This window comes from Bos mutus, chromosome 16 (genome assembly GCF_027580195.1).
Source record: "Bos mutus isolate GX-2022 chromosome 16, NWIPB_WYAK_1.1, whole genome shotgun sequence".
NCBI lineage: Eukaryota > Metazoa > Chordata > Mammalia > Artiodactyla > Bovidae > Bos > Bos mutus.
Window position 1 is genome coordinate 48356172 of NC_091632.1, and position 288358 is coordinate 48644529.

The window sequence follows — 288358 nt, forward strand, 5'->3', positions numbered from 1 at the left end:
ATTTTTAAATAAAATGAAATTTTTATTGGAAATGTATCTTTTACTAAAATATATTAGATCTCATATTTTCACATACTTAATGTATCTGTAAATAAACAATTGACTAGTACAATGAGACAGAAAAGTAAAAGTGAAAGTCACTCAGTCGTGTCCGACCCTTTGTGACCCCATGGACTGAAGTCCATGGAATTCTCCAGGCCAGAAAATGGGAGTGGTTGCCATGCCCTCCTCCAGGGGATCTTCCCAATCCAGGGATCAAACCCAGGTCTCCCACATTGCAGACAGACTCTTTACCAGCTGAGCCACAAGGGAAGAACAAGAATACTGGATAGTGGGTAGCCTACCCCTTCTCCAGGGGATCTTACCAACCCAGGGATCAAACCAGGGTCCCCTGCATTGCAGGCAGATTTTTTTGATAGCTCAATCGGTAAAGAATCTGCCTGTAATGTGGGAGACCTGGGTTCGATCCCTGAGTTGGGAAAATTCCTCAGGAGAAGAGAAAGGCTACCCACTCCAGTATTCTGGCCTGGAGAATTCCATGGACTCACAAAGAGTCGGACATGACTGAGCTATTTTCACAATGAGACAGGGCTGATCAAAATTGTATTTGTTTTAATAGGTACAGACACTGAGAAACAGTCTTCTTAGTATGGGAATGAAAGTATTATTGCATTATATCTAAAATTTTATTTACATTTATGATTTTTATATCAAAAATCCTGTATGACCTATTGTCTTTTAATTAGACATCAGCTAATAGTTAAATTATATCTTCTTTCTGCTTTATTGAAAGCAAAGAAGTGGAAATTTTATTTGCAAATGAAACTGTAGCCCACAACAACCATTTATCAATACCACATTAATATTTCAAATTGTCCTACTGTTTGGAGCCACAGAGGTTTTCTTACACCTCAGAAAAATGTATCATAGTAATATCCTAAATGGGATATCCTGAAGGTAAAGTGGAGAACAAACAACTGAGAAAAAGAAGGTGAGAAAGTAATACTTGCTCCTTCAAAACAGATACTTTGTCTAGGCAGATCAATTTTGGGGACGGGTATATATCAAAGTCAAATGTCTGGGTATTTATTCCTTTAACCTATTTCAGGCATTTTATTTCTGAGAACGTCTTCACATACCACCCAAGATTTGTGTACCTTAGTTTGAAGAGTAGGATAAAAGATGAAAGTCAGAATCAAGATCAAGTTTGAAATAGCAATAATAAAATCTTGTATTTGCATAGGAAGTTTTAGTTTACAAATGTGTTTATTGCCATTATTTCTATTTACTCCTTCAACAGTCATGTGAGATAAGAAAGAGGCACAGAACAACAACAAAAAACACATTACCGTGTGGAAATAGATTGTCTTTAAAAATGTGTACTCCTTGGAAGGAAAGTTATGACCAAGCTAGATAGCATATTCAAAAGCAGAGACATTACTTTGCCAACAAAGGTCCGTCTAGTCAAGGCTATGGTTTTTCCTGTGGTCATGTATGGATGTGAGAGTTGGACTGTGAAGAAAGCTGAGCACCAAAGAATTGATGCTTTTGAACTGTGGTGTTGGAGAAGACTCTTGAGAGTCCCTTGGACTGCAAGGAGATCCAACCAATCCATGCTAAAGGAGATCAGTCCTGGGTGTTCTTTGGAAGGAATGATGCTAAAGCTGAAACTCCAGTACTTTGGCCACCTCATGGGAAGAGTTGACTCATCGGAAAAGACTCTGATGCTGGAAGGGATTGGGGGCAGGAGGTGAAGGGGACGACAGAGGATGAGATGCCTGGATGGCATCAGCGACTCGATGGACGTGAGTTTGAATGAACTCCGGGAGTTGGTGATGGACAGGGAGGCCTGGCGTGCTGCGATTCATGGGGTCACAAAGAGTCGGACGTGACTGAGCGACTGAACTGAACTGAAAAATGTGTTAGCAACAGTATTTGAAAGATTTGTTATTTTATTTCTTCTCCTTTATATTCAGATAATATTTTCCAGTGACTTTCACCTAAACAAGCTTTGAAAGGAATATACGTAGTAACACTTCAGTGCTTCCATATTTAGTTTTCATTAAGGCCTACACTACACACACATAAAAATATTAATCCACAGGTAAAGTTTAAATAGAAGGAAAACAATATTGTACACCCAATTTTTCTCAGGATTTAAGTCATCAAACCTGCTAAATTTTAAACCTCCCTATTCTAAGAATTTTTTTTCCTCATTTCTTACCATGTATTAAGACAATGTCTGGAAACAAAAATTTGTCCAATAGACTGGCACTGATTTGATTTTTACGATGTTGTGTAAAACCCTTATGGCTAAGAGATAATCATATGTAATTTAAATCTTCAGCACCATGGCCAGCATCTATTTAGTCTAAAAACTTCTGCTTGGGCTAGTGATGAAAATCACAGGTATCATTTAATTTCAGAGATTAAGGAATCCTTAGGCGAAACAATCAACCATCCATTTAATCCCTGCACCTCCTCTACTGCCATCCAGACTCTCACTTGAATGCATCACCCTATGGTTATAGTAATATATACAGTTTACTTTGCTAATGCCATTAACACAAATGAAAAAACCAAGGCTAAAATAGTCCTATAGGTCTGAAAAAAAAAGTTTATTCTAAATATATATAACTTTATTTTAGTGTCCAGTATATGCTAGTTCAATTGAGTTACTGACTTTACTTATTACTACATCCTTCCATCGAGTATAAGGCAAATTGTTTTAAGTTTCTAGGAACTGAAATGGGTTGAGAGGGAGAAAAAAAAATTTGAGGAAGACACAAACCTTTATCTCAAAGAATTCATATTTCAGTGGGTAATAGTCATGAGGATACAGTAAACTACAACACTGTAATACAGTCTATAATCTAGACAAAATTATTAGAGGAGATAGAAGAAGGAGCAATTCATTCTATTTTAAAATCAATCACTACTTCTTAGGAGAGTTGGCAATGAAAGATGAGTCAAAATGTTAAAGGGAGATAAGTAAGAGAAGAGGAATTCAGAGAAAACAAACTACATGAGCTAAGCTATAAAGTAGTGAAAAAACATAGTGGTTTGTGTTTTAGAAACAGTCTTGTGTAACTGGAGAAGAGAATATGTGGTGGGTGGACTGAGAACATAATGAGAAGCCAGAATGAAAAATTCTTCAGATGGAATACTAATGTACTGGGGTTCAGTTCTGGTAGTTTTGTTTGCAGAGCCAGGGAAGAAATCTGTATGATAATCAACCAATATCCTAAATAGTAAACATTGAATAAATTGAGAAATTACCATATCAAATTCGTGTTGGACACATTGTTTTGGAGGTATTTGAGTTCAATATCTCTCAATTAAAAGGAACTTTTTATTATGTTTAGCCAACATTTCTCCAAATTGAATTTAGTCATAATGAGATGTTTGATCATATGGGAAGAACTCACACTGAAGAGGTCTGTGGAATTCCAAGATTATTTAATTATAGTGGTAAAGAGCTATATGAGGTAGGGGCATACTTACTATAATTTAACCAGAACTGGAAAGTCTCATGCCCACCAAAATAAATACCCTCTAAACAGATGTCTTGGTGCCAAAAATTACACAATTAATTCCTTTGGTATATCCCTCAGTAACATTTTAGTGTTATAAAACTATAAAAGACATATTCTTAATCATGAGATAAGTGCTGGAAAAGCATGAAGACAATCCAGTATGCATTAAAAGTTAGGAAGAAAAGAGATTATAGCAGAAGAATACTAGAGACAAACTTTATATTATCTGTGTAGTGCCAGCCCTGAAGATACATTTGTTGTAAAAAAATAAATACGTTAAGAATCAAAATCCAATAATTCCAAGAAACATTTACTAAGAAGCTATTGTGTTTCAGGAACTGAAATAAAATACTTTAATAAGGACTTCCCTGATGGTCCAGTGGTTAAGAATCCGCCTGCCAATGCAGGAGACACAGGTTCGATCACGGGCCCAGGAAGATCCCATATGCCAGGGAGCAACTAAGCTTGCATGCTGCAACTAAGCCCCAGCACCACAACTACTGACCCTACACTCTGGTGCTCGAAAACTGCAACTTCTGAAGCCTGCGTATTCTAAAGCCTGTGCTCTACAACTAGAGAAAGCACATGTGCAGCAATGAAGACTCAGCACAGTCAGAAACACATATTTATAATAAATAAACATTTATAATAAATTTATGCATTTATTATAAATAAATAAGCAGAACTCTTCCTGGGCCAGCTGGCTCAGATGGTAAAGAATCTGCTTACAATACAGGATACCTGGGTTGGATCCCTGGGTCAGGAAGTTCCCCTAGACGACGGCTTGGCAACCCACTCCGGTATTCTTGCCTGGAGAATCCCATGGATAGAGGAGCCTCACAGGCTACAGTCCATGGGGTTGCAAAGAGTCAGAGATGACTGAGTGACTAAAACTTTCATGATCATAAATAAAAAAATAAATAATATTTTTAAAATACATTAATAAAACATGGATACTTTCTTGAAGAATTTACTCTCACTTGGGAAAGACAGCAGGTGAAAAGATAATTTTGATAAGATTTGGAATGTGCTCTTTTTAAGATAAAAACAGGATTCTGTGGATACTTATTCTAACAGGAGACTTAGCAAGTGGTTTATGGAGGAGGCAATAATAAAGCTGGTTCTTAAAGAGTGATTTTTTAAAAATTTTTATTGGAGTATAGTTGATTTACAATGTTGTGTTAGTTTCAAAGGTACAGCAAAGTGATTCAGTTATATATATATATGCTGCTAAGTCGCTTCAGTCGTGTCCGACTCTGTGCAACCCCGTAGACGGCAGCCCACCAGGCTCCCCCGCCCCTGGGATTCTCCAGGCAAGAACACTGGAGTGGGTTGCCATTTCCTTCTCCAATGCATGAAAGTGAAAAGTCAAAGTGAAGTCGCTCAGTCCTGTCCGACTCTTAGCGACCCCATGGACTGCAGCCTACCGGGCTGCTCCGTCTATGGGATTTTTCCAGGCAAGAGTACTGGAGTGGGGTGCCATCGCCTTCTCCTATATATACATATATACACACACATATATTCATTTTTATGTTTTAGGTTATCACAGATTATTGAGTAGAGTTCCCTGTGATATACAATAGGTCCTTGTTGGTTATCTAATATATAGTAGTATGTGTGTGTTGGTACCAAGCCCTGATTTATCCCTTTCCACCACCTTTCCCCTTTGGTAACCATAAGTTTGTTTTCAGTATCTGTAAGTTTGTTTTATGTTTTGCGAGTATTCATTTGTATCATTTTTAAAAAAACAGATACCACATATGAATGATATCATATGATATTTGTCTTTGATTTACTTAGTATGATAATCTCTAAGTCCATCCATGTTGCAGCAAGTGGCATTATTTCATTCCCTTTTTTATCTGAGTAATATTCCATTGAAAATATGCACCACATCTTTATCCATTCCTCTGTCAACGGTCATTGAAGTTGCTTCCACTTCTTGGCGACTATAAATAGTGTTGCAGTGACCACTGGGGTGCACGTGTCCTTTTGGATTATGGTTTTCTCCAGGTATAACTCGTTGCAGTTTTGATTTGCATTTCTCTAATGATTAGTGATGTTGAGCATCTTCTCGTTTGTTTTTTTGGCCATCTGTATGCCTTCTTTGCAGAGAAGGCAATGGCACCCTACTCCAGTACTCTTGCCTGGAAAATCCCATGGATGGAGGGGCCTGGTAGGCTGCTGTCCATGGGGTCGCTAAGAGTCGGACACAACTGAGCGACTTCACTTTCACTTTTCACTTTCATGCATTGGAGAAGGAAAATGGCAACCCACTCCAGTGTTCTTGCCTGGAGAATCCAATGGACGGGGGAGCCTGGTGGCTGCCGTCTATGGGGTCGCAGAGTCGGACACGACTGAAGTGATTTAGCATAGCATGCCTTCTTTGGAGAAATGTCTATTTAGATTTTCTGCCCATTTTTTGATTGTGTTGTTTTCTTGATATCAAGCTGCATGAGCTGTTTGTATATTTTGGAGATTGATTCCTTGTTGGTCACTTCATTTGCAAATATTTTCTTCCATTCTGTTGGCTGTCTTTTCATTTTATTTATGATTTCCTTTGCTGTGCAGAAGCTTTTAAGTAAGTCCCATTTGCTTAGCTTTGTTCTTCTTTAAATTACTCTAGAAGGTAGATCAATAAATACATTTTGGAATTTATGTCAAAGAATATTTTGACTATGCTTTCCTCTAAGAGTTTTATAGTGTCTGGCTTGCATTTAGGTCTTTGATCCATTTTTAGCTTATATTTGTGCACAGTATGAAAGAATGTTCTCCTTTAATTGTTTTACATGTAGCTGCCCAGTCTTCCTAGTACCACTTATTGAAGAGACTTATTCTCCATTATACATTCTTGCCTTCTCTGTCATAGATTAATTGGCCATAGGTGCATGGGGTTATTTCTGGGCTTTCGATCCTCTTCCATTGGTTGTACTTCTGTTTTTGTGCCAGCAGCATGCTGTTTTTATTGCTATAGCTTGGTAGCATAGTATGAAGTCAGGGGGTCTGATTCTTCCAGCTCCGTTTTTCTTTCTCAGGATTGCTTTGGTTTGGGGGAACTTTTGTGTTTCCACATAAATTTTAAAATTTGGAATGATTAAGATTAAGTGAGAACATAAGTTGGGGGTCCTGATCTGATGAGATTGGTGTTCTTATAAGAAAAGACACCAGAAAGCTCTGTTTTATCTCTTCTCAGATGCATGTATCTTGAAAAGGCCATATGGGGATAGAGTGAGAATGCAATTGTTTACAAGACAGGAAGAGATTCCTTACCAGGAACCAACCTTGAATTACCTTGATCTTGAATTTTTAGCCTCCAAAACTGTGAGAAAATAAATTTCTGTTGTCCAAATCACCCAGCCTGTGGTATTGTAGTATGGAAGTCCAAGCAGACTAATGCAGCTTGTAAGTAAAAAATTAGCACACGCGCTCAAGTCTTCTGACTCCAAATTCCAAGATTTTTAACAGTGTCAAGTATTTTAAAATCTAAGAATCCAGCTACACAAGAAAAACGCACATGAAAAGGAAAAGACAACAAATGGCAAAATGTTTAATGAAATATAATCAGATGTAAGGAAAGTGGTATTATTAGAGATCTAATAGAGGATTTAAGGATCAACACAATTTTGGCTAGATAGTAAGATTATTAGGTGAAAATGGTGGAGAAAACAGATAAGAAGGAACAGAAATGAGCCTGGAATATTAAGGCAGAGGGTTCTTACACTCCATGGGAGAACTGGGATCTGAAACATGATTAGTGAGGTAAGACTAGCTGTGGGCTTGAGGTAATAGCAGAGCCTTGGGCAGACCCAGCAGAAGTTCATTGCCACTGAAACCATCTCCACTTCTGAAGCAGCTTTGAAGACTGGGTTATGCCTGGCAGGATAGAGCACCTTTACCTCCAAGCCAGGGGCCTGGCTAATGTTTAATCACCCTTAATTCAAGATATTCCTCTGTGACAGGAGTTTTATGAGAGGATACCTCATCAAAAAGGAGTGTCTAATAATGTTAGACATGGTCCAGAATTAGAAAGCTTTTTAGTAGTAGGAAGCAAAAAGAGCTTGGGGGGTGGGGGGGTGGGAAGCCAGGAATCTATGATAGGGATGAATGCTAAAATGTATTACAATGCACTCAGGATTGATTTTAATCAAGTATGGTGAGGCCAACACACTAGGAACGACTGCTACTGGAAAAAAAAAAAAAGGCTTATTGCTATAGTTCCCAAGAGGCAGGGGCATTCCATGGCCTGCAGGACCATACAAAGAAGCACTTGGGTCAGTCAGGAGCAGAGAGGAGAAGAAGAAATTATGAGGCAGAGTAATTTTGAGGTAGGTGTTTTGAGAGGAGGAATGGGCAGTACACAATGGATAGTTTAAGATCACATAGTTTGAATAATTTCAATAGGTTCTAGGCTATAGAGGTGATCCCTGATTGCGTGCTAAGACACTTCAGTCGTGTCTGATTCTTTGTGCCCCTAAGGACTGTAGTCTGCCAGGCTTCTCTGTCCATGGGATTCTCCAGGCAAGAATACTGGTTGCCATTTCCTACTCCAGGGAATCTTCCCCACCCAGGCATTGAACTCGTGTCTCCTGCATTGGCAGGTAGGCTCTTTACCACTAGTGCCACCTGGGAAGCCAAATCCCCAGTTATCTGGTACCTAGTCACAGGGAGACTACTTGCTTAGTGTGTAAGAATTTGCAATGGAGGTGGATGGAGGTTACGAGCTCTGATTGGTTGGTTTGCATGTCAAAGGTGTGCTCACAGGCAAGTTGTTTGCTATCTCTAGGAACTAGAGAACTGCTGGGAAGGGCAACACTTCCCATGTTCCCCAAGGCACCCAAGATATCAAATATAGGAAATTAAAAACATGACTAATATTCAAAACACTGTCCAAAATGTGTAGAATGAAAAAGTGAACTGAAAGAATAGGTAAGGAGTCAGGAGGTGATGTAAATCTGATATCTGGATCTTGTAATATTTGATTTAGCCACTTGGATTCAGAAATGTAGACAGATGCTGCTGCTGCTGCTAAGTCGCTTCAGTCGTGTCTGACTCTGTGCGACCCCATAGACAGCAGCCCACTAGGCTCCTCTGTCCCTGGGATTCTCCAGGCAAGAATACTGGAGTGGGTTGCCATTTCCTTCTCCAATGCATGAAAATGAAAAGTGAAAGTGAAGTTGCTCAGTCATGCCCAACTCTTAGCGACCCATGAACTGGAGCCTACCAGGCTCCTCCGTCCATGGGATTTGCCAGGCAAGAGTACTGGAGTGGGGTGCCATTAGGTAGAAAGATAGATGGGCTTCCTCAGTGGTTCAGTGATAAAGAATCCACCTGCATACCTGTGGCGGATTCATTTTGATATTTGGCAAAACTAATACAATTATGTAAAGTTTAAAAATAAAATAAAATTAGAAAAAAAAAAAAAGAATCCACCTGCAGTGCAGGAGACCCAGGAGACATGGGTTCAGTCCCTGGGTTGGGAAATTCCCCTGGAGGAGGGCATGGCAACCCACTCCACAGTTCTTGCCTGGAGAATCCCATGGACAGAGGAGCCTGGCAGGCTATAGTCCAAGGGGTCACAAAGAGTTGGACATGACCAAAACAACTGAGCATGCATGCAGGTAGATAAATATTGTTAGGCCACTGAAGATGGTTGCTCTCTTGCTCTCTGATATCCCTGCCTGACTAGTGCCTGCTTCACATACACCTATTCATATGTCTGACCATCCTGCATACTTGCCCCAAGCTCCAGATAGTGATTACTCTTATCAAACGGGCAGTGAGAGGCATGCCTCTCTACAGATTTCCCTGGTCACAAATAAATCCATCCGATATCAATTCCCCTATAACTGGTAATCCTCCCTTCCCTCTACCCTTCCCTTGGGAGCAAAGACTGCCACTATATCCTGCCCACCATCTGTGGCACAAGGTGGGGTGTTGCTCCAGAACCTTGCTCCAGACATGTAAGCTCCCCCATCCATTAAACCACTGATGTCTCTATTGCTGATTATGGGTTCTTTCTTCCATCTTGAAGCTGGGCAAGTGCAGGCTTTGCAGGCCTATGGGGTGCAGCCCAACAGAGAGAGAGTTTTTTCCCCCTTTTGTTTTAAAGGGGCTACAACATAACCAGGCTACATTTGGCAACAGCCTGTAGGTTTGTTAGGTAAACCAGAAATAGATTCAAATAACTGCATTTTTGGAAATTTATGAAGGCATTAAGGCCTAAGAATATTGTGCTGGATATGACCTTACCAAATCATGCCCTTGTGGGTTGAAACAATGAATGTACCTCCAAATTTATAGTTATGATATTCAGATATCAGCTTACTTAACTTTAAGTCTCTGGCCCAGTAACTTCTAATGTTCTGAACTTTTAATTCTGAACATTAAATATTTAAAACAGACATGATTCTAAACCACATTTCATTAACAGGCTCTGTTTTAAATGAGTTTCTTTGTTTAAGTAATGCCAATTTGTGCTCGATTTGTTCAAAAGCTATTTAAAATCCCTCGAACCTCAAATGTATTATTATGTCATAATGCCAACCTCATTTATGGAAATACATGTAAGAGAACAGAAATATTTCATGTCATTCTTTCTTTGCTTCCCCAGAGGGAGCTGAATGTGCTTCTTTAAAGCAAAGTGACAATTTCTGATACAGGTTTATTTAATCTTTAAAAAAATTGCATAGAGCAATCAAACATGAGCGTTAATGAGAAACATATGTGAGGTTCCGAATATTCTGTAAATGAACGCAAAGTAACGTTCCAGTCAACAAGGGGTCAGGTTTCCTTGCCTGTTTCCATACATATGAAATCAGAGAGCCCAAGAGGGTGAGCGTAGGTGTATGACCATTCATGATTCCATGTGTATGTCTGTGTGTGTTGTGAAAGGCCTGCCTTTGCTGCAGCTCCCAGCAGCCTAAAGAAGCAATCTTTTACATGAAGCAAGACACAGTCCAGGATATTAACACTCTACCATTTCCAAGAGCCTCTGTTCACACCAGCTCCAGAGTAAACACCATGAAAGAAGGAGCCTCAAGCTGCTAAAAAGCACACAAAGCAACAAGGAGAAACAGTTCCAAATCCCATAAAAATGGAAAATGTTTCAAGAACAACTGCTCGTTTGTTCAAAGAGTGCCCACAGAGCAGGAGGGTAAATAAAACTCAGTACCTGTTAGATTTATAGGCAAATAACCATTATCTACTATGTGTAGATGAGTGAAGGATAATTTTATGCAAACCACAATAAGTAAATTCAAACAGTAAGAAACAAGCCTGCATAGTAAGAGCAGGAAGTTCAAAAAATAAGGAAATGGTATTTTCTGTTGCTGGATCACCAACCTGGGAAATCCATTATAGAGCCAAAGACTGGAATAGGATTTTATAAAGGCATTAGCTTGAAATAGAGCTTTGAATCCCTTAGGATTTGTGTGGTGACTTCATATAGGCAAGATTTTGCTCCCCAAGATCTAATTACTGATTGGCCTTACATAGCAGATTATGGAGAATTAGTATATCGGGAGTTTTTACATAACAGAGTGCACTGTATAAATTCCCTGGGAGCCTTCATGGTGTATCCAAGTTTTGAATGAATCAGTTTCAATCAAGTATCATCAGGAGCCAAATACCCTAAGCAAAGGAGCTTGGGATTTTATGGACGTGGGTTCCAGGGCAGTATAGTTTTCAAATCAAAGTAGTGCTTTTATAAAATTTTTCAAGAGCAGGACATTTGACTTTGTCAAGTTTAAAATCTCCTTAAATTTTGTAGATTTTAAGTTTGAAAGTGAAATCAAGGTGTTTTAGGTTCAGGTTTCAACTGTGTGTGTGTGTGTGTGCTCAGTCATGTCCAACTCTTTGCAACACCATGGACTGTAGCCTGCGAGTCTCCTCTGTCCCCGGAATTTTCCTGGCAAGAATCCTGGAGTGGATTGCCATGTCCTTTTCCAGGGATCTTCTCAATTTACTTCTTATCAAATGGTGGTTTCCTGGGTGGAGGTGAAAGATGAAAAAGGAAGTTTTTAAAGAATTACATAAAATGCCTGTAAATATATTCATTAAAATAAGAGCATCAATTTACTTCTAACAAACCATGTTTTAATGAGGCATGTGTCAAAGAATGTGACATTTATATATCTCAATTGAAAAGTATGTGAGCATAAAACCAAGAGGAAAATGTTCTTACAACAAGACGAGTGTAGGTTTTAGTGAAACTAATTTTGTTTAAATGGTTTTGCTGAATTAAAAGCTCCAGTGACTTCACATTATGGGTTAGATGCATAGTATATCAAATAAACTTGCAGAGGCTTTGAAGTCAGATATAACTGGATTTAAATCTATACTCTGGAGGGAATGAGGAAGAAGTGGAGGCAATGAAGGAAAAAAGAGGGGAAGGGAGAGAAGGAAGTAGGACAGAAAGAGCATGCAGTGAGCAGTTTCTCTGTACTACGTGCTAATCAAGATGCTTTAAAATACATTTGCCTTCTGCTGCTAGCTGTGCGATCTTAGGCAAATGTATCTTCTTGAGCCTCAGAAAGAACGATTGTTGTGAGATTCTAGGAAGACAGTAGTGGCAGCATAGATTTTTAGGTCCTCCTGGATTACCACATTAAAAAGACAGCATCTAGATAGCGAAAAATGGGCTTCCCTTTTAGCTTTTACTCTTTTAGTAAAAGAGTCTGCCTGCAATGCAGGAGACCTGGGTTAGATTCCTGGGTCGGGAAGATCCCCTGGAGAAGGAAATGGCAACCCACTCCAGTATTCTTGCCTGGAGAATCCTATGGGCAGAGAAGCCTGGAAGGTTATAGTCTATGGGGTTGCAAGAGTTGAACACAAGTGAATGACTAAGCACACAGATCGCAAAAGCAAAAATTCAGCAAACTGGGTAACAAGGCACAACACAACCTCAAAATAAAAGCAGGTAGAGACAAAGTCGGAGAAGGCAATGGCACCCCACTCCAGGACTCTTGCCTGGAAAATCCCATGGATGGAGGAGCCTAGTGGGCTGCAGTCCATGGGGTCGCTAAGAGTCAGACACGACTGAGCGACTTCACTTTCACTTTTCATTTTCATGCTTTGGAGAAGGAAACGGCAACCCACTCCAGTGTTCTTGCCTGGAGAATCCCAGGGACGGGGCAGCCTGGTGGGCTGCCGTCTATGGGGTTGCACAGAGTCGGACACGACTGAAGTGACTTAGCTTAGCAGAGACAAACTATCAGTAGCCACAAGACCTGTGTGCCGTTGGCATCTGTGTGGGAAAAAAAAAAAAAAAAAAACAGTGGAAAATAACAAGGCATTTGATGATCTGAAGAATAAGAGAACAAAGAAACTTCCAGTAGATAGTACCTGAAAAGTACAATGTGCCAGTTTGAGAAAAATGGCTGAAACTGAGAAAGGTGTTGTTCCCTCCAGCATCATATGAATGTAAAGGACCTATTGTCAGTTCTTTAAAGGTGAAGCAGTCTACTGTCCAGGAATGCTCACACTTGACGCATCATGGGACAGCTCTCTATATTGAGGAGACACTTGGAATGCAGGCATGATTTAGAAAGAAAGAGACAAGAAAGGGAGAAGAGATAGACAAAAGTGGGGAAGCAGAATAGAGTCTGAAAATCTCAGAAAGCAAGATGCTATTTTATTTAAATCATTGTATGCAAATAGCAGAAGGGGGAGGACTACGAAGTTAGAAAATTTACTACTACTTTCTAAACATTCAGGTAAAATAATTTTATAAAACATGAACAACTAAAAATGTATCTAGTTCAAATCCCATATAATCACAATGAAATCACACCAGAAAGACATGAAAGAGAAAAAAAAAGATCAAAACTGTAAATTATTATTTCAGAAGAACCCAATCTATGTTAATGATATAAAACATGAAATAGTAACATAACACAAAAGTAAGGTAATACAATTCAAAACATAATTAAAAATTTTAAATATTTAAGAAATGGAAGTTCTACTAGAATGCATGAGTAAATTAATGCAACAAATAATTAAAATTTGGAAATCAAGAGGAAAAATTAAATTATAATGAAAAGAAGAGGGACAAAATGAATTTAAGAGAAAATGACAAATATTTAAGATAGGTAAAGAGTTGCAATATATGAATATTAGGAATCTATGAAAATGAAAACCCAAGGAAGAGAACAAAACAAATTTTTTAATTATAATTCAAGAAAATATTCCTGATATTTTTAAAAAGGATATGAAACTACAAACTGAAGAAGTGAAGTGAAAGTTGCTCAGTCGTGTACAACTGTTTGCAACCCAGAATTCTGAATAGCCAGAATTAGCCTTTCCCTTCTCCAATGACTCTTCCCAACCCAGGGATCAAACCCAGGTCTCCTGCATTGCAGGTAAGGAAAGCCCAAGAATACTGGAGTGGGTAGCCTATCCCTTCTCCAGGAGATCTTCCTGAGCCAGGAATCGAACTGGGATCTCCTGCATTGTAGGCAGATTCTTTCCTAACAGATCTATCAGTGAAGCCCTACATATTGAAAGAGTACACCATATAACTGACTCTATCCTTGCAAAATAGCCAACATCAAAACATGGTCTAACAAAATTACTAGACCTTGTGAGAAAAAAATATTTGAATTTTTAGGCAAAAAACACGTGTGACTTATAAAGGACAGAAAATTACATTAACAAACTTTTAATGAGCAATACTTTATGCCAGAAGAAAATAAAGTAACAAATTTAAGACATTTAAGGAAATAAAATGTGAGCCAAGGATTTTATATTTAGTAATACTGAATTTCAAGTATAAAAAGCACAGACAACTCTTAGCAATAAGCAAGACCTCAAGGAATATTGTTTCCATGAGCTCTTCCTAAAAAATGTAGTAAAGAATATGCTTCAGACAACCAAAATGACTACAAGACATTGAATAAATACTGGAGGACAACTTAAAAGAAAAGGACAAATTCCTAGAAATCTATAATTTCTGAAGGTAGGCTACAGTCCATGGGGTCGCAAGAGTCGGACACGACTTAGTGCACTGTCTCACCCCAGAGATCCTGCCACATATACCACAAAACCCAAACATCCCCCAATGACCTTGGCCCCACTGTTCCAATCACTCCCAGGTGGGAATTCAGGCACATGTCCACAGAGGTCACAGACAACATACATACGGTTCTGTTATGTCCCATATATTACCCTTTCATGTCCCAAGGAAGATATTTTCTCTTAGAGATTTTCATTTAGTGTATCTTTAAAAAATCTTGTGTTAAACTTGCCTCCATCTTTTTCTTGGGTAAGGACAACCCAGAAATGGCCTTTTTGTGTCTGTGATGTTGCCATTCACAGCTTTCTTGATAGGCCTAGTACAGTTTTGAGAACAGGGTTGCTGTATGCTGAATGTCAGACGGCAGCTCTTAGCTTTGCCTATCTTAGGTAGTCATGCTGTGCATTTTTTATTGGTGTACCATATTTGATTTGTCCCTAATACCTTTGAAGTTTTTCTGAGAAATGAATAATGCAACATGAACTTATTAAAATACATTTTAAGCTTTTAAAAAAATAAAAAAAAGAAATAGAGAATATGAACAGACCAATTATCAGTAATGAAATTGAATTAAAAACTTTTTAAAACTCCCAACAAACAAAAGTATAAGATCAGATGTCTTCACAGGTGAAATTTACTGAACATTTTGAAGAGGAGTTAACACCCATCCTTCTCAAACTATTCCAAAAAATGTCAGAGGAAGGAATGCTTCTGATCTCATTCTACAAAGTGAGTATCACCCTGATACCAAAATCAGCAAAGACACCACAAAAAGAAAATTATAGGCCAAAATCCCTGTTCAATATAGATCCAAAAATTCTTAACAAAATACTAGCAAACCAAGTTCAATGATACATTAAAAGGATCATACGTTATGATAAAATGCGATTTATCCCAGGGAACCAAGAATGGTTTAATATCAACAAATCAATCAATGTGATACACCTCATTAATAAAGTGAAGAAGAAAAATCAGACAATCTTTTCCATAAATGCAGAGAAAGTTGTGACAAATTCAACATTCATTTATGATAAAACTCTCAACAAACTGGATGTAGAGGGAACATACCTCAACATAATAAAGGCCACATATGACAAGCTTACAGTTAATATTATACTCAACAATGAAAAGCTAAAAATATTTGCTCTAAGGTTTGAAACAAGACAAGGATGCCCACTCTCACCATTTTTATTCTATTTAGTACTGGAAGTCCTAGCCACAGCAGTTATACACAAAAATAAATACACTAATAAAAGAAATTCAAATTGAAAAGGAAGAAGTTAAACCATAATTGTCTGCAGATGACACAATACTATATATAGAAAATCATAAAGACACCACCAAAAAACTAATAAATGAATTCATTAAAGTTGCAGGAAACAAAATCACCATGCAGAAATGTGTTGCATTTCTATACACTAATAACAAACTACCAGAGAAAAACAATCCCATTTACAATTGCATAAAAAAAGAATAAAATACCTAGAAACAAATCTAACCAGGGAAGCAAAAGACCTGTACACAGGAAACTATTTGACACTGATGAAAGAACTTGAACACTACACAAATGCAAAAATAAACTGTGCTCATGGATTAGAAGAATTAATATTGTTGAAATGACTCTATTTCCCAAAACAATTTACAAATGCAATTCAATGCCTATGAAAATACCAATGACATTTTTCATAGAACTAGAGCAGATAATTCTAAAATTTGTACGGAAACACAAAAGATACCAGATAGCTGAAACAATCTTGAGAAAGAAGAACAAAGCTGGAGATCTCACGCTCCATAATTTCAAACTATACTTCAAAGCTACAGTAATCAAAAAAAGTATAGTATTGGCACAAAAACAGACCCATAGGTCAATAGAACACAATAGAGAGCCCAGAAATAAACCTAAACTTTTGTGGTCAATTAATCTACAACTAAGAAAATACAACAGAGAAAAGGCAGTCTTTTCAACAAATGTTGTTAGGAGAGCTGGACAGCCACATGCAAGGGAATCAAACTGAATTACTTTCTCATACCACATACACAAATAAATTTAAGATAAATTAAATATGTAAATGTAAGGCCTGAAACCATAAAACTTCTAGGAGAAAATACAGGCAATATGCTCTTTGATAACAGCCTTAACTATGTATGTTTAACTAGGTCTCCTTAAGTAAGCGAAACAAAAGCACTAATTAAAAATAGGACTATATCAAACTAAAAAACCTTTGTACAGCAAAGAAACTATCAACAAAATGAAAATGTCACCTACTGAATAGAAGATATTTGTAAATGATGCGTCCGATAAGTGATTAATATCCAAAATACAAAGAACTCACACAAATTAACATAAAAAACAAATAACCTTATTAAAAACGGGTCCTCCATATGACTATATAGTATTTTAGTATAATAAAATAGATTTATTCTCAGGCCAGCAGCAACCAATAAGATAGAGACAAAATAAATGCATGCTGCTGCTGCTGCTAAGTCACTTCAGTCGTGTCCGACTCTGCACGACCCCATAGACAGCAGCCCACCAGGCTCCCCTGTCCCTGGGATTCTCCAGGCAAGAACATTGGAGTGGGTTGCCATTTCCTTCTCCAATGCATGCAAGTGAAAAGTCAAAGTGAAGTCGCTCAGTCGTGTCTGACTCTTAGCGACCCCATGGACTGCAGCCCACCAGGCTCCTCCATCCATGGGATTTTCCAGGCAGGAGGACTGGAGTGGGGTGCCATTGCCTTCTCCAAACACTATCACCAAGCCTCCCTCTTGTCCACTACTCTCTCCATGAAGAGTACTATTATTTAAGAGGAAAATATGCAAAAGCCCCAAATCCTCTTTGCTCTAGTGGCCTACATGCAGTTAAATGTAGAACCTACGTTGTTGTTGTTTAGTCGCTGTCATTTCTGACTCTTGCAACTCCATGGACTGTAGCTCTCCTGGCTTCTCTGTCCATGGGACTTCCCAGGCAAGAATACTTGAGCGGGTTACCATTTCCTTCTCCAGAGAATCTTCTTGACCCAAGGATTGAACCCATGTCTCCTGCCTTGGCAAATGGATTCTTTACCATTGAGCCACTTGGGAAGCCCACAAAACCTACTACTTTATGAAAAGCACCAGTAATTTTCATTTTATCTGGTGATTTCCCTCCTTGTCTATAGATATTCATTCAAAACTTATTTACTAAACACTTCCTATTGCCTGTTTTACTTTTCCTTTGCTTTGAGTAAACTGACCAGCAAAATGAAAGAGTAGAGTATATGTTCCTTTTAGTTTATATTTGACTTTCCATTTCAGGCTTTTCATATTTGTTCAATTTTAATGATATTATAAACTCAAATGTACTGGCAACAGAATAACCTTGGAATCAATCCTAGCCCAACATCTCAAGGGTTTAAAAAAGAAAGGTATTCTGGGAGCCATGAAAATATTTTTATAAGGTAAAATAAAACCAATCTTGTTAAAAAAAAAAGTGTTTAGGTTGTTAATGTTTCCTTAGTTCAGATGGAGAAATTTTCACCAGCATGTCCACTTGGTTATGGGGGAGATTATTTGATAGAATTCAGTCAAGATACCATTTAAAGTAAAGTACACATTACCACATCCTGAGGAAAGAAAATTCTGGTAAGTGGACAAGCAGCATTTTGTTTACTTAGTTTTTACTTCATTTTGCTTTTGTGATGGAATACCAGCATCTTCTACTTAGAGTAATGCTGACGTCCTCTCAACGGACTCATCTGGAAAGAAAAAGAAGTTCATATGCCAATGAATGGGAAAGGCAGGGAGCGGATTGATTTGAGAGAAATATTTTACAATTTGTCAAACTTGGAATAGCAACATCTTATTTTTTACCTCTCTCACTTATAAAAAAAAGTAATGTGACAAAGTATTGAAGTATGAACTGAAGCAAAATGAATTTCAAGTACTTTTTGTTACTAACACACACTGGAAAGACTCTGACCTTATTTCAACCATTTCCCATGGTCTTTGATATGTATCTACTGCCTTCTCTGGAGAAGGCAATGGCAGCCCACTCCAGTACTCTTGCCTGGAAAATCCCATGGTGGGCTGCAGTCCATGGGGTCGTGAAGAGTCGGACACGACTGAGCGACTTCACTTTCACTGGAGGCAACCCACTCCAGTATTCTTGCCTGGAGAATCCCAGGGACAGGGGAGCCTGGTGGGCTGCCATCTATGGGGTCGCACAGTTGGATACGACTGAAGCAACTTGGCAGCAGCAGCAGCAGCAGCCTTCCCTGGTATGGTAATAGTTCCTTAAAGGGACATCAATTTGGCAGGAATTTTTCCAAATCAGAAAAAATTCTTTTTTCCATTGTGCTATTATTTTTATGGCATGTGCTATCTACACATAAAAAGAAAGAAAAACAAAAGAAAGAGAATAAGGGATAAAGAAGGAAGAAAGAGAAAGGGAAAAAAAGGAGGAAGAAAGAAAAGTTAAATGTTTTATAGTCAAATACATATTATTTAATTTCAGCCCTATACTTAAAAGGATGGAGTTATGTCACTCATTGGAACATCATATGTTTCAACCCAGGAAGCACAAATTAATTTCTTATCCAACTTTAAAATTGTTGCTAACTGGCTGTTGCTAGGAACTGATCTAGAATGAATCGGCAGTTCTGGTTCTGTTCTTAGTAACCCAGAGGGTATGTCATAAACACTTTGCTCTAAGTGCTCTAAACATTTTCTAATTCTGCTACTAAGGTTTCATGGGAGAGGTCTGATCACTAATCTACCCTTTGCCTGAATTTATCCAGACTAGTAGTTCAGCTCTATAGTGTTTCTGGAACACATAATATGCACTAAACAAATGTGTATTGAATGAGACAGAGATAAAATTCAATTAATATATCTAACTCAAGTGAAACTTCTATCACAGTGAAAGATCATGGAATTGAAGCAATAAATTGAAAAGAGATGGTGTGGCATATTCTTTATAGAAAAAAAACCTAATAGGTAAAAGCAGTTTAAAATAATCTAGGACAAATACAAAACAAAATTTGATGTGGAATGTAGATGTGTGGCAAATAAGGCTGAGACACCAATTGTTCCCTGATTTCCTATTCATATACTCAAACTCCTTCAAGGTAAGGTCTGTATTTTATTCTTCTTATAGCCTCAATTCTTGGATGAATGCATTGTGCAGAATAGAATTAAGTGTGTGAATCCACAGTCATCTCCTCAGTTTCTACAGAGATAATTTATAGCTGTATCATAGAATGTATTTCTTTGAAATGTATTCATTTTGTGTGTATCTCTACTGGATGTAGATACAATTCTTCAAGTCAGGAACTATGTCTATTCATTTTAGCATACTCAAGTTTAAAGTAATGCCTGCTTATAACTTTTGGTTAAGTTGACAAAGCCAGCTGATCTGGCTGGATACACTCAGATCCTCTTCTTCCCTCAACGTGTCGTGCACACATCTCCAAAAGTACACACACAAAAGCTGGGAACTTCCAATTGAATATGTACACATATGACTACACATACAAATTACCAAACACAGTTGTTTGTGTGTGTGTGTGAATGTGTGTGTATAAGTGTGACAAAATACATCTTCTGTTTATACTGGAAAATATTCATTTTATTGCATGTCTTTAAGAATCATCAGGCTGACATGTATTTAAATAGTTGATACAACTATTTCCTAAAAGTATGGTTCAGGCTATAAGAGAACATGGGGGAGAAAAAGCACAGAGATTTATTATTTTCCATGTGGGCCACTTTCCTCCCTGTTCTGACCCTTGGAGAAACCTAATGATGTCATAGATGTTGTCTTACATCACATTAGTGGAAAACAGAGGTTACCACCATCAAAAAGAGGATGTATTTTAAACGGTCCTTGTAACAAATCTCTTTTGCGTTAAGATGTGCAACGTGAGCTCAAATTAATTTGAGAAGATGACTGCATTAATAGCCAGTGGATGTGGATTCTTTGGGCCACAGTGGCCATTTGATGATATCCCAAAGGCAGTCACGAGGTAAGAAGTGATTTTCTCTGAGCTTTTGAAGTCTATCAGCATTGAAATTTAAAAGCAACTTATATGGGGAATAAAAACTGTACTTCTTACATCACTGTTCTATGTTGCTGTGTGGATAAAAATAGAACAATCAATTGCTAAAATAATAAATTTCAACATATAATTTTTCTATATCAAAATGCTTTCATGATTCCTGATGTGTGCAGAGAATATCCATATGCCATATTCTCTTATACCAGGCTTTCCACAATTTTGCCCCCCCTGAATTTTCCAAATTTACTTTTTACTGCTCTCCCATTTGAACCTAATTCTCTAACCATCTCAACTACTTGCATTTACCTAAATATACAATGATATTTCATACATTTGTATATACACTGTGTATTATTATATGCATGCATGCCTGCTAAGTCGTTTCAGTCATGTCTGAGTCTTTGCGACCCTATGGACTATAGCCCGTGAGGCTGCTCTATCCATGGGATTCTTCAGGCAAAAATACTGGAGAGGATTTCCATGCCCTCCTCCAGGGGATCTTCCCAACCAAGGAACTGAACCAGCTTCTCTTACATCTCCTGCATTGGCAGGCAGGTTCTTTACCACTAGTGCCACCTGGCAAGCCCTTTGAAAAATGGGGATTCTCCAAGCAAGAACACTGGAGTGCACTGCTATACCCCTCCAGGAGATCTTCCCAACCCAGGGATCGACCTCAGGTCTCTCACATTGCAGGTAGATTCTTTACCACCTGAGCCACCAGGGAAGCCCAAGAATACTGGAGTGGGTAGCCTATTTCTCCTCCAGGGGATCTGCCCAACTCAGGAATCGAACCAGGGTCTCCTGCATTGCAGGCGGATTCTTTACAAGCTGAGCTACCAGGGAAGTCCCCACGTATTGCATAGACACTGTGTATAAAGTATTGCTTTTTCCTAGGACATCTCTATTATGCTTTTCTGGTAAGCAATTTTTTATTCATCCTTTGTGAGCTCTACCCTTAGCTTCTCTCCACCATTAGTGGATTATACTCTTCTTGTGTCAACATTTTACTTGTTTCATGCTGCCATTATGACATGTCTCACCATGGTAAAGTTATTTGTTTACATACATAGTGAATATTTAATGTGCTTCTTGAAAGCTATAATTATATTTAATAAAGCAGGATTTACCATTTATTAGTTATCATTATGTGTTAAGAACTGTGATTGGAAATGTAATTGGAAATTCATGATTTTATACCTTTTGAATCACTCATAAACAAATCATATCCATCAGTTCAGTTCAGTTGCTCAGTCGTGTCCAACACTTTGTGACCCCATGAATCGCAGCACGCCAGGCCTCCCTGTCCATCACCAACTCCTGGAGTTCACTCAGACTCACATCCATTGAGTCAGTGATGCCATCCAGCCATCTCATCCTCTGTCATCCCCTTTTCCTCCTGCCCCCAATCCCTCCCAGCATCAGAGTCTTTTCCAATGAGTCAACTCTTCCCATGAGGTGGCCAAAGTACTGGAGTTTCAGCTTTAGCGTCATTCCTTCCAAAGAAATCCCAGGGCTGATCTCCTTCAGAATGGACTGGTTGGATCTCCTTGCAGTCCAAGGGACTCTCAAGAGTCTTCTCCAACACCACAGTTCAAAAGCATCAATTCTTTGGTGCTCAGCTTTCTTCACAGTCCAACTCTCGCATCCATACATGACCACTGGAAAAACCATAGCCTTGACTAGATGGATCTTTGTTGGCAAAGTAACGTCTCTGCTTTTCAATATGCTATCTAGCTTGGTCATAACTTTTCTTCCAAGGAGTAAGCGTCTTAATTTCATTGTTTCAGTCACCATCTGCTGTGATTTTGGAACCCCAAAAAATAAAGTCTGACACTGTTTCCACTCTTTCCCCATCTATTTCCCATGAAGTGATGGGACCAGATGCCATGATCTTCATTGTCTGAATGTTGAGCTTTAAGCCAACTTTTTCACTCTCCTCTTTCACTTTCATCAAGAGGCTTTTGAGTTCCTCTTCACTTTCTGCCATAAGGGTGGTGTCATCTGCATATCTGAGGTTACTGATATTTCTCCCCGGCAATCTTGATTCCAGCTTGTGTTTCTTCCAGCCTAGCGTTTCTCATGATGTACTCTGCATAGAAGTTAAATAAGCAGGGTGACAATATACAGCCTTGACGTACTCCTTTTCCTATTTGGAACCAGTCTTTTGTTCCATGTCCTGTTGTAACTGTTGCTTCCTGACCTGCATATAGGTTTCTCAAGAGGCAGGTCAGGTGGTCTGGTATTCCCATCTCTTTCAGAATTTTCCACGGTTTATTGTGATCCACACAGTCAAAGGCTTTGGCATAGTCAATAAAGCAGAAATAGATGTTTTTCTGGAACTCTCTTGCTTTCTCAATGATCCAGCAGATGTTGGCAATTTGATCTCTTGTTCCTCTGCCTTTTCTAAAACCAGCTTGAACATCTGGAAGTTCACGGTTCACATATTGCTGAAGTCTGGCTTGGAGAATTTTGAGCATTACTTTACTAGCATGTGAGATGAGTGCAATTGTGCGGTAGTTTGAGCATTCTTTGGCATTGCCTTTCTTTGGGATTGGGTGTCCATAAAGTCCAGTAAATGCAATAGGAGAACAGAGAAACACCTAAGTCTGGAACTTAAGAAAAACTTCTAGAAGGTATAGTTTTGCAGAAGAAGAAAACTGTGGTATTACAAAGAAGTCATCCCAAAGCAATGCAGCCCAACTCTTGATGAATGTAGGCACAAAAATTCTCAACAAAATACTAGCAAACTAAATCCAAAAGTACACTAAAAGGACCAAATAACCATATTCAAGTGAGATTTATTTGTAAGCTGCATGGATGGTTCAATATACACAAATCAATAAGTTTACATCATATTGATAGAAAGATGACAATCATAGGATCATCTAAATAGATGCAGAAAAAGCATTTGACAAAATTCAATCCTTTCTAGACACAAACACTCAACAAACTAAGAATAGAAGGAAATTATCATATTTAAGGCCATCTATGAAAAGCCCACTGCTAACATTATACTCAACAGTGAAAAATGGAAGGCTTTATTCTAAAATCAGGAACAAGGCAAGGATGTTCATTTTTGCCCCTTCTATTTAACACAGAACTGGAAGTACTAATAAGATCATTTAGGAATGAAAAATAAATGAAGGTCATCTAAATAGGAAATGAAGAAGTAAAATTATTTCCATTTGCAGATGACATGTTTTTATATTAAAGCCCTTAAGATTCCACAACAATCTATTAGAATAAATGATTCAATAGAATTTCAAGATCCAAAACTGATGTACAAAAATCAGTTGTATTTCTATATCCTAACAATTAATTATCAAAAGAAGATAGCAATCCCAATAATAATATTATTTAAAAATTTAGAAAGAAACTTCATGGAGGTAAAAATCACATACAATGAAAACTACAAAACACTAATAAATGAGAAGAAAGAAGTTAAAAAACAATGGAAAGACAACCCGTGTTAATGGATTAGAAGATTTAATATTGTCAAATTTTCTATACCATTCAAAGTTACTTAAAGATTCAATCAAATCTGTCAATGCGAATGAGATTCCAATAGCATTTTATTTTACAAAGTAGGAAGACAATCCTATATTTTATATGGGACCAAATGGGCCTCAAATAGCCAAAACAATCTTGAGAAAACACAGTATACCTAGCGGCATCTTACATTCTGATACATAAACCAATGGGACAGAAGAGACAGCCCAGAAGTAAACCCACACAGACATTCTTTATTAGAGTGAGGATGTCATCTCCTATTCTTAGTTTTCTGATAGCTTTTTAAATCATGAATTCTGTCAAATTAATTTTCTGCCTCTACTGATGTGATCATATGGTTATTTACCTTTATATTTTTAGTATGGTAAATTATTGGATTTTCATATGTTAAATAACCTTGAATTTCTAAGTTAAACCCCATATGGTCACAGTGTAGTGTATTTTTTTATGTATTGCTGATTTAATTTACTAGTATTTTGTTAAAGATTATTACATGCATGGTCACTAAAGATATTTGTCTGACTATGATACCATAATAATGCCGACCCTTTTAAATGAGTCGGTAAGTATTCCTCCATTCTCTAATTTCTGCTTGAGTATGTAAGTTGACCTTATTTCTTAGGTAGAATTTATCAGTAAAGCTGTGCCTGGAGTGTTCTTTGTGTGAAACATTGTTATTAGATTTTTTATTTCTTTAAAAAAAATAGAGCTTTAACAATTTCTATTTCTTCTTTCAGTTTTAGTGCTGTGTATCTTTCAAATCTAATGTCTGTTTCTATCTTTCTGATCAGTTTGGTCAAGCTAGTGAAAACACAAATAAAAAAATGAAAAAAAATATTTGAACAAAGACTTCACCCAAAATACAAATGGTAAATAAGCACATGAAAATATGCTTATACAATTAATTATCACAGAAATACAACTCTAGTCAAATGAGATATTCTGACACATCTGTTACAATGACTTGATTAAACAAATTAAAAACTTGATAATACCAAGTGCTGGTGAGGATGTGGATGAAAATAGCACAACCACTTTGGAAAACAGCTTTGCAGTTTCGTAGAGTTATTCATATATTTGCCATATAGCTGAACAATTTTACTCTTGAGTGCTTTCAGGAGAAAAGAAAACTTTAGTTGATACAAAAACCTGTGTGTAAATATTTATAATGGCTTCATTCACTGATCTCAAATACTAGAAACAACCCAAATATGGTGAATGAATGAACTGTGATACATTCATTCAGTGGAATATTACCTAACAGTAAAATAGAATAAATTAATGAAACACCATATGAATGGCCCCCAAATGCTAAGAGAAAGAAACCAGACTTGAAAGGCTATATCAACACACTTACATTTAGGTGAAAGCCTGGAAAAAGGGAAATTATAGGAACAAAAAGCAGATGAGTATTTAACAGAGCTTGGTGTTGGGGGGAATAGGATGACTCTAAAGGAACACAAAGGAATTGAAGGGATGATGGAATTGCTCTATATTTTGAGTATGAGTCATGTGCTTGTCAAAACTCATAGAACTGCACACCAAGAATGTATCTTATTGTATGCAAATTATACCACAGTTTAAAAAACACTGTACATAATCTGCAATTTACTCTTTCATTCAATATAATGTTTCTAAATACTCATTCATGTTGTCTGTATAGTTCTAGTTCATTCTCTGGTTCAGAGAAATCTGCTGCATAATATTGCATTGTGTGAATATTTCAAACATATTTACCCATTCTGCAAAACTATTTTGGAGTTCTTTTTCAGTTTTTATTTTTCTATTATGCACAACACTGCTCTGATAGTTCTGGAACAAATCTCATTGTGCACATATGCTAGAATTTTCTGAGTTATATAACTATGGGTAGAAATGCACAAATTTAGAGAATATCTTTATTCAACTTTACAAAATAACAAAGACATTTTATTCTTAAGTGGTAGTCACAATGAACACTTATACCTGAAATGGTTACTACATCATTTCCAGGATTTCACATTTTTACAAGCATTTGATATTGTCAGACTTCTTAAATTTTGCACCCTCGTCAGTGTAACATTGTATCTTTTTATGGTCTAAATTGGCATCTTCCTGGTTATTATTGAGATAAAGCATCTTTTCATGTTTTGTTTTACTTCCTATTCCTAATTCTTTTTCTCGTCTGTCCATTTTCCCATTGAGTTGTTTGTGTTTTCCTTTTTGATTTATAGCAGATTTTGAAATAGTCAGTTTAAACCTTTGTTAATTTTTATGTGAGGCAAATAGATCACATTATTTTTTAACTTATCTTTTTCACTTTCCTTACACTGGTGGTGTTGATAATCAGAAGTTATCGATTTTAAAGGAGTGAATTCATCAATATCTTATTTTTAGTGCTTTCTGTATCTTGTTTTAAAATGTATCCTTAACTGAATGTCATAAAGATAATTTATATTTTCTTCTGAATGCTTTTAAAATGTTCTCTTCTACACTTAAGAGTTTATTCAATGTGGAATTAGCTTTTGAATATGGCATGAGGTAGGGATCCAGTTTGGGCTTCCCTGGTGGCTCAATGGCAAAGAATCGACCTGCAAAGCAGGAGATTCAGGAGTGTGGGTTTGATCCCTGGGTCAGGAAGATCCCCTGGAAAAGGTCATGGCGACCCATTCCAGTATTCTTGCCTGGAAAATCCCATGGACTAAGGAGCCTGGTGGGCTACAGTCCATGGGGTTGCAAAGAGTTGGACACAACTGAAGTAACTGGGCATGCAAGCATGCAGAGATCCAAATTAATTTGTTATATATGCATAAATAATTGTTTCAAAACATTTTTTGAAAATGCATGTTTCCAAAAATACATTTTTCCCATACTGATCTGAAAATTCACTTCCATCATATTTCAAGTTTACTTATGTGCATGGGTCTTGTTTTCTTTTTCACTCAGGTTGTCTCCCTATGTCAATTTTATACCTTGTAATTATTATTCTGATATATCTTGATATCCAGTTGGGTACGTTCCCCACTCTTTGGGATCATCTTCTTTATTTTGTTATGCATGTGATATCTGTTTACCTGAAACTAATAGACTGCCACATATTTCTTCAGCAAAGATGTATTTATTTGGGCTCAGCAGAACATTGTAATTTGGGGTCTGAAATTGAGGTGAACCACTTGCAAGTGCCCATTAGGCAATGCTTTTATAGAGAGAAAAATTATGTTGGGAGGGCTATAGTAAACAAAGAGTCCATGACTTTTCATTGACTGTGACCTTGCCAGGAAAGAGGAAGACTCCTCCTTCTGTCAGGCTCTGCTATCAACAGGGGCCATAAGAGCTCCTCATTCTGCTTCCCAACTCTATTTAATTGAGATTTTCATTTATTAGTCTTTTATGTAAGTGAAAGTGAAAGTCACTCCATTGCGACCCCATGGACTTTACAGTTCATGGAATTCTCCAGGTCAGAATACTGGAGTAGGTAGTCTTTTCCTTCTCCAGGGGATCTTCCCAACCCAGGGATTGAACTCAGGTCTCCCACATTGCAGGCTGAGCCACAAGGCAAGCCCTTTTATAGATATAGATTAGTCTTTTTAGATAGAACAATTTAGTTAAATTCAGGTTAATTTTCATCAAGAATACTTAATAGGTGCTCACTTTGGCAGCACATATACTAAAAATTGGAACAATACAGAGAAGATTAGCATGGCTCCTGCACAAGGATAAAACGCAAATTTGTGAAGCGTTCCATATTTTTAACCACTACAATATTGTAAAGTAATTAGCCTCCAATTAAAATAAATTTTAAAAAACTGTGAAGTTGCATAAGAAAAAAAAAGAATACTTAATAGGTGATCTTGTGTGCTTCCTATTGCATATACTATCAGGGACTATGACTACTAATGATACCTCATTTACTTGTTTGTTTAAAATGCTGATCTCCCCATTGTAAAGTAACATATTTTTTTCCATTTAGAATTATCAGGTAATCTGTGAGGTGAAATTTTGCCACATTTTAAATTATTTTATAATAAATCAATGAGGTGTATTATTTCTCGGTGTTCACAGAATAGTAACTATCATGATATTGCTCTAGTACTAGCAGACATTTTCTGTTTAAAAATAAAAAAAGCTTTCCCTCATTAAAAGGAGGTAAATTATGGTTTATTTCCAAAAGACTTGGATTAAATGCTTTATTATTTCCTTTAATTACCAATTTTCAGAGTTAAGGATTTGATGTAGTCATTACCTTCAATGAAAGTGAGGTTTTGTTTTTCTGTGTTTCTATGGGTCATTGAGTATCATTATGGACTCCTGGATTTTTATTATGTGTTAAATCAACCATGTAATTATTCCTTTTGAGGAAAATTGCCTAAAAATTGACTAGTGTCTTTTGAACACAATCCCATTAATATTTCTTACTTTCAAGAATAAGATGCCTAGGCTCAAGAATAAGATGCCTACTGTTCCCACTATAGACTGAAAGTTTCTCTAGTTCAGCCCCAATTTCAGTTTATCTTCTTATTGATCTAGTTTTCAGTTCTTCCTGCCTGGCCTCAGGGCATTTCTTTCAGTTTTTTTTTTTTTTGATTGGATGATAATTGCTTTACAATGTCATATTGGTTTCTGCCATACAACAATGTGAATCAGTCATAAGTATACATATGTCCCTTCCCCTTAAGCCTCCCTCTTTCCTCTAGATTTTTGTTGTGATTATTGTTTCAAGATCAGATATGCATTTTTTTCAACTCCAGATATTTATTTGATGTCAACTATGAGCCAGGTGCTATCCTAAGGATTCAGAAGTAAGCAAAGCAAAATCTCTGATCTCAAGACGCTTACATTTCAAGTATGTGCAGGAGATGCAGGTCTGATCCCTGGGTTGGGAAGATCCCCTGGAGAAGGAAATGGCAACCAACACTTGTATTGTTGCCTGGGAAATCCCATGGACAGAGGAGCTTGGCAGGCTATAGTCCATGGGGTCACAAAAGAGTCACACAGGACTTAGTGACTAAACAACAACATACATTTTAATAGATACTGTGATCTGGCAATATTAGATACTGTGGAGGTTTTAAGGTAATCTACCTATAAGTGATGATTTGTAAAATTTGTATCAGTTATGAGAATGAATATTAAAAAAACCAGAAAACAGGAAAGAACTGCAGTATTCCAAGTATGAAATGATTAGGCTAGTAGGTAGAAGTGAGAATTTAAAAGCTGGATTGCAGAAATATCTTGAAGGAAGAAATGATAAGATTTTTAAATAGCTTAATAAGAGGTCATGATACAAAGAAAGCTGTCAAAGTTAGCTTTATAACCATCCCTGGAAGACTGGAGGAATGACTAAAACATTGATAGAAATAGTGTAGCCTGTGTGAATGGGTAGGCAATACCATCTCTTATTGGTATGGACTGTGTCCATACTTATATATTCCGTGTATTGCATTGCATTAACTTAGTGCGTATGAAAAAGACAGGAGAAGAGTGGTGTTGACATAGCCCAAGGTGTCAAAATGGAGAACCTAGAGTAAGTGACAGGATTGCAGGTGGGGAGTAGAAATGCCTTCTTCGTATCCCTCCTTTGATTCCACATATAAGTGATATCATATGGTATTTGTCTTTCTGACTTCATTTAGAATGATGAGATTGGCACATTATATCAACTCTATTTCAATTAAAAAAAGATAAAACCAAAACAAACAACAACAAAAAAAAACAGCCCCCTGCCCTATGGCCAGAATTGCTAAGAGCTGCCTGTCTCAGGGAAAATGAATCCAAAAGTATCTAAAGTTCAGAATAGTTAGTTGAAGTTGTAATTTCAGGAGCTGTTTTCGTTGGGGGGAGGGGGAGAGGGGAGGGGGGAAGTGCATTGTAGATTTAGGATATCAAAGTAGAAGAGACAGATTTGCCCTTTGATCAAAGTTGATATTAATTGTATTCATTTTGTACAAGGGCTACATTGTCGGCACAAATTCCAACTTCTCCAGCGCAATCAGTGCTCTTCCTTTTCCACCTTCCTTTTCCACAATGCCCCACGTACATGCCTTTCTTTACAGGTTCTCAGCCAAGGGCTGGACTGTTCAAGAGCATTCTCTAATTAAATGGTTAATGGATTTCTTCTCCCTGTCTTGAAGCAAAAGACCAGAAATTCCAATTCGACTGGGGGGATGACTCTTTCAATTCCCATCCTCAAGGGGGCGGTGAGCACGGAGACACCCTTTAACTAAGCACGCTGAAATCTGCCGCAAATACTTTCATGTTCGGCTGCAGGGTGCGTCAGATTAGTCCCAAGGGCCAGCCCCGCATACTGAGCCTGCGCACACTGGCGCCGCTGGAGCAGGCGCATGCGCCTTGGGGCGGAGCTCACCCGGGCAGCTGTGGGCGGGTCTGAGCAGCTCCAGTGTTTTGGGGCTCAGTAGTGGTGGGAGGAGCCGGTGGCCTCACCGAGGTAACCACAGCGCCGTAGCTGCCCCGCCTTGCAGGCCTCAGGACTGTCATCGCCTTTGGGTGTGGGGTACATTGGCCAGCGTCCCCGGACATAGCCCGGCCGGCCTCTCTCAGACACTCCCATCCTCCCCACGCCGCCGTCGCCGCCGCCATGCAGGGGGAGGACGCCAGATACCTCAAAAGGTGACGACTCCCCAAGGGTCGGTCCTCCCCTCCTTGCTCGGACCGTGAGGATATTCTTAAGAGGTTCTTGGGTTGGCCATGAAGTGTCACTGGGCAAAGCCAGAGGCTTAGAATAGGGATGGGAGACGGGAAAAATCATGGAAAGGGAGGGATAAAGGTGAATTGAAAAGAGGAAGGGGTCCTTGTGGGGTGCGGTTTTCTCCAGCCTTCTTCCCTGACTCAGCGGGGCCCTGACAGCATTGAAGATGGTTTCCTCGATACCTCACATTGTGGGAGAGGGGAGAAGGGCGGAGTACACTGTGTCTCCTCTCTCCCCGCATCCCATCCTCCGACTCTCTGTTTCCCCTACTAGATAAATCTTATGGGTGCTTGGAAATGTATTCTGGCGCCTCTGTTCTGTGTTCTCCAATATGGGGTTCGCTGCCATGGGGTTTTGAAATAATGAAGGGGAAAGAAGTGGTGGCTTTTAATTCATGGAAGGCTGGATTGAGATGCTGATGTCCAGTCTGTTTCTGCTTTCCTCATCCATTTCGTTCATTTCACTGCCATGTATACTGTAATTTTTGTTAATTATCAAGAGATTTGTTCGGAGCATGACATGAAATTGGCATTTCTTTAGTTTAAAAATGTTTGTAGTATCAATTACTCCTTAAAGAAAAATGTAATCTCCGACTATTTGACTCAGGTCGAAGATAAGATCATCCCTCAAAGAAAAAAAAAGATAGCTTTCATTGGACCAAGAGTTAGTAGTGATGCAAGAGAAAAAAAATACTTTAATAAGAACTCTTCATTTTTAGCTAAGGCTTTATCACTGATTGTGTAAATACCCTTAGTCAGTCACATGTATTTTTTTGGACTCAGTTTCCTTATGTAACAGTGGGGCAAATATTACTTAATGAGAGATATGAGAACCACATATAAAAATATTTTTAAAAGATAAAACATACATGTAAGATAGTGACATCATTTCAATTCATAATATACTTTTACTAAATATATTTATCCTGGCTTGGAGGGCCCTAATCATAGAAAGATCTAACCTTTAACAGACTCTTAAAAGTGATTGAAACTATTATAAAATCAACCAACCAACCAACCAATTGCATTCACCTTCTTTGCAGGCCTAAGGTGTATATTGCCTGTCTATCATATTGTATGGAAATATATCTGAAATTGTTACATAACCAGGGCTTACCAGTAAGCATTTTTTAAAAAATGTAGTCATAGCAGGTATACAGTCAGCATTTATTTCCTCACTGAATTTTGCTTACATCATTCATTTAAAATATCTTGATTGAAAATTTTGTGAAAGAAGAAAACAAGAAATTCTCCTTCACCTTTTAAATTCCAGGTTCTTCCAGAGCAGAGTCACTATTACATCATTAGCTTATTTTCACGCAATTGTAGTTGTGCCAGAAGATAGTTTTCTTAGAATTCTTGTACCCTGTGGTCCCTTAGGCATCCTATGACTTGTAATTGTCAACCCATTGCTTACTTTTATATGATGGGGAGTCCAACAAATAAAATCAAATTAGCCACTCTGATGTAATGTTTGCAGTAAAATAAGGTCAGAATCTGGAAAGACTGAAATATACACTTCTCCATTTTGTCTAATTTGGACAACATAAATAAAGAGTTTGCATTGCCTGCTTTCAGTTTAGAAATGTGCATCCAACAAATAATCATATAGACTGGATGGCTTATAATATTTTACAGAACATTCCATTTTAATGATTGATTCTTTGATAGTAATTACCTGTATTCCTTTTGTAATAATTTTACTTTTATTTTGTTTTTAACAAGAGGGCAGTATGTTTTCAATCTAATTGATTCACTCTAGTTTTAATTAGAGTGATTATTATAATTTCAGTGGTTACAATAGCTATTTCAGATAGCTACAATAGTAGCTATCACTGAGAAATCTCTAGTCTCTTTATATTTACATTTATGTAATACATTGCTAAGTCACGTCAGTTGTGTCCGACTCTGTGTGACCCCATAGACGGCAGCCCACCAGGCTCTGCCATCCCTGGGATTCTCCAGGCAAGAACATTGGAGTGGGTTGCCGTTTCCTTCTCCAATGCATGAAAGTGAAAAGTGAAAGTGAAGTCGCTCAGTCGTGTCTGACTCTTTGCGACCCCATGGACTGTAGCCTACCAGGCTCCTCCATCCATGGGATTTTCCAGGCAAGAGTACTGGAGTGGGGTGCCATTGCCTTCTCCGATGTGATACATTAGAGAATCAAAAATTGGGCTTCATTTTTCTACTGCCAGTTAGTATTTTTATTTAATAATGCTTAATACATACTTACTAAATACTTACTGCATGCCTAGCATTGTTCTGGTCACTGAGGAAATGATGAAATAGACACAGTTCATATCCTCAGTCAGATATACACACAAATAGTATAAATAGTTAAAATCTAGTGGGGATTAAACAATGTTTTTTGACTCTTAAAACTCTCTAATGGCTTTCCATTGCTCTTATAGCACCTGCCTTTTCAGTTTCATCTCTCTCTGTTCCCCTCTTGCCCCCAACATTTTCAGAAATTACTTCTTTTAGATCCCTGTATGTTTCGGTGTTAGATTCCAAGGGCCCTTGCCTGATTCATTACCCAGCTAACTCTTCATGTTTCCTGTTGCAGCTTAAGTGTCACTTCCGTGACACTGTCCTTTCCCACCTCACAGTCTACCTGAGCTGCCCTTCCCCACCACACAATCCACCATGCAGGTCATATACACCTGCTAGCTTTCCATAATACCCAATAAATTGTCCTTTGTTCGGAGAAGGCAACGGCAACCCACTCCAGTACTCTTGCCTGGAGAATCCCAGGGACGGGGGAGCCTGGTGGGCTGCTGTCTGTGGGGTCACACAGAGTCGGACACGACTGAAGCGACTTAGCAGCAGCAGTAACTACTTTGTTGTTATTGTTTGTCTTTCTCATTGGTCTATAAGCTGCAAAAGGGTAAGAATTTCTGCATACATATTCATAAAGGATATTCATAAATTATATTGAAAATATGTTGTGTTTTGATGGCGTCTTTGTCTTTTTCTGGTATCAAGATAGACTGGCCTCAGGATAAATTGGGAAGTGTTCCCTTTGTTTTCCGTAATTTTAGAGGAGTTTGAGAAGGATTGGTGTTAATTTGGTAGAATTCACTGTTGAAATTATCTGGTCCTAGACTTCTCTTCGGAGAAGGCAATGGCACCCCACTCCAGTACTCTTGCCTGGAAAATCCCATGGGCGGAGGAGCCTGGTAGGCTGCAGTCCATGGGGTCGCTAAGAGTCGGACACGACTGGGCGACTTCACTTTCACTTTTCACTTGCACACATTGGAGAAGGAAATGGCAACCCACTCCAATGTTCTTGCCTGGAGAATCCCAGGGACGGGGGAGCCTGGTGGGCTGCTGTGTATGGAGTCGCAGAGTCGGACACGACTGAAGCGACTTAGCAGCAGCAACAGCAGGCTTCTCTTCATTGGCAAATTTTTCATCACTGATTCAATCTCTTTACTTATTAGGGGGGAATTCAGAATTACTATTTCTTTTGAATCAATTTTGGTAGTTTGTAAGTTTCTAGTAGTTTCACCATTTCATCTAGGTTATCGTCTTTGTTGGCTTACAGTTCTTAATCTCTGTGAGGTCAGAGATAATAGTAGTAATGCCCACTTTAATTTCCAGTTCTAGTAATTTGAGTCTTAGTTAAACTAAAGGTTTGTCAATTTTTTTGATCTTTTCCAAGAACCAACTTTTGATTTTTTAAATTTCCTCTGTTGTTTTTCTATTCTCTATTTTATCTCTGTCTTTATTATTTTCTTCCTTCTAATAGCTTGGTGTTTCATTTGCTCTTTTTCTAGTTCCTCAAAATATAAAATTAGGTCATTACATTGAAGTCTTTTTTAAAAATTGATATATAATTGACATATACCATTATATTAGTTTCATTATGTACAACATAATGATCTGATATTTATATATATTGTCAAATGATTACCACACTAAGTCTAGTTAACATCCATCACTACACAATAACAATTTTTTTTCTTGTGATAAGAACTTTTAAGATTTATTCTCTTAGCAGTTTTCATGTTACAGTATAGTATTATTAACCATAGAAACCATGCTATACATTGCAACCCCAGGTCTTATCTCTTTTATAACTGTAAGTTCATACCTTTCAACCACCTTCACCCACTCCCCACCCCGACCTTTGGCAACCACCAACTTATCTGTATTTATGAGGTCACTAACAAGTTTTGTTTTACTTTTATATTTCACATATTAGTTTGAAAATATGGTATTTGTCTATCTCTGAATTATTTCTCATAGTATATTGCTCTCAAGATCTGTTCATATTGTCGCAAATGATAAAATTTCCTTTTTATTGCTGAGTGTGTATATGTGTGGGAGTGTACAGAGATGTGTATTGTGTGTGTGCATGCGTGTGCATGCTTGCACGCTCAGGACTGTCTAACTCTTTGTGACCCCGTGAATTGTAGACCGCCAGGCTCCAACCAGTCCATCCCAAAGGAGATCAGTCCTGGGTGTCCATTGGAAGGACTGATGCTGAAGCTGAAACTCCAATACTTTGGCCACTTGATGCGAAGAGTTGGCTCATTGGAAAAGACTCTGATGCTGGGAGGGATTGGGGGCAGGAGGAGAAGGGGACAACAGAGGATGAGATGGCTGGATGGCATCACCGACTCGATGGACGTGAGTTTGAGTGAACTCCAGGAGTTGGTGATGGACAAGGAGGTCTGGCGTGCTGCAGTTCATGGGGTCGCAAAGAGTCGGACATGACTGAGCGACTGAACTGAACTGAACTGAATATGGTTTTCTCAACAGTATTTATTGAAGAGACAGTCTTTTCCCAGGTGTATATGGTTGGCTCCTATGTTGTAAATTGATTGGCCATATGTGTGCGGGTTTCTTTATGGGCTCTCTATTCTGTTCCATTGATCTGTGAGTCTGTTTTTATGCCAGTACCATATGCTTTGATTACTGTAGCTTTGTAATATAGATTAAATTTAGGACACATGATGCTGCTAACTTTGTTCTTCCTCACATTGCTTTGGCTATTCAGGATCTTCTGTGGTTCTATACACATTTAGGATTTTTTGTTCTATTTCTGTGAAAATTGCTATTGAGTTTTTTTGATTTTTTAATTTATTTTCAGTTGGAGGGTAGTTGGTTTACAGTATTGTGTTGGCTTCTGCTATACAACAACATGAATCAGCCACAAGTACACATGTGCCCCCTCCCTCCTGAACTCTCCCCCCATCCTCCCTTCACCCCATTCCACTCCTCTCAGTTGTCGTAGAGCACTGGATTGAGCTCCCTGTGCCCATACAGCAGCTGCCCACTGGCTCTGTTTTACACATGGTAGTGTATATATGTCAGTGCTACTCTCTCAATTCATCCCACTCTCTCCTTCCCTCACTGTGTCCAAAGTCTGTTCTCTATGTCTGAGTCTCTATTTCTGCCCTGTTGATTGGTTCATCGGTAGCATTTTTCTAGATTCCGTATATAGGCATTAATATATGAAATTTGTTTTTCTCTTTCAGACTTACTTCACCTGTGTAACAGGCTCTAGGTTCATCTACCTCACTAGAACTGACTCAGATGTGTTCCTTTTTATGGCTGAGTAATATTTCTTTGTACACACGTACCACAACTTCCTTATCCATTCATTTGTCTGCCAATGGACATCTAGGTTGCTTCCATATCCTAGCTATTGTAAATAGTGCTGCTATGAATACTGGGGTACATGTGACTTTTTAGTTACAGGTTTATATGCCCAGTAGTGGGATTGCTGGGTCATACAGTAGTTTTATTCCTAGGTTTCTAAGGAATCTCCATACCGTTCTCCATAGTGACTGAATCATTCCCACCAGCAGTGCAAAAGGGTTCCCTTTTCTCTGCATACTGTCCCAACATTTATTGTTGGTAGATTTTTTGATGATGGCCATTCTGACAGGTTTGAGGTAATACCTCATTGTAGTTTTGATTTGCATTTTTCTAATAATGTGGTGTTGGAGAAGACTCTTGAGAGTCCCTTGGACTGCAAGGAGATCAGCCCTGGGATTTCTTTGAAAGGAATGATGCTAAAGCTGAAACTCCAGTACTTTGGCCACCTCATGCGAAGAGTTGACTCACTGGAAAAGACTCTGATGCTGGGAGGGATTGGGGGCAGGAGGAGAAGGGGACGACAGAGGATGAGATGGCTGGATGGCATCACTGACTCGATGAACGTGAGTGTGAGTGCACTCCGGGAGTTGGTGATGGACAGGGAGGCCTGGCATGCTGCGATTCATGGGGTCGCACAGAGTTGGACACGACTGAGCGACTGAACTGAACTGAACTGAATAATGAGCCATGTTGAGCTTCTTTGCATGTGTTTGTTGGCCATCTGTATGTCATCTTTGGAGAAATGTCTGTTTAGGTCTTCCTCCAACTTTTTGATTGGGTGGGTTGTTTTTCTGATATTGAGCTGCATAAACTGCTTGTATATTTTGGAGATTAATCCTTTGTCAGTTTCATTTGCAGTTGTTTTCTCTCTTTCTGAGGCTTGTCTTTTCATTTTTTTTATATTTTCCTTTGCTGTGCAAAAGCTTTTAATTTTAATTAAGTCCCACTTGTTTCTTTTTGTTTTAATTTCCATTACTTTAGGAGGTGGGTCAAAGAGGATAATGCTGTGACTTATGTCAAAGAGTGTTTTGCCTATGTTTTCCTCTGAGAGTTTTATAGTTTCTGCATTGAGATTTTGATAAGGATTGCATTTTAATTTTTAGATTGTTTTGGGTAATATGGACATTTTAACAATTTTAATTCTAATTCATAAGCACGGAATATATTTCCCTTTATTTGTGTCTTTTTCAATTTTTTTCATTATTGTCTTATAGTTTTCAATATACAGGTCTTTAATCTCCTTGGTTAAATTTATTTCTTAGGTATTTTATTCTTTTTGATGCATTTGTAAATGAGAGTGTTTTCTTCATTTCCCTTTCTGGTAGTTCATATTAGTGTAAAGAAAGGGAACTAATTTATATATGTTGATTTTATATCTTGCAACTTTACTTAATTTTACTAGTTCTTAACAGTTTTTTTTTTTTGTGGAGTCTAGGGTTTTCTATGTAGTATCATGTCATGTGCATATAGTGATGGCATTACTTTTTCCTTTCTGATTTGGATACTTTTCACTTCTTCTTCTTGTTCAATCATTTTGGCTAGCACTTCCAATACTATTTGAATAGAAGTAGCAAGAATTGGCATCCTTGACTTGTTCTTGATCTTTCAGGAAAAGCTTTCAATTTTTCACTCAATATAATGTTAGCCATGGGCTTGTCATATACGGCCTATATTGTGTTGAGATTTGTCCCTGTATAACCACTTTATTGACAGTTTTTATCATAAATGTATATTGAATTTTTTCAAATGCTTTTTCCATATTTATTGAGATGTTTATGACTTTTATTCTTAATTTTGTTTGGGTGTATTACATTGATTGATTTGTGTTTTGTTGAGCCATCCTTACATCCCTGGAATAAATTCCATTTGATAATTGTTTTAATGTATTGTTGAATTTGGTTTCCTGGTATTTTCTTGAGGGTTTTTGCATCTGTGTTCATCAGGTTATTTTTCTGCTTTGTAGTGTCTTTGTCTGGTTTTGGTATCATGGTAATACTGGCCTCATGAAATGAGTTTGGGAATGTTCTTTCCTCTTTAGTTTTTGAGAAGATTTTGAAAAAGATTGGTGTTGATACTTTAAACATGGGTAAAATTCACCCATGAAGCCATCTGATCCTGGTCTTTTGTTTGTTGGGAGGTTTTTTGCAACTGATTTAATCTTATTAGTAATCAGTCTATTCTGACTTTCTATTTCTTCATGATTCAGTCTTGAGGGGAGTAGTGTATGTTTCTAGGAATTTATCTATTTCTTCTATGTTGTCTAATATGTTGGAATATAATTGTTAATAGTAGTTATTGAGATCTTTTATATTTCTATGGTATTAATTATAACCTTTTTATTTCTGGTTTTATTTATGGACCCACCTCATTTGATTGCACTTTGCTCTATTACACTTTGCAGATATTGCATTTTTATAAATTAATGTTGTGGCAACCCTGAGCCAACCAAGTCTGTCAGTACCATTGTTCCAATATCATTTGTTCCCTTCATGTCTCTATGCCCCATTTGGTACTTCTCCCAGTATTTCAAATTTTTCCATCCTTATTATATATGTTACGGTGATCTGTGATCGGTTATCATTGATATTACTATTGCAAAAGATTATATCATGCTGAAGATATGGATGGTTAGCATTTTTTAGAAATAAATATTTTAAAATTAAGATGAGTACATTGATTTTTAAGCAAAGTGTTATTGCACACTTATATCACAGCATAGTGTAAACATCGCATTTATGTACACTGGGAAGCAAATGTACATGACTTGTTTTTAATGATACTTAATGCTTTATAATGATACTTCCTTTATTGCAGTGCTCTGACAATGAACCCTTAAGATCTCCAAAATATTTGTACACCTCTGTCTTTTTCCTGGTTAGCCTAGCTAAAGGTTTGTCAATTGTGTTTACCTTTCCAAAGAACCAGCTCTGAGTTTCATTGATCTTTTCTATTGTCCTTATAGTGTCTATTTCATTTATTTCCCTTTCGATCTTTATTATTTCCTTTCTTTTACTAACTCTGGGTTTTGTTTGTTATTTTTTTTTCCAGTAACTTAAGGTGTAAAGTTAGATTATTTGAGACTTTTTTTTTTTAAGATTTATTTATTTTTGGATGTGCTGGGTCTTCATTGCTATGTGCAGGTCTTCTCTAGCTGTGGTGAGTGGGACTGCTGTACTCTCCATTGCGGTGTAAGCTTCTGATTGCCGTGGCCTCTCTGGTTGCAGTGCCAGGGCTCTAGGTGCACAGGCTTCAGTAGTTGCATCACGTGGGCTCAGTAGTTGTGAATCACAGGCTGTAGAGTGTTGGCTTAGCAGTTGTGACGCACAGGCTTAGTCGCTCTATAGCATGTGGGATCTTCCCAGATCAGGGATGGAACCCATGTCCTCTGCATTGGCAAGTGCATTCTTAACCGCTAGACCACCAGAAAAGCTGTTTTGTTTTGTTTTGTTTTGTTTTTATATAGGCATTTATCTCTATGAACTGCTAGAACTGCTTTTGCAGCATCAAGTTTTGTTTTATGTTTTATTTCCACTTTTATTTGTCTAAAGGTATTGATTTCTTTGACACATTGGTTGTTCAGTATTATGTTGCTGAAGTTTTATGTTCAGTATTATGTTTCTAGGTGTGTGTGTGTGTGTGAGTGAGTGAAAGATAAACTGGCTTTTTTATAGAGTAAAAACTGGCTGGCAGTTTTTTCCTTTCACCATTTTGATTATATTCTGCTACTTCTGACCTACAGAATTTCTGTTGAATATCTGCTGATAATCTTATGGGGATTCCCTTGTATGCCACAAGTTGTTTTATTGAATTTAAGATTCTCTCCTTGTCTTTAACTTTTGACATTTTTTAATATACCTTGTTATGGCTTCCTTTGGATTCATCTTATTTGAAACTCTCAACAGTATGAAAAGACAAAATGATAGGATACTGAAAGAGAAACTCCCCAGGTCAGTAGGTGCCCAATATGCTACTGGAGATCAGTGGAGAAATAACTCCAGAAAGAATGAAGGGATGGAGCCAAAGCAAAAACAATACCCAGCTGTGGATGTGACTGGTGTTAGAAGCAAGGTCCGATGCCGTAAAGAGCAGTATTGCATAGGAACCTGGAATGTCAGGTCCATGAATCAAGGCAAATTGGAAGTGGTCAAACAAGAGGTGGCAAGAGTGAATGTCGACATTCTAGGAATCAGCGAACTGAAATGGACTGGAATGGGTGAATTTAACTCGGATGACCATTATATCTACTACTGCGGGCAGGAATCCCTCAGAAGAAATGGAGTGGCCATCATGGTCAACAAAAGAGTCCGAAATGCAGTACTTGGATGCAATCTCAAAAACGACAGAATGATCTCTGTTCGTTTCCAAGGCAAACCATTCAATATCACAGTAATCCAAGTCTATGCCCCAACCAGTAATGCTGAAGAAGCTGAAGTTGAATGGTTCTATGAAGACCTACAAGACCTTTCAGAACTAACACCCAAAAAAGATGTCCTTTTCATTATAGGGGACTGGAATGCAAAAGTAGGAAGTCAAGAAACACCTGGAGTAACAGGCAAATTTGGCCTTGGAATACGGAATGAAGCAGGGCAAAGACTAATAAGAGTTTTGCCAAGAAAATGCACTGGTCATAACAAACACCCTCTTCCAACAACACAAGAGAGACTCTACACATGGACATCACCAGATGGTCAACACCGAAATGGATTGATTATATTCTTTGCAGCCAAAGATGGAGAAGCTCTACACAGTCAGCAAAAACAAGACCAGGAGCTGACTGTGGCCCAGACCATGAACTCCTTATTGCCAAATTCAGACTTAAATTGAAAAAAGTAGGGAAAACCACTAGACCATTCAGGTACGACCTAAATCAAATCCCTTATGAATATACAGTGGAAGTGAGAAATAGATTTAAGGGCCTAGATCTGATAGATAGAGTGCCTGATGAACTATGGAATGAGGTTCGTGACATTATACAGGAGACAGGGATCAAGACATTCCCATAGAAAAGAAATGCAAAAAAGTAAAATGGCTGTCTGGGGAGGCCTTACAAATAACTGAAAAGAAGAGAAGCGAAAAGCAAAGGAGAAAAGGAAAGATAAAAGCATCTGAATGCAGAGTTCCAAAGAATAGCAAGAAGAGATAAGAAAGCCTTCCTCAGCGATCAATGCAAAGAAATAGAGGAAAACAACAGAATGGGAAAGACTAGGGATCTCTTCAAGAAAATCAAAGATACCAAAGGAACATTTCATGCAAAGATGGGTTCGATAAAGGACAGAAATGGTATGGACCTAACAGAAGCAGAAGATACTAAGAAGAGATGGCAAGAATACACAGAAGAACTGTACAAAAAAGATCTTCACCACCCATATAATCACGATGGTGTGATCACTGACCTAGAGCCAGACATACTGGAATGTGAAGTCAGGTGGGCCTTAGAAAGCATCACTACGAACAAAGCTAGTGGAGGTGATGGAATTCCAGTTGAGCTGTTCCAAATCCTGAAAGATGATGCTGTGAAAGTGCTGCACTCAATATGCCAGCAAATTTGGAAAACTCAGCAGTAGCCACAGGACTGGAAAAGGTCAGTTTTCATTCCAATCCCAAAGAAAGGCAATGCCAAAGAATGCTCAAACTACCGCACAATTGCACTCATCTCACACGCTAGTAAAGTAATGCTCAAAATTCTCCAAGCCAGGCTTCAGCAATATGTGAACCGTGAACTTCCTGATGTTCAAGCTGGTTTTAGAAAAGGCGGAGGAACCAGAAATCAAATTGCCAACATCCGCTGGATCATGGAAAAAGCAAGAGAGTTCCAGAAAAACATCTATTTCTGCTTTATTGACTATGCCAAAGCCTTTGACTGTGTGGATCACAATCAACTGGAAAATTCTGAAAGAGATGGGAATACCAGACCACCTGACCTGCCTCTTGAGAAACCTGTATGCAGGTCAGGAAGCAACAGTTAGAACTGGACATGGAACAACAGACTGGTTCCAAATAGGAAAAGGATTTCGTCAAGGCTTTATATTGTCAGCCTGTTTATTTAACTTATATGCAGAGTACATCATGAGAAACGCTGGACTGGAAGAAACACAAGCTGGAATCAAGATTGCCAGGAGAAATATCAATAACCTCAGATATGCAGATGACACCACCCTTATGGCAGAAAGTGAAGAGGAACTCAAAAGCCTCTTGATGAAAATGAAAGAGGAGAGTGAAAAAGTTGGCTTAAAGCTCAACATTCAGAAAACGAAGATCATGGCATCCGTTCCCTTCACTTCATGGGAAATAAATGGGGAAACAGTGGAAACAGTGTCAGACTTTATTTTTCTGGGCTCCAGAATCACTGCAGATGGTGACTGCAGCCATGAAATTAAAAGACGCTTACTCCTTGGAAGGAAAGTTATGACCAACCTAGATAGCATATTCAAAAGCAGAGACATTACTTGGCCAACAAAAGTCCGTCTAGTCAAGGCTATGGTTTTTCCTGTGGTCATGTATGGATGTGAGAGTTGGACTGTGAAGAAGGCTGAGCGCTGAAGAATTGATGCTTTTGAACTGTGGTGTTGGAGAAGACTCTTGAGAGTCCCTTGGACTGCAAGGAGATCCAACCAGTCCATTCTGAAGGAGATCAGCCCTGGGATTTATTTGGAAGGAATGATGCTAAAGCTGAAACTGCAGTACTTTGGCCACCTCATGCGAAGAGTTGACTCATTGGAAAAGACTCTGATGCTGGGAGGGATTGGGGTTAGGAGGAGAAGCGGACGACAGAGGATGAGATGGCTGGATGGCATCACTGACTCGATGGATGTGAGTCTGAGTGCACTCCGGGAGATGGTGATGGACAGGGAGGCCTGGCGTGCTGCGATTCATGGGGTTGCAAAGAGTCGGACACGACTGAGCGACTGATCTGATCTGATCTGATCACTCTTATGTCAGTTGCTATTAAAATACAGTTTCAGCCCTACCAAATTGCTACCTTAAGCCTTTTCTTTAAGGAAATTCTAGAGCTAACATTCTCTGGTTATATATTATTTATGTATAAATAGGAAAATGTCTGGATGTATATGTGCTAAAATTGTAACAATTGGTTTCTCCTGGGTTTTTTGGTTTATTTTTTCTTTTTGCTAATTTCTGTGTTCTGTTTTTCTCTACAGTAAACAAATTGTACTAGTGGTAAGTAAATAAATAAAATTAGTTTCTTTAAAATACATGTACAAAAGAAAGCCCCCAAACTGAAAAGGAATAGTGAAGTTCTTTGAACTATTTAAATTTCCTTGGGAAAGGCAAAATATCAAACCAAAGGATAACCATTATGCTTTTCTATAAGTTGTTAATATGTAGAAGACCCACTTTGAAAGTATAGTATGAGGTTGCTCTTAGGATCTGCAATTATGTTTTATCCTTATGATTCTCTTCAATTGAATACAGTTACCCCCTCCCGTTTAAGTTCGGTACTGGGGTTGCTCTCCATCTCATCAGGAAGGGAATAACTGTTTCTCTTTATAGTGAAGATAGTTTCTTTAGTGCTATATTAATGTTTGTTTTTTAGCTGTACTTGCTTACTGTCTTGAATTCCTGTGGTTCCTCTAGCTTTTGACTGCTAGCTTGAATTTACATGCATTTATCTTACCTTTTAGAAGCGGTACCATTCTCTTTAACATGTATGTATATATCTGTGTGTGTATTATATATATATAATACACACACATCCATATTTTTCTAATTCTCTGTTTTTTACTGGCATCCCTAGTTTCTGCTTTTATTTTTTATATCTGGATATCTTTCTGTCAGTTAGTTTAGTTGCTGACACACCTAGACTTTAGCTTCTGTATATTTGATTTCCGTCTCTACACTTGACTGTTAATTGTTGTTCTAATATAGATTACAGCACCAAAGTGATGTCTCTGCTTTTTAATACGCTGTCTAGGTTTGTCATAGCTTTTCTTCCAAGGAGCAGGTGTCTTTTAATTTCATGGCTGCAGTCACCATCTGCATTGATTTTGGAGCCCAAGAAAATAAAATCTGTCACTGTGTCCATTGTTTCCACGTCTATTTGCCATGAAGTGATGGGACTGAATGCCATGATCTTAGTTTTTTGAAAGTTGAGTTTTAAGCCAGCTTTTTAACTCTCTTCTTTCACCTTCATCAAGAGGCTTTTAAGTTCCTCTTAAGAGGGTAAGGCTCTGTAGCCTTACCTTGTAAGGCTTACATCTGTAGCCTTGTTGTAATAAAGAATTCTGAAGTTCTGTCAGTTGTTAATATGTGGAAGACCCACTTTGAAAGTGTTAGTATGAGGTTGCTCCTAGGATCTGCAGTTATATTTTATCCTTATGATTCTCTTCAATTGGATTCAGTTACCCCCTCCTATGTAAATTCAGTACTGGGGTTGCTGAACTGAAGTGAAAAATTATTTTAAAATTACATTTAAATAAGCCAGTTATTCCTACTGAAGAAAAGCTTTGAGTTTCTGATTTTTGGAATTTAAGATGTTGTCATATTTCTCTTCCTTCCCATTAGGTTAAAAGATCCCATTATGCAGATAACCAGCTCTGGTGAAAAATTTTACTTGCTTCCATTGCAGTCTCTTCAATCTCTTTTAATAAAACTTGTTTTATCTGCTGTTAAAGTGACCAATAGCAAGTAGTGATTAATTCATCATTGTGACAACACAGATGGACCTGGAAGATATTATGATTACTGAAATATGATTAGTGAAATAAGTCAGGCAGAGAAAGACCAAATACTCTATGTTTTCACTTATATGTAGAATATAAAATAAAACAAATGAACAAGTATAACAGCATAAAAACAGACACTGAGATACAGATAAACTAGTGGTCACCAGAGGGGAGAAGTGTAAGAGGAGAGCCAAAATAGGTGAAGGGAATTAGTAGATACGAACAACTTACAATAAGTGACAAGTATGTAATGTACAGCACAGAGATTATAGCTTGCTAATGTCTCTATAATTTTGGACACATGACTATAGAATATAACTTGTAAATTCTCTTTTGTTACACAATTTGTGTGTGATTTAGGTACTAATTCAATTTATATAATTATGTTAATTGATAACTATTATTTTGTAATTGTTAAACAGTTAATGGGTTAATTATTGAGCAGGTTGATTTTTTTTTTTAAATATAAATTTTGGGGCAGCTGCCTTTGGTTTTAAATTTCTGACTTTCAATTGATGTTATTCTCTCCACAACCATTTTAATTTTTTTTTTATTCACTGGCTATTATGCATGATTCTTTGGATAAATGTATTTTTTCAGAGCTCTTCATAAAGGTACTTTCTGCAAGACCAAGAATTATATGTGTAACATAAGAGTTTATAAAATTGGAGAAAAAGAGTTATTTCTTGGCCCAATTCAAGAGTAAATCTGATTTAAATGCATGTGTTAATCTAACACACATGCTTTTGGAACAAGGAACTAGATAAACACCTTGGATGTTTTGTGAGCTTTTAATGTAGCTATCCTGTTTTTCTTTTATAGGAAAGTTAAAGGAGGAAATATTGATGTACATCCATCAGAAAAAGCACTTATTGTTCAGTATGAAGTGGAAGCTACCATTCTTGGAGAAACAGGGGATCCCATGTTAGGAGAACGAAAGGAATGCCAAAAAATGTAAGTTTTCTTCATTTGTGCATATTTGAAAGTAGTAAACCTTATACAAAGTTTGTAGAAATCTGATGTTATTTAAATTTGTGTAGATAATGAATGACTATGGCATTCCTCTCGACTCTTAGTGAAGCAGATACTATATTAAGCTATAAATACAGAGTATATTCCAGAGAAAATCATGTTTATGAACTTAATTGGAACCTAATGAAAAATGCCTGTTCTTATTAATCCCATTTTGTAAATGCATATAGTAGAATATGACTTGTGAAATCAATTATGAGATATGTTTATGTTAGACATTTTAGCCTAATTTAGCAAGTTTGTATTTTAGCTGATACCATGTTGTTCTTTCTTCCCTGAAATTACAGAAAGGTATACGACTTCTAGAATTCACAAATGGGACATGTACCTTGAATTCATCCCTTAAAAATCCAGCCCTCTGAAAGATGTTAATAGTAGGACAAGCATTTTCTGACTCAGTGAATTGACCTTAGATCTTCTAGTATTCTACACACTTTCTGCTTTTGTAGTACTTTCAGGAATCCCTTGGGAACTGGCCTTTTTCATTTGTCTTCAGTTGTGCTGGCAATGATCTTGCACTCTTGCCATACTTTTGTGGAAGAAGAAAGGGTCTGAGATCACCTAATATTGTTTCCCAACTTTCTTCTCTACAGAAAAATATTTGACTTGAAAATTAATTAAAAAGTTAGTATGTTTTGGTATATTCAGTGATTAAGTACATAGTGTACAATATAATGTAGTTAAGTATAGTCAGGATACTAGGAGTGCATGTGATGTTATTTAGCTCACTGAGAAGCACCGCAGCTTAAATGCATAGCAGTGGTTCTCAACTGGTTAGAATTTTTTTTCCTCAGGGAACATTTTGGTTGTCATACTGGAAGGTGCTATTGTTACCTAGTGGATAGAGGCTGAGGTGCTGCTAAGCATCCTACTATGCACAAAATAGCCACCTACTAAGAAAAAATTGTTTGGCCCCAAACTTTAATTGTGCTTCAATTAAGAAACTTTATTACACAGCAACCTGAAAAGAGAAGCTACCTACTGTCTTAAGATCTCTAGTCTGTCTTCTTATTTGGGTTAGAAGGACACTAAATTTCATAGATAGTTCTTTAAAAATATACGAGTCCTGAGATAATCTACTAGATTGAAGAGATACACACATGTATACACACAAACTTAATGCTGTAGATTTTAACTCACATGCTCAGTTTTTTGTGTTCTCTCATACTGTCTTCCATTTGTGTGTTTGTGATTGATGCCTATATTTTATGCATATTGAAAAAATATGAAATCTCTTGATATTTTTATTCATTTGATTTCCAAAGAAAAGCTAGCAGATTAGGGGTCTTTGCCTTTAGAACCTCATGCATCCACATTTCATAAGTGAAATTTAGATTTTAGTTTCTTAGTAGTGTAGTAGTAGGAGAAGGCAATGGCACCCCACTCCAGTACTCTTGCCTGGAAAATCCCATGGACAGAGGAGCCTGGTAGGCTGCAGTCCATGGGGTCGCTAAGAGTTGGACACAACTGAGTGACTTCACTTTCACTTTTCCATTTCATACATTGGAGAAGGAAATGGCAACCCACCCCAGTGTTCTTGCCTAGAGAATCCCAGAGACGGGGGAGCCTGGTGGGCTGCCATCTATGGGGTCGCACAGAGCCAGACACGACTGAAGCGACTTAGCAGCAGCAGCAGCAGCAGCCTTATTCAACCAGTGAGAATTGGTTGTTGTTACTTGAAATGAGAATAAGTGAGAATTGTAGTTATTGTTTGAAAATCTCTAGGTGCTCAAGACAAGGGATATATTCACTAGAGAGTTAGCCAGCTGGAAAGAGTTACTATAGACTGACTAAAATAAGTGGATTTAAACACCCTCTTCCAATAACACAAGAGAAGACTCTACACGTGGACATCACCAGATGGTCAACACCGAAATCAGATTGATTATACTCTTTGCAGCCAAAGATGGAGAAGCTCTATACAGTTAGCAAAAACAAGACCAGGAGCTGACTGTGGCTCAGATCATGAATTCCTTATTGCCAAATTCAGACTTAAATTGAAGAAAGTAGGGAAAACCACTAGACCATTCAGGTATAACCTAAATCAAATCCCTATGATTATACAGTGGAAGTGAGAAATAGATTTAAGGGCCTAGATCTGATAGATAGAGTGCCTGATGAACTATGGAATGAGGTTCGTGACATTGTACAGGAGACAGGGTTCAAGACCATCCCCATGGAAAAGAAATGCAAAAAAGCAAAATGGCTGTCTGGGGAGGCCTTACAAATAGCTGTGAAACGAAGAGAAGCGAAAAGCAAAGGAGAAAAGGAAAGATATAAGCATCTGAATGCAGAGTTCCAAACAATAGCAAGAAGAGATAAGAAAGCCTTCTTCAGTGATCAATGCAAAGAAATAGAGGAAAACAACAGAATGGGAAAGATTAGAGATCTCGTCAAGAAAATTAGAGATACCAAGGGAACATTTCATGCAAAGATGGGCTCGATAAAGAACAGAAATGGTATGGACCTAACAGAAGCAGAAGATACTAAGAAGAGATGGCAAGAATACACAGAAGAACTGTACAAAAAACATCTTCACGACCCAGATAATCACGATGGTGTGATCACTGACCGAGAGCCAGACATCCTGGAATGTGAAGTCAAGTGGGCCTTAGAAAGCATCACTACGAACAAAGCTAGTGGAGGTGATGAAATTCCAGTTGAGCTATTTCAAATCCTGAAAGATGATGCTGTGAAAGTGCTGCACTCAATATGCCAGCAAATTTGGAAAACTCAGCAGTGGCCACAGGACTGGAAAAGGTCAGTTTTCATTCCAATCCCAAAGAAAGGCAATGCCAAAGAATGCTCAAACTACCGCACACTTGCACTCATCTCACACGCTAGTAAAGTAATGCTCAAAATTCTCCAAGCCAGGCTTCAGCAATATGTGAACCGTGAACTTCCTGATGTTCAAGCTGGTTTTAGAAAAGTCAGAGGAACCAGAAATCAAATTGCCAACATCTGCTGGATTATGGAAAAAGCAAGAGAGTTCCAGAAAAACATCTATTTCTGCTTTATTGACTATGCCAAAGCCTTTGACTGTGTGGATCACAATCAACTGTGGAAAATTCTGAAAGAGATGGGAATACCAGACCACCTGACCTGCCTCTTGAGAAACCTGTATGCAGGTCAGGAAGCAACAGTTAGAACTGGACATGGAACAACAGACTGGTTCCAAATAGGAAAAGGATTTCGTCAAGGCTGTATATTGTCAGCCTGTTTATTTAACTTATATGCAGAGTACATCATGAGAAACGCTGGACTGGAAGAAACACAAGCTGGAATCAAGATTGCTGGGAGAAATATCAATAACCTCAGATATGCAGATGACACCACCCTTATGGCAGAAAGTGAAGAGGAACTCAAAAGCCTCTTGATGAAAATGAAAGAGGAGAGTGAAAAAGTTGGCTTAAAGTTCAACATTCAGAAAACGAAGATCATGGCGTCTGGTCCCATCACTTCATGGGAAATAGATGGGGAAACAGTGGAAACAGTGTCAGATTTTATTTTTTTGGGCTCCAGAATCACTGCAGATGGTGACTGCAGCCATGAAATTAAAAGACGCTTACTCCTTGGAAGGAAAGTTATGACCAACCTAGATAACATATTCAAAAGCAGAGACATTACTTTGCCAACAAAGGTTCGTCTAGTCAAGGCTATGGTTTTTCCTGTGGTCATGTATGGATGTGAGAGTTGGACTGTGAAGAAGGCTGAGTGCCAAAGAATTGATGCTTTTGAACTGTGGTGTTGGAGAAGACTCTTGAGAGTCCCTTGGACTGCAAGGAGATCCAACCAGTCCATTCTGAAGGAGATCAGCCCTGGGATTTCTTTGGAAGGAATGATGCTAAAGCTGAAACTCCAGTACTTTGGCAACCTCATGTGAAGAGTTGACTCATTGGAAAAGACTCTGATGCTGGGAGGGATTGGGGGCAAGGAGGAGAAGGGGACAACAGAGGATGAGATGGCTGGATGGCATCACTGACTTGATGGACGTGAGTATGGGTTAACTCCAGGAGTTGGTGATGGACAGGGAGGCTTGGCGTGCTGCAATTCATGGGGTCGCAAAGAGTCGGACACGACTGAGTGAACTGAACTGAAGGGAAAAAAACCTCTGTAACCCACCTTTATGATAGTCATCCTTGGTCACTCAAGATTTGGAGAGGACTATTATTGTGAGACCAAATGGAGAATATGGTTTGTTAATAGTTCAAGAGGATTTATCAATGACAGTGGCTAGGGTGATGGTTTTGAGGGAGAAACTCATATAGATTGAGATAGATGTGAAATTAAATCATTAAATTTCATTTAATGCAGTGGCAGTCAGTGCTATGACTCAGCTCCAAAAGATGTATTTCATTCTCCCTTGTTGGATAAAGGAATATATAAGCCTACCTTGAACAGAATCCCAGTTTTCTGAATATTTCTGAGAAACCTATGGTTATGATCTGAAAATAACATGCACGGTTTTGGTAAGTTTTTTGTCTTCTTCTTAGGCATGGGATGCCTATGAAGATTTTTTTTTGATTAAAGAAATAATCAGTAAACACACAGCTAGTCATATATATTTGACATTAAATCCTAGTCTCTTTTAGTAAGGGAAGGATTTAGGACAAAAATGTACACACTAAAAGAATAGAGTCTTTCTATTACTTGGAAAGATGATGATGGATTAGATTGTTTATATGTATATACATATATAGTAGAAAATAAATCTAAAAATGATTTTAAAAGGTCTGCTTTATTAAATCAAAATACTACTTACAGACCTATTAAATGTTCGAAGTCTAAAACACTGGCAGCACTAGATGCTGGTGAGGATGTAGAACAACAGAAACTCACTCATTGCTAATGAAAATATAAAATGTAACAGCTACTTTGGAAGGCATTTTGGCAGTTTCTTTCAAAGCTAAACATACACTTGCCATATGATCCAACAGTTTTGCTCTTAGATATTAACCCAAAATGAGTTGAAAATTTATGTCCACACTGAAACCTGCACATGAATCTTAATAGCAGCTTTATAACTATCAACAATTGGAAGCAACCAAAACATCCTTCAGTAGGCAAAAGAGTAAGCAAACTGTTTTGCATCCATATAGTCAAGTATTATTCAGCACTAAAATAAATCAACCATCAAGCTATGAAAAGACATAGAGGAACCTAAACGCATATTACTAAATGAAAGAGGCCAGACTGGAAAGGTTATATACTGTATGATTCCAACTCTATGACCATCTAGAAAAGGCAAAACTGAAGTAAAAGTAGATTAGAGGTTGTTAGGGGTTATGGCGTGGGAAGGGGAGAATATGTGGAGCACAGAGCATTTTTTAGGGTAGTTGAAAATATTTTGTGTGATACTTTAATGATGGATACATGAAATTAGGCATTTGTTCAAGCCCACAGAACTATACACTACACACCGAACCCTAATGTAACTGTATACTTTAGTTAATAGTATATCAAAATGATTCATCAGTTATGACAAAGTTATCACAAGATGGTGATAATAGAAGAAACTGTATTGAGGGAGGGTGGTGGGGACATATATGGTAACTCTACTTTCTGCACTATTTTTCTGTAAATCTAAAACTCTTCTAAAAAAGACTAGCAAGAAAATTTCCAAAATTACATTTATAGAATTTCTATTGTGCCTGTTCTCAATCAGATTTATGGAAACTCAAGATTTCCCAGTTCCTTGTTAAAATTAAACATGGAGAGGTCCTTTGAGAGTTTTTCTCAGGATGAATTCTCCTTTATATTTCTACTTTCTGATGTGCAGCTAAAATTATACAAAAGAATTCTGCAGTTTAAAAGACTTAAAAGGTAGGAAGTTAAAAAACCAAATAAATTAGAGAAAAAACTAAAATAAACAGAGTACTGCTAGGATTCTTGTTGCAGACAATAGAAACCTCTCCAGCAAAGTCAAGCGTAAAAGGAATGTATTAAAAGCTGTACAGTAGCTTATAGAATCCCAAAAGGACCAGATTTGGGGATGACTGTATAACTGGGAATAATATACAAATCACTTTACTAGACTTGTTTCAGGAGAGAGCATCTGTATCTGAATAATGACTTCAAAGATGCTGAGTGCAGGACATTTTTCTAAGGTCTCTGTCCCTGTCGCCTCTTTTTCTAAGGTCTCCGTCCCTGTTGCCTCTAATACCTTCAGTTTCTCCCAGACTTAGCCGTCTTCAGTTCATTCGCTCAGTCATGTCTGCCTCTATGTGACCCTGTGGACTGCAGCACACTAGGCTTCCCTGTCCATCACCAACTCCTGGAGTTTACTCAAACTCATGTCCATTGTGTCAAGGATGTCATCCAACCATCTCATCCTCTGTCATCCCCTTCTCCTCCTGCCTTCAATCTCTCCCAGCATCAGGGTCTTTCCAATGAGTCAGTTCTTCACATCAGGTGGCCAAAGTATTGGAGTTTCAGCTTTAGCATCAGTCTTTCCAATGAATATTCAGGACTGATTTCCTTTAGGATGGACTGGTTTGATCTCCTTTCTGTCCAAGGGACTCTGAAGAGTCTTCTCCAACACCACGGTTAAAAAGCATCAATTCTTCAGTGCTCAGCTTTCTTTATAGTCCAATTGTCACATATATACGTGACTACTAGGAAAACCATAGCTTTGACTAGATGGACCTTTGTTGGCAAAGTAATGTCTCTGCTTTTTAATATGCTGTCTAGTTTGGGAATAACCTGTCTTCCAAGGACCAAGCATTTTTTAATTTCATGGCTGCAGTCACCATCTGCAGTGATTTTGGAGCCCCCCAAAATAAAGTCTCTCACTGTTTCCATTGTTTCCCCGTCTATTTGCCATGAAGTGATGGGACCAGATGCCATGATCTTAGTTTTCTGAATGTTGAGTTGTAAACCAACTTTTTCACTCTCCTCTTTCACTTTCATCAAAAGGCTCTTTAGTTCTTCTCTTTGTGCCGTAAGTGTGGTATCAGTCCTGAATATTCATTGGAAGGACTGTTGCTGAAGCTGAAACTCCAATACTTTGGCTACCTGATGCAAAGAACTGACTCATTTGAAAAGACCCTGAAGCTGGGAAAGATTGAAGGAGGGAAGAGAAGGGGATAACAGAGGATGAGATGGTTGGATGGCATCACTGACTCAATGGACATGAGTTTGAGTAAACTTTGGGAGTTGGTAATAGACAGGGAAGCCTGGCATGCTGCAGTCCATGAGATCGCAAAGAGTCGGACACAACTGAGCGACTGAACTGAATGGAACTGTGGTGTCATCTGCATATCTGAAGTTATTGGTATTTCTCCTGGCAATATTGATTCCAGCTTGTGCTTCATCCAGGCTAGCATTTCTCATGATGTACTCTGCATATAAGTTAAATAAACAGGGTGACAATATACAGCTTTGACATACTCCTTTCCCAATTTGGAACCAGTCTGTTGTTCCATGTCCAGTTCTAACATGCTTCTTGACCTGCTTACAGATTTCTCAGGAGGCAGGTCAGGTGGTCTGGTATTCCCATCTCTTGAAGAATTTTTCACATTTTATTGTGATCCACACAGTCAAAGGCTTTAGCATAGTCAGTAAAGCAGAAGTAGATGTTTCTCTGGAACTCTCGCTTTTTCAATGATCCAGCCGATGTTGGCAATTTGATCTCTGGTTCCTCTGCCTTTTCACTAAGCCATCTTCACTAGCGATCTTCATTAAGAAGTATTTCAGCATTGTGGCTACTTTCTTACGTTTTTCTTTTTGAATCTAAGCCTTGCATGAGTGCATATGCTTGCGAGAGTCTCTTGCCACCAGTTTGAGTCTTCACCCTGAACCTCATTTTTTGTCCTTGTAGCTTTCTTTGTTGTCATGAATCCATGTAAATTGGCAATTGTTTCCAGATTTTGAACAACCTTTTCTTGTTCATCTTGCAGTGAATCTCCTGGACTAAATTAAAAAGGAGGAAGAACCTGTTTTTTTTTTAATGTACTAACAAATATAACTATATTCATTTGTTCCTCAGCATTCCTCATATAAGTCTTAAAATGCATCCTACTTTTTTTTTCCTTCTGCATAATTTCCATCAGAATAATCAAATTGTGTTCTGTCCTTAACTGAAAACTATGACTGTGAATATGGTCAAGAAAATGATTTATTTTTGTCACTATGGATTTTCATATCTAATAATAACTAAAAACTTTATATGATATAAATATATATATATGACATCAGAAAGACTATTTTATAACTGGTCTCTGGATATGCTATCCTCCCTAGATGAGTCAGATGTAGACTTTACCATTCCTTTTGTTATCTCATTTGTCCAATTTGAGGAAAATCGTTGTTTTTGCGTTTTTTTCTAAGTCTAGCTATATCTTATACTTTATTATATGTTACTAAAAGAGACTATGTCAGATACATTTAAATATTTTATAAATTATTTATTTAAAAGAAATATTGTTTAAATTGTTACTTACTTTAATAATAACTGAGTTGGAAAATTCTGATTTGCCTGCAGCATCCGTCTTAAGAGTCTCAATGCCAACACAGATATAACTTCCCTGGCACGGAAGGTGGTTGAGGAATGTAAACTCATTCATCCCTCAAAGCTAAATGAAGTAGAACAGCTGTTGTACTATCTCCAGAACCGCCGTGATTCAATGTCAGGAAAAGGTAAGTAGAAGAACAGCTAACTTTTTAACGCAAAACCGTAGCAAAAACCTTGGTGGCTCAGACGGTAAAGCGTCTGTCTACAATGCGGGAGACCCGGGTTCTATTCCTGGGTTGGGAAGATCCCCTGGAGAAGGAAATGGCAATCCACTCCAGTACTATTGCCTGGAAAATCTCACGGACAGGGGAGCCTGGTAGGCTACAGTCCACGGGGTCGCAAAGAGTCAGACATGACTGAGCGACTTCACTTCACTTCACTGGCAACAAAAGGGCCATGTCCTAACCCCTGAGCTACCAGGAAATTCCCTCCAAACAAAAAAATAGCAAAAACCACCACAATGTTGTAAGTAATGAGCTTCCAATTAAAATAAATTAATTAATTAAACAATGAAAAAAACAAAAGAAAACCAGAGTTGTTTGACTATAGTTTGTACTTTTGATATTTAAATGGTGATGGTTTTTGTTGTTGTTGTTGTTAGTGCTATGACTAAGGGAATGAAAGAATAAACAAACATACTAGTATTCCAGGCTTACAAAATGATCTATTTTATACTGAGTGTGTGTGTGTGTGTGTGCGCGTGTGCACATATGATAAAATAAAGAATAAAAAAGCAAATACCTTTCATATTCTGGAATACTAAAAGAGGAGAATTGAGGCCTGGAAACCTGTTTTCTCCACCTGAGCAACTTATTTATACTTTCTATATTTCTTATTGACGACTAATTGATAATTTGGATTACTAAAGTATTTAAGTGTTAAAATATTTGTGATATGCATATGTTTGGTGAATCTTTCTTAGGAAAACTTACCTTTTCATTCCTAAACATCTCTATTGTTACTATTCTTCTATCTTTAATTGCCTCATAAAAGAATAAATTCATTAAAATTAGAGCTAAGTAATTGATTATTTATAGAAGACATTTTCCAATGTCCAAGCTCAAAAGAAAAGTACAGGTATTTAAATGGAAAGTTATCTCAGATTAATCAGTGGTTACTTATTCTATTTCATAGTATTTATTAATGGACAGTCCATGGGGTCGTGAAGAGTCGGACATGACTGAGCGACTTTCGCTTCAATTCACTTATTAAGTTTACGTATATCTTTCTTTTATCATTCCTGAGTTCTAGATATGGCACCCTTGACATAGCTTATACTTCAGTTTTGATTGTATTAAGTAGAAAAAATGAAAGAGAAAATTTATTTGCACTTTAAAAAAATTAAGCAGTAATTTCTCTCCATCCATAGCAAATAAAATACCTTGTGCCTAATACGTACTTTTATTAGTTAGCCTTGTATACAATATATAGCACACATTATATGATCAATATATATTTGTTGAATGAATTGAATAGCTGTGAATTTATTTAAAAGCAACAATAAACATTTCGAACTTGATTGTTTCCAACTGCTTAGCTGGCACTCCAACTACTTAGCTGTATACCTATTAATTATTAATAATAAGTGCTATGAGGAAAATATTATTTAAACATTTTAACTACTTTATGATGGACTATTTCTGTAACAGTGTTACTGGATGATAAGAGATAATATCTTCAATAAGTTAAGTTCAAAATGAGAAAAGTAAATACTGTGCTTTTAAGATGTGTGTGTTCTTACTGTAGGTTGTACAATATAGTTAAAATTAATCTTCCCTAATGCTAAATTAATACAATTTTGAGGACATTTGTAATAAAATAACAAAATATCTTTAATGAGAACCCTTTCACTGAGTTTTCAGGGTAAATCAGTCTTCTTACCTCCTTCCCCAGAAATTAGAGTAATATGAGGAAATTTTCATATTATCATAAATTCAAATCATTGTTTCTCTATATAGATACTAATGTTTGGAGACATATATGAAATGCTATGCTATTGCATATATCATTTATTTTTAGAAATGATTCTATGTTCTTTCTTTTTACTTGATATTCACTATTTCAAAGCCAGAAACCTAGCCCTAAATGTGGTTAAAATAAAATGGTAGTAGTTTTTGATTATATGATTCTTTACCATAAGTCTTTTTTTTCTTTATTTATTAAAACTACTATCATAATAAATTATCTGTTTGAGGAAAAATCTAGCTGTTGAGAAAACATAACTTTGTTTAGACTGGCTACCTTCCTCCAAAAACAATCAGGAGTAATTCCTGTTATATGTAAAGCATTTGCTAATTTTAGAATCAAAAATTTGATATCACTTGAACTTATTTTAATGTACAGTCATTGCTTAGGTTTTTGATCCAGATCAGATCAGTGAAGCATTTTTTTATTTTCTTTTTAGAATACGAAGTTCTGCTATTAGTCAAATAATTCAACATAACAAATGACTCAAAGTTATGTTCAGCACTATTAATGCCTCTTTAATCCATTTGGGAGCAAGTGAGGATTAAATTAGCACAAATATTAAACATTTGCCTTTTAATTTATGGACTTAATTTTGTTTAAAATTCAGCAACTGTATTTTAGCTTCTTAACTTTATCCAGGTTATTTCTTTTCCAATTTCTTTGTTAATTTTAATTTTAGTCTTTTTATTACCTAATTCATTAGTTTTTGATTTTCCTGTTCTCACCTTAAATGTGAATTAGGGGAAAAAAAAGAAAACAAAATAGACTTTTTGCTTCTTGTTGACAAATCTGGCTATTTACATACCTAAACTGTTAAACAATGAGGAAGCTAAATTGCCACCTAACATAACTTGGAGATTATGTATAGATTTTATTAAACTCTCCTGGATATCCTTATTAGAACAAATGTATTATAGATGAGCATTTTTTATACATTGGAAAAAGATTACCTCATAAATTATTCATTTTAAGATCCCCAGCTTAGCTAGAATTAAACTCAGCTGCTGAAAATAAAAATTAGCCAGAAATCCAAAATCCTGGTTCTTCTCATTAAAACAAAATCTTTTTACAGAAAAAAAAGAGAAGTCAAGCAAGCCTAAAGATCCACCTCCTTTTGAAGGAATGGAGGTAAGACTGTATTTTTATATGATAGAGAACTGATTGTAAGGTAATGCTTTTACCATCAGTAGTTCATACAGTTACATTAGACAAGGGTGGAATTTTTAGAAGTGGTTGAACTTAAAGTTCCCAAAAAAGATAGAAAATAAATATTTAATAAAGGAAAAATTATTGGGTATGTTTTTTAGACAATTTATTTTGATAAGTTGTGAAAAGTATTAGCTATTCTTATTGCAGTGTGTTTTAAAATAGTGTTTAATATATTATGGTAGAAACTATTTTACATTACATTTAAGATACTTTGTTAATATAAATAGGCCAATTTTAGAGTTTGTTTACATCCCGTTTTTATCATATGGTTTATGACTATTTTCATATTGAAGTTCCATCACCCAAAGATCTAATCTCTCCCTGTATAAAAAGATTGCTACTATGTACAAAAAGATTGCTACTCTGAGTCCTTGGAAAACTTGTCTCATTGTCAAGGGCAATATATTGATCACAAACTATCATTCCTTTGACAACTCTGTTAAGTGCTGCTGTTCTTTTAGAGTACTTCCTTCCTCTTCCTTTGTTTCAGATTGATGAAGTTGCTAACATTAATGACATGGATGAGTACATCGAGTTATTATATGAAGATATTCCTGACAAGGTTCGGGGTTCTGCTTTGATCCTACAGCTTGCTCGAAATCCTGATAACTTGGAAGAACTACTACTGAATGGTAGAATTTATAGACTTATATCTATAAATATTTAAAGTTAAAAATTATTGTGAATATGATTTTTAAATTATTATAATAGAGAGGTAAGCTAAAATTATTTATATCAAACTTAGGAATGCAATTATTTTCCAGCTCTTTATTACTTCCCTTCTTACTCAAATTTCTTAACATGTGGGCATAATGTTTAAATATTCTCTGGAGAATGGACAAATAATTTAAACAAGAAAAATAAAGTCTTAATGGTACTGTTTATTTTCTTGTATTCTGGAAGACTTTTTATTCTTTCAATTAGGATATAAAATCAGACTTTTGACAATTGCACATGTATGCTTTCATTCAATTACAGTTCCAATATTTTTTTAAACAGCACAGCCAAAAATAGTACTCTTTTAAATTTCATTTAGCTTGACTTTGATGCCATGTATTTGCTTTCTTTTCACTAGAAGTGCTAGGTAATAAAGAAAAAGGAGATACAATACTCTTAAAACCTTCTTTCTCATTTATACTACTATAGAATTCTTATAATTTTCTGATTATACTTTTGCCAAAATTAAAATATAGAAGATATCATTATGATCTGATTTCTATCACATGATAATACCTTTTTATCTATTGCCAAACTCCTTTTATGGAGGTGGTTCAGTGCACGTCAGTACTTTCTAGCTTGGATAAAATATCCTGGGATCTGTCCAGAGAGTCATAGGATATTACCAATATTCCAGTTAGGAAATTTGTACATTTTAAATATTTTCTAAATTGTGTAACTCATATATTCATATATTCTTTTTAAGGAATTAGAGTATTACAGTTAAAAACCCTTTGACCATTACTCTATAATCTGTTAGGAATTTGGAGTTCATTCTTCCAGATCTTTTCCATACTTTTACACATATATATGTAGAGGATTTTTTCCTGTGTTAAAATATAGAGTGAATTTTTATGTTAATTATATCATACTTCTTACTTGGTAATTTTTTCTCCATGCAGTAATGTTTTGAGATTACATGCATATAGCCACTGGAGAAGACGATAGCACCCCACTCCATTACTCTTGCCTGGAAAATCCCATGGACGGAGGGGCCTGGTGGGCTGCAGGGTCGCTAGGAGTTGGACACGACTGAGCGACCTCACTTTATTTTTTCACTTTCATGCATTGGAGAAGGAAATGGCAACCCACTCCAGTGTCCTTGCCTGGAGAATCCCAGGGACAGGGGAGCCTGGTGGGCTGCCATCTATGGGGTCACACAGAGTTGGTCACGACTGAAGCGACTTAGCAGCAGCAGCAGCAGCATATAGCTACATACAATGTTAATTAGTTTTGAACTACTTTTGATTATTGTATTTTATGAAGTTATATACATATTCTTTAGCCATTCCCCTATTGATGGTTATTAGATTTTTAAATTAGGTCTTAAAATTTCCAAATTTTCCAATAGGAAACTTCAGTGAACATCTTTGTTCTTATTTATATACACAAACCAGGGGGTTTTTTAGTGTGTAAACAGAAACAAAGGTTATACAGAAATACAGGTCGTAATGTCTTAGGGATATTGTTGAATTGTCCTCCAAAGTGTTTATGCCACTGTATTTCCAGACCCATGGAATATGAAGGCTGTAAAACTTAAACATTTTTGCCATTGTGTTGTTGCTAACAAACAGTATCTCTTGGGTTTAAGTTGCATTTACCTGATTTCTAATGAGTTCAATGTTTTTCTCATGTCACTAGACTTTTGGAATTCCTACCCTGTGGAGTTTGTATTTATACATACATGTGAATATATGTATATTTACATATAAATATACATCCATTTTTTATATATGTATATATACAGTCATCCCTCAGTATCCATGGGGGATTGATTCCAGGGCCTGCCAAAGATATCAAAATCTGCAGATATTCAAGTCCCATAGTTGGTCCTCCATATCCATTTCTTCTACATCTGTGGATGCAACCAACCATGGGTCATGTACAGGTTACCGTTGAACAACATGAGTTTGAACTGCCCAGGTGGACACATGCATACATAAATTTAAATCCATGTTCAAGTATAAATGGACCTGTGTGCAGTTCAAACCCATGTTGTTAAAGTGTCATCTATTGATATATATCCTTTTTCTTTTATGTGCTTAGAAATAGTTACTTTCAGTCTATTGTCTTTTTTCCCCCTTGACTTATCTTTTTCCATTCTTTAACTGTCACCCTATTTGTGTATTTGAATTTGAAGTGTTTCTGTTGTAAATTGGATATAGAGTTGGGTCATATTGTTTAATACATTTGAATAATCTTCCTTTTGATTGGCATGTTTATTCTATTTACCATTAAAATAATTACTCATAAAGTAGGATTGTCATCTAACATTCTGTTTGTTTTCTGTTTATCTTGTTTTGATCTTCTGTCTCTCCATGACTGCCTTCTTTTATGTGAAATATTTTCTTGTATTCCATTTTAATTCTTTTGTTATTAGTTTACTATTATATGTTTTCCTGAATTAACTTTCTTAGTAATTACCCTGGGATTACAGATACCAACTTAAGTTTTAAAAATCTAATTTAACTTAATGCCAATATAATTTTAATAGTCCATAAAAACTTTTCTTCAGTATACTTCTATTCCCACCCCACATCTTTATACTATTAATTCATACATATTACATCTGTATATATTATCAGCCTGTCATCAAGAAATATAATTATTGATGTATGCATTTTAAAATCAGAAGAAAATGATACAGTTAAAAATATGTTTATAATGTCTTTTAGATAGAGAGAGTTACCTTTACTGGTGCTCTTTATTTCTCTGTGTGGATTTAAGTTATACTCTAATGTCCTTGTACTTCAGCCTGATGGAATCTCTTTTGTATTTCTCATAATGCTAACAACAAATTCTCAAAGGTTTTTTGTTTTGTTTTGTTTTAGTAATTTGACTATGTCATCCCTCTGGCTTTATGTCTCTGTAGTTTCTGATGTGAAACCAGCTGTTAATCTTATTGGGGACCCTTTGAACGTGTTGAATTGATTTTCTCTTGCTACTTTCAATGTTTCCTTTGCCTTTTGCTTTTGCCAGTTTGACTATGGACTCTTTGTGATCCAACGGACTGTAGCCCACCAGGCTCCTCTGTCCATGGAATTCTCCAGGCAAGAATACTGGAGTGGGTAGCCATTCCCTTCTCCAAGGGATCTTTCTGACCTCGAGATCAAACTCAAGTCTTCTACATTGCAGGCATATTCTTTACCATCTGAGCCACCAAGGAAGCCCTACGATGTGTTTAAGTGGTGATATCTTTTAGCTGATCTTGCTTGGAGTTTGTGGAGCTTCTTGGATATGCAAATTGTTTTTCATCAAATTTAGAAAGTTTGGGCCATTATTTTCATAAGTATTTATTCAGCTCTTTCCTCTGTATATACTTTTCTCTTGGGACTCCCATGTTAGTAAGCTTGTTGATGTCATATAGGACTTCAAAGCATATAGAGCTTTGAAGCTCTCTTAATATTTTTCATTTTTTTTTCCTTTCTGTTCAAGACTGGATAATCTTAATCAACTTGCCTTTGTACTTGTTGATTTTTTTTTCCTAATTCTCATCTGTAGTTAAGACCTTGTAATGACTTCTTCATTTCAGAGGTTGAACTTTGCAACTTCAGAATTTCTGTTTGGTTCATCTTGTATTATTTGTATCTCCTTATTGATATTCTCTGGTGAGACAACATTCTTATACCTTCTTGTTATTTCCTTTAATTCTTCAGACATGATTTCCTTTAGTTCTTTAAATATATTTATAGTGACTTAAAATCTTTGACTCATACATTCAGAATGTGAGCTTCCTCCTGGATTGTTTGTATTCAATGCTGTATTCCTTGAGTTTGGGATATACTGTCCTTTTTTCTTTGTCTTGTATTTTTGTTATTGTTATTGAAATAATATTGTAGCAACTCTGGAAATCAGAATTCCACTTCCTTCTGGGCTTGTTATTTTTGCTGTTTGTTTTTTTTAATGATTTTCCTGGATTGATTCTATAAAGTCTGTATTATTTGTCCATGCAGTCACTGAAGCCTCTGCTCAGTTAGTTTCAGTTCAGTTCAGTAGCTCAGTCGTGTCCGACTCTTCACAACCCCATGAATCCCAGCACGCCAGGCCTCCCTGTCCATCACCAACACCCGAAGTTCACTCAGACTCACATCCATCGAGTCAGTGATGCCATCCAGCCATCTCATCCTCTGTCATCCCCTTCTCCTCCTGCCCCCAATCCCTCCCAGCATCAGAGTCTTTTCCAATGAGTCAACTCTTCGCATGAGGTGGCCAAAGTACTGGAGTTTCAGCTTTAGCATCATTCCCTCCAAAGAAATCCCAGGGCTGATCTCCTTCAGAATGGACTGGTTGGATCTCCTTGCAGTCCAAGGGACTCTCAAGAGTCTTCTCCAACACCACAGTTCAAAAGCATCAATTCTTCAGCGCTCAGCCTTCTTCACAGTCCAACTCTCACATCCATACATGACCACAGGAAAAACCATAGCCTTGACTAGACGAACCTTTGTTGGCCAAGTAATGTCTCTGCTTTTGAATATGCTATCTAGGTTGGTCATAACTTTGCTTCCAAGGAGTAAGCATCTTTTAATTTCATGGCTGCAGTCACCATCTGCAGTGATTTTGGAGCCCCCCAAAATAAAGTCTGACACTGTTTCCACTGTTTCCCCATCTATTTCCCATGAAGTGATGGGACCAGATGCCATGATCTTCATTTTCTGAATGTTGAGCTTTAAGCCAACTTTTTCTCTCTCCACTTTCATCAAGAGGCTTTTTAGTTCCTCTTCACTTTCTGCCATAAGGGTGGTGTCATCTGCATATCTGAAGTTATTGATATTTCTCCCGGCAATCTTGATTCCAGCTTGCGCTTCTTCCAGACCAGCGTTTCTCATGAGGTGCTCTGCATAGAAGTTAAATAAGCAGGGTAATAATATACAGCCTTGACGTACTCTTTTTCCTATTTGGAACCAGTCTGTGTTCCATGTCCAATTCTAACTGTTGCTTCCTGACCTGCATACAAATTTCTTAAGAGGCAGGTCAGGTGGTCTGGTATTCCCATCTCTTTCAGAATAATGATTTGATAAAGATTTATTTAAATGCCTGGAACCTAGTGTCCTAACCTTTGGTGAAGGGCTCTGGGTATGAACGTATGGGCAGGAGGATGTCTTCAGCGCTCAAGCAAGTAGTTTACAAACCTTAGCCTTTAATTGCTGCTTGAATATTGTGTCAAGGTTGGGTAGAGATGAGAGATTAGGCTTTTTTAGGGCTTTCCCTGACATGAGGCCATTCCTGCACATATGCCTGACCTTCTAGAGTGCCAGGAGTATGTTGGAGGCTTTCAAAGACCTGTGAGTATCTTATTTCCCAGTTTTTCTTTTCTAAGTGTTTTGGTCAGCCTCTTGTTAATTCCAATTGGCTAGGCTGCTGCACGTAGCTGTAATGTTGCTACTAGTAGTTTTCAGCAAATGCCCTGGTACTAAGGTTGTTTGTAAGAGCAATCTCTGAGTCAGGTTAAATAAAGCCAACCCATAGAAATGGAGCTTTTCAGCAAGCGTCCTGATGTATCAGGTATTGATAATTCACCGGAGTGTGACTTGGGGGAGGACCACACTGTTCTCTCTCCTCCAGTTGCTACTGGCCTACTGTTTTTCACAAATACGATGCTCTTGGTTTTCAAAGTTTCCACAAAGTTGCATGGAGGGGATGGAATTAGGGCAAGTTGAAATGCCACAGAGTTCACTGTTTTTACCAAGTCAGCCTATTTCTCAGATAAATTCTTCTCGAATTGTCACAAAACTACTTGATTTCCAGATCTAAAAAAAGTTGATTTTGAAAAGTTTTACCAGTATTATATTTGCTTAAAGTGGATTTTTGGAGGTCCTTAGTCTACTGTTCCAGAAGTGCTTGGCCCTGGAATTCATTTTTGTTGAAAGTGAGCGGTAGAGGTGTAATTTTATTTTTTTTCCATGTTTTATAGCCAGTTATTCCAATGTACTTATTGAATACTCCTTCTTTTCCCAAAGATTTGGAATGCCTTTTCTATTATTAATATAGGCTGGCCATTCTTTTATTCAGTAGATACTTCTTGAAAGCTTATTCTGTGCCAGGTACTGCTCTGATATATTCATAGGTGTGTTTTGATGCTCTATTTTCTTTTCTATTATCTATTTGATCATTTCCATTCCAATATCATTCTATTTTTGGTATGTTTTATTTTGTACTTTGACTAGAGTTTTAGAATAAGTAGGAGACATGTTTCAGTGTGTTAATTTTTTTTTGAAAGTGTTGCTGCTGGTCTTATACATTTTATTATATATTATTTAGTGATCACTTTATTGTATTCTCTAAGAAAATCATAATGAAATTTTAATTATGATTACATTCAACTTATAAATTAATTTGGGGTTAATTTTGATATTTTGTAAGCTTTCTATTTTCTTCTGGTTTATTTCTTCATTACCTGTAAATAATTCCCATAGCTGTAGGTTTTTTTAGACATTTTTCTATTCCTCAGTAAATAAAAATGTTAAATTCATGACATTATAGCACATCATTTTCCAAAGTATATTCTAAGAAGTACTGAATCCTCTGGATTAATAATGATGAAATGCCTTTGGTAATACATGATTAAACAAAGCTAAACCAGATCTTTATTAAGACTTTTTAAAGCTTTTACATATTATCTATTTATTTGACTTCAGAATAATTTTGTTCAAGGCCTGTATTATACCAGTGCTCTGGTATATGAATATAAATATGAGTATGAATATGAATAATACCATGAAATGTTATTATAGGATATTTTTCAATTTGCAGAAAAAATCCTCACTAAATGGATTACAATATATAGTGAATTCTTGTTGTTCCATAATGTGAATGGCCAGAAAGCTCAAATAAACTACTTTTATCAGCATAATAAATACTGATAATACAGTTCACAATATATCCTGCATGCCTGTTATAGAAAGTTGAATTATGATCTCTATATAAGACACAGATGTTTCAATTTTTAATGATTTTAAGTCAGTCATGAACAATACTAATTTGAAAGTAGTCGCATTACTGTATGTTTACTTAATGTATAGTAATTCTCATTAATCAATTCATTAATTTACCATTTTAAAGCGAAAGGCCTAACAGGGATGTTTATCAGTCTAGCCTGAAGTTTTGGGGAAGATTTTTTTGCTCTATTTATGCCTGTTAGCATTAGCTTAACATGACATTAAAATATTAGACTTATTTTTCAGTTTATAAGTTTTGTTTGATTATTAATTTGCTTCAGTGAAGCTAGTGCTATCTTGCTATAAACTGCTCATTTTTTTTTTAGACTTAAGCTAGTTTTTTTTTTTCTTACAAACACATTAAATCAGATTTTAAAAACTGCAGTTGCAAATAGAAATGAAAATTAAGAAATAAATAGTTCTCTTCATTATTTCTTGTCATTCATAGTACTCTTATTTTGTTACTTTGTTTAAATTATATTTTATTTTTCTGTTTATGATAATAGACTTAAAGTTGCATGTTGTGAGTTTTAGTATTTAAATTTTTAAAATAGCTTTCTGTGTTGGAAAGAAGCATCCTACTTTTTGTCCCAGTTCTATCTTAGCTTTGTAATTTATTGATAAGTAGACATTTAAAACCAATTACCCTTTCTATCAGAGTTGATTCTGAGTGATCATTTTTGTACGTCCCCTTTTTCTTTAGATACTGCCCTTGGTGCATTAGCAAGAGTCCTGAGGGAAGACTGGAAACAAAGTGTTGAGTTAGCTACAAACATAATATACATCTTCTTTTGCTTTTCCAGGTAAGTGTAAAAATTAGGAAATAAAAGTTCTGATATATCTTTCTCTCTCTGTCTGTGTCATTGCTTTAAATAGTAGATCACTAGTTTTCTTGGTCTCTGTATGTGTCTAACAGTGCTCTGCCTCTCAACTATTTTCCATTCTCTGTCCCCTTTGTTGTTCTGTCTTTCTTTCGGTCTGCATTCACCAAGCATGTGCATGTGCAGTAGGATAATACAATGGTATAAAGTTTAAGAGTTATGGGCTTTGGAAATAGACTCTCTGAATTTGAATCCAAATCCTGCTGTTTTTAGCTGTGTGGTCTTGGTTAGATTACTTAACCTTTCTATGCTCAGTTTCCACATCTAATTTTGGAAAGTAATAGTAGCAGCCTTTTCAGATAGATATTAGAAAAAAGCTTGACCTAGAGTAAGTGCAAGTAAGTGTTATTGTTTTATATACAGTTGACCCTTGAACAACATGGGGTTGAACTGCACAGGTCCACTTGTATGTAGTTTTTTTCACTAAATACGTACCACCATACTATATGAAGGTACTAGTTGAATTTGTGCAGAACCACCAATATGGAGAACCCACTATAAGTTATATGTACATTTTTGATAACGCAGAGAGTTGACCACCCCAGTCACTGCATGATTCAAGGGTCAGCTGTGCTTGTGTATATCCACTGTATATGTTTGCAGATGCGTTCCTGTTATGTATTCATGTATATCATTTATAGACATTTATTCTTTAGAAGGATGCTTATTGAGGCAATGTGAAAAGTTTCTGACTTTTCAGAAATTCTAGGGAATTTTTTGCCTCTGTTCTAAAAATGTGCCAGCATTAGCAAATAAGTATTTACTGAATAAGTACTTGGATGAGTAAAGTGCCTAGGAAACATATAAAACCTGATTGTTAATACTTAACTAGTTTATTTCCTGGCATCAATAATAGTACTGTTATATTATTAGTTTTGTTCAGTGGTAGTCTGAAATTTTATTTTGAGGATATCTAAATATTTAAAATGGTGGTTAGTTGCAAAAACGCATTTTGTTCAATTTTTAACTTAAAAATAATTTCATTTCAAGTAAAGATTGTATTTTAAAATACATTTAAAGTAATCTCACAATTTTGAGTCTTCCTAGTATACTCTGAGTATGTTCATTTATTAAAATATGTATGTAAAGTCTATTTTACATTGTTTGTACCAGTGTTCATCCAAAACAGATTTCCTGAAGCCTCAAAATGTATTCCTTTAAATACATACTAAAAACTCTTCTTTAAAGCTTTTCTCAGTTTCATGGACTTATCACTCACTATAAAATTGGAGCTCTGTGTATGAATATCATTGATCATGAATTAAAAAGACATGAGCTTTGGCAAGAAGAACTTTCTAAGAAGAAGAAAGCTGATATCCTTTGAAGCAACATTTCACCCCACTGCTGTTGCTTGTGAGCTTTGAATAGAGGGGATTTTGTTTTGTCACTCACATTACTTGGAAAAATGCAATAGTGTATTGAAGGTTAAGATGAAGATTAAAATTAACAGAATGAATATATTTTCACATATAGTTTTGATCTTTTTTACAACTTTGATTAGGTGATAAGCTAGAGGAATAAATAATAGTTGTCCTGGATAACTGAATTTGTGAGTTTCTAAGTGGCTGTGCTATTATGTCCCCTAAGACCATTTAGTAAGCTGAAGTCTGGCTCACCACTGTTGGCCTATATAGTTCTCTCTGTGAAATAAGGTGACTTTGATTGGAATGAGTGTGACTTTGGTGAAGAACATAGTTTTAAATTCTATATTTTCTAATTAAGTGCAAAAACTATTTTTAAAAATACATACAGATTTGAGATGCCTGTAGAATCATAGAACCCATGAAAGGAACCTTGAAAAATTATCAGTTTTAACCTATAATTCAGTCCAAGAATCTTTTCTGCAACTTCCTTACCAGTGGATTGTTAGTCTCTTCTTTAACATGTCACTGCTTATTCTTTAACTCATTCTGTGTTTTGGCATTCTACTCATTATAATGCTCTTTTGCCTAGTGTACCAAAGTCTACTTCCCAATAGCTTCTATTCTTTGATTCTAGTCTTGCATACTGAAGCAATATAGAATAAGGATATTCTCTTCAATATCCCATTCCTTATATTTAAAGATACTGATCATATTTCCCCTACAACTGTAATTCTTTTTTTTTTTTTACAACTGTAATTTTTAATTGAAGGCCCGGACTTACTCATATCTGTCTTCATATGATATGTTTTGCAGATGAACAAGCTGTATTAGTCAGTTTCTTTTGAACCCCAAATTTATTGATCTCTTTTAAAAAATAAAAATATTGTTGTGCCCAATATCTCATGTTTTTACCTCCCCTTGGTGGGATCCCCAAGTCACTATAAAAATACACCCTCACACACACACACACACACAGAGATTTGACTTTTCTTAATTAGGATCTGCACAGGTTTAGAAATTTTCTGTGTGTGCTCTAAGTTTCTGACATCTAGATTGGTATTGACTTAACCCATGTGGATAATTTAATAATCCTAGAGGCCATAGGTAATTTCTTGAGTCCCAAGTTTACTGAATGTACCTAAAATTTCCAAAAATTGAGGGGGAAACTGTGTTGTCATGCAAGTAGCATTCAACAAAGGGGATGTTTTTGAATGCTTGGGGATCCTGAAGTCATACTGCAGTAATTGGTTATCTCTGCAGATGTGCAGGGGACTGTTTGGGGTTATAAGATATAATTTTAAAATGTTTTTCTCTCGCTTTGGGATATTTTATTTTTGTATGTAGTCTGAAGAGGGTGCTAACAAGCTTTAGATCTAATCAATATCCTTTGAGTATACTAGACATCTGTCTGAAGTAGAATTCACTATCCTTATCAAATAAACCATTCTTTAAGGCTGTAACGTTTTTGGTTCATGGACCCAGTTTTTAATCTGGTGAAAGTTGGAGACTTGTGCATATTTGTAAAATGCATACAGTTTTTGAGGATTTATGTATTTGGCAAAGCCTAAACATGTGTTTACCCAAGGTCTGCAAGCACATCCTTGAACCCTAGGTTAAGAAGTTCTATTCTAACACAATTATTGTGCAGAGAAGAATATTTTAATTAAACTCTTGGTTGCAGAAAATAACTGGATAAAATTGCACATAAAATTTAATAGTTTTTCATAGTGTTTTTCAGTAGGTTTACTTTGCTTCATTGAATATGGATGATCCTTAACTTGTTTACTTGATGAAGACCCTGAAAACCAAACCTTGAGAAAAGATTATGAAAAAACATTTAAAAAATACCAGGGGCTTGTGGTAAAACAGGAACAGCTGTTACGAGGTATGAATACCTAAGCAATGAGAATGCAACAGAGTGCTTACTGTACATTTAGTTTATGTTTGTCAGATGAATAAAGCTAATGTCAGAATAATTGAAAATTCAGTGAATCCTAATGTGCTACAAAATCTTGTCTTTAGCATTGATATTAATGTTTTAAATTTCACTCTGCTATCTTTCCACCGAAAGGCCCCATTCAGTTCTTAAATCTATAAATTACATTCTTGAAATTGTTTTAATCATAAAGGGTTTTTAATCCAATGTGTGGCCTTTTCAGTAATAAGAATCTTGTTTCTCAAACCCTACCATATGTTTCTTATATGGTGACAATTTTGTTGCTTTCTTAGGAAACTGGTGTAAAACTTTTCAAGATATATCTCTTTAATAAAAAATAGTCTCATCTTTCTAGGGTTTGTTGAGAGGTTTAACAGTTTAATAATATGATTTCTCAGCCATTGATAAGATGCAAAATCTTATATCATTTATAAGAAATTACTGCTTTGTAGCTGACTATTGATTTTTCACTCAGTTTTTATTGAGATATACTTGACATATAACAAACATTGTATAAGTTTAAGATATACAATGTAATGGTTTGATACAAGTATATATACCAAAATGTTCACCACATAAGATTGCTTAACAAATCCTTCATCTCACATAATTACCATTCTGTTGTTGTTCTGGTGAGAACAGTTAACATCTACTGTCATAGCACCATTCAAGTATACAATACAGTATCTTCACCTGTCACCATGCTGTATATTAGATCCCAGAACTTATTCATCTTATAATTGAAAGTTTGTATTCTTTGAATACCGTCTCCCCATTTCTCCCACAATACAGCTTCTGGTAACCATCAGTTTACTTGTTTTTGTGAAGTCAAAGTTTTTACATTCCATGTAAAAGCATATAAGTGAGAACCTACAGTGTTTGTCTTCCTCTGTCTGACTTATTTTCCTTAGCAAGATGCCCTCAAGATCCATCTTTGTTGACTCAAATAATCAGAATATCATCCCTTTTTATTAACAAATAATATCCTATTCTGTATATATATGTTACGTATAACATATGTAAGTAAATAATAGTATATATTTCATATATATTATCAGTTCAGTTCAGTCACTCAGTCGTGTCTGACTCTCTGCGACCCCATGGACTGCGGCACGCCAGGCTTCCCTGTCCATCACCAACTCGCTGAGTTTGCTCAGACTCAGTGTTCAACAAGTTGATGATGCCATACAGCCGTCCCATCCTCTGTCGTCCCCTTCTCCTCCTGCCTTCAGTCTTTCCCAGCATCAGCATCTTTTCCAAGGAGTCAGCTCTTTGCATCAGGTGGCCAAAGTGTTGGAGTTTCAGCTTCAGCATCAGTCCTTCCAATGAATATTCAGGCTGATTTCCTTTAGGATTGACTGGTTTGAACTCCTTGCAGTCCAGAGAACTCTCAAAAGTCTTCTCCAACAGCACAGTTCAAAAGCATATATTATATTTTATATAAATGTGTATTTCTCATCTTCTCTATCCATTCATCTATCTATAGACACTAGGGTCGCTTCCATACTTCAACTGTTAGGAATAATGCTGAAGTACACATGAAGTGCAAATCTGTCTTTGAGATTATGGTTTTATTTCCTTTGGATGTATACCCAGAAGTAGGATTGCTGGATCATATTGTAGGTCTATTTTTAACTTTTTGATGAACACCATATTGTTTTCCAGAGTGACTGAACCCAATTTATATTCCTTTCAGCAGTACACCAAGGGTTCACTTTTGTCCACATCTTGCCAGCATTTATCTGTTGTCTTTTTGATAATAGCCATTCTGACAGGTGTGAGGTGTTATCTCAGTGTAGTATTGATTTAATTTGCTTGATGATTAGTGATGTTGAGCATTTTTCATGTGTCTGTTGGCCATCTGTATATGTTTTTTGGAAAATTTTCTATTCAGATCCTCTGCCCATTTTTTAATTGAGCTTGATTTTTTTATATTTAGCTGTGTGAGTTCTTTATATGTTTTGGATATTAACCTCTTACCAGATATGTCATTTGCAAATATTTTCTCTCATTCAGTAGTCAGCCTTTTCATTTTGTTAATAGTATCCAATGGTGTGTAAAAGCTTTTTAATTTGATGTATTCAAATTTGTTTGTTTTTACTTTTGTTTCCCTTGCCTGAAGAGACATATTCAAAAAATTATTGTTAAGGTTGATGTTATAGAGCATCTTGCCTTTGTTTTCTTCTAGGAGTTTTATGGTTTCATGTCTTATATTTAAGCCTTTAAGCTATTTTGAGTTTATGTATATGGTGTGAAAAAGTAGTCCAGTTTGATTCTTTTACATGTAGCTGTCTAGTTTTCCTAATACTATTTATTGAAAAAGCCATCTTTAGCACTTGTATATTCTTGCCTTCATTGTCATAGATGGACAATTATTCTTGCACTCTGTGTTCTGTTCCATTGATCTGTGTGTCCATTTTTTGTACTATACCATACTGTTCTGATTACTGTAACTTTGTAGTATAGTTTGGAATCAGAGAGTGGAATGTCTCCAACTTTGTGCTTTGTCAAGATTGTTTTGACTGTTTGTGGTCTTTGTGTTTCCATATGCATATGTGTTTAAAATTGTATTTTATTGTTGGAGTGATCCGTGTATCATTATGTCATGTCCTCCTTTGTTTCTAGTTATAGTCTTTGGCTTAAAGTACATTTATCTGATATAAGTGTTGCTCCTCCATTTTTCTTTTTGTTAGCATTTTCATGGAATAGCTTTTTCCATCCTCTCACTTTCAGTCAGTCTGTGGCTTTAGATCTGAACTGATTCTCTTGTAGGCAGCATATGTATAGGTCTTGTTTTTGTATCCAGTCAGCCACTGCATGTCTTGATTGGAGCTTTTCGTCCATTTGCACTTAAAGTAATTATTGATAGGTATGTAAGTGGCTCAGTGGTAAAGAATCCACCTGCCAATGCAAGAGATGCAAGAGAAGTAGGTTCAGTTCCTGGGTCTGAAAGATCCCCTGGAGAAGGAAATGGCAACCCACTCCAGGATTCTTGCCTGGGGAATGCCAAAGAGTCAGACACAACTCAGCAACTGAGCATTCACATACATACTTTTTGCCATTTTTTTGTTTTGACTAGTTTAATTATATTGACTAGTTTAATTATATTGTAGCTGGGCTTCCCTCATAGCTCAGTTGGTAAAGAATCCACATGCAATGTGGGAGACCTGGGTTCAATCCCTGGGTTGGGAAGATCCCCTGGAGAAGAGAAAGGCTACCCACTTGCAGTATTCTGGCCTGGAGAATTCCATGGACTGCATAGTCCATGGGGCCGCAAAGACACACTCAGACATGACTGAGTTTCACTTTGATGTAGCTTTCTTCATGTTTCTTATTCTTAGATTTCACTGACCTTATTGGGAATGTGGATTTATATTTTTTATCAAATTTGAAAAATTACCAATTATTATTTAATCAGGGACTCCAATTACAGTTATATTAGGTCACTTGAAGTTGGTTCCATAGTTCACTGATACCTTTACATTTTTGCTGTTGTTTTTCTTTGTGTGTTTAATTTTGAATAGTTTTTAGTTTTGTCTTTAATTTCAGTAATCTTTTCTTCTCCAGTCTCTAAACTACCATTAATTCAATTTAGTATACAAATCTCAGGTATTGCAGTTTTCATTGCTAGACATTTGATTTAACTTTATGTATATCTTCCATGTCTCTACTTAACTTTTAGAACATTTGAAATACAGTTATATAACTTTTAATATTCCTGTTCCATCATTCTAACTGTGGTGTCAGTTCTGGGATACTTTCAACTGGATGATTTTTCTTCCCCTTATATATTGTGTTTTCTTGCTTTTTAAAAAGTAATTAGGTAATTAATTAATTTGACTGTGCTGGGTCTTAGCTGTGATTCACATGATAGTTGGGGCATTCAGGATCTATGTCCCTGACGAGGGATTGAACCGGAGCTCCAAATCTTAGCCATTGGACCACCAGGGAAGTCCCTCCTGCTTTTTTTGAATGGTTAATAATCTTTGATTGGAGGCCGGACTATGTGAAATTTTCATTGTTAGGTGATGAATATTATTTTATTCCTATAAATATTTGTGAGCTTTATTTTGAGGCATAATTAGATTACTTGGAAACAGTTTAATCCTTTTTGATCTTGCTCTTAAGATTTGTTAGTTTGGACATGAGCAGCATTTAGTCTAAAACTAATTATTCCATACTACTGGGGCAAGACCCATAGGAATATGAAAAATAGGTGTAAGATCCTTAAATTCAGGCTCTCCAGGTGGCACTAGTGATAAGGAACCCACCTGCCAATGCAGGACATGTAAGAGAGGCTAGTTCAGTCCTTGGGTTGGGAAGATTCCCTGGAGGAGGGCATGACAACCCACTCCAGTATTCTTGCCTAAAGAATCCCATGGACAGAGGAACCTGGCAGACTACAGTCCATAGGGTCACAGAGTTGGACATGACTGAAGCGACTTAGCATTTACATCCTTAAATTCAGCTCTGGCTATACTGTACATTTTTTTAACACAGCAGCCCTTGTGTGTTGAAATTTTACCTTTGTTTTCCACATGTATAAAATTATTTTTCTCTATTTTCCTGTTTTATTATTTTCTATTATGTACCGTTAATTGACATTTGATTACCATGAAACGTTTATCTTGAAAAAGGTAGAAATCATAGTCTTATTTTGGTTATTGTGTCTTTCTCAACATCATAAAATATTATTATATATATGCTTTATTTATTATAGCATATATATCAATGTTAATAATTTTCTAATGAATAGCTAGTTAAAATTTTAAAGATAACATTATCTTCTTAGAACTACATCTGTCACTTTAGTGAGTAGAAATGATTTATTAAATTGTTGATTCGACGTGCCAGTTATTTAACTCTCATTTATTTTATTTTTCCAGTTGCCCTTTATTTGCTTCTGAATCTTGCTGAGGATACACGTACAGAGCTGAAGATGAGGAACAAGAACATAGTTCACATGCTGGTGAAGGCTCTTGACCGGGACAATTTTGAGCTGCTTATTCTAGTTGTGTCATTTTTGAAGAAACTCAGCATTTTTATGGAGAATAAAAATGACATGGTAACTTATGTTGAAACAGTCCATGTTCACCATTTTCAAGTTAGAATATTTTGATAAAAAGTATACCTATTATCCCCCGATTAAGATAATTCTGAATAAAAAAGTTATAATAGCAGTAATTCACTTAAGTAGCTTCATTAGGAAATATATTTCATATTAGTTAATAATCCAGATAATTGAAATTTTCTGAATAAAATATTTTCCTAATATACAGAATGAATCTTTCCATATTAAACATTATATATAGAAAGTAATTTTAACTTTAGATTGTGATTCAGAGTCATCTGGCCCTAGTATTTTCCCCTAAGCTCTTTTTTCTCCTGCATTTCTGGTATTAGTGTGTGGCAGTATAGTTTAGCCCAGCCTCCTCCTCCTATATTGTTCCAGTTGGTAGCTGCAGCCTGTTGATTCTGCTTGATAGATCCCTTGAGGCTATCCTTTCATTCTGTTCCCAGACCCATTGTTTTAGTTAATGCCCTCTTTATTTGTACCATCTTCATTTCTTTTTGTATCACTACAGTAGGTTCCCATTTGCCATCTTGTATTGATGGAGTTATTTTTGATAAATGGTACAAAGTGATCATATATTATTTCTCCAGCTTAAAAGTATATGTAATACAGAAATATGTAAAGATGGAGTAGGGAATTCTCTGGTGGTCCAGTGGCTGGGACTCTGCACTTCCACTGCAGGGGTGCAGTTCTGTCCCTTGTTGGGAAACCTAAGATCCCACATGCCACAAAGCACAACAAAAAAGTAAATAAATAAAGACAGAATAAAAATTATCTGCTTTTTTCCATGTCATTAAAGAGTCTTTGTAAGAACGATGTTATGTTAAAGAGGTCATACAATAACCATACCTTGCCTTCAGATGCTGAAGTTGCTATACTTTTAGCTATTATAAATAAGACTTCAGTGGACACAGTTATACATGCATTTTTGTCTATATTCTGTTTGTTTTCTTAGGATAGATTTCTAGGAGTGAAACTCTTGGGTCATTGGCTTTAACTTGATTGGAAATTTTATAACTATATGCTATTACAAGTCATTAGGTGACTGTGTATTATCAATATAAATGGATTCTCCTTCAGATAGTCTAAATATATAGTATTTTTACCTGTATTTTTCCCTTCTTTTAAAATCTAATGAGCTAGGAAATAACTTATGCTTATTGAATGACATGGTGTGCTCTTTGAACACCTGAGACTGATTAATTAGGTTTATTAAATGCCTTGAATTCTGATACTTGAAATACATGAAATTTTATTTTACCCCAAAATATTTAGTATGCATCATTTTCATCATTAGTTTTGATGATTGTTGAAGATCACTGTGTCTGATACTGTTTTAGGATTGAATTTACTTAAATTAATCTAAAACATGTTTTTGTTTTCATTGATCTTATATTCTAGAAGAATATGACATGGTGATATATATTCCTGAGTATAGTTAGAGTGTGGCTAAGCATTTGTTTCCCCTTGCTGTAAGTTGAAATATATTCTTCCATTTATGTATTTGAAATAAGTTCACCTTTAACAAGTGTGCACAATTCAAATTGATTTGCCATAAGTATGTATCTACTATGCATTGCTTATATTTGTATTTAGATAATACTCTTCTTCTTATGTATTTATTCTGTCAAAAGATGATCTCTGAAACATAAGGAAAAATTATTTTCTGGTAAAATAATAGATTCAGAAGCTACAATATAAATTATCTTATCAAATGTCACAAATTATTGGGGAGGCAAAACTGAGGATCAGAAAAGGTAATTCATCCAAAGTCATAAGAATAGTTTGATTGGCAGGAATTGTAGTGTACATGATGTGCATTTCATCTTTCATTGTGGAAAAGAATTCATTTTTCCTAAGGGTATTATATAGAATCAGGATTCTTAGAGCTCAACGAGACCTAATATCTATGTCTACATTTGTAGATTAACTCTTAATTATACAGATGAAGTAGCAGAGAGTTAGAGAGGTTAAATAATAGGCTCAAGGAAACATCTCCAGGATTTGGCTTCCTACTCTTCCTCTCTGCCTCCAAGACAAAATTCATTTTATGTTGCTTTTTAAAATAACATTTTTAGCAAGATATGAAGTATAAGCAATTTTTAAATGTTGGCTTTCAGAACTGAAAAATAATTACTTAAATGCTGAAATAAATTTGCTCATAAGTGTTTGATAAGCTGTCACTTTGCATAGAACTTTTAATAAAAGTACTAATTAACTAAATTTCATTTTAGAAGCATCAAATTGAGAGGGCATTATTGAGGTAAAATTACTAATTTAGCTTTGGGGATTGGGCTTTATCAATCAAAAACATGATTAGAAGACTGTGTTTAGTTTGCATAAAAAACCTTTCAATTAATGATTTAAATTGAGTTTTCATTTTTTTTTAAATTTTATTTTATTTTTAAACTTTACAATATTGTATTAGTTTTGCCCAACATCGAAATGTATCTGCCACAGGTATACATGAGTTTTCATTTTTAATATAAATACAATATGCTTTAAAGGGACTAAGTCATTCTAGAATTTGAATTTAAGAACAACATAGTGTCTAGTGTTTAACTACATGATTGTCCTACCTGGCACATTTTACATTTCATTCTGTGCAATGGAAATACTAATTAATTTAAAAAAAAAAAGCTCTCCAAGTTACTTTATTAAGTTTGCTATAACAACCAGTGTGTGTGGCTTTTTTGAAAGAAAAATATTATTTAGTGTATTAATAACAGATGAAGCCTTGTGGCAATTTTATTTAAAAAGAATGGAAGGGAGGGATAACTGATTTGTTTGTGATATTTTATTATTTATCTAAATAAAGTGTTCATTTTACTGTTGAAATGAACTAATATTGACCTTGCTTTTTGGGGTTATGTATTTTAAAGGAAATTTAGTTTGCATAAAAAGTCTTTCAATTAATGATTTAAATTGAGTTTTTTTAGTATAAATACAATATGCTTAAAAGGGACTAAGTCATTCTAGAATATGAATTTAAGAAGAGAGAGGATATATATTCCTTGGGTTGCTTATCTTCTTATTAATTTTTGAGCCTTGTTTTTGTATTTTGAATATAAGTCTTTTATCAATTATGTTTTACAAGTATTTACTCCCTTTTATGGTTCATGTTTTTATTTTCCTGTGAGGAGCAAAGGTTTTAATTGTTACGAAATCCAGTATATAAAAAAACTTCAATGGATTATATTTTGGATTTGTATCTAAGAAATTTTTGCTTAACTTAAGGTCATGGACTTTCTTCAAAAAGCTTTGTAGAGTTTGTGGTGTTGGTGGTGTTGCTTTTGTTTTAGTCTATGATCCATGGATTTTTAGTTAATTTTACATATGGTGCTTACATATGATTAATTAATTTTGTATATTAATTTTACATATGATATAATTTTACACATGTATCAACATCCGTGTTTTGAATATGGATTTCTAATTGCTCTTGCACCATTTGTTGAAGAGACTGGCCTTTCTCCACTAAATTGCCTTTGTACCTTATTGAAATGCCTTTGTACTGTTGTTGAAAATCAACTGCCCCATGTAAGTGTGATTTTATTTTTAGACTGTTTTCTGTTCCATTAATCTGTTTCTATGCTTTTGCTGATGCATGTTTGTCTTGATTACTGTAGCTTTTGTAATAAGTCTTGAAATCAGGTAGAGTGAGGCCTCAAAAGTTGTTGCTGTTTTTCAGAATCGTTCTGGCTACTTCAAATTCTTTATCTTTCTATATATATTTAGAATCAAGTAGTCTGTTTTGTTAAAGAAAACAAAATATCTTGGAATCTTGATTGAGACTGAATTGAGTCTATTGGCAGGATACAGTGTGTTAACCGTATTGAAGTCCCCAATCCATGAACATATTATAACTCTCCATTTTTAAGGTCTTTCTTGATTTCTTTCATGATTTTGTAGTTTTACGCACACATATTTTGCACATATTTTGTTAGATCTCTACCTGTGTTTTACCATTGTGATGACAGTTGTTAAAAAAGAAAGTATCAGTTTTCTGCTGTTGAATGGTAGAATATAGATATATAATTTGTAGATTGACCTTCTTATGTCTTGAAACATTGCTAAATTTATTTTTTACTTGTGGCTTTTTGACCTGCCCACCTCTAGGTTTACTTATTCTGGCATTAGCTATGACAAGTCTACTAATGAGCCCTTTGAAGATTTCCTTCATATGTGTTTTAAAATTTAATTCTTTTGGTGTCATTTTTTCTGTGAGATACTCTGTCCATTCACTTGTGGTTTTCATCTTTTCCAGTAGGGTCTTTAACATATTAATCATAGTTATTTTAAATTCTCTGTCTAGTAATTAGACAAGTCATATCTGAATCTGGTTTTGTTGATGGCCTTATCTTATCAGTGGGTTATTTTCTTGCTCTTTTGTGTATCATAATTTTTTGTTGTTGTTGAAAGCTGGATACTATGTGTAGATTAGTAGAGAGTGAGATAAATGATATTTATGTATGGAAATGGTCAGACCTTTTTAGGTTTTTAATGTTGGGACTTAAGTCATTTTTGTCAGGAGTTTAACTGTTTGGTTGCCCTCCAGGCACCATCAGCTTCAAATTTATCTAGCACTATTTTGTCTTTGGTGGAATATTGATTGCCAGAGGATTTTTCTCAGGTGTTCATGTTCCACCCTCTACTTCAGACTTTTGCAGTATGCCTGTACCTCAAAGAGAATCTTTCTCTTCATTTTAACTCCGGTCATATACTGCTGTTGTTTGTTACTTGGCTTTGTTAATTTGTGCCAGGGGTGGGGAGAGGGAGAGAAGAAACTTTTTCCATTGTTCTAATTTAGTTTCAGGCTAGTTTTAGGCTTGCCCTGTGTCCATGATTTTCAGCAGTAGGGCTTCCTAAGTCATACTGTCAACTTCTTTCCTTAGGATTTTTTTTTCTGTTTGCTTCCCCTTGCTGCAGTGGGTCTTCACCAATGCTTCAGATGTGACAGGATTTGCCATACTTCCCTGAAGCTTAAGTCTTTTGTTTTTGGGGGGAAATAGGAAAAAAAAGATCTGAACAAGATTTTGTGCCTTTTCCCCCTTAACAGTAATGTCTCTTTCTTAGGCCCATGCCTCTGTGTGGAAGTTTTCTACCATCTTCTATCCTATCCCTAGTATTTCTTGTGACCCTCTGATAAGGTCCTTGGAAAAGAGTTTGCAAGTGGTTGCAAACTCCTGAGCATCTATAGCTTCAGAGTTCTGTAGTCTCAGGCTGCTTCACATTTGGCATTTAACTAAGCTATTTGTTTAACTTTTTGTTCAGTGTTCCTACTGAATTCTGTGGTAGCCTTCTTTTTCTTCAGTGCTCTGCTCCATATAAACCAGTGCTCATTAGCCTTATCTCCTTGGGTATGGCTGTTTTCCTTATATTTCAGACCAATTGATTTCCCTGCAACCTCAGCTCCAATGCTGTTTTGCTTTTTAAGTTGTGATTTTGTATTTGGGTTTTTCTTACAGTTAGAGTAAAAACCACATGCCTTCTCAGTTAAGAAACGTTTGTTGAATGAATAAATAAACCGAAAAAGAAGTTATTCACTGTAACCATAGAAGCTAGTAATAGAATTACAGTCCTGTATAACATGACAAATACTTGTCACTGGCCTAAGTGGGAATTATTGTGTGACATTAACAACTGAATCCCACAGTCTGCTTGGAAGATTAAGCTGGGAGAAAGGGAGAATCAAAGTTAGAGAGTCTTTGGAGATGAACTTGTACTTCTTTATGCAGAGCTCTAGGATATGATTGCAGTGTGTCCATGGAATATAGATACACATCTGAAGGAAAAATTGTTGTTGGATTGTCAATTCCCATTAAAAATAATTGTTTACTCCTTGGCATAGAATGAAAGGAAAAAATTATATTGAGGCCTCAGTTATTAATGTGATTTTTATGAGGTCATTGAAAATTTGCACTAGAGATATCAGAAGGATGGTATAAATAGATGCTTTCAGTTCAGTTCAGTCGCTCAGTCATGTCCAACTCTTTGCGACCCCATGGACTGCAGCACGCCAGGCCTCCCTGTCCATCACCAACTCCTGGAGTTTACTCAAACTCATGTCTATTGAGTCAGTGATGCCATCCAACCATCTCATCATCTGTCATCCCCTTCTCCTCTCGCCTTCAATATTTCCCAGCATCAGAGTCTCAAATGAGTCAGCTCTTCGCATCAGGTGGCCAAATTATTGGAGCCTCCATGGGTCATATAGAGTAGGAGACAACTCAGCACACAGATACACAGATTATCATTGTCTTTGTTACTGCTGTTTAGCCGCTAAGTCCTGTGCAACTCTTTTGTGACTGCAGGGACTGTAACCCCACTAGGCTTCTCTGTCTATCAGATTTACCAGGCAAGAATACGGAGCGGGTTGCTGTTTCCTTCTCTGGGGGATCTACCCGACCCAGGGATCGAACTTGCATCTCCTGCTTGGCAGTCAAGTTCTTTACGACAGAGCTACCAGGGAAACCCTATCAATATATTTACCAGACAGCAAATTATTACGCATTGTTTAAACCTTTGTTTCAAATTTAGTGTTTTCTAGGTAGCTTGTAGTTCTTTCCACATTGTTTCTAGAGTACTTTGTACATTCCACATTTATCACATTGCATTTTAATTATTTGTTTCATTTCTCTGCTCTGTTTTTAGACTGGAATCCTTAAAAGCTAAGACAGAATCTTGTTTAATCTAGGACAGGTTCTGGCACTTAGGAGGTGGAGTTTATAATGTGCTTTCAAGAACACAAAGTAATTTGTCGTCCAGTTGATGCTATGAAATAAGAGAAGGAAGGGATGAACTGGAAATATGTATTTTCTCCTCAAAAGTTTGGTTTCAGAGAAGTTTACAGATTAAAATGAGAGTAATAAACACATAGTACTTACACATATTCATGAGGGTGAAAACAATGAAAAGATAATTCTTTGTAATCTTTTTTGTCTTATTGGATAATAGAGACTGACTGCATTTGTATTATTATTTTCTATAGGTGGAAATGGATATTGTTGAAAAACTGGTAAAAATGATACCTTGTGAGCATGAAGATCTGCTAAATATCACCCTCCGACTTCTACTAAACCTGTCCTTTGACACAGGACTGAGGAATAAGATGGTACAAGTTGGACTGCTTCCCAAACTCACTGCACTCTTAGGTATGCTTTTTAAAACTTGATAGTGTTGCTTGGAATTTCCAACACCACTGGAAAATCTAAGTCTGTCTTTAAAAGTCTGCTGAAAAGATTGTTATGTATATGTTCTTTGATTAGGTACTTTATTATTAAGAAGAATGAATGAAAAAAGACCTGTGCTAGGATTTCCATGGTGGTATAGAATGAAATGAAATAGAAACTTTTAGCTGTTTGACTCTATTTACCCCTGTGAAAGTGAAGCCAAAGTGAAAATATACTACCATGGGAGCAAGAAGGAAAAATTACCCTCTCTTAAGCATTTTTTTAAAGTAGATAGATACTCTGAGTTCTTATATTTTGCCATACCTTTAAAATACTCATTACCAATACACAAGCCTTTATGGAGCCTTTTTGTCATTAAGTACAAAAGGTCATTTTTATATAGTGTTAGTTAGAAAATATATTAGAGGATTCCATTTATACATCATTTTCTTTTAGCTTTTAGCAAGATACCTATATAGCAAAGGTGGATTCAAGAGTTAATGCTTTTGTGCTCAGACATAATGCTTCTCATACATAATGCTTCTTAGTATATAATGCTTCTTAGGAGAGTATTTAAAAAACCCTTTTTGGTCTATTAAGCGTCTGTCTTTATAGGCACCTGCTCCTCCCCAGCATATGCTTTATACCTTGTCCGTACTGATCTCCTTACCATCCTCTCAAAAGTTCTTTTATGTCTAAGTGCCTGTCCACCTGCCTTTTTCCTCCACCTGGAATGCCACTGCCTTTCTTAACTAGAAAGCAAATCTTTACTCAGCTTTTATAACTGTTTCTTTGTTTAGCACTGCAGTTTCATTTGTTTTTAGCTTTCTCCATATATTCAAATATTTTATGTAGTGAAATAGTTGGAATGATTTAAAGTTAAGTTTATTCTTAGTTGTCTAAAATTTGTGAATCTACTTTCTCATTGAATTCATCATTACTGTTTTATAACACTGGAAGTAAAATTTATTGAATGTTTACTTTGCCAGCTATTTTGCTTTGTACTTTATACATTATCTTGTGGAATCCTCATCTGAGATCTTTACCCATGATTACAGTGGATAAAAGACAAAGCCCAAATTCAAATTCAGGTATATCTGCTGCCAAAGTTGGATTTATTAACTACTATAATAAGCTACTGTGTATAATTATATTAAGTCAACTATGATTAAGTAGGTAGGGAACACTATAATTTAAAATTTCAGTTCTCCAAGTCCCTTTGAAAAAAAAGTTTTAAGGAAATTTATTTCTTACTTTCTTTTTCTCAGAAAAGGAAAACTTTTAGACTATTAGTCAAAAAACATTTGATCCATTGGCCATTCCACAAATATTGCACAGAGCTTTGATTATGCATTTTAGAAGAAACTCTATTGAGGAGCACTTTCAAAAACTGCTTTTGGGGAACCAAAGCAATACAACCATTTAGTGAGGAAACAGGAAAACTTTAAAAGTATAATGGGTGGGACTCGAATTTAATTTATATGATCATTTTTTATCATAAATTCAGCAGAATTATGTTTCAAATATCAGGTTAGATTCTTAATGTATGAAGATGAATAAAAGTCCTTGTCCTGAGATAATTCATAGTCTCTTTGGCTTGTTCAGTATCCAATCCACTTACTTCTAGGAAACAAATGATTTAAATGAGATTTTTGGGAAATTACTCATAGGATTCTCATTTCATATTTTATTAACAAGTAGTAAATTTTGGCATATATAAGATATTCAATACAAAAAATATTTCTTTAATCTCTCCTGGAGCTCATTTCTGGAGTCAGACTGTCTTATTAGAATTGTTACTCTTTATACTTTTTTTTTTTTAATATAAATTTATTTTTTTAATTTAATTTTATTTTTAAACTTTACAATATTGTATTAGTTTTGCCAAATATCGAAATGAATCCGCCACAGGTATACCTGGGTTCCCCATCCTGAACCCTCCTCCCTCCTCCCTCCCCATACCCTCCCTCTGGGTCGTCCCAGTGCACCAGCCCCAAGCATCCAGTATCATGCATCAAACCTGCTGGCGACTCGTTTCATACATGATATTATACATGTTTCACTGCTCTTCTCCCAAATCTTCCCACCCTCTCCCTCTCCCACAGAGTCCATAAGACTGATCTATACATCAGTGTCTCTTTTGCTGTCTCGTACACAGGGTTATTGTTACCATCTTTCTAAATTCCATATATATGTGTTAGTATACTATATTGGTGTTTTTCTTTCTGGCCTACTTCACTCTGTATAATAGGTTCCAGTTTCATCATCTCATTAGAACTGATTCAAATGTATTCTTTTTAATGGCTGAGTAATACTCCATTGTGTATATGTACCACAGCTTTCTTATCCATTCATCTGCTGATGGGCATCTAGGTTGCTTCCATGTCCTGGCTATTATAAACAGTGCTGTGATGAACATTAGGGTACACGTGTCTCTTTCCCTTCTGGTTTCCTCAGTGTGTATGCCCAGCAGTGGGATTGCTGGATCATAAGGCAGTTCTATTTCCAGTTTTTTAAGGAATCTCCACACTGTTCTCCATAGTGGCTGTACTAGTTTGCATTCCCACCAACAGTGTAAGAGAGTTCCCTTTTCTCCACACCCTCTCCAGCATTTATTGCTTGTAGACTTATAGATCGCAGCCATTCTGACTGGCGTGAAATGGTACCTCATAGTGGTTTTGATTTGCATTTCTCTGATAATGAGTGATGTTGAGCATCTTTTCATGTGTTTGTTAGCCATCTGTATGTCTTCTTTGGAGAAATGTCTATTTAGTTCTTTGGCCCAATTTTTGATTGGGTCATTTATTTTTCTGGAGTTGAGCTATAGGAGTTGCTTGTATATTTTTGAGATTAATTGTTTGTCCATTGCTTCATTTGCTGTTATTTTCTCCCATTCTGAAGGCTGCCTTTTCACCTTGCTAATAGTTTCCTTTGTTGTGCAGAAGCTTTTAAGTTTAATTAGGTCCCATTTGTTTATTTTTGCTTTTATTTCCAATATTCTGGGAGGTGGGTCATAGAGGATCCTGCTGTGATGTATGTCAGAGAGTGTTTTGCGTATGTTCTTCTCTAGGAGTTTTATAGTTTCTGGTCTTACGTTGAGATCTTTAATCCATTTTGAGTTTATTTTTGTGTATGGTGTTAGAAAGTGTTCTAGTTTCATTCTTTTACAAGTGGTTGACAAGTTTTCTCAGCACCACTTGTTAAAGAGATTGAGAATTGTTACTCTCTATACTTTTTAAGAATGTTACATTGGGCAAATTACCCAAACTCTGATTTGGTTTCCTCATCTCTAAAATGAGGATAATAATTAGAACCAATTTAAACTTATTTTGAAGCTTAAATGAGCTATTGCATGCAAGGTGCTTAGAATGGTATCTGACACATAGTATTTTCTTAATAAATATTAGCTATAATCATTTTATTACCAATATCATCATTGTTATCATTTAATATAAAGTGGACATTCTATGAGTGTTGCTGACTTACCTTTCTATAAGCACAAATTTCCTTCTTACAGATATTAAATCACTGTTAACAAACAGGGTAGATTATTTATTTTTACTTCCCTGTGATATTTATGTTTATTCAGTTTAAGTCATTAAAATGTTCCTAATCTACTAGGGCAGAGCATAATGCTAAACATTGTAGAAAATATTTTTCAATCTATAGACATTTTGAAATTTAAAAGAAAGAATGTGTCCATATTGTTACTTCATTACAAAGTGCCATTTGAGACAGATATTGATAGACTTATCACTTTAACAAGATGATATTTACAAAGGAAGGAAGAATAGAGGCTGTAGAAAGAATTTCAGATAAAATGGTCAATATTACCTAAAGGCATAGATGGTGCCAGGTAAATATGAGGAACAGTAACTCAAAATATAGTGGGAGATAACTTTGAAAAAATGGGTTCATATACATTTATGTAATAGTATGAAGCTTAAGGCTGTGCTAAGAGTTATACTTAATATAATTGATGATAGTAATCATTACAGGATTTTGAGCTAGTTGGGTCATAATCAGAGTATTGCCCTAGGGAAAATAATCTGGCATCATTCTACTGGATACACAAAAACTAGAGTCTAAAGATGAGAACAATAGCCTGTTATGGTAGCAGGACAAGTAAAGAAACCCTCAATTAGGGAAGAGGTGATATGTCAGGTATAAGGCAGAAGAAAAGGGTAAAGAGACATAGCGTCATTGTTCATCTTCAGTCATTCAGTCGTGTCCTACTCTTTGAAACCTCCATGGACTGCAGCACGCCAGGCTTCCCTGTCCTTCACCATCTCCTGGAGTTTGCTCACTCATGTCCATTGAGTCAGTGATAGCATCCAACCATCTCATCCTCTGTCATCCCCTTCTCCTGCCTTCAATCTTTCCCAGCATCAGGGTCTTTTCTAATGAATTGGCCCTTCACAACAGGTGGCCAAAGTATTGGAACTTCAGCATCAGTCCTTCTAATGAATATTCAGGGTTGATTTCCTTTAGGATTGACTGGTTTGATCTCCTTGCAGTCTAAGGGATTCTCAAGAGTCTTCTCCAGCACTACAGTTCAAAAGCATCAATTCTTCGGCACTCAACCTTCTTTATGGTTTGACTGTCTCATCTACACATGACTACTGGGAAAACCATAGCTTTGATTATAAAGACCTTTGTTAGCAAACTAATATCTCTGTTTCTTAATACGCTGTCTAGGTTTGTCATATTTTTTCTTCCAAGGAGCAAGCATCTTATAATTTCATGGCTGCAGTCACCATCTGCAGTGATTCTGGAGCCCGAGAAAAACTCTATCACTGTTTCTGTTGTTTCCCCATCTATTTGCCATGAAGTGTTGGAAACCGATGCCGAGGTCTTAGTTTTTTGAATGTTGAGTTTTAAACCAGCTTTTTCAATATGTAGAGTACATCTTACGAAATACCAGGCTGGATGAAGCACAAGCTGGAATCAAGACTGCCGAGAGAAATATCAACAACCTCAGATGTGCAGATGACACCACCCTTAAGGCAGAAAACGAAGGTGATGAGGTGAAAGAGGAGAGTGAAAAAGGTGCATTAAAACTCATCATTCAAAAAATAAAGACCTTGACATCCAGTCCCATCACTTCATGGCAAATAAATGGGGAAATAGTGATAGGCTTTGTTTTCTTTAGCTCCAGAATCACAGCAGATGGTGACTGCAGCCACGAACTTATATAAAGATGCTTGCTTCTTGGAAGAAAAGCTATGACAAGTCTAGACAGCAGATTGAAAAACAAAGACATTATTTTGCCAACAAAGGTCCATATAGTCAAAGCTATGGTTTTCCCAGTAGTCATGTATGGATAGGAAAGTTGGACCATAAAAAATCCTGAATGCTGAAGAATTGATGCTTTTGAGCTGTGGTGTTGGAGAAGACTCTTGAGGGTCCCTTGGACTGCAAGGAGATCAAACCAGTCAATCCTAAAGGAAGTCAACCCTGAATATTCATTAGAAGGACAGATGCTGAAGCTGAAGTTCCAATACTTTGGCCACCTGATGCAAAGAGCCGACTCGTTAGAAAAGTCCCTGATGCTAGGAAAGATTGAAGGCAGGAGGAGAAGGGGATGACAGACGACGAGATAATTGGATGGCATCACTGACTCAATGGACATGAGTTTGAGCAAGCTCCAGGAGATGGTGAGGACAGGGAAGCCTGGCATGAAGCAGTCCATGGGCTCTCAAAAAGTCAGACGTGACTGAGCAGTTGAACAATAACAACTCTGCTTAGAAGTTAAATAAGCAGGGTGACACTATACAGTCTTGACTTACTCCTTTCCTCATTTTGAACCCGTTCGTTGTTCCATGTCCACTTTTGACTGATACTTCTTGACCTGCATGCAGGTTTCTCAGGCGGCAGATAAGATGGTCTGGTATTCCTATCTCTTGAAGAATTTTCCACAGTTTGTTGTGATCCACATAGTCGAAGGCATTAGTGTACTCAGTGAAATAGAAGTAGATGTTTTTCTGTAATTCTCTTGCTTTTTCTATGACCCAATGGATATTGGCAATTTGATCTCTGCTTCCTCTGCCTTTTCTAAATCCAACTTGTACATCTGGAAATCCTTTGTTCACATACTGTTGAAGCCTGGCTTGAAGGATTTTGAGCTTTACCTTGCCAGTATGTGAAATGAGTGCAGTTGTGTGGTAGTTAGAACATGCTTTGGCATTACCCTTCTTTGGGATTGGAATGAAAGCTGACCTTTTCCAGTACTGTGTCCACAGCTCAGTTTTCCAAATTTGCTGGCATATTGAGTGCAGCACTTAAACAGCATCATATTTTAGGATTTGTAATAGCTTAGACATATCATAGGTAAATTTAATGTGACATGGCTGCTGTTTGGATATGGATAATGATAAACTATTCATAAACACTCAATGACTGTTAGAATGTTACTGCTAGGAACAGAAATAGAGAAGTATAAAAGAAGTAATTTGAGAGCATCAGTGATAGATTTCATTTCAGACATGTTAAAGATAGCTTCAACAAAGATGTTTAATGAACAGATAGAAAAAGGTCTAGCATTCAGGAGAGCTACTAGATTAGAAAAGAAAAACTTGTCCATTAGATGAATAAAACTGGAAAAAGGATACCACCAAATGAGATATAACAGTCAGAGAAATATGATTATTTTCAACAAAGACATAAAAAACATATTAAGTTTAGGCTGTTACTGAGAAGCAGTGAAGTCCTTGGAATTGTCATGAAGTAGAGAAATGAAGAAAATGAATAGGAAGAGCAACTGAAAACTTTTTACTTCCTTTCACTCATTCTTTCAAAGTGTTGCTTCATTATTTTCTTTGAAATATTGTTAATTCCTAGGGCATCAGATTTTGCTACACTAGGGAGAGTGAAGAGCTAGTATTATTTTAACCTTACATTATATAGCTAGAAATTGATGATCTTAAAAGTTTTCCCCTCTGTTTTTGGCTAATCTGTAAAAACTGATCGAAAGCAAAATAATTCTGTTGAGATGTTTACAGTTACCTTGCCTTGGTAACTTCTTGGCTTATCTTTCTGGGTAAGTAGAAGATGATGGCTAAAAAGCATTCCTCATAAAAGTATACACAAAATTTTTCTTGTAGAATAAGCTGAAAAATAATATGAAAAGTTACTGTGATCTGAATAAATATTAAAAGCAAAGAGGAAGTTGGTTACAGCTTGATATTTTGCCATGTGAAGAACCAATATTTATTTATAAACTCATGAAAACTTTTCATTTATCTGAGAACTACTAAATAGGCTCTAAAATCATTCCTATTTAGTCATACTGTATTTTTTTCCCTTTTTTTTCTCTTTCATTGCTCACAAGTCATTAAATTTGAGTATAAGCAGGTTTCTTTTCTTTTTCTCAAATGTTCATGTTTTTTGCTTGATAACTTTCTTTAGTTCCTCCTTTGCATTCCACTTACAAGCCTTAGAAGCAGTGGCAATCATGTGTAGTAAAGAAAGAGAATATCTTCTGATGTTCCAGGATCAAGTAAAAGGAGAAAATGTACTTTTTATATTAAAGAGAAATTAAAATATACTAGAGAACAGTGCCTTCCAACTTATAGTCTATAAAATGCTTCAAAATATCTACAGGTGTTCAGAATACCCAACAACTGTTTCACATCTTTTTATTTAATTATTTAATGGCACTGTTATTTTCAGTTCTTTTTCATTTAAATTGTAGGCTAAATAAGCTTATATAGTTGAGCCTATGGGGGGAAAATGTTCCAAATTCCAAGTAACTGATTTCAATATGAATTTTTTTAATAGAACCATTTTGTAAATTTTAAAATTGTTTCTATTTTATAAAGTCCCCAAAATGGCCCTTTTATCCATCACATCCCAGAAAAACAACCCATTTATTAAATGTATTAGTCAGGAGGACAAGATTATGATTATTAATAAACAACTCTAAGCTCTCAGTAGCTTGAAATAGAAAAAAGTTACTTTTGCTCATGTTTGTATCTAGTATAAGGAAGTTGAAAGTGGTGGTCCATGTTAGTTAGCATCAGTCAAGGACCCAAGTTGACAGAGCCTCCAGGTCACCATGGTACCATAGAAGGGAGAACTGAGAAAATGGATAATTGCAAACTTAAAGGCTTCCATTTTGAGGTAAAAATGTCATTTTTGTTCACATTTTCATTGATAAAGCAAATCACATAGCCATGTAGAACTTTAAGGGGATGGGCAAATGCTTGAAAGGATTATAACTGGAACACTGGTGGACAAGTAACCTAATGATCCTGAAAGACACTTTTAAATTTTCCTGAATGTTAGCTGGGTTTCCAGGATTACCAGAATCTCTTGAAAGTACATCCTGTGACATTATTGCAAATATTAGCATATGTAGCATACCTAGCAACTACAGTAGCAGAAAGCACATAGAATAAAAGCTAGAATTCTGGAGCCAGACTATATGACTTTGAGTGTTAGTTTCATCAGTTACTAGCTATGTGATATTGTACAAATCACTTAACCCATATGTCAGTTTTCTCATCTCCAGTATGTAGATAATAATGGTACATATTAATAGGGAAGGTTAAATGATATAGTATGGTGAATATTAGCAATATTATATGTGAAATTACTGTAAAAATACATAGAATACAAATAATTGATATCCATAAGTGGGTCTTTATTGATGTTTGTTTTTCAGGCTTATACCATTAAGAGAATGTAATCCTTTTGTATTGAAAAATTGATTACATCATTCTTTTCATAAATATTTCCTTAAATTTACTTTAATACATAAATGTTATTTAAACTTTTATTGAGAAGCAGTATAATGTGGTTAAAACCATGGGCTTTGGAGCCAGAGTGCCTGGGCCAAGTGCTGTATAAGTATTCCCTACTGTTTTTGTTATCATTGACTAGAATTTGTAATTCTGAAGATAATTTATTATACAGGGCTGTAAATATTAACAGCTCAAGTATTCCGCCTTGCTAAACGACCCCAGAATGCCATGTATTCTTAATTTTTTATACAGTTTTTCTATTTTCCTCTATTGTCCTTGGCTGTCAGTTCTCATTTCTTCTGTACCAACAGCAATTCCATGGCAGCAATTTTCCTTTCCTCTAATGATATATTGCTAATCTCCTTTGGTCTTGGAAACCAACAACTAAACTTACTTGAAATTTATATTTTGTTAAAACTGAATTCCAAATGAGTGCCCAAATGTTTCTCTTCCTAGTAACATTTATTGCATGGACTTTGTAACATTTCTTTTGACTGTGAAGAACCTGTTTTGCTTGATTGTGCTCTTTGCTGTGTTCAAAGAAATTATATGTAGTGTAGACAAAATGATTTCCTGATAAGTGATTAATAAAATGGTCATTTTTACATTTGTTAATGTATATATGTGTGAAAAATTAAATCATTAACTTCTAATACAATAAAATAAGCTTCTCAATTGAGTTTTCAAGATTTTTGGCCACTACTACTATGTATAAAGCGGAGAAGGCAATGGCATCCCACTCCAGTACTCTTGCCTGGAAAATGCCATGGATGGAGGAACCTGGTAGGCTGCAGTCCATGGGGTTGCTAAGAGTCGGACACTACTGAGCGACTTCACTTTCACTTTTCACTTTCATGCATTGGAGAAGGAAATGGCAACCCACTCCAGTATTCTTGCCTGGAGAATCCCAGGGACAGAGGAGCCTAGTGGGCTGCCCTCTATGGGGTCACGCAGAGTCAGACACGACTGATGCGACTTAGCAGCAGCAGCAGCCCTATGTATAAATAGAAGTTGGCATTATAGAGAGCACAGATTTTAAAAGCATAAGAAATAATTCATCTTGAGCAGTGCCTTTCAAATATCTTTTATCCCAGAATATAGTATCATATTTTACATTGCAACCCAGTACCCACGTGCATGTATGTATATGTTTGTATGTATATATGTGTGTATATTAATATACATTATGTTTTGCAATAAATATTACACATTTTGTTTAATATGTAATTTTTAAATATTAATGAAGCAGTATTTACCAATTCTATGTGCAATGCAGTATATTTTATATTTTTTATTCTTTTTAAATTTTACTTATGACTTAATCATTGATTTTATGTCCTCTGATTGATTCGATGTTCAGTTAGACAACTGAACTAGGGAAAGTGATCAGACTTCTTTCCCTTCAAATCTTCAGAAATATCAGTCTCTTTTAGATTTTTAATGTGTTAATTAAAAGTCAACACGTTAGTAAATAATCTACATTGTTCTAGGTTACTCCTTGGCTGGCACTTGGAATGATTCCATGGAATTGGAATTTTTTTGGAAAGAGGAAAAAACCTTCTGTAAATCAAGTATTTGAAGAACTTGAGTTACATTTTCTTCACTGTAGTTATCAAGAAGGAATTAAAGAGCATTTAGTATATAATATAATATGACTGGTCAGTTTGCTTTCTTCATTAAAAGTAAATTCTTTATTCGGTATATGTTCAAGTTGACAAATGACTGAATTTAACATTATATATAGAAATTACTTAATTTTTTAAAGAGGTAAAATGCAAAAGCACTTTTGTAAAGCTATACATCTGGTAGAACTTTTCAGAAGTGATTTTTAAAGGATGCTGTTTCAACTGGAAATGCTATAAGATTTTAAGTAGGTTTATTATTATTTGGGGACCCCATAACTGAAAAGTCTTCATATACTTAATAATAGATTATTTTAACTAGAGAATAATGAATCATGAATCTTTCAGGCTCTAATAAAGCTGCACTATATGAACATTTAATCCCTTTCCTTTGGATCCTGAAACATTTAACTAGTACATTGCGACCCCTGCTGTTGTGAGAATTGCTGAATAACTGGGAAAAAATATCTACTTGTGGAAGGTTTTGTGATTTGAATAACTATTACAGGTTAAGGAGAAATTGTGCTATAGGTCAGCTCTTTTACCATGTGAGGCTCTTAATAAAACCAAAAATTTTTATTAGTACTGTTTTATCACATGAGTATTTTATTTAGAAATTTTGAATTTAGCTTTTTCCTTGACATCAGGGACATATAAAGGGATTGATAAGGAATTTTAGAAATTATCATTTAAATTGTTATTTGTTGATTTATCCTGAAATCAATTTGCTTGGATAGTTTTGATCTTTTCCTAGGCATAGAGAAAGAAGGCATTATCTCGCAAAATATTTCAAAACTTTTATTTGGGTCCTTGGAAAACCTAGTATCCAAAGATTGTAAAAATTTATATCTAAGTTCCTTTATTTTATTTTCCTAAATACCACCAAAATTATTCACTTATTTGACTTTTTGATATCTTAAGATTTCATAAGGATCTTAAATTTATCTCCGCTTTAGTTCAGTATCAATTTATAATCTTTTCAGCTCTATTAATCCCTGTACTTGACGTAGTTTCTTATGCTTAGTAACTTTATATTACCATGTGGGAGACCTATCATAGCCAATGGTTTCATCAATTGTAATTATATGCAAATTGAATTAGACCTACAAAGTTTAGCTTTACTTATACAATTGTTAGACAGTTTGTTCAAGTTTCTTATGATATTGAGTTAACTTTTATAAAGTGTTTAAAGATTTTTGGCTCATCTAGGAATCATATCATTAAAAGAAGAATTCCCTTGTCATAAGTCCTTAAACCATTTGACATTGATACGTCTCAAGAGAACTTCCTTATGTCATAATATCCTGGGTTGGGAAATGGCAAGGAAATTCCTTGTCATAGTGTATTCTTCAGTTCCCTAGAGAATGCACTCATCGTGTTTCAGAAGTAACTTGAAAAGCTAAATTTTAATAGCTTTTTGTCAGATGCACCAGGCAAATAATGTTTTTGTACCTCCTGAGAGATGCCATAGTTTTGCTGCTTCATACACTGAGTACTGTTTAATGTGCTTGGGGATGATGTTAGCATAGAAGCAAGCATAAAAATACAACTAAAATGTGTTCTTTAGAAGAGCCTAGTTGTCATGACATTGCTTTGTGCATAAAGCTTAAATATCACAGAAGCAGTGTATTACAGAGTGCATGCTTAATGATTTCATTAAGAAACTGCCACAGTTCACTGATGAATTCTTTGGGACAGTTTTGAGTTTATTTACACTGTTTTTCCCCTTTTGTGAATGACATTGATGTGTATTTTAATATGAGTAGTGTTCTTCATTTTTGTGTCAGCCTTTCAGTTTTTAACTTGATTTTCAAAGGCAATTAAACTCAATGGAATAAACCTTACAAAATATACAGGTCTTATGTTATAAACATGAATTTTTGCATGTGTTAAAATAAAAATAGAATAAGCACAACCAACCTAATGATTAGGCAGATTAGGTAGCTACCTGTAAATTACAGGCAGTCGCCACTTTCCACACTTTCTCTGCTACTTTGTAAGTTCCCTGTTATTAGGAGATTGCTGGAATTCAATGGTTAGAGCATCAAATTTCAAACTTTTGGTCTCAGGACATTTTTATACTCTTAAAAATAATTAAGGACCCCCACTATTTTTGGTTTATGTGGAGTTATGTTTATGGATATTTATTATATTCAAAAATAAAACAAAATGTTACATATTTATTTTAAAATAACCTGCTATATGTTAACGTAAATATTTTTATGAAAAATAACCCTTTTCCAGAAATTACTGAGAGGGGTGGACATAGTTTTACTTTTGCAAAACTCTTTACAGTCAGAAAACATCTGGCTGTCATATCTCCCTCAATAATATATTGTGAAATCATGTCATGTATGTCATATATATTATGTCATGTAGCCTTTTATGAAATAATGAGAGTAAAAAAGTGAAAATAATATATTAATAGTTATATAAAATGGTGTGACATTGTGGATCCCCTTTAGTTAGTAAAGTTGCTTAGTCCTGTCCGACTCTTTGCTACCCTGTGGACTGTAGCCTACCAGGCTTCTCCGTCCATGGGATTCTCCAGGCAGGAATACTGGAGTGGGTTACTATTTCCTTCTCCAGGGGATCTTCCTGACTCAGGGATCGAATCCGGGTCTCCCACATTGGAGGCAGACACTTCAACCTCTGAGCCACCAGGGAAGCCCGTGGATCCCCTTTGGGGATCCTCAAAACATAGTTTGAAAACCAGTGAATTAGAGCATTCTTTTAAAGCTTTTAATTCCTATTAAATGCAAGCACTCCTCATAGTAACAGTATGTCAGGAGTCTCAAACTAGCAGGTTAAATCTAGCTGGAAGACATGTTTGGTTTTGCCAAGATACATTTTCTTAATCTTATATTTGGATTTCTAGGCAAGACCCAAGCACTCCCTATTCCCATAGGATACTCTTGATTTTCTCTTACACTTGAGTTCAGTTCAGTCGCTCAGTTGTGTCCGACTCTTTGCGACCCCATGAATTGCAGCATACCAGGCCTCCCTGTCCACCACCAAATCCTAGAGTTCACTCAGACTCATGTCCATCGAGTCAGTGATGCCATCCAGCCATCTCATCCTTTGTCGTCCCCTTCTCCTCCTGCCCCCAATCCCTCCCAGCAGCAGAGTCTTTTCCAATGAGTCAACTCTTCGCATGAGGTGGCCAAACGATTGGAGTTTCAGCTTTAGCATCAGTCCTTCCAAAGAACACCCAGGGCTGATCTCCTTTAGAATGGACTGGTTGGATGTCCTTGCAATCCAAGGGACTCTCAAGAGTCTTCTCCAACACCACAGTTCAAAAGCATCAATTCTTTGGCACTCAGCTTTCTTCACAGTCCAACTTTCATATCCACACATGACCACTGGAAAAACCAGAGCCTTGACTAGGTGGACCTTTGTTGGCAAAGTAATGTCTCTGCTTTTGAATATGCTATCTAGGTTGGTCATAACTTTCCTTCCAAAGAGTAACATCTTTTAATTTCATGGCTGCAGTCACCATCTGCAGTGATTTTGGAGCCCCCCAAAATAAAGTCTGACACTGTTTCCACTGTTTCCCCATCTATTTTCCATGAAGTGATAGGACCGGATGCCATAATCTTCGTTTTCTGAATGTTGAGCTTTAAGCCAACTTTTTCACTCTCCTCTTTCATTTTCATCAAGAGGCTTTTTAGTTCCTCTTCACTTTCTGCCATAAGAGTGGTGTCATCTGCATATCTGAGGTTATTGATATTTCCCCTGGCAATCTTGATTCCAGCTTGTGCTGCTTCTAACCTTGCCCTTTGAATATCTAAGTGTTCATCCACTCACATCTTGGTAAGAAATTTTTACCAATTTCTTTGGTGCTTTGTGAAGGTTTGGAGATATGTGTCACAGTATAAGAAGATGAAAACAGAAGACCCTAGCTCTGAGGGACAGCCGCATAAAGATAATCTAGATAATCTAGCATCTAGATAATCAATACTAGACCTTTAATGCTGCCCAGCAGTTATACTGTTTGCTTTGTCTAGTCATTCTCCCATTCTTTTAGGTGAGAATTTCATTCCTCTACCTTCTTCTAAATCCAGCACCTTATCCTCATCTCATTACATTCTTTTGCTTCCTGTTTGACTGAGAAAGTAGAAGCGCAGAAGAGAATTTCTGTGAGTTTCTATTGCCACACTTACCCTCCTGCCTGCATCTGTGTCTATACTTTGCTTCTCTCCCATTATTATGAATTTGCCCCTACTCTTACCATAAGCCATACTCCCTCCCTATTCTGTTCTCTCTCCTACTCAAGATTCTTGCTCCAGAAGTTCTCCTCTGTCCCACATTATTAACTTTCCCTCTCTATTACATCATTCCCATCAAATACAATTATGCTATCATTTCATCCATCTTAATAATGATTCTTCTTGACTCTTCACTCTTTTACCTTTTAGCTGTCATCCCATTTCTTTTCTTTCCTTTTGATTTCTTTAAAGTTGAGAGTCGTGAATCTATGCTAATTTGCTGAAACTAATTTTATTGGTTATGGCAGAAAAATTAGGATTCCTAGATTCAGTAGCACTTTGTCATGCCTGTTTCACAATTACACATGAATCATTTCAAAATGAATCCAAATGTTAGACCATATTCTCTTCAGTTGAAGATAAAATAGTTTCTCGGGTGTTGTAAATGGGTATAAATTTTTCTGCATTATGTGAGTAGACCCAGAATGGTTTTAAGAGTAAGAATAGCACCTGATTCATCTTGATCTGGATTAATTAGGTAATCTGGGTTTCAGGGCATTTTCCAAGGCTGTAGAAAGATTTTATCAGCATGTAGGGAGTCAGACCAGGTCAAAAGTTAAGTGATAAATGTTTGATTTCTTCCGGTTGAAGCAAGTCTGATTTTCCTTATTGTTGGAGATCACCAGAGTAGATACTGTTAAACTCTAAACTTTGATCACTTAAAAATTAAGGGTTATTTTCTTTGACCATTCTGTCATATGTCCTTAAGATAAAATTTAAAAAGTTAAATTCTAAACACTCCTGAAATTCCCTCATAAAGTTAAATTAACTATTTATTATATATGAATATGACTTAATTTATAAAGCATCATAAAATGAAGAAATAAGCTTGTCTTTATAAACAGATTAATATTTTATAAATAACCTTTTCTGACATGTTTATAAAGAGCAAAATGGTCAGAAGGTTTTCCAATAGGAACTATTTTTCATTTTTTAAATACTAAGTTGCCTTTATGATGATTTCTTTAAGAAACTTAAAGTTGTTTTTTTATAACTTTATTTGGCCTGTTTATTACACAACAGTTATGGAATTTCACACATCTATTTCAGTACGTAGCTCCTCATAGACTACTACACTCTTTCTCAATTTTAATAGGCCTCATTTATCCTGTAAATAAACCTACATTTTCTTACCTGATCAAGTGAGCAAACAATAGGGGTCAGATGTGGCAAACACTTTAACAAAAAGCACATGTCTGGCTGTCAGGGTGAAGTAGAGTCATATCAAGATTGCTTGAAGTTATTAATGGCAGTAAAATTTATGCTTCCTCCTGTTTTCCCAATTAAATCAAGAAGCCTTTTTTCTTAAGATTCCTCTATCACCAGCTGGTTCCAATACTCCGTGTGTGAATATTGCCTGGGGTGTCTCCAATTCTAGGTGGTAAAAGCTGACCAAAGCACATAACTGAATGATGTGAGTCTATAGGCTTGAAAGCAGCCATTGTTAAAGGCTTTATTTTGGACCTTATCATTTGTACTACAAGTATACATATTTTGTAGTGTATTATAAATAAATTGTAGTATCCTCTGGATAAAAGAATACTGCAGACAAGGTAAAATTGAAACGTTGAAAATATTTTAAAAATAAACCACATGGCAAAAAGTACAGTTGTACATACTAAAAAGAAAGGGCTTCCCTAATGACTCAGCTGGCAAAGAATCTGCCTGCAATGCAGAAGACCCAGGGGATGTGGGTTTTGATCCCTGGGATGGGAAGATCCCCTGGAGGAGGAAATGGCAAACCACTCCAGTATTCTTGCCTAAAAAATCCTATGGACAGAGGAGCCTGGCAAGTTATAAAAGGTCTCAGAGTTGGGCATGACTGAGTGACTAAGCACAGCACAGCACATAGTAAAAAAGAGTGGAAGTATGTCAAAAGTGCTGAATTTTGGAGTACTTATTTCATGAATATGTCTTAATGTGACAGAACTATTAAGCTTAATGGTAGATTTACAATTTAAGTTTTGTTACAATTTTTAAATTAAGTAATTGGGCACAAAAATCATCCATAAACCATTGTATCACAAAACTATTTTTACACTTGTTTTTGTACTGATCATTGTAACCTATAAATTCTGTTATCCCTCCCCAACTCATGGTTAAAAACTCTTGGCTTTTATCTATTAATATCAAATCTCTGTTAGAAATGACTGCATAAATCCATTCTAGAAGAGAAGACTATCCAGTAGAGTTGCAATCTTAAAAATTGGTCTCTCCAAATTCAAGTTTTAACTAACGCTATCTATCTAGTCATGCTGGTTATGTATCTGCAGTATGTGCTCTAATTAAGTTAAACAAAAAATGATATGGAAACATGTACAAAAGAACATCTAATATCCTTGCAATATATTTTTTAGTGTATTTCAATATAGTCAATACATATGTTCAATAATTGTTGCAGTTATCTTTTAAGTGGTGATTTTCCCTGTGACATTTTTCACTATATTTGGTAGAGCATTAAGGGCTCCAGCTCTACCGTAAATTTAAAGGCACTTATGAATTTTGAAGTATGCTGTATTCACATAGACTTACCAGGGTAATTCATCACCTTAATGCTGCTCTATTCTAATAAAGGGGTGTTCATATTCCCACTTGTCTTATCTTTTCATGGACCTTTTGTGACTTCAAAGGCAGTTTTCTGCTTTGAACGAAGACATGGAGTGCAGAAGCAAATGAGAATCTGGCTAATAATGTGGCCCATAACTTGTGTTCTCACTCTGTTTTTACAAAGTGTTGGGCTGGGTCTACTGCAGAAGCGGAAATTTGGCTTTGAGTTCTGGTGTTCAGAACTCATGTTTCTGCTTGACTGAACTGTGAATGGAAAATCCCAAGTGTCTTACAAAATTAGTAGCTAAATGGTGTTTTTACTAATCACTTGAGATGAAAAAAACTGAAGACATTTTAAAATTTAAAATTCAAAATCCATCAGCATGCGTTTGCCCTTTAATTGGCAGAAAATCAGTCGTGAGCGCAACCCAGAGTGGACTTTTTTCCTCCTTCAGCTGCTCCAGCTGAACTACAGCTGCAAATTTCTTTAAAAAGAAAAAAAAAATCTTGAATGTACATTATAAGTGCAGTAATTCCCACAAAATCAGTTGCTGGAGTTAATGACCAGTTTGTTAAGGCATTAAGTGCCCTCAGCTGGGAATGACCAATTTTGAGGCGAATGGCTGCACAACTGCTAAGATAATTCAGTAACGCTTTCAAATAATGATCCAGCTAATTAACGGTGAATTCCTGTGGAAATCCTATCGAAGTACTTATGACCTCTGCATTTAATAGCCAGTGAGTTCATCATGATTCATGTTTATTACCATAAATACCAAAGGAATCATAATGACTAGGCCTTTTTTTTTTTTCATCCTGTGCTTATTACTTGAACAGATCTGACTAAGCCACCTCTAGTCGTTAAGGACCTTAGTTCCCAAAATATTCAATCTTTTCACTGCTCTGCTCAAAATTCACAGCGCCTTTGGTGCTATGCCAGCATAGCAACTATTGGCAGACTGTTTTAACTTGGGATACCATTAGGGAATAATTGATGTCTGTAAGTCTTAAAGGAACCCTTTTGAAATGTCTGCCATTTGTAGGATGTGGAGAAATCATACTTGGTTAGCTAGAGTTTATGATTCTTAATCATGAGTTCTTATGGGAAAATTGTAACTCCCAGTCCCAGATTCCCTTAGGATATGCAAGAATTTTGGGGGATTTGTTTTTTAAGAACACATTTTTTCTACCAGTGAGTGAAGAAGACTATTAAGGATAAGCCTTAATTTTACTTGGACCATTTAATCTCTCTTAATGGCTGTTTATTGCTATGTGATCTTTAAATTTGTTTTTAAGTAATAGTTAATAATACACGTTGGCTGCCAGAAAGCCTCTACTTTCTGTGTGCAGCTGTGTTTGAAGAGAGGAATTCGGGTTATTTCCAGACACCTTCTCCCTCCAGGTATTCACTTTTTTCCTCCAATGCCTTCTGCTGTAGCTGTCAGATATCTGCTAGATGCCATTAAGGTATAGGCTGTGTTTTTATGAGGCAATCAATCATTTGTATAGTCATTTATGATTCAATGAGTAAGATACCTGTGGTTCATATACTATAATCTTCCTATCTTGCAATTCTTTAGGGGAGATTGGAAATACGTGATTTGTAACAATAAAAGAAGAGTTAGAACCATCAAGGTAATATATAGGTAACAAGACCATTTATAAAATATTTGCATCATTTTTTAATAAAAGGACAAGTGTCATTTTATATCTTTTTTCATTTCCTAAATAAATACAAAATGAGAAGAAAATCAATTTTATAGTTATTTGCAAATCAATTGATTGAATTCTAGGGAACCTTTACCCAGATAAAATCTAGAAGACATATCAGCAAATTGGGTATATAGATCTCTGGGTACAATATTGTAGTCCCTTACATCTGTCATCACCCCCTTTCACACTTTCCTCAAGGGAAAAAAAAATATATCTCTGGTGTAGTGCTGGTTGTATTTCAGTTTCTATTGTTTAGTTGTGCTCAGCTGAAACAAATGGGAAACTCCTATACATTTTATTTGCCTGGTGCATGCTACTTAAAGATAAGTGAAGTAATATAGTTAATTGTGAGGTTTGTCTTTTGTGTTTTCAGACTTTTTCTCTCTGTATACTTTCATCTTATAGCCCATCACCTCCACAGCTGTTCCGTACTCTAGGAGTGAAATTAAGTTGTTACAAGACAGAAGGAAGAGAGGTTCACAGTTTGTTTGTGGTAGTGGTGGTGGAAGAACACATACTGGTGACAGTTATCCCTTTGATCATTTTCTTTTCCCAGTTTTTTTTTTCTGATTAAGGGGTTTATAACCCTGTGAGAACGAGAGGCTGATGAAGGGTTCAGATGAAGCCGATAGGGGTCACTGAATGGAGCCTTGAGACGAAAGATGACTCTCCTAAGACCGTACTTTGGGTATAACAGAGCTTTATAGGAAAGTGACTGGGAGCAAGTGGCTCAGCTGCAGGGGCAGCAGAATATACCTGTGAACCCTGTATAGCCATCTCAGAGCAATCTTGGCTGCTTCTTAAACCTGTATTATCTCTAAACTACAGTCAAATCTTGAGGATAGAAAACCACAAAGACATCATATATATTAGGAAAACGTGATATGGCAGAAACCAACACAATATTGTAATTATCCTTCAATTAAAAATAAATTTAAAAAGAAAATGCAAGAATAGTGTTCTATTGATAAAACAAAAACATTATTTTCAACATAATAATAGTAAGTAATAACATTTATTGAATCATTTTATTGTGTATCAGACTCAGTACTAATTGTTTTACCAGGATTCTCTCACCTAATCCTTGCATACCAACTCTTTGAGATAGATATAATTGTTATTCCAGTTTCACAGATGAAGAAACTGAAGCGCAGAAAATAACACTCAGAAGGCCATTTTCCCTAGTAAGTGGCAGAGCCACAAATTGAACCTAAGCAGTCAGCCTCTAGGGCCTGGGCTTTGAACCACAGCGTTATACTGCCTCTATTTACCACTTTATTCAGCTTTTAAGCATTCAGCACCTTGTTTTTCTCATAAAATCAAGCTCTGCTTGATAGCCGTTCTTGTCCAATTCAGTGAGAATGAGTTTCAGAATGGCTATAGATCTAGTCTCCCATACTGCTCAGGAGACAATGTAATTTGTCCCTGTCAGGATCTTTCACCCATTGGAACCTGTTGCATCTGGACACAAGTACTCTGATAAATAACTGATTGCTTTTCTGCATTTCATCTCCCTTCTTCCCCTTTTCTATCATCTTCTTACCTTTTTTTTCCCAAGACCCCCAGATCCTATAGAGTCCCTTCTTAACTGCATTTCCTTTCTGTACTGTGCCTCTAAGGAATAATGATAATAATTCCTGTTTGTTAGGTTTTATTTCACCCTTTCTGCTATTTCCTGGAAGGCCTACTTAGTAGAGAGTACATGCACACAGGCTTTATAGTCAGACCTAGGTTTGAATCTCAGATTCATAGCTGTTTCCTTTTGAAGGATTCATAACCTTAATGAATGTCATTCCATTCAGTTCAGTCGCTCAGTTGTGTCCGACTCTTTGTAACCCCATGAATCGAAGCACACCAGGCCTCACTGTCTATCACCAATTCCCGGAGTTCACTCAGACTCATGTCTATCGAGTCAGTGATGCCATTCCGCCATCTCGTCATCTGTCATCCCCTTCTCCTCCTGACCCCAATCCCTCCTAGCATCAGAGTCTTTTCCAATGAGTCAAGTCTTCACATGAGGTGGCCAAAGTACTGGAGTTTCAGCTTTAGCATCATTCCTTCCAAAGAAATCCCAGGGCTGATCTCCTTCAGAATGGACTAGTTTGATCTCCTTGCAGTCCAAGGGACTCTCAAGAGTCTTCTCGAACACCACAGTTCAAGAGCATCAATTCTTTGGTGCTCAGCCTTCTTCATAGTCCAACTCTCACATCCATACATGACCACAGGAAAAACCATAGCCTTGACTAGACGAACCTTTGTTGGCAAAGTAATGTCTCTGCTTTTGAATATGCTGTCTAGGTTGGTCATAACTTTCCTTCCAAGGAGTAAGCGTCTTTTAATTTCATGGCTGCAGTTGCCATCTGCAGTGATTTTGGAACCCCAAAAAATAAAGTCTGACACTGTTTCCACTGTTTCCCCATCTATTTTCCATGAAGTGATGGGACCAAATGCCATAATCTTCATTTTCTGAATGTTGAGTTTTAAGCCAACTTTTTCACTCTCCTCTTTCACCTTCATCAAGAGACTTTTTAGTTCCTCTTCACTTCCTGCCATGAGGGTGGTATCATCTGCATATCTGAAGTTACTGATATTTCTCCCCAGCAATCTTGATTCCAGCTTGTGCGTCTTCCAGCCCAGCGTTTCTCATGATGTACTCTGCATATAAGTTAAATAAGCAGGGTGACAATATACAGCCTTGACGTACTCCTTTTCCTATTTGGAACCAGTCTGTTGTTCCATGTCCAGTTCTAAAAATCAAAGATAATACCTACCTCTTCAGTTTTAAGGGTTAAATGAGAAAATATATGCTTAACATACAATAGGAACTATCAAGTTTGCTTAATTTTGTCTTCCCCTCTCTCAAAGAATTGTAGTTATGTAAACATTGGCTGTCCACCAATCTTTTGGTATAGCCTTGTATCCGTTAAATTTCTATTCCCTTCAGTCCTTTCGTTTTAGCACATTTTGGGATTATGATAATAATTTTAGGTAAAGATTATGGGAAATTAGGGATATATTCAGAGACTTTTTTAAATAGAAGATCACAGATAAAGAAGAATTAGGTATAGGAGAACTCAAGGAGCTTTCACCTTTCTCTGTCCCATGAATATGGGGAGAGGAGAAAGAAAAAACAAGCACAGAAGAACAGAGTTAGAACAAGTTGCACAATGAATCATCCCACTTTTTGAAACTAGAGGGTTTTGCTATGTTAAAAAAGAAAGTAATGTATTATTAAGCTATTGTATCTGCGATGTTTCTGGCATATGTTATTCATCTACTTTTTAAAAATGACTGTAATTTTAGGACTGTAGACTTTCTATTATGTCACATACCCTTTCTCCTGAGTTGTCCTTTGTAAGTGATAAAGATATAGGTACACAATCACATATAATACATATACACACATACATATGTTCACACACATATAATTTGCTCTAGAAAACCTTCCTTGTTATCCTCTTTATGGGGCACAGATCTCTTAAAGGTGAATCTTTGTTTCCTTTCACCTTTCATGAATGGATGTACCACGAGAACACTGCAGTTTAGTATCTTTTAACTAATACCAGCAGTAGACAAACTCTTCTCAAACAGAATAGCATCCTATTTCATTCTTAGTGCTACTCTGAATTTTAATGTTTGATGATTTACTTTGATATTAAAAAGTCTTTTATTTTGGATATTGAGTTCTCTGTTTCTTTTACCGTTTATTTACTATGGCTTCCCTGGTGGCTCAGAGGGTAAAGCGTCTGCCTGTAGTGCAGGAGACCTGGATTCGATCCCCAGGTCAGGAAGATCCCCTGGAGAAGGAAATGGCAACCCACTCCAGTATAATGCCGCCGATGGAGGAGCCTGCTAGGCTACAGTCCACGGGATTACAAAGAGTCACACACATGACTGAGCAACTTCACTTCTCCATATTTCATTCTTAGTGCCATTCTGAATTTTAATGTTGATGATTTACTTTGATGTTAAAAAATATTTTGGATATTGATTCCTCTGTTTCTTTTACCATTTATTTAGTAAGTTGTGTGATGTAGAATCCTACTTATCAGTGAATCCATTACATAAAGAAAATACCTTCAAATAATATTTTGTAAAAACTAAGTAGGACTAGAACCTCCCCACAGCTGAACAGCATGCAGAGAGAAACTGGAATAGCAAGGAAAGAGATTGTGCCTTCAGAATATTGAGTTTACTGTTGGAACTTCCTTAAAAAGATTTTTAAATATCTCAGCCCCAGAAGAAAAGCTAAATACTGTAAAGTATGTATACTCTGACCAAAACTCTAAAAGATACTTTTCCTCTCTAGAGAAGAGTGTTGGAATTTTTCATTTTTAATCTGCATATCATGCAAACCCAAGTCTTTTCTGTTTAGATTTCTTTCATCCCAAGAGCAGAATAATGAAGTTGGGAATACCCAGTTAGTCTCTACTTTTCTCTTTCTTGGAGTTATTTCACAATTTTTTAATTATATTTTCCTCCAAATGTAGGTTCTGCATATATTATATTCCAAGTGGTTGAATATAGTGAATTCATAGTTTTTAGTTAAGATGAAAGTGTTTACCTAGTATGTATTCATCTGACAAACATATACTATATTTTACTGTTTTTGTTTTATGCCAAGAAGTTATTTTTACATTGATATTGAGAGTCCCTGGAAATAGGCTCTAGCCAAACCATTTAAAAAGATGCAAAAGTCTTGAGTTTTTAAAATTCTGTTTTAAAAATGTGCTTTACCCTATCATATGTCAGCATATGTCAGTCTTTTATACCTGCTAATAATATCTCTTGAAAGACCATTTCACCTTATGATACAAAACTATTTGAGAGATATTGTAATATACCTTTGGTGTATATAACTTGACCTCTGGTGAAGATTTTTGAGTCAGAGAGACCTGTGCTTAAAGCCCTGCTCAGCTGCTTAACATGGCTGTGTAGGAAGTATTTTTCTCTGTTAGGTTCCCCATCTGACACATAAAGATAACAAAACTGATTTGATTGTTTTGAAGATTCACATTGTTCTTTCTTAGCATGTGATATATTTTTGTCTAACATAGTAAGCTCCAGGAAAACAAGATTGTACAGAGAGGCTCACTATATTTCTTAAATTTACCTGTAAAAGACCCTTGGAAATTTTACTTAAAACACTTCTGTATTCCATCTGAAGATCTTGTAAAACCAGTGACGTCTTTGTGCTTATTTTTTCAGTTTTAGCCTCTGATTTTTTAAACATAACATTGTGTTTTTTTCCAGCTTTATTGAGATCTAATTAATGTAACAATTGTAAGTCTAAGGTGATAACTTGATATATATATATATATATTGTAAAATATGTTAAGTTTAGATATAAGGTTAGTTAACTATACCACTGTAAGGTAAGTTAAGGTTAGTTACCACATTTATCACCTCACACAAGACTTTTTTTCTGGTTGTGAGAACTTTTAAGATATATTCTCTTAGTAACTTTCAAATATACAATACAGTATTGTTAACTATAACAGCTTCTCTGGTGGCTCAGACCTTAAAGAATCTGCTGCAGTACAAAAGACCCAGGTTCAATCCTTGGGTTGGGAAGGTCCCCTGGAGAAGGGCATTGCAACCCAGTCTAGTATTCTTGCCTAGAGAATTGTTAACTATAGTCACCTTGCTTCTTAAATATTAAAAATAGAATCAATCAGCAGATATCTTTTGACAAAATTCCATATACAAAGCCTGTAAGAATACCAAAGTTTTTGTCCTCTAAGAATTGCTTACCACCTTACAAAGATATATCTAATATCTGAAAAATTCAGTAAGAATATAAATTAGTATTATTAAAAAAACACAAAGTATTTTAGTAATTTTGTACTATAGTAGACATAGGAATAAAGGTGCTGAAATTATCTTCCTTGTTAAAATATATTTAAAATTTTCTTGATATGTTAATTAAATTTATGTACATACTTGATTTTTTTTAAATTCCAAATATCTCCCAAGATTTACTTATAGCCAAAAATTTTTTAAAAGAATATTATTTTTTGGATAAAACTTTTAGCAAAACAACTTTTCTAGCTCAAGTTTTGAAACTGACTTTGAGATCATATAAAGATCCTCAAAATATGGTATATGAAAGCATGTAGAAGGATTAAATGACATATTCAAGTTCCATTTTATTTTTCAAATCTATGATATATCATTCACTTTCCTTTTTTCAGTTTCAAGGTGTATAAAATGAGAATAATCTTACCTTGAAGTTCTAAGACAATCCTTAGACTATGCTTGTTAGTCTATATTATACCCTTTAGCAATTTATAGTCATGTGTTTTTTTTTTTCTGTTCCATCTATCAATGTTTTATTTATTTTAATATAAATTTATTTATTTTAATTGGAGGCTAATTACAGTATTGTATTGAATAGTCATATATTTTTTAATGTTGCAAATACTGTTCTACTTTTTGTCATTTACGTTCTTTTTCAAGTTTCTGATTCATAGAAATTAAATAAACTGTTTTGTTTACTATATTTATTGTACATTATCACTGAAATGTGTTAGTTATATATTTTGATAAAACAGGAGGGATGGGGAGGCCAGTGGCCAAATCTACATTTTAGTGGGCTGCTGCAAACAATTAATTCTTCAGTTTGTGATTAACTTTTTTCAAAAATATACCTTGTAAAATACTGCGGTTTCTTGGAACTTAGTGATATTTCACAGTTGGTGTACTCCAGACTTTGGAATTGAAATCAGTCCAGTTCAGTCGCTCAGTCGTATCCAACTCCTTGCAGCCCCTCCTTGCAGCACTCAGGCTTCCCTGTCCATCACCAACTCCTGGAGCTTGCTCAACTAACTTTTGGCTGTGCTAGGTCTTCTGGCTGGGCAGGCTTTTCTCTAGTTTTGGCAAGCAGGGAAATTGAAATAGGAAGCTCAAAATTTTCATGTTTTTCTAAATTAGAAAAATCTCATATTTTCTAAATTAGAATTTGTATAAGGATTTTTATTGATTCTGTAGTTTAAAAGTTTTAATGCATTAATTTGAGTTTGTTATACAAAAAATTAATTTATTTGTGGTCATTGCATGCAAGGCATAGCATAATATAAAATCTCACCATATTCATGATGTCTTATTTCCAGGCAATGAAAACTACAAGCAAATCGCAATGTGTGTTCTTTACCACATAAGCATGGATGACCGCTTTAAATCAATGTTTGCGTATACTGACTGCATACCACAGGTGAGTGGTGTAAGTGTTTTTTTAAAACACATTTTAAAAATGTGTTTTTTGCTTTCTTCTCTTGATTTTTCAAATAGCTTTTTTCTTTAAAAATTCCCTCCTAAAAATAATATAAATTTGTTATATACAGTCTGAAAGTACAGACAGTATAAAAATGAAAATAACTTTCTAGTTTATCCCATAAAAACTGATGTAAATAAACATATGTAAGCAAATGAAATACTGTGGAATAAAAATCATAGTATATAAAAGCTTAATCATATCTCTATTTTTTCCTTAGTTTTAATTCCTAAAAGTAGAATTACTAAGTCAAAAGGTGTTTTGTGTATTTGATACAATATGGCCAAATTACCTTCCAAGAAGACATGAGTTGATTTCTCCCAACTATCATTTCACTTTTAACAACACTAGATACTGTCATTTCTCTAAAAATGGAATGTCTGGGGTTTTTTTATTTGCATTCTGTGAATATTGGTGAGGTTGAACACTTTTCACATTTTTATTGATATTATATTATAAATCTTTTATTTCTATTGATAATTTTTCCATTGGCATGTCAATATTTTGGGACTAATACATAAGATCTATATATATAATAACTTTTAACTCCTTGTCATATTACAGACATTTCCCAACTTTGTCATTTGCCCTTTAATTTTGTTTGTGGTTGACTGTTTTAAATGCTTTGCATGCTCTGATGAAAAAAATGCATCAAAATACTTTTACTTTCTTTTATAGCACTCTTCTCAAGAAAAATTTTTGCTATAACTCAGTTGTTTGGTATATTTCATATGTTAGGTTTATTTGTCTTTAAAGAGTTTAGTGATTTTCTTTCATGGACTGTAAGTGTTGAGATTCATTGTTGTTGGTGGTCGCTAAGTCATCTCTGACTCTTTGCAACCCCATGGACTGTAGTCTGCTAGGCTCCTCTGTCCATGAGATTTCCAGACAAGAATACTCAAGTGGGTTGCCATTTTCTTCTCCAGGAGATATTCTCGACTCAGGGTCGAACAAATGTGTCCTGCATTGGCAGACGGATTATTTACCACTGAACCACATACGTGTGTGATTTTACTCTTAGAGAATTTACATTCAAAGTCACTATTGTGCCATTAAATTTTATTAAACTGAGCTCTACTAATTTGATTACTAACTGATGATCAGAATACTAGTTGGGCTGATTTTTAATATTATTTTTTATAATATGGCTTTCTAAAGTAGAGAAACAGGGATTCCCTGGTGGGTCAGTAGTAAAGAATCTGCCTGCCAATGTAACAGACATGGGTACAATCCCTGATCCAGGAAGATCCCACATGCCTTGGAGCAACTAAGCCCTTGTGCCACAACTGTTGAGCCTGTCTCTAGAGTCTGGGAAGCACACTACTGAGCGAGCTCGTGTTCTGTAACTACTGAAGCTCATGCACTCTAGAGCCTGTGCTCCACAGGAGAAGCCACCCCAAGGAGAAGCCTGCACACCACAACTAGAGAGTAACCCCCAGTGCCCACAACTAGAGAAAATACCATGCAGCAACAAAGACCCAGCACAGCCAACATAAATAAATAAATACAAGGAAACTTGTAGGATGTATAATATACAATAAAAATATAACACTTTTAAAAGATACTTTAGAAGAATATGAATAGTAAATTATGCTTATTAAAGTAATCTTCTTAAGCCTCCTACTAGGTAATTCCTTATTAGCCTAATGTAAGTTATTAAATGTGTATTATTTTGACAAATGATTAATATGTAGTAAAAAATAAGACCATAACTTTTCTTTTTATTAATTCTTATTAATCCTTCTATTCATCCCAAATTAATAAAACAGTTCTAAAAATTGAATTTGCTAGTCCAAAATTTTAATACTTTATCCACATGTAATTAAAAAGCTGATAAACTCTCAAGGATAACTTCTTAGGCTTTTAAATCAGGGGATAAACTAATTATGCTTGTTTACAGAAAGTAGACATCCTTCAAATATACTGCATATTTTATCTAACATGGCAAGGCTTCTTATAGAGATAACACATGTCAGACTATAGCTGATGCAAAGTGTAATCAAACTCTTGGTCAAACAAGTTTTCAATAAAAGAGTAGCCATGTCAAAGGGAGATTACAAGTGATTTACTACAGTCTCACTCCATATGTTCCAAAGGTTTTCCTTCACAATTTCAAAGGGTATTCTTTTCCAAACCCATTTAGTGTCAGAACTTCATTGACTACAAGGTACAAATTGGAAAGCAGTGACAAAAAAAATAATATTTTTGTCTAAATTGGTTGTTTTTATCCAGATTAGATTTTAAAGAGAATGACATTAAATAAAAGAAATGTAAACTAAAAAGACATGGAAAACTTATTTTGTTAAATGTTTAATTCAGAGTTACCTTTCTCTCTATACCATAGAGTTTATAATCTCAAACATAACATATAAAACTATTTTCAATAAATAATCAGAAATAAAAGTCTGTTTAGATTTCTTTTGAGACATTAATATTATTGTAGTTGAAGACTTTGAGGAAAATTGTCCCATACCTTTTCAAGAGCAATATTCATGCATATTTCCTTGCCAGATAATTTTCTAACATCAAACATTTCTGCAGAGGGATTTTCAGAACATTTATGATCTGTATTTCATGAACAGAATCTTCAAAAATTCATTCAGTGGTCATTGTTTGGGGGTTTTAATTTATTATATTCTGTTTTTAAAAGCTCAACCCCAGTAATAATAGTGAAGGTATGTCTTCAAATTATTATGTTGTAGACATCCTGAAATGTTTTAGTATGAAGCCATAGTTTGAGAAAGTAAATGATATTCTAGAATATGTTTGTTCCTAAAGTGCTATCCAGGCTATAGCTTATACTTTATAAGGCTCAACTTTGACATATTAGGGAAAAACTGACATGGTTTAATTGCCACCCAGTGCCAATTATGAAAGTACATTGTAAAATAAAAGAAAGAAAATTTGGTATTACGTTGAAATTTCCAAGCTTCCTTCAGAAATTAAAAAGATACTCTTTTCAGAAATATTGACTACTCAAAGTAATGTTTATAATACTAGCAGAGCTTTAAACTCATTTGTGACAGCAACTGATTAACCTTCTTCTTAAATAAAACTATATATCTGGGTTTTGGAATATGTTAGAATTAATGTAATACTTTGTTCACTTTGAAATTATGCACATTAATTTTTGTGTAGTAAATATCGTGAAGAATTACAAATGAATTTTTCAAATGACAAGCCTAAAATAACTTCGAAAGTAGGAATGTTGCATACTCAGTTGCTCAGTCATGTCCAACTCTTTGCAACCCCATGGACTGTAGCCTGCCAGGCTCCTCGGTCCGTGGGATTCTCCAGGCAGAATACTGGAGTGGGTTGCCATTTCCCTCTGAGGGATCTTCCCAACCCACGAATCAGACCCACAGATCGAACCTGCATCCCCTGCATTGGCAGGCGGATTCTTTACCGCTGAATCACGTAGGAAGCCTGAGAGTAGGAAAGCGGTGATTAAATTGTCATTCATATTCATTTAAGCAATCAAAAAGAATAGGTGATATGGTCATATTCTTTAATTACATTAGCTATATATGTAAAGAAACTTTATAAACTGTGAAATACTGTACTAAAACAAGATGCCATTAGTAAATAGTTCTCACTATTTTGGAACCACTCAAAGTCCAATTTAAATAAGTGTTTACACTTAAGAAACCTATACTATACTGTTTAAATTTTCTTCAGAATTTTATTAGTCCAAATAAACAATGTCTTAACACTGCTCATAGAATAGCATTTCATAAACTAGATTAACCTAAAGAGGTTGTATAGGTACTTTGGGGAAAAATTATTCTATTGATTCTTAAAGAGGTGGACTTTGGTGGAACTAGATTGAGATGCTCTATAATTAGAGTTCACTTTTGTAAATTATTTAACATTCAGAGTAGGTGTTATAAATTCATCACGCCTCATAATCTCTTCCACTATTATGTTGCTTTTCTTCTTTTGTATTTTATTACCTCTAATTATCCAATATATTCTAATTTTTTCCTCTTCCAGTATTCTATAAAATTTGGGGGTCAGGGCAAGTCTTTCTTCATATGTGATCTTAATGGTCTCAGTGGGTGAATTGTTTCAGGTGAGCATACTTGGGGATAACCAGGAGTTAATGGTTGTATTCTAATAATAGTTAAGAGTACGCATTAACAGTTCATTGTTATTTAGACCTCTGAGATGCATGTTTTGTTTAAATAGGTGCAAATGCCATCCAGATGCTTATAAAAGGTATTTATTGGTAATAGAATGGCCAAAGTACATGTTTAGGTAATGATGTCATGGTGTTATTTAATATTTTACCCTAGAACAGTGTGCAAGAATCTTCATAGTAATCCACATGTTTTCCACCACAGTTGTCCTATTTGGCCCCTCTTTGATCTACATGCCTCTTTTTAGCTGAATGCTGGTAAACGTCCTTTCTGACAGCCCCCTTTGCTCCTGCCTGCCATTATCTGCTGAAGTTCAGAAACCAGAGCATCACTTCAAACAGCAGAGTTAGGGAGTAGCCAGTCAGAAGAGATTCCTGAGGCATGCAAAGTTCTGCCATAATCATTCAAAGATGTTTGGGTAGGGGGGTGATGGTGGTAGAGGTGTATGTGAATATAGCAAGCTGTGGGGGTTGGCCTCTGGTCACTGGTAAATAAGTGAAGTCAGGTGCCAGAGAGTCTAGACACAGTGATTTCAGTCCTGGGTCTTTGGTATCTGATACTCAATATGGGACTTGTCTGATTGAACACTATTGCCTCTTCATTGCAAAGACTGAACCCCTTTTAGTGCCTTCCTGTTAAATTAGTAAAAGATGACAATGGACATAGTTAGAACAAATCTAGTTTTAATATTTCCTAGTTGTTAGCAATTACACTTACTTTTGAAGTGCTGTAACAATCAAATTAAAGACAATGTTGCACATGGAGTTTGAACTAAATTAATATTTTAAAATGTGAGTGCTCTAATTAAAATTTAAGTGTCTCTCTTACTCTGAAAAACTAATTCTATATCATGATATGTTTTTTTAACATTTAGTCTTGATTTGGGGATGTGGGGATTTGGATAAGGTTTTAAACCATCATTATTTTTTAAAAAGCTAGCTCCTAAAAAATAAAAAATAAAAAAATAAAAAGCTAGCTCCTGAATATTTCATCACAAAACTTAACATGGAAATTACAAAAACAAGGCAAAACAAAACCCCTCAGCTTCTAACAAATCACCGATAATGCCATTTTTAAGGCCAAGTTTCATACTACAAGATTAATTTCAAGTAAATAACAACATAGTTTGCCTTGTTTAAGCATTACCTTAATGTAACAAACAGACTTTTGTTATTTTTAAAAAGCTTCTTGTATCAGAAGTTTGAAAGGAATCTATATGTAGTAGGTTTTTAATTATAGTATGAAAAACATACTGTATATATTTACAGTACTGTCATCTACATTTTTATTAATTTATAATTTTAATTGATAGTTAATACATAGGTACCAAAATCTGTTAAATGTATATCCAGTAATTTAAGGTTGTTTTATCTATGCCATAGATTTTTGTTGTTGTTGTTCTGCAACATTATTAAGTGTTAGTGATTAAAGATTCCACTAGCAGCAACATTTGTGTTAAAGAGGTGCTCTGTGAGAAAAGGCATAATACATACAAACCATTTACCGGCTATAGTGTTTTTGTAGTTCACAGCAAATAAATGAATTTTACACACACAAACACATACACACACACACATACATACATACGTACATACATACCTACATATATGGGCTTCCCCAGTGGCTTAGCTGTGAAGAATTCACCTGCAGTGCAAGAGACAAGGGTTTGATCCCTAGGTCGGGAAGATCCCCAGAGGAGAGCATGGCAACCCACGCTAATATTCTGGCCTGGTGGATCCCATGGACTGAGGAGCCTGGCGGGCTCCATAGTGTCACAAAGAGTGGGAGAAGTCTGTAGGGTCACAAAGAGTGGGAGAAGACTGAAGTGACAGCACACATGCACGTACACACATGTATATATACCGTTTTGTTAGAATGATATCAGAGTGTTTTTTGGAGCAGCTGTAAGTGGATTTGTGTTTTTAATTCATTGCTAGTATATAAAAGTAAGATTAATTTTTACAGACACATGATATGTTGACCATGTATCCTTTTTGAAACTTAGAAGTTATTTGGAACTAACATAGAAAATAACCACAAGATTTAACAGAATAAGGTCTAACCCATCAACAAAGACATGTTGATCTTAAAGATATTGCCTCGAGATAAAACATAAGAAAATTTTAGGTTATAAATTTTAGGATTAACTTCCATATATTGTTAACAGTTTGACTAAGAGAAAAATATCTTTATATAATATGCATTAAGTTAATTTACTATTTACCAATAATAGTAGACTGGCTTCTCAAAAGTCTGGCATAAGATTTGTCATTTCTCCTTTATTATATGGCAATGGCCTTTTATCATGACAAATGTAGATATGGCTAAATGGCATAAGTAGCCTATCCTTTCCTTCCTCTTTTTCTGTCTGTTGCTTCCCAGACCCATCTTTCTTTCTCTTATTAAGTAGAGTTCTTTCCTTACTTTATATACATTCCCGGATGATTGGGTCAGACCTTGCAGGTTCAGTTATCAACCATAAATGACAATTCCTAAAATCATATGTTCAGTCTGAACATGTCTTATAAAATTGTGTTTATAACTTTTATTGACTATCAGCACTAAACTGTCACATAGGCAGCTTAAATTCAGCATATCCAAAAGCTAAAATTACTGGCTTCCCTTTGAGGTTTTCTCCTATTCTAATTTCTGTCTTTGGGTAAGCATTGGCACCATCATTCATGTCGTTCAGGGTATAAACCTGGGAGTCATCTTTGTTTCTTCTTCTCCCTTAATGCCAACATCCAGTCAGTTATTAAATCCTGTTTGATTGTCTTTACTAAATATATCTGAGCTGTCCTTTTTATCTCTTATCCGAGCAGCCATCACCATACCTGGACTTTTCTGCTAGCCCTTTAGATGGTCTTAGCACATCACCCCACTCCACTACTCTTGCCTGGAAAATCCCATGGATGGAGGACCCTGGTAGGCTGCAGACCATGGGGTCGCTAAGAATCGGACACGACCAAATGACTTCACTTTCACTTTTCACTTTCATGCATTGGAAAAGGAAATGGCAACCCACTCCAGTGTTCTTGCCTGGAGAATCCCAGGGACGGGGGAGCCTGGTGGGAGGCTGTCTATGGGGTCACACAGAGTCAGACACAACTGAAGCGACTTAGCAGCAGCAGCAGCACATTTTCTTACACTATTTCAATCTGTTTTCTACATTGGTCATATCTTCTTGAAACATAAATCTTATTCTGACACTTTCCTTATTTGGAAGCCTTTAACATCTTCCCATTTTCCTTAGGCTGAAGCCCCAAATCCTTAACATGTACTTGAAGACCTGGCATTTTCTGGCTTTTACCTTCTTTTATCACTGTTTCCCTCATTCCAACCATGTTTGCTTTCTTTCAGTTTTTCAGAAGAATGACATTTTTTCCTGCCTTATAACCTTTGCACAAGCTGTTTTCTTTGCTCAGAGTGTTCTACTTCCCCATGATATTTTAAATCCTTAAAAGCAAAGCCTTTATCTAATATTTCATTTACATTCTCCACTGTACTTGAAAGCATATATTTAATACTGAGCATCTAATAGTTCACTAAGGTATTCAGTAGTAAAAGCCTACTCTATGTTGAAAATGTAATTGTATTATTTCCAACATACAATCTATGATAACATACTGTGATTAAACATTGCCTGTGTTTTTCATGTGTTCGGGGGTGTTTTGAATGAAATATGTCTTGTGCTTCTTGCTAGTTAATGAAGATGCTCTTTGAGTGTTCAGATGAACGGATTGACTTGGAACTCATTTCTTTCTGCATTAATCTTGCTGCTAACAAAAGGAATGTACAGCTTATCTGTGAAGGTTAGTGCCTTTGAGCTTCATGGATAATCTTTATCATATGCCAATGGCAAATGATAAAAAATAGATAATAAAGAATTAAGAATTAAAGTAAGTGAATTACATCTTTCTATAATTTAAAAAATTATAGCTCAAATCCTTAAATGTCAGACTCATAAATATTCTTACATTGTGAGCAGACTTTCTCTCTAGTAACATTTTATAAACTGTTTTGTCAGTTACCCTTAATTGCAATTTGATTTTTAAAAATATTTTCTAGGTGAAACAAAACTTTTTATTTGTAAAGCAGTCTGTTACAGTGTAAGATGTTGCAGTACAAATGTATTTGCTATTTGTTTCTGTAGTATCTTCGTAAAGTGATTTGTCATGCATTTTGGTATTTCAGAGTTTGGTCAGTAGTTTTTACTTATTTGAGAAGTATACATGTAAATTATCAAAAAGTACAAATGAGCAAATAGGAAAAAATAAAAAAAAGTATTTCCACTATCCAGAGATAGTCAAAGATGAAACTGGTACAATGCTTCTGCATATTGTAAATTAAAATGGGATTCTGTATATTTGGTGACATGTTTTTTAAAGTTAATAATATCTGAATACCTTTCCATGTGATTAAATACTTTTATAAAATGTAATTGCCAGTAGCTGAAAAAATAGCTTATTAAAGGATTTTCCATAGTTTAATCTGCTGTTTGGGTAGTTTGTGCCACTTCTTTTCTTTTACAGACAATACTGCAGTAATTTTTCTTTCTCTGAATCTTTCATGTTTGCATTTTTATATTCTTAGGATAAATTCCTAGAAATACTATTTTTATGAATCAAAAAGTATTTATATTTTACAAATTTGTGGTACACACTTCATATACATACTGTGTTTTTATTTATGTGATATTCTGCTGCTGCTGCTGCTGCTAAGTCACTTCAGTCGTGTCCGACTGTGCAACCCCATAGATGGCAGCTCACCAGGCTCTGCCATCCCTGGGATTCTCCAGGCAAGAACACTGGAGTGGGTTGCCATTTAAAATCTGTGTTTAAAAAGAAAATACAAAAAAGAGGAATATGAGGAGGAGAAAAGAAGAAAAGTAATTGTACTGGGGAGATCAGCTAAGCACAAGGGAACTTTCTGCAGTGAATGGAAATATTCTGTCTTGATATAATATATGAATTATAGAGAGGCATACATTTATTAAAATTAATAGATTCTATAAAATTTATGCATTTTCTGTGTGTAAATTGGGTTTCTTGAGAGCTGAAAATTTTAAAGATCATTAAATTTAAATGAACCTTAATTTTATTTGGGAATTTCTCTGTTATTATCAGGAAACGGGCTGAAGATGCTCATGAAGAGGGCTCTGAAGTTCAAGGATCCATTGCTGATGAAAATGATTAGGAACATTTCCCAGCATGATGGACCAACTAAAAATTTATTTATTGTAAGTGTTGTCTTTGGCTTTCTGTCTATTAAAATAGCCTGGAACTGAAGTTTTAAAGTGCTGTGTTTGGAAATATAACTCTTCCTTAACTCTTGTCAAATATTAATTCATGACCCAATTTGGTTCTTCTTGTTATCAACTTCCTTGGAGGTTTAGCTCCTAGAGATTTCAACCTAAGTTTTAATACCGTTTTTGTTTTATGATCCCTGTCCCTAACCTTTTCAACCTCACGCCAGTTTTCTTGCCTTAAACCAATTCACTATAGACTCCCTTAGCAAGTTAGCAGTCCATGGGGTTGCAAAGAGTCGGACACGATTGAGTGATTAAAGAACTACAATGACAACAAGAGAATCACATTTGATACTTATCTTCCTATGCATTAAATTATTAGATTAGTTCCTTTGTAGAAATATTTTAAATTTATAATTTTGTTTTATTCAGGATTATGTTGGGGACCTTGCTGCTCAGATCTCTAATGATGAAGAGGAGGAGTTTGTGATTGAGTGTTTAGGAACTCTTGCAAATTTGACCATTCCAGACTTAGACTGGGAATTGGTTCTTAAGGAGTATAAGCTCGTTCCATACCTCAAGGATAAACTAAAACCAGGTCTGTGCTAAGTATTTCACTTCTGCATAATCATTATTTCTCTCTTTTGTGGGTAAAGCTGCTAGAGCAGTATTTTGTGACCATTATTATACTACGTTCCCAGGCCTCTAGTTCTAGCCCTACTTCTAATTTCTTTCTCCCAGAAAAGCAGTCACTAGTTCTCCTCTTATATATGTATATACTATTTTCCCTAACAATATGTTTTCTTAATATTAGTTTCCCTTTCCTATTCTGCCTTACTATTTTTTTATCCTGCCTTTTTAAAATTACCAAATAACCATCCTACATGAGTTCACATGCACACACAAAGTTCTTTGAGGCATTGAAATGACTCTTCTGTTTTCTGTGTTTACATTGTCATTCATTTATATTTTCAAAGACTTATTGAAAATACAATACCACTTCTCTACTGCTCCAAAAACCATGAACTGTCATTGTGGAATGGAATTCTCTGAACATGGAACTTTGGGAAAAGGACAAATTTGTATACATGTTAAAGGTTCATAAGAACTGATTTAATAGCTTTCAGTATCTTTTCTGTGAATAAGAATCTTGGAAATATAAAAGGATTTGTATCAGGACAGTTCAATGAAAACTTTCTGTGATGTTCACTTCACTAGGTGCTGCAGAAGATGACCTTGTTTTAGAAGTGGTTATAATGATTGGAACTGTATCTATGGATGACTCTTGTGCTGCGTTGCTAGCCAAATCTGGGATAATCCCTGCACTCATTGAGTTGCTAAATGGTAAATTACAATTTTTCTTATTTTTATGCTAATATATAAACCCATTATCTACAGTGATAATATATTATCTTGTTGCATTGCTCATCTTATTGCCACTTAAATTATATAGTTAGCAAAATGAATTATTTTTACTAGAATTAGATAGCATAATACCAAATAGCTTTAGGTTGTAAGGTTAAGAATGTTCCTATAAAGTGATTGAGGACCAATTTTATAGATAACTACCCTGCACTTATCAACCTTGAACAGCTAAATATTCTGCCATTTATTCTTTCTGTTGAGCTTTGTCTTGGTTGAATTATATCTCTTTTCTTGCACAAACCCTTTTTTATAATAACTCGATTTCTAATCAGAAAGATTTATTAGGAAGCTAATTCTAATCATCATATTCCCTCCTGGATCCATATATAGTGTTGTCCTCTAAACTTCCTACAATGAAGAAAATGTTCTCTATCTGCACTGTCCAATACATGTGGCTATTGAATACTTGAAATGTGGCTGTTGGGACTGAGAACCTGGATTTTAAATAAAATTTAAATAAATTTAGTTAGCCACATTGGCTAGGATTACAATATAGGCTAGGAGTTCTAGATAGTCTTCCCCTTACTTTATTTTGCTCTTAAGGACCCAGGTTCATCATTTTCCACTGCATACAAAATTTGTCTGACTCTAAATATATATTATTAGGGCCAAGTTCTCTAGGACCTTGTTTTATTAGTCTGCTCAGACTGCCTTAATAAAATATCACAGACTGGGTAGCTTAAACAACCAAAATACATTTTCTCATATTTCTGGAGGTTGGGAAGTCTATTGAGGTGCCAGCCAATTTGATTCCTGGTGAGGTCTTTTTTCTTGGCTTGCACAAGGCCACCTTTTTATATCCTAACATCCTCATATGGTGGGAGGAGTTGGGCGGAGAGAGGGAGTGAGAGAAAGCACAAGCATACACAAGTGCTCTGGTATCCCTTCTTATAAGGTTACTAATCTTATAGGATTAGGACCCCAGCTTTATGACCTCATTTAACCTTAATTACTTCCTTCTAGCCCTATCTCTGAATATAGTCACATTTGGGTTTAGGGCTGTTTTTAACATACGAATTTTGGAGGGATGCACTTTGGCCCATAGCAGATTTACATTAAAAGTAGCTAATTATTGTAGAAGTTAAATATGCTAATATGGAAAGCTTAAAAAGACTCTCTAATCTCAGTCTTTCTTGTACCAGATATATATATATTTTATATTATTTTAATAGTCTTTTTTGAAGTGTACATAAAGAAAAACACACAAGTTATAGGTATATGTAAAACAGTGAATTTTTAAAATGAGAGTTCTCATGTTATTCCCACTTGTGTAAGTAAATGAATTATTACCAGCACCCTAGAAATTCCTCTTCTGCCATGTCCCAGTCATTGCCACCTTCTCCAGAGGGGTTCTGTTTTTCCTCTTATCACCAATAGATGAATTTTGCTTAGTTTTCAACCTTTTAGAAAGAGAATCTAGTTTATTTTGCCCTGTATTATAACTGTGAGATTCATCTTTGTTGTGTACTGAAGTGTTTCCATTTATTGCTTTGTAAATAAATATACTACAATTTTTCCTTTCTAACTATTGGTTCATAGTAGGGTGGGTTTTCTATTTGTTTTTTAAGAGAAAGGGGCTTTTATAAGTAATGCTCCTATAAACATTCTTAAATGTTTCATTTAGTGAACATATTTACTCATTTCTATTAGACACAGACTTAGGAGTAGAAGAGAATATGCATGTATTTGACTAAAAATAATGCCAGTCTGTTTTCCAAAGTAGTTGTGCCAATTTTCAGTCCCTCTAGCAATGTACTCGGAGAAGACAATGGCACCCCACTCCAGTACTCTTGCCTGGAAAATCTCACGGACGGAGGAGCCTGGTAGGCTGCAGTCCATGGGGTCGCTAAGAGTCGGACACGACTGAGCGACTTCACTTTCACTTTTCGCTTTCATGCATTGGAGAAGGAAATGGCAACCCACTCCAGTGTTCTTGCCTGGAGAATCCCAGGGACGGGGAGCCTGGTGGGCTGCCGTCTCTGGGGTCGCACAGAGTCGGACACGACTGAAGCGACTTAGCAGCAGCAGCAATGTACAAAAGTTCCAGTTATTCTACATCACCAACATATTTCAGCATCCAGCCTCTTTAATTGTAGCCTCCATAGTGATACTGCATTGTGATCTTAATTTGTACTTCCTAATAATTAATATGGAGAAGGAAATACCCACTCCAGTATTCTTGCCTGGAGAATTCCATGGACAGAGGAGCCTGGTGAGCTACACTGTCCATGGGGTCACAGTCAGACATGAGTGAGGGACTATCAATAATTAATGAAATTAGTACCTATTTGTTTACTGGCTGTTATATACGGCAGATAAAGTGAGGTGCCTATTTATTCTTTTGCCCAGTTTTCTCTTCTAAATCTTGAAAAGTTTGATTTGTAAATTCTTTTACATAATCGTTTTTAATGGTCATCTAGAGATAGTGCCTCCATATTTGAAGTATTTCTACAAGTAATATATATGGATTTGCTTTGGTACACCCTTCTCACAGCCAGGAGTTTTCATGTTAGAAGTAATTGAAAGGCTAGGTAATTGGGAGGTGAAACTAAAGACAATGTAGTTGTCATAATGAGAATGAGGATTTTGTAGTGAGCTGGAGAAAGTTGAAACAAAATGACCTGGGTCCTTAAATTGCTATCTCACATTGATTATTACTGAGAGATAAGGTAACAGAGCCAGCTCAGTGTTTTACCATATTTTGATGTTCTCTGACATGTTATCACAGGTAGAGGCTGTATACTAATATTTTTTGGAAATAAATGGATTTTCAAAATTAAAACCTTTGGGGTTAAGTGAGGGAACATTGTATGCCAACAGAGTAATTAATAAAAATTTAACCCAAATAGTCTGAGTGGTACTTTGGTAGATTAGTGAGGAAAATTATTTGGAATGGCTGGACTTTGAAGGAATCACAGTTTATTTCACCCAACTAGTTAGATGCTCTGCTGACCTGTAAATATTTGTCTAACAGATATCACTGAACTGTTGCCAAGAGTTCATGTCAAACTATTAGTAAAGCAAATTTCATAACCAGTACCTAAAAATTGTATTTCTATAAGTATTTGCCTTTGCCATGAATAATATTAATCAGTGGTCATCTGATATTCTGTTAAAGTCATCTTCTTATGATAATCAACATTTCTTAGTTTGTATGCATGCATAATATTCTTTTTACTAGTATAATTAATTAGAGTGCAGCTAAAGTTACTTTATTGCTTCATGCCAATAATTGAAGTTTAATTTTGTTACCATTATTCAATGAAGAAAAAACCTGTTTATAATAATCTAATTTCTACCAGAAACTTAGGATTTAGAGGGTGTGATTTTTTTTTTTTTAAAGAGCCATTTTTGTCCTGTGAGGGCAACATTATAGAGACAAAATAGAACAAGATTTATTTTACAAATTAAAATTATCTGAAGAATTTTTATGAGGGACCAAAAAAAAACCTCCCCACAAGTGGTGGTAAGTTTTGGCATCTCATATTAGAGACTTAGAGGTTAATTTAATGAATTTCTTTATACTTGGTGTCAATATAGCAAAAATTACTATTAAAGCACTATTACTATTCTCTTAAACCTATCTTGTTTCTCAGTTCTTCCTAGATACAGCCTTTTGAGATGAACAGTCTCAAATAGTTTGGTTTGGACTCAGAGATGATATAATTTCTCTCTTGAAAGTCTTATTTTTTATTTTTGTTTTACAAAGTCATAACCTATTTAGTTTAACACCAACCAAAATTAATAAAACTTCTGAAAATAATAATTATGAAATTTTTGACTGATCATCTTATAATTTAGGAAAAAACATTTAAGACATAAATGATGTATGGCAGCCATATATTATAAATAATTTAAACTAACTGTCCTTTACCTGTCTCCTTGTCAACTTTGGTTTTTCTCATTCCCCACTTTTTCCCCTCAATGTTTTTCAGTTTTGTGTATAACTTAGTATTTTTATTTGAAGCTTTCTGTTGCCTTTTAGCTCAACAAGAAGATGATGAATTTGTTTGTCAGATAATTTATGTCTTCTACCAAATGGTTTTCCATCAAGCCACAAGAGATGTCATAATCAAGGAAACACGTATCCTTTCAGTGTTCATCATAAGTAATGACACTTCACATGTTCAGAAAAGATACATTTTTAGGTGTTGGAAAGTATAACTTTCTTTACTGCCTCTTTTAGATTCATTGAGGTTTCTATCTTGATTTGAGTTTTCTTTCTTTATCCTTCCCTTTTCCCATACTGTTGTTTATACATTCCATTTCTTTTTATAACATTTTAAAATTAACTATTATTTTGATTATTGCTTTGTAAAAGCCAGTGTTTATTTAGGATTTATGATATGTTAAACCCACTCCAGTATTCTTGCCTGGAGAATCGCATGGACAGAGAAGCCTGGCAGGGTACAGTTCATAGGGTCACAAAGAGTGGAACACGACTGAAGCCACTTAGTAAACACACATAGTATGTTAATGCATTTATTTCATCATTTGCTATTTTTTCCTGAATTCAGTTCCTCTGTTTCTCTATATTGATTTTCTTTTTTTTTTCATTTTGTAACAATATTTAAATTTTTAATTTTTTTTCTTAATTGATTACATTCTCTTATACTGCTTAGTGAACATCTATAGTAATAAAATGCATCTATATCTGAAAATAACTAGTTTGTCATCTTTAAATATAATTTGGCAGAATATGAAATTTCTAGATTGCCCATTATTTCCCTCATCAGTTTGAAGGTATTTTTCCACCTTTAATTGCTGCCAATTAGAAGTCTATAGTCTACTAATTATCTTTCATAAAGTCTAATGACAATTTATTTTACTTTCCCTTATAAGTGACTTGATCTTTCTGCCAGGAAGACCAAAGGATGTTTCTGGATTTTGTTTTGTTTTTTAAGCCACTATAGTTTTGTTAGAATTTGAGTTGGTATTCATCACCCTTGCTTGGTTTTTCTAAGTATGCAAATACAGTGTTTGTACTTTGTCTTTTTTCTAATTTTAGGAAAGTTTTCTTGAGTTGTAGTTTATAGTATTTGTTTTGTTCTATTGCCATGATTGTCTTTAGGATTCCTATTATGTCGGATCCTCTTTGCCTACCTTTAATATCTGTCATTTTGTAATCTTTTTCATCTCTTTTCATCTTTTTAAATTTTACAAATTTTCTTCTTTTTTGCCTTCTATTTAACTTAGAGTTTATCTGCTGCTTTTATTTATTCTTGTATTACTATAAACTTAGTTTTAATATATCTGAAATGATTTTTAGTTATTTCCTGAATTACTTCTCTGAGTTTTGTAATTCTGATTCCTGTTATTTTTTTCATATATATGTGTGTGTGTGTGTGTGTGTGTGTGTATATATATATATATATTATTTTCTTAAATTCTTTTCTTTTTAAAAAATACTAGAGTTATATGAAATTATCTTATGTTCTCTCTTCCTTATAATAACCATATCCATATATGTGATTTTTTGTTGTTGTTGACTTGATTGACAGTGATTCTTTTCCTTTATTGTGTGAAATACTTTGTATGTGAGTTTCTGTTTGAAATTAATTTTTCTGAACTTTTAGGAGGGTCAAATCAATGAAGAAAGTTTTACAGCCATGCAGCTCGGGAGCTTCTTCTTTAGTTACTTTCATAATTTTCATGTTTTCAAAAGTGTGACCTTATACATTCTAAGATTTACTGGCTCATTTTCTTGCCCATTTTTATCTTATTTTTTTCCTTTATCATCCCTGTTTTTCAAATAAATGAAACATTAGATTTTTTTGGTCACTTTGTATTAATGATTGTGTTTTAAAATTTAAAGTTAGATTTCAGATTAATATTTGAATTTGGAGAAATGCAGAATTCTCTAACATGATTGAACAACCTCAATATCAGTTTATATCTTTAACCACTTTTTACATAGAGGCTCCAGCATATCTCATAGATCTTATGCATGATAAAAATAATGAAATCCGAAAAGTCTGTGATAATACATTAGATATTATAGCGGTAAGTAATTTTTCTTCCTACCAAAAGTATAATAGTCTTTATTTTATGGAATGAAAGAGCCATTGTACACCTGTTTAGAACTTTGCCTTCAGTGTACAGTTAGCACAAGTTTGTATTTTGGTAAAGCTCAGAAAATGAAGTGATACTAAATTCATTTTTTAATTGCAGTATGGTTGATTTACACTGTTACATTAATTTCTGCTGTACAGCAAAGTGATATATATGCATGCATTCTTTTTTATATTCTTTTCCATTATGTTTTATCATAAGATATTGAATATAATTCCCTGTGCTATACAGTAGGACCTTGTTGTTTATCCATTCAGTGTATACTAGTTTGCATCTGCTAACCCCAAACTCCCACTTTATCCCTCTCCCACCCCTCTACCCTCTGACAACCACAAGTCTGTTCTCTATGTCTGAGAGTCTATTACTATTTTGTAGATAAGTTGATTTGTGTCATAGTTTAGATTCCACAAATAAGTTGTGTCATATGATATTTGTCTCTCTGTTTTTTACTGACTTTACTTAGTATGATTATCTCAGTCCATCCATGTTGCTGCAAATAGCATTATTTATTACATTTTATTTTTTATGGTTGAGTAACAATGGCACCCCACTCCAGTACTTTTGCCTGGAAAATCCCATGGATGGAGGAGCCTCGTAGGCTGCAGTCCATGGGGTTACGAAGAGTTGGACACGACTGAGCGACTTCACTTTCACTTTTCACTTTCATGCACTGGAGGAGGAAATGGCAACCCACTCCAGTATTTTTGCCTGGAGAATCCCAGGGACGGGGGAGCCTGGTGGGTTGCCGTCTCTGGGGTCGCACAGAGTCGGACACGACTGAAGCGACTTAGCAGCAGCAGCAACAGTATTCCCTTAGGGGCTTCCCAGGTGGTGCTAGTGGTAAATAACCCACCTTCCAGTGCAGGAGGTACAAGAGATGCGGGTTCAATCCCTGGGTGAGGAAGATCCCCTAGAGGAGGACATGGCAACCCACTCCAGTATTCTTGCCTGAAGAATCCCCATGGACAGAGGAGCCTAGCAGGCTACAGTTCATAGGGTCGCAAAGAATCAGACATGACTGAGCAAACCAGCAGCAGCAGCAGCAGTATTCCAGTGTATATTTGTACCACATCTTTATCCATTCATCTGTCAATGGATGGATAGGTTATTTCCATGTCTTGGCTATTGTGAATAGTGCTGTTATGAATATGGGGTGCATGTATCCTTTTGAATAATAGTTTTATCCAGATATATGCCCAGGTGTGGGGTAGCTGGATTATATGGCAGCTCAATTTTTGCTTTTTTGAGAAACCTTCATACTGTTCTCCATAGTGACTACACCAATTTACATTCCCACCAACAGTGTAGGAGAATTCCCTTTTCTCCACACCCTCTCCAGCGTTTGTTATTTGTAGATTTTTTTTAATGATAACATTCTCACTGGGGTAAAGTGGTGCTTCATTGTAGTTTTGATTTGCATTTCTCTGATAATTAGTGATGTTGAGGATCTTTTCATTTGCCCATTGGCTATCTGTTTGTCTTCTTTAGAGAAATGTCTATTTAGGTCTTCTGCACATTAAATTCATTGTTTAAACATTATTAAAACCTTTGGCTTTCTACTTTTGGGCAGGGGTTGCTTACTTAAAGAGATTTTATACATATTCAAAGTTTTATATCTGGTCTACATGTCATCTCAGAATCACTTGTTTTCCAGAAAAATTATTGCAGAGAAGCAGGGGGGTTGATGACAGTCTTGCCAAAACTCAACACCATCAACTTTACAGTTTGGTCATTAAATTTTTTTTTAATAAAATAGAATCTCATAAGTAAGTCTTTGATAAATTTTGTTGTATACATTGACTTGTTTTACAAGTTGTTTTGGAATGATGTTAGTTCACTTCAGTCGCTCAGTCATGTCTGACTCTATGTGACCCCATGGACTGTGGCACGCCAGGCTTCCCTGTCAATCGCCAATTCCCAGAGCTTGCTCAAACTCATGTCCATCCAGTTGGTGATGCCATCCAACCATCTCATCCTCTGTTGTTCCTTTCTCCTCCTGCCTTCAGTGTTTCACAGCATCAGGGTCTTTTCCAATGAGTCAGTTCTTCACATCAGGTGGCCAGAGTATTGGAGCTTCAGCATCAGTCCTTCCAATGAATATTCAGGACCGACTTCCTTTAGGATGGACTGGTTTGATCTCCTTGGTCCAAGGGACTCTCAAGAGTCTTCTCCAACACCACAGTTCAAAAGTGTCAATTCTTTGGTACTCAGCTTTCTTTATGGTCCCAACTCTCATATCCATACATGACTACTGGAAAAACCATAGCTTTGACTATACAGACCTTTGTCAGTAATGTCTATGCTTTTTAATATGCTGTCTAGGTTTGTCATAGTTTTTTTTCCCAAGAAGCAAGAGTCTTTTAATTTCGTGGCTGCAGTCACCATCTGTAGTGATTTTGGAGCCCAGAAAAATACAGTCTGTCACTGTTTCCATTGTTTCCCCATCTGTTTGCCATGAAGTGATGGGACTGGATGACATGATCTTAGTTTTTTGAAAGTTGAGTTTTAAGCCAGCTTTTTCACTCTCCTCTTTCACTTTCATCAAGAGGCTCTTTAGTTCTTCTTCGCTTTCTGCCATTAAGGTGGTGTCATCTGCATATCTGAGGTTATTGATATTTCTCCCTGAAATCTTGATTCCAGCTTGTGCTTTATCCAGTCTGGCATTTTGCATGGTGTACTCTGCATATAAGTTCAATAAGCAAGATGACAATATACAGCAGTACTCCTTTCCCAATTTGGAACCAGTTCATTGTGCCATGTCTGATTCTAACTGTTAGAACTGTTTGGAATGATGAAACACCCCCAAATTTTAATGTTTTTCATAACTTTAGAAATTTTAAAAGTATATGTCACTATTAAGAATTTGATCAGAGGGATAATGAGTCCTGCATTAGAAACTTGCTCACTTTGCAGACTTTTCTTCAGACTTTGTGCTGCCCTTCCACCTAGACTTGACCCTTGTACCTGGGATGTGCTAGACACTACCTTTCTTTGAATATATTTTTCGCTTGTAACATACACACATAGGCAATCTCGTTCCTTCTTTGGACTCTATTTACACTATTTATTTTGACTGACCCTGTAAAAAATTTCTTGAATATAACCTGCTCGGTCGTTTTCAACTTAAGTGTTTCAAAACTATCAGCTGAGCCACCAGGGAAGTCCAAGAATACCGGAGTGGGTAGCCTATCCCTTCTCCAGCAGATCTTCCCAACCCAGGGATCAAACTGGGGTCTCCTGCATTGCAGGCGGATTTTATCAGCTGAGCTACCAAGGAAGCCCCTTAAAAGGATCAGAATAGAAGTTTATAAAGAATCAATTAATAACGTCCTTGAAATCCTCTAGGTTGGCATTTCTGCTAGTGATTTCATTACAAAATCAGATAATCAACAGGTACTTTCTGGTCAGTCTCCTACATTTTAGTTCAGAAATTCATGTTTATTTGGTATCATCTGATTTTTGGATTTGACCAATATATCTTTACTGGTTTAAAACTAAATCAGTACACTGACATTTTAGCTTTGATATATAAATTAAAATAGAGAAGCTTTATGTATTAAACCTTTGTTTAACCAAGATGTTTCAACACATAAGCCACTGGTCACAGGGTTTATAAACAGTTTCATGGTTCTTGTACTATTTTGTAGGAGATCACTAATGTCATTGTTGTATATAAAGTATATAGTGTAATAGTAAGAAACTTGCTAAAATTCTATATCTGATTATCTTACCTTAAGCAAGAAGAAGAGAAATGTCAGTCTGTTATGAATTGCCTTTATCATACTTTTAAAATTACCTTATTTTGAGAAGAAGTGATGGAAAGTAAAAATACATTTAGATGTTTGTATTAGATAGGTTTGGATAAGAATGTAAGTTAGTGGTAGGTAGTTCCAAAATACCAGCTTAGTCTTATAAAAATATTTATTGTAAAATATGAATATGTTTCTTATAAGATAAAATTCTCATTCCCAGTATTTCTAAGCTCTGGGCTCAAGTCTCTGGGCTCAAGTCTCTGATCTTAAGTAGGAGTTTTCCCCACCCTGCATCTTCTGTCCTAGCTCCCTCTTTCTCTCTAGAATCCACATTTTGAAAAAAATCTCTAAATATTACTTCCTCCATTTTTTCATTTCCCCATCTTTCCTACCTTCCCCTTTCTCTTTTCTACCAGTTCTTCCTCTGCATCCATTACTCCATTGAAATGGTGCTTATAAAAGTCATCTGGACCTTCATGTTTTGAAATCCAATGAACATTTTTAGTCTTCATTTTACTTTGTTGATCCTACGTTCCTTGCAAGGACTTGTAAATTTTGGTCAGAGTTAAAATGTAAACTCAACAAAGAAAATTATTTTAGATTATTACATTTATAAAAAGTCTTGTGAATAAGAGGAAATCCAAGAATAATAATCAGTGAAATGAAACTGGTGATATATCAGCTACCTATATATATAGTTCCCTAAAATGCTATCTGATCATGTGAGTTAGTATAAAACAAATTGAAACAAGTAATCTGAAGGTTTACTTAATCTCTCTACATCAGACTTATAAAGTATGTATTTAATATGCTGCCAAGCAATTTTAGATTGTTTCATTTCATACTTTGGAAAACTTAAAAGTCTAAAACGTTATTCAAAAATATCAAAGCTGTTAAACTGAGACCATTTAAAGATATTCACATTTTAATCATGAGTGTGATCTGGAAGTCCTATCCTGTGCTACTGCATCAACTGAGTCATAGTTATAGCTGGATTTCTTAGAAGAGAAGTCCAATACAGCGGGTAGATGGACACCAGACTTTGGAAACATCCCATATTCTGTTTGAAGAATGTTGCTTTACCTTTCTGTACTATACACCTATAGGATCTGAGGCCCTGGCTCAATTTTAGCTTGTCAATAGGAAACTGTACCAGGAGGAGCAACTTCTTCTTGAAACATTTTTTTCCTCAGTTGAATAGGGATTCTGGTCTTAGATTCAACCTTTGACCTTTATGAGGTGGCAGCTTGACCCTATAGAGTACTGCATTTAGAATACAACTGATTCTAGTTCTCTCACCTGCTGAATAATCTCAGGCAATTTATTTAACTTTTTGAAGATCTAGTTTACATTGATACTTCTGAAGATTAAAGAAATTAGAGAAAATATATATGAAGCATCTACCACAAGGAAAGTAATGACCAACCTAGATAGCATATTCAAAAGCAGAGACATTACTTTGCCAACAATGGTTCGTCTAGTCAAGGCTATGGTTTTTCCTGTGGTCATGTATGGATGTGAGAGTTGGACTGTGAAGAAGGCTGAGCGCCAAAGAATTGATGCTTTTGAACTGTGGTGTTGGAGAAGACTCTTGAGAATCCCTTGAACTGCAAGGAGATCCAACCAGTCCATTCTGAAGGAGATCAGCCCTGGGATTTCTTTGGAAGGAATGATGCTACAGCTGAAACTCCAGTACTTTGGCCACCTCCTGCGAAGAGTTGACTCATTGGAAAAGACTCTGATGCTGGGAGGGATTGGGGGCACGAGGAGAAGGGGGCGACAGAGGATGAGATAGCTGGATGGCATCACTGACTCGATGGACGTGAGTCTGAGTGCACTCCGGGAGTTGGTGATGGACAGGGAGGTCTGGCGTGCTGTGATTCATGGGGTCGCAAAGAGTCGGGCACAACTGAGCGACTGATCTGATCTGATCTGATCTGACCACATGATGGCCACTTGATATGTTTTGTTCAAACTCAACCAAAATTCAATCCTAGTTGTGACATTTATATATAGATTAAAAATCTGAATCAACATTTCCTTTCCTTAGTGAAATGAAAGTCATTCAGTCATGTCCGAGACTGTGATCCCATGATCACCCTTTGTGATCTAGCCTCTCAGGCTCCTCTATCCATGGAATTCTTCAGGCAAGAATACTGGAGTGGGTTGCCATTTCCTTCTCTAGGCAATCTTGCTGACCTAGTGATTGAACCTGGGTCTCCTGCATTGCAGGCAGATTCTTTACCGTCTGAGCCACCTGTACAGTTTATCATTTACATTATTTTCTGTTCATTTTGACTGTTAAAATGATCTGGGAAGATAATCTGTTCACAGTTTGGGTTTTAAGTATGGAAAGTTATTTGGAATATATGTTTTGGCCAGGCATAGTTATATTTGTAGTTTACTTTAGAATTGTCTTGCCAAATGGCTCAATTTGGCATTTTAAGACTTCATGTCAAAGAAGTTAACTGAATAGTACAATTTACTGAAAGATCTTGATTAGTACAGTGTAGAAAAATAGGGAACTACCTATGCTAGTGTAGAAGTGCTTCATGTGTTCAGTTACCCATGTTCTGAATCTATGTTGACTAAGTTGAATTTGGACTCAGTTTATCAGCTAACCTCAGACCAAAGTTTTTTCCTGGCTTACTGGGCCTCCTTGTTTGGGAGAAATTTGAGGAGTGGGCCATTTTAATGCATCATTAAAAGTTTCTCAGGTTCACCTGGGACGTTGCTGCCATTCTTTGGATTTTTGAGCTTAGACTCAATTACTGATCACAACTCAGGGTGCTATTTGCTTGTCCCACATCTTTTTAAAGAGTAAAACAAGAGAGAATGGGCTTAATTTGAAACAGGAGAAACATTGATTAGACACAGCAAAGATGATGAAACACTGGGAATAGACTGTCAAGGGATAATATGAAGTCTTGTCCAATTAACATTAATAACAGCTAAATAACCAACTTTCTAAAATTGTTTGTTAGAAACCTATCTAGAATGAAAGCAGATGATCTCTTAAGACGTTTTTATCTATAGATTTTGATTCTTGAGTATTTTCACCATAGCTATAGTCTATAATAATAAAAAATAAAATAGAGTAGGAGTATTTGTAGCTTAAGGCAATTTATCTTTAAGAAAACAAAATTCTTGCACTCAAGACAAACATCATGAAATAATACTAAGAAAAATTAGATGCCATGCAAGCCTTAGGGAAATATGCCATCTGCAGCAAAGTGTTTGTCCTCCAAGTTATGCAAATGTTATTTTACACAGGTGGTAAAGTGTTTAATATACAGTATTTAAGCCCAAGCCCTCAATTAGTGAATTGAAACAGATATATGTTCATAGTACTTTCTCCATCATAGAGGACTGTGTGATTGATGATGCAGTCTCTGTGGTCTCATCAGCAAATTGTCACAAGTCTGACTAGGCCTTACATTTAACTTTGGGAGGTTGGGAATGGGGTAGTTGCAGAAAGGAAAAGAGAAGCAAGGAGAGAGAAGCCTAGCTTTCTCGTCTTCCAAAGCAATCATGCAGCAATTGACAATTGTTTTTTCTCTTCCAAGCCTTGGGAATTATCAAGGGAAGAACAGAATCCTCTATACATAGAGAGCTTCTGAAAACCCAATTAGATTGTTATACCTCAGTATTCCTTCAGCTTTTTTGAAGTATTTGAGAACCTCAAATTCCTCCCCAATTAATAAATGATTTCCTCCCCTGACATTACTGGGTTGTCAGCCATCTTATACATGTTTAGTAAGCACATACTATGTTCCAAACACTAAAGCTGACGCTGAAAATTAAAGGCAACATGAAATCTCTACTGCTAAGTCGCTTCAGTCGTGTCCAACTCTGTGCGACCCCATAGACGGAAGCCCACTAGGCTCCCCTGTCCCTGGGATTCTCCAGGCAAGAACACTGGAGTGGGTTGCCATTTCCTTCTCCAATGCATGACAGCGAAAAGTGAAAGTGAAGTCGCTCAGTCGTGTCCGACTCTTAGTGACCCCATGGACTGCAGCCCACCAGGCTCCTCCGTCCATGGGATTTTCCAGGCAAGAGTACTGGAGTGCCGTGCCATTGCCTTCTCCGATGAAGTCTCTAGAATATAAAAATTTACAATCTGGATACCAGGATACTGTTGTCTAGACACGAACTGACCTTTTAGGAGCAGTACTACCACATGGCCCTATCAATAGATCCTCTGTACTAATGGCAAATTGTATCTACAGGTTGTTTGTGGGAATGTGCCTAGGTTCTCTGGTAAGACTGATGTCTGTTGTCTTTCCAGCCAGCCACAGGCTACGTGTGGTTTGATACTAACAGAGGTTTATGTCACTGAGATTTTGAATGGCAGCCTTTTACTTTTAATAACTCTTAATTTTGACCATTGGCAAATTGTGTGTATTGTAATAATCTGGAATTATTTCAAACTAGGAAAACAAGGTGCCTTCTTCATTCTAGGATAGAAACAATTATATCTAATAAGACTGGCATATTGAAAGGAAATAAACTAATGTATGCTTGCATTAACTTCTAAGACATCAATTGTTTGTTACAGTCTCCACAAAAATTATCAGGGCAAGTCTGTGTCAGACGGGAAAGGTGGGTTTATTAATAAACTTCCAGCAAGGAAAACCACTTCTGAAAATGTCATACAACATCTTGAAAAGGAAAGCTATAGAGAAATTTTCATAGGGTTAGCTTTAAAACTCAGGTTATTTCAGGAGAGGATTTCAAAGGCATGGAATGGATAGGAATTGGTAAAATGAATAAAATACTTACTTTAAATTAGCTTGCAGGTTGGTGATGGGCACAGAGCAGGGATTTTCGAGTGAGTTGTCAGAAACTTCTAAAATGTTCTTTCCAGAGTGGGTGGAGTTCATTCCTGTTTGTTTTACAGCCTTCACAAATTTTCATTTCTCAGATTTGTAAGTTTGTTGTGTATTCTCAATTCCATACAATCAAATTGGATTTTGTGAGATAAACCCAGTTGGGTTTAGTGTTTAGTCTTCTTTTGGAGTTCTTTTTTATATTGCAGAAATGTATGGTTTTTCCTAGTTAGAATTTACATGTGTGTGTATCTGTGTGTATATATACATACATGTGTATGTGTGCATGCATGCATACTAAGTCACTTCAATCGTGTCCAACTCTTATGCAACCCTGTGGACTGTAGCCTGCCATGTTCCTCTGTCCATGGGAGTCTCTAGGCAAGAATACTGGAGTGGATTGATATGTCCTCCTCATACACACACACACACACACACACACGTACACACACACGTGTGTGTAGTCCCTGTCAGTATTATGCATGTTACTATATTGGTTTCTTAATTGTCAGCAGTTGGATTTAAAAAAAAGTATAATATGAAAGAAACGTTATGGTTTCTCACTTAAATAAATTTCCTTTAGTTATATCTTTTACTTTTGGGCATCGTGGCTCAGAGGGTAAAGCTTCTGCCTGCAATGCAGGAGACCTGGGTTCGATCCCTGGGTCAGGAAGATCCCCTAGAGAAGGAAACAGCAACCCACTCCAGTACTCTTGCCTGCAAAATCCCATGGAAAGAGAAGCCTGGTAGACTACAGTCCATGGGATCGCAAAGAGTCGGACACGACTGAGTGATTGCTTGCCTTGCCTTTGAAGTGATATTACACAGATAAGCCTCCTCAGTGCTTTAAACAGAGTTGAAGAGATAATTTTACTTTGAGGTCTGGTTAGAGAATGCCATAGTCAAGACTAAAGGGCAACTTTTGGGACAGTACTACTGAGAAGTAGGTAGTATGTGCATAAAAATCAACAACTCTATTATGTATGTGTGTTTTATTACGTGTATATCTGTGTATACATATCATTGGAAAGAAGTATTTTCTAACATATAAAAGGCATCTTTTTAGCAGCTAATAGCGTAACCTTAATGAGCAACTCAATTACTCTAGATCTGCTTTAATTTAGTACGAAGAATTGTATTAAATAAACCATATTACATTCTCAATTAGGGGGCTGCCACATTAAAGGAGAAAGAGAAATCTGTTTTCCATCAGTTACATTAGAACACAAAGCAGATCTATGTAGTTCTATGTTACCCTATAGTGTGTTAATCAGATACAAGGTGTGACGGAAGCCAGTGACAAAAGAGTTTTCCTGATAGTGAACAGGCTCTGATAATAGGCTGGTTAAGGCTTCATAACGTTTCAGTGGTTAAGTAGTAAACAAAATGATATAGGACTTCAAAAAGGATGGCACATTCCACCTAAAATCAAGCCATAAGTCTTTAGTGATGCTTTAGAGTTTTTGAAAACTAGTGCTTAAGATAATAATGTCACGACCTGAGAAGAGAAAAAAATAAAAGATGAGGCATGTTTACTTTTAAATACAAGACAAACTAAAGTTCCATAGCAAGGATGTTAGGGTGCACTCCTTGTGAAAAGAAGCATTTCAAAAATGAAGCAAAAGAACTGTTTTTCTAGAGTATTTCCACAATAGCTTGATAAATTTGGATGACATTTCTTGGCTGTGTTTGAGCTATGACATCTGAGTTCCCAGAGTTATTTTCTGATGATGAAGAGGTAGTGGTGTAAGAGGAAAGTAGAGATTTGGGGGAGAGGGGTTAAAGGGAATTGGTTTTAATTGATACATGTTGAATTTCTTTAATTTCTGATACTATGTATTCATTTAGAATTGCTATGTAATTTTTAAAAGATGAACTCCATATATTGCTGCTGTTCTTCAGTTTGGCAGATGGATAGTTATTTCGACAGCTTTATGAAGTAATGGTATTAATCATTGATTTTTATTTAAAGAACATTAGGACTTGAATAAACATTAGATTTGATTTATAATTAAAGAATCTGAGACCAAAAGATACTGAAATATTTTTACAAAGTTGCATACTTCTGTTAGTATCAAACCTAGAAGGAGAACCCAGGATAAGACCTGGGTTCTTATCCAATGTTCCTTGTGTTATACCATACCAGATGATTAGTATCTATAAATTTAGAATCTAAGACATAAAGAAACTATGACTTTGCCATGATTGCTAAGCTAAATTCATTGAGGATAGAAACAGAAGATAGCTGAGGGTAGGGATTTCAGAATGCTGATCTGTGGGGGTACAAGTTTCAGAGTTGTGCACTATAGAACACACAGCATGACAGCTGACACTGCTAAGAGATATACCAATAATGTGAAATTTCAAATTTAACAAGAAAAATTTTGATAATAATAATTACATTTATTATAAAATTTCAGACTTCTTCTTACATCCCAGAAATTTATTCTGTGATGACAGTTTTTGATTTGAGCCTTACTTAGCTTTGAATGAAAATTGCTCAGCATTTAAAGTTATTGTAATCATTTCAACTACTGGAGGACAATAGTATTGCCTGGAACCTTTCCAACTTAAAAAAAAAAAAGTATAAACAAAAGTGTTAAAGATATGACAGAGGAATTTAATACTAAGGAACCTGTGATTAGAATGACAAGAAATACCAGAAGTCTTTTTTCCAAGTAATCCATGGTACTGTCCAGTGATTTTTAAGTGAATATACTTGTCAGAAGTAGCCATAGCCCGTGAAGCTAGATAGGTTCAGCTGTAGCTTTTCTAATATTTATAACTTGTCTACTTGTCCTTCAGAAACACCCACCAATGAACTTCTCTGTGAACAGATGTTACAGATACAGTGAATAAGCCACTGTTTTGCTCCTCAAGAGTTCATTGCCAAACAGGAGATATTTAAAGAAATAATTATGACCAAATAAGACATTATTATTCTGTTGTTGAAACAGAATTGAATTAAATTCTATTTGTTTTTTTGTAGTAAACCATTTCAGTTTTTAGGAGAAATACTTTAATGTTGCTTTTTTTTTTTTTTTTTTTTGGCTAGTGAAAATGTTATCTAAACAAAAAGATATAGCAAAAGATATAATTTTAATGCTTAACCACCTGTCATTAGTGCCACATAATTATAGTCACAAAACTATTTGGAAGTTTAAGTCAGACTGCTTACGTAAATTCTAGTGATACTTAGATAAAGAATTTGTGAAATTTGAACTTTTCTAGTTTTTGCCATCAGCAGTAGCAATTGGTAATCCAAACAGAGATGTCTTTAATATATGTAATAAATTGATTTCTATTGATTATTGTATACATTATTCCAAAAAGGTAATTTTAATGTTTCTTCTAACTGAAACAAAAGCCCCCTCAAATTCTCTTCTTGTAAGATAAAATTACTGCTATCTGAGTATCAAAGAAATTCCTTCATAAACTTATAAAAATAATTGACTATTTGTTTACAATAGGAATATGATGAAGAATGGGCCAAGAAAATTCAGAGTGAGAAGTTTCGCTGGCATAACTCTCAGTGGCTGGAGATGGTAGAAAGTCGTCAGATGGATGAGAGTGAGCAGTACTTGTATGGTGATGATCGAATTGAGCCATATATCCATGAAGGAGATATTCTCGAGAGACCTGACCTTTTCTACAGCTCAGGTAAGATGATAACCAAGACAAAAATAAATACTTTTAATGTATGCTATAGGTGTTTTTTGTCTGCCACCTTGCTCATTCTCAAGCTTTATAAGCACTTCTTTTAGTATGTAAATGGTCTTCTGCTAATGATTTTAGACATAATATCAGTACACACCAAGCAAACCTATTAACTCATCATTATTTTTTTCCAAGGTAGTCTTTGATGTGATCTCCATTAAAAAGGCTGTAACAAGGAAAATTAAAACAAGGAAAATTGCTCTTAATTTATTACTTTCTAGAATGTATAACTTAAAATGACATCTTTAAGATTTACTACTGTTTGAAAATGTGGTATTTTTCTCTATTCTGTATTTATTTAAATATATAGTTTACTAATTTATGTTTTATTTTCCAGTGTATTTAATTTTAACAGTCTCATTTTGCCATGGTTTTGGTTTAGTTGGGGCTTCCCTCATAGCTCAGTTGGTAAAGAATCTGCCTGCAATGCAGGAGACCCCGGTCCAATTCCTGGGTCAAGAAGATCCACTGGAGAAAGGTTAGGCTACCCACTCCAGTGTTCTTGGACTTCCCTTGTGGCTCAGCTGGTAAAGAATCTGTCTGCAATGCAGGAGACCTGGGTTTGATCCCTGGGTTGGGAAGATCCCCTAAAGAACAGAAAGGCTACCCACTCCAGTATTCTGGCCTAGAAAATTTCATGGACTGTATAGTCCATGAGGCCACAAAGAGTCAGATATGACTGAGTGACTTTCACTTGCTTTAGTTTTGAAATAGTAACCCTTATTTGATTCTCTGATTGGGAAGATGTAGACAGTTTATAACAATAGTTTTTTTCATTCTACACTGTGCTAGTATTTTCAAGGTAAAATTTAATTTTTACATGAATCTTACATTTATTATACCCCTGTTGATTGTGCCATCCTTCCTTTGTCCAGGGATTCTGTACTTAGAGCCTAAGTTGTTGCATATTCTGCCTTCTAATGTGTTGTACTATTGCCAATATTAATTACTTTATTGAACTCATTTAGTTGAAGAGATGAAGGAAAGATTTCTAAGATCTGTAGTAGGTTGGAAATAAAAGGCATTGAAGGTAATTGTATCTGAATAAATGGCTCACTTTTTTTTCCTACTATGTAGTCATTCATATGTTTTCATAATTGTATGCTCTGCATATTGCCCATAAGGCTGAATTATTTTTATATTTGATTTAAGGTACTTCAGTCCTGGAAAGTTGGTACTTTACTTTCAAAATTAAATAGATTTCTTCCTAACTGAACTTAACAGTAGTTATGAAATCTGCTTTGTGTTTCAGCCCAGATGGAGTAGATCATTAATTTCAACTAACCAGAATTTCTTAGTTCAGTAATGGCAAGCAGCTGTTCCTTACCTAGTGAGATCGTCATGAAGTAAAATAATGTAAAATATATGTGATATGAATTTTTTGATAATAGAAATCAGAATTTCTTAGAATCATGTTTCTTGCTTTGAAAATTGATAGCTACTTTTCAGTGTGAATCAATGAGCAGTTTCCAAAAACGAATAAAGCTTTTAACCACCTCAGTATTTAACTTTGTTGTTTCAATACATTAGCTTCTGAACAGATTTCTAAAAAATTATTCCTTTTTTCCAAAATCAATTCATTTAAATTAACCTCTTAAAATGAAAATCATAACATTTTTCTGTGAGATACAATTGAAATCTACAGTTTAAGCTTTGTGAGAAATCTAAATTGTACATCTTTTTATATATCTAAATTTAGAAACAGCCACAGCTAATGGAAAAATAAATTGAAGCATTTGAGGAGTGAAATGTTATCATTGGATAACCTCGTGGTGGTTGTTTTTTTACACCTGTAGCCTGAATATGGTAGACACTTGACAGCAAGGATTACATTGATATAGTTCTCATATCAAGGCATCTGTACTCTTTATCTACTTTATTTTTCATAAATAGTTCATCAACTAAAAGAATCTCTGTGGTATTCTTGATATGTGTCATGGAAACCCAGATAGTGGTAGTTTCTTGTCTTTTATTATGTACAATTGTATCTTCAGAAACATCAGAAATTTGTAATACTAAAGATTTATTTAGATGCTTGAGCCATCTTATTTGTCTCTGAGTTTCCGTGAAACTTAGGGCTGCTTCTGATAAAGGCAACTTTAGTAGTTTTTCAACCACAGAAGTTAAGCTAAATGGCCAGTAATACCCTGGGCTTATCTTTTATTAAAAAATGAAATAGTATTTGCTGCTTCCTAGTCAATAATCTCAGATGCAGATGACACCACCCTTATGACAGAAAGTGAAGAGGAACTAAAGAGCCTCTTGATGAAGGTGAAAGAGCAGAGTGAAAAAGCTGGCTTAATACTCAACATTCAGAAAACAAAGATCATGGCATCTGGTCCCATCACTTCATGGCAAATAGAAGGGGAAACAATGGAAACAGTGACAGACTTTATTTTCCTGGGCTCCAAAATCACTGCAGATGGTGACTACAAGCCATGAAATTAAGACTCTTGCTCCTTGGGGAAAAAAAGCTATGACAAACCTAGACAGCATATTAAAAAGCAGAGATATTACTTTGCGAAAAAGGTCCATCTAGTCAAAGCTATGGTTTTCCCAGTAGTCATGTATGGATGTGAGAGTTGGACTATAAAGAAGGCTGAGCACTGAAGAATTGATGCTTTTGAACTGTGGCATTGGAGAAGACTCTTGAGAGTCGCTTGGACTGTATGGAGATCCAACCAGTCAATCCTAAAGGAAATCAATCCCGAATATTCATTAGAAGGACTGATGCTGAAGCTGAAGCTCCAATACTGATGCGAAGAGCTAACTCATTAAAGAACACCCTGATGCTGGGAAAGATTAAAGGCAGGAGGAGACGGGGATGACAGAGGATGAGATGATTAGATGGTATCACCAACTCAATGGACATGAGTTTGAGCAAGCTCTGGGAGATGGTGAAGGACAGGGAAGCCTGGTGTGCTGTAGTCAATGGGGTCGCAAAAAGTCAGACATGACTGAGCAACTGAACAACAATTTCCTGGTCATTAGTATTGCCTTCTGTATTTTCCAACAGTTAAATATGTGAAAACGTATGTTTCTTTCTTGCCATTTTTTTAAAAATGAATCTTTGTTTTGTTATAGGAAATAGGAATATATTTAACATCTTTATAATTACATTATTTTTTTTTAGTCTAAATTAATTGTGGTTGTAGTTACTAATTCCCTTCTATTATGAAATTGCTGCTGTTTGCTTTAATACTTTTACCCACAGAGGAAGTATAATCTGTAAAGCTGTATTGCTATTCTCATTGTTGTTCAGTCACTAAGTCATGTCCAACTCTTAGCGACTCCATGGACTATGGACTTTGATTCCTTGTTGCTATCTTTGAACCAGTGAGGTAAAGTAGAAGCCTGAGAAGGACACTCCTGAATTTATTTGAATACATGATTTCAGTCAACAATGCATAATTCTTTTCCAGTATTTCTATAAAAGAATTATTAATTTCGGATACAGAATACTGAGAAACAGATAGTTCCAAAGAAGTTAAACTGCTGTATTGAAGATTTAAGATATAATTTAACTTCTATACTTCATTCTAATGAAGAATGATTACTCATACATTCAGTTCAGTTCAGTTCAATTGCTCAGTTGTGTCCGACTCTTTGCGACCCCATGAATTGCAGCACGCCAGGCTTCCCTGTCCATCACCAACTCCCGGAGTTCACTCAAAACTCATGTCCATTGAGTTGATGATGCCATCCAGCCATCTCATCTCTGTCATATCCTTTTCCTCCTGCCCCCAATCCCTCCCAGCATCAGAGTCTTTTCCAATGAGACATGAGAGTTACCTAAATTTTGTCAAGTCATTAAAGGACAGTGTACAAGGTGTAGTTTATTGAATGAATTGCAGTGTCTTAAAATTATTAGAAATTAAGTTCAGAAGTATAAATTTACCCTTTTTTATTCACATAGTATCAGGCTTATTTTATTACTAAACTGTATTCTAGGCCTATAAAATTTATTAAACTAGGTATATTCTGGGTTTAAAAATTTCTGGCTGAATCTTTAAACTCAAGTTTTTTGGTTTTTTTTAGTATCATCTCTGTTTGATAAAATCCCTGTTTGTAGCTTCCTGTATTCCATTTATCCTTTTTACTCATTTTTCCCTTTGACGACAATGAGAACTTTGAATCAAAATGAAGATGTTGAGAATTTAACAGTAGTTTTTCATTTAATTTCTTCCTCATCTGGTTCACCTCACTAGATCATGTTTCATGTAATATAAACTTGTAAAGTATAATTCAGGTATTTTTATTTGGTTGTATTTTTATCTGAGTGTTATATTTCTGAGTGTTAGAATCTTTTATTCTCTGGCATGCTGAATATCTTTGTATTCATTTTCAACGTGTGGTATACATTTTATTTTGACATTTTACTTTGCTTTGTTCCTCTAAAATTGGCAGATTTCATAAAACCTGATCTGTAATTATTTGGTTTTAATTTAACAGAGAAACCTGTTGATTTTTGCAGTGTTAACCTTGTTAATTTTAGCCAGACCTTAACAGAGTCTTAGATGGATAGAAAATAATTTTTTTAGCTGCTTAACTTTCAATCTGTGGTGTCTTGGCATTCCCATAATTTTGTTTTTGTAACTTTTTTGTGTTTAGCTGGTCTTTTGGTTTATAGAATTTTCAGCTTTTAGAGGGCACAGAAACTAGACTAAATATTACACACTTTTAAGCTTCCTCTTAAGTATTTTAAATTTCCTAAAGTAATAAGGTAACTACCAAAGGTATGATTAACAATTCAACAACTAAATACCAATACAAGTCTTTAATATATGGTATACAGCAAATAGTGAAAGTCACTCAGTCATGTCTGACTCTTTGTGACCCCATGGACTATACAGTCCATGGAATTCTCCAGGCCAGAATACTGGAGTGGGTAGCCTTTCCCTTTTCCAGGGGATCTCTCAACCCAGGGATTGAACCCAGGTCTCCCACATTGCAGGTGGATTGTTTACCAGCTCAGCCCCAAGGGAAGCCTATATATCCATATAGCAAATGGATAGTGTTATGGAAATACAAATTATTTTTACTTATTCATTTGCAAGCTCTATTAATTTTACCATATACTTGATTTTTAACACCCTTACTCTTAGACAGATTTTATCATTAATTCCAAACTGTCTATTGATACTCAAATCAGTTACACCTCTTCCTCCCTCCCTTCCCAACTGGGACCTTCTAACCTCTGCAGAACACAGTAATCCATCTATAGCTTTTTCACCTCCAGCACTCATTTGACACATAAATTCCTTCCTGTTATATAATCATTTATTAATAAAATATATTATTTGATTGCATCGTAAGTGTCTGTTTTATATTTCACTTAACATAAAACTCCTGAAAACAGAAATTGTGTATTTTAATTTTTTCCACAGGACCTAGCAAAGTATTATTGCATGTGGTAAGTGTAAAATGATCATCTCATTACTAAATAGCTTGCTTACTGTGTGCCAAATTTATAAACAATGTTGTGGATACAACCTAGCCAACATTTACCTAGAGGTCACTTGCCAACTCGGAATACTTTAAACTTTAGAAAGTCTCGGAGCTTTTCAAGTAGTAATTACAAGAGCCATATAGGACAGCCCTGAAGCCATTACTGAGATCCTTTTTCCTCAGATTCTTCTTATTCTTAACTTATACATAATTCTATCAAAAATAGGTTATCTGAATTCTTAGATTGGAGCAAATGGGAAAGCAGTATCTAAAATCAGCAAGAAGTAATAATAAATTCTTAGGTTTAGGAAAAGGAGCACTTTATAAGCAAAGAAATAAGTACTAAAAAGCATGGTAGTGTAACCATTTAGTATAGATAGTCCAATATATCTCATAACCTAGGGCATTACTATATTATGGTTGATGTTTATAATGAAGATTGAGTTATCAAGAAGTTTTTAAATTATATTCAGTATACTTTGTAAAAACACAGTAAATGTAAAATGTATTTACATTACAAAATTATATTACACACACACCAAAGTGTGTGTGTCTGTGTGAAGCATTGCTTATATAAAAATTAACTTATTTGAAATATATAATTCCCTACTCATGCTACACAAATGAAGCTGCCCGCATATAGAATGTGGAATATATTAGAGGGTTGCTCTATACCAAAACCATGCTATTTACTGTCTGTTCTATTTCCTTACTCATTCTCTTTCTTAGCCTGAAAGGCTTATTGTTCCTCTCTATCCTTTCTCACCCCCTATCTTTTGTTGTCTTTCCACAAAACTATAAGCTCCTTGAAGGTAGAGATCGTGTCTTATTCATCTGTGTAATAAAATAGTACTGCAACATAGGTTTAGTAGGTTTAGTCGCTCAATCGTGTCTGACTGTTTGCAACCCCATGGACTGTGGCTTGCCACGCTCCTCTGTCCATGGAATTTCTAGGCAAGAATACTGGGGTGGATTGCCATTTCTTTCTCCAGGGGATCTTCCCTATCCAAGATTGAACCTGATGTCCTGCATTGCAGGCAGACTCTTCACTGACTGAGCCACCAGGGAAGCCACTGCAACACAGTAGATGCTTAATAAATGTGCAGAACACTTAAGTATGTATGCTATTCATTCACACTCTCAGAGAGAATGGAACATCATGCTAACATTTTTCTTCTGGATTAAATATACAGGTTATTTTCTATTGTGTTACTTAATAGAATAGTTTCCTTTTTATTCCCTACAAAGATGTTTCATTAGTTACTATTTTCTTTCTAGATGGATTAGTTGCCTCTGAAGGAGCCATGAGTCCAGATTTCTTCAATGATTATCACCTTCAAAACGGAGATGTAGTTGGGCAGCATTCATTTGCTGGCAGGTAAATAGACTTCCAAGAAAAATCTAGTATATGGTGTTTCCCTTGATTTTAAAAAGCTAAAATTCTCTCATCACTTCCCATTTTTCTTTTTCCATTAAAGAGTAAAACAAATCCTGAATATTTTCAAGAACATGCTTGTTTGATTTTAAATTAACTTACAAAGTCACATTTTTCCATGTAAAAAATGAAGATATCACAGTTCTAAGAAAAAAATATATATATATTTCCTCAGTTTGGAAAATATAAGCTGTCTGTTGAAATAGGCAGTGCTTTTGACAAATTAATGATGCAGGTTATTTCATGTTTTCCAAATCCTATAAAATAAGAACACAATACATGTATTTTAACAATTATTCAGACACCATTGTTTTTAAAAAGTTGATGCTCTGATTAAATTAAGGACTTTTCCTCCTTGCATGGCATTCAAATAAAATATTTAAGGAAAAAACCTGGCATGCCAGCTCTGTTGTACAATTATAATAAAGTTTCCCCCAACAGATATTCTGCTTCATTACTGGTCTCATAGATTTTTAAAATCTTGCCAGAAACTGTAAATAATAGTTTTCCCTTCATATCATTACTAAGGTATAATACTTTAACTTAGGATGATTATTGCAATTTCACATTAAAATGGTCCAAAGAATAGGTATAGTCTTTTTACCCTTAAGACTATTTTTTTCTTTAAATTATTGATTTAATTTTCTCTTCTAAAATTACATATTTTATTAACATAAATATTTCTGTTTGGAGAATAAGAATACAGTGTGTGTTTAAGAATACAGTTGCATGTTCACCTGAAACTATCACAACATTGTTAATTGGCTATACCCCAATGCAAAATGTTTTTGGTGTTAAAAAAAAGTTAAAAAATTAAATTAAAAATAATTCTTTTAAATACAGTTATGACCAGTGTGTTATAACTCTTGAATCATCACTTTATATTAACCATTTTAATTCAGTAGTAAAATTCTTAAAATAGCAGTTACTCTTACTGCATGTAATTCACAATGATATGTTCTGTTTTAGTCTATTCTATTTTTGAAATGCAGATTGCGACCCACTGTATTGGTTTCACAATTCACTGATGGTCATGACAAAATTTAAAAGCATAGTGGAAAATACAGGAGTATTTTATGAAATGCAGTATCCTTATGGGTAGTTCAGTAGCCATTAGTGAACTTTAAGTAAATAATAGTACTTTAGAAATTGTTTCATCGGTGCACTGGATTGTCATGGTAAGAAACTACTTGCCTTAGGGAAAAAAAATTAAACATGATTAAATACCAGAAAGCATATGGCTTTTGACTACTTCTGATGTCTATTAGTTATAATTAGAGATTCTATTTAATTATTATAACTAGTATGTTCCATTTTATGACAGTTCACTGTACAAATGTTTTCTGAAACATAATTCGAAAAGGAAGAAATTATTTTGCTATATAGTCTCAGTGTTTATATTGAAGATTTTTGCTGATAGCATTTAAGATTAATTTTTCTGCCATTTATGTTTCACTATGGACAAAACATTGCTTTTGTGTCTCCTGCATATACTTCCAGCTTAAAAAAGGCAAACTAACCATGCATTACTTATTTGAGAAAGACCTAATGTTTTGTATAGTTATGTGATTTTTAAGAACCTGATTGTATGTTTTGAGAGATGGCTATACTCACTGACTAAGTTTTGTACTGTGTCCAAAGATTTCAGAATTTCATTCCTCAGTTCTGTTAACAAGTTTCTTTTTATAAAAAGACTTTGGGAAAATTCTCTTACTTTTGCACCTTTAGTTCTTTTTCAACATTAAAAAAACATAAGTAGCTTCTTTCACATCATAAAAGACACATGACAGTAACATTGGCTTAAAGGATTAGTTAATAAAACTTCATGTAGACTATATATTTTTTCAAATTAAAAAAATGGTATACTTATTTATTTTAATCATTTCCAATTGAGATTTCCCTTTAAAAAGAACTTCCCCTGAGAAAGTTAAGTCTTTCATCTCTTGTCTTTTTTAATTTTTCAGGCCATAAATATAGTAACTATATCATTTTCTCTTTGAATTTCCAGAAGAAATAATTTACAGTGAATTTCCTTAGTTTTTTTGTAGGTAACAGATCAAATAAAAGGAGACTCTAAATTTTATCAACAGAGATACAAAGAAAGCTTATAATATAGCCAAAAACTCATAGTTATTCTTTGCTACATTTTTTTATTGATATGCAATTATTTTTGGTTGGTTAGGATTGTCTTCTAATGGAATTCCTATGTTGTTCTTTGTAGTAACTATGGATTCAGTCTGACTTAGTTTTTTAATTCTACAAATATTTTATTTTAAATTGCTCCACAATTATTCACATATTTTGGCATGATAATTTAGATGCATAATGTCCCAGATGTGAAATTTTAAACTAATGGCTACCTTTAGGTTTCTGAGATCTAATAGGTAAATATAAAACCTATTAGATCAAGTATGATTGACTTAAAATAATATTTTTGAAATATTTCATTTTAATTGATTTTAAGCAAAGTGGGATTTAAAAAAAAATGTAAACAGATGTTGAACTCTTATTCTTCATCTCTACTGTTAAAATGAGAATAAACAGACTTAATGAACAACATGAAGAATTTGGGTTAATTATGAAAGAAAAATATCTTGATTAAATTTTAAGTACTGAAAAAGCTGATTTTAAGAACAGGAGATGTTACCTATTTTGAGAGGTTCTTTTTCCTTTAAATGAGGAAAATTGTCCACATGACTTAAAAATTCATTCCCTGTTCATCATATGTCTTTGATTAACAAGCAATGTCAAGTTAATTGGAATAGTAATAATTTTTAAAATAATATATAAAATGTGAATGTTTATAATTACAAATGTTTTTAATGATTTGAGAACATGAAAGAGTATGACAGTGCCAAGTGGCATGCTGTTCAGCCAGTACTTGTGACTTTTCAGTCTTTGTGGGTTTTTAACATGTCAGTTTTAGTGGGTTCGGGTGAAGTATATGATCCCAAATTTCTGCAAGGTAAAGAATAAATTTCTAATTTGTATAAGAGTTTTTTTTTTAATTGTTCAGAAAAAAATTATTTCTTTCTAAAATGACCACATTTCATAATGTGATAAATCTGTTAAAATGGGGAAACTGAGTCAGATTTAGAGACTGATTTAAACAGTTCAAATTGTATGTTTCTTAAAATCCAAGTCAGGGTGCCCTTCTTAATATGAATGTCTACATTTGTGTAATATAGCAAGGCAGTTTAATTGGAAACCAGTGAAAATTGTTAAGCTCATCCATCCTATTCTACAAGAGGGACGTGGTGTTTGATAAAATACATACTGGCAGTTAGCGAATCCCGAGTTTTAGACATGTGTCACTATCAGTTTGAACCTCTTGCCACCAGAATTTCCCAACATTTAGGGGGTAATGCAAAATATATTAGGGCTCCAAGGCATTAGCTATTGGGTTGCCATTCTCAGAAGATCAGATGTAAATCTTGTGCTCCCAAAACCTGAACTGGTATTAGAAAGTAAATTGGAACTTGCTATTGAAGCTAATTAAAAATAATAGGAGTAAGACTGGCTTTTTTCCCCCTTATATACAATGTATCTGTACCATATTTTTGAACCTTTTTTTTTTATTATAACTCTTACTTTTCAAGACTAACAAGAACCTCATGTTGAGAATTTTTAAACTGTTTCCAGCTTTTACAAATCAGTTTTTGTTGCAGTAAAAATGGTCCATTTTTCTTTTATAGGAATCCAATTTTCATAAACTGGAAAAAAATTTCAGGGACTGCTTGGATTTCCTTGGGGCTTTGAAAAATATTTTTCAGAGGGCCTGGAGTTCTTCTTTGTGGTTGGCACAATGATGTCACTTAACTGATGGTTTCACTAAAGTCAGAGATGAACTAGATGTGTGAATTATCTGAGCCATCTGATTCTCACACTTTCATTTTCTCTGTGTGTGCCTGCTTCTTTTTTCCTCTTTCTTAAAATACTTGGCCATTAACTTTTCTGTTCATTATATATATGTTTCACATATATATTTTTTATTCTGTTTTCTCATTTATTTTCTTTAAAACATTAAATCATTGTTGAAATGTTAGTCATTTGCACAATTTTAAATGTTGTACAATTTTTAAAAGTACTAAATAGGACTAACACATTATTTTCTTTCTATGTAAGTAGTAATCTTTTATCAAAATTTGTAAATGTATAATTTTTCCTTCCTATGAAACTCTATGTAAAATTTTGACTTATTCTTTAGCTATAAGGTCACCTTCATTATACTCAACTATTTAACTCAGTTATTTCACTTGAGAAAAGCAACCTTAAAATTCAGTATTCCCTGTCTAAAAGGCATTGTGTAGTATTAATATTTACTGCCCTTTGTATTCGGAGAAGGTGATGGTATCCCACTCCAGTACTCTTGCCTGGAAAATCCCATGGACGGAGGAGCCGGGTAGGCTGCAGTCCATGGGGTTGTGAAGAGTCAGACACGACTGAGCGACTTCACTTTCACTTTTCACTTTCATGCATTGGAGAAGGAAATGGCAACCCACTCCAGTGTTCTTGCCTGGAGAATCCCAGGGACGGGGGAGCCTGGTGGGCTGCCGTCTATAGGGTCGCACGAAGTCGGACACGACTGAAGCGACTTAGCAGCAGCAGCCCTTTGTATTATTCCTTGAATTACATAATAGGATATTATGTTAAAGCAGTTATACAAAAGATAAATCAAATTATTATCTATATTACAGCCCTTAATTTGGCAATTGAGAAATTATCATATATTGAGATAAAATTAAATATGCTTATAAAATCCCTTATTTGATAAGTCCTCTACAAAGTTTTAATTGATAAACCAAACTCTTCCATTTGTTCTCCTGGTATAAGTTTTAGTGACCTTCATTACTGTGGCAGTAGTATAGAAATTATATTGAAGGATCAAAAGAAATGAAAAGAACCTCATAGAAATATTTTCTTTGATAGATATTGAGACCAGCCATTTGCTCCGCAGCATTTTAAGAACTAAATAAATTATTATGAAATACTTATTAGAACTTTTAAAGATAATCATTAAAATCACTGCTTTATTAAGTATGTAACTTTTTTGTTCCTAATTTCTTTCCCTATAACTGTTTCTCAGAGGAGAACATGCTTCATGAAGTCTTTAAAAAAACTTCTAACTTTAGTAATTTTTCCAGTCATGGTGAATACAAATAAAGCAGCCAGTTTCCATTTTCACCTATCAGTTGCAAAATAATTTTTAATGCTAATATCCACACATGGGAGCAAAGAGGTTCTGTGATACACCTCTTGTGGGCATTTAAATGGACAAAACCTCAGTGAACTATATTTGGTAACAGAAAACAGAAGCCTAAAATTCCCTAACTCTGTAATTTCTTTTCTAAGAATTTATCCTCAGGAAATAATCAGAGATAAAGACTGAGTAAATAATTGTGTGTCAAAGAAAATAGATTCATTGAGTGTAGTGAGATCCACTTACCTAATTGTGGAATAAATGTTATTATTGTGAAGTTTTCTAATACTTGATCTTAGCTGTATTGAAGTTGGGATATTTGCAAGAATTGCTTTTCAGCTTAAATGGAATTTTGTTAAATCATGATTAAAACATATACAACAGAATCTAAACCATGGTCTTGGGTAATAAGACAATATCCTGTTTACTTTTAAAAGTTACTCCTTTTCAGGGTGTATGATTTGATCTAAGCATATCCAAACTTGTGCAAATTTTTATTATAATTATATTCAGTTGTCCAAATGACATTATTTTAGCATATATAAACATGTTATTTCAGGCTCAGTAATAATTGCTATAGCTAAGTATAACCAGTAGAAATAATTTTAAGTTCTTCCCATCTTTATTAACCAATCAGAAATGCATGGTAAAATTTCTTGAAGTGAATAAAACTATTTATAGGAAATAATACTCTGTGATAAGTAAAATTCCATCTAAGGTAATGAAATGGTTTAATTAGTGGATAGTGAAAACAGGAGACCAAGAGTGGCAATAGCTATGTGACAGTTCTGATGAGAGAAGCAAACCAGTGCAAACAAATGTTTTCTTAAGCATGAGACTCTTGCTCTAACACAGTCCTTACATTAAATCGCATTACATTTTTTTCTCTCTAAATACTCTCAACAATTATGCCAGTTATTTATTTTTTTTAATCTCAGAAGATGGAATGTCTTAGGAGCCTTCTAAGAGTTTCAAAGAATAAAATTTAAGGCACTTTTTTTGTCTAAATCTTATTATACAAATACTAATAACTTGCATGTAGCTAACATTTGGGCTTCCCTGGAGGCTCAGTGGTAGGAATCCACCTCAATCCCTGGGTCAGGAGGCTCCCCTGGAGACAGAAATGGCAACTCCAGTATTCTTGTCTAAGAAATCCCATGGACAGAGAAGCCTGGTGGGCTACGGTCCATGAGGTTGCAAAAAGAGTTGGATACGACTTAGCAACTAAACTAAACAACAACAAAAAAGCTAACATTTATTTCATCATGTTTGATCATCAACAGTGTGTAAGGTATATAGGGCAAAGTAGTATTGACCCTGTTTTAACAAATGTAGAAATTAAGGCTCAGAGATTCTTAGTATTACACCATTACTGCCTCCAAATGGCAAGCAGATATGTTAGTGTAACAGTGAACTATGCTTTAGAAAGTTTAGAGTAAATGTTATTAAAATTCAGAGTAAGATATGTAGATTTTGTTGTACAATACAGTATATTGTTTACTTATTTTGCATTAATACACTGTATATGGTTTACTGAAAATTGGTGTTTAGATTTCTTGGAGACAAATTGCTAAAATTTATTAACACATCAAGTAACTAGTTCACTACCATTAAACTGTGTTAAGTAGTTCATTAAGTTCTCTACAGATTAATCCAGTTGAACAAAAAATGAGGATGAAATGAGTGGGATAATCTCAGTCTACAAGGATTAATGTCTCCAGCAAATCTTTTATTTAGCTAATTAACCAATGTAAATGTTTATATACATGATGCTATTGTATTATGCCTATAAGTGAATCCTTATATATTAGTCTTAGTTGACTTCTTTGTTAAGCCTTTTTAATAGAGAAAACTTTTTAACCTTAAAAAAGGCAAAGGAATTCAATTCAGTTCTACTGCTTGGATACTAATGATTTGCATTTCCCAAGGAAAATTGAATTACGTTTTATTAGTAAATTGGGCCTATAACTTTTAAGGCCAGATTTTATTAGATTATCACACATCAGCATTAGCAAATTGTAAACTTTACTGAAATATAGAAATTCAAGCCAAAAATCAAGACTTAAAATACTGGAAACCTGGGAAGATATTTTATCCTAGAAAATTTATACTGACTTGAAAAAAATATTTTAAGTGATTTGCTTTCCTTTGGAAATTTAGAAGCAAGAGAAGTTGGCTGCAGAACTGCTCTCATCAAATTCTTGTTAATTTTCAGTCTGGTGATCTGAGCTTGGGTTTTGGAGGCAGGCATGTTAGCTGTGTGTAAAATCCAAAGATCCTCCCAAAGAAAACCAAATTTGCTGTCTCTTTATTGGGACTTTCATTTAGGAGAAGAATTTCAGTATAATTGAGTCTATAAATTTAATAAGTAATCTGAATATGACTAGATTCTATAAAAATGTTAACACATCAATTACCGTGTAGTTTTGTACCAGAAGAAATGACATGGGAGTTCATCCAGTCATGACTAGGAACTTAATTATATCACCACCATTTAAGTGTGATTATCCAGTGTTAAAGTTCATTCATTTTAATATGTATTAATAGCATTTTTGTTGGCTGTACAGATATACAGAAATGAGTTATAAATTTAAAAAGAAAGGATAAAGCCCTTAAGCATGGATGACTGCTTTTATGATAAATTTGACCAATAAAATGCTCTTATTTTTTTTTAAAAATGAATTTTTTTAAGAGAATAGGATACACATTACAAAGACTTGCTTATTTATAATCTAATGAGAATTTTTAAATTATAAGCAATTTGGTTGATAAGCACTACCACCCCTCCAGAAAAATAAAAGAGAAAGGAAAATAGAGCATGTCATCTTTTATTTCCCTTAAGTCTGAATCCAGTGAATCTGAGCTTACTCCTAAACTTAGGGGTCGGTTTGTCTAGCCTGTCTGTGTTTTGATTGATTTAACAATGTGATTTAAAGTATTTACGATTAATTGTTTTGAAAGCCCCTGTATTAGAAACGTGAACCAAATTTTTTTTCTTAAATAATTTTTTAAAATAGTTGAAACTTAGAGCCTATAGGTTTTTTAGTGTAAAGTTAATTAATTCCCATATTCTCCATATTGCCCGTAGACCTTCCAGATGTGCTATTACAAATAGCTCACCCCTCAGATATGAGCCATATGGGTTCTGTAAACTGATTTGCACTTATTTTGAATAGGGATTGTACAGATTACAGATGAATTATTAAAGTAAATGTATATTGCCAAATAAATCTAATGGCAAAATATTAAACTGTAGTAAATGAGAAAGGAATGTGCAAATGAAGACTTGCCTGTTTTAATAAGTTTAGTGGTTACGTTCTCAGTTTCAACCAAAAGAAAAGAGTTTCTTTTTTTGTTTATTTGTTATTGTGTGTGTGTGTGTTTTAAAGTCTATAAAACTGCTTACAGAAGTATCTAAGACAAAAACAAGGAAATAAAATGTTCTAAACTCAACCGGTCCAAACCACTTGAGCTGCTATGACAGCTCATAAAACTGAGAGTAGTTTTTAACTGGGCTCTGTTTTACATTGCCAAAGTGAATTTTCCTTGCAGGAAGTAGCCAGAGGGTTTATTTGGTTTCCAGTCCAAGGCTTTGATCTTTCTGTACTGTCACATCTCGAGTTACATAGCCCTTTTTCACTGCAGTAAATCTGCAACCGTTAATGAGAATAAAATTTCCTCCTCCTTACTGATCGCATGCTGTTAAATGCCAAAACACAGCCAACTGCATATTTGCAGATTTCAGCTACAGTGTATGAAAACAGGGCAATCAGTTTAATCTTGTTGTCTTTGTAATTCCTTTTATTGGTTGTTCTTCCTTTCTGCGTGACCTATTTTATCAAGTAAGTGGTTGCAAGGCCAAACCTGGGAGAAAGATTTAGAATGTTAATAAGCTGAGAGGAGAAAGGTGTGCATATGAGGAGGGGCAGGGTGAGGGAGTGACTGCACATGCACATGTACTACCATCAATGTTCAAATTAGGTCTAGTTTAATGCTCTTGAAAGCTCAAACCTCTCCTTCTCCTCAAATAAAGAAGCTAGTTTTTTTATTTCTTGGATTATGTTATATATTCAGTTTCAACATAAATTTGCACTTAATGAGTTTATTTAATAAGTCAGAACATTATTTTTCACTTTTGACTTCAGAGAAGATTTCATAGTATTTAAAGGATTTCAAAAAACTTGACCTCTACATTGTAAGAGCTATTCTTACATCATTTTAGGTATCCACCGAACCATCTTACTATATGGGTCCTTACAAATACTGGAAATGCTATAAATATCTATTGAATAAATCAGTGGAAATTCAAAATCACATTTAAGCAAACTGAATCTTATACATTGTTAAACATATACATCTTCATAGTGAAGTACAATAAAGTCACATTTATTTTTTGCTACAGTGAAACCCCCCCAGTTGAAGCATTAATCATTTGATTCAGTTAATATATGTTGCTAAATTTATTTTTCACTTAAACTTATTATCTTTATTACTGACTTATTTACTGGTTGGTAGCTGGAACTTATCTCTGTCAAGAAATTCACTTTTAGAATGCCAATTTAGATGATGGGCATTGATAAATATATTTTATTAATATTATATGTTTACATAGATCACATTATACATAAATATGAAATGTTCTAAAATATATAAAAGAAATCTGCTTCTGGTTTCTCACCAATGAAGTCAGTTTCTGTTATGGCCGCTTGTTTTCACAAAATAAATTATTTCTATTTTCATCAGCAGTGTGTAATACCAGTTCATTGATTTATATAACTGTCATAAAAACAACAGTTGAAAAATATGTTGAAGCACAGAATAAGATTCTAAATTGGGGAAGTAGAGTCAGATCTTCTGATAAAACAGAGGACACACTTTGGGTAAAGTGCCTGTTAGTTACCCCAATAAGAGGAGAAGGGTAAGAAAAAAGAATGGCTTGAAAATTTTAAGAGAAAAGGATGTATAGCACTACCCTTGCCTTTTCAGAAGATATTTGATATAATGTAGAAATGTTGAACTTTAAAACTGTAGCTTGTGCTTTTAGAATTAGTGTTTCCAAATAAGCCTATCTACGTGTAGTTAGACTATAACATGAAAGTTTGCATGTGAGAAAAAAATGATGGAAACTAAAGCAGAATTTTTAGACTCTGTATTTGAGGGTATTGGGGGCTGTTAAGTAGTTTTCTCCTTTGTTTTTCCACTACTTTTAAATCTGCATCAGACAGTCCATAACCCATTCAAAATTCTGGACATGAAAGTTCACAGAAAATCCCTGCACAAAACAATTTTTTAAAGTTTTTGTTGGTCTTTAAAAAATGAAAGAAAAATCTTAAACAAGTGAAACTGCTCCAAAAAGTTCATTTCTATAACGTAAACCATCCAGTTCAATTTTAAATGAAATTGCTAGAATGGAACAGAAACATGCAGGCTTCAATGCCATACAGACTTAGTCTTTATTCTAATTGTATTATTTAAAATGTTATTCTCTAAAGTTGTTTCAAATCTGTCTATAATTTGAGATATGCTGATTAATGATAATGTGGCATTTATTGAAATATATTTACTGAGTGCCAGACAGTATGCTAATTGCTATTATTATATCCCTTGTCTAATTTGATCTTCACAACAACTCAGAGAAGGAGACATTAGGAAAACCAAAGCTTATTGAGTTAAGCAGCTTGCCCAAGGTTATCTCCTTACCTCCAGGTGTCTATTCTTACTTTTACTCCACCTCACTCTCTTCCCTCTATTACAGTGAAGAAAGTGCCTTTTTCTTCAAAGTCCAGTTGATTCATTTCACTTGGAACCCCATCCCTTCTTGCCTTCCTGAAGTCTTCTTTCATGTCATCATTCTTCTCCCTTCTACTAAATCATTCCTGTCTGCATATAAACTCAGTGTGGAATCTCCAAAGTTAAACTCCTTGCCCCAACATCACATTCCAACCTCTACCCATTTCTCATTTCTCTTCGTACAGTACATCTCAAAAGACTCCCATTCACTCTTCTGTTTCTCCAGTTTTGTCCAGAACATTCATAAGCTTCAAATTGCCAAATCCATGGACTGTTCTCGTCTTTAACTCTCAGCAGTGTTTGACACACATGTCCAGGCCCTGCTTTTTTGAAACTGGCCCTTTTTCAGCTTTCAAAGCACCCCATTTAACTTTCCTCCTAGGATCTTCTCCATTCCTTCCCAGTGTTCTCTGCTGGATAAGCCACTTCCTTTTCACCACTAAATGCTGGTTACTGTAGAACTTCGACCCTGTTCTCTATCCCTATCATTTAGGGGAGCCCTCTTCTGTAACTGCACCCACTACCTAGATAGAGGGTTTCATCCAGATCCCATGTCATTAAATGTTAATACTATCTAAAGGCTTGTATTTTTATCTGATACCTCTCTTCTATTTAATATACCAAATTGAATGTTTAGTAAAATCATGAGACTTAACTTTTGGTTTCCCACATGCAAATAGGTGCCTGCTCTAATCTTCCACTTCAGCAAATGTCACTGTCAACCAAAGTTCAAGCCATAAACTTTAGAGTTTCCCCTGGTTCCTCCCTTTTCTTCACTATTAACACTATCTCCAGTGCAAATCATCTACAAGTCCTGTTGTTTTCATTACTAGACTGTCTCAAACTTGGCCTTTTCTTTCCATATTCACCGTTAGTACCCTAGTCCACGCCACCATCATCTGTCACCTGAACCATTCAAAATAGCCTCCTGACTTCCCTGCTTCCATATTTACCTTCTCTTGCAATCCATTTTTTCCCCAGAGTAACCATTGTGATCTTTTTAAAATGTAAATAAAATCATTTCAAATGCACAATGTGTAATATTTATTAAATATATAATCAAGATGTATATATAGTATTATGTGCTTGTAATATAAAGTTGTTGGTAGGAGCCTAAGCTAAATAGGAAAATTTAGTAACCTACATAACATAAAAAACTGCCTTTTTAATTGTAGTAATTTGTATACATAAAGGTGATTGCCTTGACTGTTATGCTTAAGAAAATCTTAGTGCACATGTGTTACACTACCACATATCCAGTTGAATATACCTATACTGAAAAGTACCATCTATACTGAATGTAAGCTTTCTCTAGCTTTAAAAAATTATTGTCAAAAGAAGCTTGTAATGTTTTCTCTCTTGTTTCCTTGGAAATATCTACCTAACCATACCTACCTCCTTCCTTCCCTATCTACCTTACTATGTAAAATGAAAGCTTTCTACTGAGTAAATCTTTGCTCATGAGATAGGAGACATCAGAAAGCAAAATTTACATCAAGCTCTTTGACACAATATCTCTTCAAATCTCACTATTCAAATTATGTTTTGTAGGACACTGACATGTTTCTAAAGAGGCGTTCTATTACATAGGTACAAAAAGCTGTTGTCTGAATCAGTCCCTCCAAAGTGCTTACTGTTATAATGAAGTAACTGAATTCTAGTGAATCATCAGACCATTAAAGAGCAGTATTATTAAACAAATATTGCAAGTTTTATATTAGTTTTCATTGTCAAATAGCCTATGTTTTGTAGAAACAAATTTTACCACATACTTAAAATGAATAAAAGGTTTTTTGATCTTGTTACTTTCTTATTATTGGGTCTTATCTAGTTGACCTGTTGATAATCAGTTTATCAGAAGTACAGATTATATACTATTGGAGATTATTTTATTTCCAAAAGAAACTTTTAATTTTTACTTAAAGTTTCTGTGATGATGAATGAAAATAACTTTATAGAGTATTGAATAAAAATACAATAGAAGTAAGAATGTACATTTAATGTTTTATTTTTAACATTTAAAATTTATTTTATTCAGTAACCTTTTTAATTTAGAAACACTTGGATGGGCTCAAAGGATAGAAATCAATAAGAAATAATCTTTTTCCCATTGAGAAAGGATATCCATAGTTCAGGGTTAAAATAAAGTTTTTTGAAATGACTTAAAGTATCATATTTATTATTCTTTATTTCACTCTTTAAAAAGATTTTTAAAAGTAATCGTATTATCAGGCTTTGAAATAATTAAATAATTAATACTAAGTACAGTGTCAGTTTTTATATACCAGTGGTCTTCTACATGTTCCTGCCAACGTTTATATTGTTCTCACACCTTGGTTAAATGTGTGTGTGTGTCCCCATGACATAAATGTCTTAAACATTTTTTACTTGTCCTTAATCTTTAGACAACACCAATTAATCATTAGAGAAGAATACCATAATATCATAGACACTTTTTTAAGAGCATGCTATTTGTTAACTTATTTCTGTTAACAAAAGATTATACCTTTAACATTTTCTTCCAGAAGGAAAAAGATAATCTAATGACAATATTATATGTCAATAATATTTCAAAACCAGAAAAAATAAAAATAATTTTAAAGATATTGTGATGAATTTTCTTAGATAAATAAGTAAACAGATTAATATTTTTGCATTTTAACCTAAGCAGTGCAATATTTGGCAAAGAATTACATTATTATTAAAATACAACCTCCTGAGTTTTATATAGGCTGTTTAATAATACTGCTCTTTAATGGTCTGATGATTCACTAGAATTCAGTTACTTCATTATAACAGTAAGCACTTTGGAGGGACTGATTCAGACAACAGCTTTTTGTACCTATGTAATAGAACGCCTCTTTAGAAACATGTCAGTGTCCTACAAAACATAATTTGAATAGTGAGATTTGAAGAGATATTGTGTCAAAGAGCTTGATGTAAATTTTGCTTTCTGATGTCTCCTATCTCATGAGCAAAGATTTACTCAGTAGAAAGCTTTCATTTTACATAGTAAGGTAGATAGGGAAGGAAGGAGGTAGGTATGGTTAGGTAGATATTTCCAAGGAAACAAGAGAGAAAACAGTTTAGTCATTGATCTTTTTTTAATGCTGATATCATAGCTGTTGATGAATTCTGAAAATTTTTAATTGAAAGAGTTTTAGATTTGTTAAAATGCATTAGATTTTCTCATTTTTAAAAAAAGGCAGTAAGCCTCCATTGAGGGTTATGGAAGGGAACTCTGGAATTAAGGGGATTAACTATGAACTATAATCCTGTAGATTTTGTTGTTGTTGTTCAGTCTCTAAGTCATGTCCAACTCTGCGAACCCATGGACGACAGCACACCAGGTTTCCTGTCCTTCACTAGCTCTCAGAGTTTGCTCAAACTCATGTCCATTGAGTAGTGATGCCATCCAGCCATCTCATCCTACATCACCCCCTTCATTTACTTGTAGGAATTTTAGGCCAATATGAAGTTTTTCAGTGGTAGCCCAAATCACTTGGTAATCTCGTTAAGTATTCAGCGGCTCTGCCAACTAAATATAACTCAGATCTACTTCAGAGAGACAAATGTGACACTCTGCTGTAGAATCTATTTTTAAATGATGCTTTGTTTTTGTGTTTGAAAAGAATGATTAGTATTTTTCTAAACTTTATACTTTTATCATTAATTATTGGTGAACGTAAAAATCTGTGTATGTCTATGTTGGTTTTTACATAAAAGCTATGTATTTCAGACTAGAGAGGCATAACCAACAAATGCTTTCTTGTGCTTATAGTGAAAATTAAAGGCTTTAAATAGTCTTTTGAATAGATATATAGAGAGGAGCATAGTTAATGATTTTCTGAATATCATCTCTTTTGTGGACATAAGTCTGCATTCTGTATCAAATAATATAACATACTTTAATATATTTTTAAGCCAGTCTTTTTTGTTTAGCTTTATCTAAAGTTGATACATCCCACTCTTTCAGAAATCTTTCCATTTCAGGTTTTTCCAGCCAAAAACAAAGCACCTTTATATTGGCCTGTCAGAACTTAAAAGGCAAAGCAATCTTAAAAAGGAATCCAGATTTGTGTGGACAATTTCAAGTGGCTAATTTAGAGCCCCTCAAATGTGAAAGGATGGGAGGAGGCTTCTATGATCATAGTTAGGCAAGTAAATTTTTAAATTACAACTGTAACTTAAACTGATACAAGAAACCCCATAAAGCTGTATTCACATGGGTGCTTAAACTCCATGCTGAAATCTCTTGAGGTAGTAAAAAGCAGGAATTCTTAAAAGTCTCAAAATGTTTTATTTTTTTAGGATTTCTGGATTTTAAGGACTTTATAAATATTGGGTGAATATAGCTCAACTCATTCTCTGTATAATCTAAGGGAAAACAGAAACTATGTCAGTATCCTACAGTTGCATCTTGCCTTTTTCTTCTAAAATCTGGGGGAAGGAAGTAGTATTTTTCATCAGCAGGTGGGCACCATCATCATTTTAAATCAATTTTTAATCTTTCCTTGTCCTTTATACTTGAAATAACTAATAGAGATATACCTATGTGCCCGTTGGAAATACTACTTAAAACCCTGTACTGCCTGTGATCTCAAAAATTTATGGTATATTCCCATCTCTCTGAAGAATTCTCCTCATAGTTGCCCAGCTTTGCTTATGTATCCCATATTGTCAGGTTGGCACAATCCCAAGACAGCGAACATCACAGAATGAAAATACCCACCCTAAACACTTTTATAACCTTGTGCCCTTTTCAAAGAAAAGCCAACACTATAGCAGTAAACCTAAGTACAGGAATTTATGCGATGTGGGAAGTGATGATTTGTGTGGAATAACGAAAAACTTTATCCTTGATTTACTGCTTTCAAAATAAACTCCCAGAATATAAAATAAGATGAAAAAGCGTGTAAAGAGACTTTCCCCATATTATTCATCCCTAAAGGTGCTGTATCATTTGCATCAATCTTGACATAGCATCTGAAGGATTTTGATTGAATAATTTTATTTATATAAGCAGTCCAGTCTCACTATGGTAAAGAAAGATATGATTGGCCATGGCATTATTTTAGTGCAACAACAATTAGTTGCCTATGTGTTGGCATAAATCTTTATGAATTATGTAAGAGCTCTGTAAAGGCAAACAGAAAGCATGTGTAAGAAGCATGACAAGTATGATAGAATATCTCTTAACAGTCTGGATTATATGGCAGGAGCCAGAATTTCTTAAGTATTTTTAGGGAAGGCTCTATCATTTTCATATGTCATAACAATAACAACACCAAATACATGCTGTAAGAGTCTTTGTACTGTTCTTGTAAGAGACTTGGAAATACAATAATCTCAAGGCAGAGAGATGTTAAAAGGGATAGCCATTATTATTTTACCACACACACAAAAAAAGAAAAATCGTGACAAAGAAAGTTACAGATAAAGACTGAAACAAGTTATATCAGTAGAGACATAAATCATATCCAGATATTCTGGTTTTGAGGTCATTGCACCCCACTAACTTTAATAAAATGCAGGAGTTGTTGATAAGCTCATACTTAAGTTTGTTTTGCTGAATTTGTAAACATAATCACAAGGGAGAAAAATGCCATTTATATCAGTGATTAAAGAAAAAAAGTGTGTTTCCTTATGTCACTTTGAAAATAATTTCAATTTAAAATACAGTAAGGGGACACAGTCAGAAAAGTAATCTTTAGAATTGTATACTTCTGCATTCCAGTCTGCACTGAATTTGCTTGTCAGTGCTTGCAAAAGGTGCTTAGCCCCATCCTATGAAGAAAATATTAGAAATACCTTGTTTCAGCATCACAAGACTGCAACCTGGTTGACCAGGATGGCTTCAATCAGGTTGTATCTTGACAACTGAAAATTAGCCTTAGACCTAAGTAGAAAATGAATTTACCTTCTTTTGTACAGACCTATAATATAATAAATGCATTCTCGGGAACCAAGAGAGTTTATAAAATTTGAGTAGAGATTTACTTTGGTACCTGTTCTTCTAGTGCTAAATGCAATATTGGTGTATTATGTAATGTTCTGAGATCTTAAGTGCTCTGCTACTGCTAAGTCACTTCAGTCATGTCCGACTCTGTGCAACCCCATAGACGGCAGCCCACCAGGCTCCCCCGTCCCTGGGATTCTCCAGGCAAGAATACCGGAGTGGGTTGCCATTTCCTTCTCCAGTGCATGAAAGTGAAAAGTGAAAGGGAAGTCGCTCAGTCGTATCCAACTCTTAGCGACCCCATGGACTGCAGCCCACCAGGCTCCTCCATCCATGGGATTTTCCAGGCAAGAGTACTGGAGTGGGGTGCCATTGCCTTCTCCATTAAGTGCTCTAGAAGGCACTAAATAACTATTGAATATTTATCTGACCTGTATTGATTACTGAAACTACTGAGTTAGTGGCTGAATATACCTGTATATCACTGCCGAGTATATGTTTTAATTATGCTAAGTGAAATAAGTCAGACAGAGAAAAAAGTAAATACTGTATGATATCACTTCTATGCAGAATCTAAAATATACGGCAAACTAGTGAATAAAACAAAAATGCAGACTCACAGATATAGAGAACAGACTAGTGGTTACCAGAGGGAAGGGGGAGGGGGAGGGGCAAGATGCGGGTGGGGGCAAAGGTGTTTTTATTGGATCATGGGAAATCATGTGTATGAAACTTGAAAATTGTAAAGCACTATAGAATTTAAAGAATAAATCAATCTTCTTATTAAAAAACAGAATGTCATGATAATGTAAGGAAATGCTCGTTGTATATTTGATATTATAAACTCATTTAGAATCAAGTTAAAAACATGCGCTTTTAATTTGTTTAAATATAGTTTCTAGTATCCACATTTGTGCCCTCAATTTTAGGAAAATATTATTTAATTTGATTTAGCTATGAAAAAAGGTCTTTATCAATCACCACTTGATTTTTATTAGCCAAAGGTAATTTGAAGGCTGCTTAGCCTAAAAATTACTGAGACAAATAAATAAGTAGACTAGGGCATAAATTGGAAACTTTATATTAACATATATTTGATAAGATTTTTAAGATTTTTTTTTTACAACTAACATTTGTGTACCTCTTATGAAAGGTAGTAAAAGAAAGTTAAAAGTTTCAAAACTGTATAAAAATATTCCCAAACTGTATTATTTATTTAAGGACTTTGTAGACCAGGTTTTACCAGAAGCATAACATTAATTTTTAATTTAGAAGAGACTGATATGTCAGTAGGGGTAACATGCATATTAGATATGATATTACCTTACCTCTTCAATTATATCTAGATGTCGGGTTTCTGTGTGTTTTATAAAGAATGATGGGAAGTTGATATAGCCCATTAGGTGTGGTATTTGTGGTCATTTTGGTTCCATCTCTTGAACTTGTTCATTTTGATAGTGCATTATCTTCCTAAGATTCTGGTTGGTGTTTAAATTTCAGTTACTGAAGGTCATTATTCATATTTTAACTGGACTAAAAAGTTTTTAATGCCAGCATTAACTTTTGAATTACGCTCGCGCTCTTAGACTTTACAGCATGTTTAGTTTCTTTTCATTTCTTATTAGTATTTTTCAGTACTTAATAGTCTCCTGCTCCCACCTCCAACAAGAACTCTCCTCTCTGTTCAACATCAGAAACATTTTTCTCTTTGGCATGTGCTTTTAGTTCCCCAAGCAGTATAAGCAAATTGGAAAGTTCAGCTGTCATTCTTGGAAGGTCATAGATCACACTAGCAGCCTGAGTAATCCAAGAGGTTTTAAGTATCATAGCATTTAGTTTAAAGTGAAATTTGCTCTGACAGAGCTGGCAGACCAATAGGAAAAAGAAATATTTGTGCTTAGAGAAGTGCATATGTAGAGACCAAGAGCCTAACTGATGGCTGGAAGTGATTTCAGTCTAAAAAAACAAATCATTAAGAGAGTGCATAGGGGTAAAATACACAGTTCATATTTTAAAGAGTCTCAAAATGAACCAGCAACTAAGGTTAGCATTATATAGTAATTAGCTGTGGTGTTCAGGCTTTAACTCACTCGATACCAGACAGTATGGTCAAACTATCACTGTGAAAACATCGCTACTTAAACTTTCTACTTTAAGCCTACAGCAGTAATTTTTGTACCTTAAAAAAACCAAAGTATTATGACAGATTATATAAATGTTGAACCAGTAACAGACAAACAATTCTTTAAAAGAGGTGCTAATGACTCAGTTTATTGACCTAGGGGTTACTTAAGCAGCTCAGCAAGTTCCCTTAACATTTGGTGGTATGAACTGAGGCATTACTTGATATTATAGAACTGCTAATTTCAAGAAGTCCTTGTACTAAATTGAAGAAATTCAAGTTAAAAATTACAAGATGATATACTTTCATTAAAAGATTGCTATAGAACTTTTGAGACCATTATAGATTTCAGTAAGAATTCACTCCAGCATCACAGTCACATCTGACAACTTCTATGAGGCACCTATTAGAGCGCTACAACACTGCTACAGATAAGAGAAAAGAAAATATCTTTTGTCAGCTCCAGTCATTTCTTTCAAGTCATTGTTCTGTTCAAGAAAGCCAGTTTTGAGTCACAGAAATATAGGACTTATAAATTGTTTCCTTTGATGTGCAAAGCAGATTAATAAGAGTAAAGTAGAAGGGACTCCAGCAAGATGGTAAACTAACCTGACTTGGGTACCCCTTCCTATATAGATATAGAAAAGGTAGAATATAACCCTACATGACACACACAAAAGAACTACCACAAGAATATTGAACTAGGTATAGGTTACATGGTATAGAAAGATAAAACTGAATTCTAAATTCCCTATATAGAGCCTGGAACTTCAACAAGCTGCCTTTTTCTCTTCAGTTGAAAAGAGGACTAGATGATTTTAATTCACCAGCCCAGAAAAGTAACTAAAACGTGTCTTCTGCCCTCAGACCCTAGATAGGGTCTTAGATGGGGAAGATAGTCACTCATGAGGGAGAGGAATCATACACTTGGTCCATGCAAACATGTGGAGTCAGAATTTATACTATACATCTAGTTCAGGAAACCCCAAGTCAAGAAATTATCTTTCAAATGGTTTCAGGACAGTGAAACCCAGGACCTTGATGTATGATAAATATGGAACCTCTCAGTAGAAGTGTTCCCAAGCTCAACAGCTAGCAGACAGGCAAAAAACAATAAAAAAACCTAAAGTTGAACACAGTAAAAAATTATGAAGCTCATGAAGAAAGAGACTGTCATGAAGAAATGTCAGAAGCAATGGCAAAAGACCTAGGGTGCCCAAGAACTGGAGTTAATATAAGAATCTAAATGAGATTGTAAAAAGTTTTTTAAAAATAAAAAGGGCTAGATAATATAATATGAAAAAGTACCAACTGTAATATCTCCACATGAAAAATATAATTATTAAACTAGGCTTGTAGATGGGTTAAATAACAAATTAAGATGTATAATAAGTATAAATTGAATGATATTAGGAGAGTGTCTATGAAATGGAACTTCTTTGAATTTGAAATATATCAATGACTATTTTACACATGCTTTCTCTATCATTAGTACAAATTGGTTTTTATCTGAAGCATCTGAGTAGAGTAACTAAATTGAAATTGAAAGGATTTGCCCCTGAGGTGGTATTTTCCCCTTAGAACTGACAGGTGTCTTTTCCAAAAAAAATTTTTAGTAGTTCCAAATTTATACATTAAATACAACCTCCCACTCCTACTATCATTTACCCTTAATTTTGAGAAAACTATTACTTAGTTTGATTTCACAAAGAATATGATTTTTTGAAGATTCTCTAGCCATTTAATTTTATCAGAATAAAGGAAAAGGTGATAATCATGCATATAAAAGATTAAAAGAAAACTAAATGGAAAGTGTCAGCTAAATTACATATATTGGTGAAACTCATTAAAAGACTGCTTCACTCTACTCATTTTCTCAATAATACAAAGGCTCAAGCCAAAAACAAAAAGTAACACCTTTGAGCAACCTAAAATATCTATCTACTGTATATACATTTATAGAAACAAAGTGTTATTGACAAGTTAAATGATAATTTTAGAAGCTTTCCTGTGACAGTAGTACTTTAACATTATAAATGCAGTACATTTTTCAGTGTCCAGGACAATCAGCATCCTCTGTTCTTTTCATATGCTGCCTCATTCACAAACTTTTTATAAATGAATGATAAGAGATTCCTATTTAATTCAACTGCTTAAATATATATAAATTATATCAAATATATAAATTGAAGATATAAATTATATGAAAAAGCAATGGAAACCACATTCTGTCAATGTTAAATATGCTGAGAAGCTTAAATTTGATGAAGCTTGCTTTCAAACTTTGTAAAAGTGGTACTCAGTGATAAAGCAAGCTCTCCATCTAGTGGTAGACCTGTAAATTGCAAACACTTAGATTTTGATTAAATAATGCATCATTATTTATAATGCATATAAATGTGGCTCATTTGTATTGTATTCAAAGATGGCTCAGTGGTAAAGAATCCACTTGCCAATGCAGGAGACGCAAGTTTGATCCCTGGGTCGGGAAAATCCCCTGGAGAAGGAAATGGCAACCCACTCTAGTATTCTTGCCTGAGAATTCCCATGGACAGAGAAGCCTGGCAGGCTACAGTCTACTGGGTCTCAAGAGTCGAACATGGCTTACCGACTGAACGACAACAGCAACAACATACAAGTGTTAGGTATAGTTTTATAGGCATTATCTCATTCAATCCACACTTCTCTTGTTGCTATATATATGACTTTCCAGAAAAAAATATGTTTCTCTGTGCCAGAATAACCCAACTCTTCCTATTCAATAAAAAGACAAACTGCTTCTACAGTCTGATTTCTTCTATTAATACATGGAGTACTACAACCTCTTAGTTATTTGATGAAACATATTCCCATATTAAAGGGGTAAAAAATGTTTCATTCCAGTTAATTATAGCTTCAAACTTTTGGCCATTTTTGAAATTCTTTCTCTTCATTCTCAGTTAATAAATAGTAAAGGTATAGCTTAAAAATCCATTTCAAAAGAGAAAAGATACCTTTTTGTCATGAAATGTAGCATATCTGATCATAGTTAGTTCTGCCATTGCCTCTGCAGACTTACGGTACTTCACATATGGACAGCCTTAATATTCTCTTAAATGTGCCCTGTGCTGTTGCTTCTCAACTGCTTGTCACCCCAGTTATCTTTCTAAAACACAGAAGTAAGTTGTTTCCCTTCTTAAAAACCACTGACAATTCTCCAGAAGTATTTGATTCTTAGTGTGGCATATGAGGGCTTCACAGGTGGTGCTGGTGGTGAAGAACACGCCTGCCAATACGGAAATGTAAGAGACACAGGTTCAGTCCCTGAGTTGGGAAGATCCCTGGAGGAAGGCATGGAAACCCACTCTGGTATACTTGCTGGGAAAATCCCATGGACAGAGGAACTTGGAGGGCTATAATCCATAGGGTCACAAAGAGTCAGACACAACTGAAGTGACTTAGCATGGACACACGCATGTGGCATATGAAGAGCTTTCAAAATCCAGTCTTAAAATTCCCTCTTTCTACCTTTTATCTCCTGCTGCTGCTTCCATTGCAAATCGTTTGCTCTTCTTCAGCCTTTTCTCTTGCTCAGGCTGTCACATTACCAGGAATTTTCTCTTTCCACTTGTGAAATCCTGCTTTTCCTTTAAGATTCATCCATTCATGCAATCAAATGCTTTTTGAAATTCCATTCCATGTCAGAAATAATATTAGATGCTAGTGGGAAGGCAATAGATAAGATAGTTCTTACCATTCATGGTGCTTACAACAAATTACTATGTCAGGAAGTGACAGATACATTAAAAGGCAAAGTGTTTTCTATAAAGGCTTTGTAGTTCTTGAGATTCTCCTGTAACAATTTGTACAACCTCTGGTATATTCTCACATTGTATTAAATGTTTGATCCTATTCTCCTCTGTGGTAATTTATAAATGTACTAGGGTAACACAGCATATTATCAGATTTTGTTTCCGTGTTAGTTGCCGCCAATCCATGGTCAGGGACCATGTCTTGTTTATTTTACTGCCTTCCAAGCACCACATCCTTTGTTTTTAACATTGACTCTCAACACTATATTTAGCACATTATAGAAACTCATGTACTATTTGAATGGATGGATGTACAAAGGACATAGACATAAACTTCCCGTGACAAATCATACTTAAGCTGAAAATATAAATTTATCTGATGATAAATTTACAGTCTACTTAGAAAGAAAGATAAACATACTGACTTTGGTTCTATGATCAGTATACTGGAGTAATTAATAAAAAGAATGAGCTGTTCTAGAAGACTATTACTAAATTATTTTATACAGTGTTATAATATCCTGGAGCTGTTTCCTCCAAAAAATGCTAAATCCTTTCACTTGACAATCCCAAAAGAATTCCAGCCTTCAGTATTATCTTATAGATCACAAAGATAGATAATTAATATATCACTGTTTCCTACTTGTAAATATATTGTCATGAAAGATTTTAGCATAGGGAGAACAGAATCCCCAAAGAAAGACCCAAGCTAAAAACATGAAATTAAACATGGTAGTTTTAAGTTATCAATTTCATGTGTGTCCATGTGTATATTACACACAGTTGTACACATACACAGTCAATGTAAGCCATATTGCAGTAATGATACCTTAAAATTTTCATTCAAGATCAACACAGTTTGGGCCTATATTAGCGAAGAGTCAGAAACAGGATCTCATCTTTATGTTCTATGCTGGTTTCAGACCACATAAGTACTGCCTTCATTTCAGCTTATTTTAAGATAAATACTGGAAAAAAAAATCAAAATGCTTTAGAAAGCAAATGATTTTAGAGATCATGTCATGAGGATTGATTAAGTGAGAGTTGTAAAGTAGTCATATTAAAGAATAATTAGACTTCTTGTGTGGTTTGAGAAGGTAATTCTAGGACCAATAGAATCAGATTTCAGCTCACTATCATAAAGAACTTTCTAATGGTTTGATATATCTATAGAAGGGGTGAACTGCCTTGACAGTGTAGTATGATGGAAGTGTTATGACAAGAACTGTATAGACCCTGTAAAAGGTGTTGTGAATGAAAGGGTAGAATAGATTATTTCTAAGAATGTTTACAAGTCAAAGATACTATGCGTCTGTGAAAAGAGAACTTGACTTGAGTGTATCCTTTTTTTTTCCTGCAGTATCCACTAACATATTCATGATTTGCTTTGCATTCGTTTTGCTGACGTGGAAATTTCAAAGAAGAAAAAACTTGCATTGCTTTTATCTAACATTAATAAAATAATGATAATGCTTTTCACTTATGCAGCACTTTTCACCCAAGGATTTCAAAGTGCTTTACAAATACGCACTAATTAAGCCTCACAAACAGCCAGAGGTAGGTGATTTTTCTGTTTCTACAGGAATGCCATCTTCTCTGGCACAGAAGTCTCAGCAGCGCCTCGGAGTGCCTAGGACTCCCTGCTGGCTGCCATACCCTTGTCATGTGCTGCATGTGAAGCATCACTTGTCATATCTGGATTTCTTTTTTTCCTCCCTCTCTGAATCATCTCAAGTTTAGAATTCTAATGAATGCTGTTGAAAATTTATTCTGAAGCCTTGTAAATATTACAGAAAATTTAGTCTTTTGCTTGCTGAATGCTAATTAGATCTCTAAATGATTGTTTAAAAATAAAACCTAGGTGTGGTTTTAATTTGAACTTTAAATATATATTTTTACTTAGGAAGAACTTACTATTTTTTCTAAGTACCCCAAAATCATTGTTCTTGGGACAGGAAACTTAATAGCAAATGGATTGGAGGGGGTCTTACCTTTCCTAGGTGTCTTTTCACAGCAAACAGTAGCCATTTTCTTTAGAATTATATATTTTCAAGAAACAGTATTTGCGTTTGGTATTTTTCTAATTGAGAGGTCTAAAATATGATATCTGGATGTTGAGGTTAAGTAAAGGTGAAATGACACCACATAATCAGTCTTGTAAAGAAAACGTGGTCTAGTGGTGGCATATTCTAATCTAAAGGAACACACAGCTTTTTATGTAGGTTAGGGTACCAGGAAGAGAATACCTACTTACAGAAACACACATGCAAGTTTGGGTAAAATTCCAATATAAACAGCCAAATACACGAAGTCTCGTCTGAAGCAGGTTGGTCACATAGAGCAAAAGCAGGTACGGCATATCACAGTAGTTTCTCTTGGTTCGCAAGGGCCCTGGTGACGGCGTGCAAGTGGCTTTAATACTGTGTACTCTTAAGTCAAGTCTTAGTGGATTAGGAAAAGACAGTTTTTGCTGTGACACTTCCTTTTATTTTCATGTGTCTATCCCTTTCCAGCAGAATTTATATAATCTATCTGCTTCTATTCGGAAAACTTACATTAGGCTCTCCTGGTTTTGAACCAGATTCAGCATTAACAAGGCTACATCTTTATGCCAAGGGAGAAAATAAAGCATCCACATGTCCCAAAAGAATATCTATCTCCAGGTTTTAGCATCCCCAGAAGTCTAACTTCCCCACTATATTAGAACCAAATAAGTGACTAAAGAATCAAACTATTCTGTTTCAGAGTTAATTTTACTTAGAAGATATTAATTGTAGGGATATGATTGATCTTTCATAATATAAAAGGATGTAGGACTTACGTGAGAGTTATCACCCAAACTGGTTACAATGTTTCAGATATTCTTTAAACAGCAATTCGATCATGATGGATAATTTTAGAAAAACTCGTTTTATGAGTTGATTTCAAATTCTCTTATTTGAAAAATTTTCCCAAATGGTATTTATGGAACTTCAAAAAATCGGCTTGTGTGTTGTCACTGGGTTGAGTGCATAAATAAAAATTTATCACAGTAAAGCTGCAGGCTTGGAAATTCAAACTCTGATGTTCAAGGTTTGGTCTTACTTTCACTGACATGGGGATACATAATTCTTATCAAAAAATGTGACTGACATAAAAACAATATCCATTTGTCAATTTACAATGAAAGTATAATTATCAGGCAGATAAACTTAATGTCTTGTTGGCAGGTCATATGAGGAAAGAGTAATTAGACATTTGCTTATTGGTCATAGAAATAAAAAATAGCTTTGCAGTTTGAATATATAATAACTTCAGACTCAGAACCTTTGTTGAGGCCCCTTCTTCAATGAGGACAAGCCTGTGAAAATGGTCATGTAGACCTGATGATGTTATAAGTCACACCAAGGAGTTGCTTGGGTTGGTTCTACTACAGCGTTGCCTCTGAAGAGCTCCTTATTCTGTGCCAACATGGCTGACAGACTCTCTTCTCAGTATCATCATCACGTTTTAGATAGAATTGCGGTCATATTGTTCTGTTGTGAGATGTTCTGTTTTGAAGGCACTTTTGCATATATATTCACTGATCAATCATATGCCTCTTGTTTCCAAGTTCTTGAAAGTAGTCTCACCACAGCTGCTAGACTGATAAAGACAAAATTAAATCGAGTTTTACCTAAGTCTCCTGCTATTTAGCTTCAGAAGAGATGCTTTAAAATGTAAGGAGGAAGTAGCTGAAAGATGAAAAAGGAAAGGAGCTAAAATCCACAGGCTATATAGCCATCCTTTATGTAATTGAGAGTTGTTTAGTTACATGAGTATTTGTTAGCCTTAGTGCTTCAAGGGAAAATTTTTCAATGGCCAACTTTTCCTGTTTTTAAACTGATACAGATGTGTCTAGTCATGGACTCCATTAATTTCTAAAACATCTTTAAAGCTACCTCTTAGGGTAATAATTTCCCTTTATCAGAAAATTTAATCTTTTTTTTCATGGGACCAAAGTGGGAAGGACATACTTACATTTTGGCATTTCAAAATAAAATTCAGACTTAAAAATTTCAAACAGCTTTTAGAAATAACAGACACAATTTTTGATATAGAAGGAGCCCAAAAGTTTGATCTGTCCAGGATCTTTCATTACAGATTCTAACATAAACCTTGTATTTCAGAAATCCCATTCCCCTGCAAGGTATATTCACATAAATTATTAACATATGCCCTTTATTTTTAGTATTTAGTCCTAATCCAACACATGCACACAAATTATTTAAAACCTTAACATTTTAATAGTTACTTCTGAAGTGTTTTAACTTATAATCTTATGTTGTAAGAGGAAGTTACTGCCTATATGAATATATTTTTTAATCGTTGAGATTTTGCTGATAAAGGGGAAAGTGTCTTTCCATTTAGCATAATCTCAGTCTTAAATCATTTAAATATATTTATTTTTCAAAGCTTACATTTCTGCATTATAAATAATTTCTTTTGTTTGGAAATAAGCTCACTGGCATTCACTGCATGAGCTATGCATGAGCATGTTAGAGCTGCCACATTTGCCTGGCAAAATAAGTATCTTGTCATTTTGCTAAGTGTTTAATAATTCTCTGACTCTTTAAAAGTGCTTTTTCTTCTAAATTTATTATTAGATAAAATTTTTAAGTAATAGTTTATCCATGTTTCAATCTACATTTGTAACTTCAATCTACCGTTAAAATCAGCTTGCTATAACTCAAAACATGCACTATTTAGTCTTTTTTTTTTTTTTTGCATTGAAGAGTCAGAAGAAGAATTTGCATATCAAATCTGGCTAACTTCCAAATTTTAAAAAATTCTTTATCTTCTTTAGTCATAGTCTTGTATGATTTGGCTCTGAGTGAGAGATTACTGCTAAAACTCAATTGCATGTCCTTACTAATAGTGGATTAGTCCTATGGAATAGAGATCTTATTATAAATAGCAAAACTCTACTAGTTTTAATTTTATCATTTCCTAGCATTTCCATATTCTATTACTGATATTTGCTAACATGTAAAATATTTTCATATTCTGGCATATAAGCCATGTATGAATGTAATTTATTAAAACTTTTCTGATCTTTCTCTTTGCCCTGAATGATGCCTGGTGACAGAGATTTTTAACATTTTTAACATGTTATTAGAATTAAACAGTTATTAATAAACATTTTTATGGCTGTACTAATTTGAAGAAGAAAAAAGTCAATAATAGCCAGCCATGTAAGTTATTTTGCTGCTAGAGAGAATTTCGGAGGTGTAAATCTCCAGGCCTCTTACTTGACCTGCATTGGGATGAAGAATATAACTGACTCTTCCTCTTTCTCCTTTTAGCCTTGGAATGGATGGCTTTGGCCAGTCTGTCGGCATTCTTGGACGCCCTGCCACAGCTTATGGATTCCGCCCTGATGAACCTTACTTCTATGGCTGTGGATCTCGATAAAGTCATCCCTCTCCTTGTGTGCTCTCAGTTGAGAAGGCGTCTGTGTGGGTTGGGTTAACTTTGAATCTCGGCCTAATAATGCATGTTGATACTGTTTGCAGGTCTGTGTCTCTCTTTAATTTTCCCTGTTGTTAGCTGCAGGTTAACTTGAACCCCTTCTGTCCTATGTTAAGTACAGTTGATGCTTGACCCTGTTCACTCATCAAACCACATCCCGATGCTGAGTACCATTTACCATGAGACTCAAAAGTGAATGCTGAAAAGCACCTAGACTGGAAAACAAACACTGCATTATGTACATTAATTGACTAACTTAATTTCTATTAAAAAGAAGCATAAAGTACAAATGAATTGGCAAAAATCATGTGTTTCTATTTAATGAGTTTCATTAGGAGTTACATGCTTATATAGAGTGCATATAAATTTTATTTTTTTCCTGCCCCTTTTTTCCCCCTTGTAAACTCTTGAGTATTTCACGTGATAGTGCTACCTTTAAAATTTATAAAAAGAATATCACCTTTTTTATTTCATGCCATGTGCCTGAAAGGTTGCTTCCCAAAGTTATTAACTATGATTTTTTGATTAATGGTGGAACATATGCTATAATTACATTGTGAGTAGAGTTTCTTCAGCAGTTAATTCAAATTAATTTTGTCTTTCTGATTTTAATATAGAAAACCTAGAACATATATTAGTATACATGAAACTAGGTTAGTATTGGGTTTTTTAATTTTATTATTCATGAAGTCTAAATTATGGAAAAGCTAAGTCTCATTGACAAAAACTAAAGAACAAAATATTTTGCTCACTTACATACCCATTTCCCATTTGTTCACTTGTTTTTACGAGATAGGTAGAAGTGGAAAGATATAATAATGAGTTGTGAAAGTAACTCATTCATGTTATAATATGGAAAAACTTACTTGAAAAACAGAGCAAATAAAATAAATACAATATACAGATATTTCCTTGAACACCTGCTGTGGAAGAAATTATATGAGGCTTTGAAGTGAATTCATAGATCAAAGACAAGAATTTAAAATCTCATTGGTCTACTATACTATTTATTGGACTTGATTCATATTTTAAGAATAAATTAGTAGAACTGGAAAGAGCCTTTGAAGTAATTCAGTCCATCTACTTATTTGTGAAACCAATCACACATAAACTTAAAATATAGTCAACAGATATTTTCTTACCACCTGCTACATATAAGAAAGTATATGATGCTCCTTAGGGAATAAATGAATCTAAGACATGATTTGTGTCTTTGAACTCACAACATAATTGATATTTATTCATTTTTGTGTTTATAAAACCATGTATTTATTTGTCTTGGTTTCTATTTTAACTATAGGATAGTAAAACTGGAAAGGGCCTTAGAAACAACCCTATCAAACTCCTTTCAGTTGGAAAAAAACCATGCTAAGAGAAATTAATTGACTTTCCCAAACTTATGTATTTATCTGTGACATAACTTGCTTCCAATGCAGTAATTTCACTACTATCGTGCCTTATTACTTGTCATATGTACAAAGTATAAATATGAGTATGAAGTGATATTATTAGAGAGATAAAGCAAACATTCTATAACTTAACTTCCCTCATACTATTATAAACTGATTTAGGAAGAATATTTACAACAATTCATAACACTTCGAGGGTGGGCTCCAGCATTTACATGCACATGCTCATTCTCCCTGTATATATTTTTGTAATTTTTATTTTAGAAATCTACAGATTTAGAAATTGTGATCTTTCCACTCAGGCCTGGACTAATTTACCTTTGCATTATTTATGAAGGAAACTTTGACTAGAGGAATAAGGAGGACTATCTAGCATTCTTATATACTTGAGAAAACAAAAGTTTTTTGCCTTGGGCACTTTTAGAAATATCCTTTATATGTAAGTCAGACATCCTGGCCTTACCAGATTTTGACTACAAATTAAAAGTCACATTTACTTTAAGAACTAAATTATCATGGCTTCAAGCCATGGTTTATAGCTGGGAATTATTTCTTCTCAAGAGTTTTCTGCTGTTTCTCAGAGTTCCCTAAAGTGCTTCCTCACATGGGGCCAAGAACAGGTTCCCTGCGTTCTGTTTACTCCTCTTGTGTCCACACCGCTTCGTCTAGCTTGGTCATCTTCCTGATATCACAGCTGCCCTCTCTGTGGAAGAGCCACCGTTACATTCACTCAGGATCTGGGGAGGAGGAGAACTGCTCCACCCTTTGTTTGCCCCTTCCATAAATGAAACACACCTATTGCTTAATTCTGCACAGCACAATAGAACTAAAGCCACGTGTCCTACCGTGACTTCACAGAGACTTCAGGAATGGGTGTGAGGTACATCACACAAAATAACTTGCTACTGTCACATAGCTGTGATCAGAGCTTTGAGTCACTAAGCTCCCACTTGGCCTTGTGTGGCAGGGCTTGCTCCATGCCACCAGGAATATGCCAAGAGACTTTAGCACTCAGAGACTAAGCCAGATTGTCAGAAGGTCTCACAGAAAAGAGAATGCCTTTTCTTCAACCCAGTTGAAGTCCTATTTTCAAAGTCTTTGTTTCTTGTTAAAAGATTTTTTTACTAGCTGCCTGGTCTTCAAGGTTTTAAAGACCTCACATGTTTTAGGTCATGAAGCCGAGAATAAGAGAGAAATATAGATTGATCTTCCTACTTTTTGCCAAGTAGTACCTGAAGAATTTTTTCCAGATCCAGCCAGTTTGTCCTGTTTATTGACAAATTTTCCAAAATTCTGTCATTGAAGCTACATTGACATTTTCAGTGAGGTGAGTTGTGTTCTTTTGGGTCTTTGTTGCTGGCTCAATGAAAGTTTGGAAAATACTGGCGTCTCCTCAGATATCTAAAATCCCACATGCACATTTTAGGCAGATACATGACAGCCTACTAAATTGAAGAGATAACATTAAACTTCAATATATGTTTTCTTTGGAGTATACCAGAACCTCCCTACTGTTTGGGATAAAGACTTGAAATAGAGCTACATTAAAGAATAGAATTTTAAATAATACTGAAAAAAATCAGCAATGGGGAAGGAAAATTTGATAAACTCTCTTAAGATGACAAAGGAAAATAACAGATTAAATAATATGTAAGAAAATAATGTAGAAGATTAAAAAGCAGAGCATCAAACATTTGGCTGGGTCATTTTCCAATAAAAGAGTTTTTTTTTAAGTAAAAAGAAGTAATAGCCAAAGATAATAGAAGATGATATTTTTCAGCTAAAAAGGATTTTTACCCCTGCAATATGTGAACCATTTTTTAAAATGGACCCCTGATACCAAGAACTGACTCACTGGTAAAGATCCTGATGCTGGGAAAGATTGAAGGCAAGAGGAGAGGGGGATGACAGAGGATAAGATGGTTGGCATCACCAACTTGATGGACATGAGTTTGAGCAAGCTCTGGGAGTTGGTGATGGACAGGGAAACCTGGCGTGCTGCAGTCCATGGGCTTGCAAAGAGCTGGACACGACTGAGCAACTGAACTGATTGACATCTATTTTGACATACTGTGGGAAAGCTCTTTAACAAAAATCAATTAAAATTGCATAAGAATCCTGAAAAGAAAGACAAAATACCTTCCAAAAAATTAACTGCCCTTAGACTTTTGACATCAAGTGGCAGAAGATAGTGGAGTCTGCTCCATAGAGTTGTTTGGTTTTAACGATATTTAGAATCCAAAAATACCACACTTAATCAATTTCTTTGGTTTTGGTTTTTCTTTTTTTAGGTTCTGTTTTTATTTGGTTTTTGTTTGTTTTAGTTTTTTTGTTTTGTGAAGGAGATGGATATTCTTAAGTGAGAAAGATCTCATGGGGAAGAATAAAAAGCCTATCTGTGAAGAGAGAGAAATCTCCCCTGAAAATTCAAACATGTTTGAATATCTTTGAAATTGGAGTTCAAATTTGCACTATCTGTATAGTATTGGAAACACTGGAGCACATGGCAGAAACAGGCACAAATCTCCTCTTGAGGAATATACCTTCAACCCAGGTTTCACAAGATTCTCACAGAATAAGATCAACTGAACATGAACTCACGTGGAAAGATTACAAAGCACAGGAGGAAACAAGTCACAGTAGAGAACAGAAACAATAAAATGAGGCACCCTTCCCCCATCAGATGTTGGAATTTTCATACAAAGAATATTCAAATGTGTAAAAGTATTTAAAGAAGTAGAGGGGTAATGTAAACAGGAGCAAGAAATAAAAGACAAATGGAAAACTAGAAGTTCTAGAAACTTTTGATATTTCAAGTTCAGTAGATGAGTTATAAACAAGTTAGAGATAACTGAGGAAGATAATAAAGTTAGATTTTTTTTAGGTTAGAATACATCACAGAGTTATAAAGATATATAAATATAAGCAATTATGGGGCACAAATATAGGTGGAAAGTTCTAGAAGAAGAGAGGGGATAAGGCAATACTTGAGATAATTTTCTAATATAAAAGATGAATATATCTTCAAAATGAGTGTCTTAGGCTGTTTAAATCACTAAAACAATACTGCAGACTGTATGGGTTATAATCAACAAGCATTTCCTTCTCACAGGAAGTCCAAGATCATGGTGTTGGCAGATTTGGTGTGGTGGCTAGTAAGGGCCACTTCCTGTTTCATAGATATTACCTACTCACTGTGTCATTTCTACATGATGAGAGAGACTCTAGAGACTCTTTTAAAAAAGAGCACTAATTCCATTCATGAGGGCTCCACCCTTATGTCCTATCCTAAGCACCTTCCAGTGACTCCACCTCCTAACATCAACCCACCTGGAGGGTTAGGTTTCAACATATAAATTGTACAATTGCACAAACATTCAGGTCAGAGCAGTGAGAAAGAACTCCAAATCTGAAAATAGGAAACACACAGATGTACCAGCATGAAACTACAGCATATCAAAGAGGAAAACAAAAAACAGACAAAACTCAGCAAGATATTCGATACTATCATTAGGCTGACAATTATGGAAGCAAATAGCCAGTAGAAAAATATCTTCAATGAGTTGACAGAAAATAACTGCTGATCTATAATTGTATATTCATCGTCAAGTACACAAGGAGATTGAATAAATATATATAAACTTCTGGTTTTGCCAGCAACCTTTGGCATTCTTTGGCTGGTAAATGCAGCACTCTAGTAGCAAGAATGTCCTGGTTTCTCAGGCAGAAGGATTTTTAAATGATACCAGATGAAATATGGATCTGTACAAAAGAATGAAGAACACTGAAAAAGGTAACTAAGGGGAAAACATTCCCTCTCTTCCTGGTCTTAGTCTTAGAAGCTCCTACCATGAATCTCTTATGGCATAGGGGAGGGAGGAGGGTGATTTGATGAGAGGGAAGGGAAGAAAAAAAGAAAGAAAAAGAGGAGGAAAAAGGAGGAGGGGGAGATAGAAGAATGTCTGCTTAAGTATTAGTTTAGTGAACAACAATGTGACACTCCAGAAGAAATCTTATTTTTCCTGGAAGTGTATCAGGCATTTTCTTAGGATAATTAAATTTCTTCTCAAAAAGAGCAAATAGTCACGTTAGACTACAGAGTTCTGCCCCAGCTCATCCTTGAGATGATTGTCTGTCTCACCCATTCGTAGAAGTAGCTTGCTCAAAATCCATCAAATAATTTCACCAGTTCAGTGGCTCTCAAACATTAGCTTACATGAGTATCACCTGGAGGACTTCCTGGACTACATTTCTGGGCCACATCCCAGTATTTCTGATGAGTAGTTCTAAGATTGGGCCCCAAATTTTGCATCTCCAAAAGTCCCCAGATAATCATGGTGCTTCTGAATCAAGGACCACACCTTGAGAACAATCACATTAGTTCCTAGGGTGGGTACTATTTTTTTTTATACTAGTATGCATTCAACAGAATTACCTGAGGAGCTTTTTTAAAAATGCAGGTACCCAAACTCCAACTCAAGCCAATTAAATAATAATCTTTATTATTATTTAATAAATAATAAATAATAAAATTAAATAATAATCCATTTATTATGGGTTAAAAGTATCCTTATGGTTTAAAAGTTCCTCTGGGTGATTATAATGTACAGCTAGAATTTATAATCGCTGATTCACAGGAAACCAGTTGGTAAATACGAGCTTCCCAGATGGCTCAGTGGTAAAGAATCCACCTGCAAATGCACGAGATGCAGGGTCTATCCCTAGGTTGGGAAGATCCCCTGGAGAAGGAAATGGCAACCCACTCCAGTATTCTTGCCTGGAAAATCCCATGGATAAAGGAGCCTGGCGGGCTACAGTCCATGGGTTTGCAAGAGTCAGACTCAACTTACCGACTAAACAACTATTGGTAAATATGCAGGAATTCCCACACTGAGCATGTTTTAAATGGCCATATGCATGTCCATTCACCTAAGTTACAGGTTATGTCCAAATTATATGGACAGTAGTGAAATTGTTAGCATGAAATTCCTGTGCTGGTAGATCCTGTATCAGTATCACTTATTGCAGCACATGTCGCAGATGCTGATGTTTTGGTATTCCTACAATTATTATATGTAGTTCAGGCACCAGGACACAGGGACTCTACTTCCACCTGAAGCAGCCACAGCAAAAAGGATCAGCCTGAATACCTGCAAACGTATTCACAACACAACTCAGTACACACAAAACCAAACATCCTAACAGTCATCACAAATGGGGGTTGGCTTACACAACTGGTCATAAACATTGTCATTGTCCCTGAATACAAATGTAAGGCAGCAAATCAATACTGTCTGCTTTTACTTTGATCAGAAGCCCTATAGAATCCACTACCTTGTTCCCTGGGAAAGGTTATTCTAGGAACACAGTCCTGCATGTGTGCGTGCTCTCATTTCAGTCATGTCCATCTCTTTGTGATCCTATGGACTTTAGCCCTCCAGGCTCCTCTGTCCATGAGATTCTCCAGGCAAGAATACCGGAGTGAGTTTCCATGCCCCCCAAGCAGGGGATCTTCCCAACCCAGGGATCGAACCTGCAGCTCCTGCATTGCAGGTGGATTCTTTACTTCTGAGCCATTGGGGAAACCCCAAGGACACAATCCTGGGACCTCTTAACACTATCTGATAAGCTAGGACACCAAATTAGAGTGTATTTGATTACCTTTCACTAGTTTAGGTCCCAATTTGTACGTCGGTTACTTATAAGGGTAAGTGCCCGCCTTTCAGAATGTTGTCTAAACCTACCTTCCTAACACTTCCATGAAAAGAATCAGTGATGGATAGAACTCCTATTGTCTCAGTTTAGGGTTCAGGTTACACCCTCTGTGTTATTTAGAAACCTCTTCCTCAACAACTGAGTATCTACACATAACACCATTGCTCGTGATAGTTCCTTTTCCCACAGTGGTTTGTCATTAATCATCTAGCCATTTTGTTTTCCTCTGCTTGACTATATGGTTCGTCCATTAGTTAGAGCTCACCAGCCACTTGGCTTCCTGTGCTGCCTGCACTGAGACGGCCTGGAGCTAAGCATATTGTGCTGATTAGCTTAGTCCTTTGACAAGGGACTCATCAGATCAGATGGAAGGAAGAAGCCTAGCATTTAACCTAATGCCAGGCTGTGGTGGTGCTGCTCTCCTTAACCCACAAGCAGTCTTTGTGTTTCCTCTGCTAGTGCTGCCAGGGCTGCTGCTTTTTATCAGAAGCCCCACCTTTGATCTCAGGGCACAGAGCCATCCCTCAGAATAGGAGAGGACCAGTGTTTGTCTTGCCACCTGCTTGTCAGTGTAATAATTTAGCCCTTTCCTTATTTAATCAAGTCAGGATCTAGGCCATCATTCTGGATTGTTCAGAGTTTTAACTGATCCAAAGTATAATTAGAAGCTTTGCTGTTATGGCTGTAGACAGCAGACCCATGAGGCCTTTGAACTCACATAGGTTCAACTAGATAGAAACTGGTTGTTTTTCTAAGGATATAAATTTGTCTATGTCCCCTGAAATTCCTTACATCAAAATTACACTGTTGACTGCTGCTCTTTTCCTGATCTTACAGGGATCATCCTCAGATCCAAGATCCAAAGCCCACAGTGAGTAATACCACTAAAGAAAATGCTGGGACAGATGGAGTCAGCTATTTTTAATTGATCTTATACCATTCAGAGTTTGATCAGAAAAACAGAGACACTCTGAGTGATATAGCATATGGTATTTATTACAGGAATATTAGACTTTGTGTAATTGTGGGACCAGTAGAGAAGTCTGTGAAAAACTGCTTCTGAGTCTTGTGTGGGGTTTGAAGTTTCTATAGGTCAGCTGAACTAACACCAGAGAGAAGATTCTCTGGTAGCAAAGCTAGGCCTTAACTAAGGACTATTCCCTGACCCCAGAGTAAAAGGAATGAGCAAACATGCCCGGCAGGATTTCAGGTTTGATGTGAACCAGCAGCTCCCACAGCTCCCCTTTATTGTTCTCTGTGGTTGTCCCATCCTTGTCTCATCACTGCATGCCCAGTGCGGGTAGCAGGGTGGGGTGTCAAGCAACTTCTTTCAGTTCACAAATCTCTGAACCAAAAGAAGCTGTAACAGAGGAGAACCTGAAGACCACACCCAGGAGCCTCATTCTCACCCAAATATGATTTTGATGGCCTGCACATCAACCCAGAGCCTAAGGCCATAATGGTAGATGACTTGGGGCGGGGCGGGGCGGGAATTGAGTATATTCTGCATGTGGACAGAATATAAATAATTGTGGCCATAAGGCCATGTGTACTGGTTGAAAGAAGATGTCCGTGGTATTTTTCCACTCTCCTCATCATGAGATGGACTCTGTTTCTTCACTTCTTGAATTTGGGCTAACTTTGTATCTCGCCCTGGCCAATTCAATGTGTCAGAAATGATATGTGAGTTCTGGGGTCTGCACCTCAAGAAGGCTTGTAGCTCCTGCCCTTGCCCTTGTAGAATGCTCCCTGAGACTGCCATGCTGTGAAAAGACAGAGAAGCCCAAACGTCCCTTTTCTCTCAGCTGCAGTGACCCCAATCCTGCTGACATATCACCAATATTCTGTTACATAAGTGAGACCAGAAGAAGGACCACCCAGTCAACCAAAAACCTGGAAATGATAAACTGATGTTGTTTCAAGCCTCTAAGTTTTGGGTTGCTGTGGCCGATTGTGTTTTCCAGTGATGACCTCCCCAACAGATCCCATCCAACCTGCTCATCTCCCAGAGTGATACTGGCACTCTTCCCATCTGGCAATGGAGTCCACGTCCCTTCTCCTTGAACCAGATTTTCAACCAATAGGGTTAAGCCAAAATGATGCCATAACATCCTAGACCAAGTCATAAAAATACTTTCACTTCTGCCTTGTTTTCTGGGAACTAGCTGCCATGATGTGAGGGGGCCCAGCCATATGGAGATGGTCCCACCTGAGGTCCCTGTAGACAGGCAGGATTAACAGCTAGAGGTAAATAAGCCTTCAGAAGATTCCAGCCCTCCCCACCCTCAAACCCCCACAGAAGACACCACACGAACCAAGATGATCTGTCCTGCCGAGCCCTGCCCACACCCTTACAGATTGGTGAGCAAAAAGAAAAATAGTTGCTCTTTGAAGCTACTAAATTTGTGATGATTTGTTACATAGCAATTGATAACTGATGTAAATTGTATAGAGAACAATATATGTATCAAAGCCTATACAAATGTTTCAAATTACAGGTACTAAGCCTTCTTTTGGAGAAGGCAATGGCAACCCACTCCAGTACTCTTGCCTGGAAAATCCCATGGATGGAGGAGCCTGGTAGGCTGCAGTCCATGGGGTCGCGAAGAGTCGGACACGACTGAGCGACTTCACTTTCACTTTTCACTTTCCTGCATTGGAGAAGGAAGTGGCAACCCACTCCAGTGTTCTTGCCTGGAGAATCCCAGGGATGGTGGAGCCTGGTGGGCTGCCCGTCTATGGGGTCACACAGAGTTGGACACGACTGAAGCGACTTAGCAGCAGCAGCAAGCTTTCACTTTTGCTTCACATCTATCACCACACAAGTACAGGAAGACTGTGAGTTCATGAGTTACTCATGAACTCATGAGTAAATGAAGAACAATAGAGAAGAATAACATATCACCCTGTAGAGCAAATACTTAAATTTGTTTCTCAGCAAAATTATCAGTTCCTACAAATCTTGATCTCTCAAGGCCATTTAGAAATATTTTATGACTAGAGTTCCCACACATCGGACTTTGCAGTAAAAAGAAATACTTGTACTTAATCCTCATGACAGCTCAATATAGAAACCCTGCAGTTAATTAACTTGTGAGAAGAAGTATTTTGGCTTTTTTAATTTATTTTTAATTGAAGGATAATTTACAATATTCTGTTGGTTTCTATCACAAGTCAACATGAATCAGCCATAGATACATGCATGTCCCCTCCCTCTTGAACCTGCCTCCCACCTCCCACCCTGAGAAGAAATGTTTAGCACATACTTTATTTCCACTACTGTTTTCTGTTCCAGGAATCTTAATCTTGCTGGGTTGGTGGTTTGGGGAACTGAAGTAAGTGAATCTGGAATCTAGATGTTGGTAACCGCTACTTCAAAGCAGAATAAACACCTCTTACGAAGTCAGCTCTTTTTCCTCCTTATCCACAGTTTGCCGGTGTCTCAAGTCTGCTTGAGGTCACTGTCATCACCACCAGGCTAGGGCATGACTGTGAAGTTGAACCCACAGAGCACGGATGTTATTGTTTGCACCAGATGGGATGTGAAGCTGCCCATTAAGGTCTAGACTCCAGTTAAGGAAGAGCTGAAACTTCTCAGTGATCTTAACTTTCACAGCTCATTGATTTCTAATCCTGGGCTGAAGAAATCCATCTTAATTCTGTGATTTTGGAAAGGAGACCCATGTCTTTTGGAGAGGGAGCTCAAACCTGCACACAAATCAGAAAAGCAGTGAAATACTTTGGAAATGGAAGAGAAACCTATCAGTCTTATCTCACTGAAGTTAAGTCTGACTACTTGTTTGGTTTTTTAACATTCCTAATGTTGTCTTTATGACTAACCCCACTTAATTTTTCTCCCACTTGACTTTTAGTAACATAGAATAGGACACAGGCACCAATTAATACAGAGTTCACTTTTGTTACAAATGCTGAACAACAACTTGATGAAGATGATATCCATGGCCCTTCAGGTTCACACACATTACATGGGCTTTGTTTTAATTGATAACTGAGTCTTCTCCAGCACCACAATTTGAAAGCATCAGTTCTTTAGCGCTCGGCCTTCTTTATGGTCCAGCTCTCACATCTGTACATGACTACTGGGAAAAACCATAGCTTAGACTACATGGACTTTTATTGGCAAAGTGACATCTCTTCCTTTTAGTATGCTACTAGATTTGTCATAGCTTTCCTTCCAAAGAGCTAGCATCTTTTAATTTCGCGGTTGCAGTCACCATCCACAGTGATTTGGGAGGGAGCCCAAGAAAATAAAATCTGTCACTGCTTCCACTTTTTCCCTTTCTATTTGCCATGAAGTGATGGGACCAGATGCCACGATCTTGTTGTGTGTGTGTGTGTTTTTTATGTTGAGTTTTAAGCCAGCTTTTTCACTTTTTTTCACTCTCAGCAAGAGGCTCTTTAGTTCCTCTACAATTTTGGGCAAAATCATTTAACACAAAGCCTATTTTATAAAGTGTTGAATATATCATGTAATTTAATACTATACTGAAAGTGAAAAAGAATAGCTGTTTGGGTGCAGAATGGTTGTGTGGGCTAATGGAGAGCTGTGGCTGCTGTCATTGCTCAGCATCATGACAGTATTACACCACACATCACTAGCTGAGGAAAAGCTCAGATTCAAAGTAACAGTTTCTGCTTAATGCATATTGCTCTAGCACCACCGTGAAGTTGAAAAATCATAAGTCAAACCACCAGAAGTCAGAGAGAGTCTGTACTTTATTCCTTTCTATGGTCAAATAATATTCCATCCTATGGATAGACCCGTATTCTTGATCCATTCATCACTCCAGTCCCTCTTTGGGCAGCAATAAAATGCTCAGAATGAAAAGTAAATTTCCAAATGCACACATCCACTTGAGCAGACATGTGTTTACTACCATGGGGAGCAGAGCACCAGTGAGTCAGCGCTGAGACCTGACCAGACTCACACCTCAGCCCTGCTTTTGTTCTGAGCTTAATCTCATGGCATGTCCTGTTTTGGTTAATCTCTCCCAAAACTCTCCTACTGTGATCACATTTTTATTGTACTCCCTAACTTCCCTTCCTTGATCTGATTTCTGGTTATGAATATGCCCTTATTATTTGGTTCAGGGTTACTCTGATTTCAGCACATCCCTACCTGATTCTTTTAGCATTTTCTTGCTTTCCTATTTTCTAGAGAAGGTAAGAAAGGCAAATAAACCCTTGCTCTTCCCCTCCTGTCTATTATCTAAATGATGGGAAGTAGCAGTGGTACCATTCCCTGCACTCTTATGACACAGGCATCTTTCCTGTCCACTTGCTTGAACACACTGGTGTGGTCTTTCCTGCACAGAATGTCCCTGGTGAAGGCATGAAGACTTCATGCCTCATGGACTTGATTTGCTCCATACCATGGGAAAAAGAAGTAAATAAAAAAAGAAGTAGAAGTTGGAACAGAAAAGCAGATGAAATAATACAAGGGATTGGTGAAGAGAACAGAGGTGAGTAAAAGAAAACATACTTTTTAATAAACTTTAGTAACAATCAGATCAGATCAGTCACTCAATCGTGTCCGACTCTTTGCGACCCCATGAATCGCAGCACGCCAGGCCTCCCTGTCCATCACCAGCTCCCGGAGTTCACTCAGACTCACGTCCATCGAGTCAGTGATGCCATCCAGCCATCTCATCCTCTGTCGTCCCCTTCTCCTCCTGCCCCCAATCCCTCCCAGCATCAGAGTCTTTTCCAATGAGTCAACTCTTCGCATGAGGTGGCCAAAGTACTGGAGTTTCAGCTTTAGCATCATTCCTTCCAAAGAAATCCCAGGGCTGATCTCCTTCAGAATGGACTGGTTGGATCTCCTTGCAGTCCAAGGGACTCTCAAGAGTCTTCTCCAACACCACAGTTCAAAAGCATCAATTCTTCGGCGCTCAGCCTTCTTCACAGTCCAACTCTCACATCCATACATGACCACAGGAAAAACCATAGCCTTGACTAGCCAGACCTTTGTTGGCAAAGTAATGTCTCTGCCTTTGAATATGCTATCTAGGTTGGTCATAACTTTCCTTCCAAGGAGTAAGCGTCTTTTAATTTCATGGCTGCAGTCACCGTCTGTAGTGATTTTGGAGCCCAGAAAAATAAAGTCTGACACTGTTTCCACTGTTTCCCCATCTATTTCCCATGAAGTGATGGGACCGGATGCCATGATCTTCATTTTCTGAATGTTGAGCTTTAAGCCAACTTTTTCACTCTCCACTTTCACTTTCATCAAGAGGCTTTTGAGTTCCTCTTCACTTTCTGCCATAAGGGTGGTGTCATCTGCATATCTGAGGTTATTGATATTTCTCCCAGCAATCTTGATTTCAGCTTGTGTTTCTTCCAGTCCAGCGTTTCTCATGATGTACTCTGCATATAAGTTAAATAAACTCCTTTTCCTATTTGGAACCAGTCTGTTGTTCCATGTCCAGTTCTAACTGTTGCTTCCTGACCTGCATACAAATTTCTCAAGAGGCAGATCAGGTGGTCTGGTATTCCCATCTCTTTCAGAATTTTCCACAGTTGATTGTGATCCACACAGTCAAAGGCCTTGGCATAGTCAATAAAGCAGAAATAGATGTTTTTCTGGAACTCCCTTGCTTTTATTATTACCTTGTTTCATTTTTTTCAGAGGATTTATCATTATTCAATTATATACTATTGTCTCTCTCTCCCCTTATCCTCACCCCTACCCCACACCTCGCCTCCAGGATCTGAGGTCTGTAGAAACAGGAAATTTATCTTGTTTTATTTGCCAGGATATTTCCCCAGTCTCTAGAGCAGAGGTTGGCATATAGTGAGCATTTATAAAGTATATGTTGGCTAACTAAATGAACAAAGAGCAATCGTCAGAAAAGCATAAGAGTAACCAAGGGAGCGTAGAGTCATTTGGCTCATACCCAGCTTCACACAGTAGTTTGAAACTTATTTGTTGGTGCTGGGGCAGGCACTTCAAAAACAAAAGTAACATTCCTAGCACCATTACCTCAATCACTTAAAAAGTTTAATTTGGGCCCCTCAAAGAACACACTTTTCTGTAATGACTGTTATCTTCTTTTCTTACTGGTTAACGTAGTTTATGGCTCAGAAAGGTGTGTCTTAAATATCTGTGGGATATATATAGTCTGTAACATAAGCTTGTAAGTTCTATAACATTTGTGTAGTGTTTACAGTTTACAAAGCAGGCCAATATTCCTTACAACATGGGTGCACAATGTCTGTGGTTGACTTTAAATTTCTTCAGGACACTGTAATATTCTTTGTGGGTTATTTGGTTTAAGCTATGCCCTAGAAGCAGCTAGCATTCTAATAACCATGAATCCACTCTCCAGAAATAGTTAGCTAGCATCATACCAGAAAGGCCACATTCCAGAGATGGAGCTACAAATAATTTAGTCACCTTGATCTCTGATAACACTGGATATTTTGCTAATTATCATAGTGAATGCCAGAAATGGCTTTTTACCAGAAAAAATAACAGCTTAATAATTATCATGATGAACACTAGAGATGAAATCTCAAAAGAATGCTCTCCATTCCTAGTAAATCAGGGTTTAAAAATTCTAGTCCTCAACCTTTTTAGATGCCATCTGAGGCTTCATCCCTGTTGGTTCTGGCTTTCCCACTGGTCTGCAAGATTTTCGGTTGCCAGATGCTGACAGTGGAATCCTGCCTCTGCAGCCCTGTGGATCTGTTTCTCAACTTGTCAGTACAAGCTGGTGGTCAAACCTACCTACAACTGCACCCTCCAATAGTGTGATCACACTACCTACATTTGAATTTTGAGCATTTATATATGGCTAGTTTAAATTGTAAAAGATACACATCAGATTTTGAAGACAGTACAAAAAATGTAAAGTATCTTATTAATAATTTTTTATATTGAGTGATTGTTTAAATCACAATCTTCTGGCTATGTACCTATGCCCCTGAAGTGGGAGGTCAGAGCCTTAATCACTGGACTGCCAGGGAAGCCCCTCTTTTTTACTATTTCAGATATGGCTCCTAGAAAACTTAGTAATACATTTGTGGCTCAAGTTCTATTTCTATAGGATAGTGCTGACCTAGGACGGAGAGCACCACTTTCAACCAGCTAATAAGACAATTAAATACTAACTGTGCCTACTTTCTAATAAATATTCATTTTATTTGCTTTCACTCACTTAATCTGGTGAAGTAACTGTGGCGTCCTTATCCAAACTGTAATAAGCCAGAAAGAATTTAAAACTTTTAGGTGATTGAATGATTTATGTCAACTGTGAGGTTGTAAAAGTATTAAATAGAAGTGATGACTAAGATCATGTGTAAGATAGTAGAGAAAATACACTGGGTTTGAGTCAACTAGTTCTAAAAAATATCACATTTACTCACTTTATTTTCACAAGACCCTATTAAGTAGAAACTAAGCAAAATGGCTGTCTGGGGAGGACTTACAAATAGCTGTGAAAAGAAGAGAAGCGAAAAGCAAAGCAGAAAAGGAAAGATATAAACATCTGAATGCAGAGTTCCAAAGAATAGCAAGAAGAGATAAGAAAGCCTTCTTCAGTGATCAATGCAAAGAAATAGAGGGAAACAACGGAATGGGAAAGACTAGAGATCTCTTCAAGAAAATTAGAGATACCAAGGGAACATTTCATGCAAAGATGGGCTCAATAAAGGACAGAAATGGTATGGACCTAACAGAAGCAGAAGATATTAAGAAGAGATGGCAAGAATACACAGAAGAACTGTACAAAAAAGATCTTCACGACCCAGATAATCACGATGGTGTGATCACTGACTGAGAGCCAGACATCCTGGAATGTGAAGTCAAGTGGGCCTTAGAAAGCATCACTACGAACAAAGCTAGTGGAGGTGATGGAATTCCAGTTGAGCTATTCCAAATCCTGAAAGATGATGCTGTGAAAGTGCTGCACTCAATATGCCAGCAAATTTGGAAAATTCAGCAGTGGCCACAGGACTGGAAAAGGTCAGTTTTCATTCCAATCCCAAAGAAAGGCAATGCCAAACAATGCTCAAACTACCGCACACTTGCACTCATCTCACATGCTAGTAAAGTAATGCTCAAAATTCTCCAAGCCCGGGTTCAGCAATATGTGAACTGTGAACTTCCTGATGTTCAAGCTGGTTTTAGAAAAGGCAGAGGAACCAGAGATCAAATTGCCAACATCTGCTGGATCATGGAAAAAGCAAGGGAGTTCCAGAAAAACATCTATTTCTGCTTTATTGACTATGCCAAAGCCTTTGACTGTGTGGATCACAATCAACTGTGGAAAATTCTGAAAGAGATGGGAATACCAGACCACCTGATCTGCCTCTTGAGAAATTTGTATGCAGGTCAGGAAGCAACAGTTAGAACTGGACATGGAACAACAGGCTGGTTCCAAATAGGAAAAGGAGTTTATTTAACTTATATGCAGAGTACATCATGAGAAACGCTGGACTGGAAGAAACACAAGCTGAAATCAAGGTTGCTGGGAGAAATATCAATAACCTCAGATATGCAGATGACACCACCCTTATGGCAGAAAGTGAAGAGGAACTCAAAAGCCTCTTGATGAAAGTGAAAGTGGAGAGTGAAAAAGTTGGCTTAAAGCTCAACATTCAGAAAACGAAGATCATGGCATCCGGTCCCATCACTTCATGGGAAATAGATGGGGAAACAGTGGAAACAGTGTCAGACTTTATTTTTCTGGGCTCCAAAATCACTACAGACGGTGACTGCAGCCATGAAATTAAAAGACGCTTACTCTTTGGAAGGAAAGTTATGACCAACCTAGATAACATATTCAAAAGCAGAGACATTACTTTGCCAACAAAGGTTCGTCTAGTCAAGGCTATGGTTTTTCCTGTGGTCATGTATGGATGTGAGAGTTGGACTGTGAAGAAGGTTGAGCCCCGAAGAATTGATGCTTTTGAACTGTGGTGTTGGAGAAGACTCTTGAGAGTCCCTTGGACTGCAAGGAGATCCAACCAGTCCATTCTGAAGGAGATCAGCCCTGGGATTTCTTTGGAAGGAATGATGCTAAAGCTGAAACTCCAGTACTTTGGCCACCTCATGCGAAGAGTTGACTCATTGGAAAAGACTCTGATGCTGGGAGGGATTGGGGGCAGGAGGAGAAGGGGACGACAAAGGATGAGATGGCTGGATGGCATCACTGACTCGATGGACGTGAGTCTGAGTGAACTCCGGGAGCTGGTGATGGACAGGGAGGCCTGGCGTGCTGCGATTCATGGGGTCGCAGAGTCGGACACGACTGAGCGACTGACCCGATCCGATCCGATCAATATTAATAATGTGTGTGTGCACGCGCGCCCAGTCGTGTCCGATTCTAAACGATCCCATGGGCCACAGATTTTCCAAGCAAGAATACTGGAGTGGGTTGCCGTTTCCTTCTCCTAGGGATTTCCTGACCCAGGGACCCACAAACACTATTAATAATCCCAATTTCACTCCCCGCTGATTTAAGCGTAACTTCAGATTCTCTGTCTGAAAGGGCTTCAGCTGGAATCTCTTCCACCTCTGCCAGCTTTAGCCAGGGATTCTTGGGACTTCGGCCCACGCAGCACAGCCAATCAGAGCTGCGGGGTTAGCCACGTCACTCTCCTAAAAGTCCTCTCCAATTTCCAGAGTGTGCCTCTTCTCCGTCCCGCCCCTTTTCTATTTGTTAGAGGCCATCAGCGGCCATTTTTGATTAGGGCGGAAATCCAGTTAAGACGAGCAGTTAAAAGGCTGAAAATTAAAATCAAGGCTGACTTTCACGTTTAAGTCAGAGTCCAAGAGAGGAGACATCTTCACAGACCAACTAGGAGACTAGGGCCAGAGAGTGAGCCGCGGGCCCGCACTGGCGCCCGCACTCAAGATGGCACCGGCCTGAGAAACACCTGCGCGGCCGCTCTATCTCGGTTCCGGGTGCTCTCGCCCTCGTGGTGGCGTTGGAGGGCTGAAAGCCGGCATTCTTTCCGGCTTCCGGACCCGTCTCTATGGTGCCGGAGAGACCAGACTCGGAAGATTGTGGGGGTAGAGGCTAGTGCGTCACGGGGAGGCGAGGGTGGTTGGTGTCAACACGGGGCGAAGAGGGGACCGAAGCTAAGACCCTTGGCCGCCTCCCCCACCGCCCACCCGCAGGTAACAGGGAGCCGCCGGCTGCGTCCTGCGTCAGTGCAGGTCTGGGCCGCCGGGGATGGGGCCGGCCCGGGCCGGGAGCGAGGCGGGGGGCGCGCGCCCCGCTCGCGGGTCCGCGCTTGGGGCCCGCGCGGGGGCGAGCTCGGCGCGGCACCGCTGTCGGTTGAGCGCTGCTTGCCGCCTCCGCGCAGCCTCTCTGTGCTCACTGCCGGGCCGCCTGCAAATCTGGGCGTCGCGGACGAACCCCGCCCGGTGGGGCGCCGGAAGGGAGCCACTGAGCCCGGCCTCGCGGGCAGGTGTGGAAGGTGAGCGGCCAGCGAAGTGGAATCGCCGCCCCGGCCTCTAAGCGACCCCGAGGCGTAGCGGTCAGATCTCCGCCGACCTCCAGCCACCGCTCCCGGCCTTCCCCCCTGGCCCCCGGAAGGGCGAGTGTGCGCGGCGGGGCGAGACGGTGCCAGGCGCTTGGGGCCGAGCCGGGGGAGCATGGGTTCGCGCCCGCCCTGGGATGCTGCCTTCATTCTCGTTCGGAGACCAGTGCGGGGCCCCAGAGGCCCCGCTGGCTCCTGTCTCTGGTTCGTGCATTTTGTTTAGAATAAAGGTGAAACATATATAGGTAACCGTGCGAATACTCAGTTGGATCCTGAATTTTGGAATCCCTGTTACTGTTATTTTTAAGGACCCGTGCGCATACCCCCAAAACATCCCGTGCCTTAGCTGAAATCATACTTAGTTCTTTAGGTACGCAAAGGCTTCATTATATGTTGCTGGACTGAGTTCATTATAGGGAATGTATGCGTGAAACAGATCAAAGGGCTTCAAGTAATATTGTCACCTGATAACAAAATACCGATCAATAACAGATGTCCTTTGAACTCTCAGTGTAAAACCTTATTGTTGGAACTTCCAAGTTGAGGGAGCTAAGATCACGATCATCCCAATTACTTGAGAAGGAGAGCGAGTTCCCCAAAGAACACTCATTTCTTTGTTTAGTGTATGAGTTGCCCAGTAACATAGACGAGGACTTTTAATCCCACAGGTGGCCTAGAAACTTGATGTGCTGCCCAAGGAAATAAAAGGATGAAGGAAGATAGGTGAACAACATTTTAAAGAGAAGACGATGATACCTATACAAGTCAGAAACTGCCTACCCAATATTTTAATTTAGTGTCTGTGTGCGCGCGGGAGAGATCAAACGTGTCCAACTCTGCGACCCCATCGACTAGCCCACCAGGCTCCTTTGACCATGGAATTTTCCAGACAAGAATACTGGAGCTTGGAAATTAGTTGACATTTCCTTCTCTAGGGGATCTTGCCGATCCAGAGATGGAGTCTGTGTCTCTTGGTCTCCTGCTTTGGCAAGCGGATTCTTTACCAGCTGAGCCACCAGGTGGTAAATTTTGAAAAACACCTATGCTAATATTAGAATATCTTTTTCTGCCTTTTTGTGACTTTTTCATTTCAAAGTTAAATGATTTGGTGCTTTCCCCTTTACTCTTCAAAACAAAAAAGAGCATTTTGGAAGTCCAGGTGTTCTTGTTTACCAGTATTACATTTCAGTAAGTCCATTTTAGCTGAATTGTCATTTTTAAAACGTTGTTTATAGCAATAGTTTTTGTGCCTCTTAGGATACAGAATTGTGAAGCTACGAATTAAGAATTACTGCTTATAAGACATATACAAATTGCAGTTAACAGCGCATCTTTTTATTTCCCTCCTGATATTTATTTCTCAATAGGGCCTACCTGGTGGCTCAGACGGTATTTAATCTTTCTGCAATGCAGGAGATGGGGTTCGATCCCTGGGATGGGAAGGAAATGGCAACCACTCCAGTATTCTGGCCTGGAGAATTCTATGGACAGAGGAACCTGGTGGGCCAAGTCCATGGGCTGGCAAAGAGTCGGACTCCACTGAGTGATCAACACTAACTAATGAAGTTTTTACTGAAAGTAGGCTATAATCCAACTACTGTAAGTGCTGCAGGGTGGTATTAGTCGACTGCTGTCAACATTAATCATGCTTTCAAACTAATAAAATGTCATCCTTTTGAGTTCTCACAAGGAAGGGGTTCATTCCTTTGAATTTTCAGGTGGTATTTCTTTAGGTCATGGACCCAAATAAAACCCGGTTTTAACATCTTCCTAGAGCAGTACTTGGTGATCTGTGGTTGATCGGGTCCCCTTTGTTGGTTGAATCCACAGATGTGGGACTGCAGATACGGAGGGTCAGCTGTAAAGTTATACTTAGGTTTTTGACCAAGAGGGTATGGGTGCCCCTAATTTCCTGTGATTTTAAAGGGTCAGCTGTTGTTGAGATACTTTTTAATACTGTTTCTTGTTGTCATTTGGGGTGTTTTTTTGTTTGGGGGTTTTTTGTTTTTTTTTTGCCTCTATCATAATTCTTCAGTTCAGTCGCTCAGTCATTTCCGACTCTTTGCAACCCCATGAATTGCAGCACGCCAGGCCTCCCTGTCCATCACCAACTCCCGGAGTTCACCCAGACTCACATCCATCGAGTCAGTGATGCCATCCAGCCATCTCATCCTCTGTCGTCCCCTTCTCCTCCTGCCCCCAGTCCCTCCCAGCATCAGGGTCTTTCCCAGTGAGTCATGAGGTGGCCAAAGTATTGGAGTTTGGAGCTCAAAGTATTGGTAGGTAGGAACTCAGTGGATTTGTTACAAAGCCAGCTTAGTTCTTATCCTCAGAAACATTCTTTGGTTTTAAAAAAACGTCAATTTTAGATAACTTTAGCCCTTATGCATGTTATAATCCTTATTCAGGTTTATATGTAGGTCTGTAGCCCTTTGAAATTCTTTGGTTGGGGTATGTGTTTTAAGTAGTATTACATACTCTGATAACCTAGTAAGTGTTGAATGGAACTTGACCAAGGTAGGGGAAAAAAAATCCCAAGTAGAGGGTCTACGTATAATGATTCTTGGGTTTATATTTACCCAAAGGATGAAGATTTTAAAGTGAATTTTTTAAAGGTCCACTTAGATTTTTGGCTGTTACTTAGAGCTCTCAATTTGCTTCCCACGCTGCCAGAGTTAGTAAGAACTCTTTTTATCCTGTATTTTTTAAGTTATGGTAAAGCCAGAACTAAAAACTGACTGCCATAAACTTTTCAGACATGTGTTGTTTGGCCTATACAGGTTTAAAAATGTTGTAGCCAATGTTTAAAAATATAGAAATTTCCACATAAATATTCAGGCTCTTGGCTCTTTATGGGTAAATCGTGTGACCTGGCAGTTCTGAAGTGGCAGTTCTGGTTGGGACCTTGTGATGGTGGCTCCCTTCGTAGTGTAAACCCAGTCACAGTAGGCGCCTGCACACACAGTAAGCCCTTTACTACTCCACCAATACTGCTGAACCTCGATGTACTGTCTGTTGTAACCACATGAGTTTGTATCCTTGAAAGATATGCTCTTATTGTGGAATAGTTGGGAGGTGCAGGCAAATGTATGTCTGTGTTTGTGACAAACACAGAATGTGAATTCACATACATTCACATTCATGTATGTGAATCATCCATGATCTGACATCCACAACAAACCTGCTAATACTTAATACATCTTTCAAGTGTGTGTGTGTGTGTGTGTGTGTAGCTATAGCAGTAGATCACTCATCACTATAATCATAGTCAAGGTATACTGAATATATCCATTCCCTCCAAAGTTTCCTTGCACCCCGTTATATTCCTGTCCTCTCCCATGGTTCCTCTAACTAGTCTCACCCCAGGCAACCACTTACCTGTTTCCTGTCCTTATAGAAAGTTTGCATTTCCTAGAATCTCACGTCTTTTTAATGTTTGGGATTATACAGTTTTGCCTTTTCCCCTTTTTAGCATACTTCGAAGAGCAGTCATGGGATTGTATTTTTTATTTTATTTGTTGTCATTTGTGTTCAATGAGTTATCTGTTTCCCTTCCCATTATTCTGCTGGTGTTTTATGTTTTCTTGATTTATACAAACTTTCCATTTGTTAACATGTTTTTCAACATTTTTAGAAATATTTTCCAGTTTGTAGTGTTCTTCATATAATTGTGAGTTGTTTTAGACATCCAGAAGTTTATCATTTTTGAATGATCAAGTTTTGCAGCACTTTCCTCTGTGAGACTGGATATAAGTGGGTTAGGGAGCCAGAGAGCCCTTATTCTGTATTGGATCGCTTTTCCTCTGTGGAGGTTCCGTGTGTGCAGTGGGGGTTGGGAACGACAGTAACTGCATGTGTCTGTTTAGTTCAGTGCGTTTTTTTCTAGAGCTATTACTTGTTCATTGTCAAGCCTTGCAGGTAACTTGCTGAACTTTGACTGTCTTTGTTGTCACATGACCTAGGTGATGAGGATTGTAGGCAGTGGTAGGAGTTTCTGCAGCGGAGTGCCTGGGTCTGGTTACTTGGCTGTCTCTGGCTCATGGCTCAGATACTCAGCGTTTGGAAATGTTTCCTGTTTGCTTTCAGGTCTGCTTGGCTTTGAGAAGGAGCTGCAGCACCCCTGTCTCACCGAATAAGGGATGGGCTCAGAGAACAGCGCTTTGAAGAGCTATGCCCTGAAGGAGCCGCCGTTCACCTTACCCTCCGGACTTGCTGTTTACCCCGCTGTATTGCAAGATGGCAAACTCGCGTCAGTCTTTGTGTATAAGAGAGAAAACGAAGATAAGGTTAATAAAGCTGCCAAGGTACCTTCATAGGTGACTACCTAATAGCTAGTACTTTTTACTATCTTCTTGTTTTCTATTTTAAAAAATCATGAAATTAATAAAGTTCCAAAGGGGTAGGTCATAGTAATATTTTCATTCATGGCCTTTGAAAATACAGTTGTCCTTATTTCATGGGAACGTCACCAGCTTGTATCACGAGGTCAAGTACCACAGATTAGCCAAAAGCTTTATGCAACTCAGCGTAATAGCTCTTCTCATCATATTTTATTTTTTTAGCGAGAAAGTTTGGGAGGGGATTTTACATGGCTCACAGAAGATAAAGGGACTTAATTCTAGCATAGCAAAAATGCTATAAGTACAGACAACATTTTAATTGGTGTGCTGATGATGGGATAGATCTGGAAATTATATATTTTAGGAACTGTAACTGGTGTGTTTTCCTTTTCTGAGGCATTGTGGTGCTCCCGGAAAGAATGTGAAACTGGAATGTGGGATGGGATGCCCCAGAAAGACTGTGACCTGGGCCCTACTTCTTGCTGAGGGACCCTAGAGCATCAACCTCCAGCAGCTTCAGTTTTATTATTACGAAGAAGTTCCTCCCACCTCAAGCCTCCTAACCGCTGCTCCTGTGAAGGGCGCCAGCGAGCTGGCTGACCTGCTCTCAGGGGATCTTGGGCTGTCATTAGAAAAAATGACTCCACCTTGGAATATAATTCAAGAAAATAGCCTTAAGTATCTTTTCAGATTAGAGAAAAGGAAAGTATTAGCTGATATTTGTCTAGTTAGCCATTTCCTTGGGTATTCAGGCATTCAGATTATCTTCAGGAAGGTTCTAAAAAGGAAAGCCCTTTCAGATTGATTCATGGTCTTTGTTAGACGTTATGATCTGTATTATCTTGAGTCTCTTTGTACTAACAATAAGAATGAAACATTGATATATATTTCATAAGTGTTAGTCACTCAGTGTTTGACTCTTTGTGACCCCTTGGACGGTAGCCCATCAGGTTCCTCTGTCCATGGAATTCTTCTGGCAAGAATACTGGAGTGGATTGCCGTTTCCTTCTCCAGGGAATCTTTCTGACTCAGGGATCAAACCTGGGTCTCCAGAACTGCAGGGAGATTCTTCATTGTCTGAGCCACCAGGGAAGCCTGTATTTCATGCTGCTGCTGCTAAGTCTCTTCAGTCATGTCCGACTCTGTGCGACCCCGTAGATGGCAGCCCACCAGGTTCCCCCGTCCCTGGGATTCTCCAGGCAAGAACACTGGAGTGGGTTGCCATTTCCTTCTCCAATGCATGAAAGTGAAAAGTGAAAGTGAAGTCACTTAGTCGTGTCTGACTCTTCGTGACCAGATGGACTGCAGCCTACCAGGCTCCTCCATCCATGGGATTTTCCAGGCAAGAGTAGTGGAATGGGTTGCCATTGCCTTCTCCCCTGCAATGGCAACCCACTCCTGTATTTCATAGATCTGTTTAAATGGTTTATACCTTGATCATGATTATAAAGGGCTATATTATAATATAGTGATGGCACCCCACTCCAGTACTTTTGCCTGGAAAATCCCATGGACGGAGGAGCCTGGTAGGCTGAAGTCCATGGGGTCGCTAGAGTAGGACATGACTGAGCGACTTCACTTTCACTTTTCACTTTCATGCATTGGAGAGGGCACTGGCAACCCACTCCAGTGTTCTTGCCTGGAGAATCCCAGGGACGGGGGAGCCTGGTGGGCTGCCGTCTATGGGGTCTCACAGAGTCAGACACGACTGACATGACTTAGCAGCAGCAGCAGCAGCAGGAATATAGTTTAGGCATTTTGTCTGTCACACTAGTTCATTATTTGATGTCTCTGATCAGCCTTGAGATTAACAGTTGTAAGATGGTTCCTAAGGAAAATGTTTTGCTCAGAATGCATTTTCCATTAATGTGCTCTGATAAAAAGTGTAGCTGGCTGTTGTATCACTAAGTAATTGTGCTTTTTGTTAAGACCACACATTTGTCTCTTTTCCAGCCCATCTGGGAATTGATAATATTTTTTTATTGTGATTTTACAAAAGATACAATGCCTTGCCTCCCTGTCTTTTGCTTAGGTGCAGTTACTATCTGACATACTTCCTACGATTTTCATCTAATAAGATTGCACATTTTTTAAAAATAACAATTGACTATTACTAGGTAGGCTGCAGTCCATGGGGTTGCTAAGAGTTGGACACAGCGACTTCACTTTCACTTTTCACTTTCATGCATTGGAGAAGGAAATGGCACCCCACTCCAGTGTTCTTACCTGGAGAATCCCAGGGACGGGGGAGCCTGGTGGGCTGCCGTCTATGGGGTCGCACAGAATCGGACATGACTGAAGAGACTTAGCAGCAGCAGCAGTGAGGTACTAGAAATTTATAATCATTTATAAGACCATAGATTTTTTTTTTTTTTTATCTTGCTATCACTTTAAGAAGACAGAGTAGGGTAGATGTTTTTCTCTTACAAGGTTTTCAAACACATCTGAATAAAACCAATTGGAAATCTTATAATTTGTACTGGACATTGATCTATTATTAATACATTTTTTTAAGTCAATTTGAAAGCTCTCTCAAATTATGTTAATCTTTATGGTGTATGTAGCATGGAAGTTGAACAACCCAAATCATAAAAGTTTAAAGGGAAGAAGCAAAACTCATGCAATATTTGACGACTTCCACACTGTAGGAATTGCAAAACTTGAGAAGGAATATTTTTTTCTGCCCGTGTTATCTACACATACTCTTCGGAGCCCTGACTCTTCTCTAGTAGTTCATACTTGTCCCTTAGGTTCCTCGGGCTATCATGTGGCTTTGAATACCTGAACCATGAATCTGAGAAATTTTGAAATGGCAACAAAATTATAAGGAGTTTAGATGAAGGTCATAGTACTTGAGAAACAAATGGCATTGCAACAGGTTTTAGAGACTTGGTTTCCTAGATACCTGAAATATTGAAGTACCATCGTTAACTTGCTTCCTTTCTCTAGAGATCAGGTTCCTAATCCTACCACTGACATTTCTAATAGCTGTCAATGGTAGGATTACCATTTCAAGCAGATACGCAGTGTTTCCTTAGCCAAACATTGTTAGGTAGGGATTATGCTCTTCTAACCATGTTGTAAATAAAAAACAGCAGTCTCAGCACACTGTTTAACCTCTGAAGTAAGATGAAATGCAGGTATAACCTTTGGCCACAAAACAGTATCAGAAATACTTCAAGTCCATCACACCTTCTCATTTTATCCTGAATTCATTAGCTGTTGACACAGCAGTATAATTTTCTCACTGGGATTATGATTCATTTCTAACCAATAGCCTGCAAGGGGTGGTAAATCCTGTCAGAACTTGGTTACTCTGTGGTTTGCTATAATACAATTTAAGTGCTTAGTTAGGGCCTCATGGTGAGTGCAGGCTCAAAGAATGGTTCCTAAGTGTCTTTCTATCTGGCAGCCACATCAGAATAGGTATTTAGATGCTGTGTAGGTGCTCTGTGGAGTGCCTTAGGAGGCATGCTGTAATTCCAGGGTGGGTTCACGCTGCTATTGGTCAACATACTTGAGAACCCACATTGTGTGGGCATGAGAAAGAAATAGAAGGACTGATTGCTGTGCTTAAAGGAGCTTGAATTCCGTTTGGGAAATGCTTTACTGCTCTTCCTTATGCTGACATTTTCTTTCTGTTCCTCTCCCTCTCAGCCTTTTTTATGCTATTTATAACCCCATTCTGGTAAATCAACTTCCCTGTATCGTCAGCTTTGAAAAAAATGATTTCCTTCCCCTCATGGTCAAAGTCTGGTTCTCTTACAAGGCTCCCAAGCACCACCCGCTGAGAAGAACTTGGAAGTGTTACCCCTCCCTCCGGGTGTTAGGGTCACCAGGTGGCACTGGCCCTCGGCTAGTTCCTACCGGAGTTCTCAGACTTCACATTCTCATCCTTTTGTCTCTAAATAGCTGTCAAAACCTCATCTGAGCCTCATCCTTTTGTCTCTAAATAGCTGTCAAAACCTCGTCTGAGCTCCAGAGCTATTACTTCCACGTGCCTATTCAGAATCTCCTGTTCCCCAAAGCATGCTTTCCAGCACAGAATTCTTTATCCCTTTACCTTCCTGCATTTTATTCTTGGTTTATGACCCTGCCTCCAGGCATTTAAAGAGAATGGACTTCTGTCTTTTTCTCCAATTTGAATTTTAGGGGTAGGAGGAATAATATGTCTCCCTGAAGATTCTTGCTCACTGGTTTAGGCATCTTGTTATTTTGTTGTAGTTCTTTAGCAGAGTGACAGTAAAGCTTTCTCCCTGTCTAAAAACTTCCAAGTGAATTTAAGCTACAGTTGAGAACTACTTTGTGTTGTTTTCAAAGTGAAGTAGCAAGTTCGAGGTAGAACGGTAATGAAAAGTCAAGCCCCTGAGGCTTGAATTAATTCTCTGAATGGCTGAGTCCTAACTGATTCCTGAATAGTAGGGATACCACACACTTAACATCTGTGTGTGGGCATAGATCGGCAAAATATCTACTACTACTCATATTTAATAATATAAAGTTCTTACTCAGAATCCTCGTACCTAGTGGAGTGAATGAGATGTGATCGATACTTGGTTTCAGATAACTCTCATTCAATAGCAGTCACTATTCTCCACCAGAACAAAAGCATTTTTCTCTTTAATTGATGTTCATTGAGAAAATATCCTAGTTAAACTTAGCAAGTACATCTTGTCATTCTGTCTGTTCTTTGAAACAGCAGAAGTTTAAATCAAGAAGTATTTCTATTTCATTCTTAACTGCTCACCTTTCCTGTGAATTTATGCATAATTTTATGCATAATTACATGTGCCAAAGAGGAGTGACAGTGTTTTTGCTGAATTAAGTGCTTATTCAGAATCATGCAAGATCTATTCCATTCTTTCTTCCTTCATTTAAACAAATAAGAAGCCACTTGGGACACCTCATTAGTTAATGAAAAGAGAAAAGTTTTAAAGATGGTTGAATAATGTGCTGGATCATAAAACAGTTTTGAATGGATTAGTACCCTGATCCACGATAAACAATTTAATTTTGTTGATCTTGCTTTCTTATTTTTTGCCTTTTTACTTAAACATTTAATCCCCTTAATTATATTCAACTATCTTTAAAGCTTTTCTCTTTTCATTAACTAGAAAACTGATCATCAAATAAAGAATTTGTATCTGCAATTGGATAAAGTGTTTTCTAAATCTCAGTTTGATTCAGGTAGTTGATATTATTCAGGTTTTCCAAGTTTTTATCTATTTAGTTCATTTTCTGCTAGTTCTATTGATTTTTTTTTTTCTGTTGATTGTTGAGACAGGAGCTTTAAAATCTCCAACTCTGATACTATGATTGTGAAATTGTCTGTTTTTCCCTTTCATTTTCCCAGTTTTACTTCATGTGTATCTTGAGTTTCTGCTCTTATGCGCATACACATTTATAATTAGTTATGTCTTTTTAATGAATTATCCCTTTTATTCTTAAGTAATTGTCCCATTTTATCTCTGGCCATACTCTTGTCTTGGAAGTATATTTTGTCTGATAGGAATATATCCATGTCAGCCTTCTTTTGCCTACTGATATCCTTTTCCATCAAATTCATTTATTTTCTATTCATTTACCTATCTCTGTCTTTTGTCTAAAGTGTGTCTTCTATAGGCAGCATATAGTTGGATCTTCCTTTTTTATCCACTCTTAATTGGAGTGTTTAGTTTTTTAACACTTAATGTAATTATTTATCATTTGTTTTCTTTTCATCCCCTTCTGATTTTTGTTCTTCTGTTCCCCCTTCTTGTGAATTATTTTAATATTTTTAGTATTCTGTTTTAATGTAACTTGAATGGGGGCTATATATTTCTTTATTTTTTTAAAAATAGTTACACTGAGGACTTCAGTATACATAACTAACTTTTAATTAGTTATGGTTATTAACTGTGGTTAGTTAGTACTAACCACTAATTATGGTTAGCATTGTACCACAGTCACATAAAATGTAGAAGCCTTGGAATCACACAGATGTCTCCAGCCTCCAACCCTGCTGTCCTTTTGTTACATGTATATTAACTGTATGTGCGCACAGCTACACAGGCATGCATGTACATCGCACACGTGGAAAACCTTACCAGGCGAGTGTTACAGTGCTTCCTCTACATACTGCTACTGCTAAGTCCCTTCAGTCGTGTCCGACTCTGTGTGACCCCATAGACGGCCTCCTACCAGGCTCCTCTGTCCCTGGGATTCTCCAGGCAAGAACAGTGGAGTGGGTTGCCATTGCCTTCTCCAATGCATGAAAGTGAAAAGTGAAAGTGAAGTCGCTCAGTCGTGTCCGACTCCTAGCGACCCCATGGACTGCAGCCTACCAGGCTCCTCCGTCCATGGGATTTGCCAGGCAAGAGTACTGGAGTGGGGTGCCATTGCCTTATATATTTTAAATAAGAGGGAAAAAATGGAACCTTCAGCTTTAACCTGCTTTTCTTGCAATCCTGAAGATCCAGGTTTCCCTTTGGTGGTGTTTCCTTTTCAGCTTGAACTAACTTTAGCATTTTTGTAGAGCAGATCATCTAGCAACAACTTTTCTGTTTTCTTGATCAAAAATGCTTTTAATTTGCCGTCTTTCCTGAAGTGTATTTTTGCTAGGTACAGAATTCAGGTTTGATGGTTTTTTTTGTTTCATTGCTTTAAAGATAGTTCCCCTTTATCTTTAGGATTCTGTTTTCTTATGAGAAATTAGTATCATTCAGTTTATCTCTCCACCTGTGTTGTTTTGCTCTAGCTACTTCTAAGATTTTTAAATTGATCTTTGGTTTTCAGCAGTTTGATCATAATGTGTTTAGGTGTAGTTTTCTCTGATTTATCATATTTAGCATTCACTGACATTCTTAAATCTGTAAACTTAAGTATTTGGCCAAATTTGGGGAGTTTTCAGCCATTATATTTTTTTATGTCCCAATTATTTTTTCTTCTTTTTTTTTAGAACTCCAGTTATGCGCATTAAACTTTTTGTTATTGTCACCCAGGTTTCTGAAGCTCTGACCTTTTCTTTTACTTTTTCTTCTTCATTCTTTAGATTGGTTAACAACTTTAAGTTCACTGAGTCTTGTCTCTGTCATTATCATTCTGTTATTAAGTTCATCCATTGTATTTTTTTATTTGTAGTAGTTTTAATTTATAAAATTTCCATTTAGTTCTTTTATGTAACATTCATTTCTCTTCTGGGAGCTTCTATCTTTCTACTTATTTTATAACTGTTTCCTTTATCTCCAGGCGGGAATGGTGGTGATAGCTGTTTCAGATTCCTTCTGATAATTTCTAGTATCCAGTATCTGGTCAATCTTGGGGTATTTGTTGGCTGTTTTTTCACATTTTCATGATTCTTTATCTTCTGAGTGATTTTGGATTGCATCCTGGACATTTTGAATGCCCTGTTGCATAGACTCTTGGTTCTAATTCTCTGAAGAATGTTGATGTTTTTCGTTTGCAGATGGTCAATTCCCTTGGGTTCAAGCTTCCTGCCCACCTTTTTTTTTTAAACTACCCTGCTCTCACCCTTCCTGTGCATGGTAGTTCAAACCTTAGTTCATTTTTCAAAACTTTGCTGTACTAATTTGGGTCTGTCCTGTGACTGGTTCTGGGGTTAGCCTGAGACCTGTGTGGGTATACAGATAACTGGGGCCTCTTCTTCTCCCTCCCTCGGCTCTCTCTCCTCTGGGACAGCTTCCTCAGACTCAAACCTGCTTCGTTTCTCCTGGCCACAAAGCTGGCAGAGTTTCCATTCGAATTCTAGCCACCTTTGCTGCACTGCTCTGCACCTGGGGCCTGCCCTCAGCGCACAGCTGTGAGAAGGGACATCCCCCAAACCGGGAAACTCACCCCATGGGTGACTGCCGTCCATAATCTACATGCTCTTGTTTACTTTCCAGAGTTCTCACATGTTGTTTTCCGTGCTTTGTTCAGAGTTTATAGCAAAAATCATTGGAAATCCGGGCTCTTGGGGGCTTACACTCATGGAAATGAAAGTCTCTCTAGAGTAATATAAATGCTGGTTAAGTAAACACTGTCAGAACAAGTCATGGAATTTTCTTTGCCTTATTTGAAACTTGGGGGTTAGGTGGGGGAGGTAAGAAACTGAAGAAGACCTTGAATTTAAGTATACATTTTCTGAATTGATTACAATATATATGAGACTATAATTAATCTTGGGCTTCCCTGGTGGCTCAGATGGTAAAGCGTGGAGTCATTAACTTTACCGACTTTTCTATTTGTATTTTTAAAGCACCTGAAGACCCTTCGTCACCCGTGCTTGCTAAGGTTTTTATCTTGCACTGTGGAAGCAGACGGCATTCATCTCGTCACTGAGCGAGTGCAGCCTCTGGAAGTGGTTTTGGAAACATTGTCTTCTGCAGAGGTCTGTGCTGGGATCTATGACATATTGCTGGCTCTTATCTTCCTTCATGACCGAGTAAGTAACCTGGACAGTCTGCCTCACAGCCTTTCGTTTAGACCAGGAGTGGGAGATGGAGGCTGATGTATGGGGTAGTGCTTGTGAATTTTGATATCTATAGAAATCATAAGTTACTATTCTCATCGGAAAGCTTCCTGAGGGAAAACAGCACATGAGATGCTATAGACAGACAAGTGGTTTGTGGAGCAGGCAACAAGTTCTTTGTCCCTGGGTAGTTGTTTATAGAACTTTATTTCAGTTTACTAGATAGTCTGTCTCTAGTTTTGGATAAGTCTTTACCTAAAAGTATCTACAGCTGGTATTTGTTATTAGGATGAGATAAAAGTTTAATAACATCAGTGCTGGTGTGGACCATGTTTCTATTTGTTTTCAGGAATTTTTTTTTTTTTTTTTAATGAAAGAAATGATCATTTCTTAGAAAGAGGCAGAGTTTTACACACCCTTTGCCATTCAAGTAGGTGGTGCCAAAGATAGGCAGCCCCTTAATATCACGGCAGTATTCACTATTATGGGGATAAAGTGGTATTGTTTACTTGTGGTAGTTTCTTAATGGGATTTACATTCTGAGGTATAAAGGCCTATGGCAGCCTCCCAAGATTAAAAAACACCAGTTACAGGTTAGAAGCACTTGCATTTGACTCATCTTAATGTGTTTTTAAAAAGTTGTTTTCTATTAATGGGAGATAAACTCTCCAAATATCACTTTGAATTTATTGTCTCTTAAAAGTATTTCTAAGATACATATAAGTAGAATTATTAATGCTGCACCATGGTGGAATATTTTCTCTGTTGGAAAAATGTTTGAATTCACTAAAAAGTTTGAATAGTATGAGAGTGCAGACAAGGAAACAAGTCCCTGTCCTTGAAGCCAGGGCCCTGCTTCTTGCCATAGACAACCTCAGTGGTCAATGTGTTAGGCCACAGATGCTCTTTGTGTGTCCTAAGCAAATATCTAAGTGTTTATTCGCCTTTATTTTTCTCAAGCAGAAACACACCCTAATACTATTCCAAGCTTTCCTTTAAAAAAATATATACATACCTTGGAGTGTTTTATATATAAAATGTGTACATATTGGATCTGATGGGTAGAGTATTTAAAGTGCGCTTATCTACTGCCATAATTTCTGGTTTGAGAAAAAAACATACTTCACCCCCGTTCTCGTTTTCTTCTTCCTTCATTTATTTGACTGTACTCTTCTTTTATATAGTTTTAAATTTGGCTCTTCTGTGGTCTGTGGGATATTTCTGGTGGTCCTTATCATTCCGTTTTCCTCTTCTTCAGGCAGAATTTTTTTAATGCCTACTGACAAGATTTCAGGTGAAGTGGATCTGGGTTCGTGATAGAATGTAGGTGAGAAAGAATTTAGAGGAGAAAATTAATACAATAACCTTATGGGAGCAAAGATAAACTTTTCCTTTAAAGGCGTTTGAAGCACACGACGTAGGCTGAAAAGACTTGTAAATTTACCTGTAAGGACACCTGTATCTCCCGACTCTGATGGAGATGGGGATGTACAGTGTCTGTGCGGTGGCTTTCGTGTCTTTATTAACCTGCCACACTGGGCAGGGGGCGATAAGCCTTTCCATTGTGTTTTTCATTTTTTCCTAACCTCATAATGCTTAGGCTGGCTCATTGAATTTGTCATTTCTTAAAGTTGTAGTTCTGTTTATTATGCCACAAGTAGGAAGGCTTGCTGTAAGGTTTTTTTTTTGGGGTGATGACTTCTTAGTTTTCTAAAACTTCTCAGAAAATGGGAATGGCAGTCTTCTTCCTGTTCTTTTTTCCCAGGGACACCTCACACACAACAATGTCTGCGTGTCGTCTGTGTTTGTGAGCGAAGATGGGCACTGGAAGCTGGGAGGAATGGAAACAGTCTGCAAAGTTGCTCAGGCCACACCAGAGGTAAGCCAGGTGCCAGGCCCTCCATGTCACTAAGAGTCTGGTAGCATTTTGGTGTGCGGTTAGGGACTGTGCTTCAATAATAGTGTGAGCTGAGGTTTGGAGACTTGACTTTTTTGTCAGTACTCACATTCACAGGGTTGTAGGCTTTTACTGTCCAGAGGGGCTAGGCATCATCTATTCTTTTCTCATTTTAGAGCGAAGGTATCTTGCGAATGGAAGAGTGGCTCGGTCGGTTTTCCATGAAATGCCCGCCCCCTGTGCCCCTAGTAACCCGCACGTGGTTTTACCACTGTTTCCTGTTGAATTGCCTCCGTGTGTCTGCCTTCTTTACCAGTGGCTGAGCTTCTTGAGGGTGCTAGTGTTGTATATGTATCTTTGTCCATCCACTGGAATAGGCCTGGCACATATTAGGCCCATTAGACACATTAGTTGAGCACTTGTTCGTGTTCTCCAGAGTCATACGTTACGTCCTAAGAGCTGGTGTCAGGGACTGTGCATTGTAACTCCTTGTGGGCCACGGTATTGCTGCCTGGGCTCTGTCTTATGATTTTGTCTGACAGAGGTCTACAAATTCCCCTCCGGAGTTGAGCAGTCTTACTGTTCTCTGTTTTGTTTCTTATTTCCATAATTTTGCATGTTGCCACTAGACTTAGCCTTTTCAAACACACACACACAAACACACACATCATGATTTCCTTACTGACGAGGGGGCTCCCTGACTTCCTGGCTCCACCTCACTCCCCTCTTCCCTCGTGTGCCAGTTTCGTGGGGGCCTTGTTGCATGTGTACCTTCAAGGGCTCTGGCTCAGCTCAAATGCTCCTTCCACCCTGAAGACATTCCTCTGTTATTTCTGTCCCCGTTGATCCCTTTCTTCTCAGAAGTCAGCTTCCAGCTAATCAGTATAACAGCGTAACTCCCTCTGCGGGTGTATCCCAGACTCTGTACCGCGGGGTCCCAGGCCCTTCACCAGCTCCTCCCAGCCTGCCTTCAGCTCCAGATGCCACCTGGTTATTGAGCTCCATGCTGGTTGCATCCTGCTCCATGCAGTCCAGCGGGGTTCTCCTCCTTCACCCGCTTTTTCCCTTGTGTGCCGTTCTGTCGCCTTTCTTCCCCTGGACTCTGCAGGATGTAAGATGAGGCTGACGTCTCGCCGAAGTCTAGATCAGGCTAAGTCTCCTCTTTGTGAAGGCCTCCCTGAGGTGTCCCCTGCCCAACAAGAGTAGCCCTCCTCCTGGGCTTCCCAGGTGCTCAACCAGCGCAGGTTATCGAAGTTCTTAGTTTACATTTTAGGTCGTGAGCTCCTGGCCGGGGACAGGGATTTATTGCATTCAATATGTATTCCTGGTGCCCTAGATGGCGTTTGGAACATACAAGCTCTTGAGAAATAATCTCTGATGAATCAGTAGATGAATGTTGTTCTGTGGATGCTGGCTCTGTCTCTCTAGTTTATAAGGTCCTCACATATCTCATGTGGCAACCAGCTTATGACTGACTTGACTCAGAGAGCAGATTAATGATAGATTTGTCCTATGCTAGAGAAGTCTTTTATTTGTTAATATCTTCGTAGGATAAGGGTGGTCTTCCCTGGTGGCTCAGCTGGTAAAGAATCTACCCACAATATGGGAGACCTGGATTCCATCCCTGGGTTGGGAAGATCCCCTGGAGAAGGGAACAGCTACCCACTCCAGTATTCTGGCCTGGAGAATTCCATGGACTGTATGGTCCATGGGGTCGCAAATAGTTGGACATGACTGAGTGACTTTCACTTTCACTTTCATGTAGGATGAGAAAGAAGTATTTCTAATTTCCTTATAAATAAATCAGATATAGAGATGCCTCTGAACACCAGAGGGTATCTGTTAAACCAGCTGAAAGGAAAAGGAAAGGGAACTGATATTTATTTTCCACTAAGTCTTGTGCCATACCAGGCACTGTATCTACATTTTTCAGTGATGAAGATTTTTAATTTATGTGTTTAGCCTATAGCATTGTTTTGAAGGTTTCATTGGTGTTGATTGCTCTTTGCTTTTGTAACTTGATGTAAGAGATTGGTTCACCAAACATATGCTTGAATTACTTTCCATAATTTATTTCTCTTAGTTTCTGAAGAGTATTCGGTCAGTAAGAGACCCAGCATCTATTCCTCCTGAAGAGATGGTAAGATGATACACTCCAGATGTCACGAAAGCTTCTTTGTGTAACTGAGTATGAAACTTAAAAACAAAACAAAAACCTTTCCTCTGCCCACCTCTTTGCTAAGTCATAGACACTTCCTGATTCCTCTGGCCTTGAAGGCTTCTGAGACTGATCATGTCATCAGAGCAGAGAGCCTTTTTTCTTGAAACTCAGCTTACATTTTGGTCATGTAGACACCTGTGATAGTGCTGAAAAATAAGAGGTACCTCGGTGTGAGCAGGGTGGGGGCGTCATAGCCATCTCATGGTGAGCCTGTGTACCTTTGTGGAAGCCATGAGAGTTGAGGAAACAAGAGCCCAGCACCTTCCTGTGCTTCACCCGAGCTGGTCATCTGCCTATCTGCCGTTAGTTGGGATTCCAAGATGTGAGGAAGAGTGATTATTAATATTACGGTGCTGGTAAAGAAAGATAATATTTAACAATAAATTCAAAAGCACTTGTTCTTTCTAAATTTGTCCTTAACCACTATAGACTTTGATCCCCAAAGACATATTTAGTGTGCTTTGCAGAAAAGACAAACTCAACAATAAACTTAAGTATAAACCTAGGACTTGAAATAACTCAGGTTTATTCAAAGCAGTACCATATGTATATACTAGTGTCTTTCAAACCAACGATCTGTAGGTTTTGAATCAATTTAGGGGTCCTGACTGGCATTTTAAGGGAGAAAAATAAGGGAGTAAATAGAAAGTATCACTGGACATCTTGGGGCGCAAGACTAAGAACTGTTGTTTGAAACTTCTGTTTTTGTTATGTGCTTACCCGTATATGTGCATATAATGCTGATGACAATTTTTTTTACTCTAGTTTGTAGTCAGAAATATTTCTGAAAGCCACAAACATATATTATGGCCTTTCCCCGCTCCTTATTTAATATTATTAATATCTTTGATAAATTCTGTTCACTAATCGTTTTAAGAGCTTAGAAATTTGTGTGTGATACTGTGTAGTTAATTTTGAATACACTAAATGCAAAAATGGGAGAAAGTGCTTCAGAGAAGATTAGGAATGGTTTCTAAAGCAGATCCTCTGGTTGTAATGGTCTTTACTGCTTTTAGTCTCCAGAATTCACGACTCTGCCAGCGTCCCACGGACACGCCCGGGATGCCTATTCTTTTGGGACACTGGTGGAAAGTTTGCTCACAGTCTTAAGTGAACAGGGTGAGTTGGACTTGTGCTGTCTGCATCCACAGAATTAGTGGGACAGCCATCCACGGTGGATGCTGCGGCGTTTGATCGTGGTACGGAACTGTTGCTTACCAAGTAACTTTGTGCAGGGCAGATGGTGATAGCAGTGAGGGCAGAAGCTTTGGGTTTCTTCACTTTGAACAGTTAAAAGAATTTTAGGTAGGAAGCACTTGGAACTATGGCTTTGGGTATCTTATATTATGATCTTATTGATTGGTACTGTATTTATGGTCTAAAGACTATTCCTTATCAAACCAGCCTATAAATAAATGAATGGTGCTATTGATGTGTATGTAATGATCTGAGGATAAGATTCAGAGTTTTTTTAAATTAATTTCTAAATTAAGATTAACATTTCTTTATCTTGATTCTTTCAAAGTCCTTTTGTTTTTTTTTTTTTTTTTTTTTGGCCATGATTTCATTTACTCATTACTTTTTTCTTTGGTTGGCCCTTAAAGGCCAGGCTACTGAGCACATAGTTCTTCTCTGAGCTCTCTGGTGGCATGCTTGACAGCCCGCTTCACTGTCCTCCACCCGCTCCGGGCCTTCAGGTGTCCACCCTTTGCATGGACTGGGGTCTTTGTACATTAAGCCCCTTTACCAGCCTGTATCTCATGTTGCTGCAGCTTTGTGCAGTTCTAACGCAGTTTCTTCTGCCTGGTTCATTCCATCCTCTGAAGTTACAAGCACCATTCAGCCATCAGCTCTGAGCTGTCCCAGCCTGAACATTTGAGAATTAAGCTCTAGGACATCCTTTGTGGGTGATGAACTCACTGCTCTTCACTGTTTCTAGCACGGTGGCAATTATGTACCATCCTTGAGAGGAAATACAGTCCTTCAAATAACCTCCTGTGTTTTGAGGGTTAGGAGACTTGATTGAAAAGGCCTCAAACCTGCCACTTACTAAGCTTCCTCCTCTAGGCCTGAGCTGAGTTAAGCTGACAGTCAGGAAAGGTGGGGGCCTCCAAGGGGAGCAGGGGGGTAGATGTGTTGGCAGGATGATTTTCTCCACCTGCCCAGGAGTTTGACTTCAGGCAGGCAGGGAGCTGTTCAGCACCAGCCAGGGCTCTGTTTGGGCTTTTTCCAGGTTGGTTTTTGTTCCCGTCAGCCTCCAGCTGTAGAGGTCCTAACAGGAGGGAGGAGGCAGTGGGAACTAACTGTCACTCTGGGTTTCAGTTGCAGCGGATATTCTCTCCAGCTTTCAACAGACCTTGCGCTCAGCCCTGCTGAGTCCCAGCCCGCACTGCCGGCCAGTGCTCTGCAGCCTCCTGTGCCATGACTTCTTCAGGTGAGGCGCCCGGCGCGGAGTGCTGCCTGCCCCCCCCTGCCCTCCTGCGGGCCGCACTCCTGCGGTGGGGTTCGGGGGACCAGGCGATGCGGGCCCTTGTGCTGCTGCTGCTGCTGTCCTTCAGTATTAGGAGAGAGTGAGTCATGTCCACGTGGGAAGTAGAGGGAGACATGATCATTGCCTCTCACGTTCCTCTTACAGATAGGAAGTTCTAGAAACCCTTCACCGTGGACGCCTGGGTCTAGACATTATAGCTGGATTTCTTAGGACTTCTGTGAATGGGAAGAAGCTAGGCTGTGTCCAGTGGTGTAGAGTTGGAGAAGTTAATTGAGGAACTTAATGTTAACACAGCCTCTCTGTTTTGCTGACATTGTATTATTTACACGAGTTTGTTATTGTTGAATTTTACTTGTTGGTGGGGGATGGGCATGGAAATGAGCTTATTTTTCTTCAGGCAGGCAGAAGATTGTTTTCTTTGTTTAGTAATTCGTGATGGAAGAGCAAAGAAGTCAATTTAGAGGGAGGGCACAGTATAGCTGTCAATACTGTCGCTGGATTCAGAGAGATTTTTGAACCTCTCTCTTCAAGGTTAGTTTTAATTATGTGTCCTTTGTTTTTTAAATTTCCGTGTCTGCAGAACTTCTGCACAGGTTAACTCCTCATTGATAACTTTTATTAGCAAAATCAAACTCATGTCAGTTGTGAAACTAAAAATCCTTATGTGTTTGCAGTCGGAAAGCCTGAGAGAAATCAGAGTGAAGGGAGAGCTGATATTATCCCTGGAGGGGGCTCTAAGATAGGATGAGGTATATCATTAAACACAGCAGAGGGGATATTTTCCTTGTGGTCACGTGGCTTTGTTACTTATGTTCCAAAAGAGCTATTCAGACGTTTCCCATTATGAGTCCTTTAACCAAGGTATCTCCATGTGTTTTTGGGGGGGATGTTTCAGACTGATAGACTCTCTGCAAAGAAGAATCCTTTACAGTAAATAGATTCTCTCATCACTGTGTGTGGTAGGAGTTCTTTTTTTTTTTTTTTTGGTCGGAGTTCTTTAGTATGACTTGTGGATGAACCAGAGGGGAGAGGAAGGGGACATAGGTATACCTATGGCTGATTCATGTTGATGTTTGGCAGAAACCAACACAACATTGTAAAGTTGAATTGAATTATCCTTCAATTAAAAACAAAAACAGGAGAGGGAAGGCAGAACCACACACCAGCTCCCTCTTTGATAAATTGTTACATGTGGGGGGATTGTTGCCCCTGATGGGAAAGCCCAGCCAGGGGCAGGGGGAGGAGCCAGGGCCGAAGCTCCTGCCAAGGCAGCTGAGCCATCTGGTTTTACACTCTGGTCAAGGCGTTTGCGCTCTTTCTGCCAAGCCGCAGGGAAACAGGTGCAAAGGTGAGGTGTGGAGACCCAGGAGAGGAGGTCAGCCCTGCTGGTGGGGGCTGCTGGCTGCTGCTAAGCCTCCCTCCCAGGGGCCACATTTGCTTGGAGCTGAGCTGGCTTTGGGACTGTCTGCAGGCCCTGCAGGAAACCACTACTCTTATCACCCTCTTCCCTGCCTGGCTGGAAAAGTGACCAGACAACTTAAAACAGGCGAAATGAGAAGATCCCTGTGACTTGTACCAGAAGTGCCTCTTTCTGCAACCCTCTTTAATAGTTATTTCTTCCCCAGAGGAGACTTGAGAATCAGCAACTGCTCTGTAATGGTAAAAGCATTTCTCCGAGGACATTTCATGTAACCACATTCTATTACAACAAAATGTTTGGATGATTATGATGATTTTATTAAAACCACAGCATTTGTTCACATTTGTGTATGCACACATGTGTGTGGTTAAGCATGTATCCTTTTCACAGATCTCTTTGATATTCTTAAAATATTAAATTCCCTATGGGCTTGTCCTATAGCACTTGTCTTCTAAGCTACTTAGTTACAGTAGAATCTTCCACGTGGTCAAGGGAGATATGTCTTTGTTGAGTAGTAGTATTGTATGGTCTGCGGTTATGGCTTTGATATTTAATGTGCTTTCTTTAATCTGTTGTCCTGCATTTTTTTTTTTTTCCTTTTTGGCATTTAGGAATGATTTTCTAGAAGTTGTAAATTTCTTGAAAAGTTTAACATTGAAGAGCGAAGAGGAAAAAACGGAATTTTTCAAGTAAGTTCAGAAAATTCAGGCCTTAAAATGTAGTAACTTGGATTAAGTCCATGTAATCACTTCAGATGTCCTAGAGAAGACGAGTCTGTCATTGGGTTTCTTAGACAGAGTTCAGTGACATTTCCTGTATGTCAGGCTCTCTGCTAGACCCTGGGAAGTATGGTTCTGGTGAAGGAAACAGATACAGACTGATAATCCTTAGACAGTAGTGGAGCTTGAGGGGGTGTCCTGAGAACATAGAGGACGGGGCAGGGAGGAGAAGGTTAGAGAAAAGCTGTTGGGCAGAGAGGCAGTGTGAACCAGTGCACAAAGCCGAAATGCAGTAGGTCTTGTGTGTGGACTGACGACTTGAGTCCTGCCGGAGGGGGTAGGGCAGGCACCCTCGGATATAGCCGAGAGGAGTATTGACTCTGTTGGTAAGCAGTGGGCTTCAGGCTTTGAAGCTGTCAAAGGAGTGAAAACAGGCTGTGAGACAGATGACCCTCACCTTGGGTGGATTACTCTGTTTTCTACGGAGTGGGCACAGCTTTACTTCATGTAAGATTTGGGTTGGTTGGCAGACCATGGCAGGCCGGCAGTAGATGGGAGGCCTCATGTAACGGCAGCGATGGTACAGTGAAGACACAGCTAAGAAATACTAAAACATAAAAACTGGCAAGCCTTAGTGATTATCACTAAACGAGCTGGAAAATATTGGAGGGAAGACATAGGATCTGGTGTCCGTGTTGGTTGGAAGTGGCTGCGGGCCTCCAGGTAGAGATGGACATGGGCCTTTGGGCAGATGGGTCTGCATCTCAGGAGAGAAGTCTGATGAGGATGAGCTTGAGGTGAGTATTAAGGTTCATTAGCCTGTAGTCACTGACATTTTCCCGGAGAAAGTGGGTAGCATGAAAAGGACTTGGGGCACCCAGCTTGTCAGGGGGCTGGTAGGGAGGGAGTGGCTGACAAGTGAGGCAGAAGTGATTAGGGGAGATTCAGAAACAGGAGGGCTGGTATTCCAAACGGTAGAGAATTTGAGAAAGATAGTAATCACTTTGCCATCAAGAGAGCTTTTGTAACTTTGTCTTAGAAAAAGCCTTTTCAGCAGAGAGAATCAAACTGCTGTGAATTGAAATGTGAGCAGAAGGTGAGAACATGGACTTTGGGTAAAACCTCCTGAAAAGGTTAGAGGAGAGGAACATGGAATTGCTACTGAGTTGCTAAGGGAGTCAAGTAAGGCTGTTTTTAAGGCTGGAAAAGATGGGAGCATGTCTTTGGACTCACAGAATGGAGCTGGTGAGAGTGAGGGAGGAACTGAAGCCCACCTCGTGCTGGGGGGCTGTTGGCCTGTGGCTCTGGGGTAGAAGGGAATGTTGGAGCAATGGCCCTGTGGCGATGACCTTAAATAAGAGGAATCCCTCACATCCTTGGTACCTGGAAAAGAGGTGGGAATTATTCTGGCCGTGGACCTGTTTGTGGATAGTGGCTGAGGGGCTTGAAGGAGGTAAAGCTTGGTATGGTCCGTTTCCTGATTAGGTAGGAGGCAAGATACTTGCTCAGGGTGATTGTATGGTGGCATGTTATTACTGTTAATACCTGATGTCGGTGTATTTCTCAACAAAGTGCTTGTACTTAGCTTCTAATAACAAAAGCCAGTGTTTTGTTCACCATAGAAACTTTAAGTAACGTAATATCCTATGTGTTTTAAAATGGGCTTCCCTGGTGGGAAGTAAAGAATCTGCCTGCAGTGCTGGAGACCGGGGTTCAGTCCCTGGGTCAGGAAGATCCCCTTGAGAAGGAAATGGCAACCCACTCCAGTATTCTTGCCTGGAGAATTCCATGAACTGAAGAGCCTGGTGGGCTACAGTCCATGGGGTCACAAAGAGTTGGACATGACTGAGCGACTAAGCACGCACATGTGTTTTCAATTTGAGAAAATATCTTTTATTGACTAAAAGGACTCTGGCTTATTAGGGGGTAAAGAGGGCACTCTCGCTATTATTAATGAGGAGCAATTTGTTGAAAAAAATTTCGTAGCTTGGATTGGAGGTTGTATATGTACTGACTAGCTGGTGTTGTCTCACGCCTTCTGTGTTTTTCTTAAATATCTGGGGACCCACCCGTTCAGTTTCCCTAGCCACATTTCAGATGCATCACTTCGATGATGTGGGCTAAGGCTGCACGTGTCTCAACTGCAAGTAACCTGCTGCAGTGTCCCAGGCGTTCCTTCTTTGCCCCCAGATTCCTGCTGGACAGAGTCAGCTGCCTGTCAGAGGAATTAATAGCCTCACGGTTGGTGCCTCTTCTGCTTAACCAGCTGGTGTTTGCAGAGCCAGTAGCTGTTAAGAGTTTTCTTCCATATCTCCTCGGCCCTAAAAAAGGTGAATTTTTTCCCAAAGTATTCCTGGTAGTTACAGAGTTTGGGAATTATTTGTCCCCATTTAAACAGTGTGCGTTTAGTGTGTGGTGATCTGAATGACCTGGGGAGCTTTTTCTAAATTTGCCTGTGCCTGGCCCCCTAGGTCTGGGACAGAAGGAGGACAGGTGAATACATATTCTCAAAGGTCCCCAAATGGTTCTGATGCCTGTCTCTGTTGAAGGACCTTCCTTAACTGCTTGGAAGAGAGGACCAGCTCCTGTTGTAGCATTTAATGCTTCCTGGCTTTGCAGGAAAAATTGCAACAATAATATCAGTTGAATCTAGTATATGAAATTTCTCCTTGATTAGACATGAATGTATTAATACAGAGAGTTATCCACTCAGAATTATGTTAAAATATAAGGTTTCTTTGCAGTACGTTAAGTATGATGAGTGTATCAGAAACACTCCTACAAGGTGGAGTGTACTTAAGACAGTTAAGCCTTGAGTAATATGGGGTCAAAGAAGCACTTGCCTTTGGTTTGGGACATAAGAATCTCGAAGAGTACTTAAGATTGTGTGTGAAGTTCTAGGCTTCGTGCTCCTTTCACTGAAGTGATGATTTTTTTTCCCTGTCCGATCTGGGGGAAGACAACATGCACGGAGAAGTCCCGCGCCTCCTCTCCCCAGCCCTGTTCCAGGCGCGGGTGATCCCTGTGCTGCTGCGGCTGTTCGAGGTGCACGAGGAGCACGTGCGCGTGGTGCTGCTGTCCCACCTGGAGGCCTACGTGGAGCACTTCACGCAGGAGCAGCTGAAGAAGGTCATCCTGCCCCAGGTAGCCGTGGTCGGGTCAGCGGGCGGGCGTTCCCTGAGTCACCCGGGGGGTGGGCTGGAAGGAAAAGGGGGCTTGGGGGCATTTGGATAAGAGCTGAGAAGGCCTGAGACAGCGTTTCAGTGTGGAAGCCTCCTGGAACCCGAAGGGCGGACGCGAAAACTGCATTTCCAGGCCAGTCACCCAGGCAAAGCAGTTAAACCAGCTTGGTCAGTCTTCGCTTCTTTATAACCGGAAACCTGTAATTCTGCTTGCTAATTCTTTGGAGGAAAACTAACAAGATTCGTTTGGGGGATGCTTTGTGAAGAGAAACTGCACGTGTCATAATTAACTTACTATAAAGTAACTAGACTGTAGCTGAGAGGAAAGGAGATGGTTCCTGTCCGTGGTTTTTAGCCCGTTGATCCACCATCAGGGCTCCTGTTACCTTTGCCCACTCTGGGCCTCTGGGTTTGTCCTGGTGACTGATGGAACGAATTACCACAAACTGCGTGGCTTAAACAATAGAAATCTCTGGAGGCCAGAAATCCGCAGTCAGGGTGTCCGCCGGGCCCCCTCTGAAGGCGCTGGGGGAGAGTCCTCCCTTGCCCTCCTCCCAGCTTCTGGTAGCCCTTTGGAGTTTCTTGGCTTGTCGCTGTATTGCTTCAGTTTCTGCTTTTGTTGGCACGTGGCCTTTTTATAAGGACACTGGGCATTGAATTTAAGGTCCACTCTAACGCAGTACGACCTCATTTAAGGTCACTTTCTGGGTGGGCATGAATTTTGAGGAGACACTGTTCAACTCAGTATGAGATTTGGAAAGATTTTGTCTGTTTTGCTATGAGATTAATTTATTTAAAGATGATAAGGCCAGGTTTTAGGCCGGTTCTTGTGCCTAAGTACTGGGGCCATAGAGGTGTGTAACATTCTGCCTGCTTTCAAGAAGTGAGAAGATATTTGTTATCTGTGTAGCAAACCGCCCCAAACTACTTAGTATATTAAAACGACAGTCATTTTATTTATTTACTTTTTGATTTATTCGGCTGCATTGGGTCTCAGTTGCAGCATGAGGGCTCTGTCGTGGTGCACACTGTTGGTTGCCCCACAGCATGTGGGATCTTAGTTCTCCAGCCAGAGATCAAACCTGTGTCCCTGTCTTGCAAAGTGGATTCTTAATCACTGGACCACCGGGGAAGTCCCACAACACTTTATTAATTCACATAATTCTTTGGATTGCTTGAGCTCAGCTTGTGGGTTCTGTTGTTCCACATGATGTCAGTGGAGGCAGCAGTCATCTGGAGCCCCAGGACACATCCACACAGCTCCTTGGCACCTCGGAGGGGAGGGCGGAAAAGCCAGACTTATCTGGGGCTGTCTCTCCACAAAGTCTCCGGACATCTCAGGGCCCTTGTTCCCCAAGTGACATCTCCACATGATTTCCCCAGCAGGGTCAGTGGACTTCGTACTTGGCTGCCCAAGGTGACCACAGAGCCCATGCAGCCTTCCTAAGGCATAGATTGGGAACTGCCTGCATCACTTCAGTCACATTCTCTTGATTGAAGTGAGTCACAGAAGTCAGGCCAGGTTCACTGTGGGTAGGTTTCTACAGGGCCGTGGGTACTGGGGCGTGGTTCACTGACGGCTGGCTTTACAGCCTCGTTGCTCCAGCATAGCACTTTGTGTTTACATCTGCTGCGGAAGTTGCCACTCTACCTGTAGCTGTTTTGTGTCTGAGAATGTAGAAGAGGAACGAAGCACTCTAAGTCTGAAACAGAGGTCCTGTCATAGGTCTCAGAATTGGCACTGAGCTGAGATCAGTATTAGGTTTTTGCAAAAGTAATAGTGATTTCGGACTCTGAATTTTAAATCATTATAACTAGCCTCAAACACATCTATATTAATAAAAACAGGAACCATTACAGTCAACACATTTTTGCCAGTAAGAAATAAGTTTGTTAATTCCTGTAGCAAAAAAACCTGTGCTTCAGGATTCAACGAACTCTTGGAAAGCAATTTTTGTGTCCCGCTGGTTGGGGAAACATTTTCTCTGCAAAAACGTTGCCGAGGTGCTTGAAGAAGTGGTAGTCGGTTGGTGAGAGGCCAGGTGAGGCAAAACTTTGTGGCCCAACTCATTCAGCTTTTGAAGCATTGATTGTGTGCCGTGCAGTGGAGCATTGTTGCAGAGAATCAGGCCCAGGCTGTTGACCAGTGCCAGCTGCAGGTGTTGAAGTTTTCACTGCATCTCATCAGTTTGCTGAGCGTACTTCTCAGATGTAATGATTTTGCTGGGATTCAGAAAGCTGTCGTGGGTCAGACTAGCAGCAGACCACCAAACAGTAACCATGACCCCTTTTTGATGTAAGTTTGACTTTGGGAAGTGTTTTGGAGCTTCTACTTAGTCCAGCCACTGAGCTGGTCTTCACTGGTTGTCATATAAAATCCACTTTATATTGCACATCACAGTCCAACTGAGAAATGAGCCATTGTTATTGGATAGGATAAGAGAAGATGACACTTCAAAATAACAATTTTTTTGATTTCGGTCAGCTCATGAGGCACCCACTTATCGAGCTTTTTCACCTTTCCAATTTGCTTCAAATGCCGAAGGACTGTAGAGTGATTGACATTGAGTTCTTGGGTGACTTCTTGTGTGCTTGTAGGAGGACCAGTCATTGACGCTGTCAGTTCGTTGTTGTCAGCTTCCTGAGGCTGGCTGTGCTCCTCATCGTCAAGACTCGTCTCCTGTGCAGAACTTCTTGAACCACCACCGCACTGTACATTCGTTAGCACTTCCTGGGCCAAATGCATTTGTTGATGTTGCGGGTTGTCTTGCTTCTTGACCCATTTTGAACTCGAATAAATCGCTCAAATTTGCTTTTGTGTCTAACATCATTTCCATAGTCTAAAATACATATAAACACCAAGTAATTATTAGCAAAAAACATAAAGCAAGAAATGTGCATCAAAATGATGTGTGACATAACCACATTTATTTAAGAATATATTCCAGTATCAAATGGAAAAGTTCAACAGTGCAAACCTGTGATTACTTCTGCAACAACCTGTTAACAAGTAGGTATTCAGCACGTGAAAAGCTGAATGGAGTGGAGTTACTTCCCCTGTGGAGGAATAACTTAGCTGATTTCTAATGATCACTTGGGTGGCAGTGTGGAAGACGGACTGTATAGCAAGGAGGCTCAATGAGGACATTATAGAATAGTCCTGCTAGGAGGTGGCAAAGACTGGGGAACATGGTGGCAGTGGTGAAGGGTAAAAGGGGGAGGACTCCGTTTTTCACTAGATGGGAGAGTTTTGAGGGTGATTCTTGGGTTTTTGGCTTGTGTCGTTTCTTAAGATTACCATAATTAGCTGACAGAATTCTAACCATGATTTAGTTTACTTGTACAGCTGTGTTTTGAGACAGTGCCTGGTTTGTTAGCATTGGACCTGATACTTCTTTATTGAGTCCTGTTGGAAACCTTTATCTTAGGTAAATGAGGAAACTGGACCAGAAAAATGAAACGATTAATTGGCTGAGTCACATTGAGAATTCCCAGCAGAGACTGGACCAGAACCCCGGATTCCTGAACCCGTGATGCCCCCTCCACCGGGCAGTCCAGTCGTCCTGGCCTTGTGTCTGACTGGTGCAGACGCTTTGCCTCTGTCTGTCTTCTATACATGTTTGCCAATTCAGAGCAAAACCTCTCCTTATAGCTCCATGTGAATGTCTTAATCAAGGTTCTTCTGGTTGCAAGTAACTGAAACCCACTTAAATGGGCTAAAGCCCAAAAGAGAGACTTTAATCAAAGGACGTCAGTCTACCTAAGAGGAAAATCAAGTGCAGCTGGGATTCAGCCATATGGTCTTCATTCCCTTCCTTTCTCTTTACATCCATTCACGTTTGACTTTTGAAGACCAGCTTTTGTTATTAGGTATACACATGGCCAAGCATGGTTGCCCCATAGTTTCCAAGTTTACTGTCCTCCCTTTAAGCAAACCAGAGATAAGCAGTTTCTCTAAATTCCAGTTTTTATTACTGGGAAAGAGATCATAATTGGCTCAGTTTGGGACAGGTGTTATATGCATCAGATATAAAAAAAGTTTTCACAGTCCTGTTCTTGTGTATTAAGCTAAGAGGTGAAGGACACAGCTCTTAGTGACCTAGATGAGTGTTTCAAGTGCGCTCTGCAGAACATTGCCTGTCCATGAACTGTTTGTTATGATTCTGCTGCATTGAGCTGAGTACAGATACAGAAAGTTAACATTTAAAATCTTTTTTTAAAATTGAGGTACATTATGGACATGTAGTTTCAGGTATACAGGAGAATGATTTGATATGTTTATTGCAGATGATCACAATAAGCTTAGTAACCATGTGTCACCATACAGTTATGAAATTTCTCATGATGAAGCTTTAAAAAATATTCTTTGTGACTTTGAAATATGCAGTACAGTATTATAACCCATAGTCACTCTGCTGTGCATTATATCTCCGTGGCCTTTTTATTTTGTAATGTAGTGTATGCCTCTTGCCCCATTTTGTTTCCTCTCTACCTCCTCACTTCCACCTGGCAGCCACTCATCTGTTCTCTGTATCTGTGTTCTTGTTTTTTTCTGTTTGTCCTCCACCCCACCTCCCCCACCACACACACATGTAAGTGAGCATTTGTCTTTCTGAGTCTGATTTATTTCCCTTAGCAGAGCATAATGCCCTCCAGGTCCATCCAGGTTGTTGGAAATGGCAAGATTTTATTCTTTTTGTATGGCTGAATAATCTTCCTGTGTGCATACTGCATTTTCTTTATCCATTCATTCATCAATAGATACTTTAATGTAAATAATCCTGCAGTGAATATGAGAGTGCATATGCCTTTTTGAGTTAGTAAGGTATTTCCTCAAATAAACACCCAGAAGTAGAACCACTGGATGGTATGGTCATCCCATTTTTAATTTCTTGATGAACGTCTGTACTGTTTTCCATAGTGGCTGTACCCATTATGAAAATTCCCCCCAGCAGCACACGAGGGTTCCCTCCGCCCCACAGCCTCGCCATCCCTCTCTAACAGGCGTGCAGTGCTGGCTCATTGTGGTTTGATTTGTAGTTCCCTGATGTTTAGTGATGTTGAGCATCTTTTCGTGTACCTCATGACCATCTTTATGTCATCTTTGGGGAAACATCTATTCATATCTTCAACTTAGTTTTTAGTCAGATCGTCTTTCCCTTTGAGCTGTATGAGTTTTTGTATGTTTTGAATGTTAGCCCCTTATTAGATATATGATTCGCACATATCTTCTCCCATCCAGTAGATTACCTTTTTACTTTTTGATGGTTTCCTTTGCTGCGCAGAAGCTGTTTAGTTTGATGTAGTCCCATTTCTTAGTTTTGGATTTTGTAACCTTTGCTTTTGGTGTCAGATCCAAAAACTCTCACCAAGGCTTGTGTCAAAAAGCTTACTGCCTGTTTTTTTCTAGAAGTTCTATCATTTCAGGTCTTATGTTTATGTCCTTAATCCATTTTAAGTTAATGTGTTATAAGACAGTTGTCCAGTTTTCTCAACACTTTATTGAATAGACTGTCCTGTCTGCATTGTGTATTCTTGGCTATTTCTGTCATAAATTAATTGACCATATATGTATAGGTTTATTTCTAGGCTATTTTGTTCCATTGACCTATGTGTCTGTTTTATGCCAATACTATTTTACTGTAGCTTTGTGATATGGTTTGAAAGCAAGGAATGTGAGGCTCCCAGCTTTGTTCTTCTTTCTGAAGGTTGCTTTGGCTATTCAGAGTCTTGTGGTTTCATACAAATTTTAGGATTGTTTATTCTAGTGCTGTGAATAATGTCATTGGAATTTTCATAGGGATTGCTTTGGGTCTGTAGATTGCTTAGGGAACTATGGGCAGTTTATTAACAATATTAATTCTTCCAATCCATGATACAGAATATCTTTCCATTTATTTATGTTCTTCAGTTTCGTTCATCAGTGCCCTGTACTTTTCAGTGTAGAGGTCTTCCACTTCCTTGGTTAAATTTATTTTTATGAATTTTATTCTTTGATGCAATTATAAATGGGGTTACTTTTTCTGACAACCCAATGTGTATAGAAATGCTACAAATTTTTGTATATTGTGTATAGTTTCACAGTACTTCTTATTTTCTGATTTAAATGTCTTTGCCCCTCCTCCCCTTCCTTGCTTAATTGCTATGGCTAGGGTTTCCAACACTGTGTTGGCAACAGTGGGCATCCTTGGCTTGTTCCTCATCTCAGAGGGAAGGCCTTCAGCTTTTTGGTGTAATGTTAAGTGTAGGCTTGTTGTATATGGCCTTTATTATATTGAGGTATGTTTCCTCTATATCCAGTTTGTTGAGAGTTTTTATCATAAATAGATGTTGAATCTTGTCAGATACTTTTTCTGTGTTCATTGAGATGATCATATGATTTTTATCCTTCGTTTTGTTAATGTAGTGTATTACGTTGATTTGTGGATGTTCCACCATCCTGGCATCACTAGAAAAAAATTCCACTTGATCGTGGTATATGATCCTTTTAATATATTGTTGAATTTGTTTTATAATTTTGTTGAGGATTTTGGCATCTTACATTCATCAGGAATATTTGGTTCAGTTCAGTTGCTCAGTCATGTCCGACTCTTTGGGACCCCATGGACTGCAGCACGCCAGGCTTCCCTGTCTATCAACAACTCCCAGAGCTTGCTCAAACTCATGTCCATCAAGCTGGTGATGCCATCCAGCCATCTCATCCTCTGTCTTCCCCTTCTCCCACCTTCGATCTTTCCCAGCATCAGTCCTTCCAGTGAATATTCAGGACTGATTTCCCTTATGGACTGGTTGGATCTCCTTGCAGTCCAAGGGACTCTCAAGAGTCTTCTCCAACACCACAGTTCAAAAGCATCAATTCTTTGTCATTCAGCTTTCTTCACAGTCCAACTCTCACATATATACATGACCACTGGAAAAACCATAGCCTTGACTAGATGGACCTTTGTTGGCAAAGTAATGTCTCTGCTTTTTAATGCTGTCTAGGTTGGTCATAACTTTTCTTCCAAAGAGTTAGCGTCTTTTAATTTCATGGCTGTAGTCACCATCTGCAGTAATTCTGGAGCCCCAAAAAATAAAGTCTGACACTGTTTCCATTGTTTCCCCATCTATTTGCCATGAAGTGATAGGACCAGATGCCATGAAATTAGTTTTCTGAATGTTGAGTTTTAAGCCAACTTTTTCACTCTCCTCTTTAACTTTCATCAAGAGGTCCTTTTCTTCACTTCTGCCATAAGGGTGGTGTCATCAGCATATCTGAGGTTATTGATATTGCTCCCAGCAATCTTGATTCCAGCTTGTGCTTCATCCAGCCTGGCATTTCACATGAAGTACTCTGTATATAAGTTAAATAAGCAGGGTGACAATATACAACCTTGATTGTAGTCCTTTCCTGATTTGGAACCAGTCTGTTGTTCCACGTCCAGTTCTAACTGTTGCTTCCTGACGTGCATACAGATTTCTCAAGAGGCAGGTCAGGTGGTCTGGTATTCCCAATTCTTGAAGAATTTTCCACAGTTTGTTGTGATCCACATAGTCAAAGGCTTTGGCGTGGTCAATGAAGCAGAAGTATATATTTTTCTGGAACTCTCTTCCTTTTTCTGTCATCCAACAGGTGTTGGCAATTTGATCTCTGGTTCCTTTGCCTTTTCTAAATCCAGCTCGAACATCTGGAAGTTCACGGTTCACGTACTGTCGAAGCCTGGCTTGAAGAATTTTGAGCATTAATTTGCTAGTGTGAGATGAGTGCAATTGTGCAGTAGTTTGAGCATTCTTTGGCATTGCCTTTCTTTGGGATTGGAATGAAAACTGCCCTTTTCCAGTCCTGTGGCCACTGCTGAGTTTTCCAAATTTGCTGGCATATTGAGTGCAGCACTTTCACAGGATCATCTTTTAGGATTTGGAATAGCTCAACTGGAATTCCATCACCTCCACTAGCTTTGTTCATAGTGAAGCTTCCTAAGGCCCACTTGACTTCACATTCCAGGATGTCTGGCTCTAGGTGAGTGATCACACCATCATGGTTATTTGGGTCATGAAGATCTATTTTGTATAGTTTTTCTGTGTATTCTTGTCACCTCTTCTTAATATCTTCAGCTTCTGTTAGGTCCATAACTTTCAGTCCTTTATTGTGCCCCTCTTTGCATGAAATGTTCCCTTGGTTTCTCTAATTTTCTTGAAGGGATTTTGGCCTGTAATTTTTTTGTGGTGTCCTTCTCTGGTTTTATGTCAGGGTAATGTCAACCTTTTAAAAGGAGTTTTAAAGAAGAAGAAGTTTCCCTCCTCTTCTGTTTTTTTGGAAGAATTTGAGAAGAATTGGTATTCGTTCTTCAAATGTTTGGTAGAATTCACCAGAGCAGCTATCTGTCCTAGACTTCTGTTTGTTGGTAGGTTTTTGGTTACTGATTCAGTCTCCTTACTTGACCTGTCCAGATTTTCTACTTTTTTATGATTCAGTCTTGATAGGTTGTATGTTTCCAGGACTTTATCCATTTCTTTTAGTTTTTCAAATTTATTGGTACATTAATTGTTCATAGTGGGGCTTCCCAGGTGGCTGGCTCAGTGGTAGGGAATCCACCTGACAGTGTACAAGATGTGGGTTTGATCCCTAGATTGGGAAGATCCCCTGGAGAAGGAAATGGCAACCCACTTCAGTATTCTTGCCTGGGAAATCCCATGGCCAGTAGAGCCTGGTGGGTAGTTCATGGGGTTGCAAAAGAACTGGACATGACTTAGGGACTAAACAGCATCACGGTTGTTCATAGTAATCTCTTATGACCCTTTGTGTGGTACCAGTTGTAACGTCTCCTTTCATTTACAATTTTGAGTCCTCTCTCAGTGAGTCTTGCTAAAGATTTGTCGATTTTATCTTTGGAATAAATCAGCTCTTCAGTTCAGTCGCTCAGTCATGTCCACCTCTTTGCGACCCTATGAACTGCAGCACGGCAGGCCTCCCTGACCATCACCAACTCCCAGAGTCCACCCAAACCCATGTCCATTGAGTCGGTGATGCCATCCAGCCATCTCATCCTCTGTCGTCCTCTTCTCCTCCTGCCCTCAATCTTTTCCAGTATCAGGGTTTTTTCAAATGAGTCAGCTCTTCGCATCAGGTGGCCAAAGTATTGGAGTTTCACCTTCAGCATCAGTCCTTCCAATGAACACCCATGACTGATGTACTTTAGGATGGGCTGGTTGGATCTCCTTGCAGTCCAAGGGACTCGCAAGAGTCTTCTCCAACACCACAGTTCAAAAGCATCAATTCTTTGGCGCTCAGCTTTCTTCACAGCCCAACTCTCACATCTATACCTGACCACTGGAATCTGCTCTTAGTTTCATTGAATTTCTTTTTTCTATTGCATTTATTTTTGCTCTGTTATTTCCTTCCTTCTACTGACTTTGAGCTTTCTTTTTTTAGCTTCTTGAGATGTAGAATTACTTGCGTGGGATTTTTATTTCTCAGGTAGGCATTTATTAGTATGAACGTTCCTCTTAGAACTGCTTTTGCTGCATCCCATCGATGCATGCATAGATGGTATGTTTTATTTCCATTTTCGTCTCAAGATATTTTTGATTTCTCCATTGACTCATTGGTTGTTCAGTAGCATACTATTTAATCTCCCCATTTTTGAATTTTCCAGTTTTCTTCTTACAATTGATTTCTAATTTCATACTCTTAGGGTCAGAAAAGATACTTGATTTCAGTCTTCTTAAATTTATCAAGATTTGTTTTGTCATGTGACATACAACCCATCTTGGAGACTGTTCCGTGTGCCCTAGAGAAGAATGTGTGTTCTGTTCCTTTGGGATGAAACGTTCTTTGTATATCTAAATCCATCTAATGTGTCATTTAAGGCCAACATTTTCTTACTTTCTGTCTGGATGATCTATCCATTGATGTAAATGGGATATTAAAGTCCCCTGCTATTAATGTATTGCTCTATTTCTCTCTTTAGGGCCTGTTAATATTTGTTTTAGGGACTTCCATGTAGCTCAGACAGTAAAGAATCTGCCTGCAATGCAGGAGACCTGTGTTCAATCCCTGGATCAGGAAGATCTCTGGAAAAGGGCATGGCAACCCATTCCAGTATTCTTGCCTGGAGAATCCCATGGACAGAGGAGCTTGGCAGGCTAGTCCATGGGGTTGCAGAGTCAGACACGACTGAGCAACTAACAACCAGTATTTGCTTTAACTTAGCTGCTCCTATATTTGGTGCATAAGTATTTATAAATGTTATAAATATTGGATTTATATATCATTATGTCATGCCTTCTTTTATTACTCTTTGTTTTAAAGTTTGTCTTGTCTGATTTAAGTATAGCTTCCCTAGATTTCTTTTGGTTTTCATGTGCATGGAACATCTTTTTCTGTTCCTTCACTTTCTATCTATGTCCTTACATGAGAAGCCTCTTATGGCGTCATACAGATGAGTCTTTTTTTTTTTAATCCATTCAGCAACTGTCTTTTGGATGGAGTATTCAGATTCGGCAACAATTTGGGGAACTGCCTACAGCCTTACCACTCTGAATGCATCCATCTCATCTGAGCTCAGATGCTAAGCAGGGTCGGGCCTAGTTAGTACTTGAATGGAAGACCACCTGGGAGTACTTGGTGCTGTAGACTGAAAAGGGCTGAGCCCTTGGGAGGATCTGTGGTGGTGGCTTGGAGGCAAGAGCCGACAGGCATCATAATCTAAAAACTTTTATAGCAACTTAACAGAGTAATCTTATTTCTAATACATTTCTCATGTACTTATTTGACTTCATTTTTATTGTATCTTCAAAAAAGTATCAGGGTATGCTGGATTGGGAAGGGAAAACATTGGTCCTTGACCACAAATAGAGAGCTACTGACCTAGAACACATCTAAGAAATGAAGTTCACTTGAAAAAAAACACAGTCTGATTGCACCCAACTACTTGTTGGGGTTGGGGGGAAAGGCAGAAGAGACAGGCAACATGGTTGTGTCCACTTACTACCCAGTTTACTCCTAGGTTTTACTGGGCCTGCGTGATACCAGCGACTCCATCGTGGCCATTACTCTTCACAGCCTAGCAGTGTTGGTCTCGCTGCTTGGACCAGAGGTGGTTGTGGGAGGAGAGAGAACCAAGATCTTCAAACGCACTGCCCCAAGCTTTACTAAAACTGTGGACCTTTCCCCAGAAGGTAAGAGTGATTAAAAGGTCGTGTTATTGTTTTATTAGATTTTAAACATTATACAAGCAACACAGATAGATTATATTCAAATGATAGAGAATTAAAAGGAAAAAGTTTCTTTCCCTTTTTCACCTCCTTCTAGGGCATCTAAGGTAACCAATTTTAATGGTTTAATGGGAATTCTTTCATCCTTTTGTAAGCCCGCAAACACAAATGTATTTTAACACACACACATAGGATTTCTTAAAAAAATACTATGCACAGTTCCACAACTTGATTTTTTTCATGTTAACAGCTAATCAGGGACCTGTCTCCAGGTCAATACATAACTACCTAATAATTTGTTTTACTGATAGCTGCCTAATATTTCATTGACTATAATTCATTTAGTGACCTCCCTCGCTATTGATGGCTGTTGCACTCCTTTCTAAATTTCTTACTGAGTCAAAGGATATACAGAATATTTTACATCTTAATAGTGTCAGTTTCCAAAACTGAGCCATAGCAGCTCTTAGTGACACCAAATGTTTTAATTTTAATTTCTTTAGATTTTGATGGCCTGTTAGGTGACAAGCTGTTGATTTTTAGGTACTTAAATCGAGAGAAAAAAATCCTTAATTCTGATGTTCCCATTGAAATATTACCTGAGAAGTAGCAGTAATTTCTGGTCTTTATAGGCTATAAAAGAATAAGAATTTTGTATTGACAGCGCCGTTGCTTCTTTGCTCCTTTGTATAACCCTGAAGGTGATGGCCATGTTATGAAGCTCTAAATCTCTGATTCAGTTCTCAATGATAGTGAGTAGAGAGCATGGAAATGGTTATTAGTAAAAAAGAACTGCCAGACTTTTCTCTAATTTTGCTGCCAAGAGAATTTTTAAAGCAACACTGACTTCCTCAAAATTTGAGGAAGTCAGTGTTAGTGCAACTCTGAGGAGCTTGAAGAAGGTGATGTAGAAACTGTCACCACCTCTTCAGCCATGAAACATCCACACCAAACTGAGTGAGGTCTATTGTTACCAGTTTTTCTTTTAGCAGAGCACACCAAGAGCAGATGAAGGGTTTATATTTCATACTAGAGGAATTTCTGGCCATAGGAGAGGAGTGAGGTCTATTGTTACCAGTTTTTCTTTTAGCAGAGCACACCAAGAGCAGATGAAGGGTTTATATTTCATACTAGAGGAATTTCTGGCCATAGGAGAGGATATGCATAGTTTTGAGATAAGGACGGAGAAGGCAATGGCAACCCACTTCAGTACTCTTTGCCTGGAAAATCCCATGGGTGGAGGAGCCTGGTAGGCTGCAGTCCATGGGGTTGGGAAGAGTCGAACACGACTAAGCGACTTCCCTTTCATGTTTCCTTTCATGCACTGGAGAAGGCCATGGCAACCCACTCCAGTGTTCTTGCCTGGAGAATCCCAGGGACGGGGGAGCCTGGTGGGTTGCCATCTATGGGGTCGCACAGAGTCGGACACAACTGAAGCGACTTAGCAGCAGCAGCAGAGAAAAGTCTGGCAGTTCTTTTTTACTAATAACCATTTCCATGCTCTCTACTCACTATCATTGAGAACTGAATCAGAGATTTAGAGCTTCATAACATGGCCATCATCCTTCAGAGTTATACAGCTTTACATGTTGAATTAACAAAAGTCCCCACTCCCAACAACTTTATTTATTGGATGGGGTTTTCTGATTCTAGATATTTTACATACTCTCCATTTGGATCACTCTATAATCTGAATAGGAAACAGAAAAGGGCACCAAAGCATCAATAGCGGTTAAGTTTTTATTAAAATAGATTTTCATGAAAACTTTAATCCCACTGACTTGCCAAGTTAGACTCCTCATCCAGGATGGCTGAGACCCCGGTGGCAGCTTGTATCCCAGATCTCTGGTAAAGAGAGGCCCTGGTCCTATAGGGCAGAGGGGCTGCTGGGTGAGGGGCGTGTGTAAAGGAGGTACTCTTAGATTTTTTTTCCTTCTTCTAGTTTACCTGCATGATCAGACTTAAGAATGAAGGCTGATACTAAGGTTTATGAAAAATGTACCTGAGGGAAATAAGTCTGCAAGAACAAGAGTTAGGGAAGACAATGTAGAGAAGGGGACAATTTGTAAGAAAAATTAGTAGGTTTCAGCAGGGAGGGAGGATGGTGGCAGAAATATGCAAGAGGGTGGTGGGCTTGCAAAGATCAGTCTGGGGTGAGGAGGGGAGGTGCGGCCTGTGATGACTCAGCCCAGGCCACCCCCTCATTTCCCTAAGGCAGACAAAGTAGTCAGAAATTTTGCTAGGATCCTTTTGACCAGTACTCATTCTTAAAAGTATGAACTTTCTAAAAGGTGCTAAAGACTACATTTTCTTAAAACATTTTTCTTTTTCCAGTTGGGAGTTAAATGTCCATAACATAAAATTTACTATTTTAAACATTTTAAAGTGTACAGTTTTGTGGCATTAAGTACATTCATATCCGTGTGCTTGTACTCTTTATTCTTAAAAGGAAAGTAGAATCAAGTACAGTTTTAAATCACCACTGAGATGTTTTTAAAGGCTGTTAACTTTTATAACTAGGTATCCTAGTTTTCTCTCTGTATTCCAAATGCTTACCTAATGCTTGAATCCTTTGTTTACCACCATGTGGACACTTCCATAGTAGGTATGACTCTCCAAATATTTGGAGACGTCCTCTCTCAGCAGGTTATCTCTGATCTGTGTTAAATATACCCTTCCTCTTAACTGTTGCTTACCTAACATGTGATAGGAAAAGAAGCAATTTACTACTCTTTCATTTTTTGGAGTTTTTATTTATCTTCAGATTCTCCTGTGCACGTCACCTGCAGCCAGCGCAGTCAGAGCTTGCCAATCTTGAAGAACGCCCCCCCTGGCATATTCCCTAAATGTTTTTCTGGCAACATGCCCATCAACAGCAAGAAGCACATACCACGAGATTACTACAGTACTTTTCTACAGACAGGTAGATTTATTAAATTTATACAGCTGTTCCACTGCTTGGTGAATGTTTTCCTGAGTAATTAAAATTCTGAAACTAAAGGGCACTTTGGGACTATTGAGACTTAATTCTCTTATTATTTACAATTACGTAGTCAGCTTGGGTGCATCTTTTTTCCCTGGACTATAGGGTAAATACTTGTGTTTTCTTCGTAACTGGTGGAGACATTGCTTGCATTCTTTTTTGCACCAGATACTTCACTTTGGGGACTTTCCCCAAATTATATCAAAGTATGATAGTTCTGGAAGATGTTATCAGGTATACCATGAAAGAGGAGTTCTGTGGTTAAATAAGTTTGTGGAATTAAGCACACAGTCAGACCGTACTACAAAGGACTTCATGACTTGACTATGCTTATGAAAATCTATTTAAAATGAGGATATGTTAAAGTGAGGCAGCCTACTTGAGCATACAACACTTTCTCAAGGTGTACATAATTAACGTCTTGAGGGTATCAGTACCTGGCTAGAACATTTTTGTATTTGTTATAAATAAATAGTATGTTTGAGTATTTAGTAAAGGATTAGGTGCTCCAGTTAATTGTTGCTTGGTATGTGCCCATCAAATCACATTTAACTTGTATCTTTGTTGGTTTATGTTCTGCTGGGCTACCTCATAGTTCAGTACACATGGGTTATTTCCAAGGAATTGGGTCTATACATTTCTTCAGTGTTTACTTTCTCCTAAATATATTGCATGTCTTAACCAACATTTTATGAGAATAACTCTTATACATATCCCCCCCACAGATGATCAATTTTCTCAGCCTATCAAATTTCCCATCAATGGCATCTCCGAAGTGAAAATTACCTCAGGAGACAGTGAAAATTTCCCATCAAGTTCTAAAAAGGCTGAGGAGTGGCCTGACTGGAGTGAGCCTGAGGAGCCTGAGAACAAAACTGTCAACGCAGAGGTTTGTCCTGCAGATCCCCACGCAGCGGCCCAGTCCCCGCTCACTAACCTGAATGCAGAGGAAGAGCCTTGGGATGACTTTGAGCCCGGCAGCTTAGATACTGAAGTAAATCTGGAAGGTGGAATGATGCCCACAAGACCTGTTACCTCAGGGGAGCAAAAGGCCACTCCTGCTTTGCCTTCAAAATCAAGCCTACCCCCAAAGACCAGTCTTGCACAAAGCAGGGATGACCCAGACCAAACCAAGCCACCGAAAGTGTTGTCACAAGAAAGGCGCCTTAAAGTTCCATCAGAACTGGGTTTAGGAGAGGAGTTTACCATTCAGGTAAAAAAGAAGCCAGTGAAAGACCCAGAGTTGGACTGGTTTGCTGATATGATCCCAGAAATTAAGCCTTCAGCTGCTATTCTTATTTTGCCTGAACTGAGGACAGAAACAGTGGTTCCCAACAAGGATAATGTCTCATCAGTGATGCACTTTTCCTCAAAATTCGCTGCAGCAGAAATTACTGAGGTGAGGATTATTAAATTGTGTTATTAGTTTACATATTTCCCTCTCACAGGCAGCAGTTATATTGTCCCATTTATAAAGAAAAAAAAAATACACTCTTTCCCAGTGATAGAAGACTGATGTCCACAACTGGTTTATTAATGTGATCAGAAAATGAACAAAATCAGTTCCTGTCAATGGCATCTTTTTTTCTTCCCCAGGAAAATGTATTAATAGAAATGCTTGGGCTAAGTGTTAAATAGTTCTTGTGAAAGTTTTTTTTTAATGCTGTGATTTTGTAACAGCGGAACCAAAGTGACCCTACTTTTCACGTTTCTGTTATAGTAAATTATGTATGAAGAAATGTATTCTGGCGTCAAAAGACACGTGTTGGGCCCCTTTTAAATTGCCGATCTTTCAAATCTGAATGTGACTTGTTTCAGCAGGTTGCCCTTGTTTGCTCTCTTTCGTTGCAGGGAGAGTCTTCAGGCTGGGGGGAAGATGGTGATCTGAACTGGGACGATAACAGCTGGTGACAGTGGCTGCAAGTCACTTTTCAGGAGAAAAGATTTCTTTAAAACAAACAAAAAAATCAAACTAATACCTCAGAAGCAGGCACTGCAGATGAGAAAGCCCCAAAGCATCCTGATTTTCTCATGTCAGGCGCTCTTTATCCAGTCTACCAATGGAAGGGAGAGGAGACCTGGCTTGCTGGCGGAGAGCCCTGGGCAGTGCAGAGGTTCACAGCCCTTCTCAGAGGGAGAGCCTGTGCGTCTGACAGAGGCCAGTTTCTGTGAAGAGCAAGTGGCTGTGGAAAGGTGGAACTTACTGCTTTCTTCCAGAGCAATTCTGGAAGTAAAGAAAATAAACACAAAAATTCAAGCTGATTAGCTTAATTCTGTGCCATTTCTTTGTCAGAAGAGTAAACTCTATTATGGAATACAACTTACTGAAAAACTTTTAGCTATAAAGTATATAAATGATTTTAAATTGCTAAGGTTTCCTTAGGCAGCTTATTTATTTGTTTACAGAGGTACTATATGAGTGAGTGGCCCTGTGGAGACCTGGGCAGTTACCGACTGTTCCACTTGTATTACCTTGTACCAAAGTCCTTAATGAGAAATATCCCCCACAATCCTGCTCTCTAAATGTCCATAAATAAAGACTTATTTTCACTAGATTCAACTTCATAAAAGTTTTATGTGTTAGATCATGTACAGATATGTCAATATTTTCATTTACAAAATGTACTATAGGGTAACAAAAATATCATATTCAACTCATTTACCTAGTTGACAAAATGGTCTAGTCCACTAACTCTTCACCTTAGAGTACCTGACGTTTTAGCTTATCAATCCTTTCCTGAAGCGTCTCCATTTCCATCAGGAGCCAGTCTGGAGGAGGAGACTTCTGGAGTAGTAACTCGATCGCCTCCAAGGCTTCTGTTGCCGCTTTCAGTGTTGACCTGTACTCATCTTCTGAGGGGAGCTCGTGACGGGCTCTTTTCACACAAGGCTGGCAAATGAGAAAAACATGTAATGCCATAATCCCCGTTCCAAACAGAACTTTCCTTTTGGACTAAAGCTTACAAGGACAAATTCTAAAATTGTCAAGTTTTATACGAAAATTTTATTCTAGTCTTTGGCTCACAAGGGCAGGAGACCCTTACCCCCGCCTTCATCTGGAGAGAGACATGAAGGCAGTGTTGATTTGCAACAGGGATTCAGGGTGCTACCACAACTGATGCTCAGGGTCCGAGGAAACGAAGAGGTGCTGCCTTGTCCAGTGACTTCAGGTGAGTGTTCTTTAGCCATATAATCTGTCCTTACAAAAAAGCCCCAAGTATGAATTATTTAAAATGCCCTTTTCTTTTTAATGCTAAGTTTATAATGATGCTTTCACTGCACCAGAAGGAGGACGAAGGGTTAGAGCCATACAGTTTTTAAAATCATTGTCTTCCTACAGATGGTCGTAATATATAAATTCTTTAGGGCTTATTTACACTACTGATATATTTAACTTCGTAGATTTAAGGCATAAAAGTTAACATGTCTTGAAAACCACTTATTGGGTTTTTAAGAGTTGTAACTTATATTTACCATTATGGATTGCCATTCCAAATATACTATTAGTGCTCAAACAATTTTGAGTATCCTTAGAAATGTCAGATTTCTGCCTTATGATAGATATAATTTCTGGACTGTGATGAATGAAGCAAAGGATCAAACTAAACACTTAAGAAGGTATGTGAATCAGTTTTCTTCTGTGGTTCAGAAACTACTGCATTTGTAGCATCACTGGTACAAAGACATAACTTTTCCAAAGGTTATTGCAAATAGTTTAAAGTTATATTAAAAGTATATTCAGTATGATGTTTAAAACATTTTTTGGAGTCCCACCTCTGTTCTCTGTGTTGTCAGCCTTCCAGAAAGAAGAAATGTGATTTTTAAAAGAGCAACTACCATAAAACAATTTCACATGTCTATTCTGTACGAGGCAAAGAACCATGCTAGTTTCTGTTCTACTGTTGTAAGTAATAAAGCACATTTTTTATTAAAGCTTGATCCACACTGAAGAGCAGTCCATACCTGTAAAGATGACATCTTTGTTTCTTCTTGAGTAACTTTAGCAAAAGGCTCCCAGAAAGTACCTTTTTCCTGTTTGATACGTTCCAGTCTCACAGCTGTAGTTTCATCTACAAACCCCGTCTGCCAGAGATCATGAAGAACCAAGTAAATACCAACATTAGCACTCTCAACTCGTTATCAAAATGGTGTGATACTCAGTGAAAAGACCTGTGTGTATTAAATGCCGAATGTTTAACTACAAGGCTCAGCTTGTGAACTATGCAAATTCTGGAAGTAAGTTGGACTCGTCTGTAAAAATTATTCTCAGTGTGATTTGGGTAAAAATATTTTACAGTGTACGCCTTCCCTACAGAGAAAAAAAAAAAAAAAGATTATCTGCTAGCCTTTACTGAACAGGGTGAGAAATTTTTATTTTTTTTTTTTTTTTTTTTTTTTTTTTTTTTTTTTTTTTTTTTTTTTTTTTAAAAAAAAATCACATGCTCCCCATCCTGAACCCTCCTCCTCCCAACCTCCCCATACCATCCCCTGGGCCTTCCCAGCGCACTCAGCCCCAAGCATCCAGCATCGCACTGAACCTGGACTGGCATCTCGTTTCATACATGACATTTCACATGTTTCAATGACATTCTCCCAAATCTTCCCACCCTCTCCCACAGAGTCCATAAGACTGTTCTATACATCAGTGTCTCTTTTGCTGTCTCGTACACAGGGTTATCGTTACCATCTTTCTAAATTCCATATACATGCGTTAGTATACTGTATTTATGTTTTTCCTTCTGGCTTACTTCACTCTGTATAATAGTCTCCAGTTTCATCCACCTCATTAGAACTGATTCAAATGTATTCTTTTAATGGCTGAGTAATACTCCATTGTGTATATGTACCACAGCTTTCTTATCCATTCATCTGCTGATGGACATCTAGGTTGCTTCCATGTCCTGGCTATTATAAACAGTGCTGCGATGAACATTGGGGTACACGTGTCTCTTTCCCTTCTGGTTTCTCAGTGTGTATGCCCAGCAGTGGGATTGCTGGATCATAAGGCAGTTCTATTTCCAGTTTTTTAAGGAATCTCCACACTGTTCTCCATAGTGGCTGTACTAGTTTGCATTCCCACCAACAGTGTAAGAGGGTTCCCTTTTCTCCACACCCTCTCCAGCATTTATTATTTGTAGACTTTTGGATCGCAGCCATTCTGACTGGTGTGAAATGGTACCTCATAGTGGTTTTGATTTGCATTTCTCTGATAAAGAGTGATGTTGAACATCTTTTCAAGTGTTTGTTAGCCATCTGTATGTCTTCTTTGGAGAAATGTCTATTTAGATCTTTGGCCCATTTTTTGATTGGGTCATTTATTTTTCTGGAGTTGAGCTGTAGGAGTTGCTTGTATATTTTTGAGATTAGTTGTTTGTCGGTTGTTTCATTTGCTATTATTTTCTCCCATTCTGAAGGCTGTCTTTTCACCTTGCTAATAGTTTCCTTTGATGTGCAGAAGCTTTTAAGTTTAATTAGGTCCCATTTGTTTATTTTTGCTTTTATTTCCAATATTCTGGGAGGTGGGTCATAGAGGATCCTGCTGTGATGTATGTCAGAGAGTGTTTTGCCTATGTTCTCCTCTAGGAGTTTTATAGTTTCTGGTCTTATGTTGAGATCTTTAATCCATTTTGAGTTTATTTTTGTATATGGTGTTAGAAAGTGTTCTAGTTTCATTCTTTTACAAGTGGTTGACCAGATTTCCCAGCACCACTTGTTAAAGAGATTGTCTTTAATCCACTGTATATTCTGCCTCCTTTGTCAAAGATAAGGTGTCCATATGTGCGTGGATTTATCTCTGGGCTTTCTATTTTGTTCCATTGATCTATATTTCTGTCTTTGTGCCAGTACCATACTGTCTTGATAACTGTGGCTTTGTAGTAGAGCCTGAAGTCAGGTAGGTTGATTCCTCCAGTTCCATTTTTCTTTCTCAAGATCGCTTTGGCTATTCGAGGTTTTTTGTATTTCCATACAAATTGTGAAATTATTTGTTCTAGCTCTGTGAAGAATACTGTTGGTAGCTTGATAGGGATTGCATTGAATCTATAAATTGCTTTTGGGTAGTATACTCATTTTCACTATATTGATTCTTCCAATCCATGAACATGGTATATTTCTCCATCTATTAGTGTCCTCTTTGATTTCTTTCACCAGTGTTTTATAGTTTTCTATATATAGGTCTTTAGTTTCTTTAGGTAGATATATTCCTAAGTATTTTATTCTCTTGTTGCAATGGTGAATGGAATTGTTTCTTAATTTTCTTTCTGTTTTCTCATTATTAGTGTATAGGAATGCAAGGGATTTCTGTGTGTTGATTTTATATCCTGCAACTTTACTATAATCATTGATTAGTTCTAGTAATTTTCTGGTGGAGTCTTTAGGTTTTCTATGTAGAGGATCATGTCATCTGCAAATAGTGAGAGTTTTACTTCTTCTTTTCCAATTTGGATTCCTTTTATTTCTTTTCTGCTCTGATTGCTGTAGCCAAAACTTCCAAAACTATGTTGAATAGTAATGGTGAAAGTGGGCACCCTTGTTTTGTTCCTGACTTTAGAGGAAATGCTTTCAATTTTTCACCATTGAGGATAATGTTTGCTGTGGGTTTGTCATATATAGCTTTTATTATGTTGAGGTATGTTCCTTCTATTCCTGCTTTCTGGAGAGTTTTTATCATAAATGGGTGTTGAATTTTGTCAAAGGCTTTTCTGCATCTATTGAGATAATCATATGGTTTTTGTTTTTCAATTTGTTAATGTGGTGTATTACATTGATTGATTTATGGATATTGAAGAATCCTTGCATCCCTGGGATAAAGCCCACTTGGTCATGGTGTATGATCTTTTAATGTGTTGTTGATTCTGATTGCTAGAATTTTGTTTAGATTTTTGCATCTATGTTCATCAGTGATATTGGCCTATAGTTTTCTTTTTTTTGTGGCATCTTTGTCAGGTTTTGGTATTAGGGTGATGGTGGCCTCATAGAATGAGTTTGAAGTTTACCTTCCTCTGCAATTTTCTGGAAGAGTTTGAGCAGGATAGGTGTTAGCTCTTCTCTAAATTTTTGGTAGAATTCAGCTGTGAAGCCGCCTGGACCTGGGCTTTTGTTTGCTGGAAGATTTTTGATTACAGTTTCAATTTCCATGCTTGTGATGGGTCTGTTAAGGTTTTCTATTTCTTCCTGGTCGAGTTTTGGAAAGTTGTACTTTTCTAAGAATTTGTCCATTTCTTCCTCGTTGTCCATTTTATTGGCATATAATTGTTGATAATAGTCTCTTATGATCCTTTGTATTTCTATGTTGTCTGTTGTGATCTCTCCACTGTCATTTCTAATTTTATTGATTTGATTTTTCTCCCTTTGTTTTTTGATGAGTCTGGCTAATGGTTTGTCAATTTTATTTATCCTTTCAAAGAACCAGCTTTTGGCTTTGTTGATTTTTGCTATGGTCTCTTTTTGTTTTTTTGCATTTATTTCTGCTCTAATTTTTTAAGATTTCTTTCCTTCTACTAACCCTGGGGTTCTTCATTTCTTCCTTTTCTAGTTGTTTGAGGTGTAGAGTTAGGTTATTTATTTGACTTTTTTCTTGTTTCTTGAGGTGTGCCTGTATTGCTATGAACTTTCCCCTTAGGACTGCTTTTACTGTGTCCCACAGGTTTTGGGTTGTTGTGTTTTCATTTTCATTCGTTTCTATGCAAATTGATTTTTTTTTTTGATTTCTTCTGTGATTTGTTTGTTATTCAGCAGCGTGTTGTTCAGCCTCCATATGTTGGAATTTTTAATAGTTTTTCTCCTGTAATTGAGATCTAATCTTACTGCATTGTGGTCAGAAAAGATGCTTGAATGATTTCTATTTTTTTGAATTTACCAAGGCTAGCTTTATGGCCCAGGATGTGATCTATCCTGGAGAAGGTTCCATGTGCGCTTGAGAAAAAGGTGAAATTCATTGTTTTGGGATGAAATGTCCTATAGATATCAATTAGGTCTAACTGGTCTATTGTATCGTTTAAAGTTTGTGTTTCCTTATTAATTTTCTGTTTAGTTGATCTATCCATAGGTGTGAGTGGGGTATTAAAGTCTCCCACTATTATTGTGTTATTGTTAATTTCTCCTTTCATACTTGTTAGCATTTGTCTTACATACTGCGTGTGCTCCGTGTTGGGTGCATATATATTTATAATTGTTATATCTTCTTCTTGGATTGATCCTTTGATCATTCTGTAGTGACCTTCTTTGTCTCTTTTCACAGCCTTTGTTTTAAAGTCTATTTTATCTGATATGAGTATTGCTACTCCTGCTTTCTTTTGGTCCCTATTTGCATGGAAAATCTTTTTCCAGCCCTTCACTTTCAGTCTGTATGTGTCCCCTGTTTTGAGGTGGGTCTCCTGTAGACAACATATGTAGGGTCTTGTTTTTGTATCCATTCAGCCAGTCTTTGTCTTTTGGTTGGGGCATTCAACCCATTTACGTGTAAGGTAATTACTGATAAGTATGATCCCGCTGCCATTTACTTTATTGTTTGGGGTTCGAATTTATACACCATTTTTGTGTTTCCTGTCTAGAGAATATCCTTTAGTATTTGTTGTAGAGCTGGTTTGGTGGTGCAGAATTCTCTCAGCTTTTGCGCTTATCTGAGAAGCTTTTGATTTCTCCTTCATACTTGAATGAAATCCTTGCTGGGTACAATAATCTGGGCTGTAGGTTATTTTCTTTCATCATTTTAAGTATGTCTTGCCATTCCCTCCTGGCTTGAAGAGTTTCTATTGAAAGATCAGCTGTTATCCTTATGGGAATTCCCTTGTGTGTTATTTGTTGTTTTTAATTGCTGCTTTTAATATTTGTTCTTTGTGTTTGATCTTTGTTAATTTGAGTAATATGTGTCTTGGGGTGTTTCGCCTTGGGTTTATCCTGTTTGGGATTCTCTGGGTTTCTTGGACTTGGGTGATTATTTCCTTCCCCAGTTTAGGGAAGTTTTCAACTATTATCTCCTCAAGTATTTTCTCATGGTCTTTCTTTTTGTCTTCTTCTTCTGGAACCCCTATGATTCGAATGTTGTAGCGTTTAATATTGTCCTGGAGGTCTCTGAGATTGTCCTCATTTCTTTTAATTGTTTTTCTTTTATTCTCTCTGATTCATTTATTTCTACCATTCTATCTTCTAATTCACTAATCCTATCTTCTGCCTCTGTTATTCTACTATTTGTTGCCTCCAGAGTGTTTTTAATTTCATTTATTGCATTATTCATTGTATATTGACTTTTTTTATTTCTTCTAGGTCCTTGTTAAACCTTTCTTGCATCTTCTCAATCCTTGTCTCCAAGCTATTTATCTGTGATTCCATTTTAATTTCTAGATTTTGGATCAATTTCACTATCATTATTCGGAATTCTTTATCAGGTAGATTCCCTATCTCTTCCTCTTTTGTTTGGTTTGGTGGGCATTTATCCTGTTCCTTTATCTGCTGGCTATTCCTCTGTCTCTTCATCTTGTTTAAATTGCTGAGTATGGGGTGTCCTTTCTGTATTCTGGCAGTTTGTGGAGTTCTCTTTATTGTGGCTATTCTCACTGTGTGTGGGTTTGTACAGGTGGCTTGTCAAGGTTTCCTGGTTAGGAAGCTTGTGTCAGTGTTCTGATGGGTGGAACTGTATTTCTTCTCTTTGTTCAGTCGCGCTGTGGGGAGGGAGGGAGGGATGCTTCAAGCAAATAACACTGGCGCAGCGCCGCAGTGCCTCAGCCACACTGGGTCTGCCCCGCCACTGCGCTGTAGCCTCCTGCCCACACTGCTCGGGCTCAGGTTGTTCCGCCTGGAACAATCCAAGGCTGGCCCTGGGTTGCATGTACCTCCCAGGTCCAAGCCGCCAGGTTCAGGCACTCGGATAGTCCTCAGAGGCGCAGACTCAGTTGGGCCTGAGTATTGTGCTCTTCCCAGGTCCGAGCAGCTCAAGTGATGAGGTGTTTGGCGAGCGCCAATGCTGCGACTTATCGCCTCCCCGCCACTCGGTTATCTGGGCGCAAAACCGGCGCACCTTCTTAGGCAGATGTTAACCGTCCAGACCCCAAGAAGTTTTAGTTAGCAAAGAAGCCTGCTTACAGTTTTATAGATAATGTCTCTCTGGGGCTGCGATTGCCCCCTTCCGCTCTGGCTGCCTATCACCGAGGGGGGAAGGTCTGCAGCCGCTATCTCTGTTCAATTCTTTGTTCCGCACGGGCCTGGCGGTCTTAGGTTGGGGCTGGCTTTTCGCGTAGTAGATATCCCACAGTCTGGTTTGTTAGCCCAAATTATTTCGCCAGATAGTGCTCAGGGTATTCAGGCCAGATTCTTACTCTAAGCGATGCAGCCCGCGCTGCGCCCCTGCCCAGCCCCGCTTGTTAATGGCGCCTGCAGGCGTCTGCGCTGCTTCTCCACTGGGGAGTTACCGTAGGACTCGCAATCTTCGAGTTTTAATTGTTTATTTATTTTTTTCTTCCTGTTACGTTGCCCTCTGTGCTTCCAAAGCTCGGCACAGATTCGCAGTGAGAAGGTTTCCTAGTGTTTGAAACTTCTCTCTTTTAAGACTCCCTTCCCGGACGGAGCTCCGTCCCTCCCTCTTTTTGTCTCTTTTTTTGTCTTTTATATTTTTTCCTACCTCCTTTCAAGAGTTGATTGCTTTTCTGGGTGCCTGATGTCCTCTGCCGGCATTCAGAAGTTGTTTTGTGGAATTTACTCGACGTTTAAATGCTCTTTTGATGAATTTGTGGGGAGAAAGTGTTCTCCTGTCCTACTCCTCCGCCATCTTTGATCTTGAACCTCGAGAAATTTTTTTAAAAGAAACATGTACACACCCTTACTTACATCCAGCTTATATACAATATATGCATATATACAAAAAAGAGACATAGCCCACTTCAATGAGATATTCTTAAGAAAATTAAGTACTTAAGCATAATTCACTTGATCCTAGTATTCTAAATTTGTGGTTTAACTGTTCTATTAGTGTTTCGGTTAACCTTTAACTTACATCTTACCACTGTCCCCATGTAAGTTTCAAAGCTCACACAAAATATGGGAGCCACTATTTGGAAAAGTCCTGATTGGATTATGGTGGTGAATATGACCCTCTTGGGCCTACAATTCCACATGTGAGTCTAATGATGGTGAGTTACTGGTGAGGGATCCGCATTCTTTTTCTCTGGGCCTGGATGATCAATGCTGCAGTATCCCAGACTACAGCCAGAGTGACCCAAGTGTTTCACTTCTGACCTGCAGTGAGGTCCCAACTGCTTAATAAGCTAACAGGATATTCAACCTGGCAATAATTTTTAAAAAGTAACATAACAAAATGTGTTCTGCTACTTGGATGCTATACAAATAAAATACCTTCTCCAAAAAGGATACAACTTTTTTCTTTGTTTCTTCAGAACTGAGACATTGTGGAACTATCTCTTCATGAGTAGTTCCCTATTAAAAGATTGATAAAAAACTAATTTCAGTACATTTTAATAACCTGCAAAAAGAAGTACACAAGTTTTAAGAGCTACTTTAATTAAAAATGCAACTTTAAAAGAAAAATCACTCAAAAAATAATAAGCTCATAGTTATTTGAGGGTGCACAAGTATAAAGTTGTGAGCTGTAACGATTTCTGCCCAGTCATCCCAACATTTTTGGGTCCCATTGTGATGAAGGGCAGGACTGTACAACGGCAGCTAAGAGTAAAAGCAGCCCAGGGCAGGGTCGCCTTCTCTACAGAGCTGAGCTAACAGGTCTGTGTTCATCAACTTAGCTCCCGTGAAAGGTGGAGATGAAATATATTATCATTCAACCCCAAATAGCATCTGAATTAGGACACCTAGTCTGAGTGCCTGTTCTGTCATTACTACTGAGGACCTTAGGAAAATCACTTCCCTTCTCTGGACTTCATTTTTAGATCCTGTAAAACAGAAGGCTAGCAATATCTCCTCCAGAAATTTTATGGCTAAGATACAAAAAGCAGCTCTATACATGTTTTTGGAATATTTTGCAATATCAGAAAATGTTTTAGAAATCATTGTGATAGACTGGCCTTCTAATTAATTACCTCAGCAAACTGAGTAAATGCCTCCAAGGAATGTTGTTCCAGTAGCCAGTTCCTGTCAGCTAGCAGTGAAGCAAAAACAGAAGACAGGCTGGGCAGAATTCTGTCCTACAAAGAAAACCAAACCTTATTAGAGGAGAACCTCAGCAGAGTACATTCCTTATCAGTTTTCCTTAATTCTGTCTCAGGGAACACAATAAAACGTGTTCAATTGTGTCCCTCCTTTGCTCTAAGCCCCACTGCCTTTGTGTTAGCTCTCCTTCCGATGTACTTCCAGCTGGGGGGTGTTCGCTTCCATTTCCCCTGTTCTGGCGATGCCTCCTCAGGCACCTGCCTGGTTTGCTCCCTCAGCGTCAGGTGTTACCCACATGTCACTACGGTGAGGACTCCAGTGACCAAGTCTGATTTCAGACTCTACTCCCACATATACATTCTTTCTTCCCCTTCTCTTGCTTTATTTCTCTCCATAGCACTCACCACCAATTTAGTCCTTTTCATATATCCCCACTTTAGTACTCTGTTGCTTCTCAACAGGCTGAGGGTATTTATTAGTTTGATTTACTGAATACTGAATCCCCAGCGATCAAAATAGCACCTGACATATAACAAGAACTCAACTTTTTCTTGAATGGAATAAATGAATTAATATCACATGGGTTAAATGCCTCTCATATGCTGATGAATTCCCCCAAATTTCTTTAGATCTTAACTTCACTCTGAGAATAGGTAAAGTAATTTCTGCTTTTATTAAACATTTGCTCCGTAGGTTCTGGGCCCCGCAGGGTCCATGGCTATGGCACTGATGAAGCAGAATTTCAGAATACATTTACATTCATTTTATGCTAAAAAGATAGCTCAAATGCAAGTATCTTTGAATACTTCTATCCAGAGAGTTGAAAAGAAGCTGTCAACTCTACACTTACCTCAAGAAACACAACTTTACGTGATGGAAAGCAACAGTATGGTATTGTCTACCTTTGAACAAGAGAGCCCTTTACAAACTAACCAGTTCAAGTTTTGGTTTCAAGGTTTTAATTATTTAACATGTACTGAGAAAACATTCATCATATTTTTGCCCCACTTACATAACAAGTTCTCAGCACTGAAATCTTCAGTATGACCTAGAAGTAGGGGGAAAATGTCAAGTGTCTAGAATTGTCTTGACCACAGTAGTAAGGAAGGAAGAACTCAATTTAGGAGGAAGACTTCTTTTTGCTGTGAAGTATGTCTTAAGATTCAGTAGAAGTGTATCACCAGGCCTTTACAGTTTTATAAATACGTATTTATTTGTCAACTATATATACTTCGCAAAATCTTCAAAAATATCTTCTAAAGAAACAAATAGGCTCCCTTTAATGAATATAGAAACCAAGAGAATAACTGATAAATCACCCAATTTCCTCACTATACATTGTTCCCTAGAAGACATACTTTCCTTCCTTAGGAACTTGGTATGCTAGAACCCAACTATCATAAATCTTACTGTAGCCAGTTCTATAAATTATTTGTATGTCAACATATATTTTTCTAAAAGTAAATGACTTGAGTTATACTAAGACAGTAACCCTCTCTTCACAAAATAGTTTTTCTCCAATTTTCATTTGTCAGCAATCCATAGAATTCCAGAAATTAAAGCCTGAAAATCCCTCAGTAATTATGAGAGATTTTGTTAACATGGGAACAACAGGATTAAGAGAGTATTACCTGGATAGTTTGAGGTATAAAAAGTTTTCCCAGAGAAGAGAGAAAATCCAGAAATGCCAATCGAACATGGTCAGGAGGCTCTAATTTAAGCAGTGAGGTCTGCAAAGTTATAACCTGCAAAGTATAACCAAAGATGCAAAGATCAAAGAATAGTTACAAGCAGTTATAAAACAAGTGCTTTGTAGAGACACGACTAAGATTTTGATGGGTATGCAGGACGGGAAACCAAACCAAACCCAGGACAGTCAAAGATTCTACAAAGCCTACACTTCACAGGTGGAATTTGAATAAAACAATAAAATCACTCATTCAGTTACTACCACAATATTAGTCTTAACCAACCATTGAAATAAAAAATTAAAAATTCATGCGTTTCTGAAAAACAATATGCTAGTGTTCTTCCTTTAAATCTTTAAAAATTATTTTGCATTTTAAATTCTAGAACGAGAAGTTCATTCTTTAAACACGGATTGGCAAACTTTCTGTAAAGGGCCAGAGGGTAAATATTTTGGATTTGTTCCTTGTTGCATACATATATATATATAGATATTTTAACAAACCTTTAAAAATGTAAAAAATCTTCCTTAGCGCTTCTGATGAAAACAGGAGAGCAGAACCTAGTCAGGAGGCCAAAGTTTGCCTGGTGTAAAGGACACTGAAATAGTCTTCTATGGAAGCAGTGTCTCAATGAATAATTTACTTATGTTGAAAATTTTAAATGTTATTTGGATTTTTTAAAAATAGGTACAATTACATCAAAACTATCAGTATTTTTCAAAAAAGATTAGAATCTTCAGAATCAACATATTTGAGTCAGTTATTTTACTACATTCTCTGTAAAACATATATAGTAACTAAAAATATGCCTAATCAGTAAACATTTTTTAATGCTAAGTTCTTCATATACACAACCAAAACCAGAGCTACTAAAAACAAGGTGTTGCTAGTCTCACTCTCTGCAATATGCTGCTGCTGTTGCTGCTGTGTCGCTTCCTAAATAGGAAGGACTGGCTTTACCTCGGAATAGTTTTCTTAAGTGACAGTAAGCTTAAACCAACAATTAGGGGATCGGGTCTGTCTAGTATGAACTCATTCCAGATCCTCAAATCACTTCAGGTAAGATGAAGGCCTTCTCCCCTTTTCCCTCTCTCCATCACTTAGAACCACCCAAAGCAAGGCATACCTGAGGCAACACCACGAGGATCCCCCAGTGGCCCTGGTTCTGCCAGGTCCAGCCATGCAAGCTAGGGACCAGAGGAAGAATTCAGTAGTGCTCCTCATTTTATTTCTTCAAACAAAATGAGGATTATCCTCAAGTCCATGTTGGTTTTATTGCATAGCTTCCCTAGTGGCTTAGATGGTAAAGAATCTACCTGCAATGCAGGAGACCAAGGTTCGATCCCTGGGTTGGGAAGATCCCCTAGAGAAGGAATAGCAACCCACTCCAGTGTTCTTGCCTAGAGAATCCCATGGACAGAGGAGCCTGGTGGCCTACAGTCCATGGGGTCCCGAAGAATTGGACAGGACTGAGTGACTAATGCAACTTCAACAACAGCTTCTGGCATACCTTTGAAAATGCTATAAAGGCAGGGTTCCCAGGCGAACTGACTCCTAACCTCAGGGTTTCCTAAGCAGTTACCAGCAACAATGAAACAGGTCTGACTATTCAGTATCAAAGAGATAAGAGAATAGATAGCTTGCCCACTATTCTTACCTGACTTACTAGCTGAGGATCTAAAGTTTGAATGAAAAATCCCAGCAGTGGAAGTAAAAGACTGAGTGTCTGCTGAACATAAGGTTGATCTATTACCTTAAATAAGAAGCACAAAATAATTCTGGTGAAAATTTTCCATTACATAAGACTAGCAACATTCATATTTATTATATTCCAGGAAATATGCTAAGCACTTTATATTTATTACTTCACTTATTCCTTATAACTCTGAAGCAGGTATTATTACCCTCACTTTACTACTAAGAAAAGGGTAGAGAGGTTAAATAATTTCCTCTAGACACACAGGAAAAAGTATAGCCATGTTCTAAACCCAGATTTAATTCAGATGGGCATCTCATTATTTTTATCTGTCATAGAAAAAGCTTGCTTATTCCTTAGTCTTCTTAAAATTCCATTTCTCCTCTCCAGAACTCTTGCTTCTATTATGATATTATAAGCTTTATCACCAAGAAAGATCCTCAGTGAATATTTATTGAATAATTTAATGAGGATTAGGGGAAAGCACTTGAAGCTAAAATGCTGCAACAGTGAAATCTAACCATATACATAAACTTTAATGATAAAATATCATCTGCAAAACCATTTCTGTTAGTTCACAAACATTAATGTTGCCTTCAGCTTCCACTGACTGGGACACCCAGAGGCCAGTATTTCAACTTATCAATGTCATAGTTAGATATTTAACTAAATATGATTTTTAAATTACAATGATCTGTGGGACATATATCATTCTAATTCTAGCCTGATTTTGGCTTTTCTGGAGAAGAGGAATACAAGTTAACCACATCCATTTACTTGCCCCTTCTACTATTAAGCCAGACCACTCTCCCAGTGCTCAAAAGATTTTATAAAAGAACTCCAGAATCACAGAAACAGGCCATAGCAAACAAAGAAGAAAAAACAGTAAGAGTTGAAAATAGTAGCTAGACTGTCACTGTCACTTCACTACTTTCTAGTTTTATTAATATAATTCTATCAACTTAAATAGAACTGGCTGAAAGAGTAAAAGTAGGTATTTTTAAGTTCTAATCACAAGTGCTACCAAGAACCTAAAGTAATTACATACATTTTACTCTGTATGGAAATTTCATTCTCTTTTTCAGTATTTTATTTGTTCTTCAGCAAAATGATTATAGTTGCCTTCCTTACCAGTTTAACATTTAAAAGAATTGAAAGCTGACTTCCAACTTCCTTAATTGCAGTTTGCTGCCCCAAATCCAGAGCTTCACCAGAAGAATTACATACAGCAAGCAGAGCAGAGAGCACTGTGTTCTAAAGGCAAGAGACAGGGAAAGGACCTGAGTGCAGACATCAGTTTAAAGGAGCTGGAACCCAATTACCTGTAGGTTTTGAGTTACCTCTAACTCTTCATAAAAACACTAGAAGTGTATTTCTAAGACCCAAAGCCATCTTTTCAGCAATGTCTTAATACATGTATTATGTTAGCCAAATAAGATGTATTTATAGAAACACTCAAATTTTTGGCCAACCAATATATTTTGTTAAAACTACTTTCCTTATACACAGAAACATTAGCTTCATTTTCCTAAAAAAATTTTTTTTCCTTTTAGGTTGAAAATTTAACAAAATGGAAACTGCATCATATTTTAAAAAATAGATTTGATACAAATGGCCAATACGGTCAAGCTAATTCATACTATTTATCAACTAAATTTTTTTCACATTATGTACTTAGCAACCTTTTAAAGTTTACTAAATTATTGTTGCTGTTGTTGTATAATTACTCTTTAAAATTTTTTAGCAACACTGCCTTCAGTAAACAAATATAGTACCTAAGTACACTATTTAGAATTTAAAACAAAAGATAATTTTTCCTGGATTCACTCTTAATGATATATCAAATGTCTGTCTCTCTGGCCAGGAATGGGGTTGGTTGGCGTGTGGTAACAATCAGTAATTTTGCCCTTCATCCATTATACTTCAACAACCACACTTAATTTTATGTAATCACCACACAGCTTTTAACTTATGATTAACTTATTTCCTTTTACAATAAACATTAAATAACTTGCTGATCTGGTTTTGGTCATAGAGTAAAGCCGTTGAATTTTAGAAAATAGGTGCTTTTATTTTATCTAATACAAAAGTTTTTGTCTTTACTATAGAAATTTGTGTATAATGAATACAAAACCTGAACAATCTCACCAATAAAGGCACATAGAAATATTTCCTTTCAATATATGTAAATGTTTTAAATTATCTTTATGATTAAGGTCAAATGCCACTATGTAATAGAGTATCGGAACATTTACACTCAGTTTAGAAATATAAGTCTCAAGAAAACCCTGAATTCAATTTAAAATTGCAAATAAGCCCTCACCCCTTTGAATGCTCTGTGCCCATCCTTGCTTGATTTGTCTCTTATCACAAACTGATATATAATATGTATCTAAGTTTTTTATATATATATATATATATACACACACACACACATGTGTGGGTGTGTTACTTCTTTGTCCACAGCTAAAGAATGTAAGTCCATGAGAGCAGGAATTTTTGTTGGTTTTGTTCTTTGATATATTTTTATCTCCAATGCCTAAAACAGAGCTTGGCACATATAAACACTCAAAATATGCTGAGTGAATGATGAATCAAAGAATGTGCAAATAAACACCAAACAACATGTACTATATTCAGTTTCTAAAATTGTATTTTGACTTATAGATCAACTTCTTTTTTATTTCATTATTTTAAGAGGGCGCATTCTAAATAGAAAGGTATATAAAGACTCAGAAGAGATTTGCATAAAATGAGGGTTGTACAAAAAGAAGAATCTTCTCTACCAAATCTAGAAATATGTCAGCAAATATACTACAAATAAAGTATTTCATAATGTGTTTCGTGTTGTTCCACCCTCCCCTCTCATATTTACATCAATCAAGATAATAGCACATTTCTCACAGACTCTTACAGTGTAGAAATATGAAACTCTTGCTAGATTCTGAGGGCACAAACTGTGTCTTTTTAACAACACATCCCCAGTAACTAAAGCAGCTTCATAAACAGCTACAGAACGAATCAAGGCCATCATAATGCACTTACCAGAGACTCAAGTTCTTCTAGCGTGCGGTTACTGCCTAGCCACTTCATACACCATGCAGTACCTGCTCTGGTGACCTCAAGTGCAGTTTGTTTCCTAAGCTCAGCAGGTAATGCCTGAAAGGAAATATACTGCCACAGAAGCAGATTTTCTGTTTCTTTTGGGGGAAATTTCTGGATAAACTCCACCTGAAATTAATTGTTAAAAAAACAAGAGTAACAGACAGTCTAGTGAACTGATACACCAAAGCTAAGTATTAGCTTCCATATTTAATATTTTTTTAAAGTTCTTGGGATTTCCCCTGGTGGTCCAATGGTTAAGTCTCTGATTCTGCACTTCCAGTGCAGGGGGTGCAGGTTGGATCCCTGGTAGGAGAACTGAGGTTCCCACATGTTGTGTGGGTGGTATGACAAAAAATAATAGTTCTTAACTGCATAACAGTATCACAAGGTACCAGATCAATGTAGCCTAAATGAACATGCATTTTAGTTATTTTTGTTTTTGCATTTGTTTCCAAATTGAAAAAACAGGTTAAGTGCAACACGATATAAATGCATTAAGAAATATTAAATAATGTATTTCATTATTAGTCATGTCAGCTATTTTAAATGCTTCTACCCAATAAGTCTATTTTTCCCTAAGAATCAGTGTACTCAACAACTTGTACAGCTAAATCAAAAGTAATATTCAAAAATACACCAACAAGATTGATTTAACCAACCTTTGTGGCTTACTACTTAGCTATCACAGAGAAGCAAAGGTCACAGGTTCAGTTTTCCAATGGGCTATCCAGCTCTGCTCTACTTTAGACAACATATGAAACTCATTCGCAAGTGTTCAGAACAGTATGGTTGGCAAAACAATTATACCACTGAAATAATTCAAAGTGTTTGCCAGGTTAACAGAAAAACAGTATTGTTAAAATGCCACGTTAACGGACTAGATAAAAATGGCAAAAGTTATTTTAAGAAAGAGTTAAACTGTTAAGTCAGTTTCTGGTGGAAAAACTGCAAAAGCAATGGTGTACTTAATTACTAATTAAGGTATACTCTAGGAATATTGATGTAATTTTTAAGAAGAAGAATTCAATTTATAATATCCAAAATCTACTTGCTGAATGACAGAAAAAAAATTTTCTTACATCAAAAATGAGAAAAGAAAAAACACACCACTATATTAAATCTGACAGAGAAACTCTTCTACATTATATATCATATTTATATTTGAATTTTATTTGTTTGGAGAAAATACTTAGCTGTCAACACAAGGGAGAAATTACATAGCTATCTTCTGGGACAGCTGATAAAGCCAGAAAAATGGATCCCTTCTTGAGCTATGCATCTATTACAACAGGCAGCTTTACTCTTGAAACCAAACTACATCAGGAAAGCCAAGAGAATTGTGCCAACTAACATCAATTCAAACAAGACCTTTCTTTATAATAAAGTCCAGTGAGTGAATGATTTCCCTTTCCAAAATAGAACTATAAGTAATAACACCCTGGACAACATAGGTAGGAGTTGCCAAGATCTGTTACATACAAAGACTGATTTATTTATTTACTATTCTGGGTTTGAAAACCTTGGCCTCAACACAGTTTGCAAGATTTAAAACTGCTAGTGCTGACAGTTCACAAGGAGTGAAATATAAGGGGATCTAATGTGCAGAGCACATGACTTCCCTCCTTAACACTGAGAGAAAAATACACCAGTGGGCTTAAAATGCAAATATATTAAGTAATCTTTCCTTTACATGAAAATGGTAGCACAGCTGCCAATGTGCTTCAACCAGACCATACTAATATCCTTTCCCCCCAGGTAACCTCAGGAAATAAAAAAGCATATTTCCTAGGGTAAAAGGGCGTAAGGAGGCAGAGGCAACATCCCACAGAGGAGGGCTCTGAAGCAGCTGCATGAAAACCAGCTAAAAACAATACGGGAGCCATGCAAAGAGCACAGACTTGGAAGCAAATCAGATCTTATCTGAATCCTAGCTCAGTCACTTATTATGTGTGAGCTTGGAGAAGGTCTTTAATTATCCTGAGTTATTGAATCTTCATCTGTAAAATGGACATGATAACATATCTATCCCACAAGGCTGAGGTAAGGATTAAAAGAATTAAAGTGCCTACTACAAAACCTGGTCCATAGTATAGTCTGAAAAAAATACAGGCTTCCCTGCTGCTTCCTTTAAGATGCTGGATCATGTCTTAAGAGAAAAGGAAAAAGAGCTGACATGACATGACATGATAGAAGAACTAACACTTGTTAAATGCTTACCTGACGCATATATACACTCTTATCTCCTTGAGTCTCACAACTGCCGTCTAAGTAATAATATTTCAATTCTAGGATTAACTAATTCTCCCAAGCGCTCTCAGAACAGGAATTCAAATTCAGGTTTCTCCCTTAATTTTAAGTGTTATACAGTAACTTGAACACAGCAGGAAAAATCAGTATTTGATAAATGAAGGAAAATGTTACAAGTAACCCCTCATTTATCCATAACTTCATATCTGATAGTTGCAATTAGTAAATTTCAGAATAAACTGAGAAGTATATAAGAGATCTCTAAACATACACTAGAGTTTGTTATAACAAACCTGCTAGAACTCACCTGGGGCTAATTCATTCTGAGTTGTATTATCCTAAAAGTTAAAATTTCTCAACTCTGGGAAAAGAATTTTATTCCTATAAAGTGAGAAAATCGAGGATCTCTTCCAAATCCCACTTCTTCAGGAAGGGCCTGCCAGTTAAACAGGGCTTCTAGGAAGAACCATATACCAGGAACCAAGAGTATGACCTTTGACAGGGGAGTGGAAGGTATTAAAATTGCACTTGGAGCAGACAACTCTTCAGGAGTTTTAGAGGCATGAACAGCAACCCTAACATGTTTTCTGGAGGGCGATGAGGTGGGCCTGCTGTGCTTTTCTGCCTTGGAGACACCTAAGGAAGAGGGCCAGAAGGTCAGTGTGGCTCCTCGCTACCCTGCCATCCTCTCTTGGCAGGAAAGCAGGCATGGACTTGGGGTAAATACTCTGGTCAGAAATAACTCAGCCTTTACTGAGTACCCTCTAAACTCAGCACTATGCTAAGTATTTCACATATATTATCTCTAAATCCTTATGAAGTTTTCCAAAATAGTTACACATTTCTGTCACTTAGTAGGCAGGCAAACAGTTTCAGAAACAATGACTTGCCCAAGGTCATATTAAGCCAGGATTCACACCAAGGCCTTTAACCCACTTCACTAACCTAGTGTTTCCCCAGCTTATATCCATGTCAGAATCATGTAGGAATTTAATAAGAACAAAAACAAGTTACTGAGCCTCACCCAACAGCCACCACTCCATACCCATTCTATTCACAGGCTTAGGTCCTGGAACAGGTTCCAGGACCTGTATTTTATAAAAAGTTCGTAAGAGCTCCAAAGTGACTAATCCAAGGGACTATACCAGGCTACCAAGGTTCCTGTAACTGGAGAATCTCCTCTGTCACACAGAGCTTGTCTTCCTCACAATGGCAAACAACTAGGGCTCATCATACTTCCAATTTTCCCCAGAAAGTTCAACTTGTTTACTTTGAAAAAGATAAAGATATCATTTTCATTTAGAGCATAAGTAATATTCTAGCTCTTCAAAATAAGTTAAAGGGACAGGGGATACAGAACCATTTCATTCCAAGTATCTTAAATGTATGAGAAATAAGAAGAAAGAAGACAGAGTTAGATGTACTCAACCTCCACCTACTCCTCCGCCATCTTGTTCTCTCAGAAGACAGAGTTAGAATGATTATCTGTAACTTGCAGTAAAGACACTGACAAGGACTCTCTCCTTGACCAATCTTAAGTCAAGCTCTTCTTAGCTCTCTTCTTGAGAAGACTTTGACCCTGGGCTTGTATCCATCTTTTCTGGGTCTTGCATTATCCAATTTTAGCAAGAATCATAACTAAATTTAGAAAGAATCCCTCAACCTTAGTATCTGATCATCCTGGTCTGTGTTCAGCAAGAATCTGGTCAAGCCAGGATGACCCCCTTACCTCTGATGTTTCCTTTTAGGAATTTTTATCCACAAGACTCCTACCCTGCTTCTTGACCCTAGATTCACACTAGTCTATGCTGTATTCAGAACTGAGCCCAGTTCTACACTGAAATCTCTTCTCTCCTATTGCAACAGCTCTGAATAAGATCTGTTTTTATCACTTTAACTCCTGTATAGCTTTGGCTTTTCTTTAACATCAAAATCTAAATCCACCTAAAAGCAATAAGCAATGTAATCAATACATTAAAAATTTACATTCAGATGTTAACATTTACATGCAGAATAAATGGGAGTGAAAAAGCCTTCAAAAGTATCTGAATCCAATTCTCAGCAGCTGCTCAAAAACAGTGACAAAGATATCCTTGCCTGTTGGGGTGGGGCCATGAAGAAGAAGAGACGCCTCAATAGTATTGATAGGTTGGTGAGCTGATAACATTCTCCAGGGCAAGATTTTATCTGGGAAAAGACAGGAGAGAGAGCAGAGATCAAAGACTTAAAATCATAGCTTTTACAAACTTTTATATGCCAAAATATTAACAACAGCTCTTTCTGGAAAATAACATGGAATTTTAATTTTTGATTTGGCACTTTCCTCTAATTTTTTCTCTTCCATGAACCTAGATTACTTTTGTAATATGGAAACAATTGTGATATATTTAAAAACAATACTTTTGAATTTCTAATTACCATTTTGATTATAACTTGATATGTTAATCCCCCTACTGAAAGATAACTTGTGAAATTTTTTTAAGTCTAAGCACAAAAGCGCAGAGGTGAATATAACTGTAAGATGGAAGCGTCATTAAAAGAATTTAAAATTCCTATCATAATGTGCTAGGAGAGCTTTTATTTAAAGTAGTTATGATACAAATAACATAAAAGTCAGTTTTGTGCAAGATGTGATGAGGATTTAGAAAAAAAATTGGGTAAGCACTCCAGACCATTAGCCATGCAGACATAGATGTCAGCTGCCTGGTTATCATGCACCTCAGTGAATCTAGTCTACAATATCCTTACAGGGTAAATCAAGAAATATATGAATCAAAAAACAAAACACACATGGCCCACATAAAATCTTATCAAAATCCAGAGACTAAAAACAAAACAAACCAGTCATGCCCATCTTATATGGAACATAAACATGTTGAGATTTAAAAGCAAAAGAAGATTAACACTGAAAAGATTAACATGAGTCATCATTAATTTTCTCTTTGTATCTATTCACATTACTTCTTTACCCAAAAGGCATCAATTACTATCACATTTAGTCCTTCTCAGAAAGAGATACATCAAAATCAAGAGTCAGAATGTCTAAGTCATATTAGAGACGGGGCTGGGGCAGGAAAGAGGGGCTCGGGAGAGGGAGGAAGGAGGCGAGAGTAAGAACAACTCTGGGTCATTCACATTAAGGCTAACTCCTATTCTCTACTTTGTATTCAATTTTACATTTATCCTCAAACAACCTAATTTTTCTTCCCCAGATCAATGAAACTCCATAAAATTTTGAAAATATGAGACAATTTCCCCAGTGAAACGATCTTTCTAATATGTCTTTCTCAATAGCATCAACATTGAAAGTGAAAGTGTGAAGTCACTTGGTCGTCTCTGACTCTTTGCAACCCCATGGACTGCAGCCTGCCAGGCTCCTCTGTCCATGGAATTCTCCAGGCAAGAATACTGGAGTGGGTTGCCTTTCTCTTCTCCAGAAGATCTTCCCAACCCAGGGACTGAAACTGGGTCTCCTGCATTGCAAGCTGATTCTCTACCATCTGAGCTACCACGGAAGCCCAGCATCAGCATTAATGCTGAGCAAAGAAACTAATTTACTATCAAAATCATTTAGCTAACATGCTATTTCTCCTTTTGATATTCACATTCTTTAAGATTATCATATCCCCAAAGGAAATGCATGGGAAGTTGAATGTTTTAGGCTTTATAATTCTACTTACCAGATGGGCCATTATGGTCACATGATGAGCACAGAGTTCAGCAGTCCCATATCTGTGATAGAAACAGAAGGCAATCTTCATACAATTATTTATACAATTATTCAGAAAAGCAAGATGAACTACCATAAAGCACTAAATATTCTAAACTGCAGTTATTTCCATGGCAAAGGAATATCACAACATACAAAACGACCTAAGCTATAGGTTCTATTGATCTGAGCCAAAGAAAGGAAAGAGGGAACTCAGTACCTAATTCAGTGCTGTGATGTGAAATCAAATCATTTTGGGGGGCTGTTATGGGATTATCAAGATTTAATTTTCTATAAACTTACAAGTATAAAGTCATTTACTATCAATCACTACAGTAAATCAACCCCTAAATTTTAAAAAGCATGTTGTACCGAGCAAGGAAGCACCATGCGTCCATAGCCAGCAAAGAGGTGATCATATTAGCACTAAGAACAGCATTCAACAGAGCAGTGTCCTAATGAAAAACAAATTTTTATGATAAATTATCATTAATATAACATTTCTCAAAACAACAAAATACTATCACAATCCAAAAAAACCCAACAGATCCTCAATAAGAAAGTTCTACTTTCTAGTGTCTGAAAGAATCCACGTTGCCATCCCCTCAACATTTATTGAGTACCTACATGTTCAGCATTGGACTGGGCTACGGAGATGCAAAGTGATTGTCAATGTGATAACTCAGTCACTAGGCTCCACAAAAATCCTCTATGTAGGCTGAAGTCTCTAAAACAATATATATAATACACATGCCTATACTTCCGTTTCTGTCTTAACCTATTCAAAGACAATATGTGCTGAATATTACCCATTTATAATATCATAAATGATACTGATTTTTAAATAAATTTTAAGAATTTTTTTCCTAGAATTTTATCAGTGTCTTTTCTAATCCAATTCCAGTAAAAAGGGACTTCCCTGGTGGTCCAGTGGTTAAAAACCCATGCTTCCACTGTAGGGGTTATGGGTTCGATCTCTGGTTGGGGAATTAAGGTCCTGTGTGCTGCATGGTGCAGCCAAAATTTTTTTAAAAACCAAAACAATTCTAGTTTTAAAAAAGCAAACACATTAAGCCTAGGATCTGTAGGAGACTTGGTACTACATTCTGCTATTCTCTGTTTCTTTTTAAGAAACTGAATTAGGTGAAATCATAGACCCATTTTTCTTCTTCTTACACTGTCTTTGCATACCTTTCCACCCCAAATGTTTTCTGAAGTATTTTAGCTAAAGATTACATCTGCATTCTACAGGACTCTTAAAATTACCATTTCCTAAGACCCAACTGAATTAAAACATAAAATGTGCAAGCTGAGAGAATGACAGTCAAAAATAAATACACATTTCTGAGTCATATGGTAGTTCTATTTTTAGTTTTTAAGGAACCTCTATAGTGGCTGTATCAATTTACATCTCCATCAACAGTGCAAGCGAGTTCCCTTTCCCCCACACCCTCTGCAGCATTTATTGTTTGTATATTTTTTTTGATTATTGCCATTCTGATTGGTGTGAGGGGATACCTCACTGTAGTTTTGATCTGCATTTCTCTAATAATTAGCGATGCTGAGCATCCTTTCATGTGTTTCTTGCCCATGTGTGTGTCTTCTTTAGAGAATTCTCTTTAGGTTTTCTATTTTTTGAAGACACATGCACCCCAACATTTATTACAGCACTATTTACAATAGCAAGGACATGGAAGCAACCTAAATGTCCATGAACAGATGAATGGACAAAGATGACAGGGATACAGATACATATGGATAAGATAATATGGGTCATTTGTGGAGACATGGGTGGGCCTAGAGTCTGCCATACAGAGTGAAGTAAGTCAGAAAAAAAAAAAATCAAATATCATCACATATATGTAGAATCTAGAAAAACAGTAAGATGAATCTATTTGCAGGGCAGGAACAGAGATGCAGATGTACAGAACTATACTCAGGGAGGGCAGTCGGGGTGGAGGTGGGTGGATGAATAGGGAGACGGATTGGCGGATGTGCACTGCCATGTAAAACTGCTAGTGGGAACCTGCTGTAGTGATGGGAACTCGTCAGTGCTCTGTGGTGACCTAGATGGCGAGGATGGGGTGGCGGCGGAGTTAACAGAGGGAGGGGATATATGCATACATATAGCTGATTCACTTCATTGTACAGCAGAAACTAACCAAATGTTGTAAAGCAAGTAGTAGTGCCCAGTCATGTTCAACTCTTTGTGATCCCATGGACAGTAGCTCACCAGGCTCCTCTGTCCACGGAATTTTCCAGGCAAGAATACTGGAGCAGGTTGCCATTCCTGTCTCCAGGGGATCTTCCTGACCCAGAGATTGAACCTCATCTCTTGCCTCTCCCGCACTGGCAGGCAGGTTCTTTACCGTGGGCACCACCTGGGAAGCCCGTAAACAACTACGTGCTGTGCTGTGCTAAGTCGCTTCAGTCACGTCCGATTCTATATGACCCTACGGACTACAGCCTGCCAGGCTCCTAACCCAACGATACCCCATGTAAATAAATACATACACAGTTATTATCCCCACACTTTCTTCTATATCTGATTCACAGTCTCAATGAAAAGAAAGCAAAAGTAATCTCAGCTTAGCCCTGCAAGTGACAAACATACCAGTTCAGGGAACAGTGAGGGATGAAGGGAAGCAATAAATGTACACAGATGAATGCAAACATGTTGATACAAGGTAACAGCAACCTCGGCTTGCCCTTTACTCTTTACTCCCTGTAAATGAACAGGAAGAGAGAGTTCACCAGAACACTGCTCAAAACTGGAGAAAATGGCTTTGAGTAGAGACACCCTGCAGGGAAATTGAGAACATTGAACCCAACGTTATTAACATTTAACAATTAGTGGGTGTAGTAACACTGGTATTTTAGCAAAGCCAAATGTCTCAAGATGTATATATCAGTAACAGTTTCCAATATATGTGAATATGCATCCATGTATCCATAAAAATAAAATACAGTTAGAGAAATCCCTTAAAGGAGAATTTTCCTATACATCTTTTATCATTTACCAAGTGATTAACAAAATACAGAACTATACAAAGTCTGAGACAAAATTCATCAAGGAATCTGAAACTTAAATAGCTAAACTAGGTATCATATATAAAATGAAAAATAGGCCCTATTATACAGACAGAGAGGGGTCATTTTAAGATTGAAATGGTTTAAGAATTCTTCATAGAGGGTTTAAAAATAAATTAAAAATAAGCAAAATATAATAGGTAAAGATGAGAAAGCCTGAGTAAAAGGCAGACAGGAATCACCAGTCTGACAGAAGCAAGGTATATGTGTAGAAAGAGAGACAGGATAAGGAGCAAAAGTTAATGACGACAACAGCAGGTTTTAAACGCAAAGCTGAGGACATGGGACATTATGCTTCAGTTACTGAGCAGGAGAATTGCAAGCTCACAAAGCTGGGGGTTAGGAAGACTAACCTGACAGTGGTACATAGGATGCCACTAAAGGAAAGGATAAAAAACTAGAACACAGCAACAGCCAGGGTGTAGGAACCAGAGCCTGATATTGGCAAGAAGAATGAACACAAGGGAGATTTCCCAGGGGATACCTTATAGTGTCTAAGCATTCTATTTATCAGAGCTCATCTTTAAATGTTATCAACTACATCTCTACTACATTCAATGTTTATAACACTATTAGGCAATACCTTTTAAAAGAGTGAACAAAATTAAAATATTTTCAGCACCTGTCATAGATTTGTGTATTTTATATTTTTATTGAGTAGCAATGTGTATGAGGTCTACATAGTAACTATTAATTAGAATATGTGATACAACAAAGAATTTAATTTTGAGGTCATTGCAAACAACAGTGCATTCTAAACCATCGTAATATGATGGGAGATAAACAAAACCATGTCTGTTACCTGGCTGTAGCCTTTGAGACTTGGCTCTCTGTGCACCACAGGGCCTGCACATCCTCAGGCCGAGAGGACAGCTCATCCATAATGACAACCAGCAGCAGACACTGGGGAAGCTGTAGTTCACAAGGCAGCTCTTCACGTGGTAAAAACACATTAATTAAGTTATAGCAAATTGGTAAAAGCATACTCTATTTTTATATAACTTTGATTGCTATATTAAAAAATTATAATTTTTTTTTAAAGTTAGAAATATACTCCAAGAAAAGCAAGTAGAAGAAACTTTAAAGAAAAATTTTTAAACTTAAAAAAAGGATGACTATGTAAGGGAAAATTACCATGTGTCTAACACATTGTAATTAATAAGAGATGTTTTAACATTAAATGTGTTTTGAAGCTTACCTAATTTACTGTCCAAAACCACATCCACAAAAGGCTGGAATGTGAGAAGCTGACTGATGAGTGGACTCAGTGTAACCAGGAAAGTACTGGCTATTTCCTCCTGCTGTGCTTTAGAAATCCCAGCAGCATACAGGCTTGGAGGAAACTTACTGGAAAGGAAGGGAAAAAACTCATTCACTTAATGCTGCTGCTGCCGCTAAGTCTCTTCAGTCATGTCCGACTCTGTATGACCCCATAGACGGCAGCCCACCAGGCTCCCCCATCCCTGGGATTCTCCAGGCAAGAACACTGGAGTGGGTTGCTATTTCCTTCTCCAATGCATGAAAGTGAAAAGTGAAAGTGAAGTCGCTCAGTCACGTCTGATTCTTAGCGACCCCATGGACCACAGCCTACCAGGCTCCTCTGTCCATGGGATTTTCTAGGCAAGAGTACTGGAGTGGGATGCCATTGCCTTCTCTGCTTTCACTTAATAGCTACCTTCTAATTTTGGCCAGAGGCTAAGTACGGCAAAATGATGGTCTTCTAGAAGTGAAAATATATTTAAAAATTAAGTAGCATGTGTTTTATAAAACAAAACTCAGAGTACTGAATTGATACCAAAATTGTTTGAAGAACCTCTGAATTACATGGCTATAATTCTACAAAACTAAAAGTTTATAATCTTAGAGAAAATGTTAGTATTATTTTGATGCATTTTAATACATTGACAATGATATTCTCAAAAAAAGTTATAAAAATATGAACCAAATAACTAGTAAAAATATATATAATAAAGATACTTCTGATAAATTCTGGATTAATTACTTCTATTGAACGTTGTTTTCAAATAGGTAGAAGGATAAACTGACAATGAATTAATGCCTGGAAGCAAGAGCTTTACAAGAACAAACTATACTAACACTGAAGGAAGATTCAAAGACTTTCAGAGAAAATGTCTCAGTAACTGCAGTTTAAACTAAGCTTCATCAAAACTTATGTGAAATGAGATACATAGTCAGTATATTTTGCAGTGTTAATTTTAACTATGGCAAACTTGACAGAAAATGCAAATACCCTGGGGATGACAGCATTTAAAAGGAAGTCCTCAAGATAAACACTTGACATTTGGAGAAGGAAATGGCACCCCACTCCAGCACTCTTGCCTGGAAAATCCCATGGATGGAGGAGCCTGGTAGGCTACAGTCCATGGGATCGCAAAGAGTCGGACATGACTGAGCAACTTCACTTTCATTTTTATGTATTTTACTGAAGTACGCTCAACTTATAATGTTTCAGGTACACAGCAGGTGATTCAGTTATACACATATATATACACATATATTATTTTTCAGGCTATTTTCCATTATAGGTTATTACAAGATATTGACTATAGTTCCCTGTGCTATACAGTAAAACTTTGTTGCTTGTTGCATATCCATTTTTTAATATTAGAAATCTAACATTCTATTCATACTAAATCAAACAAGTGGAAACAAAATGTCATAAACTTTTTAGTTAGGCAAAACTTCGTAAGTTTTCTAAAATATATATATTATACACACTATTTATATATATGTATTACAAAAGCTTTTTTACTACACTTGATAAAGGCTTGAATAAGAACATCAAAAAAGAAAAACGGAGACAGAGAAATTGGAAAATATAAACTAAACTAAATGGGAACATTAACTATGAAATAGAAAACCCTTTTCTATATACTGCATATATACATATTTATTCTGAAGGTTATACGGACAGACTCGCCTCTAGAATACAGACTAGATGAGGCATAAGAGAGCAGAGAAACATCAAAGATGACAGCAAGGTTTTTTGGCTTGGTCAATTTGCAAAACCAAGTTATTACTTAAACTGAAATGAGGAAGCCTGGTGGGGGGTGGTGAGGAGGGTCAGAAGACAGGGGTTGGAATCAGTCCTAATTGATGGTTAGACATTAAAGGGAAGAGATATACATTTAAAGTCTTGAGACTAAATGACTACAGAGAAGAGAGAAGAGCCTGAAGACTCAGTGCTGGGGCACATCCAACTTGAAGTAGCTGGAAAGACGAGGAGGAACCTGCTGAGAAGGGAGGTGGCATGGAAGCCGACAGAATAGAGTCTAAACGATAGGGTTATGCACTGCTGAGAGATTACATAAGACGAGGCCTAAAATTGTCCATTATACATAGCAACATGGAGGTCACTGATGACCTTAACAAGAGCTGTTCTGGTGAAGTGTTAGAATGGAAAGTTTGATTGGAATAGCTTCAAAAAAGACAGTGGTATAGACAACTGTTTTTAGGAGTCTTATTGTAACAAATGTAGAATAAGGGGAAGGTGCTTATTTGCATGAGGATGCAGAGCTGAGACTGCTTTATGTTATTCTTAAGATGGGAGGAACAGCATGCTGTATACTCATGAGAATGATCCAGAAGGCAGGGAGGACTGATGATCTAAGAAGGAAAAGGAACAACTGTGATAGTGAGGTCCCTGAGCATGTGAGAGGGTGAAATCCAATGCAGAAATAGTGGCTGGCCTCAGGCGCACAGTCAGTTCACTCTTGGGAACAAGGAAATACGTGGGCCGAGATACAGGCAGAATAATAGATGTGTCAGAAGAAGAATGTGGAAGTTCTCTTTATATTGCTTCCATCTTTCTAAGTGACACAGAGGGAGGACACTGACAACCAGAACTGGGGAGATGGTACTGGACATTTAAGATGTTTGAAGAAGAAGAGATATGAAAAGCTGTCTAGGAGACTAAATGGATTAAGGAAACATAAGAGGATTGCTGATGAATTAGCTGAGAGTCCTTTAGTGTCAAATCAAGGGTTCTTCTGAGGTTACCATCAATTTTAGATGTCATTCGGCCCTTATCTAAATTATGATGCACTTTCTGTAACTCGTTTTTTTCTAAGATGGAGTCAAGTACTACTTGACTTAAATCTCATAGAAGTAAAATAAAAATTAAGATAAAAAACAGTATGCTGATACAAAATATATACATGTAAACATAACCTCTTTTTTTGTGTCTGGTATTTATTATCAGACCAATTATTCATCACTTGGGTATAAAATACTAGTTAGAATATAAACATAAATAAAACTCATATGGAATCTATTCTTGAAAAGCTTCCATCTCCATTAATTACTTTTAAGCAAGCATATAAAAATACACTAAAACATTAAGAAAAATTACTGATACTTGCTTTTTTTTTTAATTGAAGGCTAATTACTTTACAATATTGTAGTGGTTTTTGCCATACATTGATACTTGATTTCTAAATGACACGTGATACTTGATTTCTAAATGACATACACTAAAGGGCTGCATGGCTTAAATGGCTCTATTACATGTTAATGGTCATACAGCATTCTTCTTACCTGTATATCTGAAGATAAAGCTGGTGCAACGTACAGCAAGAATCAGAGAGGAAAGGAAGAAACTCCTAAAAATAAAGCAACTCTCCTCACTTCCTTGTACACAATATGCTTTGCTAATATATATATTTTTTCATCAGAAGCATGCAAAATAAAATAAAATCCTACATGTGCTACATAGGGAAAACAACTTTTCTTGCATGAAAATAAAAAGGAGAATGAGGCTAAGCGCCTAAAATTCTTTACTGTTAACAATCAACACAACCACAATTAGTAGCTATCATTTAATGAACATGTCCAAGTGCTCAGTAGATATGTAATGACTTTACAAACATTACTTTAGTTCTCTAAGACAGTGAAGAATCTGCCTGCAATAAAGGAGACCCAAATTCAATTCCTGGGTCGGGAAGATCCCCTAGAAAAGGGAATGGCTACCCACTCCAGTATTTTTGCCTGGAGAATTCCATAGACAGAGGAGCCTGGTGGGCTACAGTCCCTGGGGCACAAACTGTCAGACATGACACACCAACTAACCCTTTGGGGGTTCTCTGGTGGCACAGACAATAAAGAATCTGCCTGCAATGTAGGAGACCTGGGTTCAATCCCTGGGTCAGGAAGATCCCCTGGAGAAAAAAATGGCAACCTGCTCCAGTACTCTTGCCTGGGAAATTCCATGGATAAAGGAGCCTGGTGGGTTACAGCCCATGGGGTCACAAAGAGTCAGACACAACTGAGAGACTTTCACTTTTCAAAAAATATAATGACATATTCTTTTGAACTGTGGTGTTGGAGAAGACTCTTGAGAGTCCCTTGAACTGCAAGGAGATCCAACCAGTCCATTCTAAAGGAGATCAGCCCTGGGTGTTCTTTGGAAGGAATGATGCTAAAGCTGAAACTCCAGTACTTTGGCAACCTCATGTGAAGAGTTGACTCATTGGAAAAGACTCTGATGCTGGGAGGGATTGGGGGCAGGAGGAGAAGGGGACGACAGAGGATGAGATGGCTGGATGGCATCACCAACTCGATGGACGTGAGTTTGAGTGAACTCCGGGAGATGGTGATGGACAGGGAGGCCTGGCGTGCTGCAATTCATGAAGTCACAAAGAGTCGGACACGACTGAGTGAACTGGACTGAACTGAACTGAATGACATATTATTGTCCCGATTTTATAGACTAGAAAGGCTGAAGCTAACTATCAAATAAACTGAGTCACATGGCAAAAAAAGAGTAAGGTTGGGATTCAAGTACAGCTCTGACAGCTTTATCCATTATGACTATGCTATATCTTAGAATGTCAAAGAAATCATTTTAATTGTTATCATAGGATATAGAAAACAAACTGATAATTATTTTAAAACTTCCCCTGTAAGAAAAGAACTAATTTTAAAAGGGTATGTTGTTGTTGTTCAGTTCCCAAGTCATGTCCAACTCTTCGTGACCCCATCAACTGCAGCACACCAGGCTTCCCTGTCCCACACCACTTCCCAGAGTTTACCGAAGATCATGTCCATTGAATTGGTGATGCCACCAATCTCATCCTCTGTTGCCCTCTTCTCCTTCTGCCTTTAATCCTTCCCAGCATCAATGTATTTTCCAATGAGTCAGCTGTTTGCATCAGGTGGCCAAAGTATTGGAGCCTCAGCGTGAAGCTACATCAGTACTTCCAGTGAATATTCAGGGTTGATTTCCTTTAAGTTTGTTCTCCTTGCTTTCCAAGGAACTTTCAAGAATCTTCTCCAGCGCCACAATTCGAAAGCATCAATTCTTCGGCATTCTGCCTTCTTTATTGTCCAGCTCTCACATCTGTACATGACTACTGGAAAGACCATCAGTTCAGTTCTGTTGCTCAGTCGTGTCCGACTCTTTGCGACCCCACGGACTGCAGCACACCAGGCCTCCCTGTCCATCACCAACTTCCGGAGTTTACCCAAACTCATGTTCATTGAGTCAGTGATGCCATCCAACCATATCATCCTCCCCTTCTTCTCCCACCTTCAATCTTTCCCACCATCAGGGTCTTTTCAAATGAGTCAGTTCTTCACATGAGGTGGCCAAAGAATTGGAGTTTCACTTTCAACATCATTCCTTCCAATGAACACTCAGGACTGATTTCCTTTAGGATGGACTGGCTGGATCTCCTTGCAGTCCAAGGGACTCACAAGAGTCTTCTCCAACACCACAGTTCAAAAGCATCAATTCTTCGGCACTCAGCTTTCTTTAGAGTCCAACTCTCACATCCATAAGTGACTACTGGAAAAACCATAGCCTTGACTAGACGGACCTTTGTTGGCAAAGTAACTGGGTGTTGTTTTTGGTTTGGCTCTGTCTCTTTGCAAAGACCATAGGTTTGACTATATGGACCTTTGTCAGCAAAATGTTATCTTTGCTTTTAACACACTGTGTAGGTTTGTCATAGCTTTTCTGCCAAGAAGCCATCGTCTTCTAATTTCATGCCTGCAGTCACCATCCACAGTGATTTTAGAGCCCAAGAAGAGGAAATACGTCACTGCTTCCACCTTTTCCCCTTCTATTTGCCATGAAGTGATGGGGCCAGATGACATGATCTTAGTTTTTTTAATATTCAGTTTTAAGCTGGCTTTTTCATTCCCCTCCTTCACTGGCATCAAGAGGCTCTTTAGTTCCTCTTTGCTTTCTGCCATTAGAATGGTACCATCTGCAAAGGTGAGGTTGTTGCTATCTCTCCCAGCAAGCTTGATTCCAGCTTGTAACTCATCCCACCCAGCATTTCACATGATGTGCTCTGCATATAAGTTAAACAAACAGGGTGACAATAAACAGCACTGTCGTACTCCTTTCTCAATACTGAACCAGTCAGTTGTTCCATACAAGGTTCTAACTGTTGCTTTTTGACCCGCAAAAAGGTTTCTCAGGAGACAGGTAAAATGGTCTGGTATTCCCATCTCTTTAAGAGTTTTCTAGTTTGTTATGATCCACAGTCAAAGGCTTTAATGTAGTCAATGAAACAGAGGTAGATGTTTCTCTGGAATTCCCTTGCTTTCTCTATGATTCAGCAAATGTTGGCAATTTGATCTCTGATTCCTCTGCCTTTTCTAAACCCAGCCTGAACATCTGGAAGTTCTCGGTTCATATAACATCGAAGCCTAGCTTGGAGGATTTTGAGCATAACCTTACTAGCATGGGAGATGAGTGCAACTGTCCAGTGGTTTGAACATTCTTTACTTCTGCCCTTCTTGGGAATTGAGATGAGAACTGACCTTTTCCAGTCCTGTGGCCACTGCTGGGTTTTTCAAATCTGCTGACATACTGAGTGCAGCACTTTAATAGCATCATCTTTTAGGATTTTAAATAGCTCTGCTGGAATTCCATCTTTCTACTAGCTTTAATGGCAGCAGTGCTTCCTACGGCCCACTTGACATTACACTCCAGAATGTCTGGCTCTGAGTAAGAGACTACACTGTCATGGTTATCCAGGTCATTAAGGTCTTTTCTGTACAGTTCTACTGTGTATTCTTTCAGTCTCTTCTTGATCTCTTCTGCTTCTAATAGGTCTTTATCGTTTCCATCCTTCATTGTGCCCATCTTTGGACAACATGTTCCTTTGGTATTTCCAATGTTCTTGAAGAGATCTCTAGTCTTAACCTCTCTGCTGTTTCCTCTACTTCTTTGCACTGTCCATTGAAGAAGGCCTTCAGGTCTCCCCTTGCTATTTTCCAGAATTCTACAGTTACATGGGTGTACCTTTCCCTCTCACCTTTGCTTTTCGCTTCTCTTCTTTCCTCAGCTATTTGAAAGCATCCTTAGACAAACATATTGCCTTCTTGCATTGTTTTTTCTTTGGGATGGTTTTGTTCGTTGCCTCCTGTATAATATTATGGACTTCTGTCCATAGTTCTTCAGGCACTCTTTTTACTAGATCTGATCCCCTGAATTTATTTGTCACCTCCACTGTATATTCATAGGGGATTTGATTTAAGTCATCCCTGAGTGGCCCAGTGGTTTCCCCCACTTTCTTTAGTTTAAGCCTGAATTTTGCTACGAGGAGCTGGTGATCTGAGCCACAGGCAGCTCCAGGTCTTGTTTTTGCTGACTGTATCCAGCTTCTCCATCTTTGGCTACAAAGAACGTTTTCAATCAAATTTCGGTCTTGGTCATTTGGCGATGTCCGTGTGTAAAGTTGCCTCTTGTGCTGTTGAAAAAGAGTGTTTGCTATGACCAGTGCATTCTCTTGGCATAATTCTGTTAGCCTTTGCCCTGCTTCACTTGTACTCCAAGGCCAAACTTGCCTGTTACCCAAAGTATCTCTTAACTTTCTACTTTAGCATTCCAATCCCTTACAATGAAGAGGACATCTTTTTTTGTGTGTTAGTTCTAGGACATCTTCTAGGTCTTCATAGAACTGATCAACTTTTAGCTTCTTCAGTATAATTAGGCACATTTTACCTCCTACATATCAGCAAATATCAGATGGGTAACTACCCAAAAGTACCACTGGAGCTAGGACCTCCCTGTCATGAACCCCTGCCACTGAAATACATACACTGCAAACTGCAGGGAACCCAGTGTCAGAGCAATCAATCATGGTAAGTGGTTGTGGCCCAGAGGACAAACTCAGCACACTAACCAGGATGGCAAGTGTGTCAGAAGTCAGTGTATCTGTCATGGAATTTTGACTAATAAACAGTCACTGAAGATCCTTCTCTTTTTGTCAAAAAAGGAGGAAGACAAGGGTAAAAACAAATTCAACATGAACAATAGTTTTTAAATTACTAACATTAATGCTATTTCTTTCACTGGCTGCTGTTAAGTATCCCCTGCTCTTCTCTCTAAATAATCTTCCTTGACAACTTACCTATTCTGTTCATATATCTTCAACTATCACTATGCTACCCTGACAACTCCAAAACACACAGGTCTTAAAATTATTATACAGCTTGAACATTTAAACTTTAATATTTAAACTTTAACATTTAAACTTTAACAACCTACTTTAGAAATAATTTATCAATAGTAAAGATAAACTGAATTATCTTTAAAAAAAAAAAAAACTGATCTGTGCCTCTAGAAATAATTGTTTACACTTAAAAATAAATTTTTCAGAAAATTGAATAAAACTAGTAACAATATGATGGTAGCAACCTAAACGATATAACAGATGCTCAATATTTAAGAAACAATATTAAACCAAAAACCCTACAAAATATACTCGACAAAATAACTTCAAGAGATTGTTTCTGGCAGGAATTAAAAAACAGGATAACTTACAATGTATTGTAGATTTCACATTCATGCATTATAAAAAAAATAAGCTTTACCTTAGTATAGTGCAAAAGGGAGTTGGCAAAGAAACGACACAATTTGAGTGTTTTCTGAAATAATCTGTAGTCTGCATTATCCTGTTTCAAAAAAAAAAAATAAGAAAGCATAATAAATATGAAAAGAACATGAAATTAGCTAAAACTGTATATGAGACAGGATTTTCTAAAAATCTCTCTTAATAAACACAGAGTGGAAACATTTTCCATGAGAAAATAATTGTTCTCTGAATTACTGTTAGAAGCAATACAAAACACACCCAATGATTATAGAGATATTTCAAAAAATTAGTCTGTATTACTGAAAATAATCTAAAACAGCAAAAGAGGTGATATTTGATTGATCTGACAGTGAAACAAACTTTAATATCGTAACTGTCCCTTGCTATATGGGGATCAGTAAATGGTCAAAAGAAAAAGGTCTCTGTTGTTGTTCAGTCACTAAGTCATGTCTGACTTTTTGTGACTCCACGGACTGCAAGAAAAAGATCTTACAAACCCATAAAAGAATGAGCTATAAAAGAAAACAAATAGAAGACATGAGAAGGCAGGTTGTAGAAAATAAACTACAAAATTTCCAATAAGTAATATTGAAAACCTCCAAATTACAACCTAATTACATATCTTTTGAAGCTGGAGGACAGGTGACTGATTAGCAAAGATTTAAAAGACTGATAATATTCCAGTGTTGACATGGAAGTGTAGAAATAAACATTTTAACATTTATGGGAGCATAAAATAACACCCTCTTTGCATTACTATTATTATTATTAAAAGCTTGAGCATTAAAACTCCTTGACCCAGTAGCAATTCCACTTCTGGAAATATATTCTATTGAAATACCAGCATAGGTATGCAATGTATCCTTTCTATGTCGTGAAAATTGAAATGAACCATTCTCCATTAATTGGAGAATGGTTAAATAAAGCCAAGGTATATTCATAAACAGTAGTGGCATAAAGCTATTAAAAGGAATTGGGTAGATATACCCTCAGGGATACAGAAAGCCTCAAGATAGATTCAGTAAAAAATCAAGCTGCAAAACAATTTGTATAATCCTGTTATTATTTTTAAATGTGTGCTATGTGTTTAATGTTTCAAAATATTGAGCCATTCTTCCTTTCTTTAAAGTACTGATAAAAGAAAAATACTGATAAAGTCTAAATGTAGTGAGCAATAAATCCAACTATAGGCAACAGATTTTAAAATGAGTTTTTCTGAATGTAACTTTCTATAAGCATTACATTAGTAAAAATAGGAATTATAGTACAAATTTATATCTAAGAGCCTTACAAATAAATTTTTCCTGTCTAAATTACTGGTGATGAAAAAGCTTGTTACAAAGTCTATACATAATAGTTGATTTTGAAACCATGTTCAAGACTTAAGAGAGAAAACATCCATTATAGGAGCTGTCATGGGTTGAACTGTGTCTCCTAAAAAGACAGGTTGAAGTCCTAATGCCCAAAACCCCAGGATGTGACTTTATTTGGAAGTAGGGACATTACAGATGTAATCAGTTAAGATGAGGTCATACTGGAGTAGGATGTACATTTAATCTAACATGACTGGTGTCCTTATTATGAAGATAATGTGAAGGGACAAAGAGAGAATACCTTGTGATGATGGCAGCAGAGACTGAAGCTGTACAGATGCAAATCCAGGAATGCCAGTGACGCCAGAAACTAAGAGAGAGGATGCAGCGGACTCTCCCACAGAGTCTGCAAGCGAACAAGGTCCTGCTTGTTCAGAAATCTATCCTCTAGAACTGCGAGTGAATAAATCTGCCACGTGATTTGCAGTCATTTGTGATCATTGGTTATATAGCAGCCTCAACTACGTAATTCAGGAACTCATACATCTATATGCTTCCATAAACAGCATATTACCTATGAAATCTAGTGGTTTCCTTCTGATGTTTTTAAAAACAAGGTGAAAAAACTGCTTGGAAGAGTTTAATGAAAGTTTGATTCCTCAATAAATATCAATAGCAAACAGCAGAGGGCATTGCTATTTAAAATTTAGACTTAAGAATGGAGAAACTATAGAGATTTTTTCAAAGCTCCATTTCAGGCAATGGACAGCAGTAAATAGTGCTAGTTACTCTTATGAATCCCAAATAAATAAAAACAAGTAAGGAAAAACATGAAAATCTACTTGGACATTTAGGAAAGTTTACAATTCTCTGATTTTCATATACAAGGAGTTTATATGCACTGAACTTATATACCTTATGTACAAACAGCCATCCTGATCAGGTACCCTCAGGAGCTCTCTTTCCTCTTCCACTATAGACTATACGGTGGCTTCGGCTTTCTCCACCTCACTTCTCTCCAAGGAATCTGTCTAATCTTACTCTCTGAATAAATACTAACTGGGGGATCTGTGGAGTCAAGATAAGCAAGATAGAAACTGGGAAAAGAGGAGGCTGCAGTGGAGGATATAAATGTACAGGATAAAGGAGGAGAAGGGAGCATCCTTTCTGCCACTGATAGTTAAGCAAATACCTTCTCCTTTCAGCAAGGTGAGGGGAATCAGAAAGGGTAAAAGAAGGAAGTGGGGACAGAAAAGGAAAAAAGGGATGGGAGGGGAGGATAGATAAAAAGAAGACAAGCAAGAAGGAAAGGGTTTGCCTCTTCCTAAAGCTACTCCTCACTCCCTCTTACCAATTTCAGAAGCCCTTTTCAAACTTCCCACCCTCCTCTAGGTCTCTCTTTCCAGATCATCCCGGCCCTAGAAGTTGTGACCAGTTTTAGGAACTGAATGAATCCTCACATGCCCACCCCCACAGTTGCTGGGCAAAGAGCAACGGACAAAGGAATTTCCTGTATCCATTCACAGGTCTACGACAGGAAGAGATGTTATTGTTAACCTATGGAAAAATATTTAACTCATTTACCATTGAAAATTTAACTTCTATGCAGAGTACACCATGTGAAATGCCAGGCTGGATGAATCACAAGTTGGAGTCAAGATTGCCAGGAAAGATATCAACCTCATAGCACTCTAATGGCAGAAGGCAAAGAGGAACTAAAGAGCCTCTTGATGAAAGTGAAAAAGGAAAGTGAAAAAGCAGGCTTAAAACTCAACATTCAAAAAACTAAGATCATGGCATCTAGTCCCATCAGTTCAATTGCTCAGTCATGTCCAACTCTTTGCGACCCCATGAACTGCAGCAGACCAGGCCTCCCTGTCCATCACCAACTCCCAGAGTTTACCCAAACTCATGTCCACTGAGTCGGTGATGCCATCCAACCATCTCATCCTCTGTCGTCCCCTTTTCCTCCTGCCCTCAATCTTTCCCACCATCAGGATCTTTTCAAAGTCAGCTCTTTGCATCAGGTGGCCAAAGTATTTCAGTTTCAACATCAGTCCTTCCAATGAATACCCAGGACTAATCTCCTTTAGGATAGACTGGTTGGATCTCCTTGCAGTCCAAGGGACTCTCAAGAGTCTTCTCCAACACCACAGTTCAAAAGCATCAATTCTTTGGCACTCAGCTTTCTTTATAGTCCAACTCTCATGTCCATACATGACTATTGGAAAAACCATAGCCTTGACTGGACAGACCTTTGTTGACAAAGCAATGTCTCTGCTTTTCAATATGCAGTCTAGGTTGGTCATAACTTTCCTTCCAAGGAGTAAGCGTCTTTTAATTTCATGGCTGTAATCACCATCTGCAGTGATTTTGGAGCCCAAGAAAATAAAGTCAGCCACTGTTTCTCCATCTATTTGCCATGAAATGATAGGACCGGATGCCATGATCTTAGTTTTCTGAATGTTGAGCCTTTAGACAACTTTTTTCACTCTCCTCTTTCACCCTCATCAAAAGACTCTTTAGTTCTTCTTCACTTTCTGCCATAAGGGTGGTGTCATCTGCATATCTGAGGTTATTGCTATTTCTCCCAGTAATCTTGATTCCAGCTTGTGTTTCTTCCAGCCCAGCGTTTCTCATGATGTACTTTGCATATAAGTTAAATAAGCAGGGTGACAATATACAGGCTTGATGTACTCCTTTCCCAATTTGGAACCAGTCGGTTGTTCCACGTCCAGTTCTACCTGTTGCTTCCTGACCTGCATATAGGCTTCTCAAGAGGTAGGTTAGGTGGTCTGGTATTCCCATCTCTTTCAGAATTTTCCACAGTTTATTGTGATCCACACAGTCAAAGGGTTGGCATAGTCAATAGAGCAGAAATAGATGTTTTTCTGGAACTTTCTTGCTTTTCCAATGATCCAGCAGATGTTGGCAATTTGATCTCTGGTTTCTCTACCTTTTCTAAAACCAGCTTGAACATCTGGAAGTTCACAGTTCATGTATTGCTGAAGCCTGGCTAGTCCCATCACTTCATGGCAAATAGTTAGGGAAACAGTGATAGATTTTATCTTATTGTGTTCCTAAATCACTGTGGACAGTTACTGAAGCCATGAAACTAAAAGATGCTTGCTCTCTGGAAGGAAAGCTATGACAAACCTAGACAGTGTATCAAAAAACAAAGACATCACTTTGCTGACAAAGGTTTATATGGTCAAAGCTATGGTTTCTCCTGTAGTTATGTATGGATGTGAGAGTTGGACCATAAAGAAGCCTGAGGACTGAAGAAGTGATGCTTTTGAACTGTGGAGTTGGAGAAGGCTCTTGAGAGTCCACTGAACAACAAGGAGATAAAACTACTCAACCCTAAAGGAAATCAACCCTGAATATTCACTGGAAGGACTGATGCTGAAGCTCCAATACTTTGGCCACATGATGCAAAGAGTCACTTCATTGGACAAGACCCTGATACTGGGAAAGATTGAGGGCAGGAGGAAAAGAGGACAACAAAGGATGAGATGGTTGGATGGCATCACCAACTCAGTGGACATGAAGCTGAGCAAACTCCAGGAGACAGTGAAGGATGGGGAGTGCTACAGTCCATGGTGTCACAAAACGGTGAATACAACTTAGCAACTTAAAAATAACAACACACTGAAATTATTAGTTATAAATGTTAAGTCATGAGTACGGTTAGTTCTATAATTTAGGACTATTATGAGTTAAACTTTAAAGAGCTAGTCTGAGAACAGACTACGTATAATAGTTATAGAAAAATAAACTGTAATTCCTAATAAGCATATTACAAATTTTTAGAATACAATGTTTTATAACTGATGCCAACACTATAATTTTTTGAAATCAATATAAATATATATAAGTATAAGCCAAGTTTAGAAGACTGACAGATACACACACATTCACACATCTGTATACTGCTTCTCTACAAGTTGCAATGGATTGGTGAAGAAAAGGTTCACTGTGGCTATTTCAAGACAACCTTAAATAAAAGTAGCAATAAGGAATTAGACTTCTGTGTAAGAGTAGAAAAGACTGAAAGGATTCTGAGGAGAATGTCTTGACCAACCAGTGAGTATTAAAAAAGGCAGGGACAGACTGACTGTAGAGAGAATGAAAGTAGAGGAGTTACAGGAGTCCAATGTAACATTCTGGGTGAAAAGTAATATTGGGCTACAAATAATCTCACAGGTTGAAAACAAAAACAAAACAAATTAAAACCCATTTTGGTAAATCGATCCATAGATTTAGTAATAACTGTCAAAGGAGAAGGAGCTACTGTTCACAGTGCTGTCAGCCCATATTTTTACCTGTGCATCTGACTGTATCATCTGCTCAGCTAACTGTAAACAAGAATGGAAGGAGAAAAGAATGTCTTCACACAAACTAGTAATTATATCTTTGTGTTTCAGCTGACTCTTTATAACCGACTGGTGCTTAAGGCTCTGCCTAAATGAATAAAAAGAAAATATAATCACCACAAGTAACACATCAAGTAACTTAGGACGATAAAATATGATTTGATAGAACATATAAAAAATCAAAATGCATCATTTATAATAGACATGGCATAATTAAGACATGCTGACTTTACCTCTGAAGTTGTCATATTAGTTTAAGTTGCTAATTTTTAATTTCTCCTTATAAAATATTAATTGAACCCTTACTATACACTGGAGTCTGTGAGGGCCTGGAGATAGAGGCGTGAATGAAAAGACACAATCTCTGCCCTGTCTGTATGGAATTTCTGGTCCAACACAAAAGAGAAGACTAAATAATGTAAGAATAATTGATGGATTGCAGCTGTGACAAATGCTAAGGTGAAGTTCAGAGTGCTACAACAGAGACATCTACTCTAACTTGGATGGATTTTAAACAGTAGAGTGATATGATTTGATTGACATTTTTAGAAGCAGATCAGTCTGAATGAAGAATAGAAAATGAATCAGAAGTGGGCAAGAGTAGACGATATTTGATGGTGATGGTGTATGTGCTCAGTTGCTCAATCGTGTCTGACTCTTTGCGACTCTATGGACTGTAGCCCACCAGCCTCCTCTATCCGTGGGATTCTCCAGGCAAGAATACTTGGGTGGGTTGCCATTTCCTTCTCCAGAGGATCTTCCTAGACCAGGGATCAAACCTGCCTCTCCTGCACTGGCAGGCGGATTCTTTACTACTGTACCACCTGGGAAGCCCTGATGGTGACAGCAGTATGACTAACTCACTGAGTACTTCACTAGCCTTGCAGAGTTCCAAGCACTTCAAACTGATAAACTCAATTAATTCTCACTGTACCCCCATAAAGAAGGTACTTTTGTTATAACTTCCATTTTCAGATGAGCAAACTAAGGCTCAGAGAAGTTAACTAACTTGCCTAAGACTTCCAAAGGATAAATGATTTCAGAAAAGATTCAAGTATATGCAGCATGGCTGTGAGTTGACACTTTTAACCACTGCACTATTTATTACTTGTTGGCAATGTAATAACCTGGTGCAAGAAAAGCACCCAAGACCTGAAAGTATTACACTGATCTTTAATGTTTTATGCATATGTATAAAGTAGAGGTTCTTAACCATTTTTATATCTCAACTATACTCCCTCCACCCTCAAGAATGTGATGAATGCTATGGACACTAGCAACTTCATACAACATTCTAGTTAAAATTATAAAGGGAATTAAACTTAAACAACTCAAAAGCATATAATGAGGGGACTGTATTCAGCTTAATTATTAACTTACCTAAGCCTGGAAAAAGGATAGTTGATAGTTAAACACTAGCAGCAGTAGGCACAGAGAAGGCGATGGCACCCCACTCCAGTACTCTTGCCTGGAAAATCCCACGGACGGAGGAGCCTGGTAGGCTGAAGTCCATGGGGCTGCTGAAGGTCGGACACGACTGAGCAACTTCACTTTTACTTTTCACTTTCATGCATTGGAGAAGGAAATGGCAACCTACTCCAGTGTTGCCTGGATGCTCTTGCCTGGAGCATCCCAGGGACAGGGGAGCCTGGTGGGCTGCAGTCTGTGGGGTTGCACAGAGTCGGACACGACTGAAGTGACTTAGCAGCAGCAGCAGGCAAGTGGTTAAGACCCATGCCCTATTATTTCAGATATACTAGCTAACTGAGTAGAACTTTTTTTTAATTTTAGAGATGGCAGGATAAAGAAGTAAGATTTAGTTTGGGAGTTACATGTACAATATCTGGATTATCAGAGAGCAGTGTCAGTAAATATTACACAAACCCATACAAAATGTTTTAAATGCAATCTAAGAAAATTACAAATAATTAAGACTTTGGATATAGAAAATGTATTACAAAAAGTAAAAACAAAACAAAAACTTACTTAATTATAAATTTCCAAGTATTGGCATGAAATGCATGGTCCATACTGGAAATAACAGAGCAGATATCCAACAATGAATGAATAACTACAAGGAAAGAGAACAGAACTCTTAGGACATTGAAATATTATATGGAGTGAGTTTAAAAATATCTAATGAATGATCTTAACATTTGTTAAAATAAGTAATATAGTTTTAAAAAATTACATCAAAATAAAGTGTCACACTTTTGATTTAGAGTTTTTATAAAATATGGAAAATTAAGTTTGATGCTTATAGCTACTCTATGACCTAAATAAAATGAAAAATGTTCAGTGGAATAAAATTTGTGCCCTATTATAACTGAAATATTCTGCAGAGATTCTAATAAAAAATGATTTATTCCTAAGGAAAGAAAACCTAACAAAGAAGAATCAAAACAAATTTGTACAGTACTTATTAAGGTTTCTACTCTGCCTGTAGTAGATAATTTGTAAAAGTAAGCACAATAAACCCCCTATCTGTGTTCATGAGCTTGGGCAGTTCCCTTCCACAGACCCCAGGCATGGCCATATAACTTACTTTGGTCAACAGGACAAAAATAAACGTGAGGCAAGCAAAGACTTTAAAGTGCCTGACTACTGGGGCTTGCCCTCTCTTGCTGCTCTGACAACCCCTGAAGCTATCAGCAGGTAGCTGATCCCAGGCTAACCTGCTGGATGATGGGGTACACATGGCTGACTCAGCACATTATTCCTCCCTCTGCTCACAACCACTCATGAGTAAGGTCAATGGCCACAAACACCCAGGTGAGCCAGTTACACCCTGTGAAGCAGAGAAATCTTGTCCCGCCTCAGCCCAGCCTAAAAATACTCAGAACTGTGAATAAATGAAACAGTAATTGCTTTATTTTTCTTCTCATTTTTTTTGGGCTATGCCACTCAGCTTGCAGGATTTTCAGTCCCTCACCAGGGACTGAACACAGGCCCCGGCAATGAGAGCCCCAAGTCCTAACCACTGGACCCCCAAAGAACTCCCTAGTAGTTGCTTCAATATAACAGATTTTGGGGTGGTTTTTACAGAGCAAAAGGTACCTTATAATACTGTACAAAACCAACTTACTCTCCTTATGCTGAAGTTATGAATGCAAACTTTGCCTTTATGGAGTATTGTTTCTTAAACTCTGGGTCATGATGCATTTGGCAAGTGATGAAATGAATGAAGGAGCAATCAGCACTTTTTAAAAATAAAATAGACTATAATAGAGTACATTATTTCACATACAATAAATAAATGTAGTATATACATACACATGCACAAACATACACATACACATGTATTTATGTGTTTCAGGAAGGAATGAAAACTTTCTTACTAAGAATTTATAGCTTAAAAATTCTGAAAGCTACTACTTTAGAAGGTACAAGGTTGCACAGCTTTCTTTGCTAATCACTGTGGAGAAACAACCTACTTTGAACATTAACTAAATATATCAGTTCAGTTCAGTTGCTCAGTTGTCTCTGACTCTTTGCAACCCCATGGACTGCAGCACAGTCCATCACCAACTCCTGGAGCTTACTCAAACTCATGTCCACTGAGTCAGTGATGCCATCCAACCATCTCATCCTCTGTCGTCCCCTTCTCCTCCCGCATTCAATCTTTCCCAGCATCAGTGTCTTTTCAAATGAGTCAGCTCTTCGCATCAGGTGGCCAGCATATTGTAGTTTCAGCTTCAGCATCAGTCCTTCCAATGAATATTCAGGACTAATTTCCTTTAGGATGGACTGCTTAGATCTCCTTGAAGTCCAAGAGACTCTCGAGAGTCTTCTCCAACACCACAGTTCAAAAGCATCAACTCTTTGGTGCTCAGCTTTCTTTATAGTCCAACTCTCACATCCATACATGACTACTGGAAAAACCATAGCTTTCACTAGACAGACCTTTGTTGGGAAAGTAATGTCTCTGCTTTTTAATATGCTGTCTAGGTTAATCATAGCTTCCCTTCCAAGGAGTAAGCGTCTTTTAATTTCATGGCTGCAATCACCTTCTGCAGTGATTTTGGAGCCCAAGAAAATAAAGTCTCTCACTGTTTCCATTTTTTCCCCATCTATTTCCCATGAAGTGATGGGACCAGATGCCACGATCTTAGTTTTCTGAATGTTGAGCTTTAAGCCAACTTTTTCACTCTCCTCTTTCACCTTCATCAAGAGGCTCTTTAGTTCTTCACTGTCTGCCATAAGGGTGGTGTCATCTCCATGTCTGAGGTTATGATATTTCTCCCAGCAATCTTCATTCCAGCTTGTGCTTCATCCATCCCAGCATTTCACATCATGTACTCTGCATATAAGTTAAATAAGCAAGGTGACAATATACAGCCTTGACATACTCCTTTTCCTATTTGGAATGACTCTGTTGTTCCATGTCCATTTCTAACTGTTGCTTCTTGACCTGCATACAGATTTCTCAGGAGGCAGGTGAGGTTGTCTGGTATTCCCATCTCTTGAAGAATTTTCCACAGTTTGTTGTGATCCACACAGTCAAAGGCTTTGGTGTAGTCAATAAAGCAGCGGACATCACCAGATGGTCAATACCAAAATCAGACTGATTATATTCTTTGCAACCAAAGATGGACAACCTCTATACAGTCAGCAAAAACAAGACCAGGAGATGACTGTGGCTCAGATCATGAACTCCTTACCGACAAATTCAGACTTAAATTGAAGAAAAAGTAGGGAAAATCACCAAATATATAAATCTGTTAATGCATCAAATATCAACTTTACAAAATCTAAAAATTGAAAAGATTAAAAGTTTATTGGGTAGGATTTAAATTTTTTTATAAATTTAATATCATGAATCGCTAATTAGAAACAATGATTGGGTTCAGTAATTTAGTTGATGCATGGTTTATAGTCAATATACATCACATACCAAGTAGTAAGTTTTCCTCACTCACCTACTACCATATTCAAAATATCATCATGCTCATCTATTAAAGGGTTCATGCACACCATATCCAGCAGTTCCATGAGCTGCTTCTGAAGAGAATAGGCTTCCTTAAAAAGAGCCTGCAGAAGGTCTGCGACTAGGTGTAGACGCCCAGAATAGACAGATTCACTATTCTGATCACAAAAAAATAACGAGAGGAAAAAAGCAAATCAGAGAACGCTCAGGAGCCAAATTTATTTTAACTCATTCTATCAGAGCTTATAAATTTAATATTTTTACTGAATGACATATTCATTAAAGAAATGCTTAATGAACTTTCATCATATATAGTGTACTTTGAGAGATGCAGGCATGTATAAAATACAACCTCTGACTTCTAAGATCTTACAAATATAGAACAAAAAAGAAGATTAATAACACTAGGTCCATGGCATGACATTTTAGTACCCTATCACCAAAGAGAAGGATTAGGTAACAACAAACAGCATTATCACCCAACAACAGCATTATCCAACAAACAGCATTATCAAAATTGCCTGTGACCCACAAATCCTAGGCCAGCTTTTCTGCTTTAAAGCTGCCACAGGACTAAATAAAGGTCAAGGTCCTTTTATAGGCAACTAATTGTTAAGGAATTCACCTGAGTCACCAATGCCACGACAGAACTATTTCAGGATCCCTGTGACTCAACATGAATCCTTATCACTTCTTTCCTTATCAAGAGGAAACAGAATAAGACAACAACAAGGAAACTGCAAGCGCCCCCTTTGTAAGATTTCTCTACAACTACTTATTTTGAAACAAATATTTACATACATGCTGTTTGCTCTGTGGAAAAACCCATTGCAATAATACAGGATAAATGTAAGCTTATGAACAAACATGCTGCTGCCAAGTCGCTTCAGTCATGTCTGACTCTGTGCGACCCCATGGACTGCAGCCTACCAGGCTCCTCCGTCCATGGGATTTTCCAGGCAAGAACACTGGAGTGGGTTGCCATTTCCTTCTCCAATGCATGAAAGTGGAAAGTGAAAGTGAAGTCGCTCAGTCGTGTCTGACTCTTAGTGACCCCATGGACTGCAGCCTACCAGGCTCCTCCATCCATGGGATTTTCCGGGCAACAGTACTGGAGTGGGGTGCCATTGCCTTCTCCCATGAACAAACATAAACACTACCAATTCAGGCCCTTTGCTCATGGATTCTAGGCCATTTAAAGTGTACTTAGACCCATTACTCACCTTACAATGTACAAATGTACTTTTGATTACATGTAGGACTGAGGAGGGAAGACTATGAATATTTTCTAGAATGACGGATTCCTGAGTGGCACAGACATGCTGAACGCATCCAGTAAGAGCTCCTAATAGCTGTACCATTGTCTGGAAATAAGGAAAGAAGTTTCACTCAGAACGTATTTTCTGTGCATCAGTCACGACTGAGCGACTAAACTGAACTGAACTAGTATACTAGGGATATAGCAATGAACAAAACGGACCCTCTGTTCCTCCTTACACATAACTTTAGTCTATCAGAATTACAAATATTAAAACTGGCTATACATTTGGTTAAAAAAAAGAAGTTGGCATACTAACCCACACATCAAAGTATATGGCAGGTGTTCTACACATATGCCTTGGAATTATAGATAGGGCATGATATCTTGATTATATTTGTTTTACACTAGTTTATTACTTGTCTAAACTTATACAAGTTTAGATGTTTATTAAGCACAAAATTTTATAAAAATTCATTTATGCCTTTTGCAATATCTTCCTATCTTTAATTCTATAAATTTAATTCTAGCATTGGGCCATTATATAAACAGTATAAAGCTAATATTAGTATAAAAATTCTCACATTCTTGAAGTTCTGCCCCACCCCCCTTCCTAATATACTTGACATACTTGTAAAATATTTCTTAGAGTGCTCTGGATTTCTAAATTTTGGCTTGACAGTTCTCTGGCTTGACTGGTTAACTCATACATCATGTCATCAAATAATCTCACAGTCTGTGAAAACAAAGCAGGTCATAAACAGCAGTAATAGAAGTCACTAGAAAAGAAAGACACACCGTTCAAGAAAAAAATTGACTTGATTTTGCATTATTAATAGCCACAGGATATTGTCCAGTATAACAACTGTACCTAATACAGTTAATAATGTGTGTGTGTGTATAGTATTTTTTGTATAGTGTTTCTGCAATATAATCTCTTTGAAAAATACAAAGTCTTCAACAAAAATTGATGTCTTCCATTTCTGTAATAATATCCATAAAGAAATCACTCAAAGTTCACTTTTTGGTGTTATAACAAAAGTGCTACTCTTACACTTAAATAAATAAAAGATGATGATCTTAACCAATGAACATCCATGTGAACATTAAAAGGATATTTTCTGGTAGTGGTAATGAATCTGTGTTGAATTACCTATTTACTTGTTTTTTATCCAGTTTCCATTTTTGACCAGCTCAAAATACCATTCCTAGATTAGAGACACAGTACGTAACCTCAGAACTAAGTGTTTTTGTCTGAAAAGTTAGCCAAATTAAGATCTAAACAAGTTAAGTGGCCTAAACACTACACTACAAGAATAATCATAGTTGACAACACACTGTAATTAAAGAGGATACTGTTTCCCTTAGGCCTGTTAACACTCAACATCTCCTTTTCATCCATAGGTTAGCTGGACCTTTTTTGGTATCAAGAACAAATTTTAAGAATCTTTTTAGAGAACTGAGTGAATGAGTAAAAGGAGTTTTGATAACTATTTGCTTCAAAGCTACACTTAGAAGTCCATTCTAATAAGAGATAAGTTATCACACAAAAATATCTCGTCAGCAAAGTACCTTTAGTTCTCATAATAAAAAAAAAAAAAGTAATGACTCTGCTTTTCAGAGAAAAGGTATACCACATATATCTAAAAGGTAGCAATGCAGTGGTGAATTTGATGCTTCCTCTTAATTTACTTGATTTTACCAATATTCCAGCCATTTTTATTCTAAGGCTGCTTTGATAAATTCTAGCTTCATTTTTCCAGACAATGAAATTTAACAATTATTAATAAACTGTACAGAGAAGATACAAAAAGAGACTTAATTAACTTCATCATCCATCCCAATTTTCAATGAATAGCTTTAAAAATAACAAGAGTATTTAAAATTAACTACAAATAATAAAAATTCAATTAGTAAAAAATCCATACTCTCCAAAAACATAAGTTGTTTATTCACCTAACAATCATACTAACACCATTATATTCTCACATGAAATCATTTTTAACTGTTTTATTTGTATTTCAAGCATGTGATACATTAAGAAATTAAGAATAAATGGCCTAAAACTGAGGATACATTTTACTAGCCTTGATAACATGTAGATTAATTAAGATAGTAGTACTATACCTTTGGCAGCACTTGTGAAAAGAAAGTCTGTTCCAATGTCAGGTGGTTCATATGAGGTAAAAACATTTCCACAATAATTTTCAGAATTTCTATAAAAGAAAATGGTAATATATTTTCTAACAATATTAAGTCACATCAGCCAACAAAGATTACTATCCATTCCCAATGCAAGCATATTTAAGTACTACCAACCAAAAGCTTTGAACAGTTTCAAAATGCCATAGTCTATGTGGAGAAACTATTAACAATTAAATAACCTGAAATAATAGCAAAATTAAAAAAAAAAACAACCCAACCTATATGTTCAGTAATTGAGGATTAGTTAATGGATGAGGTACATCTACTGAATAGGATCTGTGATCATTAAAACATTTGTTAGAGATTATGTAAAACAATGATAAAATGTCCACAATACTTTAAGCTAAAATGAAGAGAGTTTCAAATGGTATAATTCTAATTTTAATATATATATATAAACATGTATATACAAAGAATAATACACAGATAAGCTAGCAGGAATATACAGAATCAAGATGAGGACGTCTTAAGCCAAAATCTGAAATATTTCAGATTCATAATTGTTTTATTATTCTGTTTTTCTGCATGTTAACAAATTTTCTATACTGAATGTGCATAACTCTTAACCTCAGGATAAAAAAATAACTGTTACTTAAAAAAAATTAGACTCCATATGCCCATATGCAGCACATAGGTTCAAGACTGTAAGCAAATTCCACAATCAAGTGAAACGTAAATAGAAAAGAACTCAAAATATATGGGGAAACTAGAAAGGATAGTCTTAATTCTCTACCTCTTTTTCTAAGTAAATAAGTAAATAACATCAAGTAAGAGTAATGAAGACAGATGAGGTTAAAGTCAACTTTTCCAAATAACAAATTAGTCATGCCTAAACAAGCAGCTTTTTGTAACTTAGAAAGTATTTCCTAACTAACACTACACAAATAAAGAGGTTGAAGGTTATTCAGTAGACTGCAAATTATGTTTTTTATAGGTCTAACCAGCTTAACAACTAATATTTAAAATGTACATTGTGCTTATCACACGTTATCAAATAGAACACTTTTGGTATCTATGCAGACTGAAATATAAAACTTTTTAAGTACTATAATTTGAGGTAATTGGTCATTTTAACTAACTGAAGATAACAAAAGTTGTAACCATACAACAGGAAGAATAAATTCAAAAGGAATATGAAACTGTATTGAGATGTGGGACTTAAGCTTTAATGACATCAAAGCAATCATACAATTAAGACAATTTTACTTACGAATATGCTCAATCCAATTGTCAGAATGCTGATACATAGAGTAAAAAAATTAAGGGAGAACTAGTATTATAGTATTAAGATGTTCAATATCACAGTAATCCAAGTCTATGCCCCGACCAGTAACGCTGAAGAAGCTGAAGTTGAATGGTTCTATGAAGACCTACAAGACCTTCCAGAATTAACACACAAAAAAGATGTCCTTTTCATTGTAGGGGACTGGAATGCAAAAGTAGGAAGTCAAGAAACACCTGGAGTAATAGGCAAATTTGGCCTTGGAGTACAGAATGAAGTAGGACAAAGGTTAAGAGAGTTCTGCCAAGAGAATGCACTGGTCATAGTAAACACCCTCTTCCAACAACACAAGAGAAGCCTCTACACATGGACATCACCAGATGGTCAACACTGAAATCAGACTGATTATATTCTTTGCAAGCAAAGACGGAGAAGCTCTATACAGTCAGCAAAAACAAGACCGGGAGCTGATTGTGGCTCAGATCATGAACTCCTTATTGCCAAATTCAGACTTAAATTGAAGAAAGTAGGGAAAACCACTAGACCATTCAGGTGACCACTAGACCATTCAGGTGACCTAAATCAAATCCCTAACGATTATACAGTGGAAGTGAGAAACAGATTTAAGGGACTAGATTTGATAGACAAGAGTACCTGATGAACTATGGACGGAGGTTCATGACATTGTGCAGGAGACAGGGATCAAGAACATCACCAAGAAAAAGAAATGCAAAAAAACAAAATGGCTGTCTGAGGAGGCATTACAAATAGCTGTGAAAAGAAGAGAAGAGAAGAGCAAAGGAGAAAAGGAAAGATATAAGCATCTGAATGCAGAGTTCCAAACAGTGAGGAGCAATAAGAAAACCTACCCCAGTGATCAGTGCAAAGAAATATTAGAAAACAATAGAATGGGAAAGACTAGAGATCTCTTCAAGAAAATTAAAGATACCAAGGGAATATCTCATGCAAAGATGAGTTCAATAAAGGACAGAAATGGTATGGACCTAACAGAAGCAGAAGATATTAAGAAGAGGTGGTAAGAATACACAGAACTGTACAAAAAAGATTTTCATGACCCAGATAATCATGATGGTGTGATCAGTCACCTAGAGCCAGACATCCTGGAATGTGAAGTCAAGTGGGACTTAGGAAGCATCACTATGAACAAAGCTAGTGGAGGTGATGGAATTCCAGTTGAGCAATTTCAAATCCTGAAAGATGATGCTGTGAAAGTGCTGCACTCAATATGCCAGCAAATTTGGAAAACTCAGCAGTGGCCACGGGACTGGAAAAGGTCAGTTTTTATTCCAATCTCTAAGAAAGGCAAAGTCAAAGAATGCTCAAACTACTGCACTACTGCACTCATCTCACATACTAGTAAAGTAATGCTCAAAATTCTCCAAGCCAGGCTTAAACAATATGTGAACCGTGAACTTCCAGATGTTCAAGCTGGTTTTAAAAAAGGAACCAGAGATCAAATTGCCAACATCTGCTGGATCATGGAAAAAGCAAGAGAGAAACAGAAAAACATCTATTTCTGCTTTATTGACTATGCCAAAGCCTTTGACTGTGTGGATCACAATCAACTGTGGAAAATTCTGAAAGAGATGGGAATACCAGACCACCTGATCTGCCTCTTGAGAAATCTGTATGCAGGTCAGGAAGCAACAGTTAGAACTGGACATGGAACAACAGACTGATTCCAAATGGGAAAAGGAGTAAGTCAAGGCTGTATATTGTCCCCCTGCTTATTTAACTTATATGCAGAGTACATCATGACAAACGCTGGGCTGAAGAAGCACAAGCTGGAATCAAGACTGCCAGGAGAAATATCAATAACCTCAGATATGCAGATGACACCACCCTTATGGCAGAAAGTGAAGAACTAAAGAGCCTCTTGATGAAAGTGAAAGAGGAGAGTGAAAAAGTTGGCTTAAAGCTCAAGATTCAGAAAATTAAGATCATGGCATCTGGTTCCATCACTTCATGGCAAATAGATGGAGAAACAGTGGAAACAAGTGACAGACTTTATTTTTGAGGGCTCCAAAATTACTGCAGATGGTGACTGCAGCCATGAAATTAAAAGACGCTTACTCCTTGGAAGGAAAAGTTATGACCAACCTAGACAGCACATTAAAAAGCAGAGACATTACTTTTCCAACAAGGTCTGTCTAGTCAAGGCTATGTTTTTTCCAGTAGTCATGTATGGACGTGAAAGTTGGACTATAAAGAAAGCTGAGTGCCAAAGAATTGATGCTTTTGAACTGGTGGTGTTGGAGAAGACTCTTGAGAGTCCCTTGGACTGCAAGGAGATCCAACCAGTCCATCCTAAAGGAAATCAGTCCTGAATGTTCACTGGAAGGACTGATGTTGAAGCTGAAACTCCAAAGTATGGCCACCTGATATGAAGAGCTGACTCATTTGAAAAGACCCTGATGCTGGGTAAGATTGAAGGTGGGAGGAGAAGGGGATGACAGAGAATGAGATGGTTAGATAGCATCACTGACTCAATGGACATGAGTTTGAGTAAACTTCAGTTGTTGTGGATGGACAGAGAGGCCTGGCGTACTACAGTCCATGGGTCGCAAAGAGTCGGACACGACTGAGCAACTGAACTGAGTAAAATATTCACTACTGAGAACAGTGTTTCAAAAGACCTTTCTTGAAGTTTAAGCAATGATAATAAGAGACTAAGATGAGACTCAAATTACTGGCTTAATTTTGCTTTTAAAAAAGTAATGCTTATTAAGCTAACAAACTATAGAATGAAAATACTTTAAGGAAGTATTTTCAAAATGCTCTAGGATAAACTTATCTCTTCGAACTATATGTAATTATGACATATTTCTGACAGATGAGAAACAGTCCATAATAATCCATGGTTTCTGAAACAAATTTATTTCTCCTTAGCACTTCTATAGTACTGTATCTACACCTGTCACCAATCATTTTCTACTTTCTTTTCATGTTATTAGCATATCTATCTTAGCACCTTATCAGACTGAAACTCTTCTGCAAATAGCTTACAAATACATGATAATAAACTATCCTATATGCACTGTAAAAGTTAACAGTAATCACATTATAAACTATACACTTTCAAACCATTAAGAATAATTGTTAGAAAGTTTTTACTGTAAAAATAATATAAGAATTATTAAAGCATGTGTCAATCAGAAAAATTAAAAAAACACAACCCCATCACAGTAATATAAGAAGTCATTCTTTTTCTGAAATCTTACTTTGCAACTACATATCTTACAGCAGCAATCAAAATGAGGCATGGTCACTAACTCATTTTAGTTCAGTAGAACTAATTTAGTTCAAACTGGGCAGAATCTGCCTCATGTATAAATTTTAGGAAAGGTAAAAAAAAAATTTAACCTCTTCCAAAATTTAAACTTCAGTTATGATTATGCAGACATGCAGGCAAAGACTGAAAAATAACATGTAAAATGCAAAAGATAAAAATAATAACGTTTGGGTGACAGAACTGTGGATTTATAGAAAATATCTTTCATTTGTTAAAAGTGCTGTAGTAAAACCAAAAGCTGAAAAACAAAATTATATAATGAGACTTCAGGCCATTTTAAAACATGACAAAATTTTTTAGCCCTTCACTGAATGCTTACTATATGCCAGGAACTATTCTAAGTGCTGGAGACAATGCAGTGAAAACAAAATTCCTGCCTTTATGAACTTTACAGTATAGTGAGGAAAAGCTAAAAGGAAACAAAGTAAACAACATAATTTCTATTAACGATCTGACTGCTCTTTAGAAAACTGAACAGAGCAATGTGGTAAGTATTACTGACTGGGTTTGGGGAAACCACCTAAAACTGAGGGCTCTGAAAACGGCTTACCTGAGTAGGTGACATATGAGCTGAAACCTGAATAATGAGACCTACCAAAGACTGGGAGAAGAGCTACATGGAACATCAACAAACATGAAGATCCTAAGGTAGGTGACCTTCATGTATCTCTGGTTAGAATGTAGTGAGCTAAGTAGGAGAGGACAAGGCTTAGAACATGAGGAGACCTGAAAGTAAAAGTTTAGATTTTATTCCTAATTTGTTAAGAAGCCTTTGTGGTAAGGGGTGCCTTAAAAAGGAAATGACATGTTTCTCAATATGAACTTTTTTTGGGGAGACTATAAAAGGACATGAGTAGAAGCAAAAGAACTATTAACTACAGCCCAGATGAGAGGTTATGGGGGTTTGGAGCAGTGGCAGGAAATGGGGATGATGGATTCAAAATACAGTCTGAGGGCAGAAATGAAAGAACTTGATTAAAGGTTTTGGCTTGTGAAACCGTTTAAGAAGCCTAGGGGTTTAGGTTCTTTCAAATTTTGAGATGAAACTTAAAATTTCATCAAAAGAACAGGTTTTGGTTCTTTTGAATTTTAAGTTTGAGATGAAAACCAGGAGGGAATGTTGACTTTTTTTGGGGGGGGGGGTGGGAATAAAAATTTTTACTTTCAATTACTGAAATCCCCTATAAGCTTGAGGGGGGGGGGGGACGGGGGGAGAGGAACCATGCTCTTTGTTCCCCCTAAGCCTAACACCCGGCCTGCTGTGTATTATGTACATTATAAAAGTTTTTGAGGATAAGGATGGCTATTAGCTGCAGAAATCAAAAATCTTTTAGGACAGAAATTCCGTATCTGCACAACAACTAAGAAAGGGCTTTGGCACTGAAGTGGGATTTCTTTGTGACAGTAATACCTACATTTGGCTTTATCTGTAAAAAATTATTTGTGCAGTGTTCAGAATTTCTCAAGTGAAGGCCTTGTTTTTGAGTGCAGTTTTAAGTTTTCTGTGCTCAAAGCTGTTAAAAAAAAAAAAAAAGCTACCCTTTAACGTGAAGGGCTGCTGCTGCTGCTAAGTCACTTCAGTCGTGTCTGACTCTGTGAGACCCCATAGATGGCAGCCCACCAGGCTCCCCCGTCCCTGGGATTCTCCAGGCAAGAACACTGGAGTGGGTTGCCATTTCCTTCTCCAATGCATGAAAGTGAAAAGTGAAAGGGAAGTCGCTCAGTCGTGTCCGACTCTTAGCGACCCCATGGACTGCAGCCTACCAGGCTCCTCCATCCATGGGATTTTCCAGGCAAGAGTACTGGAGTGGGGTGCCATTGCCTTCCCCCACACGAAGGGCTAGGCCTCCACATACATTTACAACCAAAAAGGGATTCAACTACTAAACGGTCTGCACCTGAACAAGAGTCATTAAGTACCTCAAACGCAGCACATGAAAGCCAATTAGTAAACGAAGCAACTTCTCACCAGCAATAAACCAAGAAGTTTGAAAACCGGACGGGAATAACATTTGAATTTGCTTAACATCTTTTACAGACCTGGCAGCATGGCAGAACTACGTCCTTTAATTCGATTCTCAAAATAGTGGAGGAAGGTATTCACTATCACCGCCCATTTTAGAGATGAGCGCTCGGAGTATCTCGCTCTCCTCTACTTCATCTAGAGTCGGCTCACCTTACAGCTCAAGGCTAAGTTCCTGTCTCCCCCGCTCTCCACCAAGCAAAAGTAATGACACTTAACTGCACATACAGAGCAACC

General features: G+C 37.1%; 3 protein-coding genes, 1 long non-coding RNA gene, 1 other non-coding gene and 1 pseudogene across 11 annotated transcripts in view; 5 read left to right on the forward strand and 1 right to left on the reverse strand.

Annotated features, from left to right (window-relative positions):
- The first annotated feature begins 27714 nt into the window (after positions 1 to 27714).
- On the forward strand, positions 27715 to 27822 carry LOC138991324 (U6 spliceosomal RNA). Its single transcript, XR_011467346.1, has one exon. It is a non-coding gene; the product is annotated as a U6 spliceosomal RNA (small nuclear RNA).
- A 2639-nt stretch (positions 27823 to 30461) lies between these two features.
- On the forward strand, positions 30462 to 172490 carry KIFAP3 (kinesin associated protein 3). Its single transcript, XM_005902387.2, has 20 exons — positions 30462 to 30698; positions 45890 to 46021; positions 54582 to 54736; positions 57652 to 57707; positions 58279 to 58420; positions 66144 to 66243; positions 67510 to 67634; positions 69472 to 69570; positions 74508 to 74686; positions 81687 to 81849; positions 107874 to 107974; positions 115877 to 115985; positions 117300 to 117412; positions 117854 to 118019; positions 118640 to 118765; positions 122832 to 122930; positions 124764 to 124849; positions 136970 to 137159; positions 143943 to 144042; positions 172286 to 172490. The coding sequence occupies exons 1-20, from the start codon at positions 30667 to 30669 to the stop codon at positions 172392 to 172394; spliced, it is 2382 nt and encodes a 793-aa protein (XP_005902449.1). The 5' UTR covers positions 30462 to 30666; the 3' UTR covers positions 172395 to 172490.
- An 18065-nt stretch (positions 172491 to 190555) lies between these two features.
- On the forward strand, positions 190556 to 232636 carry SCYL3 (SCY1 like pseudokinase 3). Of its 3 annotated transcripts, none has more exons than XM_070385318.1 (14): positions 190556 to 190721; positions 195173 to 195390; positions 203663 to 203848; positions 205641 to 205754; positions 207856 to 207912; positions 209010 to 209112; positions 210316 to 210427; positions 212516 to 212593; positions 214814 to 214953; positions 215583 to 215767; positions 226794 to 226965; positions 229766 to 229924; positions 230710 to 231383; positions 231836 to 232636. In XM_070385318.1, exons 2-14 carry the CDS (start codon positions 195226 to 195228, stop codon positions 231893 to 231895), a joined length of 2205 nt encoding a protein of 734 aa, XP_070241419.1. In that variant the 5' UTR covers positions 190556 to 190721; positions 195173 to 195225; the 3' UTR covers positions 231896 to 232636. The 3 variants fall into 3 exon arrangements, with proteins under 3 accessions (XP_070241419.1, XP_070241420.1, XP_070241421.1); XM_070385319.1 differs by lacking the exon at positions 190556 to 190721 and adding an exon at positions 190869 to 191023; XM_070385320.1 differs by lacking the exon at positions 190556 to 190721 and having other exon boundaries at positions 195296 to 195402; positions 231836 to 232635.
- LOC138991306 (5S ribosomal RNA) lies at positions 226306 to 226423 on the forward strand (annotated as a pseudogene).
- FIRRM (FIGNL1 interacting regulator of recombination and mitosis) overlaps positions 232070 to 288358 on the reverse strand; it is a 56912-nt gene continuing 623 nt past the window's right edge. The window contains exons 2-25 of one of the 5 annotated variants that reach the window (XM_070385314.1): positions 282774 to 282813; positions 281486 to 281574; positions 279990 to 280094; positions 279324 to 279464; positions 278093 to 278258; positions 275160 to 275244; positions 273123 to 273261; positions 267483 to 267563; positions 262191 to 262255; positions 258832 to 258980; positions 258436 to 258565; positions 257158 to 257344; positions 254916 to 254998; positions 254515 to 254566; positions 252932 to 253021; positions 248528 to 248713; positions 246614 to 246736; positions 245444 to 245539; positions 243730 to 243843; positions 242029 to 242133; positions 241331 to 241411; positions 233948 to 234067; positions 232685 to 232874; positions 232070 to 232208 (exon numbers count right to left, since the gene is read on the reverse strand). In XM_070385314.1, the coding sequence (XP_070241415.1) occupies positions 232686 to 232874; positions 233948 to 234067; positions 241331 to 241411; positions 242029 to 242133; positions 243730 to 243843; positions 245444 to 245539; positions 246614 to 246736; positions 248528 to 248713; positions 252932 to 253021; positions 254515 to 254566; positions 254916 to 254998; positions 257158 to 257344; positions 258436 to 258565; positions 258832 to 258980; positions 262191 to 262255; positions 267483 to 267563; positions 273123 to 273261; positions 275160 to 275244; positions 278093 to 278258; positions 279324 to 279464; positions 279990 to 280094; positions 281486 to 281574; positions 282774 to 282813 (2616 nt within the window). In that variant the 3' untranslated portion in view covers positions 232070 to 232208; position 232685. Of the gene's footprint in view, positions 232209 to 232647; positions 232875 to 233947; positions 234068 to 241330; positions 241412 to 242028; positions 242134 to 243729; positions 243844 to 245443; positions 245540 to 246613; positions 246737 to 248527; positions 248714 to 252931; positions 253022 to 254514; positions 254567 to 254915; positions 254999 to 257157; positions 257345 to 258435; positions 258566 to 258831; positions 258981 to 262190; positions 262256 to 267482; positions 267564 to 273122; positions 273262 to 275159; positions 275245 to 278092; positions 278259 to 279323; positions 279465 to 279989; positions 280095 to 281485; positions 281575 to 282773; positions 282814 to 288358 lie in introns of those variants that run through there. The other 4 variants (XM_014480331.2, XM_070385313.1, XM_070385315.1 and 1 more) reach the window with 4 other exon arrangements.
- On the forward strand, positions 232803 to 234358 carry LOC138991280 (uncharacterized). The gene is made up of 2 exons (XR_011467304.1): positions 232803 to 233154; positions 233780 to 234358. It is a non-coding gene; the product is annotated as an uncharacterized lncRNA (long non-coding RNA).

Bases quoted from the DNA above. Each gene is read 5' to 3' on its own strand.
- SCYL3 (XM_070385318.1), top strand. From the start codon at position 195,226: ATGGGCTCAGAGAACAGCGCTTTGAAGAGCTATGCCCTGAAGGAGCCG. The intron at 214,954-215,582 runs GTGAATTTTTTC...ATCTGGGGGAAG, and splicing joins TCTCCTCGGCCCTAAAAAAG to ACAACATGCACGGAGAAGTC. The intron at 231,384-231,835 runs GTGAGGATTATT...CTTTCGTTGCAG, and splicing joins CTGCAGCAGAAATTACTGAG to GGAGAGTCTTCAGGCTGGGG.
- KIFAP3 (XM_005902387.2), top strand. From the start codon at position 30,667: ATGCAGGGGGAGGACGCCAGATACCTCAAAAG. The intron at 46,022-54,581 runs GTAAGTTTTCTT...ATTTGCCTGCAG, and splicing joins CGAAAGGAATGCCAAAAAAT to CATCCGTCTTAAGAGTCTCA. The intron at 69,571-74,507 runs GTATGAATACCT...TTATTTTTCCAG, and splicing joins ACAGGAACAGCTGTTACGAG to TTGCCCTTTATTTGCTTCTG.